The 288,358-nt window shown below is 41.0% G+C and overlaps 3 protein-coding genes, 2 long non-coding RNA genes and 3 pseudogenes across 11 annotated transcripts; 3 read left to right on the top strand and 5 right to left on the bottom strand.

The window, feature by feature from the left end:
* Window positions 1-28,431: 28,431 nt before the first annotated feature.
* Window positions 28,432-50,030, top strand: LOC309668210. Of its 2 annotated transcripts, XR_014268125.1 has the most exons (4): window positions 28,432-30,694; window positions 42,058-42,129; window positions 44,799-44,891; window positions 49,037-50,030. It is a non-coding gene; the product is annotated as an uncharacterized lncRNA (long non-coding RNA). The 2 variants fall into 2 exon arrangements; XR_014268126.1 differs by lacking the exon at window positions 49,037-50,030 and having other exon boundaries at window positions 44,799-47,068.
* Window positions 50,031-53,273: 3,243 nt separating this feature from the next.
* On the bottom strand, window positions 53,274-70,474 carry LOC309636680 (uncharacterized protein). The gene is made up of 4 exons (XM_082410087.1): window positions 68,636-70,474; window positions 57,379-58,077; window positions 54,789-54,925; window positions 53,274-53,662 (listed from the first exon to the last, which is right to left on the bottom strand). The coding sequence occupies exon 1, from the start codon at window positions 70,325-70,327 to the stop codon at window positions 69,983-69,985; it is 345 nt and encodes a 114-aa protein (XP_082266213.1). The 5' UTR covers window positions 70,328-70,474; the 3' UTR covers window positions 53,274-53,662; window positions 54,789-54,925; window positions 57,379-58,077; window positions 68,636-69,982.
* On the top strand, window positions 70,214-144,078 carry SESN3 (sestrin 3). Of its 2 annotated transcripts, XM_082409997.1 has the most exons (11): window positions 70,214-70,547; window positions 91,442-91,528; window positions 117,366-117,431; window positions 120,027-120,224; window positions 121,688-121,870; window positions 123,850-124,086; window positions 124,603-124,777; window positions 130,557-130,675; window positions 131,502-131,692; window positions 133,840-133,984; window positions 136,051-144,078. In XM_082409997.1, the coding sequence occupies exons 1-11, from the start codon at window positions 70,470-70,472 to the stop codon at window positions 136,135-136,137; spliced, it is 1,566 nt and encodes a 521-aa protein (XP_082266123.1). In that variant the 5' UTR covers window positions 70,214-70,469; the 3' UTR covers window positions 136,138-144,078. The 2 variants fall into 2 exon arrangements, with proteins under 2 accessions (XP_082266123.1, XP_082266122.1); XM_082409996.1 differs by lacking the exon at window positions 91,442-91,528 and having other exon boundaries at window positions 70,216-70,547.
* A 43,946-nt stretch (window positions 144,079-188,024) lies between these two features.
* ENDOD1 (endonuclease domain containing 1) lies at window positions 188,025-218,510 on the bottom strand. The gene is made up of 2 exons (XM_082409939.1): window positions 216,926-218,510; window positions 188,025-192,379 (listed from the first exon to the last, which is right to left on the bottom strand). The coding sequence occupies exons 1-2, from the start codon at window positions 217,634-217,636 to the stop codon at window positions 191,177-191,179; spliced, it is 1,914 nt and encodes a 637-aa protein (XP_082266065.1). The 5' UTR covers window positions 217,637-218,510; the 3' UTR covers window positions 188,025-191,176.
* Window positions 217,388-264,865, top strand: LOC309636703. Of its 2 annotated transcripts, none has more exons than XR_014250151.1 (3): window positions 217,388-217,516; window positions 232,892-233,031; window positions 264,822-264,865. It is a non-coding gene; the product is annotated as an uncharacterized lncRNA (long non-coding RNA). The 2 variants fall into 2 exon arrangements; XR_014250152.1 differs by lacking the exon at window positions 264,822-264,865 and adding an exon at window positions 234,925-235,040.
* Window positions 220,166-222,962, bottom strand: LOC309667928 (lysine-specific demethylase 4D pseudogene; annotated as a pseudogene). The gene has a single exon. The product of its transcript is annotated as a lysine-specific demethylase 4D pseudogene (transcript).
* On the bottom strand, window positions 249,269-250,222 carry LOC309636414 (lysine-specific demethylase 4D pseudogene; annotated as a pseudogene). The gene has a single exon. The product of its transcript is annotated as a lysine-specific demethylase 4D pseudogene (transcript).
* A 344-nt stretch (window positions 264,866-265,209) lies between the features above and the next one.
* LOC309668025 (lysine-specific demethylase 4D pseudogene) lies at window positions 265,210-267,924 on the bottom strand (annotated as a pseudogene). The gene has a single exon. The product of its transcript is annotated as a lysine-specific demethylase 4D pseudogene (transcript).
* Between the last annotated feature and the right edge of the window lie 20,434 nt (window positions 267,925-288,358).

Here is a 288,358-nt window from a genome sequence, read left to right on the forward strand (position 1 = left end):
GCTACCAGAGATCAGTGAATCAATCCTTCCAACTTACAGATGGATAAACAGAGGCTCTAGAGGGAACGTTACTTCCCCAAGTCCACACAGCTGACTACCGTGCTCCCCCTTAGGGAACAAAACAACTTTGTAAGAGACTGGGCATATGACAGAATACCCCAGTGGGAAAAATGCCTAAGAGATGTTTAATTCTCTCCCATCCAACTTCCCCCTTCTGCTACCTATGGAGTAGGGAATGCCCAGAGGTCCTTTTAGCATTTCCCTCCCTTGGGTGGAGGGATGCAGAAAAACATGGAATCTAGTGAAATGTCCAATTATATATTGTAGATAATTACTACTGTTGATATTTATTGAGCATTTACTAGGCTCAGGTACTGCTCATCGGTATCAACTTATTGAATTCTCACAACCCCTCTAAGAGGTAGGTACCTTTATCATCTCCATTTGACATAAAAGGAAATGGAGATTTAGAGTTATCCCAAGGCCACACAGATAATAAATGGCAGAGGCAGGCTATCCCCTCCCCCCAACCCAGGCAGCTGAGTAAGTGTAGAGTACCGGTTCTTTAACCGTTAGCAGCAGATTTCAAACCTTGGTGCATTTTCGCACCACCTGGAGTGCTTGTGGGCAAGGAAACAGCTGGGCCTCACCCCCTGATTCCTTGCAGACCTTCTTGGTCCAATCCCCCCACCTCCCAGTTTTCTACCATCTTCTCTCACCCTGAAAGCATTTCCTTGCCTTTCGTGCAGCTTATCTCACAGCTGATCAAGTTCCTCCCCACAAACCACTCCCTCTTGACTCTCCATTTCTCTTGTGACCTCCCTTTCAAGGCTGCTCTAGAGCTTTCATCACCGTCTCCTCCTCCTTCCCCTGAATTCCCACACCTGGGCCTCCCAGGCTCCGCATCCCTCTCTCCCATCCCTTCCCTCCACCACCCCCAACAAATCTCACCTTGATCTTAGACCTGATGTGCGTTGCCTGCCCTCCCCATGGTTTTGCTAAGATACGCAGTGTTATTTTGTAAACACCAGTGGACACTGACACTTGTCCTAGCAGTACACTTACTCGGTTTATTTCTCTGGGGGTGGAGATTTGGGATGAGGGGAATTTGTGCCGAAGTCTATCGCCTTTCGATTGCCTCCTATATGCTTAGCAAATATTCATGGAGCAATTTCTCTCTGCTGAGCACCATGCTGGGTGCTGCCAACAGGAAGCTGAACAAGGCAGAGCCCCTGAGCTGACCATCTAGCTCTGAAAAATAGGGATAATATCACCTCCCCTTCTATGCAGGGCTATCTATCCTTCAGTCATTTACTCACTTACTCAACAGAGGGGTGTTAAGCACCTTCCATTCTGCTGGGCAATTTTTTAGGAGCTGAGAACAGGGGCTCTGCTATTCAGGACCTTACAGGGGACACACTCAGCAGAGAACTATATTACCCCATAATGTAACTGTGAGAGCCAGAGGAAGACTTACCACTGCCTAAATGAGTCAGGAAAAGTCTCCATGGAGCTCCTTGGAGCTAGATCTTGAAGGACTAAAAATGGCTAGGTGAAGAACGGAGAAGGGTGCTTACTTCGGCAGCACATATATAAAGTTGGAACGATACAGAGATTAGCATCGCCCCTGTGCAAGGATGACATGCAAATTCATGAAGCGTTCCATATTTTTTCAATAAAAATTAAAAAAAAAAAAAGAATGGAGAAGGGAAGGGTATGCTGACAGCAACATGGGCAAAGGTAGAGAGATGTGAAAAGGAGACTGTTCAAAGAAGTCGTATTGATGTCTGTGGCTCTACATGGGCATGTGAAGGGTGGGCATGCGAAGGGTGGGCATGTGAAGGGGAGGGTTGGCTGGAGCCAACAATGGGAAGGCCCTCCCTTTCTTCTGGGCCTGACAGCACTGCTGCTTGACCTTCATTCACTAATCTAGGATGCTACCGCCGCTTCTCACATGCTCCAGGGGGTCTGGGGCTTTTCCCTCCTCACCTGTTACCCTGCAAATCACTTGTCCATTCCTTTGACCACATCCAAGGCTGTCCCTCAAGGATTCTTCTGTTTAGACCGTGACCTTGACATCACTTTGCCCCAGGACCTCCGTATGAGTCATCAGCCCACCACACGGCCTGCTAACCATGGTGGCAGAAAGAAATCTCAGGGCCCAAATGTTATACAAGTATTTAATTATGGGCCCACAGTTTAATTACTTAGTCTGGCTTTATATGACATAATTTATAAATATAATTTACAGTTCCCTTGTTTCTTTCTCCAGCCATTTAGCTCATTAATAGTGCTGACGGTAAGAGCTCTTTTGTCTTTTCTTGCCGGGCTCCGAGCCAGTGGTGAAACGAGATAAGGCGGAGAGGGCAGGGGTGGTGGGAGAAGTCCATCCCAGCAAGAAGCATTTTATCACCGGCACCGTTAAGAATTTCCAGCGTGTGATGACAATAAAAAGAAGATAGACTTGTAGTTGGTTTTATTATTGTTTTTAAATCTTGTAAAGCCAACACCCACCCACCTCCACTTCTCCCCCATTGCCTGCACCCAGGACAGACCACATCCCCATGCTTCTGCTCGAGGCACAACCTTTAGTTTACATTAAAGCCAGCTGTCTGCAACAACCTGCTGGGGGTTTCCCTGAAGCTTTCCCAAGGAGCATTTGTTTATTCAACCAGCATTTATTCCATACCTACTATGTGCAAGACCCTGTCGGCAAAGAAGTGAAAAGCTGGGGTAAAATACAATACAGTAATTAATAGTTACTGCACAATCAGTATGCACCAGGCACTGTGCCAAGCTTTCGCAAACATGGCATTTAGTTTTCAGAACGACCCTAGAAACAAGGCTCAGGTTGTTCAGAACAGCAGCTCTGGACCCTGGTTGCATGTTGGAGTCAGCTGGGGAGCTCTGATGCTGGAAACCACCCTTTAGACTTTCTGGTTTCATTGATTTGAGGTATGGCTTGGGCATCGAAATATTAAACAAAACAAAACAAAACCTCCTCAGGCAATTATAATGTGCAGCCACATTTAAGAACCACTGATTTAAGTAATTTTCCTAAGATTCTACAAATAAAGCAGGGAAGGCAGGCAGGCTGGTCAGCTGGCCACCTGAGCCCTACTATGTGCCAGACACAGCACTAGGGCCTTTCACTACTAAGAATGTAACAGATGGCAAGTGCCGTAAAAACGATAAAACACTATTGCAGGTCAAAGGACAATGAATGCAGGGAATCCTTCATGAAAGAGGTCACTTATAGGTTATTCTTTTCAAGAATTTGCAGACTACACAGAAGTGGTAGAAAAGGTTGGGTGGGACTTCCAGGCAGAAAGAACCATGTGAGCAGAGGTGTGTAGGTTGGGAAACATGGCGAATGGACAAGGAACAGGGAACAGACCCTGTGTGTGTTGGGACAGTTGAGGGAAATTTGGCAGGAAAGGAGAATCAGGGACAGGTTATGAAGGACAAGGCTTCCCAAAATATTTCAGGTTGAGGCACATGTGGAATAAGGATCATATTTCTAGTATACACCAGAGTAGATGGGCAAGGTTGTCACCATCTGTCTCAGTCTGTTCAGGCTGCAATAGCAAAATACCACAGACTGGTGGCTAAAAAACAACAGAAATTTATTCCTCCCAGTTCTGGAGTCTGGGAAGTCCGAGAACATGGCTCTGGTAGATTCGGTGTCTGGTGAGGGCCCACTTCCTCATAAACAGACATCTTCTCACCATAACCTCACATGGCCCAAGAAACCAGGGATGTCTCCAGTGGCTCTTTTATAAAGCCACTAATCCCACTCATGAGGGCTCCACCCTGATGAGCTAATCACTTCTTAAAGACCCAACTTCCAAGCACCATCACATTGGGAATTGGGTTTCAACAATTCAGTCTATAGCATCATCTCAGCAGATCTGACACACCCACTGGGAAGCTTTGGCATAAGGCCTTGAATATGGTCCAAGAAGTCTGAACATCATTCTATGGGTAATGGGAAGCCAATGAAGATATCATATTGAAATGGGGAGATTGTGATAGAACGGAAGTTATGTGTTTTTAATACAAATCCAGGCATTGTCACAATGACTTCCTAAAGACAAAACCTGAATGGAATTTTCCACCAAGCACTACTAATAGAATACTTTCATAATATATCATGATTAGCTACCTGGATGATGTCTTTCCTGCTAGACTTTGTTCTTCAACAAAAGGGATCGTGCCATACTCTTCTTTTTTTTTCATTTTGTAATTCCAGCATCCAGCACAGGGCTTGGCACATAGAAGGTGTACACTTAGAAACAGCCTTTGAACCACTCATTAAATTCCATTCAGAAGGCAGCCACCTATTCCAGGGTCAAGAGGCAAAAAGTTGATGTAAATGCATGTATATTAGAAAGAGAATGGGCACAAGAGTCAGAGGACCATGAGAACAGCCATCAAGTCTGCATAAACTGTCTGTTAAAATATTTGCCTTACATATTGAGGTGCTCCTATGTTGGGTGCATATATATTTACAATTGTTATATCTTCTTCTTGGATTGATCCCTTGATCATTACGTAGTGTCCTTCTTTGTCTCGTGTAACAGTCTTTATTTTAAAGTTTATTTTGTCTGATATAAGTATTGCTACTCCAGCTTTCTTTTGATTTCCATTTGCATGGAATAGCTTTTTTTCCATCCCCTCACTTTCATTCAGTACGTGTCTCTAGATCTGAAAAAGAATATATATATCTGAATCACTGTGCTGTACACTGTGCTAATACAACATTGTCAATCAACTATACTTCAAATAAATAAATAAATAATAATAATTGGGAAAAAAAAATGTCTGCACAACATGGAGGTCCTGGGCAGACACACTTGGTTTCCAGGGATATTCCCTTCCCTACTCTCTGCTTCTCTTCTTGTAACAGGAACAATAAAACCCACCTAGCAGCACTGTTGTGAAATAACACATGGCAAAGTTCTGGCACACAGCTGGCCTTCAGAAATGTCCGTTGGTCCCAATACCCTTGACCGTATTTAATTTTCAAATGTTTCAAATCAAATAATGAATATCACATTAATGGTTTTAATTTGTCTCCATTCTATTGTCTTTGTAAATATTTGCTCTACTGGATGTGTGTGTGGCAGGGGAGCCAGAATAGCTAAGTCTGAAAGTTCTGCTATTGCTTTCGGTTAGCCTTCTACACAATCACCAGGTAAGAATCATCATACCTATCGTTCATTGAGAATCTGCTAGGTTTTAGGTCCAATGCAAAACATTTCATATATGCTATCTGATTTCACCCTCACAATAAGCCTAAATAGAGGTCACCAAATCTGGTCCTGGTCTGTTTTTGTATAGCCCTTAATCTACGAACAGTTCAGACATTTTTAAAGGTTTGGAAAAAACAAACAAAAAACAGGTATGCCACAAAGACTATATGTGCTGCAAAACCTGAGATATTTACTAACTCATCCTTTACAGAAAAAGCTTGCCAATTCCTGGCCTATAAGATAGGGACCGTCACTGTGGCCACTTCACAGATGAGAAAACTGAGTTTTAGAAAGCTGAAGTAATTGCCCAAGGCAGAGAGTATCAGATGACAAGTTGTGGTTCCAGGACTAATTTTAGAGCCGTGGTCTTAAAACCAGTTTTATTGCTTTAAATTATATTTAAAAGGTCCTTTCCCTTTGACTTAAACATAAACTCGACCCATCCATAGCTTGTTCTAAAGGGTTTGTGACACGCCTTCTCTGTTGCCTACAACCCTGTACGTGCTCCATCTCGCCTCCCGTGATGCTTATAAAAAGGTGAGGGTTGGGGGAGGGCGCAGACTCATATCAGGTTCCTCGCCCACTCCCCACAGAGTTTTCAAAGCAGCAGAGGGTCAAGGGCAGTGAGGAGAGTGACAATCCACAGGAGAGCCTGCTGAGAAGGAAACACAGTGCTTTGTCTTCGGGGAGTCTGGATTCCAGCTGTGGGGGAAGGGAGAGAACTCGTGTTTTCCTTCCAAAGGAAAACATGGCCGGAGGTTTCCACGTAAGCACATATCTGAGCTGGCTTGTTGTCACTCTGTCTGGGCTTTGAGGCGGAAGACACCTAAACGCCACACTGCTTCAGCCCCAGCACCTCACCAGCTGAGAAGAGCAGCTGCTGCCATTTCATCTGTTTCATATTCAGCAGGAGGATTAGTTTAAGGTTCTGACCCCCGGGAGAATGATGCCTACAGTAAGCGCTCTGTTATCCTGTCCAGCTGGGAGTGAGGTGCCCTGCTTGGTCAAAGACGCTGGTTCCTGGAGAGCTAGTTGCCACATATACCATCAGCGGGCGATCGGTATTCAAAGACGCAGAATGCAAAAAATATGCTTTGTACTAAAACTATCCAGAACGTAATTCCATCCTTCTTAGATATTTCAGCAGGCATGGTGCCTCGGGGACATTGTCAGAGAAGGAAGAAGATGCAGGAAATGAAAATCACGTTTATTGAGTTCTATGCTGCTAGCAAGCACTGAGCTGGAAGCCTTAAATCAATACACCATTTAATACTGACAATCGTCCGGTGTGAGGTATCTCCACTCTACAAAAGAAAAAACTGAGGCTCGAGATGGGTTCGTTCGTTCATTCATATGGTATTTACTGAGCACATTCTCTTGACCTCAGCACTGGGAATACCTATCCCTGCCCTCGTAGAGCTTCTGTTCTTGGAGGGGAGCATCGGTTAAACAACTACAAGTAATTGAATAATTATGGTAAGGATGAGAGCTACCAAGGGCAAGTGAGGCTGCTATGAGAACATCTGACAGAGGGAGCTGAGCATCCAAGAAGACTTCCCTAAGGAAGCAAAATTGAAGTTGAGACCTGCGGTGTTCCTTAGGAGAGGGGCAAGCCAACGTTCCCAGCATTTGGAGACCCCATGGTGGAAAGAAGCATAGCCTTCCAAAAAAGTGACAACGCGCCAGGCAGCTGGGGCAGGGAGTGAGGGGTAGGGACTGACACGAGGTGAAGCTGGTGAGGTTAGTACAGCCTAGACCACCAGGGCCAGCTTTGCAGTCCAAGCAAGGATGTCAGACTTTATTCCAGGAAGTCGCAGAGGGACACAAGCCAAGCAGACGTGGCAGTCCTGCAGAAGGACAAACTCTTAGAAGTAAGTAGCAAGCCAGAGTTCAAGTGCAGGTTCAACTCTAAGGTCCATGCTTTTTCCACTGTCACCAACACATCGTTAAAAATCTTTTCTAAAGCGTGCAGGTTTGATCAAGTGATAGGATCTTCCAGCTGACAGAAAGGGCATCCAGTGTAGAAAGCAAGCCCTGGATTAGGAGTCGGAAGTCTTGGGTTCTAGTTCTGTCTCTGATCATGCTTGGTCATGCGGGACCAGGCTAACATCACAGGCCTCAGTTTCCTCTAAGAGGGAGAGTGTTTAGACTAGGTGCTCAATGAGTTATTATGTGGAAAACACTTAAAACCATGCAGAATCCATAGTAAATGCTCAGTAAATCTTAGCTGTTGGTTTTATCAGCCTCTTTGAACTCTATTATTTTCTGACTCTTAGTATAAATTTTGTGACTATGAATGCAGTTTCTCAGAACACTCCCTGCCCCAGCACAATCATCAATCTTAGTTATTTCTGGATTAAGGTAGTAAAATTGTTCTTTTGACATAATCCTAGAATTCTCCAATAACACTTTAGGACCTCTTGTCTTCCTGAGTTTTATAGCACACTTAAATGTGCCCATAATTGATTCGCCCCTCTTACAGGATTTACCCACATAACCCACAGGCAGAAATTTAATTACGGATCTGAAGGGACTTACTGTTATAATACTGGCAGAGCTTTCCTAGGTTAAGTGATAATTAAGGTTTAAATTCCACTGGGATCAAGCAACTTTTAAACGGGTCTTCTCCCTCTCCCAGCCCATATTACAACAAAAATGCAGGACAATACTAAACAGGAAATTATTTTGTGCACCATATGCAGAGTTGGACCTGCTTTTCTTTGGTTCCTTGATTTAGTGATAATACATTTTCACATGTATGTTGTGTCCCTACAGCCCATTTCTGGAAATTGGAAGGAGCCAGGAGGGCTATTCTTGATTATTATAGCAAATATTCAGTCCTAGGCCACTTCCCTTAAGACCACCCCTATTCCATCACTCAGCAAGTTCTTGGGTCCTTGCCTTTCTTTGCCCAGCTGGTGTGTGCTTTCTCTGGGAATGCAAACTCACTTTAATATTAGCTTAAGCGAGCCATAATTAGGAACGCAAATCTGCTGCAAGAAAACAATACAATTCTTTCAAAAGCCAAGATTTGATGACTTTTGGATTATCTGTTGTTGGGCTTTTTTTTTTTTATAACATCGTCATTGCTCTCCATTCTAGTAATTGAAAGCTGTCTGTATATTTAAGTATGCAGCTGTAATTGGCCTGCATACTTAAAAAATAACCACCCATCCCTGCATTGTCAACTTTTTGTCATTGGAAGACTTCATCATCTACATGAAAGTTATCATGTCAAGTGCTCTTTTATATAACCATGTGTGTACTTGTGGGTGTGTGTGTGTAAATGTGTATGCTAGCAAAACCTAAAATCTAAAATGAGTTTATAACGTATCACAGTCAGAGAGTCACAACATAACTGGGTATTCTTTCGGGCAGAGGACCTTTGGCTCACTCCTTATTATATAACACCCTCATGGTAGTAAGGTGATGGAAATCCTGCAGGATTTAGCTCCTAATGATCTTTCCAGCCTCAACTCTCACCACTCCCTCACTGTGTTCTCTATGCTCCAGCCATGCTAGTGGAATCTGTGCCTTGAAATTCATGCCCCTTGCCTAATCCAGACTTTCACACATGTTTTCACTCTACCTGGAATCTTCCTCTCCCCCATCACTGAACTATTTAGTCCTTAGCCTTCACATCTCAGGTTAATTGACACTTCCTGTGAAACTTGGCTGTGGACCTGGATCCACATACAGTTGCATAGATTTTCAACTACAGTGAACATTTTTTTTAACTCTTTCTTCAGGCAAATCTGTATACCAGACACCTGGGGATAGAGGGAAAAGAGGAAGAGTGCTTCAGCAAATTATCCGGAGCCTTCTGACATCCCCATCTATAGCCCTTCAAAACAAGCTGATCCCTAAGACGCTGAACTGCTAATATCCTTATATTATAAACCATATCATTTGCTGGCTCTCTATGCCATTTTATATAGGACTCTAATAATTTTTAATTCTAAATTCCTTATGGACAAGATCTATCCTACTTTTAAACGACCTACAAAGCCTAGCACCAGGGTGAATATATAAGAAATACCAACAAATACCATTGATTAACTGCCTGTTGACCTGCCCTTGGAGTGTCTTCCACAAGAGTCATTTAGCAGCATGGTGAAATGCCCAGGGCATTGTTTGTTTACCATGTTCAGCATTTTCCCAAGTCCTAACACAATGCCTGATACACCACAGGCACTCAGTAAATATTTATGGAGTAAGTGGATGAATGAATGATGATACAAAGGCAGTAGTGAACAGAAGCCCGGCCCTAAGGGAACCTCTAGACAATGAAAGAGACTTATATTCTTCTCTCTCCTCCCCAACTTTTCATTGAAAATTAAGTACATTGTCTCCCTCACTTCTTCTTAGAGATCTCTTGAGATGGAGTCTTTGCTTTTTTCTTAGGTAGCCTTTGAAAGGAAAAAGAATAATTTTAGCAGAAACACATAAACAGGAATCTTCTAAACAGCTTTGGAAAACACCAAGAATGATGATTGTGATAACTGGTCTACTCTGGAAGGCTTCACATTGCTAAGATCAATAACAATCCTTTCCATTTATGGCCTTCTTTTCACCACACACAGTCAATGACAATCATTACAAAGTATAAAAGCAAAGTCTGCAATTCAATATAAGCCAACAAGTCTTCATTCTGTGTTGGGTATTTGAGATAAAACATTAAAAGATGATTAAGACTGGAGTGAAGTGAGAGAGAATGTAAACAACTATCATACAACATGGTAATTGCTATGCTGGAGGGATGGACAGAGTGTTCAGGGAATAATGAAGATGGAGCAGTTAATTCTGTCTCAGAGCATAGAGGAAAACCTCACAGAGAAATTGATCATTGAACTAGTCCTTCATGATGGCAGAATCTTGCAGGTAGAAGTGAGATGAGCAGTCCAAGTATAAAGAACAGCATGAAAGCATTTAAGGCAGCTCAGATAGGTTCTCAACAGTTTTAACACCAAAGAGTTTCATTCATCCCTAATGAGAAAATATTTGTAGCTTTAGCATCCATTGATTGAGAAAGCACATCACAGCAAAATCTACTATGTGTTTAGTAGAGCTCTTGAACAAATGTGTATTTTATCAATCACTATAGCAGCTATGTAGTCAAAAAATAGTAGCACATTGCCAAGGTATGAAAGCAACCTAAGTGTCCATCAACAGATGAATGGATAAAAAAGATGTGGTATATATATATATATGACTACTATTCAATCATAGAAGAGAATGAAATTTTGCCACCTGCAGCAACATGGATGGACTTGGAGGGTACTTTGCTAAATGAAATAAGTCAGACAGAGAAAGACAAATACTGTATGATATCACTTATATGCGGAATCTAAAAAATACAACAAACCAGTGAATGAAACAACAAAAGAAGCAGACTCACAGATTCAGGGAACCAACTAGTGGTTACCAGTGGGGAGAGGGAAGGAGGGAGGGACACTATAGGAGCAGGGGATTTAAAACAGGGATTATTATGGGATTACATGAAATGTGTGTGAAACTTTTAAAAACTGTGAAGCACTACAGAATTTAAAGAATCTTTCGTTCAATTAAAAAAAAAGTTTAAAAAAGATAATCCCCATCTATAAATTTTGATGCAGTAATCCTAAATAAAATGTTTGAGAATAGATTAAAAAATAAAAGTAGCAAATGATGTCAGACTTAAAGCTCACATCTACCTTCCCTTCCTCTAAAAGTGCCATTGAAACTAACATGGAGGGCTTCCCTCGTGGCGCAGTGGTTAAGAACCCACCTGCCAATGCAGGGAACACGGGTTTGAACCCTGGACCAGGAAGATCCCACATGCCGCGGAGCAACTAAGCCTGTGCACCACAACTACTGAGGCTGCACTCTAGAGTCCGCAAGCCACAACAACTACTGAGCCTGCACCACAACTACTGAGCCTGCACTCTAGAGTCCGCGAGCCACAACTACTGAGCCCGCATGCCACAACTACTGAAGCCCGTGCACCTAGAGCCCATGCTCCACAAGAGAAGCCACCACAATGAGAAGCCCGCGCACCGCAACAAAGAGTAGCCCCCGCTCGCTGCAACTAAAGAAAGCCCGCGCACAGCAACAAAGAACCAATGCAGCCAAAAATAAATAATAAATTAATTAGTTAATTTTAAAAAAAAAGAAAGAAACTAACATGGAGGATTGTTATCTAAGAAAAATACGTGATCTTCCTACAAAATCTTCCCGGTGATGGAATCAGAGCTTGAGAGAGAAGAAGACTAGGGCTTTAGATAGCTCCCTCTCCCCACACAGAGGGGGATGAGTGGGAGGAGGAGAGGGGCAAGCAGAGGAGGAATGGCAACTCTGCCCCGGAGGGACATACTGTCTTCCCAAGTTCCCCATCACCAAAGTGAGGCCATCCTCCTTTGCAAAGGTAGGGGTCTCCCAGCTGCCTTCTGGTGGAAATCCTATTTACAAAGTGCCACAGGCAGCCCTTTAATCCAGTCATCTCTACAGCTACAGGAAACACATATCCAACAGCCTAACTCTCACTCAGAGATAACCTGGGAATTATCAACAGACATAGGAAGAAAATCCACTGACCCCAGGGAAAACAGAAAATCCAGGGAACAGAAAAGAGATTTTTAACAACAACAACAACAACAACAAAATCCATTAGAATCCTCAGAGTCAAGATTTTGCAACAGTTGAACAAGAACAGGGTGCTATATAAAAGGGAATGATCAGCCAAAAACAAAATAGCTCTTAGAAATTAAAAATGACAAGAAATTCAATAAGTGGGCCTAATCATACACTAAATACAGCAGATAATCAAATTGGCTACTCAGAAAATAAATAAGGAAAGTTCCCAAGATTTATATCAATAACATAAGAAAATATGCATACTATGAGAGAAGAGATAGGAGACAAGGGGAAGAGAGAGTATGAGTAGGCAGTGATGCAGTGTTCTTGACCTTTCCTAGCAAAGAGTCAATAATTATCTTCAGCTGATAGTAACAAGAAATAGAGGCTTGAGTATATTATTTAAGGTCATATGGTTACCAGTAGAACTAAAAGCACAGCCTGTTAGCAGTGATTGCCTCTAGGACATGAAACTGAGCTGAGGAAGCTGCCTCTGGGATAAAAGAGTTTCTTTTGTGGACTCCTGTTTTCTCTGAAAAAAAAAAATTAGTACATAGATACGCAGTTATTCTAATATTATTTTTTATAAAATTATCCTGAAAAATTATAACCTATTGGCAGAATTGAGATACCATTCCCATCTCTGCCAAATCTATTCTCTGTCAATGTGGAGGCCCGTTGTTATGTAACAAAAAGAAACCCCAGAAGGAAGAGCATATTCTATTTATTTATTCCTTCAATCATGCAACAAACTTGAATTGAATGTCTGCTGTATGTCGGGGGCTGTTCCAGTAAAAATAAAGCAGTTCAGATAAAGCAGTTAATAAACAGCAAATATTCTTGCCCTCACAGAGCTTGAGTTCTTCCCTTAGCACAATAATGCCAGGGTTATTACTTTGCAATGAATAGGCTCAATGTTAACTGGTCAATTCCATTTATACAAAGTTTTAAAATAGGTAAAACTCATTTATGATGAAAAACATCAGAAAAACGGTTGCCTCTTGTGGGGAATTATCTGGAAACTAAGGCATAAGGGAACTTCCTGGTATGATGGTAATGCTGTATATATTGACAGGATTGCAGGCTACACAGATGTAGGAATTTTCCAAAACTCATGTATTGTACATTTCAGGTTTGTGCATTTCACCTTATGTGAATTTAACCAAAAAAAAAAAAAAAAAAATTAAAAACAGAATTTGAACTAAAAAAAAAATAGGCTCAATGTTACTTTAACAGAGGAATGTGTTTCTCAGGTGAAAATAGATCACATTATCTTCAGAAAAAAAAAAATTAAATATTTCACAATGATGAGGTATGTTTACTCTTAGATAAATTCAGGTAGAAACTTCTGTCCCCCCAACTCCACCCCAAGAAGAGATCTTCCCAAGGATGGGTGGGGTGGACCAACAGATGTGAAGAATTTGAAGAGGGGAGCTTCTGGAAAAAGGACAAGATAAGGAGATCAAGTCAGGGAATGAGGCAGCTACCATGAGGGACTAGAAAGTGAGGCCCCTTCGTATGGTGCCTCGGAACAAGTTAGCCAGAAAAGCCCCAACTCCCAGCAATCAGGCTCTGTGCTATTTGGGGATGCTTCATTGAATCCTTGAGTAAAAGAAATGCTTGCCCCTCCCTCAGAGTTTGCTGAGGCTTGGTTCTGGGGAGGATTGACCTGGGGTACTCAAGTCCAGGCATGCTCCCTGACCAGAGGGCACTTTGTAGGTTCACAGAAAGAAAGACCAAGACCCCAAACTTGAGAGCATAGCAGTGGCAGGAAATTCTCTGCTCTTTCCCTCAGCGGGTCTCCTGGGAACGACCCCCTCCCCCGACCCCCTCAAACATGACCACAAAAGAAGGGTACCTCCTACATGAGCTAATATTTATGCCTGTTACCAGCGAGGGTGAAGGGAGTAGAGGGAGTGATCATGAAAGAAACTAGATTAGATCTAGACAAAGTAAGAAATTTCCATTTTCTCTGCAAATCCAGGGAGAAGCGTGAGTTAAGTTTTGTGAACCTACAGCATATGTTTCAGTCACATTACTTATTCAGGCTACAGATTTCTTGATGTACATATGGTTCTTCTGATCTTTTGAAATAATTTCATAGGACCCCGGAGAGCACAAGTTGGAAACATCAGGGCTAGCATGAAGGGTGTTTGTTGGGAGGAAGTGAGAAATGAAGCCAAGGAGGCAGATTTTGAAAACTACCTCTTGTGCCATACCAAAAATTCAGAGGCGAGCCAAGAAATGTATAAAGGTATAAAATGTCCAAAGAAGAAAGGAGTGAAGGAAGAGAAGGTTTTTAAGCAAGGGAGTGATAGAATCAGATCTGGGTTTTGGAAAGATGATGCTGGCAGTATCTGAACAGTGAATTTAAAGAGAAAGAGATTCGCAGACACGGAGCAGAGTTAGGAGGCTACAGTCATTATTCAGGCGAGAGATGCCCTAAACGAACGCGGTGACAGTGGGAAAAAGTTAAATCTTATGCATTACTTTTATTTCCCCTATCCTACCCTTTACTTTGACCACCTCTGTGGTCACCATTTCTGCACAAACTTCAGCTAGCTCTGGGCAGGTGCAAACGGAGGGTGCATTCCCCCCAGCCACAGGCTATGTCTGCCACGCTTCTCAACCAGAGTCTCCTCTGATGTTGCTGCATGGAATGCCCCAAGAACCCACTCTGCAGCCTTTCACAAACAATCCAGAAATACGAAGGTATTAACGCTCAGGGGGACCTGCTTAAATGATGCTGCATGGGCGTCTCCCGTGTGGACTGTTCTGAGATGCATCTCATAAGGCTCCACAAAACATCCTGCAGGATCAAGACCCCGTGGCAGTGACCAGCTCAGGACCACAACCTTGACTGTCCTCCTGTTCCTTCCAGACGCCCTCCCCTCTTCCTCTCGTGGCTCGCTGGGTCCACCCTCAAACACACTGCCATACACAGGTCTTACATTAAGTCTTGTTCTTGGTGGAACCCAGGCTATGGCAGGTAGTCACAGAACCTGATGACTCACACCATGGTGGGTTCCAGGAAAGGAAAAGATTCTACAATGGCTGAGGTTTCCACTGTGGATGAAGGAATTGGCATGTGTTGGGGCTACTTGATGTGACTGTGTCCATCCCTGACACACACACACTCACACAGACAATTGCCTTTGCACTTTATGTGGCTAGAATCCGGCTCCTGGTGTGTGAGTAGCTGGCTCCCTGTAGCTCTGACTACCTTAGGACTGTTTGCTTTCTTCTTTCACGTATATGTTGTTTCATTTCTATGTTGTCTTCTCTCCTCCCCTCCCTCCTCCCTCTGTTCCCTTTTTCCCCTCATGTCTTTCTTTTTCACTCACATCACACAGTCCCTTTTCATGTTCTGAGGTAAAATTCTTTTCTAAAAGTTTTTATTGAAAGAGAGTCGATTCACAATGTTGTGATAGTTTCAGATGTACAGCAAAGTGATTCAGTTATACATATATATAAATATATACATTCTTTTTTAAATAAATTTTTTATAATTCTCTTCCATTATAGGTTATTACAAGATATTGAGTATAGCTCCCTGTGCTATACAGTAGGTCCTTATTGATTATCTGTTTTATATAGTAGTAGTGTGTATATTTTAATCTTGAACTAACTGAGCCAAATTTACATAGAGAGAGAACCAATAAGTAAATTTGTATTCAAGATAGGAAGGCAAGAATAAAGTTAACCCATCACTTCGCAGGGTGATTTGCTAGCAGGGTGGTCTGGTGATTTGGGGTCTCCTGGGCACCCTACCTGGGTTCTTGTGAAAGGCAACCATGACCGGGTTTGTTCCTCTACCCACTGGGTGTGAAGGATGCGTCTCTGTACAGGTGGGGCAAGGAGGCAGATTCTTCCCTCAGAGGCCCAGTGCAGGGTTGTACCAGGGTTGGGGGCAGGGCTGCCTCAGCGGTTGAGTTTCTCTGTTACTGAGCCGTGTTGCAATGAGACTCTCTTTCACATTATAAAGTCACAGCGACAAAAATGTGAGTGTGGAAACACGACCATTCAACAACTCTTTACTGAGCAATACTTCCTTGCTCTGCCTAATTAGACTCATTGGAGTAAAATCCCAGACATTTTTCGTGATGCAGAGAACCTGTTTTGTTTTTTACAACCCATACCCCAGAACCTGGAGTAAGACAAATGAAAGTGAAGCCCTGTCCTCTACGTATAAGTCTCCAGACGCTTACAAGTGACAATAAAACGTCACCATCATCACCAGCCCTGCAGCCGTACACCTACCCCTTACTCCTTCTGACCCAGGTTACAGAAATCCAGTTCCTTTCTTATAATCTACAGAATGCATACCAAAAGAGGTTGCTATGTTAAGACCCAGACTTGAAAAAAATTTTTCCTGTCTTTGTAGCAAGATATCATTTTTCATTTCCTTCTAAGTCAGACACCACCTCTGAGATTTGCCTCTTTTCACTGATGTCAGCAGGAACTGACCTCTTGTCAAGCTGTCCTGAATCCCTACCTTCAGTTCGCCTTTGACCAGAAATATCTATATAAGCAGAGAGAGAAGGAGAGCATTTGTCTCTTTAAAAAATTCCATGTTCTGTGTTTAAGGTCAGTTTCCCAAAGATTCACTTGCGGAACAGGGGTGGAGGTGTTGGGACAACTTGCCAAAGGACCTGGGTCAAAAGCAGCCAGATGAGATGCCATTTTTTTTCACATGCAAACAGTGACAAAGAGATTTGTTTATGCCTTGTCATGACTGGACAGCCCAAATACCATCAAGCCTGCATCAGCAGTTGGGTCTGGGTTTTGTCATTGTCAGTCCCTGTGGTATTCAGAAGAGATGCTGGCTCAGGAGGGCCAGCAGAGTTTAATTTCCAAATGCATCTGAAATCCTTTAAGCCTTTTGTTGGAGCCATTGCAAAATCATAGTGGCAATAAGCCTTTTTTTTTTTTTTTTCCCTTCAGTGGTTGCATCACAGTCACCAAGACAAGCACAACTGACTCTTTCTCCAGAGAGACGTTGGCATCTGTGGTCCAAAGGTTAAGTATGCTGGGGCCTGGCTGGGTGAATTGCCTTTCATTTGAGACTCCAAGTGAGTGCAGGCTGAGCTCAGTGGCCCACTGGGGAGTGAGAAGCAATTGCTGGCTCTTCTTTCTCCAGGGAAGGAGAGCAGCATATGGTGTTCTGTGTGTGACACAAACGGTTAATTTCCACAGCTTTTCTGTAGTTTCAGCAACTCTGGGATTAGAAGGGACAGGTTCTTTACAATTCCCTCCAATTTCTCTCAGTTACTTTCCAAGTCTCTGCTTTTGTCCTGCTGATTCTCTTTCAGCGGCTTTGTTTTGCTGGGAGGTAAACACTTGGCTTGGGATTGAGGGGGATTTAGCTGCTTTGATTTTTTTTTGCTGCTTATACCCGAGTCGCTGGAACAGTTATTTCAAATCTTGAGATAGTCTTAAATGTTTCTATCCTACAGGTGTACGCAAACATCACACACACACACACACACACACACTCACCCCCTTCCATATAATGTTTATTAATGATTGTGAAACTATATTGGTCCATATGGACTAAGGATCAGCTGGAACAAAGACAAAATATTTGACAGATTTGGAGGTTGCGGGAAGGAAGAGGGAGGGAGAAAGGGATGGAGGGAAAGAAGGAGAAAGAGAGAAACTAATAATAATAGCTGCCATTTATTGGGAACTTTCTATGCACTGGGCACACTGCTAAGTATTTTACATGCATTTGTTCATTGATTGTCTCCAAACATTTCAGACACAGGGGTTATTACTATCCCCATTTTACAGATGAGAACATTGAGGCCTAAATTACTCAAGACGTGATCCCAGATCCAAGCCAGATTTTTCTGACAAAAAAGCTATTCCTAAACATGATGTCATAATGCCTATCAATAGCACACGACTGCCTCATTTTCTCAGAATTCTGTTTTAAAGAAGATAATTGTATCATTGCTTTTTCATGGTAACAACTCCTGAGGGTTACAATGATAATGATAATAACTATAATTTTTGGTACTTTTAGGTATCAGACCCAACCATTGAAACTTACATATAGTATCTCACTTAATGCTCACACAAACTTACATGTATGTAAATAATAATATATATTATTCCCACTTGACCAATGAGAGAAGGAAAGGTAAGACTTTTTAAGTACGCATCTTGTCTCAGGTCACACAACAAGCAAATGGCAAACAGGAATTCCAACCTAAATCATCTGATTCCGAAGTCCTAAAACGTCTCAGAGTCTGTTCCATTTTTTTCTTGCTGTTTTCTTAGGAAAAGAGCCCCAGAAGAGCACAGTTGTTTAACAATTTTCTAGTTTATCCGTGAGTGCCAGCAATCTCATTTCTAATGCATATAGAGATTCATGTATTGAACATACCGTATAAGTAAATTTGGAGAGATAAATGCTTCATAAAATGAGAAACAAGCATTTATTGAACTTCTAGTATATGTCAGGCACAATGCTGGGCTCTAGGAATACTAACATTCAAAGGAACCCTCAGTACACAGATAGATAAGGAGGCTCTTAGATAAACACTCTCAGTAAAATGTAGTAAGAACTGTGAGGGGCTATAGAGTGCATGCCCAGATGAGGGGCATTTAGTGCAGTGGAGGCTCTGGGAGACTCTGGTGCCACACACTCATTGTTTGCAGATGCCCAAGTCTGCAAGGCTAACACAATTTTAGAGGGTAACTGTGTTCTTAGCAGTTCATGAAACTGATAAACAAAGTGAAAGGTTCGCCATCGCCTCCTGAAAAATGGAACGACTCAGCCAGACCGTCTCACCGCGTCCCCCCTATTCCAACCTCCCCCCGGCCCCCCAGCCCTGCCCACCCACCCCATCAGGACTCTCTTCCAAGGATGCTGAGTAGCCAGCAACCCTGTGACACCTCCCTTCTAGCCTTAGGTGACTTGACTAGGTGGACACCCTGACTAAAGATGGCCAGTAAGAGTCTCTCCCTCAAAACCTTGTACCACAATCAAATGCACCACTAGTAGTTCATTTCTGAATGTGTTTTCTGCTTTCTGCTCTTTAGATAGTTCCTTATTCTCTGTGCCCTGCTCTCAAAAAGACCTTAATTTTTCTTTTTGAAATGACTGATAATAATATAAAGTCATAGTACCTCTAGGTTTGTATTAAAAACAAACAAACAAAAAACAAACTTTCCTGAAAAAAAAACCCCAAAAACCGTGTACCACGAGACCTGGAAATGATTGTCTTTGCTCATCGCCAAATTTGAAAGATGAGTGGCTATATTTGGCTGGGCCATGAGAAAAACAAGTAAAATAGAGAAAATCAGTAAGGGAAAGAGAAGAGCGAAGCAGACAAGTAATGAGAAGTAGAGACGAGACTTCACAGCCCCTGGGAGATGGAAAGAGAGCCGTTGAAATTTCCTAATTTCCTACAAGTTTCAGTGGAGCTCACTTGTACTTCCCTTGAATGCTGGCAATGTCTCTGTTTTATTTTAATAAATCCTTTTATGTGTTTTAGCTGGAGTGAGTTTCTGTTTCTTCCTACCAAAAGATCCTTGACAAGAATACCTTCAAATCCTTCTCTGAGTCATAAACTTATCATTTTAATCCACCATTTCGCCTCAGCAATCAGACCCAGCCAGAGCTACTTACTATCCATCAAATGCATTTAGCCTTTTGCTGCCTCCGTATGTTGCTTGATAGGTTCTCTCTGCTTGGAATGCCCATCACCTACAAGTTTAAGTGTCCACATCCCAGCCAGCCTTTGAACCCCAGCTGGAAACTTCCTCCATATGGCTTCTTGGAACCTTTCTGGTAACAAGTAATTTCTCACTCCTCCATGGAGCCTTTTATGTAGGTTTCCTGGCTCTGACGCTTTCTTACTTACAATAGAGCTGTCAGTACACCCAGCTTATTTTTCCTAGTAGAGTGTAAGCTCCTGGGGGCAGAGATTTTGTCTTGTTCTTTCCAAATGTCATCAGTGTTTATTTAGCACACAGTAGACATTCAAATGCTATTTATAGAATTAGCGAATAAATGAATGATTTCAATTACCAGAAAGCATAATTAACTGAAAAATGTCAATACTCAAATTTTAGAGGGAAAAAAAAAGACAAGTAGAGAACTTAGATTGTATCAACTATATAGTCGAAATATAAATTACAATACTTCAGAGATTATTACAAATTCAATCAGGTCTTGAACTTAATCTCTAAGGTTTATTCCACTACCAAAAAATATCCATGCCTATGTGATTCCGTACTTCATCCATCTACAATACTCCACAAGGAGACCTGAGGTTAGTACCTGAGCCTTCAGATGCTGTATATTTTTGGTGACTAAAAGACAATCCTGTTAAAAAAACATTGGAACTAAACAAAGAGTTAAATTTTACTTGACTAAAAAAAAGAAAAAAAAAAGGACAATCCTGTTATCCATTCACTATATAACAGTGTATATAATTATTTCTTATAACTATTTGCTTATTATCTCACTTCCACTGGAATATGAGCTGCATGAGGGAATGATTTTTATTTCACTCACCAATGTATCCCATATGCCTATAAGAGTGCTTGGCAAAGAGGTGGCACACAATTAATAATTGTTGAATGGAGACTTCCCTGGCAGTCCAGTGGTTAAGACTCTGTGCTTTCACTGCAGGGGGCGTGGATTCGATCCCTGGTCAGGGAGCTAAGATCCTGCATGCAGCGCAGTGTGGCCAATAATAATAATAATCTCAAAAAATTAAAAAAAAATAATTGCTGAATGGATGATTGAATGATGAATGAATAGGACATATAAAAGCAGGTAAGATGTAGCCTCTGCCCTCAATCACCATCCAGTTATCTTTAGTGTAGAAGACATTTTGGGTACCTTGCCCAGATCCCCCTTACCAACCAGTGACCCCATCCCCCAGATGTTGTGTCTGCAAACAGCTGGCAGCTGCCCCCTTCCCCTGAGAACTGCACTTAGTATATGGGAACATCTCTCCCAGAAAGACCTGGGAGGCTGCACACTAACTCCAGAAGTAGCCTGTAGCCAATGGCTGACTGATAAACGGATCTAAAAATTATCCTCCCTTGCTTTAGTGTGGGAAAGTTCTGTGGTGTTTTCACCATCTAGAGTTCCCCATGAGATCAAGCTAAAGCTAGCCTTCAGCTAAATATACATCTTTATCTGGCTCTTCCTCATCCTGCTTTTCTCACTTCCTCCCTTACAGGCTCACTGGAGAGCACTCCCTCAATAAATTGTTGCCATAAAAATCCTTGTCTCAGGCTCTGCGTAAATTCTTGGGGATTATTTATTATCTATTATGTGCCAGGCACTATTTTTAAAATAATATATCTATTTTGAAATCTAATTTAACTTAATCTTACCTTCACAACCAATTTTCAAGACAGTTATCATCTCTAAATTACTGATATAAGCTAAACATTTGCTTAATATATTCTATGTGGTCCAAGTGGAATTTGAACCCTGATCTACCGAACTCCAGAATCTCTGTGCCTCATATTATACAACATAAGTGCAGGAAGTTATTCATATGTTTTGGGAACATTTTTTTTTGGGGGGGGGGAACATTTTTAATGACAAAAAGAGAACTACATGAGATTTTTGTGGCTGATCCCCAGTTAACCAGAATATGCAATTAATCACAACTTCCTGATCCTTAAAATTCAAAGTAATCAAATAGTCTCTCCTTTCCCAGACTGGCTATCCCTTCACATTCTGATGAGAGTCTGACTTAGGAGTTGATATGGTATGGAGTCTTTCAGTACTTTTCACTGCATCAGATCTTTAAGTAAATTCTTGGCCCCATGGGAAAGTAGATATCTGTTGACCTATTCTGTTGATTGATGGAGACTTTCAGACATTGAGTGATGTCCACCAAGTCCTCATAACACATCTTCAGCAGAACCAAGCATTTCAAATTCCTTACCCATGCCTCAGATTTTCAGATTGTTATCTTGCAAAAATCCACAGCTTTCACCATTACTGAGAGAGAAGAGTCCCTGATAAAAACCTGTTTTCACTCTAGTCTGATTCTACTGGTCAAGAATGGGGTAAAAATATGTATATGTGAATAATAATCATCTTTCCAGGGCAGAGTTTACAGCCTCATAGACCAGATTAAATGGAATTGGGGAAAGATAATATGTAGAATTAAATTCTTCAAAGTATTTAAAATTAAGAGAAATAGATAATTCGAACATTTCTTTTCTACTGGAGATACTTGGACTGCTTTGCTTCCAGAGCCCATCTCTTGCAGAGGCGTATTATATTTTTATAAAGGAGATTTTGAACTTCTAAACACTTAAAAATTTTTTTTTGCTGGTTTGAGAAAGAAGGGATAAATAATAGGTAGAAGTATTACAAGCCAAATGTGGGCTAGAATGATAAAACACATACATAATACCCATAGAATGGGAAATTATATTGACACTGTGGCTCATGGATGTTTCTGATGCTTTCAGTGGAACTATTAAAAAGGGATATAAGTTAGACTATGGAGTTCTGTATTCTTCTATCATGGGTATTTTTTGTTTCTATGAAAGCAGTGCTCTAGATCTTCAGACCCTATCTAGATTTGATTTGCACTTGGCAACAAAAGACTTTGTATCAAAGAAGAAAATCCAAAAAAGCGATTTCATATAGGTCTTCTAGTATAAAAAAAGGAGAACTGCAATGTAATCCCCAGTATAAAAAAAAAGAAATTTGTAACTTCATTCTACTAATGAGTATGCATTTTTACGTGTTTTTGAACATCTCCTGTCTCTAAAGCTGAATCTCCCCAAACAAAGATTGGCAAACATACATTTTCATTGTAATAATGAACACTTGGCTATCAACATCTCAAGTAATGATTATAACGTGAAACACAAAAATAGTGTCATCAAGTGGAGAGACCAGTGCCCTGGGCCTGGGAACCTGGATTCCAGCCCTATACAAACTAACTTTGTGATACTGGGCATTTACTCATTCTTTCTTGGTTTCGTTTTCCTCAGTTGCATATTGAGAAGATTGAACTAGACAGTCCCTAGGGTTTCTTCCAGCTCTATCTTTATGTGAATTCGCATTTATGAAATTAGTTTAAGTCCTTTGGAGAAAGATCTCAAAACCTCTATAATCATTTTCCCAAATTAAGTGAATTATATTTCTCAGAGCATTTCTTTCTAGGTTATGGTAAAATGATGAAACATAGCTCTCTCCCCGGAAACATATGTCATGTTGAGACTGGCTCCTTTGAAATATATTGGTATTATGACTGAAAGCATGTTGAGGTCAGATACATGAACAAGGAAAATGTGATGGACATAGGTGAAAGGAAATTATACAAGAGCAAAGATCTGGGTAGTGACTCCAGACTAGAAAGTTTGCACAGACAACATAAATCTAGATAAGTCAGAAGTCAAGTCCAAACAAATCAGCCAGTGCAACAAGAGTAGAGCAAATATGGTAGGTCAGAGCAGACAGAGTTCAGAGTCTGGGATCAGAGAATGGATAGTAATAGCACTGAAGAAGAGAAAACATCAAGGAGAGATCAGGTTTTAAGGTATAGCTTATTCCCCCTCTATGCTATTTATATTTATAAGTAGCTGTGTCTATGGGTGCTCACTGTAGTCAGAATAATGTGAAAAGTAATACTGATAAAGTAAGAGAGTGGTTCAAGTAGGATATTGACAAAGATTTGGGACGATTGCTTTCCATCAGAAAGCATCAGAAGATTCAGACGATTTAAGGATACTAGAGAGGAGATGAGATAAGAAAGGAGAAAGCAATATGTCTTTCTTAGACACTTGTTTTGTCCTGGCTCTGTATGGAAGGAAAACAAGCTACTCCCTACTTCCCTTTTGCTCTCATACCAAGATGAACCAGTAGAGCTAGTACCAGGGAACATGATCTGGGTAATGAAGGCAGGGCCATAATCCCCACCCTCACAGAGGACTCCTCACAATAACTGGCATAACCTTCACCTCTTTCAGAGCAACCCCTTGGGTTATACACAAGAGAACAATGTAGAAGGCCACTCGGTATAAGGACTCTCTCTCTTATCCATCTCTATCTGGCTGTGTGTGAAAATGCTCTGACCCATTCTTCATTCAAATAGAAAAATTTAAGAGAGCAGTTGTTATAGAGATACATGGCACCATAGAAGGTTCTGTAGACACAATAAAAGTTCCTTTCCCAAGAGAGAAATCTTCTTCTGTACCAACTGACTAGTTGGAGAGGGATATTCTGATTTATATTTTCAATAAATCTTCTAGCAGCTCTATGGAGAGTATACTTTCAGGGCCATAAGAATGGAAGCAGAAAAACCAGTTAGGAGGCTTTTTAGGAATCCAAGTGAGAGATGGTAGTGACTTAGAATTCCAGCATTCACCTGTATCTGTTTTCCTCACCTTCCATGCACGTGGAAGAATTATACTTCCTTTCCCCCTTGCAGTTGGGTGGTGCTCCATGACTAGTTCTGGCCAACGGATTGGTGTAGAAATGGTACGTATTGTTTCCAGACTGGAGCATTTGATTTCTGGGTGAGACCTTCTTGTGTTCTTTTATCCCCTCAAACTGTGGCTAGTAAACTTCCAGATTGTGCAGACACTTCAATGAGGGGCCTGGAGTGAGGAAGAAGTGGAGCAGATCTCCCCGCTGATGTGCAGTGGACATGTAACTGAGTGAGAAGTAGATATTTGTTGTTTAAACCACAGAGGTTTGGGGATTATTTGCTACCACAGCATAACTTAGCATATCCTAAACAATATTGATACTAACGGTAGAAATGGTGAAAATTAAGTAGATTTGGGATGCAGTTCAGAGGTTTGATTGACAGGACTTTCTGACAGATTAGAGATAAATGGAAAAAGGAAGAAAAACCAAGGATGACCACAACAATACAATAAGCCCATAGCTGGCGTTGCTAATCAGTTATAGCTCTTGTTCATACTGAGCTCAATTCAGTTTCACAAGCCTTATTAACACAAGCTCTAGAAATGTACTAGAGTAAGAAGGAGAGATGAATGATATGACTGGCCTTACCTGGGAGAGTATGGTCTCTTGCATCTTCTACTTCTTATAGTCTTTGACTCTATTAGGGGATTAGAGTCAGATGGTTAGAATTTTTTATCATTGGGTTGGGATGAAGTGAACACAACCAAAATCATTTCAATCTCCCCCAACAATAAAACTGAGGACATTTCTATACCATTACTAACTTCAGAGAAAGTCAGGAAATAACTGAAGCATTAGAAGACATCTACCTCAATAAATATTTTATGAAAACCAAAAATCAGAAAAAAAAAGAACTGACTTCTTGAGTAATAACTATTGGTAGATTTAGATGTTCAAAAAACTTACCCTAAAATACTTCACCCTAAAGCTATATTTGATTGAACTAGATTTAAAAGGGAATTGACACAACAAACTGGTGAATATAACGTAAAAGAAGCAGACTCACAGATATAGAAAACAAACTAGTGGTTACCAGTGCAGGGGGGAGACAATATAGGGGTGAGGGAGTGGGAGGTACAAACTATTGGGTGGAAGATAGGCTCAAGGATGTATTGTACAATGTGGGGAATATAGCTAATTTTTTGTAATAACTGTAAGTGGAAAGTAACCTTGTCAAGTTGTATAAAAGTTTTAAATTAAAACTAAAACATAAAAGGGAATTTCAAAAGTCCTTTATTGAAAAACCTTGCCTTCATACAGGACTGTGGCTCTGACACTGATTGTGTGACTCTAGACAAGTCAGTCTAACCTCTCTGAGGTTTAACTTAGTCATTTATAAATCAGGAGTAATCATGAAGGTTGTTTTGAGAATTAAATTAAGTAATGTGTATAAAACTCATTGTCAGCTACACAGTAGTAGTCTAATAGGTGGAATTATTATTATTTTTAAAGAATGAACTACAGGGGTTCTCTTTCCCTTATTTTTGAGCCCACATATAACCTGATGAAGCTACGAAGGAGACATGAGAAGTTTAAATCACTATAAATTCTAATCATGACACTGTGGCATTTTCAATATATCACTGCCCTCTGATCCTGCATATCAACTCATGCGGAAGAAATTAAATCACTATTCACTGTTAGTTATTAGAACTAATGAAATCAGTAGAGCATGCTCTCACTAATTTAAGCATTTGTTAAGCAGTTTCTTTCTTTCTCTTTTTTTAATTTATTTTTTTATTTGGCTGCGTTGGGTCTTCGCTGTTGCACGCGGGCTTTCTCTAGTTGCGGTGAGCGGGGGCTACTCTTCCTTGCGGTGCGTGGGCTTCTCATTGCGGTGGCTTCTCTTGTTGTGGAGCACAGGCTCTAGGCTCACGGGCTTCAGTAGTTGTGGCACACGGGCTTCGGTAGTTGTGGCTCACGGGCTCTAGAGCTCAGACTCAGTAGTTGAGGCACACAGGCTTAGCTGCTCCGTGGCATGTGGGGTCTTCCCGGCCCAGGGCTCGAACCCGTGTCCCCTGCATTAGCAGGCAGATTCTTAACCACTGCACCACCAGGGAAACCCTGTTAAGCAGTTTCTGGTAATAATCACATAGACTAATTTTAGCTTCATTCTCCCCACCCCCAACAAACCCTACTTCTAAGAGGCTGATAGAAGGAACATATCTGAACCTAGCTCCCAAATCACTCCAACACCAATTTCTCAATTCCCTAGATTTTAACAATGGAATTAAAGCATGACAGCTGAACACCAAAGATACCAGGGTATTGATAAAAGAAAGGGAGCCCACCAAAAAGAATCTTTGAGTGACCTTTAAGTTTAATGCATGCACATAACAATAGCAATTTGGTCATAAGGTTTGAAGACACCCTGTATCTCTATTACGGGGCTGCCATGAAAAATAAAACAAACTAGTCTTGGCAACAATTTAGAAATGTGATTAAATCCAGTCATGACTAGGTACAATTTTAAAGAGCTTCTCTAATTAGATTCTGAACAAATTCAACCACATCTTGACTTTTTTCCCTTTGGGATATCCAATAACTTAGATAAGACGTGTAATGTCTATTCCCTAAGTCATTAGTTTTAGTTAACAGCTAATTGAGTCCTAGTTTTTGATATCAAATTTCCTCTTTGCATCTATCTCCAGGTCTACACAGCACAAGGCAATTAAAAACTGGAACAATTATACAGTAAATCTAGGGAAGTTGTTAACTAATAAGATACATCAAACTCTGGGTCTGTCTAGAGTGTTTCATTCAAAATTACCTGAAGGCCTGTTTGTAGTATGAATCCACATGATAGTTTCTGATTCTCCACTATGACAATAGTTTTAAGAAATATTTATTGAACACTTATAATGGGCCAGATACTTGTGTTAGGCACTAGGAGTGCAAAAATGATTTAAGCTTTCCTGCCCTCAAGGTGCTTAGAGTCTAATAAGAAAGACACACAAACCACACTGACACAATGTGAATGCTTAGGGAGATACACAGGTGATGCTGAACTTTCAGCACACCTTGGCTTCCTCAAAGAGATGATACCGGAGCTGAATTTTAAAGATACACAGGAGTTATTCACACAGATGCATTAAAGCAGGCACCTCAGACACAGGAAACAGCCTGATCAAAAGAAATGTAGGAGAAAACAACTATACCCCAATTAAACTAAAAAATAGTAGGAGCCACAGATTTGGAGACAATGATTTGCAGTTCAGCTTGGGATGTGTTGTAGGAGAATGAAGTAAACCTAGCAGGCATCTTGATAGAAAAGGAACAAAGCTGAGAGGAGAGTTAGGGCTGGGAATGGAGATTTGGAAGTCATCAAATGGAGCAGGAGAGGAAGACAGGGAAACACACTAAGGAAAAAGATCGTAAGGTGAGCTTGGGATCTTGAGGAGCACCCAGGCTTAAGGGGTGGAAAAAGAGGAAGAATTCATGAAGGGAAAGCAGAGAAATGATCAGAATGGTAGAAGAACCAGGAAAGAAACCCAGAACGTTGAAAGTTTCAAGGAGATGGCCAACAATGACAAATAAACACAAAAATGCAACTAATACCAGCCTAAAGCAATATGCATTCCATTTAGCCATAGGAAGAACATTTACAATCTCTTAAGAAGCCAGTGGTGTTCGAGGAGTAGGAAGGGGAGCAGGAGTTTAGATTGTGCTTCTTGACTAAGAAGAGGAGTGAGCGGAAGGAAAGTTAAAGAAATAAGAGGGCATTCTAAACTAAAGGGAAAGAAGTACTAGAAAGTAAGAGATTGACTATGTGGAGAAGATAGAAGATAGTGGAAGGGGTGAGCATGCTGTGGAAATGTGAAGGAGTGGGGAGAACGGCTTTGGATAGGCTGATGTTCTTAATATTTTTTACTGTGGCCCACTATAAGAAATACATCTCACACAGTACACCCTCAAAGATATACACACAATCATAGATGTAAAGCAAAGTTTATGAGACAATATTTACCCTTACTACATATTATGTACCCTGAAATTTTCTTTTCATTCTACTTTATTCCATTAAAAAGTGCTAGTCCTACCCTGATAGTTGATTTCATGCCCTCCCGACACATCAGGGCCCACAGTTTTAAAGAACATTGGAATGAAAGACTCTTCAATCTCAAACTTCAATCTCTAAATCTCTAAACCTTCCAAAGTTAGAAAAAAAATAAAGTAGGATAGAGATGAGGATTAATATATAGTTATACAGAGTAAGTTGAGGTATTTCAGTCCTCACGGCCTCACTTTTCTTTCCTTTTTTTTAGTTGAAGTATAGTTGATTTACAATGTTGTGTTAGGTTCAGGTGTACAGCAAAGTGATTCAGTTATACATACATATATATCTTTTTTTTTTTCAGATTCTTTTCCCTTATAGGTTATTACAAAATATTGAGTATAGTTCCCTGTGCTATACAGTAGGTCCTTGATGTTTATCTATTTTATATATAGCAGTCCATATCTGTTAATCCCAAATTCCAAATTTATCCCTCCCCCCTTTCCCCTTAGGTAACCATAAGTTTGTTTTCTGTGTCTATAGGTCTATTTCTATTTTGTATATAAGTTCATTTGTACTGTTTTTTTAGATTCCACATATAAGTGATATCATATGGTATTTGTCTTTCTCTGTCTGGCTTACTTCACTTAGTATGATCATCTCTAGGTCCATCCATGTTGCTGCAAATGGCTTATTTCATTCTTTTTCATGGCTGAGTAATATTCCATTGTGTATATATACCACATCTTCTTTATCCTTTGGTCTGTGGATGGACACTTAGGTAGCTTCCATGTCTTGGCTATTGTAAACAGTGTTGCAATGAACACTGGGGTGCATGTATCTTTTCGAGTTACGGATTTCTCCAGATATATGCCCAGGAGTGGGATTGCAGGATCATATGGTAGCTCTATTTTTAGTTTTTTAGGGAACCTCCATACCGTTCTCCATAGTGGCTGTACCAGTTTACATTCTTACCAACAGTGTAGGAGGGTTCCTCATTGTAGTTTTGATTTGCATTTCTTTAATAATTAGTGATGTTGAGCATCTTTTCCTGTGTCTTTTGGCCATCTATATGTCTTTTTTGGAGAAATGTCTGTTTAGATCTTCTGCCCATTTTTTGACTTTTTTTTTTTTTTTAATATATATTGAGTTGTATGAGCTGTTTGTATATTTTGGAAATTAATCCCTTGTTGGTCACATCATTTGCAAATATTTTCTCCCATCCTGTAGGTTGTCTTTTCATTTTGTTTATGGTTTCCTTTGCTGTGCAAAAGCTTTTAAGTTTAATTAGGTCTCATTTGTTCATTTATGTTTTTATTTCCATTACTCAAAAAGGTATTGCTACAGTTTATGTCAAAGAGATGGCCTCACTTTTCTTAAAGTAAAAGTTGAGGTCATCAGTTGAGTCCAGGAAGAATGGAGCAGGGTGGAGGGCATAATGAGAATGATGAAGGTATAGAAAAGTCACTGAGGAAAATGAAACAGGATGCTGAAGAGAGAGAAGGAAAAGGCTGCTCAGTGGTGCTGAGGACCCATTTAAGCCAGAAAGCAAGCATTTGTTGTAGCCCCAGCCTTGATGGTTCTACTGATCAAGTTCTCAGTTCCATCAGGTTTGTCAGTTGTATTTGTTACTCTTTCACCAGAGAATCTGGTAAATTCTCAACAAATGGTTACTGAGTGAATGTTACTCTACCTAGGTGAGCTAGTTCACTACCTGAGTTGAAAATGTCACACTGGTCGTTTCAATTCCTGTCTCTTGTGCAGAAAAGATACAAGGCACCCTCCTTAGATCCTCCTCCTTCCCACCACACCCACTAAGGCTTCCCTTGGGAGCTTCTGCCCTCAGAGAAGTGTTGAACTGTCCAGTTGACAGCACTGAGCATGGCACTTGGCACCCTGTAGGTGCAAGTTGTTTATTGATTGGCATCTAGCTTGTGATACGCTGTGGGAGTGTGCTGTATAACCAGCTTTGTGTTTATGCTGTTTGTCCAACAGGACAATTCTATGCAATGAAACTGTGAAACAGTTCTATGTGTTTGAAGCAATCTAGCTCCATTCATTCATTCAACAAATATTTATTGAACCCCGACTACATGCCAAGCACTAGGGCAAGCACAGGCATTGAGTGTGAACAAGAATGACAGGGTCCCTGTGCTTAAGGAGATAATATCCTCTCTGGGGGAGAAAGAGAGATGATTTTGTTTTATTTGGTTTGGTTTTTGAGTGATGGGGTGGGGGTGGGGGTGGACCATACACATGCAGGAAGAGAGAACAGCATGTGCAAGCTTAAGGCTGTGATGACGTGGCACATGGTGCTGGTATGTTCCAGGAACTGAGATGAAGCCAATATGACCACAGCCCAGTGATGGAGAGGACAGGCCCAGACTGGGGGTCTTGCAGGTATGTAAAAAATATCCATCTATCTCCTAAGAACAAAGGAAAGTCATTTTGGATAGGGGAGTGATGAACAGATTGCCATTCCTGGATGTACCTAGGCGTCTGAATACTTATCCAATTGTTTATCCTAGTGAGGCATCTCTCAGCAGGCAGATTAGTCGCAGATCTGGTTTCTGTTTTGCTTTGTTTTGCTCTTGTAAGTATTGCTGAGCAGGGTCTGCATTTTGAGCCACTTCCCTTCCACCCTCACAATTCATTTTAATTGTCTAGGAGAATCTTCTGCTTCTCCCCCTTCCAATTTTCAGGCCAAATAGTGACAGGAGTCTTTGGAAGAAATTTACATTATTAAGAGCCTGGGGTTTGTAGAGCAGATAGGACTGAGCACTCAGGAAGTTTTAGAGGCAAGCTTAAATTTCAGTATCACAACGGAAGGCAGTACGGAAATTTCTCTTTGTCAGAGTGGAGGAGTTTGCCTCTACTCCAGTCCACAATGTTGACTTCATTCCAAAGGGGGAATCTGGGAACTGCTAACTCCATTTTGCCGTCTCAGTTTTCTTCTGGATTGCCTGTTGCCCTGGGAGCTTCGGAATTCACAGGAACAACTCCCTTCCCTTCCCTCAACTCCAGTGGTGACTGCGGTTCTAGGCTGGGGTGCAGAGCTGACTCGGGGAAGTAAACCAGGCTGGGTGTGGCAAGGGAAACTAAGCTCCCAGGTCATGCACAAGGTTTATGTCTGGTGTCTGCAAATCCCCAGGCAGAGTAATTCATTCAAATGACAGCAGAGTCCTGCTCAAGGTGGGTGCCCAAGATTCAAGCACAGCTGTACCTCAGGGAGGCCTGGCAGTCTTGCCCCTGCAGGCACGGACATGGGGCTGATGCACTGTGTGTATTTTATTCAAAACACCTGCTCCTTGACAAGGAGCCCATGACTCCAGTCTAAAGCAACCACCTTCGTTAACTGTGAAGGATGGAAGCTATTGTCGCCTTACGAGAAAAAGCAGGAGCTGTTAGTTTTGTAATTATCTCCACTCCATTTGCTGACCTTTGACTTCTGCCTCTTATGCATTCTGAAACTCACCCTCCCACCCTGCTAAATCAACCCCAATTCTGGGAAGTTTTGCATTTTCCCCTCAGCTCTTTGGACCCATCAAAGAAAATTTTCTTTAATTTAAAAAAATGTTCTGTGATTGCAATGAAATGCAATTAACTCAACAAACAGACCTGGCTTTGAGGCCGAGCTCTGTGTTTTACTATTTCAGCAATCTAACCCCATAGAACCTTAGTTTCTCAGCTATACAATAGTGGAGATAATAAAAGTCATGTCGATGGGTTGTTGGGGAGATTAAATTCAACGAGATGATGCAGCGATTGGCACATAGCACATGCTCAATAAAGCATACACTATGTCCTCCACTAATCCAGGCAGGAGTGGATCATCTGGGGATTGATCTTATAGAGAAATCTTGGACACGAAGAAAATCTGAAGTTTGTCCACTGCATCTCAGTTCTGTGTCTTCTTTGGTGGTGCAGAATTTAGACAGGATTTCTAGCAGCTCTAACTGCCTAGGTGAGGCGGTGTGGGTGGGGATGAACCACCTGCTAGACACAGCTCTGCGTTATACAGATGTGCTTCAGGACTGTGTGTGCCCTTCCAAACAAATGGATTCATGTAATGGAAGTACCAGTATTCTTTATGTGGAGTCCAAATGCAGAGACAGGTTAGCTCCAAGCCAATAAACTCAGGGTTCCAAAGTCTTAATTCCTAGAATTTGGTGAAATCCTCCCATAAACTGCTGGTGGGTGAGTTTGGAAACAACAGGCTAATCAATCCCATGCTTCATCCCTTTCTGTAGCTAATTCCACAGCATGGAACCTTCTCACTGGGCCTTGGGGATGTTCTCTTTCACAGCCCTCCATTGAGGTGACTCATAGCTTGTTTACTGAACCTAGGATGGGTTTCTGGGCTCTGTGCAAAGTGTTCCGGAAACAGCCCCTGTCCTTAAGTTCCCTTCCAGTCTTCTGTTTGTGAGTAAAATTGTACTTCTCCTTGTCCCCAAACATACCTGGTTCTTTGCTACCTCCAGACCTTGGCTTGTGCTGTTTCACTTCTGGAATACCATCTCTATTCCCTCCTCTCCTCCCTAACCCTGTTATCTCTGCTTGTCAATTTTCTTCTTATTTGATTTAAGCTCTGTTCAAATACTACTCCCCCTTCCTTCTCTGAATTCTCAGCTTAAAGTCCTCATCTTCTTCAAAGAATTACTTGGAGTATCATTTCTCCATGTATACATTTCTCTCCCCTAATTCAGTGTAATACGCTAGGGAGAGAAATCATCATTACTAGTCTTGGTGTCTCCCATGACATATATAGAACTTAACAGTAGACATTAAAGGTTGAGTGAATGATTGAGTGAATTCATTCATTCCACAAATATTTACTGACTGCCCACTATGGACCAGGCACTGTTCTAGATGTAGAGGGTACAGAGGTAATTAGATAGGCAAAGTCCCTGTTCTTGGGAGTTCACATTTTGTATGAATAAATTCCAGAATTGTTTAAAAAGTAAAGGCAAGAGATGTTAAAAAAGAACAACAACAAACAAGAACAACCAAAAAACCTTGATGTTATCACAAGACAAGAAACTATTGCAAATATCTACTCTCTTTGTTATTCCCATCCTGATTTTCCCATCGACTAATATTTGATTTAAATTACTACCTTCTATTGTTTAGTATTTGCTGGGAACTCTGCTAAGTGCTTCACAGAAAATATTTCATTTTATCATCACAACAATGCTAAGAAACAAGAACTAGTAATCCATTTGAGGAAACCATAGCCCCTGAAGGTTAAATAGCCTACCCAAGCACAAGAGCGTAAGGGAATGAAAACGCTGAGATTAGAACCCCACTCTACCTGACTCCACACAGACTATCTCTCAAGCACTGTGTTGTATCAACCTTCAACCTTAGCAACAAGAGTCTCAATGCCATAAACTACATGACCTACAGTTTGCATTTGTTGGTCTTCTACTAGGCAAAGTTTCCCTGAAACCAGCCTTCGTTGCCAAAACTTTGCATGCCCTTTCTGATATACATTATCAACTGGAAACATTTTCTCCATAAATTTCAACAAGTTCAATTGCTACATTTAGAAAAACATGAGTCCAGTGGTTCCTTTCTCCAAAGATCATGTGTTGGGACAGCAGCCATTGTTAACCTGGGGTTCACCGTGTCACAGGCAGCAACAGCTTAACCCCTTGGCAGGATTGCCACCCCCATCCACCTAACAAACATGGCAAACTACTCACAACGTGTCCATTCTCCACACATTGTCAATGATTAATTTATAAATCAACTTCTAAAGCTCTCATGATTTCAACATAAGATGCCCCTATTGGGATTTGATACGATTCTATCCAATACCATCCCTGTGGGAAGCAGATCCAAACAGAATCAGTTGACCTTACAGGCAGATTCACGTAGTCCTTAAAATAAGGTGTTGCGGAGCCAGCCCCCGGTGGAGAACAACGGTCTTTCAAATTTATTATCTCCACTGACTATGTCTGGAACACACCCCTCATTCGATAAATGTTTGTTGAATAAATGAATGAGTAAATGATTTTTTGAATCACTCTGAAAATAATTTAAGGTAAGATGTATTGTGTGGCCAAAAGAACACTGAGCTTGCCGGTTTAAAAAAACTAAAAAAGAGAGTTTAATTCCTGGCTCTGCTACTTAAGACCTGTGCTGTGTGTGGCATCATGCAAGTAAATGAACTGCTTTACGGTTGCTATAAAGTGAGGATAATATTATTTGGTCCCACTGTTGAGAAGAAAAAATGGAATAACATGACAGAGTACCCAACAGAGTCTTGGTACACGGTAGGTCCTCACTGTTGTTCCTCTTCTTCCAAAAAGAAAATCCACTTGGCTGGGTTGCACTTTTCTGTAAAACATAAATGGAAAGAGTTAGATTAGATCTGGGGTGCACTCTTCTATTGAAACTCCTTGTTATTTGGAGAAGGGGGTACTGGGTAGGTGTTCTATAATTTTAAAAAGTCATTGACGGGCCAGAGGCAAGTGCTGAGTTACTCTACTTGCTGGGAACTTGGCAGTGGCACATTATCTCACAATGGCCAGGTTGTTGTGCTGCTTGAAATAGCTGCAGGATTCACAGGAAGACTGTAAGTTAGTTGAACTTCATAATGGAGGGAGTTTCAAGTAACCAGAAGTTCCAATTATCCCACATCAGTGAATGTTACTCTCATCTTCCAGAGGTTTTCCGTCCAGTGATCTGATCTGTCTCCAGATATCGCAGAGTCCAAATAAGGGAGAATGAAGTGAGCAAGATCTCAAGAAAACACTCAAGAGTGCTTGAAACACGATAATGTAATGTCAGCTCATTTGACTTTTTCACCCATTTCCACAGGCTTTGCCATCAGGTAGCTTCAAGAACTGTAGGTAAAGCTCAGGGCGCAGGTCCCGGGTACAGAGCAGACTCTCACGAAATGTTACTGCCTCTCCTCACTCTTCTCCTATAAGGGATCCTCATATCACAGCCACGGTATTTGGGCAAAAGCCAAAAGTTGATCAGAGAAAGAGGAATAAGAGAGTGCAGGGCAGTGGCTTTAGCAGCTACCAAGCTAGTGGCTTTGAGCATGTTTTTCGCCTGTGTAACTGAGTGACAACCACTTGCAAGTTAATTGTCTCTTTCTACCCTCTTATTGGTTCTTTGAGATAGATATTGCTATCCTCCTGGTGACAGATAAGGACAACGGCTATTAGAAAGGTTAGAAAGTTCCCCAAGATCACACAGCTTGTGAGTATTAAAGCCTGATTAGAACCCGAGGTCCCTTTGACTGCAGATTTTGGCTCTTATCTCCATACCTCCAGATCTTCAGCTCTAAAATGGCATCTTAATCTTTTCCCAGCTCTAAATATCTAGCAATTTATTATTTAATTCATTCAAAAAAATTTGAGGTTCTACTATGCTAGGTAGAGTTGGGTGATATTGGGAAGAGTAAAACATGAAATTTAAGATCTATGTGGACACACATAATAACACAAGACAGAAGTAGAGACAGTCCCCAAGGGGTTCTAGAAAAAGGGCCCAGGGACTTTAGAAGAGAAAGGAATTTGTCTTGCTGAGCAGGCCAAATGAGACTTCCTGGTGGAGAAAGAACCTGCTCTAGACCTCAAATGTCTACTCAGTGTCCAGAGCAAGAGACTCTTCTACTTCCCAGGGAGTGAAACTCCTGAGCTTTTTCTGCTTCTCCATTAAAGTTGAGAGAACCCCTCTGTGAACTGAGAGCTTGATGGTATTTTGGACAATTTAAAACCAAGAGAACTCCGAGTGCCCATAATAAAGTACACTTCAAAATGCTTGCTTTAAAAGGCCATGACATTTAAGGTTCAGTTCACCTAAATTCTTCAATTCATCATCTTTGTCATTTATTCCATAAATCATGGACACATGGACATCCAAATAATACAGAAACCTTACCATCAAGTTTCTCCTCTTGGTTTGGGAAGGTACAGTGTTTGGATTTCAAACCCTTGACACTAAACAGAGCTCTGCTTGGGTAGAAGTCATGCTATGGCAACAGCAAACACAAGGACACTCAGTATTTGCCAGATGTGGTTCTAAGTGCTTTACATATATTATTCTCATTTAATATACACAGTTACCCTATGAGGCAGATACTATTAATATTCCCATTTCGCAGATGAAACTCCAAGAGGTTAATTAATTTGCCAAAGGTCATCCAGCTAGTAAGTGTCAGAGCCCAGGAATAAACTGAAAAAGCCCAGTTCTGGAAAATATGCTCATCACCACTATTCCACATGGCTTCCTTCTATGCTTACCCAGATTGATTTACATGGTTTAAAAGTAATAAAGGAAGAAAAACTAGCACTAATATCTAATATCTGGGGAAAGCCAAAAGTGTTTTGTTGTTTGTTCATCTTTTTGTTTTACTGTCAACTTTTGGTTCAATGCATAGTCATAGTTTAGTGGTCTCAATTTTGTAGGCTTAGATTTGAAAACTTATTGTTAAAATGTTTGTATTGCTATTTTCCTAACTATAAATGTAAATCAAGGTCATTGTAGAAAAATGTTTAAATACAGAAGAGACAAAAAAGAAAACAAGTCACTTATGAAGTAACCCCTGTTTACACTTTGGAGTATTTTGTGGTCAATTATTTTTTCCTATGTAGAGCTTTAGCTTTGCCTTCTAGATATGCCTATTGAGGATCATGGTATACCCAGTTTAGTTTCTTGATCTTTGTCCATTTTGTACCTTGTTACTAAAAATTCTTCTGAAGCCTCATTTTGAGGGCAGAAAAATATTCCACCAATTGGATATTCTATGGCTTATTTAATCAAAACTATTTTAAGCTTCAGACTGTTTCCATTTTCCTAATTAAATAAATGCTTCAATAAGCATCTTTGTACATTTTTATAACTGATATTGCTTTCTTAGGCTTTGTTAAGATTATATCAGATTTGCTTAACTAATTAATTCCACAAATACTAAATATCTACAATGTGCCAGCTGCAGGGCCTGAGGATACTATGGTGTTACTGGGTCAAAGGGGAGGAATATGGTTAAGAATCTTGACATGTGGCTCAGTGCTTCATTTGAAAGGTTGTTCTAGTTATTTATGCTATGTGAGCTGTTTAAGAGTTTGCATTTCACTGAATCCTATATGGATTAAGAAACATATTTTCCAGTTTGAAAGATGACAATTATGTTTCATTGTTGTATTTGTATCTCTTTGATTTTGAGTGAGGTTATACTTTTTGGTATATTTATTATTCATAAATGTTTGATTTTTAAATTATTGTTCAGGCCTAGTCTAATTGAAGAAATTTCTCATTTCATATTTCTTTATAGCTTGAGAAAATGCAAAAATACTGCCTGAAAGCCTTAATGTTGCCTTTTAGTACCCATAAAAGTCAAGGTCAGACTTTTGATGCATCCAGCTCTCAGAAATCTGGGTTACTGGAGAATATCAAAAATGGGCCTACTGTATGAACTGAGGGCTTAGAATTACCTGGGCAGGGATAGTAAACAAATTTGGGCAGAGGTATAAAATCTGTTGGTCTCCTGGCTGAAGGAAGTTAACTGTATTAATAGTTGGAGTTCTTCTTTCTACAAAATAGTTTTTAAATCCTAGTTTTGTCTCTAAGGTTAATTGTTACTTAATATAATAGCATAAATTAGCATAGTCACGTCACTTAATGGAACATGTGCATTTCACTGAATCTTAGATGCATAAAGTATTTCAAAGTACTTTAAAAAGATTTTCACAATCTATTGTCAGAAATGATGTCCATTTACCTTTGCCATATTCCATCAGTTAGAAGTAATTAGGTCTAGCTCACACTCAAGTGGTCACACAAGGGCATGAAAATCAGAAGGTGGAGATTGTTGAGGACTGTCTCCGAGGCTGCCACTCACACTCTCTATGCTTTACAGTTTTATTTTCTTCATAGCACTTATCATTAGCTAAAATTATTTGCTTATGTTTTTACTGTGTATCTCCCTTCTCTAAACCGTAAGCTCCAGAAGGGCAGGGGTTTTGCCTTGTTTGCCACATTACTCCCAGCACCTCAACTGTAACTGACACATAGTAGGTTTTAAATAAACATTGTTTAGTTACTTAATTTATTTATTTATTAATCTGATAGACTACAATGGACTGGGAAAGCAGTATTCTAGTGGTCAAGGGCAAAGTCTGTTAAGTCAAACAGACCTGACTTAAATTCCTGTCTTTGCCACTCACTAGCTGTGTAACCTTGGGCACATTGCCTCAATGTCCACATCTGGAAAATGGGGATAACAATATGTACCTTGCAGAGTTATTGGAATTCACTTTAATCACATATAGAGATATGCAATATCATATATATTCACTTTATATCATATTGTATATATGTATTGTATTGTATTTATTTTATTTTGTATATATACACATATATATTTTAATACTATATATATTTTATACTATATACAGTATATATTTTATATAGTATATATATTTTATATTTTTATATTTATTTTATATGTAGTATGTATGTGTGTATATATATATATATAAAGACTGAGAGAGAGAGAGAGAGAACTTGGTACACAGTAAGTGTCCAGTACATGGTCATTATCACTACAATTATTACAATTCAAAAGATGATTCTCCTGACCTGTGGGTAAACTCAGCCCAGCAACTGATGCTTTGCACTGGGCTCCTCTGCTGTGAACAGCTGCCTGAAGAGGAGGGTGTGTGTCACTTCCTCACACCCACCCAGGGTCTTGTTTGGCCAAACTTAGCCATAGAGAAGGAGAAGTTGAGGGCGGGCATCCCAAAGGAGAGATCCACATTGTGTGGAGCTCGTTTCTAGTTACTCCCCAGCTCCTGGCCACCGCCCTCAGGTCGAGCTGCTGACCCTCACTGTGAGCTTGTGCCAACCCCTCCACACTTTCACCCTGGGACCCTAGTAATGGAGGGGGAGTCCCTGCTCTGCAGCTTCCCAGTGCCACCTGGGGTTTGGGAGCTAGCTGCGCCTGACCCCAAAGGAGGGCAGGGCTCTATAGGAAACCAACCCTTGGCACATGTGTAGACCATCTGAACTAAAGCGCCAGGGCCACGATCTGATGAAACAAGAGAAGTCAATCAAATTGGGGTTAAAATTTTCCACTTACAGCAAATGGTTCAGAGTTTCACGCTAAACAACAACAATACCTACACACATTTATAGTAATAATGTGTCCATTAGGTCTTTGTCCACCTACTTCACAAACATTCATTTAGTACCATGTACCAAGTGGATTCACAGATGGGAGAAAGGATATTATAAAATCATGACAGAGTGCCCCAGGAGCTTGGAGGGAACACCTAATTCAGATAGTTATAAGGGAAAAAAACCATTGAAATGGGTTTGGAGGAATAAGAGATTCCTTCCTTCAACTCATACTTATCAAGCTCTTACTGTATGCTCTATGCTCAGGGAAGTGCAAGGTAATGGAGAAAAACAGTGAATAAGATATAGTTCCTGCCTTCAAATTGCTCATGGTGCTGTGGGGAATCAATCGGTAGGTGGGAAGTCTCCTGGGAGTAGATGGGTGCAAGACTTTAGGAAAGGGAAGTCCATGGCTTGTTTGGGAGACAGTATGGTAGGTTGGCTAGAATATATGAAACACGGTGAGGGGAACTTGGCGGGAGTTGGTGAGAGGCAGTCTGAAGGGAGAGGTTTGGTCTCGATGTGAAGAGCCTCATGCCAAGCTAAGGAGTTTCCACAGTATACTGTAGGCAACGTCAGGCTGTAGAAGGTGTGTGCAGAGGAATGATGTTACTGGATCCGTGTCTACAAACACCCCTCAGGCACTTGTGTTATGTATAGGTTGGGGAGAACCGTTTTCCAATTTTCCAAGCAAGAAATGACTGGGCCCTGACCTAAGACATGGGCAAGTGCAGAGAGAGAGAGATGGGGAGGGATTCAAGAACTAGATCAGAGGAAGAAAAACTATCACATATTGGGAAATAACTGCCTATTCTCAAAGGATGTTAGAGTCCTTTTGAATCACCTACTCCATCTCTGTTTCACGGATCAGAAAACATTCTTCCAGGAAGGTCAATAATTTGCCCAAGCATACAGCTGCCAGCTTTATCCAGTCTGAAGTGACATCAGTAATTTCGGTTAATACCGTATGTATTCGTCCCTTAGGACTGCTGTACCTCAAACCAGGTGCCTTAAAACAACAAATTTATCACCTCGCTTTTCTGGAGGCTAAAGTCTGACTGAAATCAAGGTGTCAGCAGGGCTGGCCGTGCTTCCTCTGAAACCTGTAGGAGAATGTGGTTTCCTGGCAATCTTTAGTGTTTCTTGGCTTGTGGATGAAGCACTCCAATCCTCTGTCTTCGAACTGCATTCTCCCTGTACATGTCTATCTTCACACCATCATTATCTTGGAAGGACACCAGTTATATTTGATAAGGGACAAGCTCTACTCCAGTATGACTTCACTTAATTTAACTAATTACATCTGTAATGAACCTATGCCCAAATAAGTTTGCATTCTGAGGTACTGGGGGTTAGGACTTCAACATATTTTGGAAGGGGGACACAATTCAACCTATAACACCATATCAAGTTGTCCTGACACAAAATGGCACTCTCTTGGAATAAATTGGCTTCACCTTGCCTAAATACAGGAAAGGATCTGCTAGGGCCTGTATACAGAGGTCCAATCAATCAAAAACAGGCAGGTCTGGGCTCTTGGTTAAAGTGCAGTTGCAATTTTACCCATTTCTAACTTCTCTGCTTGGATTTGAAATGATTGTAATAACGGAGGCAGGTCAGGAGATCTCAGATTTCTGTTTCATTGTATCCCTACTCAGTATCTCCATTCTGCTGTCCTAATATGGGCTGATCTTTCACAAATCCTTGAGCTTTGCTCACAAGCTATCAGTTTATCTCTCTGTAAAGTGGGAAGAAGGTATTTTCTCAATACCTTCTGCAATAAGCCTTGAGTGAACAGAGAATCTAAGACATTATATCTTAGACAGCAAATGCATATTTCAAGAGAAAGGCCCTGTTGAAATAATAGAACGTTACCATTTCTGTAATCTTCTTGACTGCTGACTAAAGAGGAACCAAGGAGTCTAAAATAGCTAATTCGGTCTCGCCCAGGAAGTACACCCCCCCCCCACCCCGACTTCCTCCTGTCTTCTCCTCCGGGCACCACAGCTGCTCTGACCTCTAATCTGCCCTGGGGCTTTCACATCCCCTCAGACTCCCAGTCTGTCCCAGTCGCAGAACGCTTTTCTAAATTCTGGGCACAAGAAGCATGTCCTCTTCAGGGATGTTTTGATGAAGAAGGGGATGAACAGGATGGGTTCAGATACTTGACAGTTCCATCTTTCTTGTCAAGAGTGCCAGGGCTTTAGAGAAGTATTAGAAAGCCCACCGCATTCATCTCAAGGCTTCCAGAAAAGTGAAACTTAGATCACAATAAAGCCACCTTCATTTGGAGTTTGGGGTCATTCAAACAGAGCCTGAGCTGAAATTTAATTTCGTCCTAGCAGTAAGGATTTGCTGAGCAAATTAATGCTAGAGTGTAAACAAGGCTTCCCAAGTACGCCTAAGAGCCTGTAAAGGACGACCCGCTTTCAAGGCTTGGAAGCAATCCTTTTTCATGCTAATTACAAACCCTTCGGTATTTGTGAAAGCGGGTCCCTCTGGGATTTCTATTTGCCAACAAGTTGTTTATTTCCAGTGTAAAGGGGGCGGTGGGTCTATGAATTATTGAGTAGCTACAACGCGCCTGCCTGTGCTCAGTGAGAGATTGTTCCTCTGTATCTTCACAGCCATCCTTGAAGCTAAGCATTGCCCCAGTCTGCACCTGTGGAATGGAGATTTGACCTCAAGGGGCAGAGCTAGTAAGTAGTGGAACCGGGATTCAAACTTGCGTGAATCTGATCTCCAGAACCCGTATGCTTTCCTCCAGCAGAACCACCCTTTGAACATGTTAGGTCTGCTTTTCTCTAAAATAAATTCCCAAAGTCAGTCTTCTCAATATTTCAAAATGGCTTGGCCCTAATTAGCCCTAATCAGCTAGCTTTTCTCAACTCTGTCTTCATTTCAGTAATGAGGAAAAAAAGAGGCATTCGTCCAAGAACCAAGCTGTCGAAGGAGAGAGAGGTTACGGCAGGTCTGGGCATATAAAATCCTAGTCCGCGGTGCTTCCTGAGACCTATGACACTGAAGGAGACCAGGTGGAAAAGCACTCCCTCTTTGTTACATATGTTTTGCTTTTGGAAAGATGTTTCCACCACTCGCAGGAGAGATGCCTCTGGCCTTATTGCCCATTGTCCTCCCGCAATGCAGGCTGGGTAGGTGAGGAGCCCGCCTGGGAAGGGTAAGAAAGAGATGGGATGCTGCGTGAGTAGGTTTAACCTTTTGCGCCCTTTTCCGCGTCTGCTGTCACTGTATACTAAGGTCAGAAAAACTAACAAAATGCCAGAAGATAACTGCATGTTCTCAGCAGTACCACAAAGCTCTACCCTCACCAGCGTGAGCCGACTTCTGCAAGTCACCTCATAACCTTCCCTCTTATTTTTAAAGCATACACAAAACACATTTTAGTGCAATTAGAGAACTGGAGCTTTTGACCCAGAAATGAAACAGCTGTTGAATTCCAGTCTGCCCGTCATTAGAGAGGAGACTTGAAAAATCAGAAGCAAGTTCAAACTCTATAAGGTACAGTATTGAACTTCATATGTAGCTCATGGGCCCAGAGCTGCCCAGCAGCACATAATGCATGAAACGAAACAGGTTTCAAACAGTTATAAGCCACGACATATAAATCAAGCCTTTAAAATATTTATTAATGCTGCATTTTTAATTGCCAAAAAGTATTCGCCGGAGAGCATAGCTATGACTCTTATTACCCATGGGACTGGCTGTTTGAACGCGAATAATCTTAACTGCTTGCACGCCCATTGGTACCCTTTCAGCTGAGGAGCCATTGAGTCTCAGCTTCAAGTGCAGAGGAAGTGCAAAGAGCCTCTGCACTTCAGAGCTGAGCTTGCTTTGCTAGGAGACCGTTGAGCAGAATCCCAGCGCGCTCTGATTCATTCTGCCTGCTGATTGGCTGTTCTCCTGGCCGCTGACGTCATCCTGTTGCTGGGTGGAAAACTTCTGCCGCACCGTCCTCGACACTGACTTCATTCAGATTGTCCTGAAGGGGACGGTGTACCCAGCAGTGAAATCAGATTACAGCTCAAATGGAATTAGAAGGTCTTCTTTTTGTGTGATCGTTTCAGTTACCTTACGCCTCTTAAATGATAGTGTGCTTCCCCCTCCCCCATAATCTAGCAACCCGTTTTGTGTGGCAGTGTCTCCTCCAGGCCACCCAACCCCCAGCACGCTCTAGAGCACCATTTTCCTTTGAGTGTAGATGGAAGGTGTTTTAAATATCTCCCAGTTGAGGCTGGCTTTCTGACTAGTTTACGTTTCCCTTTATCAACAGATTTGAAGTATGTCCTTACTTGCCATAATGATTGTTAAGTAGTGCTTTGGACTTTCTATAATAAACCCTTTCTAGCTTTCATTTATTCTCCCAGTATTCTGTGAGGCACAGAAAACCAGGAGAAGTGAGGGCTCACTTGTCTATTGCCTTTTACAGATTGCAAAGCCCTTTTTATGTGCATCATCTATTTGTCCCTCACAGCAATCCCATGAGTGAGGTACTATTACCTCCCCGATTTTGTAGATAAGGAAACAAGCCTCCAAATATTAAATTCTTTACCAGCTACATAGCTCATAAATGACAAGGTGGGGGACTCAAACTCAGGCTTTCTGACCTTAATTTCTGAGTCCTTCCCACTCGGACATAGCATCTTCTGGTCCTGGGAAATTAAGTGGTTTGCAAGAGCCAGTGCAGAGTAAGGAGCTAAACCAGTGCCAGCACCCACCAATCCCCCCTCTCCCTACAGAGCCTTTGCTTCTAAACCTCTTGCTAGATCTCAAGAGGTTTTCTTTAGAGGTGTTCTTAGATACACATTTATTTTAGAAATTTCTAGGCTTTCACAAGCTTTTTACTTATTAAGTGCAGCTTTGAGGGGGAAAAAAATAGAAGCCTAATAATTTAGATGCACATTTGCATACGTTACATAATGCTTCTATAAGGGGTAAGAGTCTCTAGTTGCAGGCTTATTTTAACTTTTAATAGAATGACTTTGACAGAGCAGAAATAGCAGGCTTAGTACCCAGCTCAGGTGCTTAGATGTCAGAGACATTTTTGCCCTGGCAAGTGGGGCTCCTCCTCATCTCTGAGGAGACACTAGATTTCTCTTGTCGATCTCCAGCTGGGATGATTAACTGCTCTTTGCTTGGCTTTCATCTTGCCTGGCACAGATTTCTCTTTCATCACATTCATTGCTCCAAAGCCTTTCTCTCTTGAACTTTTCATACCCATTTGAAATAGTTCAGCTTCCCTAAGTTCCTTTTACATAAGCAGAGCAAAAAAAAAACATGGAGCCCCTCCATGGAACCCCTGGTTTGCTCAGGTGAAAACAATTCTCCCTCCCCCATCCTTATTTTTCAGTGAGACAGAATCCTTCAACAAAGGCTGAAGAGACAAAAATGTTGGAGGAGGGAACGTGGGAGTGAGGGGCACAGATGACTCAGACACCAAAGTGTAAGTTTTTATTTTCTCTCTCAATCTTTGTGGCTGCAGCCCCCAAACACATAGCACTAGGACTTATGTTTCACAACTGACATAGCTGATTTCATGGACTTTACATGCTTCTATCATTTTCCCAAGAGTTGCCTTTTTCCCTCTGGGGACATTGTGGGACCATGTGTCCCCCTCCATCCTCCTGTCTCTCGCTTGCTGTGTGTGAATGATGCACACACGTCACTCTCGATTTCAGCAAAATGCTCTCTCTGAAACTGGCTTCGTTTCACACTGCTCAGATGTTCATGTTTTCACTGCCTGTGAAAGTACAAACTTATTGATTTTTATCTTTCTGGGTTATTTTAAGGTAACAAATAATTTTTCATATTGAAAAATAGAATCGGTCTCATGGACACTCCAGAGTGAACCTAGACAGTTCTGACATCCAGATGTCCCCTCTCTGTTCTGTGAACACAGCACACCTTCGCTCCTGCTATCCTTTTGCCTGAAATGTATGTCTTTAAAAATGCACAGTTAAGACAGTAAATGTTTGGGAAAAAAATCCTTGGCCACATAGCTAGTTGATGGCAGTCAAAGCTAAAATGAGATTCCAACCTCACTTAATTATTCAACAAGTTTTTTCTTGCTGAAGTAATACATTAATGTAGGCTTAGAATTTTGTATGATATCCATCCAATTCCAGAGCTTTGGACATGAAAGTCCTCTCCTGGCATCCCAGGAGCTAGAGTCACCCTCCTTCTCCCATTCCACCCATACCCCTGCTCAGCCTGTCACTCTCCATTGGGAGGGTCATTTTGTCTAGAAAGTGATAGAGAGAATCAGGTGCCTAAGTGTACATCATGTTCTAAGCTAGACAGTCTCAAAGGGCACTTCTAGCACAGCATTCTAAGTCTCTGGGCCCTTTGCAGAATTGTGTGTGCTGGCTTAAGAGTCTGGGTGCTGGAATCAGGCCTCGTTCAAACCTCAGGTCTGCAACACACCAGGAGCCTGGGAGGAAGGACAGAAAGCAATATAAATGTGTAGGCAATTTAATCTCCCCCATTTATGTCATTTTTTTAATAAGTCAAGAATATTCATATACATACCTCTTATAAATGAGGATTAAATAAGATAATGCCTGTGAAATCCATATTACAGAACTGGGATGTGGGGGTGTAGAAAAGTCCCAATAAATGTTACCAAGTATTTTTTTAAATTTCTTATACCATTTTTAAAGGTTACACTCCATTTACAGTTATTACAAAATATTGGCTATATTCCCCTGTTGTACACTACATCCTTGTAGCCTATCTTACACCCAGTAGTTTGTATTCAATACCTCCCTCTCCCGACCGCTAACCACTGGTTTCTTCTCTGTATCTGTGAGTCTGCTTCTTTTTTGTTATATTCACTAGTTTGTTGTATTTTTTAGATTCCATGTATAAGTGATATCATACAGTATTTGTCTTTCTCTGATTTATTTCACTTAGCATTATGCCCTCTAAGTCTATCCATGTTGCTGCAAATGGCAAAATTTCATTCTTTTTCATGGCTGAGTAATATTCGCGCGTGTGTGTGTGTGTGTGTGTGTGTGTGTGTGTGTGTGTGTATACCACATCTTCTTTATCCATTCATCTGTTGATAGACCCTAGGTTGCTTTCATATCTTGGCAATTGTAAATACTGCTGCTAGGAACATTGGGGTGCATGTAACATTTCCAATTAGTGTTTTCGTTTTTTGTAGGGGATATATACCCAGGAGATGAAATGCTAGGTCATATGGTAGTTCTATTTGTAGTTTTTTGAGAAACCTCCATACTGTTACCCACAGTGGCTTTACCAATTTACGTTCCCACCAACAGGTTACCAAGTACTTTTGCCAAACTGACAGAATTTCAGGTACAATTAGAAAAAATCAAGGTAGCAAGGTATTAATGAAAGCAAATTTCAAAAATGAGTTATCTGTAGTATCCCATGGTTAAAAAACACAAGTGCGGGAATTCGCTGGTGGTCCAGTGGTTAGGACTTGGCACTCTCATTGCCAGGCCCTGGGTTCGATCCCTGGTTGGGGAACTAAGATCCCACAAGCCGTGCAATGAGGCCAAAAAATAAATAAAAGAAAATATGAAACATGCAGGGATAATATGAAAAACTATAAGTTTGTCTAGATGATTAACATCAAAAAGAAGGATTTTTTAATTTTTTTGGCCTCACAGCATGTGGGATCCTAGTTCCCCAACCAGGGATCGAACCCGTGCCCCCTGCCTTGGAAACGCAGAGTCTTATCCACTGGACCGCCAGGGAAGTCCCTGATTGTTGTTATTAATGACCTTTGCCAAATTAAACCATGGCTGTCATTATATTTGGTATACCTGTTAACCAAAGTTCTGTTGGCAAAATCCAGCCGATATGTTGGGCACCATACAGTATTTTTTTCCTAGAGTCTTCCTATCTTGTAGCTAGAGATAAGTGTACTCTTTATAAGAATCCATAGCACTTGTGAATACCCACATCACAGTATGTGTGACATCGCATTTTAATTTTGTTACCTATCTGACTCTCAGTATGGGGCTGACATACCCTGCCCATGAAATTGGGGGATTAGTTACGTGCAGAAGGGATTACACATCTCTTTTCTCCAGATTTCACTGCATCACTTGCAGAATCTCTAGGATAAACTGAAGACACTAAAAACTTTTATGAAATATCAGGAAATGTTCCAGAAAGCAAAGGGTATGATACTGTGGCGCCGACTCTGGGGAATGAATGTGAGGCCTTGTTACTGACCCGTGTAGAGCTAAACTGGCCACAGACCTGGGAAAGGTCTGGAGGGCTAAACTCTATATTTCAATCCTTGAAATGTATCAAATAGCCTGGCTGTTTCTGAAAATTCATAAAAAATTATGCAGGCTAAGTCACTGAATAAAGTGTGTATTGAGTGCCCACCATATGCAATACACTGTGCTCGCTGTTGGGAATATGGTGATGCGTAAAACAGCAGCCCCGTAATGATGGTCAGAGAGGTAACAAAATTAAAATGCAATGTTACAAATACTGTGACACAGGTATTCACAGGTGCTGTGGGTTCCCATAAATAGTGCACTTTAGCTACAAGATAGGGAGATTCTTCCCAGGAAAAAATACTATAAGGTGCCCAAGATGTATTGATTAATCAGTCAATAATCACCCAGAAGGGAAACTCTGTTACTACCGTGCTAAGAGGCTTAAGGTCCCTCTGACACCTGTCACCAATTTTTAATGTAGGGTCTTAAGTTTCCTTAAAAAGAGGACGTATTCATCAGATTGGCATGTGGCATAAAGTTGGGAGAGAGAGTTAGAAAATTGATGACCAAAGCAAGATTCAAAAAGATATCGCAGGTTGGGAGGATGGCCTGAAACCAAGAAAAAATGTGAAATTTTGTATAAAAATATACATAAGAACAGAAAGAGGGAAAACTGGCTCAGAAGCAGCCTATATGGGAAGACTTAGGGAATGATTAACTGGAAGTTCTTCTTGGTCTGACTGCAAGCTTCTTTAACAAAGCAAAACGTCATTACTAAACTATGGTATCCTTGAGGGCAGGAATCACATCTTAAATATTAAATACCCCTCCCTTGCCTTGCATAGGACCTAATACAGAGTGTGAGCTCTGTAAAACTTTCTTAAATGGAGTCAGAACTAAAGATCCCAAAGTAGTAGTCTCCACGAACGAATGGGCTTTGGTCAGAACCATCAGGGAAGACTATCAGCTCTCCTCCTATGTACCACCTTCCTGATACTGCTCTGGGCTTTCTCCTCCTAGTTTCTTCTTGCAATAAAATCAGAACCCTCTGCATGATTGACAAGTTGACCCCATCTCCCACCTGACCTCCAGCCCCACCTCACAGGACCTTCCTCACGCACTGCTCCAGCGCTTTTCATTCCTCCAAGGCCCCAGTGTCCCTTCCAGCCTGGTCTCTGATGGGAGACTCCACCCCACCCCCTCATACATATACACATGTGTTCCACTTGCTTCTCCTGGTTCACCCTGGCTTTTCACTGTAACCTATGCAGGGAAACCTCCCCTGAACCCCCCAGCCCTGGGCATGTCCAAGTTCCTGATATGTCCCCTTTCTAGCACTTATCACCATCATCCTCCAATGTTGACCATGGAATTCTTGTTTCAGATCTGCCTCCCATGCAAAAGTGTGAACTCTATGAAGGTGCAGCTGTCTTGTGTCTTCACCACTGAATCTCAGGTACCCAGACCAGTATTTCTCAAGCTTTAATGTGCCTATGAATGAACGAATGACCTGGGGGATCTTGTTAAGCTGCGGATTCTGATCCAGTAGGCCTGGGGTGGGGCCCAAGAACCTGCTTTTCTTCCAAATGATGCTAATGCTACGGGTCTTCTGAATCACTTTGAGTAGCCAAGTCTTACAGCACAGTTTGTCCCTGTGTCCCCACTGCCTTTAATCCATCCCCTTCTTTCCATCCTTACAGCTATTGTCTTAATGGAATCCTTTTGCATCTCTTATCCAGATGATCTGATCTCCCAACTGTTCTTCCTGCCTCAGTTTCCTAGAGGTCCAGCCCCTGGGTCTGACACCTTCAAAATGTCTTTCTAATATGTAAACCCGTCATGTTGTCCCTCTTCTTTAAAAACTTTAGAGATTCCCTGTCACCTTGTAGGAAAAAAGTCTAAGCTCCTCAGTATGTCATTCAAGGCTCTACCCTGCCTACTTTTCTGATCCTACCTCTTTTGTACCCCAATCTCATACCCCACACGCCTGACCTATCAAAGCCTTTGCAGTTCCACGGACTCACTAGGCTGTTTCATTCCTCCCTACCTTTGCTCAGGCTGCTGACTCTCCCAGAAATACCCTCCCCCTCCCCCAGCTCCATCTGCCTGTCAGAAGTCCACACTCATACTCTGAATTACCTCCCCTTGGTGGGAAGCATTTCCAAGGATCCCCCTCTCCAAGGAGAACTGGCAGCTCCCTCATTTTCTTGCCAAGTCCAAGCTCGTACTGCTCCCCACATGACAGGTCAATAAATTGAGAGACAGTTTGCTGGGGCAAGGAGTAGGGACTTTATCTGAAAAGCCAGCAGGCCGAGAAGATGGTGGACTAGTGTCCCAAAGAACCATCTTCCCTGAGTTAAATTCAGGCTTCCTTAATACTAAAATGTTGACCAAAGCGCGTCTGGAGCCTGTGCTGCGCAGCAAGAGAGGCCACGATAGTGAGAGGCCCGCGCACAGCGAGAGGGGGTAAAGTCCTGGTTCCAGGATGTGTTAACTTCTTTTTTCCTGTAGCCATTTACAGGTGGGCCTGGTCAGGAGGTTTCCTGTGGGCTAAACAAGGGTATTTTAGCTTAACGCTCATCATATGGGAGGCAGGGTTCTCAGAGATGAGCCATTATGTATACCTGAAGCTCTAGGCAACATCCCTTTAGTGATTAACTTGTAGCAAAAGCAATAGAATACGAAGGTTAAAGTAATTTGTTCTTCCCTATGACAATTTGGGTTTCACTGTAGCTGTCTATGCTGGACTGTCTTATTTACAGGGCAGCCTCTTCCTTCTGGGCAGTGAGTCCTCTGAGCACAAAACTTTCTCACCCATCCGTGTTACCCTTACACCTGGCACATGGGACACTTAAGGCATGTTTAACACATATGAATGGATGTTATCATGCTTTGCTCCAGATGCCATATTTTAAAGGTGATGCTTTGACACAGTGGGGTCCTTCTAAGGAAGGCACACCAGTACTGGTCCAGAATCCCCGTGACATGAGAAACAGTTCAAAGAACAGTCTAAACATAAATCCTGAAGAAAAGATGTGCCTGCACATTGTAGGTGCTCAATATTTATTGAATGAATGAACAAACGAGTCATAATAGCTCTCTTCATACGGAGCTGTCAGGTAGAAGAGAGCACACACGCATCCGGAGTTACCTGTAGCTCCCGAAGCTCCAACATTACATCTAAGGCAGAGATTTCGGTCCATTAAAATAATGAATTTCCTAACAAGACCAAGATGTACCAAACCGCACTTCCTCTAGGAGCCATCTAAATGATTTCTTTCTTTTACCAAGATAAAAACAAAGTAACACAACACATCCTCTGGACCAGTTAGAGTTATTTTTGTGGCAAATGACAGAAAAAAGTTAAGTTGTGGGTGATTTATTGCCTCTAATGATGTATGTCATCAGGACCCTCTCTCTCCCACCCTCTTTCCCTTTATCTCCCCACTCCCCACTTTCTCCTCTGTTGGCTTCAGTGTAGAGACTCCACACACAGCTCCAGCTCACTTCTCCCCAAAGCAAAGAAAGGACACGGTCCTCTGACAGGACCAGCTGGAACTGTAGCTGAACAAAGCCCAGTGGCCCCGGGAAGACGGTTCTCTGGTACACAGAGGATCACCTACCAGTGTAGGACCAAGTATACCTGTGGGAGGAGAATAAGATGGGACTGAGGGTGAAGGAGGGGGCAATTTCCTAGACTAACACTGGCTAAGAGTTACCCGAAGGAAAAATAAGAGCTGGAGGACAAAAACAGCACTTAGCCACCGCGGCCTGTACACTTGTCCCTATTCCAGAACTTATAACTGCATTCAGTATTACATTTGCCCATAATATAAATTCAGCTGACAACCACTGGTTATTAAAAATTCCTGAGCAATTCAACCCACATTTTACTAACCTAAAAAGATTTCACTATTCCTATAACATAGACTAGAAGACTTTTTCTGCGTTGACTTTCTTTGTTCACTTCTTCAAAAAAAATGTTGTTACTGTATTGAGGATACAATGAGGAGGAAAACTGTCCTCATGAAGCCTATAATCTCACAGAGAAGGCAGCCAAGTAAAATGACAATCACAAAGCAGGTGACAAGTACTTTAAGAAAATAACTCGTCTCCATATTGTTGTATTGAGATAGAAAAAGATAAAGCGAAAGTTTCATCACACTCCTTTATGACCAAACATCGTTTTCTTTGTTAACACGACTAGCTGCCTCTCTGAGTTAGGATGTCAACTGGCTGAAATGTTATTTTGGCCAAAGTAATCTCAATGTTTCCCTGGCATAGCAGCAGAAGAAAAGGGATCCTCTTGCTTGGAGCGCTCAGTTTCAAAGCTGGAAGAACTCATGGATGTAACATTGCAGACAGTGGAAATCAGCACCTTCAGAGCACAGAAAGCAGCAGATCACTTCACGTGAAATCAGCAGCTCCTATCAGTGGCTGGGTCTATAAAGAATAAAAAAAAGGAGGAAGTGAGGAGATTAGCAATGTCTTGATTCCCACACCATTTAATCCCTTGTGCCACCCATACTTCCCACTTGGTCATCAGTTTCACTTATTTTTCTCAGGTTGATGTTTTGAACTTCTATCATGATCCCACAAAGTATATGACCTCTCAGATGTCACCTTGGCTGTGGACATCCTTTTCTCTGTCCATAGTGACATGGCATACTACTCATCTTTCAGAATCTGCAGTAGGTGAAAAGGTTTGGGTGATACTCTTTTCTCAGGCAGAGAATAACAACACTTTCTTTTACTTGCCGCTCCAGCCTTGATCATATGTTTCAGGTTATTTAGGTTTTGAGTGATGGCAGTGGTTGCTGAATTACAAAGTTCATCAGAATTCTGAGCTCTGCTTCTCACCTTGTTTTTAAAAATGTTTCTGTGACTCTCCAGGAGGAAAGTAGAACAGTCATAGAACATTCATTGATTCTCAAACATTTTTTAATACTGTAACCACACTTTGCATAACTCATGAGTCTCACAGTATGTATTAGAAATATGTACCTCTGACATTCTCTGAAGGAAGTGGTGCTAAAGACGAGGAAGAATTATTTCTTTTCTGTTATCAAAGACTATTTATACCAATGGGATCAAGGATGATGAGTGCAGAAGTTTGAATGATGGAAAGTCTGCTCTTTATTTTATCACGTTTCTTCTCAGCTTTGATCCACTTATTTGTCCTTAGCTTATTGAATCCCTCTAGATTTATCCTATGTTACACATGCTGTTTTACTCTCTAAACCCAATTAAAATGTTTCTGCCTTATATCACAATTTTGAACAGAACTCTAATAGAGGAACTTCAAACAGGGTGGTAATAGTGGACTTTTTTCCACTGGAACTGCTGAATCAAAAACTACTAACCCAGATAAAAAAATATATATATTTAATTTTTAGTCTTACACCAACACTTGCTTACATTTAGGCTTATGATGATGATTAAATGAGATGACATATAATATATGAGTGAGGTTAGCAGAGTTCCTGGGGTTCAGTGGTTATTTATCAAACCTTATTCTATTTCTCCCCAATTTTGTTTGTATTCTAAGGAGTATCCATTATTCTCCTTCAATAATTTTAACTTACAAAAATTGGTTAAATAAATGCAACCAGGTTAAAAAAAAAAAATTTCCTGTCGCTTATTAAAATCTTAGTTGCTGTTGTTAAGTAGCAACTGTATTAACACTGAGTTAAAGAGACATCTAAAATAACTGCTCTGGATTATTTTGCTATCCCTTATGCAGGAGGCACAGATGTGCTACACTCAGGTGATCGAAGAGGCAATGGGTTCCATCGTAATTGCTGTGGGCCCAGCTGGGCTGACATTTTAATTTCTGTCTCTTTTGTGGCTTCCATTATCCTGGGGGCCAAGGTAAGAACGTGTCTGGAATCACAATTTGTGGAAGGTGAGTGAAATTCTGGAACAGGGCCAGGACCATTCAGTGCTTGGGATGGATTTCTTGGAGTCTCTCCAAATGTATGGTTTGTCCATTAGTGCCACGTGGCCAGACCTGAGTTTAGAATAGAGAGTTAAGACAAAATTATGCTTACTGCAGCCTGGTTGTACAACGGAAAAAAACAGAACAGAGGTGAGTGGTCTGGAGAGGGTTGCTTCAGTGCTTTAGAAAGCTAGTTCCACAGAGGAATGCTCCCTGGGTGTATAAAGGGTTTAGGGTGCTTAGAAAGCAGTTCTTAAATAAATATAAAAGATGAATTACAGGGAAAATAATGGCTAAGACTGAAAAGGCTCTGGTTTGGGGAAAATGTTCTGTCTCCCAAAAAGAAGGTAGTTCTATGTAATGAATAAAAGCATGGCATTCTGGTTCAGCCTGGGTGGGTGTCCCAGCTTCACCAGTTATCAGCTGTAAGACTTTGAGAAAGTTAACTTCTCAGAAAAGCAGCAGTCTTGTGAAGTTACGGTTAAATGAGGTAATACATATAAAGTGTTTAGCATAATGCCTGACACATAGAAAGTGTTATTTCAAGCCTTATGAGGAGACAACCTAAAATGTTATAATCCAGTGGCTTATAAGGTTTTGGGGTCTCAAACTACCTTGGGAATTTGATGAAAACTATGGATCCTTGTTCCTCAGGGGAAAAAAATGCACATATATAAAATTTTTATGCACGGTTTTAGGGAATTCAAATATACAAGGAAGTACAACCATACACTTCAGGTTAAGATTTTTTGTTCTAGGGCTACACTCATTCCCAAAAGAGAGAATAAAGACATCAGTTTTATTTATTTTTTTATATTTTTTGATGATTTATAATTATAGTCTCAACTTTTTAGAATTGGAGGGAATTTTATCTAGTCTAAACCCCCCTCGACCCCCGCTTTTTAGGAATAATAATATTAAGGTCCTAGGAAAACTTGGTGTTTCAGATAAACAGGGAACTCTTTATCAATTTCACATTTCTATAATTAAAAAGCTTAATTTTCTCTTTATCAGCTACCCTTCATGTTCCAGATGCTCCTTAAAATTTAGTACATTTCTACTCCATTTTTAGCCCTGTTCTCTGAAATACATTTACAGCCCTCAGAAGCTCACGTTCATTCAAAGCCCATGATATTTACAACGATCTTTTTTTCCCTTGTGTATATGAATTAGCATATTAAAATCGACTCTGCCATACCTGTTTGATATTGTGCTATTTGATCGAGAAGAGCCTTGCTGAAATGTGGTACTAGAGTAACAATTCCATCGGGCGGGAATTCAAATTAACAAAGACTTCTCGGGCACCTACAATGGGACAGGCTCCATTCTGTGCACCTGGGAAACATGAATGAAAAGAACTCAGACAGAGATATGTGCCCTCAGGGAGCTTACAGTCTACGACGAAAATGATCTTTGCTTTTGGAAGGATTTGGCTGGGGTTGAGATTCTGTTCATGGGCAGGACCAGAGCTAACCTGAAAGGTTATTATCTACATGAATGTCACCCACGCCTCCATCACTGTTCCTCAGGGATACTTGCCTTCATTTGTTTCAACAATAGCTGACTCAGCATGGGCAGCACAAAACACAGAATGGCCAAAGTGTGCCTGGGCAAAATCCCACCATACCTTCCCCCTGGCCAGAGCATGAACTACATCAAGCAGCAAATAGGCCATGCTTAGGTAAGTCATCTCTAGGCTTTCCACTGCAAAAAATAGTTTAAGCTCTTCTCCTTTGCTTCCAGGATACTTTGGGTGACTTTTGAGGAGAATGTGAACAAGAGAGCAAAGGTACTGGGGTTGGCAGTTTGCTCTAGTGAGAAGGGAGCAGAAAGTAGGGCTGATGATATGGGAAAGAGTCAGATGAAATAAAAGGGATGGGAGATTGGAACATGAAAAATTGGAAGTAGGTCAGATAAGTGACACGCCAAAGGCAAGAGACATTAAAAGGCTCTGAAAAATCATGTGATCTTGTTGAATCTGCTTCTGGAGAAGCAGAGGTGATACAAAGTTGGTGTAGCTAACATGTCACCGGGATCCATGGGCTCTGAGGCATTCACCTAATCTCACTCTGAAATAGGGTAGAATGATGTCAATGAAGCCCTGAAGATAAAGAGCAAATAGAACAAAGCTGAGGGGGCACGGAGCTGGCTCAGGAGCTGGCAGGTGGAGCTAGAGCCGCTCTTCACCCCCAGGTCGTTGTCCTGTCTCGGGGCTCAGATGGCTGGTCTTCACTCTGAAGATACTTTGGGCAGCTCCAGGGCTACAGAAATTAGGCCACCAACACACCCAAGCATCTGCCTTCCCTTTGCTTTTTCCACCTAGAAAAATCTTACCACTCCTTGTTACCCTCCACATCTAGAACCTTATCCTTGTCTGGCTAAATCTACTCCTTAGTTCTTTGAAAAAGGGGAGAAAATCTTCTTGATGTTCTCAGGAGGATCCAACTCAGACTTCGCTTCAGGCCCTTTTTACCTGAGATGTCACTGCACAAGCAACTAAGAACTATAGTGACAAAGCAAAAATTATGTTCATGACATCTGAGGAAGGCGAAATCAACCTAAATGAGTTACATCATTTGTTCAGGAGAACAAAATCATTGTCTTATGACGTGGTAATGCGGTGACTTCTTTCTCGTGCACTCAGAATCTGCAAGCCGCAATACTTTTGTCAGATGAATCGCTTATCTCTTCTCCCAGTGAATGCTATGATAGACAACAGTATAAATATCCTGTAGATTGGGCCCTTGGTTTTGTAAACAACCATGAAATAAATAAGGCATTTTGCCTGATGACCAAGGCAGACTCATAAATAGGTTTCTATAAACGGAGGGTAATTGTAAAAGGCAAAGAGGAAAGAATCCATGGCTTGGTCCATGCTTTATATATCCTGCCCATTACACCTCCCAGAAGACCCTCTCAGCCCAGACCTATATTAAAAAAAAACTGGACCTATTTATAGTATGGTTAGGTTCTTCTAGAGTCATACAGAATACATGAGGTATATTATCTTTTGTGATTTTGTCCATCTCCCTAAAGGTAGTTACCTCCTGTAGAGTAAAACTGAGAATCATCAGCTATTGGCTAGTAGGCAAAGCTCTTGATGGCAAGAGCGAAGGCACTCTATCTTAGAACTCCAGCTCTTAAATGGGGATGATACGTCCCGTTCATTAACTGGCAAACTGCAGTTCTTCAGTTAAAAGCTTAAGGAATGGGACTTCCCTGGTGGTGCAGTGGTTAAGAATCCGCCTGCCAGTGCAGGGGACACAGGTTCGATCCCTGGTCTGGGAAGATCCCACATGCCATGGAGCAACTAAGCCCGTGTGCCACAACTACTGAGCCCACGCACTGCAACTACTGAAGCCTGCGCACCTAGAGCCCGTGCTCCACAAGAGAAGCCACTGCAATGAGGAAGAAGCCCACACACCGGAATGAAGAATAGCCCCTGCTCAACACAACTGGAGAAAGCCCGTGTGCAGCAATGAAGACCCAACACAGCCAAAAATAAATAAATAATTAATTAATGAATTAAAAAAAAAACTTAAGGAATGATTATGACTCACTATCTCTAGCTTAGCAAAAAAGAATTTGTTGGGAATTCCCTGGCAGTCCAGTGGTTAGGACTCCACCGTGCTTCCAAAAGCAGGGGGCTCCAGTTCAATCCCTGGTCAAGGAACTATGAGGAACTAAGATCCTGCAAGCTGTGAGGCACAGCCAAAAAAAAAAAAAGAATTTGTTGAGAGCAGGACACATAAAGGCATATATCCATGTGTGTGGACGCATACACTCACCTAATATGCGTGAGAGCCCAAGTCCCAGAGATGATGGTCTTTCTTCATCTTCATCTAGAGAGAGGTTAGAATGGGGGTTACATTGTGGTCATTTAATTTCTCCAGACACTTAGGTTCTTCATTTTCCCACAGGCTCTCTGACACAGAATTTTCTGTCTTGTAATGTGATTGAACAGACTAACTAAAAGAAGACCAAAATGTACTTTGCGAACACAAGTGCAATAAAGATGTTTGATGATCAACCTTGCACGTTATCAAGTACTTGAGGCCCTTTTAAATCAAAACAAACAGTGGTAAATGGCATCAGGGAACCCAAAACATTAAAATTCAAGTAAATTTCAATTGTTATTGAACAAATATATTATTGTTGTATGAAAAATTTTAAAAATAATAATAGCTAACATTTATTGAGTGCTCATAATAGGAGGGACACTGTTCTATGCACTTTACATAAATTTTTTCATTTAATCCTCAAAAAACCCTACAAAGTAAGTACTAAAAAATGAAATTTGAGGAGTTTTTGAACAGTGACTTGATTATACAATACCGAGATAGAAAAATTTCACCCGTACAGAGTTCTTAGGTAATACATTTCAGGTCACAGCTGAAGTTCCACTTGTGTAATATATTTCCATTTGTTTCCATTCCTCAGCATTCCAACTCCCCATAGACATGTGACTCTCTAGATGTTCATGTCTTCTTGAAGAAACAGAAAATGCAAAGTGACAGGCCTTGAGTATACAGAAATAACTGTAGAGTTACTGCATCAACAGCAAGTCCAACACGACCACAACCCTTCTAGTATGGCCCAGGGAGAAGCACCACTTCCTTTAATTTCCCATCCACAAAGTTTCCAAAGGTGTGGCAAAAACAATCCTCACTGGTCAGGTGAAGTACCTCCTTTATTTTCCAAGGTCTTAGCAAATCCTAAGAACTATTTTACCTACAAGATAGAGAATGGGTTCAAGGGTGGCTGAGCTCAGAATAAGCCCAATATAAATGAGAGAGAGAGAGAGAAGGAGAAGGGGAAAGGGAAGAAGAAGAAGAAGAAGAAGAAGAAGAAGAAGAAGAAGAAGAAGAAGAAGAAGAAGAAGAAGAGGGAGGAGGAGGAAGAGGAGGAGGGGGGGGAGGGGGGAGGAGGGGGAGGGGAGGAGGGGGAGGGGAGGAGGGGGAGGGGAGGGGGAGGGGAGGGGGAGGGGAGGGGGAGGGGAGAGAGAGAAAGAGAGAGACTTAGAAAGGGAAGAAAAAGCAGCGGCTCCTGCAGAGACAAGGCATGTGAGGCACAGGAATGGAAACCAAGAATATTCCAGATCTATTCTGGTTAGCTGAGTTGAGCTCCTCCAAGGCTAGTGATTGGCCCTATGGAAACAGATCACTTGTTGAGGCACATTCCTTACCTGGCAAGTTGAGTCAAATTAAAGCATTTATACCTTTTCATATATATATGCCTGGTCCCCTTTGTATTTCATAAAGACCACCACAGTGATCTTTAACCTGCAAACTGATACAAAGCTGCCCTCATTCACTTTATCTTTTTCTTGACTAACTACTTAGTTCTTGGAAACATTCAAGGACATTTAACTTTGATTTCTGTTTTTACTTTTAAAAAAAATCTTTTTGGTTCAAAAACTCTAGAAAATCATTAAACTGGGCCAGCAGGCATGAGGTCTGAATGAAGGATAAAGAGTGGAAAGGGAGAAAGCCTTTTGTCTCTCAAAGTTTTCTTCACAGGCAGTTGCTCACGTAGACACATTAGAATCACTTTGACATTAAACTTGGAGAGAAGCAGTTCGGCTAATAGATTACTGATCTCCATTCTCCAACTGGGAACACAAAACGTTCTAAAAAGTTTGAGAGCAGACTTTCTTAATGAAACATATGCTTAATGAAACGTAAAAATTTTCTATGTGCAAAAATCAAAATGCGGTTTTCTGGCTCAGCGCATTCCAGTTCTTTCTTTTGAATGTCTGACTTTTCACATCCATTTACTAATGAGAACTAAGAGTAATACTTCCTATTTGTAAGTGCTTGACATGTAAGGGAAGGAAGATGGTTTTAGTCTCTTTTGATTGAAAGAAACAGGCGCACTCAAGTTACTTCACAAAATTAGTGGTGGAAGGAGATTCAGATAGGGGTAGGGGCGGTTACAGGGATACATAGCAGGGACCAGAACTGGAAACACCCAGGATCGAAGGCACCTCTAAATACCAGTGTCTTAGTGTCTTCGCTTTCTTTCTGTGCATTGTCTCTATGATTCTTTTCCAACCAGCTTCCTCAACCTTTACTCTCTATCTGTTCTGCCCCTTCATAGTTTTAGCGTCCATATGGTTCATGACATCCTCTCACAATCTGACTTTGCTGCCAACTGGCCTGGTGCCTTACTTTCCAATTGCTGAATTTCCCAGAAAGGCAACTGATCGGCCCAGATCATCATTTTAAGCTAGTCCATCCAGATGGCTGGCCAGGTCACAGAATGTCTGTCTTCCAGCAAGCATCTACCCCTTGGTCCACTCATCTGAGACAAGGGGCAAACACACGGTATAGAGCACCATTGTGTAGAATGAGGCCACAAGCAGAAAGATTTCCTTAGAGGAGAATCTGGATGGGACAGGTTGAGATAAAGATCTCTAGTTCGCTGGCAGATTATGTGAAAACCAGTTCATTCATCTTCTTTCTTAGAGGAGCTAATCTCAACCAATCACAATGGACCCGGACCATCCTTGATACAGCATGTAAGAGGAGCAATGGCAACTTACATCTTTCCTCTCCCCTCTCCCTCAACTTTATCTCCATTACATCCATCACTTTACCTTTATGACTAACCAAGTGCCTAGGAATCATCAGACTTATATATCAAAACATTTGGCACTTCAACTTAGAGTGTCAACAAAAGTATTTTTCACATCCCAGGATCATTTAGTTTTATTTTAGAGTAACATGCCAGTGGGCAATAAAATATTAGAATAGGGAATAATGCGTATTTCTTTTCCTACTCCCATAGCATTGATCTCAGTAGGAATCCAACTACTGGAGGTGCTCACACTGTATTTGGTGGATGTTGGGAGATCTAAGTCAGTGGACCTCACAGTTTGGTAACCTATCACGGAGAATTAGTTCAAAGAATATCTACATTATTCTGAATGTACAATGCCAAGGCAGGATTGAATAATACTATAAACACTGGCATCAAGCAAATCTGGGTTCAAATCTCAAATGTCTTGTAATAACTGTGACTTTGACCAAACTTTTAATCCCTATAAATCATTTGAAAAATGGAGATAATAATAATCATTTCATAGGCATTTTATAAATATTAGGTAAGATAATGTATATAAGATATTGCAAAATGACTGGTACATAGTAAGCATTCAGTAAGTGGTAGTGGTTGCTTCTATCACTATATCTATTATGATTATAGTATCATTACCATGGATGTTGTGGGGATTAGAGAAAATAGGTTAGAGATATGAGGATTACCTTCAAATATTTTAGAGTCTTAAGAGAGATAAAATAGATGTACCTCTTAGAAATGGTGCCTACATTTAACTTGCACATGCACGGATGGAACCATCATGGTGGTGGCCTGAGTGAGAAATGTCAAGTGTGAAATAATGATGTTAAATGATATTCTTTAATCTGGAAAAAGAAGTTAAATAGGGATAGTGCTTCTTAGAAAAAGAAAGGAGGATTGCTCCCAGCATAAAAGTTTGTCTACTGTACTGTAAAAAGTCAGGATTCATAGGAGTTTTATAACTGGAACAGGAACTATATGAAAAGGAGAATTGAAACAACAAGATGAGAGTTGCAGGTGGAAAAGACCTACTGGCTGGAATATGGGGGAGTCACTGTCAGAAACAGTGGACACCCCGCCACTTGGGTTTCCATTTTACTTCCTCAGGGAGGCCTGGACCAGGTTAGATTCCCCTGCTCTATGTTCCCTTCCTGTGTTTTCCCTACTGTAATACTCATTACATATTGGCATTACTTGTTTGAAGTCCGTCTTCTCTGCTAGATTATCTGTTCTGTAAGACCCTGACTCTCATGTTTATCAATTTATCTCCATGGCTAGCCAAGAGCCTGGCACATGGTAAGTACTCCACAGACATATGTTGAGGAAATTAATGTGTGACTGCGGGAATGAATTGAGTAATGAACATGGAATTAAAAGGTGATTTCATTATATACCCTTCTATATTGTTCTCTAGTATTTATAAGGGTTAATCCTATCCTCCTGTTGACATTGTAAATTGCATGGAGACACAGCAAGAATTCTGCATCATGTGTCTCCATCACTACCACTAAGGCATCCAGTTACAGGCATAAATGCTCAAAGGAGTTTTCTGAGTTCTTTGCTCATAATTCTTTTACCCTCTCTTCTCCATTTTCTATTTATCTTCTACACCAATGCAGAGATTATACCCCAGTCTCACTATTAGATTATAAAATTATATTTTGTTAGTTTTTTGTCGCCAGGACTTACTACTTGTTGAGGGTCCAATAAATAAATGAGCAAATAAAAGACTATCTGTACAGCATGTATTTCAAAGCATACTCTTGCAAAGTTGCAGCCTTCCAGAATCTTACAAGATGCTATTGTGATTCCAAGCTTGCAGCTCATGTGGGAATGCCAACATTTTATCTTTGAAATTGCTGTGTTTGTTACATTTATATAATTGTTGAAAGCTGCTTCTTGCTAACAAGGCAAATTTTACCTTTGCATGAAAATCATTTTACAGTTTTAAGACAACTTGGGAATTTTATTTGGTAAAAATATGTGTACTCGCTTTCCAGTTAACAAACTCTAATACATCCAACCATTTCATCCAACAAGCACTTTCAAGCACCTCCTCTTAGGTTCCAAGTTCTTGAAATACTCAGATGAATAAGACTCATCCCTGAAGATGCTCCAAGTCTGTATGTAATTGTCACTTTCAGAAGGCCTGAAAGTTGAAGTATAGACTGTTTCCTTCTAAGGGTCCCTTCAATCCCACCTCAGTTCTACATGTTGATTTACTGCAAATCCTTCACAATAGAATACTATGTCATCTAAGATATCCGAGTCTAAAAATTATAACTCTTCTGTGCTCTTATTGATTGGATCCTACTCCCAAACTCCTTCACTCTCATGTGGATTTTTGTTTTATTCACCCACTTTCCTTTCTAACACCCAGACAGCCAGCATATTTCACAATGATCTTTCCTTAAAATATATAAAATTATTTCTCTATCTCAGTTTCCTTACAACTGAAAGAAGGATATTGAGAATTGGGGAGAGTGAATTTAGATTATCAAGGAGACGAACAGACTCACAGAAGAAATAAGGGAACAAAGGAAAACCAAGGCAACTCTGGGGATTTTTGAGACTAGAGCTGCTTTTACTTTCTCCCTGCTTACTTGCAGAAATTCTCCTACTTCTCCTATCCTACTAATCCTGCTTGCACTAGATTCTCATGGAAATCCTAAGACAAAACAAATTCACAGAATTTTAGAGCTTGGAAAGGTCTTTGCAATTCTCAGACACGGATTAACCACAAATTTATTAAAATTTAAACTTTAGTGTCCATCACTAGCACTGGCCCCTTCCAAGGCCCTTGGAGAGGCCAGAGCAATGTGTTCACGTGGTCATATTCTTAATTAAATTTCAAAAGCAAGCTATTTTAACCATTATTGGTAAAGACCATAGTCTCTTTTCACTTAAGTTACCTCTTTCAAACTCTCCTTCATGCTGGAAGAATTGGGAAGCCATGTGTATTTTTGTTATTCTGGCTAAGGGAACGTTAAGATGCAGACACCTTTAGCTTGGGTTTGGTGGGTTATATAGAGAGAGCAAGATCACAGTCATTTCAGTGTGTGGTTGTTGTTTTGAGTTGTCCCAACGTAAGAATGGGTTCTAGGAATATTTCTATCGCCCACCAGGCCAATTTACATGCATCAGATCACAAAGATGTAGGTTGGAGGACATTTCATGATGCATAAGTATCCTAGGGCACTAGACTAGAGAAAAATATTGAATTACCTTTCTATTTTCTCCATCGAAGATAACATTTCAAAAATCATTGTCATATGAAGAGGAAATCAAAATATACAGCCCAAAATATGTAGGGAAAAAAGTAATACAGGGTTGTGTCAGGTAGTTAATTAATAGAGATCTGTTATTTATTTGGATTTTGTGATGTTTATAGTATTTTCAACTTTTTAAAGTTTATTGATCCTATTGCTGATTTTAAATAAGTATTTGGTTTCATAAATAATTTTGCATCCATAGTTTTATATTCTTTTATTAAGGCAGGTCCCCACATTATATAAGCTTCAATTTTCTTACAATCTGGATTTGGCCCTGACCCTACTTAATCACCCTTCCACATTTAATAGATAAGAAAACTGAGACCCAAAATCGCATCGTTTACAGCACTACTGAACTAAACCCTGGGTCCTCTGACTTCCTGTCCATTGCTATTTTTACTACCCTACATTCCCTTCTGAGAAGTACCTTGAAAATCAAAGATCTTCACAGAAAAAAAAAGAAACAAATAAAAAAGATCTCCTGACCACAGTATATAATAATAGTAAATATTTATATAGCATTTCTTATATGCTAGGTATTGTTTTACAGTGCTTTACATATAGCTTATTTAATCCTCAAAACAACTCTATGACTAAGCTAATATTAATATCCTCTTTTCAGATGGCAAAAATCGAGACATAGAAAAGTTAAGTAATTAGACCAAGGTCACACAGTACGTAGAGAACATAACATCCTTTGTATTGTGGCAGCTAGCAGCAAACATTTTCTGAGGGCTTGCAACGTTCTAGTCACTTTGCTGAACACTACAGTGCGTTAATCTCATTCAATCTTCACAATCACTCTTTGAGGAGGTAGCATTATTACTCAGTCTTACAGATGAGGAAACTGAAACCTAAAGACAGAAAGTAACTTGCCCAAGGTCATATATCTAGTAAGGGGCAAAGTCAGTGCTCAAATCCATATCTGACTCCACAGCCCAGGCTCTTAGTCTCCATGTGATAATGCCCATCAAAGAAAACACTCTCGGGCTTCCCTCGTGGCGCAGTGGTTGGGAGTCTGCCTGCCAATGCAGGGGACGCGGGTTCGGGCCCTGGTCTGGGAGGATCCCGCATGCTGCGGGGCGGCTGGGCCCATGAGCCACGATTGCTGGACCTGTGCGTCTGGAGCCTGTGCTCCACAGCGGGAGAGGCCGCGATGGTGGGGGGCCCGCGTGCCGCGGTGGAGGGTGGCCCCCACTTGCCGCAGCTGGAGAAAGCCCTCACACAGAAACGGGGACCCAACACAGCCATAAATAAAAATAAATAAATAAATAAGTAAAATTAAAAAAAAAAAAGAAAACACTCTCATGGTCCTTCTACTACTGCCACATTCCCCTTGGTCCCTTTCTCCTAAAGCTACAATTAGAATGGGGATGCGGGCAGATTTAGAATAAGGAGTGGGGTGAAGAGTGTAAAGGACATAATAGTCCCTTCTTAGACAACTATCCTTCCCATTGTGTACACACACACACACACACACACACACACGTCAGGGTACCTAGCTATCCATCATGATATTCCTTTTTTAAATATATATTTTTTATGGAAGTATAGTTGATTTACATATCATGATAATCTTTACATCTGACCCCTTTCCTCAACTTTTGCTATAGCCAAGAGATGACAAGCTTCTTTTCAATTCATATTCTATGATAAAGTTAAGAGGGACAGTCAGCAGATCAGTAATTTAGGTATTTAGGTGCTGGAGACAGTTTATAGAGGTGGCGAATCCTTACAAAGATCAAGAAGATAATGTAAATAAAGTGGCAAAATAGAACCCAAAAAAGTGACAGAGATGTTGGTAAACTAGAAAGTGCATGTCCAAACCCAAATAGCAGGTACTGGGTTCCAGCAGACGCTTGCCATGTGGCAGTATGGGTCCAGTGTGATCAGATCTGACAAATTTTCAAGAGACGCCAGAAATCTAGATTTGGGGGCGGGAGGCGCAAAATCTCCTAAATTATAAATATTTAAAGTAATTCAATGTTTAAAAAGCACTGTGCTGGCTAACATCTTGCAGGCCAAACAAACAACAACAAACCCACATCTGAGGGTCTCGCTCGCCTTTGCAGTCTGCTTTACATGGGGTTAAATGCAGGAAACTCTGAAATAGGAAGTTAGAAGAGAAAGCCGACAGAAATTTGGATGTTGGTGGAATATTTGTTCTTTGAAAAATGAGCTTTGGTAAGAATAATTTTCTCGGTGGAGGTGGGTGATGGAGGGGGTGGGATGGGAATGGGCACTCAAGCAGTGGTCTTTTTGGATCAGATCTTCTTAATTTCTCCTTTGGAGTAGTATTGGTCTTGGGCCGCAGGAATCTAATGAACAGCTCAAAGGGAGCAATCAATTTATAATTGTGTGAAGTACAAATTCCTTTGTGCACAAAACAAATTACAGTATTTGCAAATTTGTAAATAATGCAGGACTTTCCCTGAAATCCAAAGGCTTTGGGTGCCCCCAGGGGAAAGAAAAAGAAGTCTGAGGAAGCAAAAGGTTAGAAAATGACCTATTGTCTCAAGAAATGGAATTTAAAAAATATCTTTAGTAATTGATTTTTTTCAATCGAATCCTTATTTAGGAACTATAAAGGGGCCCATTCTTAGGTCAGTAGAATGAGAATATCTAGAGAAGTAAACAGTTTTAAGTCCAAAAGTCACAGCACGTTACTAACAGGGTATCTTCTTTCAAAAGCGCCGAGCATAAAAATGTGCCTCAACCCTCCCTCCCTACACCCTTGGTTTGTGGTAGGAAGTTTCATTTTATAAAAGAGATAGCAAGTCCCAGTTATGATCATTATGCACAATGTCAGAGAAGGAATTGGTGACAGATAAGGACACGAATCCAATCTCTCTGCTTTGCAACAATAGTTGATTTGTACCATTCAATTCACAAATATGTATTGGGATCCTTTTATAAGTTCCTGTAGCTGTTATTAGAGATTCAAAAGAGATGTTCTAGCAGAACTTATGGTGTACTGAGGAAAGTCAGAGTGAAAACTCCTTATTTTCTCCAAGATTTTTTAAGCACTTCTCTTAAAGTTGGTTGAGCTAGGAGTTGGGAGTGAATAAGTGAATGTAGTCCATCCCTGCCCTTAAGGGGTTCACCAGTCTAATGAGAACATAGAATTTGAACCAATCATTTCAGTATTGAGCTTGATGCTAAGGAAGAGGTATAGGAAAGCACTTTGGATGCTTCGGCAAGTGCTTATTTCTACCAGTAGATCTTTCAAAGAGAAAGAGATGGAGGGCATTCGAAGTAGAGGTAAGCGGACTATTGACTGGCCTTCTGTAGGAGGACGACAGATCAGATTTGTGCTTTCAAATGATTCTCTCCCCTGTGCTCTTATTCACTGTGAGTTGGTTGCAAATTGGTTAAACCTTTCCACAAAATCTTTTAGCAAATTGCATCAAAAGCCTTAAAACATATTCATATCCTTTAGGTTAGAAATTCCATATCTAGGAATAAAAGATGCTGCCAGAAACTTACATATGAGGAAGCTTATCAGAGCATTATTTATAATCATGAGAAACTGGAAACAACCTACATGTTCCATAGTGGAGTAATGGTTAAATAATTTACGGTACATCCAAGCCATGTGATTTTATGCACAACTAGGAAAAAAAAGTCACATTAAAAAAAAAATAGTTCAAAACAAGCAAAAACTATTTTTAAATGATGTAAAATGTTTAATGAAGTGTCATTCTCATTTTGTAATTAAAAAATTAAAAAGTAGTGCTCCACATTGGTTGTTAATTTTCACCCAGATCCTACTTTCCTAAAGTTCTTTCTTGTTTTAGATCAACCAGACAACAAAAGGGGCGGAGTTTTTCCTTGCTCTGTACAAAGTTCAAAGAATGGGCTTTTGTTTCCTTCCCTCTTAACTAACAATGTGATCCAGGATTTGCAAGTCACTTATTCTCTAAGTTACAGTCTCCTTCTGGTATCCAGGCTAGCTGGGAAAGAAAGGGAGGTCAGGTGAGGAATGGAAGAGAAAGGAAGGGTCCAGAAGTTGAACATTACCGTGAGAGCGTAGAAGAAGGATGATGGGACTGAGGGTGTGAGAACCAGAAGAAAGGGTGGTCATTGTGTATTGAGAATGAGTTACTGGATTGGAGATTTCAGGGGTGGGACACAGACACATATATCGTGGTTCAATAGAAGAAATGTTACAGTGCAGTACATGGTTGACTGACAAATAAATGACAGTATAGACAATGTTATAACAGTTTGGAGGATTTGGTGGAGAGGGCCATCACTTGGTCACATACATGTATATGACCATGGATCAATGAAGAGATTCCTCTAAAACCTCCTTTTAGCAATCTTTGTTAGAGGGTATAATTGTATAGGGTTGGCCTCTCTTGGCCTCCCTCTTGAGAGATTTAGTTATGGAAGAACTTAAAGGACTTCACTGTGAAAGAATTTTAGCTATTAAACAGAAGGAAAGGATATAAAAAGTATATGATAGAAAATAATTTGAAGTTAAAATACTGTTTGAGAAAACTCAGTCTCTGCACAAAAATTCACTTCATCCTTCAATTTCTCCTTTCCTTTAAAATGTACTCACATAAAATCTGCTTTACAAGCCAGGAATATAACTCAAGATATTTACCACTAAATGGGGACACATATGTGTTTCAGTTCTTAGGACAACTGAGACTTCCTTTCTCCCTGGATTTCTTGGATCTCTGCGTTGAAGTGTACGTAGTAATTTCTCCCTTTGCTGAATCTTCTTGCTTTTACAGTTTCTTCTAACTGCATGTTATACACCTTCCCCACGCCATTGCTATTCTAGGCTCTATAAATCTGCACAGCACCAAGAGAACTTTAGCTATCACTAGTTAAATGGATCAACACATTTACCCAACCACATAACTTAGACCCTTTGGGGGTTTTCCAGTCTATTTTAATCTATTTAAACCTGACACTGGCAGATTTCCATTTCCTTTGTTCCTTGTGTAGACTTGGTTTATGCCTGTTGGTCTCTAAAAGGGACAGAGAGGAGGCAGCTGTCGAAAAATGAGGAGATTGGCAGTTTTAACCACACAATTTGGTCTAATAGCTTTGATATGCTAAACTTGCTAGCTCCTCCAAGTGTACCTTTCTGATTTTGCATCACAACACTACACTGAATCCCTAAGGAAACCAGGGTAGTTTTTTAAAAAGAAAGGGAAGAAAAGAAAGAAATGCAAACCAGTGAAACCGTTCTTTTAAACCATCTCCACAGATTCATTCTGCCAACTGCAGGCCTTCACAAATCCTCGTACACCAGAGACCTGTAAAAAAGGAGAAGCAGAGAATACCGATCGTGTTCTCAACAGCGAAAACAGGTGATGTCATAACGCACAGTCCTATGTGGTCCCGGCCAAGGCCGGGTGGGGAGCTGGGGCGCCAGTGCGCACGGAGCTCCGCGCCAGTGGGCAGAGCAAGTTATCTCCGGGGTCCGGAGGACACCGGTGAGGACCGGGCACCAATCAGGTTCTCGCTCGGAGCCTGCCTTTGTTCTCACTGGGGAGCAGGTTTCGGGGCGTCTCGCGTCGGGAACCAGCATTCGACTAGCATGCGCGCTGCTAGCTCCTCGGGAGACCTGGCTCCCCCACTCGCCTGTCCCCCACACCCTGCCAGCCTGAGCTTTCCCCAATTACATCTGCGTTCTCTCCCCAGAGCGTGAACGCCAAAATCCTAAATCCATTTTTAGCTTCGGAAGAGGCAGGTCCAGCCCAACAGTTTTAAATGGCAATTTGTTCTCTGAACCTTCGCTCCCAGGCAGAGCTCCATGCTCTGCGTTTATCTAACCAGCTGCCTCAGAAGGACTTTTGGGTGGAAGACAACCCTGTCTCTTTGGCCTTTTCGTGCTGGACAAATAAAGGAATTTTCGTTGCTGAGAGACTGCGAGAAGGGGCTTTAGATGGAGGAGGAAACCGCTCACCTACAGGTTTTGGGTCTTTTCTTCCCTCTAACTCGATTAATGGTACAAATATACTTCAACATCTATCCCCTACCCGCTGCCGAAGCCTCAGGTAACTGGTCTTTTGCAAAACAGGGCTCACGATAAATGATGCATAAAGTTCTTTGAGATCCTTGGATGCAAAGTGCTACGTGATTGCAGTCTTCTTTATAGCTAAGCTAAGATTTTGGTTAAGAGAAAGCCTAACCACTGCCCTGACGGTAAGAACGTTTTAGCTCCCCCCAACCCCCACCCTTTCTCAAGAAATCAGGAAATATTAAGCTCAGTCTTAGACCCACTAGCGAGCTCTAGCTCCCAGTTATTTATCTCATTCCCTCACCATTTCTGCAGAGACCTAGAGCAGGGGCTGTGCCTTGTCTTAGGGGAGGGGCTGGGCTTCACGGGGGTTATTTGCATATGACACACCCTCTTCCTCCTATTGGTGGAGCAGCACACTGTATTCCCTCCCACCCCACTACCTAACTAACCCGCCATCTCCCTTCAGTTCGGAGCCTCGGAGACAAACTTAACTTGCCCAGAGATTCAAGGCGTCTTCGGCCTCTCTGATTGGCCGGTGCAGCTCCCAGCCGGGCTCTAGTTGCTCATTGGCTGTGGGTTAGCGCCCGGGGGGCGTGGCCGGAGCGGTCCGATTGGCGGGAGGGGGCGGTGCCCGAGCGTGGAGGTGGTGAAGGTGGTGGGGAGGCGGGGGCGGGGCCGCACTGAGGCGCTGCGGCGGCGGCGGCGGAGGCGGCGGCGGCGGCAGCGGTGGCGGCTGCTCGTCCTAGCCTGGCGGGGGCGGGGGTCTGGAGGATGGGGGCGGGTGGAACAACGGGCCGGTGAGGAGCAGCCGCCACCGTCTCCGCCGTCGCTTCGGCAGCCGCCGCGGTGGTCGCTTCGGGCAGCCGCTCGCTCTCGGGGCGTCGCCTCCCATCCCGACATCCCGCCCGGAGGACGCTGAGGCTGAAGCGCGGCCGGCGGCTGGGGGACGGTCCGGCCCCTCAGCTGCGCGGGCGGCCGCAGTGACAGCCCGGCCCCAGCCCGCCGCCCGCCCTCGCCCTCGCCCTCGGTGCCCGCAGCCACGATGAACCGGGGCAGCAGCAGCCCGTCGGCCGCCGCCAACTACCTGCTCTGTACCAACTGCCGGAAAGTACTGCGGAAGGTACGGGCTCGGCCTGGGGTCCGGCCCGAAAAGGGCGCTTCCTGCCGGCCGCGGCTCGGGCTGCTCGGCCCCGGGGCGCACTCTTGGAGCAAGGCTCAAAGGGATCCCAGGGCACCTTCCCTACGCCGAGACCCAAAAAGGGGGCATGGGTTGAGAGTGGAGGGTTTAGCCTACTGCTGCTTTTGATCTCTGCCGGGACAGACGCTAGTCCCCAGGGGTTGCGGATTTGGGGGCGCGGGGGGTGCCTGTGGTCTGTTCCTCCGTTTACCTCCCTACCTTGCCACCTCCGGCCTGCTCCCAGGGCGGAGGGAGGGACGGACCTGTTCGATCCTCCTCCCAGTGCTCTTGATGGAGGTCGGTGTGAAATCAGAACTGCTTGGTCTGGTCCAGAGGAACCTGGCTCCCTCTTTGCTGTGCCTAACTCTTGCGGGTGTTGTTTTTGTTTATTCGGTTGCTTCTGCCTTCCTTGCACGCTTTCCCCGAACACTCCCTTTTTACATTCTTTGGATGGTCGTCTTGTGGCTACAGTTCGATCCTGAAAGGAACTGGTAAAGCAGCTTGAACTTTATGCCCATGGGAAATGCTATTCGACGTTACAGTTTCTCAAGCTGGGGTTGGGGGAGGTGGAGACTGAGGTGGACGTGAGTTATCCCTTTTTAGCACTTACTCATCCCCAGCACCCCGGTGTTGCTCCAAAAAAATCAGACGCACAATCAGTTTATTGCTTCCCAGAGTGACTGATAGAAAGTTTACTCCAGTATTGTTTAGTTTACTTGGCTTATTCGCTCCGTTAAGGCGGGTGGGGTGAGGGGGCTGTGAAAAGATGTCGTTTTAGACTGAGAAAAGCTTTTAATCAGACTTTAACAGCCGCCACTGGGTAATATTATAATCAGTTTATTCTTCTCGAGACTCTATTTTTACATTTCATTAAGTAGAAACAGTAGTTGAGGTGCTTCTGTTTGTCCAGTACAAATGAATTAAAATTGCTGAGCTGTGCAAATGCGTCGGGACTGAAAGACTAAGATGAATACGGCACCGTTTTTAGTCAATTTCTCTAAATACAGTTCAATTAGGATTGTTCTTTATATATTAAAAAAAAAAAAAGAAAGAAAGCATGTAAGTAAGCAAGCTCAAATATTTGCGCTCTTTGTCCAAAAACTGTTTTTCTTCCTCTGTGGGTCAGGCCAAGTGCCAATCAAAGTTGTTTTTCAAGCCTCTTTTCCCTGCAGTAGGGCTGCTGCTTCCCCCCCCCCCCCATTTTATTTGAGAGCACGAAGAAAGCAAAAGGATTGCATATTTGAAGTTAATCAAACAGTGAAATATGCCTTAAATTGTGTTTATCGGATATGTTTTTCTTGAAACAGATTTTTATTAAATGTGCATGTTGAGTATGTGCAGTTATTTTTTTCCATAAACTCTGGGATCAAATTACAGTTGATACTTGCTCAGCTCATTGTAGGGCAGCTCGTGAGAAATGTAATGGATCAGAAGCGCAGAGCAGCTTAGTTGAATGTTAACTCTTTCACTTCTGGGCCAGATGGCATCTGAACTTAGCTTTTTAAAAAATGATGATGATGATTTTCCAACTTTAAAAGTGATGTTATGTCTTTAACATGAAAAAAAAAAGTGTTGTTGAGACATGTTTGATTAAACTAAAGCCTGGTTTAAAAAAAAACAGCTAATTTTTTTTTAACTGAATAAGGGAAAAAAGAGCTGTATTGACTTGGATTTTTTTTAATGGCTCTGGCAATTTGGTGGACTAATTAAATTTTTGGAGGTAGTATTAAGTTTCAAAATCTATTTTTCTTTTGAGAGAACCATGGCTGTGGATCCATGACCCTTTGCTAGCTTTAAAGACATCTTTATATCTTTCTCTTAGCTTTTAAGAAACTATTTCTATTTACCTAGAAAGAACATCCTCATTTCTAGCTATTATTAAAAGACAGAGGTTGTATATGGAAAATGGATATTCACCATTTTCAGATCTTACAATTGCTATGCACACCTCTGCTAATTCCCAGTTTTTAGTAACTCCAAGGTATTTAATATTGATTCATGCAGTAGCATGAAATAACTTTAGATGGAAATGGGATTGTTTGAGCCAGTTATGGCATGACTTGGCAAACATTTGTAGCTTTTTAAGAGTGCCTTAAGTGCTCTTAAAAGATATCAAGTGTTTAGCATTTTAAGTTCTTCATCATTCTAAAAACAGCATGTAAGAGTTTTCTAATAAAGAAATGGTTTTCTTTTTGATAGAAAGTATATAACTCTAAGCAAAATTCATCTATAACGCTCAAAATGGGATTCTCTGGATTTATCTTGTGTTTTCCACTTAAAGTGTTCAGTAATAACCATGTGAGTCACAGCATTTTGAATTTTAGTTCAGTGTAGTTCATGATGGAAGAATGAAAACCATGCACATCCAGTGTGAATTACTCTTGGCTGTTATAATCCTCATTAGTGATGGGGGAAGAGTCACCTTTATTTATGTGGCATGACACCTTTTTCTCTAAGTGGCTTAATTTGTTGCAATGTATTGAATTTGGAGGGAACTTCAAAAAGAACTGGATTCACCTTCAAAGAAAGTAATTTGGTTCAACCCAACATCTGAAAATTTAATTGTATATTGTATGAGAATTACATTTATTCTTAGAAGTACCTTTATGATTTTGATTCAGCATCTTCCAAAAAAAAGAGACTTCTTCACGTATTAAATATACCTAATTTGGTAACCTTAGGTCAGTAAAAAGAATGGAGAGGTAAACCACATAGGGAAAGAAATGAACAAACAAAACTCTCCTCAAATCTATAACTCCTACTTATTCTAACTTGCTCTGTTATCAGAAATAATTCAATAAAGGTTTTAATAAAAGAGGAAATGCTTCTGTTTACTTTGGAAAAGTTAATGAGTTGTGAAGTGTAATACATTTTACTTGAAGAAATTCCACTGACAACTAGATAAATTTCAAAGTGGAGTGCCAAACTGCATTAAGAAAGGTAGGTAACTCTCAGTCCACTCGTCTTCCAATAAATAAAAGGGTGCATATTACAATGTATTTTGAGTATTGAGCAGTTAGTGCAACTGAAGTGAATAAAACTCTGCACTTTAAGTTAGAGGATTTACCATTTTATAATTCTTAATATGTTTAGGTAGTTCCAGTGATTTATCTTTGTTGGATATTGCACTTTTTCCCCTCTGCTTATACGATCGCTTCTTTTGACAGCTTTTTGGTGAGTGAAGAGACTGGGAAAATAAAATGGGAAACATTAGTTTAAGCCATATGAACCTCATTTTTATAGTCAAAATTGTCAGTTAATAGCAGTTTTATATGGTTCAACCAAAAGAATGGTATTGCTTTGTGGATGAGTAGCTGTATTTTCTTTGGTTAATCAGGTTTCTTATGTACATATTTTTGATTGTCAAAAGTAGATTTTTATTTAGTTTTATCTGAAAATGAACTAGACAGAGACCAAGCAGTGAATTTATGACAGCAAGCCATTATGCAGTGGTTTTCAAACTGCTTTTTATGGAGCCCTAAGATGCTTCAGTGTTCAAAAATACTTGAGTTGGATTAAATTTTAAGTACTTTTTAAAATTATAATTTAAAAATACAACCACCCAAAAATCTTTTGTTACAAGACTATTCTTGTGCAGGCCTTGAATTAAAATTTGTTCTGCTCCCTTTGTACATATATTTGAACTTTTTTGTTAATAAGACATTGATCAGAAAGATTGTCATTGATTATGAAGGCACTGGCCTTTAAAAAAACTTCCTTCCTGTGCATATCTACTCATGTTTAATTTTCACTTGTGAGAAAAACTTATCAGTAATTGTTCATTTATAACTAAAACACTTATAAAAACGCTTTTGTGTATTTATGTGTTTCATAGCTCAGATTCAATGTAAGGTTTCATTTGTAAAGGGATTCTACTGCTTCTATAACCTCCCCACCACCAAATAAATAAACTGCTAAAATATAACTGCAAATGTAGTGATACTGGGAGTCACAAGATATGCTCATCATTAGGTCTTTGATAGGTCTTTGAATTTTGGGCAAGTTAGTTAACTTCTTGAAGCCTAGTTTTCTCTGTAAAGTGTACATCATTTCTACTTGCCTTGCAGGTTGCTGCATAGCTGGAGAGAGGTAATATGTGTTAAAGTACTTTGTAAACCATAAAGTACAACTACAAATGTAAGAAAGACAAGTCTATGTATTTTCCCTATTCCTAGAATAGGTCCTTTGTGTGTTGTGGCAATATATTTCAATACATACGGAGTGATTTGGTTAGTCTTCACTTTTCTGTCTTGTCTAATTATTGCCTGTAAGTGAGAGGTAAAGATATTATGCTTTTAATTAGAGTGATCAACATACTGATTTATTTGCATATTCTACCCCTCCCCCTCCTTAAATAGTAATCCAATGCATTGCTTTTTTTTTCTTTCTTTTTTTTTTTTAAATTTTATTTATTTATTTATTTATTTATTATTTATGGCTGTGTTGGGTCTTCGTTTCTGTGCGAGGGCTTTCTCTAGTTGCGGCAAGTGGGGGCCACTCTTCATCGCAGTGCGCGGGCCTCTCACTGTCGTGGCCTCTCTTATCGCGGAGCACAGGCTCCAGACGCTCAGTCTCCAGACGCGCAGGCTCAGCAATTGTGGGTCACGGGCCTAGTCGCTCCGCGGCATGTGGGATCTTCCCAGACCAGGGCTCGAACCCGTGTCCCCTGCATTGGCAGGCAGATTCTCAACCACTGCGCCACCAGGGAAACCCTCAATGCATTGCTTTTGACGTTTCAAATAATTAAGTAAAATAAAATTGCCTTTTGGACACCTCAGCAGATGAGGGATATTGGTATTAAGTTTGAAAAGACTAAGAGTTAAAGATGATTGTGCTTAATAGAAGTTGGGGCAAATCTAGGGTAAAGCAAAGAATGTTTAATTATTTTAATTTAGGAGAAGAGCTATGGAAGTAAAAAAATGTCTTAATCTTTTTCTCCCGATCTCTTCATCCTCTTTTTCCCCTTTGAAGGGACTGGGTTATAACTTATGTTTGGGTAGACCTTCACAATTTTTACAGTGCTTTCACATTATCAGTTGATTCTCATAAACTGAGAAAATTTAAAAGGCATGGACGCTGTCATACAACTCGTATGAAGTCCATTCAATTCTTAATACCGCCTCTGTAATAAGCTAAAAACTACATTCGAATTGTCCCCTGTAGTATTGAGGCCATCAGGGAATAGCCATCCCCCCCACCCCCCAGCTTCAGCATCTGTGGAATGCCTATAGGTACCTAAAACTCTCCAGGTAATATTAGTTGGAAATGTGACTTTTAGCCACTCTTTGACACGTTATTCCAGATCAACTGGAGGGGAAGGAGAAGAGTTAGCTGGCTATTTTTATTATCTCTTTAACAGTAGTTTGGTTAATTCTTTAATGAGGTAAAGCACAGTTCTCAAATATGATCTTCAGACCCTGGGAGTATCCAAGACCATTTCAGCGGGCCTGGGACGTCAAAACTGTTTTCATGATCATACAAGACTTTATTTCTGTTTTCACTGTGCAAAAGCAGTGGAGGTAAAACTGTGCTGGCCCCTTAGTGTAACTCAAGGTAGTGGCACGAAACAATAATCACTGTTAAATTTTGTTAAATCCTGACCCTTGAGTGATGAGAAGTATACTATGTGCTTCTACTGCACAGCAATCTGGTTGTCTCTAGGGAAAGAATCTGTGCAGTTGTTTTAGTTGCAGGCTAAACTAGCCACTTTTAAAATGAACCCCATTTTTACTTAAAAGAACACCTGTCAGGCAAACTTTGGTTTGGCAAACTTGAGTATTTGATAAAAATTTTCTTAAGATTGAGTAATGTGACCCTGAAGATTTAAGGAAAAACACTGACAATATTTATTGCCAGTGATAAAATTCAAGCTTTCAAGGAATAATTCGAATTTTGGAAAATGTATATCTGTCACCATTAGCCTGAAAGCTTCCCAGTTCTTAAAGGTTCTCCTTTTGAGAGCAAGGGTGATTAATGGGTGTGATTTTTTTTTTTATAGTATATTATATTACAAAATGTGTCAACGTTTGGAAGATCTGCATGACTCAGTGAGCCAGGATCTTTTAAATGACCAGTGCATGAAGACATTGCTACTCAGGTCCTTTCTTGCCTTTTCAGCTCAGAACCAACCAATTAGAGCACAACGGACATAATCTTTGCCATCTTGACCATTATTTTTACCACTGCCAATGAATATTGTCAGTTGTTTTCCTTGGATTTTCAGGATCACTTGACTCATTTTTGAGAAACTGTTTATCAAAATCATGCATGAGTAAAAAATCCATTCAAAATACAACATAGACAAATGAATTTTAATATAATATAGAAAGTTAAGTTTACTGATTGGGCTTCAGATTCCACATTGTGACTCACCTTTCGGAAGCTCTACTTGTCAAGTTTTGGTGTAGTATCAAAGCAGAATATTCACAATTATCTCTTGCATTGTCCAACTACATATCTGTGTGAGGCCAGATTTTCCTTCCATACCTTCAATCAAAACCTATCACAACAGATTGAATACAGAAGCAGATATGAAATCCATCTGTCTTACATTAAAAAGACATTGAAGAGATTTGCAGAAATGTAAATCTCTTCTATTTCTTTTTTTCTGAAAAATAAAATTATTTTAATAAAAAACATGTGCCATGATAACATGTAGTGGATTTGTTATTATTTTAAATGAATTAATAGACATTCGAAATTTTCTGTTTTAACTTCTACACTAAACCCAACAGTAAATATTGACAGTTATAACGCACACATAAACAGAAGCTCTTTGGGGACCTCAAGAGGAGGTCCTCTTTGGAGTTCCAAGACCAAAACATTTGAGAACTGCTGAGCCAGAGATCCTGACAGCAGTGTATGTTGCATATACATGTAATTCTCTAGGGTGTCTATGGGGGAAATAAAAGGCTAATATCACTGGCAGAAAATGTAGATAAACCCAACCCAGTCATCTTTGTTCTATGTGGGGATCACTTGCAGACGCTGCCTAGCACCTTTCAGTGACATCTTAGAGGCTTCTCTAGTACCACAGGTACAGATGGTCCTTGATTGAGGAAGGTTCGACTTACAATTTTTTGACTTTACGGTGGTGCAAAGGTGATAGGCTTTCAGTAGAAACTGTATCTTTGAATTTTGATCTTTTCCTGGGCCGGTGATATGCTTTATGATGCTCTCTTGTGATGCTGGACAGCAGTAGCAAGTGGAGCTCCCGGTCTGCCATGTGATCATGAAGGTAAACAGCCAATTCACTTATAGCCATTCCAGACACATACAACCATTCTGTTTTTCACCTTCAGTACAGTATACAATAAGTTCCATGAGGTATTCAACACTTTATTATAAAATAGGCTTTGTGTTAGCTGATTTTGCCCAACTGTAGGCTAATGTAATTGTTCTGAGCACATTTAAGGTAGGCTAGGTGTATTAAATGCATTTTTGACCTAGGATATTTTTGACTTATGATGGATTTATTGGGATGTAACACAATAAGTGGAGTAAGAGCTGTAGTAAGACTTAGACTAGCTAGAGATATCTTTCTGTAAGTTTTGTGAGCATCCCTTTATCTGGTAGAAACTGGGGATGGACAAAAACAAAGCTCTTTGGCTCTAAAGGAATGCTCTCCTTAGTACTTACTATACAACAGCTGAAGAATAGTCAGATCCAAAGATTATGTCCATTGTGCTCTAATTGGTTGGTTCTTGGTTGAAAAGGAAAGAAAGGCCCTGAGTAGCAAGGTTAGCCTTTTTTTCTTGAAAGCTGAGAAGTGTGGGAGAAGCAACAGAAGAAGAGACAAGAATCAGAAGAAAGAGGAGTATCAATGTAGACTACTGATAACTAGATTGTTTCAATAAAGAACAAGAAAACCACTACTGTAGACAGGAGATAGGACAGCTCTGAATGTGGAAGTCCCTAAATATTGCAGCCCTCTAAGGTATAGGGCATTTTCCACTTTGTGTGTGTGTGTGTGTGTGTGTGTGTGGTTGGGAGAGGGGGGGTTACCCTGTACACAAAGCTATGCCAGCCAACAACTACCTGTAATTCAGTGTGGTGTTGAAGGCATGGGCATAAGGATCTATCTGATTACATCTGGTGAGACCTACGAAGGACTACCAGTAGCTGACCTGTCCATTAGACATCACTGTGGTAGGAGTGGGGATAGAGGGAGGAGGTGGAATTCACAATACACAGTACATATGTTGCCAAGCCAAAACATTTAGTCATGTATTGTGTTAACAGTTACCTTAAATGTATAAGTAGATGTATAAACTATTTGAAAATATCTATCCTATAGCATCTAAACCTACAGTTAACATGTAGAATTTCTATTGTTCAAAATTTTTCTTAACACCTATGACATCTCTAAAAAAGTCTTTCCTAATCTTCAAACGTTTTTTTCTTCTGTCTTCTGGACTGCCATGCTACTCAAGTATACTGCATTTATTGCACTTTGCATGTTGAATTATAATTAAAATTTATATATATCTTTCCCCTACTAGGTTGCCTCTTATTTGGGATCAAGTTAATGGAAAGTTTATTTTTAGCAAATATTGGCAGTACATTTATATTGAATACAGTATAATCTAGCTAAGAAAATGACAACTCTTTTCTCACTTTCCAAGATTTGTCTGTTCTTTATAGCCATATTTTGTCCTCTTTATTGATAAGATTTATCTGAACACTTTGAGAAGTTTAATAACAAAAATTATTTTTTCATCTCTGTGACCATGAGAATGTTTCGATTAAATCTCATACCACTTTTTGGAGGGAGTTCTGATAGGCAGCAAGAATGTTAGTTCACTAAGAGGATCAGGACACTGGCCTTAGCAGTTGGTCTCTCTCAGAAATGTAAAATGGCCATTGCTTGGATAGGGACACATGCTTCATCTCCTGGAATCTGCTAGAGTTCTCTAAGGGAAGGCTACTTTAAAGGAGTAACATTTAAACCTCAATTTCTCTGCAGGTCTCCTCCTGAGGTTTGTTTCACCAGAGAATTCTGGCTAAGCCTTTCCCTCTTCTACCTCCCCCAAGTCTTTTACTTTGGAATATTCCCAAGCCAGCTATGATCTCCTTGGCCACCAAGGAGATCACCCTTGGTAACTGTTAACCAGAGAATTCTTCATAGGCCTGGACTACCTCTTAGCTAGACTTTACTTTTTAGATCCTCCCAGAAGTTATTTATTGGTCTATGGGCCAGAATACTGACTGCCCCCCTAAGGGACACATGAATATTATGGGTTATTCAGTGGTGGGTTGCATTTTGCTGCTCAAAGCTAATAAGGAATGACAGCCATTTTACCTATGTTTCACAAAGAATGTATTGAACATAGCATATGCATAAGTATGACCAAATGTAAAACTGGCTGACTAGGGCCATGTTATTTCTTGCACCAGAGATTTTTTAAGGTATAGATTTGAGTAAGACTTACTTTCTCTACTAATTAATAGCTACTTGTACTGCAGGTATATGTTCTCATTTCTAGATATATATTTTATTTTTACATCTTCCTATATTGCAAAGATGGAACTAGGCAGTTGAAGAAATGAAATCTCTCTTTCTTTTTTTTAGATATATGCAGAATTAGAAAGGTCAAATTTACCTCACAGGTAACGAAAACTGGATTTTGTGGAAGATTATGGTAATTATCTGAGACTGTAGCTCTTAGTTTTGAAATGCATTTTATAATGTCAATAACAATAGTAGCTTCTATTGAATACCACCTATGTGCCATGGACTGTGCTAAGTATTCAGGCCCTACATGTGTATTATTATATCTAATCATCACAACAAACCTATAAAGAATTATTATTCACACTTTATGGATGAAGAAACTAGAGCTGAGAGAGCCTTAGTTACTTGCTTAAAATCATAGTACCAATAAGTGGCAGATTCAGGATTTAAAACCAGTCTAACTCCAAAGCCTGGCTCTTTATACAGCTATAAACACTGCATTCCCTTGTACTCCACATGTTTTCTTTATGTACAAGATTCAGAAAACGTAAAATTAATGAAACTTAACAGGACCTGATTACTTGAGATTAATAGAAGTGATTTCAAGTTCAGATATTTTCTACTACTTTAATTTTACATGAAAAATGTAATTTTTTCTCTTTATAAGATTAAATCAATGAGAATCAAATTGAAGTTCTCATTGAACAGTTTTGACCTATCTATTTCATTGTTTTATCTATGTAAATCTATTGTTAATTTTGTGACCATTCTTATCCCAGGATATATTTTTCCTAATTTCCCAGCAAACTTTGACCGACTCCTTTTGCCAACCAGCCATACATTAGTTCAATAACATTGATTCATTCAATACTGCTATAATGTCTGTGACCAACGACACTGTCTAGAAACATTTTACATATTGTGTCTCATAAAGAGGACCTCTAGGAAACATTCTCACTTTTTGGTAAATTTTTTTTTGCAGTAACAAAGAGTTAATTTAAGAAGATAAGAAGTAGCATGAATGATTATTTCCACTATTCATTTTATTAAATTAATTAATTAATTAATTTTTATTTTTGGCTGCGTTGGGTCTTCGTCACTGTGTGCGGGCATTCTCTAGTTGCGGTGAGTGGGGGCTACTCTTCGTTGAGGTGTGCGGCTTCTCAGCGGCAGCTTCTCCTGTTGCAGAGCACGAGCTCTAGGCATGTGGGCTTCAGTAGTTGCGGCACGCGGGCTCAGTAGTTGTGGTTCGCAGGCTCTAGAGCGCAGGCTCAGTAGTTGTGGCGCACGGGCTTAATTGCTCCGCGGCATGTGGGATCTTCCTGGACCACGGATTGAACCCGTGTACCCTGCATTGGCAGGCAGATTCTTAACCACTGTGCCACCAGGGAAGTCCCTCCACTATTCATTTTGGCTTCCTATGTTAAGGCAACAATGATGATGAAAGAAAACAAAGAAACCCTCGGACTTCATCCTTCCATTGGCCTTCCCCTACCAACACCCCTACAATACTGTGTCTACAGAAGAGTTTTTTGTCTTACAAAGGGAGAGAGATTTGTGGGATGATGTGGTTTTGCTATTTGTTAATTGGAACTCTTGAGAGTTTTCTATAGAAACACAGTTAAGATATCTAGTTAGGTTCTGCAGTACTATTAATGTAACTAGTATTTTCAATAGCCATTTACTGATTAGGCTGGAAACCTAACTACTAGATATAACATTGTTTCCAGGGGAGGATACATTGTGAAATCGTAAGTAACTGCTTCACTGGAGCTATCTTTCCTAACTTGTATGCTTAACACTAAGAAGGGTAATGATATTGACAAAAAATACTTTTTAATGTGTTCACTCTGAGGATATGTTTGGTTATTGGTTGTTGTGTCTAATAGGAAGACTGCAGTCTCATCCAATATTCAAGTAGGAGTTGATGGAAGGGATAAAAATTGGATGATAATCAGGGTGTTGAGATAACCAAGGGCCAGTATCAAGCTGGCCTATCTCTTCACTTTGTACTCAGTTAAGACTCTAGTCCAGAATGGTGCGTTTTAGGCTGTTTCTACTACCCATTGTTGTCTTTAAGGTAATATAAATGAAAAAAATAATCAATTTTAACTCCCCAGCAAGTTTCCTTTTTATTTGAAATTGGGAATTTAACATGTGTATCTTAATTCTTTTGGTATAAATTAATAAAGAAAACAAATTAGCCCAGCAAATTTACTCCACTCAAAAAGAATTAAAACAAAACAAAGATCACCTAAGCTAAAGGTACCTTAGCCCTAAACCCCAAGTGATGCTCAAATTCTTTTATCAAAGCTTTTTTGTATAATATATTACTTGAAGTTAATGAATTCTCGGATGGAGTGTGGAATCCTATTTGTGTTATAGTTTTATTTTTTTTTAAGTATGACATATAGTTAATAATCTTGTGAGATATCAATTGTTTTATATTGTACAGCTATTAAAATGACTACAAGGTCTAGGTTCTAATATTCTTTACGCAAAGTACATTGATTATTGAGCACCCAAGATTAACATGAACTTATAAGTATTCTTTTGACTATGCAAGAGACCTATTTAATATTTAGTGCCCTTAAAAATGAGGGGAAATATATATTTTGGTAAATAGGATTGTAGAAACAATTTTCCTTTTTTGGTAAAAATATATGGATTACCATTTTACACTCATTCTGTGTCTCAATGCTATCACCCGTTAATGGCTTTCATATTCTTAAGCAGGCAAGAAATGTAAAGGCTGTAAACATTTATAAACCACTCACATACTTTGTGAATATCTTTCATTCATTTATTCATTCAACAGACATGAAGTGCCCCTGCCTGTTAGATGCAGAAAGAACACCAAGTGAGGACATCAGGGTTCTTGCCTAAGCAATGTGATGAGTTGCAACACACACCTGGATCTCACAAAGAGATCTTCAAGATTATGCCCCTCCCTTGGCAGATAGTATAGATCATGTTTGGCACCTGTTTCTATAAAGGGGTAGACAGTAGGTATTTTAGGCTTGCTGGCCCAAAGTAAGGGCTGGGTAGCTGTCTCTGTGACAACTACTCACTTCTGCCTCTGTGTTGTGAAACCAGCCATAGACAATTCATTAAAGAATGGATTCAGCTTTATTCCAATACAACTTTATTTAGGGGTCCTGAAATTGTAATTTTGTATAATTTTCACATGTCATGACCATTCTTTTGATTTTTTTTTCAGTCATTTAAAAATATAAAACCCATTCGTAGCTCCCAAGCAGCAGAAAAAGAGGTGGCAGGCCATATTTAGCCAGCAGTCAGAAGTTTGCTGACCTCTTGGTATAGAAGCAGTGCAAGGCATTTTGCATCAGTGGCCTCGGTTAGGTGACCTTTCTGATAGACCTATTAAAAAGTTTTTTCTATGTAATTCTATCTACTTTCATTGGTGTACAAAATTAATCAAAAGCCAACTATGTAATAAACATTACCATTTGTAAAAACATCTAACTGGAATGACCTGCCTATTTAGTACCTGGATAGATAGCATGTAATTTGGATGGATCCAAAGTAAAACTTTAAAAATCTGTAGATACTGAATATACTTGAAAGCACGTTTGTCAGGTCATTTAGCACCTATAAACAGAGTGTTTTTTACCTCTTTTGAAACTGTCACACCTTGTTTCAGTTCCATGGAAGTGCCATTAGTATCACAGAGGCTAACATTTTAATTAAAGTTACATTTTGAGAGTTTTCCAAAATCTAATATGAGTTGTTTGGATTGATATGTCACAGTGCACAACTAATCACTTAAGAATCTGTTTTTGTGCTGGCCAGAGTCCCCGTGTTAGTATCACAGAGCTCTGTTACTCATATTATCTTTGAGGTCTCACATGAAGAGAATATACAGTAGTTCCATAGACATTCCTTATGACTACAGATTGGCAGTGCAACAAGCATTGTAGTTTTTATAGTAAATAATTTTAAAGTGTTGAACTCTGTCTTATTCCATTAAAGTCCTAATTCCTTATCTACCTTCCTCAACCAACATTCACATAGCGGCACTCAAGAATATGTAAGTGAAATGAACATATGCTCCAGAGCTGACAAGAGTAGTACCTGAATGCAGAGATACGTGAATGTTGGTGTTGGAGGGTGTGTTTGAGGGGAGGATAATTCCATGGAAACAAACCCCTTTCTGGTGAGTAGAAGTGATGGCTATCAATAATTTAAACCTGGAAAACCATTAGCTATTCAAAATACTTTTTATGGAAATGAGCTTTAAAAATTTCACACTGAGCATTTAATCAGTGAATATAATATGGCACCATTTATCCAGGTCCCACATTTATAAAAGCATCAGTATATGATATTTTCCATGCTTGAGATCTAATGATACCCAGAGCAATGACACAGGTAGTGCAATGTGCAAGATTCAAACCTAGTCAGTCACTCAGAATTTTCATTGAAATGAAGATCGGTAACTATGCATTTTAATAATATGTCCTCCAAACTAGATCTGGTAGGGAGTTCTACTGACTAACTCTTGTTATGATTGCATATGGTTATGATTATATATGGGAGAATTAAAGGTACATAACCCATGTATTGATACGGATGATCATTCTTGTTCTTCTGTCTTATTAAGTAACCACAAGTCTGATGCACTTGGTTTAAAAAAACCAATTTCCATAATGTCTAAGCAGCAAATATTAATGGAACACATTTTACTTTTAATTGATGTTAAACTTCTCAAGGTAAGTACATGACATCTATGTGTTTTTCTATTGCTTCCTTTACTAATGATCTGGGTCAAAGCTATTGCAGAGAACATATTTGTCACAGTGGCAAATGGAAAGATTTGATAATCAATGATTACCTGGATGATAAGTTCATTTAACTTCAGATATTTTTAAGAAACAATTTCTTACTGAGTAAGAAACTAACTCAGGTTCCTGCCATCAATGTGCTACAGGGTGTTGCATCTTTTAGAGTGCCAGTAAAATTTGAACCTGTGTGGCAGTGTGCATTTAGTAATTTTAGCATTTAACAAACCACTGTGTTACCTTTCATGAAAGGTACTCTGATGTCATGAAAATGAAGTAATTTGTCCTCTAGAACTCCTAACTTGTCCATCACTTTTTTTAGTGACAGGTATGCATTTCATGACCATAAAAAAGGAGAGGAGTGCACTGTTACTATAAAAGGCCATTTCCTTTTATTCTATCTTTATAGTTATTTTAATGCATTTTAGTGTTTATGGGTAATTAACTATCTGACAGAGCTGTAGAGCACTTGAAAACTAAAACATAATGTGCTGTCAGTTTTGGATCAATCAATCCAAGATCAAGGATTTCTAAAAATGAAGATGTAAGTCAGTGGAAAAGCTAGATGGGACTCATAGAAACTCGATACATATACATTTTCTGGAGCATATGTTAATTGTCATAATTGATTTACAGTTATTTCTAAGAAAAATTTACATTCAAGTACTAAGTTCCTCTGCACAATTTAATAGTAGACACTTGTTTTTCAAGGATTCACAGGGGATACAAGCCATTTATTGCTGGTCAGGGATTTATCTTCCTGACTGTCATTGTAACCTCACAGCAGTTATCCAACCACTAGATAGCAATTTTTTAGGAATTAACATAGTCTTGATTGAATTAATAGCCTTTCCAAATTGCTATGATTTACTGTTTTCCCCGAGGGACTGAAGCTATGGTTTTCTTTAAAATGGTTCATTTGGGGAAAGATTGGAGTAATTTATTAACAAGGAATAACAGTTCTCTAATCTAAGGAGTTTGTTTGAGGTCTAGGACAATGGTTCTTGAAGTGTGGTCCTGGAGCAAGCAGCATCAGCATCACCTGCGACTTCGTTAGAAGTGCAAATTCCTGGACCCCATCCCAGACCCGCTGAATCGGAAATTCTGGAGGTGGGACCCATCAATCTGTATTTGAATAAGCCCCCCAGGTGGTACAGATGCACTCTACGGATTGAAAATTACTAGTCTAGGATTCTTAGCTAAATACTTCTACAAATCAAAATTTATACATCCATTTTATGTTCAGTATGCGTTATCAATTATTTGAGAAATATGGTAAAGGAGGAAATTGTTTCCAATTAAACTGATTCTAAAGCTCTACTCTTTAGAGATAATAATGGCAAGTACCAGCTCTAGAATCAGGAAGATTTCTTTTGCCTGTTTTAAAAATACAGATTTGAGACTTTCAGGTACAATTTGCTCTTACGTTGAGAAAAATATGTCATTATGTTGTTGCTAGCTTCTGAACTTCAGCTTAAGGAAAAAAAGAGATGGGTTTTGGAAACTTGTTTATGACTGAAATCAAGTGAAAATATCTCCTGGAATTGCTTGTCTACATAAAAATAGGTGTTTTAGCACTAACACTGGTAGACTCTGATGGGTTTTATCATCTTAGGTGACTTTTATTGCAAGGAAGATTGATGTTTTAAGTTTTCATGGAAAATAAATTATCTTAGACATTTTTTTCTTAAATAGAAGGAGAAATGAATATATGTGTCTTAAAGACAGATTTAAAATTGCCACATTGTCTTTTTAAAATTATTTTGAGTCTCATAGATAAGATTTAATATGTATATAAATTATGAGTATTCTTTTTTACCTGTAAACTGGTAGCTTACTCTTCAGTTACAAATGGGATGTCAGAAAGCCTGAAAATTAAAACAAACTTAAGGAATGTATATTACACATGGGCCCTAGATAAAAGGATAAAAGATTGCTCTTTGAAAAGGAAAGATAGTTCCAGTTAGTTGCGGTTCATCTAGGATAGTGAATATAAGTACTTTTATTTTGTTGCATCTAATTTTGAGGTAATGGGAGTTTTCTTCATATTGTCTCTACCTTAGTACTAAAATTTAACCTGTGTTGCTCTTACTCAGGAAAAATAATGGACTGTATTAAATTGCCCCCACCTACCCCACTCCCAAATTTCCCTTATGTGTTGGCTGCCCAAGAAGAGTTTTTAGTGACTTAATTCTAAACCATGGAGATCGATGCTTTTCTATTGACCACTTTTTTATCCTCCTTCTGTGAGGAAAGGACTAATGTAGTACCTTAAATAGAACTGTCTCCATGGCAATGGGCAGTCAGCTTTTGACTTTGAGACTTATAAAAAAGGAAATTTTAAAAGGCATTTTCATGGTCTAAAATAGCAGTACAGCAAAACTAAGGTATGAGACTATTTCCTGTCAGTTATTGCATGACTGATTAAGCTAGCATAACATATCTTTTTTTTACGTAGCACTTTTTGTCTGAGTATTTCAAAATGCTATACAACAATTCCTTCCCTTAATTAATGAGTGATAATTGTTACCTTCAGATTAATAGAAAATTTGAGGAGCTCAGATATAAGATTAGAATTGGGTCCCTGAGAAAAAAGGGTTGCCTAGGTCTGGCTGTAATTTTATTCTCATAAGGAATAAAAATACTGATTAAATTATGGGCCATTCTTGATTATATTTAAACAGAATTATCTCTGAAACACTGGAAACAATGACAAGATTAAAAATAAAAGCTTAGCAATTTCTGCCATCTTTTTCTAACTGGTTCCTACAGTTGGGGATCTGTGCATTACTTCTCCTGTTAAAAGACTTCCCTGGTAACCACCTCCCTTGTTGCCTCTTGCATCCACACCCACTTAAGAGGCAAAGCCCTGTAGTTCTCACTGTTGGGCCACCTAGCCTTCCCTAAATGTCAGGAGTGTGCTGTATAGTAGAGGGTAAAGAATAAGACCACATTATCCTTTGTAATCTTCTTTTGTCCTTTTCTTTTCTGTATTCATTTCCTCCTTGACTAAGCCTTATCTTAGTATGGGGTTAATTTCCAGCTGAATCATCTCTCAACTTAAAAGTATCATCAGTAAATACTTAATACTCTGATGTTACCGTTAACAAGGGAATTGATTAAACAAATTATGTGACATAAATACAGTGGAGCACTAGACAACTCTCAGGATGTAGATCTATGTGTTGATGTGAACTGATGTCCATAATAGGTTATTGGCTGGAAAAAAAACCTTTTTTAAGGATACTAGGTTTTTCCTTTTTTAAAAAAAAATAAAAAGATAATACAGAAGGAGAGACCAAAATAAATAGTATTTGTTTCTGGGTGGTGAGGTTACTGGAAATTATTTTTACCATCTGTTTCTCTTCATTGCCTTTTGTTTGTTTTAACAATAAATATGTCTTTTATAAAAATGTTAAGAGCTCTTAACATTTTGAAATAACAGAGTAGAACAAATTAAGTGAAGGATAGTGCTGAGAGCAAATCCAAGTGAGATGGTAAATTGAAGATGCCTTGAGATGAAAACAAAAGTTCATGCATTTAATAGATATCCATCGAAGCTACAGATAAACTGCTGAGGGAATAGTAATGTGTGTGTAGGTGGCTAATGAGAACTCAGATATGTAGACACAGATGTATACAATCTGAAAATGAATGAAGGTATCATAGCTGTTTCTATACCATATTCCTTTATGTTATCATAGCAATCATTCCAGGATTTCCCTTTAGGAACCTTATGTACTTACTAATATTTAATCAGAAAACTAGTTTTTTCTCTTTAATTTAGAATTCAAAAGATAGCTGCAATTGTATTCTTTTGTAAGAATGTATGGTAGATGAGACATTGTATTTTCAGAAGTGTATCAAATCTGTAATTTGAACATTATATATTAATCTAGAGGTGTTTTCAATGAAGACCTGAAGATAGGAAAATATGCTTAATTTGTGAAATAATTTAATTTACAGTTACTTAATTGGTATTTATGTTCTAGGGTTTTTGAAGAATACAGAGGTATACAGAATATGACCTAGATTTTAGAGAGCTTACTGTGTGGTTGCAAAGGAAGATCTTTTCTAAATTATTATGAAGGGAGGTAAAAATGGAAAACATATACGCTTTTGGCTTTTTACAGATAATCATAGATTATTATTTATCTTTAACAATTATGAAGGCATGAATAAAACTTCAGTCACCCAAATATGCTAGTGTATCGACAAAAAGGTTAATCAAGTATTAAATATCAAATACTTGTTCTTATTTTTAAGGCAGAGTGATGTGATCTTGATGACTTTCTGCATTTTTAAATCTAAATTTTAATTCTTGAAAATGATCATCACATTATAGAGTATCTATAACCAATTATTTTGTAAATGAGTGTTTCTCACTTAAGTAACTTTATTTTCTAATTTTGTTTTCCATTTTTAATTGTCTGGGTCATTTATTGAGCAAAATATTGAATTAAGGGACTACTGTGAGTCAATTAATAGTTTTCTAAATCCAGTCTACTCTATAAATCTTTTCTTTGACTTGTTAGATAATGTTTAAACACTTTGACTAGTTACACTGAACTTTATGAACTTGGTGTTGCATAATTCTAATAATAGCAAACACATGTAGTAGATAATATGGCACTGTTTTAAGAGCTTGACAGGTATTAGCTCATATAATGTTTTTACTATCTGTTTCAATAGCCTTTTATTCACCCCATTAGTGAGGAAGGGATTCCTAGCTTTGGGTCATGGGGATCACCAAAGAAACAACACTCAACACTGGACAGGTGAAATCAACAGTTTATTAGTTATATATACCACAGCCCAGGGAAAGAAAACACCGCATGCCACGCAGGCCATAGGGAGGTTGCACTCAGGAGTGAGAAATCAGGGGCCGTGGGAGGGAGGTTTTGTAGTATCAAGAAAGTGAGGTACCTCCTGGTTCCTGTGGGAATCTGTTATTGTCTTGCTTGAGTAATTCCATGGCTGGTGGGGAACTGAAACCTGCCACTCAGAGATCAGCAGGAATTGCACCTGGTCCATTTGATAAGAAGGGTTATTTCGCCAAGGGACCTTATCTGCATGAGCAGAGTGGGGAGAGGAACTTGCGTTTGAGCCATTTGAGGTCTTCCTGATTTCATCAGATGTCTAGGCAGCACGTAATATTGAGCCTTAATTTTAGGCTTTACACTATACGACCCTATGAGGTAGGTACAATTATTAACCCCATTTCGTAGATGAGGAGATCAGGTACACAAGCTAACTTGCTTGAAACTATGATGACCACACCTCCAACTGTTGTCTTGTATGTTTACTTTCCCTCAACCTAGATAGAAATTCTCAATATCCAGAAATAAAAGGAAGGCATATAGAAATTCAATGTTTTACGCCCATTTCTATCTCGTAAATAGAAGTGAACTGCTTTTGTGTTTGTTTGTTTACTAGTTGTCAGGAGTTTTCATGCATGTGCCCTGATGATTTTATTTCATTTCCCTTTATAAATCTATAAACTCTGATATAAGTGAATACGTTTGCATTTCTTGATTGAGAGTTATTGGATATAGTCATTATCAAGAGAGGTAATAGATTTGGTTTTTGTCTTCTAAGAGCCTTTAAAAGCAGAAGAAATATTAAGATAATTTGGATTTTATTCTGTCTAGCATGGGAGGGAATGGTCTACTGATCTAGTGTTTCTATGAGTAACTTAGCTATATTTCTTATAAATATAAAAAAAAACTTTTGGGTGATAGAAATTTTGCTGGTTTACTTGATTCCAACTTTGGAATTTGCAAATGTGATTTGTCATATTTTTAAAAACATTCTTTAACTATACAACAGAAAGTAATTGATGGTTATCTGCGATATATATCCTGTTTTATCACTCTAATGATATCAGAACATCTCATTTTTCTTGATAAAATTGGGTATCTTTTTCTGTGGATTTGGTCTTCAAATAATGCAAATCAAATTATAAAGTGCCTGAATTAACCCTGGTTTTGTTTTTACTTTTCTTTTTTATTATGGCTAAATCTTTGATATAAGGAAGATAAGTATTTATTTATAGACTATTACTTATCATGAACTATATGACAATTAAAAGCAGAATTTCCACACTTGAGTTTTTCTCATTGCCTTCACCTTGCCTGTGAACTTTGTCAAATTAACTTTTCCTTTTTTTAAATAAAAACAATTTCACATCTATTTATTAAATAGTCTTGAGTCATCTGGTCCATAGGGATAATAAACTTTTTTAGTATTCCTTTCTGTCTTAATGAGAGCTGTGCTTCACTGATGTAGTGTCACAATGCAACATGCTGTTAATTCTGCTGTAACACTTATGCAGATTTGTTCCAATTGATGTATTAGGGAATCATTTGAGCATGATGGTGAATATTGCATTTGCTTATGGGCAATTTCATCCAAGAGAAATACTAGGTGAATTCAGAAAACCACACCCAGTTGACCTGAACTGCCTAGGAATACCCTAAACACACATGTTGCTCAAACATTCACCCTCCACCTCAGTTCACCAGTGTGTTTTGAGCTCTGTCCATCCACATCTGGTGTCACAACTTTCCATCCAATTTCAGATCATCTTCCTTCCACTGCTTCATAACTCACAAGCTGTAGGCCCTCCAGCACGCACTTCCATAAACAATCTTCAGATCTTTTTCAAGGTAATGTGCCATATTTACTGTAATGCTTATATATTTTTTAGCAATTTGATGTGTGTGAAACTTTGATACTATTTTTTATTAGGTTCCTTTTTTAAAGGGTAAAACTGATGCATTTTTTTTTAGTATTGTGCCCTTAACTTCACTTTCCCCATAAGCCTGTGGTTTTATTGCATGATTTTGCACAGTGCAGTGAATTTTTAGGGGCACATATATTGTGTTATAGCAGAATGACTGTAATTGAAAAGGTTATCCTCTTTTTTTTTTTTTCCCAAATTACCCTTGGCTTTTAGTTAATTCATTGTAATAGTGTGATTAGCTTAGTAAATTTACTAATTATAAATGTGATAAATCAGGCATAGAAACTCAGTAGATTTTTAAAAATAATTAGATCATTAGCGATCACAGATATCTTTAAAATATGTCACCTGTGAGGGCCCCAGAGGGAACTGTCATGTACTCATCACCTAAATTCATGGTTAAAAGCATAATTTATTATTGTAACATTATTAAAATTTATGTTTGGGGAAATTATGGGGAAAAGGAAATTACAAAGTTGTAAAAAATCATGATCTCTAGTAAATTTATATTTATGCATCTACATATGTATAATTAGAAAAACATTGGAAGGATAGAAATCACCATGTTAACAGTGGTAGTTTTTGTATGAAGAAATTATGAAGAATTTTTGTTTGTTCTCTGTGTTTTTCTTTATTTTCCATCATGAATAAAAGTTAAGCTTTATAATGAGAAAAAAAGAAAAACTACAGAGGGGGGAAGAGCACACAAGTTGTGGGGTGCAGTATAGTACTAACAATAATGTAATTTATTTCTTAATGAAGATCTTAGGAAAACATAATCCAGAATGGAGGGAAATTAGTAAATCTTGCCAGAAATTCTGTCTAAAATTTGAATATAGGGCTACTTTTCACTTTGTGCCCACTATATTCTTGACACAGTACTAGATTTTTTTTCTTCATACCTTATCTCATTTAATCCTTATAACATATCTTATGAAGTTGAGATACCATCGCCACTTGATGAAAGAATAAATTGAGGCTTGAAGAGATTAAATATTTACCTGCTGCCTTGGATGCTGCACTATTATCAATATAATGCATTACTTTTTCTCTGAGGAAATGTGTATTTTTGAAACACTTTTGTTTATTTTTTATTTGTAATAAGAAAAACACTATCATATTGTTCTGTAAATTAGAAAAAAGCACTTTTTTGGGGGAAAATGTTGTTAACTTTTGTAGAGAAGGACCCCATTGACTTGAAACCTTGTAGAACATTGCCACTCAAGGCTTATGAATCTGTATTTCATGTTTTGCTGCTAAAGGAATAAATGTTACTTCAAGGCTTATCCGTGAAATTAAACTGGGCCCTCTGTTCCATATAGCATTCTTATTCGATATTTTCATGTTTTTCTCTGAGAAATCAAATAATAACATTAACAAAATACCAAAGAAATCATTGGCTATGGGAAATGCAGATGTCCCTTGGTACCTTGCAATTATTTAAAAAGTATTTGCCAACTAAATTCTGATGATTCAGTAATCACACATCTATTCAAACTGTTATTTAAAATAATTGTATTCACATGGGTAAGAGTGTTGATTTCGTTAAGTTCACTTCTGCTCTTGAGTATAACATAAAATCACCATTTGATTCGTCTCTAAATCCTCTAAAAACTATCATTGGACTAGTTTTATTGATTTGGAAATGTACTTTGTCATGTGAACTTAATCCTTGGGTCTTATAACCACTTATATAATTGTGCTGAGAAAACTCAAGAGTTGTTCCCACTGTAATACACTCCTCTTAGAGAAAAGATAGTTTGGAGCACAACTAGGGGAAAAAATTCTTTGCTTTATAAAGTAAAATTAAGCTTTGAAGGGCAAACAATAAAAACTCATGGGGAAGATCTGCAGCTTCAGCTTTTCCATTTGCATGCTTCTTTTTGGACCCACTGCCATACTTGGAGGAAGCAAAAGCATCCCCTTCTCCATGTGGAGAAGCAGCAAGACACCCATTAGACAGCCAGCACCAGCTGCCAGCGTTTGAGTGAGGCATCTTGACCTATCAGGCAATCTGTACGTGCTGATAATTATATACATGTTTGGCACAGCAATGATCATGTGGCTCTTCTTATAGAGGAGAAAAATCTTATATCTTTTGGAGACTGCATTCTAGGGAAGAAACAGCTGTATCTGAAGACCTCTAAGATTATGTAAACTCCCTAAAAATATGTTAGGGAAAATTAGAACTCACAAATATAGACAGGCCTAGTGATCCTTAATGCTGAAGCTAAAAATCTGTAATACATTTTAAAATAGAAATATCTGAGAACAACAAGTCCGTACATCATTTTGTGATGACTTTGAAAAATCATTTATGATATTTATAAAAGATTATAAAGATTATTAATCTTATAAAGATTACTTACAACGCTTTCATCATTCACATAAAACAGCGTATCATAATCCCTTGATTTATTTGGGAGGAAAAAGGAACGAGAGAAGAAAACCTTTAAGCAACATGGATCCTGACAAGGAATGGACTTTTTTATTTATTTTATTTTATTTTTTTAATATATTTATTTATTTTTGGCTGTGTTGGGTCTTCGTTTCTGTGCGAGGGCTTTCTCCAGTTGGGGCGAGCGGGGGCCACTCTTCATCGCGCTGCGCGGGCCTCTCACTCTCGCGGCCCCTCTTGTGGCGGAGCACAGGCTCCAGACGCGCAGGCTCAGCAGTTGTGGCTCACGGGCCTAGTCACTCCGCGGCACGCGGGATCTTCCCAGACCGGGGCACAAACCCGTGTCCCCTGCATTGGCAGGCGGATTCCCAACCACTGCGCCATCAGGGAAGCCCGGATTTTTTTATTTTTAACTTTTTTGGAGTATGGTATGTTTTCTTAACTGGATTATTGAAAAGAATCTTAGATATACTTAAAGTCATTCTGTTTTAAATATGTATACATTATATAATATATATTTATAATATAGGTTATCTTCTAATCTTGGCTTTATAACATTTTACCAAAAACTCTTTTTTAGTTTATTAATAGACTATAAGTAAACTGGTTATTTTTAAAATAACATTTATTTTAAACTAGTTAAAACAATGAGAAAGTAATTCTAAAACAAATTGGTTATTTTGCTTCTGAAAACTTTCTACCAGCACTTAGAGCGTCTCACAACATTGTGTATTACCAGAGAGTGTTAATGCCAAAAGGCCCTTAGAGATCATCTTTCTCATTTTTTATTTTTCAAATGAGAAAAGTGATGCCCCAGAAACTGATCAAAGTCTCTCAGTGCTTGAGAAGGGAAAAGAACTCAGATTTTTCGTACCCTTTTCATTATATTACCTTGCCTATACCATTCAGTTACATATCATTCTGTTTATTATTGTTTGAGGTATATATGTCTAATTTCACCAGCTAGGTTGTAAGCTCCTTTTAGGTAGCTTTTATATTGATACTTTGTATATTCTTAAGAGAGCTATTACATAAGCTGTTTAACAATGAAAAATTCAGTGCATAACTGAATGGTTATGGATGGTTGTTTGATTTGAGTATGTGTTTTTAACTTAGAATGCTTAGTGCAGTGTTCTGGTTCCCATTAGATGTCCTTTTAATGCTTAAAAATTAGTAATGCTTAAATCACATGAATGATCGTTATTTATTTTGAGTTAACCAGAAGACAATTCAGTATGCTAACACTGAAGCCTTAAGTACAGGCCATCCTTAGTTAAAATAAGTTGTCAGTTAAAATAGAATAAGAAAGAACAGAACATTGCCTGGATAACATCTGTATGTAAGCTAACCCGGAGAGTGGGAGGAACTATCAAGAGAATGACAAATTAAAGAAAGTCTTCTTGATTATTAGAAAATAATTATTTTCACAGATCTCGACTGTAACATAATTGCAGCATGTTCCTTCAATCAAAAACTACACTATGAGAATTTTGTTGCCAAAACAAATTCAAAAGCTTTGGATGTTGTGAAACAGCGGTCCCCAACCTTTTTGGCACCAGGGACAGATTTCATGGAAGACAGTTTTTCCGCGGGGGAGGGGGGATGGTTCAGGCAGTAATGTGAGCGATGGGGAACGGCAGATGAAGCTTCGCCTGCTCTATGGCCACTCACCTCCTGCTGTGCAGCTGGTGGTGGGGGACGCCTGTTGTAAAATAATTCTATTCATTTATAATAGGTGTGTGTGTGTGTGTGTGTGTGTGTGTGTGTGTGGTGTGTTTTTTAGGACTACCATGAGTCCAGGATGCCAAGAAACGATTTTTAAAGTGGTGGTTGTCCAAAAATTGTTACTTAGTATCATTAAATGTGTAATAGGCTCAGTAATACATAGGAAAATTGTGATCAGTCAACATTTATTGAGCACCTGATTTGAATTAATTATTCAAGTTAAGATGGAACACTTCTTTTATAATCAAATTGGTGATAGAGAAGATAAAGACATGTGTAAAGGTATGACCCAGAAAGGAGACAGTTCACTGGATTTGAATGATTCAATATAGTGTATGTAGGAACTCAGTTGGGCCTTATGAGATGAGTGAGCAACTTTGTAATAAATATGAAGAGGGGATATGGCATTCCACATGGAGGTTCAGGGATGAAGGAACAGAAATATGCAAAGGAGTATTTGGGAGTCAGCAAATCAGTGTAGCCGAAGTGAAGTGTTCATGTCGGGAACACTTGGAAAACAAACACTGGAAAGCTAGGTAAGGGCCAGAATGTCGAAAACCTTACCTTCTTTGTTTCTACTGTTCTTCCCCCAATCCCCACCCCCTACTGGGGATAAAGTAATAGCCTAAAACCAGTAGTGGTGATGGAAGCGGAAAGCATAATAGAGTCACTGAAAGAAAGTTTGTGAGCAGGCGGTATGAGAACCTGGTATGAAGTTATTAAATGTTATGGTGTTATGCATGATAGGAAGTTTGGGTCTTTAAGTGCAGATTAAAATGATAAAGCACTTGACTCTTGCCAGCAATTTCATCTCCCTGAACCCCATATCCTTCCATATACCTGCCTTATAAACGTATATCTCTGGATTATTAGTATCAACCTCAATCCAAGCTGCCTCGTTCTCCTGATTTCTTTTATACCAGTTGGTGTCACCATTATTCATCCATCCATTCATCCAATTCCGAATTCTGCGAGGCGTCCTAGACGTCTCTCACTATCCTCATAGCCAATCAGTCACTCAATTCCGTTTATTCTACCTCCTAAAAAGCTCTCAACATAATTCCTTTTCTTAATCCATACTGCTTAGTTAGGCCAAGTCATCTCTTTCCTAGAACTTATAGTAGCCTTATAATGGGCTTTATTTCCTCCAACTTCCCCACGCCAGTCCATTTTCCAACTGATGTCAGAAATGCTTTCTCAAAAGACAATATCCTTTTAATATTGTCTGTCATTTATATGAAGTCAAAACTCTTGGCATTCATGATATGGCTCTTGCTTATGTCTCAAGTCTTATTCCCTGAGAAATATTCAGGGATCATATAGAAACAGCATATAGTTCCCCAAATGTGTCACGTCTTTGTATTTTCTTTTCTTTTTTTTTTAACATCTTTATTGGAGTATAATTGTCTTTGTATTTTCTATTCCTTTTCCCTGGGATGTTGTACCCTCATGGACCTAGCCATACTTTTCTAGGTAGTCTAACAAATCTTTATTTCTTCGTAAAGAATTATCCCATCTGGAGGGCAATTTTGATCCATCCTCTTGCAGAATTAGGCTTTCCTATCTTGGTCATCTCCATTGAAGCTCCTAACAGGTATTGTAACTGTGCATCCAAATTTATTCACCTCATGTTTCCTTGAGGTCAGCACCTATGCTTTATTTATCTTTATACTTCCAGTTCTTAGCCCAAGACCTTCCAGATAACAATCTTTAAAAAATAAAAGAAAAATGTTGAATGAATTAATAGTTCTTCTTTATAAAAGTTACAATGCTTAATCTTAGTAAGGTTTAAATATACATAACACATTTTTTCCTCTTTAACTTGTAAAGTACCAAAACTTTATTGTAATAATTGTCATTTATTAAATGCCTGTTTCATGTCAGGGACTTTGCTAGGCACCTTTAAAAAATTATCGTGAAAAATGTCACTCTGCACAAAAGCAGAAAGAACAGTGTAATGAGCCTCCAAAACCTATCACCAAGTTCAATATGGGCAAGATTTTGCTACTCTTACTTTATCAATCCTGCGTTGTTGTTATTGTTGCTGAAGTAATTTAAATTAAATCTCAAAACTCATTTCCTTTTACCCCTACATATGTTAGTATGCATTTCTAAAATATACAGACACATTCTTGTATAGCTACAATGCCAGTATCACACTTAACAAAATTAACAGTAATTGCTTGATGTCATTTAATACCTCATCTTATTCAAGTTCCTGCCAATTGTTTAATGTCTTTTTCGAGGTAACTCTTTCTGAATTAGGTCCACCATTACATTTGGTTGTTAGGTCTTTAAGTCTCTCTTAGGAGTAGTTCCTCCTTTTATTTTTGTTTTTGTTTTTCATGGCTTTAACTTGTTGTTTTCAGCTGTCCTCTAGAATATTTTGTAACCTGGATAGTTTTCTATGCTTCCTCATCTTGTCATTTCACTTGCTCCTCTAACCTTCTGTTTCCTATGAATTTGAAGTTGGGGCTGAAGGCTTGATTAAATTCAGGTTCAAATTATTTTTGTATATAGACATTTTCCTCATCCTATTTTATGGCTGTATTGATAGGTTAGATTCCTGCAAGTGGGATTGCTGGGTCAAAGGGTAGATGAATATGTAATTTTTCTAGACATTGTCAAATTCCTATGGGGGGGGAGGTTTGTTTGATTTTGCATTCCCACAGTTTTTGGGAATGCCTGTTCCCCTATAGTCTTGTCAATAAATATGTTGCCTAACTTGGATTTTTGTCAATCTGGTGTGTGAAATATAATATTTGCTTTTCTTTTTATGAGTTATTTCTTCTGTTAATTGCCCATTCTTTGTTCACTTTTTGATCTGGTTGTTGGTTTTTCCCTCATGATTTTCAGGAGCTCCTTATATAATTGATATATTAGCCATTGTCTGTGTTAAATTGCAAATATTTGTCTTCTGATTTTGTTTATTGTGTTTTTGTACCATACAAAAGGTTTTTTTTTTTCTTTTCAGTGTGTGTGTGTGTAGTTGAATTATCAATTTTTTATTGTTTCTGGATTTTGAGTCATAATTAGGGAAGTTCCATTGTTTTTTCTATTTATGTGCTAACACAACTCCTCTAATTATAAAAGTACTATGTTTTACTATATGGTAGAGCTTGCACCCCTTCTACATTGCTCTTCTGTTATAGGGTTTTCTTGATCGTTCATGCTTAATTGTTTTACAATTAAGTTTATTTTACAAATAAGGAAATGAACACTTCCACAGAAGTTCTATGACCACGTAGTAATGAGAAAAGTAAAAAATAATAATTGTTCTTAATGGTTTCTTAACACTTTGTCTTCATGTAAAGGTTACTTTTAGCAATCCTTTTGCAACTGAAACCGTTTATGAGGATACATAATTAAAAGGAGGAGAGACGAGAGTGTATTGGAAACGTTTATTTCAATCAGTGGTTCCCAAAGTGTGGCTGTGGACCTCTGGCTTTTAGCACAAATCAAAGCAGTGACGTTACACTGAAATAATAATCATTATTTAACTCACCACCCTGTATTCACACACACACAAAAAGTCAGGTTCACTGAAGAGTATCCTTGATGAAACAGTAAAAATTATGCATTTTATTAAATCCTGACCATTGAATACTTATCATTTTAATAGTCTCTGTCTCAAAATGGAGAATATAAACAAAGCTCTTCTCCATGCCAAAGTACGGTGGCTGTCTTGAGGAAAAGCAGCTGTGTGACTGAGTTGTGAGCCAAACGAGTCATTTTTTTTGAATACCATTTTTATATGAAAAAATGACCGACTCATAGCTATGGTTATTCAGACTTGGGTATTTAGTAGACATTTTTATAAAAATGAACAAAGCGAATCCATCAATCCCAGGAAAACAACTGATACGGTTTACTGCCAATGATAAAATTTGAACTTTGAGGAGAAAAGAATTTTGGAAAACAGGTATCTTGACCATGAGCTTGATCACTTCTCAAAACTTAAAGATGTTTCTGATATGAACAGTGCTGACATTAACACATTTTATTTTAAATAATATATTCAATGTGTCAACTTTGGAAAACCTGTCAAATGCAGTGATCCACTATTTTCTAAATGACCAATGGTTAATAATACAAAATCATGCATGGGTAAACAATCCCTTCAAAGTGTAAGATAAAAAAATGGATTTTTTTTTTAATTTTTGAATTTTATTTTATTTATTTTTTATACAGCACGTTCTTATTAGTTACCTGTTTTATACATATTAGTGTATACATGTGAATCCCAATCTCCTAATTCATCCCACCACCACCCCCACCCCACTGCCACTTTCCCCCCTTGGTGTCCATACGTTTGTTCTATACATCTGTGTCTCTATTTCTGCCCTGCACACCGGTTCATCTGTACCATTTTTCTAGGTTCCACATATATGTGTTAATATACGATATTTGTTTTTCTCTTTCTGACGTACTTCACTCCTTATGACAGTCTCTAGATCCATCCATGTCTCTGCAAATGACCCAACTGTGTTCCTTTTTATGGCTGAGTAATATTCCATTGTATATATGTACATATGTACATCTTCTTTATCCATTCACCTGTTGTTGGGCATTTAGGTTGCTTCCATGACCTGGCTATTGTAAATAGTGCTGCAATGAACATTGGGGTGCATGTGTCTTTTTGAATTATGGTTTTCTCTGGATATATGCCCAGTAATGGGATTGCTGGGTCATATAGTAATTCTATTTTTGGTTTTTTAAGGAACCTCCATACTGTTCTCTTCTCCATAGTGGCTGTATCCATTTACATTCCCACCAACAGTGCAAGAGGGTTCCCTTTTCTCCACACCCTCTCCAGCATTTGTTGTTTGTAGATTTTCTGATGATGCCCATTCTAACTGGTGTGAGGTGATACCTCTTGGTAGTTTTGATTTGCATTTCTCTAATAAGTAGTGATGTTGAGCAGCTTTTCATGTGCTTCTTGGCCATCTGTATGTCTTCTTTGGAGAAATGTCTATTTAGGTCTTCTGCCCATTTTTGGATTGGGTTGTTTGTTTCTTTAATATTGAGCTGCATGAGCTATTTATATATTTTGGAGATTAATCCTTTGTCAGTTGATTCGTTTGCAAATATTTTCTCCCATTCTGAGGGTTGTCTTTTCATCTTGTTTATGGTTTCCTTTGCTGTGCAAAAGCTTTGAAGTTTCATTAGGTCCCATTTGTTTATCTTTGTTTTTATTTCCATTACTCTAGGAGGTGGATCAAAAAAGATCTTGCTGTGATTTACCCAAAGAGAGTTCTGCCTATGTTTTCCTCTAAGAGTTTTATAGCGTCCAGTATTACACTAAGGTCTCTAATCCATTTTGAGTTTATTTTTGTGTATGGTATTAGGGAGTATTCTAATTTCATTCGTTTACATTTAGCTGTCCAGTTTTCCCAGCACCACATATTGAAAAGACTGTCTTTTCTCCGTTGTATATCCTTGCCTCCTTTGTCATAGATTAGTTGACCGTAGGTGTGTGGGTTTATCTCTGGTCTTTCTATCTTGTTCCATTGATCTATGTTTCTGTTTTTGTGCCAGTACCATATTGCCTTGATTACTGTAGCTTTGTAGTGTAGTCTGAAGTCCGCGAGTCTGATTCCTCCAGCTCTCTTTTCTTCCCTCAAGGCTTTGGCTATTCAGGGTCTTTTGTGTCTCCATACAAATTTTAATATTTTTGTTCTAGTTCTGCAAAAAATGCCACTGGTAATTTGATAGGGATTGCATTGAATCTGTAGATTGCTTTGGGTAGTATAGTCATTTTCACAATATTGATTCTTCCAATCCAAGAACATGGTATATCTCTCCAGCTGTTTGTGTCATCTTTGATTTCTTTCATCAGTGTCATATAGTTTTCTGAGTACAGGTCTTTTACCTCCTTAGGTAGGTTTATTCCTAGGTATTTTATTCTTTTTGTTGCAATGGTGAATGGGATTGTTTCCTTAATTTCTCTTTCTGATCTTTTGTTGTTGGTGTATAGGAATGCAAGAGATTTCTGTGCATTAATTTTGTATCCTGAAAGTTACCAAATTTATTGATTAGCTCTAGTAGTTTACTGGTGGCATCTTTAGGATTCTCTATGTATAGTATATCATCTGTAAACAGTGACAGTTTTACTTCTTCTTTTCCGATTTGGATTCCTTTTATTTCTTTTTCTTCTCTGATTGCCGTGGCTAAGACTTCCAAAACTATGTTGAATAATAGTGGCGAGAGTGGATATCCTTGCCTTGTTCCTGATCTTAGAGGAAATGCTTTCAGTTTTTCACCATTGAGAATGATGTTGGCTGTGGGTTTGTCATATATGGCCTGTATTATGTTGAGGTAGGTTCCCTCTATGCCCACTTTCTGGAGAATTTTTATCATAAATGGGTGTTGAGTTTTGTCAAAAACTTTTTCTGCATCTATTAAGGTGATCATATGGTTTTTATTCTTTAGTTTGTTAATATGGTGTATCACATTGATTGATTTGCATATATTGAAGAATCCTTGCATCCCTGTGATAAATCCCACTTGATCATGGTGTATGATCCTTTTAATGTGTTGTTAGATCATATTTGCTAGTATTTTGCTGAGGATTTTTGCATTTATATTCATCAGTGATAATGATCTGTAATTTTCTTTTTTTGTAGTATCTTTATCTGGTTTTGGTATCAGGGTGATGGTGGCCTCATAGAATGAGTTTGGGAGTGTTCCTTCCTGTTCAATTTTTTGGAAGAGTTTGAGAAGGATCGGTGCTAGCTCTTCTCTAAATGTTTGATAGAATTCACCTGTGAAGCCATCTGGTCCTGGACTTTTGTTTGTTGGAAGATTTTTAATCACAGTTTCAATTTCATTACTTGTGATTGGTCTGTTCCTATTTTCTATTTCTTCCTGGTTCAGTCTTGGAAGGTTATACCTTTCTAAAAATCTGTCCATTTCTTCCAGGTTGTCCATTTTATTGGCATAGAGTTGCTTGTAGTAGTCTCCTATGATGCTTTGTGTTTCTGTGGTGTCCATGGTAACTTCTCCTTTTTCATTTTGAATTTTATTGATTTGAATCGTCTCCCTCTTTTTCTTGATGTGTCTAGGTAAAGGTTTATCAATTTTGTTTATCTTCTCAAAGAAGCAGCTTTTAGTTTTATTGATCTTTGCGATTGTTTTCTTTGTTTCTATATCATTTATTTCTGCTCTGATCTCTATGATTTGTTTCCTTCTGCTAACTCTGGGTTTTGTTTGTTCTTCTTTCTCTAGTTCCTTTAGGTGTAAGATTAGATTGTTTACTTGAGATTTTTCTTGTTTCTTGAGCTAGGCTTGTATTGCTATAAATTTCCCTCTTAGAACTGCTTTTGCTGCATCCATAGGTTTTGGATCATCATGTTTTCGTTGTAAGTTGTCTCTAGGTATTTTTTCATTTCCTCTTTGATTTCTTCAGTGATCTCTTAGTTATTTAGTAACGTATTGTTTAGCCTCCATGTGTTTGTGTTTTTTATGTTTTTTCCCCTGTAATTTATTTCTAATCTCATAGTGTTGTGGTTGGAAAAGATGCTTGATATGATTTCAGTTTTCTTAAATTTACCTAGGCTTGATTTGTGACCCAAGATGTGATCTATCCTGGAGAATGTTCCGTGTGCATTTGAGAAGAAAGTGTAATCTGCTGTTTTTGGATGGAATGTCCTATAAATATCAATTAAATCTATCTGGTCTATTGTGTCATTTAAAGCTTGTGTTTCCATATTAATTTTCTGTCTGGATGATCTGTCCATTGGTGTAAGTGAGGTGTTAAAATCCCCCACTATTATTGTGTTACTGTCGATTTTCCCTTTTATAGCTGTTAGCAATTGCCTTATGTATTGAGGTACTCCTATGTTGGGTGCATATATATTTATAATTGTTATATCTTCTTCTTGGATTCATCCCTTGATCATTATGTAGTGTCCTTCCTTGTCTCTTGTAACATTCTGTATTTTAAAGTCTATTTTATCAAATATGACTGTTGCTACTCCAGCTTTCTTTTGATTTCCATTTTCATGGACTATCTTTTTCCATCCCCTCCCTTTCAGTCTGTATGTGTCCCTATGTGTGAAGTGGGTCTCTTGTAGACAGCATATATATCGGTCTTGTTTTTGTATCCATTCAGTGAGCCTGTGGCTTTTGGTTGGAACATTTAATCCATTCACGTTTAAGGTAATTATCGATATGTATGTTCCTATTACCATTTTCTTAATTGTTATGGGTTTGTTTTTGTAGGTCCTTTTCTTCTCTTGTGTTTCCCACTTAGAGAAGTTCCTTTAGCATTTGTTGTAGAGCTGGTTTGGTGATGCTGAATTCTTTTAGCTTTTGCTTGTCTGTAAAGCTTTTGATTTCTCCGTTGAATCTGAATGAGATCCTTGCCAGGTAGAGTAATCTTGGTTGTAGGTTCTTCCCTTTCATCACTTTAAATATATAGTGCCACTCCCTTTTTGCTTGTAGAGTTTCTGCTGAGAAATCAGCTGTTAACCTTATGGGAGTTCCCTTGTATGTTATTTTTCATTTTTCCCTTGTTGCTTTCAGTAACTTTTCTTTGTCTTTAATTTTTGTCAATTTGATTTCTATGTGTCTCGGCATGTTTCTTCTTGGGCTTATCCTGCCTGGGACTCTGTGCTTCCTGGACTTGGGTGGCGATTTCCTTTCCCATGTTAGGGAAGTTTTCGACTATAATCTCTTCACATATTTTCTCTGGTCCTTTCTCTCTCTCTTCTCCTTCTGGGACCCCTATAATGCAAATGTTGTTGTGTTTAATGTTGTCCCAGATGTCTCTTAGGCTGTCTTCATTTCTTTTCATCTTTTTTCTTTATTCTGTTCCATGGCAGTGAATTCCACCATTCTGTCTTCCAGGTCACTTATCTGTTCTTCTGCCTCAGTTATTCTGCTATTGATTCCTTCTAGTGTATTTTTCATTTCAGTTATTGTATTGTTCATCTCTGTTTGTTTGTTCTTTAATTCTTCTAAGTGTTTGTTCTTTAATTCATCTAGGTCTTTGTTAAACATTTCTTGCATCTTCTTAATCTTTGCCTCCATTCTTTTTCCGAGGCCCTAGATCATCTTCACTATCATTATTCTGAATTCTTTTCCTGGAAGTTTGCCTATCTCCACTTCTTTTAGTTGTTTTTCTCGAGTTTTATCTTGTTCCTTCATCTGGTACAAAGTCCTCTGCCTTTTCATTTTGTCTGTCTTTCTGTGAATGTGGTTTTCCTTCCACAGGCTGCAGAATTGTGGTTCTTCTTGCTTCTGCTGTCTTCCCTCTGGTGGATGAGGCTAGCTAAGAGGCTTGTGCAGACTTCCTGATGGGAGGGACTGGTGGTAGGTAGAGCTGGGTGTTGCTCTGGTGGGCAGAGCTCAGTAAAACTTTAATCTGCTTGTCTGTTGATGGGTGGGGCTGGGTTCCCTCCCTGTTGGTTGTTTGGCCTGAGGCGACTCAGCACTGGAGCCTACCTGTTTCTTTGGTGGGGCTAATGGTGGACTCTGGGAGGGCTCACCCCAAGGAGCACTTTCCAGAACTTCTGTTGCCAGTGACCTTGTCCCCACAGTGAGCCACAGCCACCCCCCGCCTCCACAGGAGACCCTCCACCACTAGCAGGTAGGTCTGGTTCAGTCTCCTACGGGGTCACTGCTCCTTCCCCCAGGTCCCGATGCGCACACTACTTTGTTTGTGCCGTCCAAGAGTGGAGTCTCTCTGTTTCCCCCAGTCCTGTTGAAGTCCTGCAATCAAATCCCTCTAACCTTCAAAGTCTGATTCTCTAGGAATTCCTCCCTCCATTGCCAGACCCCCAGGTTGGGAAGCCTGATGTGGAGCTCAGAACCTTCACTCCAGTGGGTGGACTTCTGTGCTATAAGTGTTCTCCAGTTTGTGAGTCACCCACCCAGCAGTTATGGGATTTGATTTTATTGTGATTGCATCCCTCCTACCGTCTCATTGCGGCTTCTCCTTTGTTTTTGGATGCGGGGTATCTTTTTTTTGAGTTCCAGTGTCTTCCTGTCGATGATTGTTCAGCAGTTAGTTGTGATTACGGTGCTCTCGCAAGAGGGAGTGAGCACACGTCCTTCTACTCCACCATCTTGAACCAATCTCAAACCAATGGATTTTTATGTAACAGAGTAAGAAGTTTATTGATGTGGTTTCAGATTCTGCATTCCAACAAACTTAAAAGCTACTACTTGTCAAGTCTTAATGTGGTATCTGTGAGGCTGGATTTTCTTCATGTTGTACAGCAAACAGATTGAATACAGAAGTGGATATAAGAATCCAGTTCTCTTTAAGCCAGATATTTGCACAAATGTATAATGATGCTACTCTTCTTAGTAAATTTGTTTTGTTTTGTTTTGGAATCTGTAGTTTCAAAAAAATTCATTTGTGTTAAAATGTAATGGGTTTATTACTTCTATTTTTATTTTTAAATGAATTAATATTTAAATTTTTTCTTTGGTTTAATTTCTAATATAATAATTATTGATAGATATCACTCACATTAACGAAAGCTTTTTGGGGTCAATAATTTTTAACAATATAAAGAGGTTCTGACATCAAAAAGTTTGTGAGCCATCTACTTACATGAGCATAGCAACTGGTTTTAATTCCAATTATAACAGGTTTTAAGTTTACCTGTATACATTAAAGCACAGTTTTGTAGTCCTCTGTTTATAGATTTAGGGATTGACAAAATAGAGATGAAGAGATGAAGTTCATGAGACAAATCCTGTTTTCTATTTTAGGCAAAAATTAAAACACAATTGTTCCTTTCAAACTTCTGTTCTTTTCAATTGTATTGAAACTGAAGTTTAATATAATTCGATGTGAAACTGAACATACTTTAATTTGCTCAGTTGTGTTCCTGGCAGGCTGTGTGAAAGGTACTTTCTCAATTTAAATGAGAGCCTGAGTTCTTGTTATTTTTGACAACTCAGTGTATAAAGAAGTACTGGTTTTTCAAATGGCTAAATGCTTGTTTTGAAAATCTCTAGAAATCAATTGTATTTAATGTTTTTTTCCCTGATTACTCTAAGCTGAGCAAGTGACCTGTATTTTGTTAATCATTGTGTGTTGAAAAACCTGGAAACTGTCCTGTCATTCTGTTTCATTAGAATAACCTAGAGGCCTTTTGATTTTGTTACAACATGGGTGGTAGATACTAAATACAGATGTTTGACTTAAAACTGTACTTTTCCTTCATATACCAGGTAACTACATTTACAGCATATTTTTTGTTTCTCCGAAAGACTAGTAACTCTCAGCCATATACTTAGTAATATTAGAATGTTCTGTAACTGTAATTGTCTCTAATAGGAGTCTAAATTTCAAAAACTCCCAATTTTTATTCTTTTAATCTAATTAGAACATAATTTTAATAGGTAAAGCTTTCTAAAATTAAAAGCAAGTTTTACTATTACACATTAGAGAATATTAAAAATTGTTTGAGGGAATTCCCTGGTGGTGCAGTGGTTAGGACTCTGCGCTTCCACTGCCAGGGGCCTGGGTTCGATCCCTGGTCTTGGTGAACTAAGATCCCACAAGCCTGCAGTGCAGCCAAAAATAAATAAATAAATAAAAATTGTTAGTATGGAAGTAAAGCACTTCTTAATACTTTTGTGGGACCTGGGGAGTGATCTTATAATTAGTGGTAGAAAAGTATATTGTCTGTATGTTAATAAGGAAGCATTGAGTTAGGTAGCTATTATGAAGTTGCATTATCTCAGGTATAAGGCATAGTTCTCTTCTCATTTTCTTGGCCTTAGCCCAAAATTTTACAGCATTTTCAACAAGTATATTTTGTCATTCTGCATCTCTAAAGAAAGTGCTTAACACTTAAGAGCTTTTATGGGACCCTTGGTTGCTCAGGATCAGTGTCACAGCATGCAATATTATTACTGGTTTTTAAGAAAGTAGTACAAATTATAGGAAGTTGCAGGTCCTGCTTGTTTTAACAACATAAAAAGATAAACAAATGGAGAAAAGTGAATATTTGTCACATAGGGAGCCCAGAGGGTACAAGGAAGGTAGTGGATTGATGTCCAGGACTGTGGTTATTAGTTTAATTTATTGGTATTTCTCAATAAGAGTCCAGAGAACTGCCTCGAGTCCACAGGATGCTCTTCCCTGCTGAAGGAAGAGAAAAGGGATGGAAGAGCCTGTACCAGACTCCTGTCTCCTCAGTTCAATTCAACAAATGTATGAGCGTTTACTATTTTCATGTTGCTGTACTGTAATGCTATAGATACCATGTTAGAAATTGATCCTGCTCTTTTAGGAGCTTACTTATGGTCTGAAGGGAGTGATAAGATAATGATATATGTTAATAGCTACAAGAGAGAAACAAAATATAATTGTGAATCTTAAGAAGAATAGATTTAAATTACTAGAAGAGCTTGAGAGTTGGTGGGAGTGGAAGAAGACCAAAAGAGTTGGTATTTGAGCTGGGTCTTAGAGGAAGAATGGGTAGAATTTCAATAGAGATAAAAAAGGAGGGCAGAGCCTCAGGAAATGCTGGTTCAAATCTATCTAAATTCCACAGGACACAGAGAAGATCTGCCATGTTAGAAATACCAATTTTTAATTTACAAGTAAACCTAACTTAATTGATTTACGCTACTCTGTGGTATTACATGGAAAGTGGAAAACGAGGTGTATTCTTTGCTACTTGCCTCTGGATGGCACTGGACTTGAGCATGATTTTAAATTTACTTTCAGTTTAAAGGATTAGCTAACGGTGTAGTTTAAAGGCTATCCTAGGCCCATATTTGTTCTTCTTTGTAGGTTTGTGTCATTCTGTGGTTGTAGAGGGTACTTGTGGTCCTTTGTTTTTAGAAGTTTGCCATTTCATAGACAGGGTGTAAATATGAAAACTTACCTGCACTTTGAACAGGGTCACCCATGTGTTCTAATGAGTAAAATTTAAGGGATTTTGTTACTAGCCAAGGGGAAGCTCATTTAGAAACTCAAAGTTTAGAAACTTTGCTCTATGGATATTAATTTTTAATTCTTTTAGTGCTAGGATGAGGTCCATTCATCTTTGTGTACTTAATTGCATCTACTACAACAGCTACTGCTGATTTCTACTAGTAATAGTAGTACTCATGGCTACTGTTTCCAGAATACTCAGTAGGTGAGTTTGTTTATCTTTAGGCCCACAAGTTAGTAAAACAAAATTTATCTAACTCTTCCTACCAAATGGCACACCGAGGTTTTTTGTTTTTGTAGTGAGAGTTGCTTAATTCATTTCCTGCAGCTCATTTTTTGAAAAGAGATGCTGTTATTCAAATGGCCATTATGTAAAACTTTCAAAAATGGACCTGAAGTTTACCTGACACCATACACCATACTAAAGTTGAAATACTCCAAGATGAACAAAGTACTGTCCCAACCCACTAGCACCTGACAGCTTAGTAGGGGGATGAGGAGGTAGGGAAATTGATAAATGCAGTACTTTTAGTGGAAATGGTTTGAGAGTTCAAGTTAAAAATCTTACTCAGTATGTGTTGTTGAAGAAGGCTGAAATTCATGTTATTAGTGACAAGATCTTTGCAGTGTTCCTCAAGTGACTATACCCAGTGGTGGAGCTGTTGCAGAAAGGGCTTGGTAGCCTTGGTTTTAATAGCTTGGTTAGAAGGGGAACTGAAATCTCAGGATCTTGGAGACAGGATTCCCCACTTATGAAGGGGAATTTCAAGTGCTCTTAAGAGTGTCTGCAAATTTCTGCCACACCCTACATGTGGGGCTGGGCTCCTAGTGCTCTTGGGGTCCCTATACCACTCTAGCTCCAAGGAATAGAAGAGATGTTGTGTGATTTGCAAGATTCTTGCTCTTGATGCTATTGCTGTTTTCTGCTTACCAATCTTTTCTCACTAAATGACCTTAGATCTCAGTTAGTTATTATAATACATACCTTTATTCTATTGAAGGTCAATACATATTTTAACCTAGAGTAGGAGAAGTCACAATTTTATTAAACAGTCTTAGGCCATTTTGGGATGGTGGGAAGTAATGTATATTCCAGGTAATGACAGACATTTAAATTTGAGTTTACTATAAAATTAAAAATCTATTACAATTAATCTAATTTAAAACCCGTCCTTTTCTCATTTAGGAATGGAGAGTTTTTAGAATATCTCTGTGTTCTTTTCCATTTGCCCTTTCCTTCTGAAATATGTAATATCATCAATTTCTATAAACCCAGTCATTATTCCTGAGATTGTCTGCTAAGGAATAAAAAGATGACATCAGCATTATTTCATAGCATAGAGCCACCTGCCCATCTCTGCCCTTTTTGCAGTGGTTTCTGCCAAAATGGAACATCTAAAAAGAATAGAAGGAGAGTCAACAACTGTAATTTACTGTTTGTATTGATAATTGCAGTTAGCTTTCTTATAGTCACAATTAAAATTTGTATTTGGGACATGTGTTTTATACTTAAGATATTTTGTCATTACAGTATGTTAAAAAAATGTTGAAGCTATTAAATTATCTTCTAAGGATACCTTTAAAAATCTTCAAAAATTGAGGGATTAGTATGTTAAGTGGAGTCAAATTTCTGTTTTGCCAGAATTTTTTATATGTTGAACACATTTTTTTAACCTCTTAGTGTCTGTATGTAAAGTTAATTATACACATTACTCTCAATATTATTGTCTCCCATAGATATAAATTCATAAGCAGTTTTTACATTTTAATGGATAGAATTTGTATGTTTTTTGCTTTTCCATTTTTAATGAAATAAACTAAAGAAGAGAAATATAAAAATTAAATTGAATAATTTATTTTAAAGATATTTAATAGCTTAAAATGCAGCAATTAATTCTCCTTAGCAGTTGGCCTTTTAGGGGCAAGTAATTTGCTGATTACCTCTAAAGTCTCATAATTTTAAGAATTCCTAACATCCACGTAACTTTCTAGTGGGATTAATTTATATAAAGTGATCTAGTAAATTGCCTAGCAGTTAAGTGTCAAAATAAGCAATTTTCTAAATATAATTCATCTTTATCCTTTTAGTGTTTTGTTTTCCAGCACATAATTACTTAATAGGCATAATTTCACCTGATGAATTTCAAGCATAACTTCTTTCAGCTATAATAACACATCTGAAAAAAGAAACTTTCCTTATGTAGCATTCTTGAGATCACAACCCTTGTAAAATAATCTCTTAGGACACATGGAACTGATACATAAAAAGTATCAGTTCTTATTTTATAACTAGTTTTTCTCTTGATTGAAATTGTAGGATTTTATGGAAAAAAATTTAAGCAAATACTATGACTGCTGTCTAAGATATTTGAAGACAAATCACAATTAAATTTACTATTGTTTAAAATTTCTTAAATATTTTATACCCCCTTTTATTTTTAACATGAGTCAACATTTTAGAGAATTTCCTTTCTTCTTTTTAAATTAGTGATTTGAAAGTTGTCGTCAAATTAAGACTCTGAAGAATGGCATCTGCCAACTTTTCTGCCATCGTGGTTAATTCGTTGGTTTTATTGGTTTTCCAGTCTTACTATCCAAATAATTTTTTTATTTCTATGAAGTTACCTTAATACTTGTTTATTCTGCTTATGTTCATTCCTGAATTTTTAACCATTTTGTATCTTTGCATTATCCGAGTAGCTGAAATCAAGACTAATCAATGCTATGGAGCAATGCTGTACCATAGAACTTTTGGCAATGATAGAAAAATCCAGCCTGGTACCCACTAGCTACATGTAGCTATTATACACTTTAAATGTGGCTACTGCAATCAAGACACTTAGTTTTTAACTTCTATTTAATGTTAATCAACTTAAATTTAAAGAGCCACATGTGACTAGTGGATACTGTAATGGACAGTACAGTTTTTAAAAAATCCAGGACTTGTTTTTTGGTTTTATTTTTTCACAGAAATGAAACAAGGTTTATGATTTCAAGGTCATTGTGTAAGACTCACTAGTATATGAGTATATGATCAAAGTCACATATTCCCCAGGATAAGATATTAGCTTTATACTTAAGAGAGGAAAACATGGCAATATTATTCCTCAAAATTAGTGTAACTGTGGGTTATTTTCACTTCTAATATAGAACAACCCTGGAATTCTTCTATTAAGAGTAGCATCTGTTGAGAAAGTATATTACAGCTGTTCCAGTTTGGGGTGTTTTATTATGCTTTAGAGAAAATAGAAGAAAAATTTAAAAATGAGATATTATTTTGTCTTGTACTTCGCGTGTTTTTTTACACTTTTATCTGTTATCTCCTCAAAAGCAAGGGCCTGGAATTGACATGATTCTCAGCTGTGAGGGGAAAATATTTCTCAGCATGAGAGACACTCTTATGGTTGAGATGGAGCTGGGGAAAGGGTAACTGAAAGATTTTGTTGGGAAGAGGGAATTATAGGATTTAGCAGCTGTTTGAATGCAGATTCCTAGGATGAAGAGTCAAAGATAACTCTGTAAATCGGAGCCAGGGTTACTGGTGTTGTGTGGTGATTTGTAACTTATAGAAGAAAGTGAGGAACAACCCGTTTAGGGTAGGAGATTAGTTTAAAACATGTTGAGTTTAAGGTTCCAAAATGCCCCAGCAGTTCGAAATGCCCCAAAGCCAGGCAGAAGGGCAGAGCAGAGCTAGCTCTGAGCTCAATAGCAAAGATACAGCAGTCAGTCGCAGGGCTTGCTTGTTTTTCACATCACATGCCTTTCTCTCTCCTTAATCTGCTCCACCCTCCTCCCTCCAATATAGTGAAGCTCAACAGTTCAGTAGAGTTTTGTTTGTATCAAGAAGATGGAAGCTATGGACGAGAACACTCACTTGAGAGAATGAACGTCAATGAAGGAAATGCAAGGAATGTCTAGGAAGAGTGTAGAAGTGTTCGAAGAAGTCAGCGGATTTGATGGCTCAGTGCTAGGAAAGCTGAGCTAGGGGAGAGTTGCCTAGCAAGAAGCAGATGTGAATTGTCCATGGAGGTGAGAAGGCCGGTGATTGCAGGGGTCGCATCTCAGCTGGGATCTGAAGAGTGTGGGCAGCTGTTGTTCAGTGGGTGTAACGTTTCAGTTATGCCAGATGACAAAGTCCTGGACATCTGTTTTCAGTACTGTACTGTGCACTTTGCTTGTTAGGAGGGTAGAGCTCATGTTATGTGTTTTTCTACCGTAATTTCTTAAAAGGGGAAAAAAGAAAAAAAAAAAGTCCTTGATGTTTTTTGCAGACTGTAATATGTGCAGCCATTGAGACAAAGATTCTCAGAACTGGCTGATTTTGTTTTTTTTCTTTTCCTGAATTGTTTCTGTCTGGATTCACTGTCAATTCTGTTGAGAGGATTTCTGCAATTACATTAAGATGCTTGGTTATGGGATTCAGTAGGTGTGACCGTCAGACCAATAACTCTGCAGAGCAGTCATTTAACATTTCAAAAAGGCATTGAAATGCCTGAAGATGTGATTAAAAGAAAATCAGATGTAGTCTCGAGCAGCATTTCTGCGATGGTGGAACCTTCTGTGATGGAGATGCCTGCACAGGCCTGTACAGTAGGAGCCAGAGCCACATGTGGCTGCTGGGCACTTGAAATGTGACCAGCGTGATTAAGCCACTGGATTTTGAACTTTATTTAATTTTAATTAATTTAAATGTAGTCACATGTGGCTGATGGCTGCCATATAAGGCAACACAGGTCTGGAGACTTCAGAGAAGTGAATCAGGGCATGAATAAAGTAGGAACCCAGTTCTTGGGCATTTTGGATTTGAAATAAAAGCTGAGGAAAGGCATTACAAGGTATTACAGGGGACCAGAACGCCAGCTTATGGTTGTAAAGGGAATCTTTTGGATATGGTGCTATCCTATTTCTTTTGTGTTTTATTTTATCAACTTTAAAAACATACAGAAATAGAAAGTAGGTGGGGAATAAACTTTCAGGAAAATGAGTTTTAAGTAGAATTCACAAGCTGCCTTGATCGTTAAAAAAATTTTTTTTCACCTTCATATAAATATACAAAACAGTCGGGCTTCCCTGGGGGCGCAGTGGTTGAGAATCTGCCTGCCAATGCAGGGGACATGGGTTCAAGCCCTGGTCTGGGAGGATCCCCCATGCCGCGGAGCAACTGGGCCCGTGAGCCACAACTACTGAGCCTGCGCGTCTGGAGCCTGTGCTCCGCAACGAGAGAGGCCGCGATAGTGAGACGTCCGCGCACCGCGATGAAGAGTGGCCCCCACCTCGCCACAACTAGAGAAAGCCCTGGCACAGAAACGAAGACCCAACACAGCCAAAAATAAATAAATAAATAAATTTATTAAAAAAAATATATATATACAAAACAGTCAACCGAGACAATAGTAGAGGCCTCACCAGAAAATATGCTTCTTTTACAGAAGCTGGAAGTCGGCTGATCCTTTCAATAGTGACGCCATTTTAAAAATATAACTGAAGAAGGATACATGCTGGTATAACTTTAAAATGTTAGTTTTCCCTTCTCTTCAGTGTATAAATAGCTCTCTTAGATGAGGCCACATCATCTCTCCCCTGGGCTATTGCACTAGCTTCCCAGCTGGGGTTTTGTTTTGTTTTGTTTTTTGTTTTAGGGTGTTATTTTGTAGTTTTTTTGTTTTTTGTTTGTTTTTGTTTTTTTGTCTCTGGCCCAGGGACCACATCACTCCCAGAACTGTATTATTAAACACACAGATCTGATCACAACTCTGCTTAAGGAATTTTACCTCAAATATGTATACAATTAAAAGTTTCGAACGCATTTTTGAAGGCTGTTTTTCACTTTTGAAGTTAGTGGGTTAAGAACATTTTCTCAGCTGATGAAAATAGAATTGGTAAAACATTTCCGTTAGCATGTTGGTAGTATGCAACAAGAACTTTATAAAGATTTATAACCTAAACCCTAGTGAATCCACATCTGGGAATCTTCCTAAAGAAACCATCTTAAATACCACAAAATGTGCCCCCAAGTCTCTTTATACAAAGCTATTCATCATAGCATTATTTATAATAGTGAAAACTGTACATAAGTTTAATGGAAAATGACTAAGTAAATGATAATTAATAAAATGATGTCTTCCCATATCACTTTGTATATGCATCTGCTATGGGCTATATCATATGATATAGTTAATGCATTTTTGCCAGTCTACTCCTTTTTTGTGTCCCCACTGTGCCTAGCACATTGTGAATGCTCAGTGAATATTTGCTGAATAAATGAACAAATGAATGTTGACACAAATGAAATCGTGTCAGTTGCTTCTTACCAACTGGTTAAAATTAATAGATGTTATATTCTTTTAAGTGCAGTAGTGTGCAGTTCCATTTGTGATGAAACTGTATTTCAGATTTAATTCTCTGCTATTCCAGAAAATATTTTTGTAGACAAAATAACTATTTCAGACATTTAAAGGTAAATTCAGTTGATAAATATATCAAGTAATGATTTTTATAAATAAATCATAATAGTAATAAATCATTCTTTCTCCAAAGTCCCTTTGTACACTTTTAGTTTATTTTTCTCTCCCTATATTTTCTCTGAATTTTATGTATTTTTTTATGCACCTAATAAAAGCTTCCACTTATCTCCCTATTGGTATTTTTCCTCTCAAACCTGTGATTTGTCCTCACAATCAGTTCCTCTGACTGCTTTGTTTATTTGAAATGATCAACTGTCAAGGAAATTGCTTTTCACATACTAGCGCATTAGGCTATACTATATAGAGAGTATTCGAAATATTATTTTCTATAATTTACTAAGGCTAGCAAAGGGAAGAAATCTGTTATTTTCTTTTAAATTATTTTTCCAGGTAAATCTAGATAATAGTTGATGCAGACAAGAAATACCAATATTAGAAATTATAAATTATTCCTTTTTACATGGAATCCTCTCATGTACTTCACCAGTAGATAGAGGTCTATTTGTCATCGCTTCACAAATATAACCTAGATGCCTACTTCTTTCTGAAACATTAGCAGTTTGAGATGATCATTATTTACTATACTTATTTCAGTAGAACCCTGAAATTGTTGAAGACTGTGTGCCAAGCTCCCGAGGGCAGGGACCATATCTGTTTTGCTCGACCTATGTCTTCAGTCTACCACAGTATCTGATTAGGTTCTCAAAGAATTGTTGAATGTCTGACTGCTTCCTAATGAAGTAAGGGATTTAAATAACTGTTTTGTGTTTGGTAGGCTCTTGGATTGTAAGGAACAAAAAAAATTCAGGTTACCTTGTGGAGAAAAAAGAGGGAGGGGTAAGGGAGAGAAAGAAGAGATGATTAGGCTTTATTTTCTCTTGTGAATCTGTAGAAACTCTAGTGGTTTTCCCATAGAGGCTGGTATCTGTTGATGCCACTCTGCTGCTGCTTCATTGTTTTCTCTTTGCCTCTGCCTCTGAGAGCTATTTTGTGTCTCTTCTCTGTCAGATTACATTACTTTCCTATAACTCTAGTACTCTAGAATCTTACTGGTCCAGCCAATTACCCTCAACTCTGTCTGGGTAGAACTTTTTTCATCAAGGCACTCGTGGGCTGCAGATCAGCTTCTGTGTTGATTGGTCTAGTTGGCTGTGGCCAGGACACAGGTCATGTGAAATAGTTATTGCCATCCTCAGATAGGAACCACCTAGAGCTGCTTCCTCATTTTAGCAGTTTCCTGAGGAGGGCTTGGTGGCAAGCTTAATATTAACACTCCTTTCCAGCAGACATCTGTGCCCATGTTCTTCAGTTTCCCAGTCTTTATAATATTTATAAACCATGGCATAGTCCCTATTTTTATGTAATGACTTTGGAGGGCTTCTATTTCAGAACCTTAGGCTGTCACTTTTATTATAGAAAATTAAGTGGCCATTCCTCCTGTCTCTTCTCTTGGTTAAAAAGGATTTCAAAGCCTGAGAGTTCTTCATCATGCCTACGGAGAAGGAAGTTAGTCCCTGATTGGATTTTCCTGACTTAGAGATAATTGTACTTGAATGGGGACACCAAAACAATTTAACAAAAAAATTAAAAACTTAAAAAAATAAACACTCAGACCTACCTCTGGCAATCTAGCAGTTGTTAGTACTAAATAGAATAGCAGTGGAACAATAAGCATTGCTATAGTCTCCATTTCTTAGATTAAATTAACCTCTGCTTCTCCAAGGTTTACCATTTTCCTACTTAAAGCTTCAAAACTTTATATTAAATATGCTTATTCCTATTTTATTCAGAAAGAAGACCACAAGTCAGATCATTGCTTTGGGTAGTTGTATGTAATCCTCTTAAAATTTAACCTTTCCTTTAGCTTTCAAATTGAGGTCTAACAGTGTACTAGTGTACTATTAGATATGATTTTATTATGGAGGTTGATGGTTTCAGTCACGTCAAATATGGGCTAAAAAAATCTATGGTGCTGTAGAGTGTGACTGAGGGAAATGACATTTGGGGAGCCTACTGGGTACCCAGCACTGTGGTAAGAGCTTGTCTGTCCCATTATCTTGTTCATACAATGGCCATATGGGGTTTTTGTTGTTGTTGTTTGTGTTTTGCAATGGGGGGGGGGAACCAAGACCTAACACTTACTCTGATTTTACATAATTCTATTTATTTATTCCATTTATTTTAGTACCTTAGCAGTCAATTTGCACCAATTTAACTTTTCATAGAAAGTCATCATTAATACGTAAAACTTTTCTTTTAAAAACAGGATAAAAGAATCAGAGTATCTCAACCCTTGACAAGAGGACCAAGTGCCTTTATTCCAGAGAAGGAAGTAAGTTGATCTGTCTTAATATACATAAAGTGTGATTTTTAAAAAAATCTTAATTATGTCAAAGAATATCTCCATTTTTTTAATATGGAAGTAAACATGTGTTTTGCTCTTATTTCTTATTTATATGTCAGAAAAACACAGAGGTATTTTCTTTTCAACTTCACTTAAAAGACTGTGTGTGTAATAATCTGCCTTCTTATTTTGGAGTTAGGTAGTACTGCAAGGTTAGAATAATATAAATTTTACCATATTTGATTTCAAATATAACTTTTCTGAACAAAGCTGCTAACAATAACAAAACAATATTATTTTGAAGGTTTAAGGTTTTAAAATGGCTAGTGTTTCATGGTGATTGTAGGTTACATAAATGTTAAGAAAAGACATTTTGAAATGAAAAAGTGCGTTTCCCAACTAAACCTGTTGAAGAAAACATGATATTATATCACTAGCAGTCAATCTTTTCATTTGGTTCTAAGTCTCTGGTGGGACAGAATGTCACAGAATCTCCACTCCAAGCTGCACTTTTGATGAGGGTGGGAAGTTAAGATGGTAAATGTTGAAAGAAAGGATGTAAAATGACACAAAGGAGATTATAATCAATACAAGATTTGTGTACCTATTTAATGGGTATATATCTCTATGAAAGATCACAGCAATGTTTAGGACCTGTAGATTCCTAGATGCCGCTAAGTTATACTTGGGCTAAGAAAAGTTTAAGGACCACTAAATGAGTTTTTCTCTGCTTCAAGGAGTTATTAATTCATATTAACTATGGTTATATATACTGATTTACTATTGGCTGCAAAGATATCATTTATCTTAAAGCACCAGCATTATTCCTTTATTGTTCAGAAATTAGTCAACACCTATTTATAGAGTACCTATTATGTTTCAGGCAACACTTAAAAGAAGGGATGAGTAGAATTTGAATAATAATACATGCCAGGCCATTGCCAGAGTCAGCAATTCCATCATGTTCATTTGCCTTTTTAGTGACCTTACCATTTACATGAAACTCCAAAGTTAACAGTAATGTTTCAGGAGCTCAGTGACTGTGGCTGATCTAGGTGGTGACCATGCATTAGAGAAACTGCTGTGCTTGTCCTATTTCCCTCATAGAACACAGGGCTGCTCTTAGCGGAGTGATTGCCTCATATATATATAAAGACTTCCTGAAACACAGCCATTTACACAGTATGTATTTGAAGACAATCTGGTTTGCAGAAGCAGCTGCTGTTTTCAGGCTCTGTTGCATCATGTGAATCTATTAATGTATTTTAGGCATCAGTTAAACAGAAGAATCTGCTGCTGGAAAACAAAACAAAAACAACAAATATTCTGTCCCTAATTATATGTAGTTTATCTTGATCCTATCATATTTTTATCATCTTGGTTCCCTGTAGTTGACAAAATGGGAGGAAATGGGCAAATGGAAATATATTTGGTTTTATAATGATCCAAAGTGGAATTGCCTCTTTTTTACACCATTGTAATTAACATTTCCTCACAACTTACACTTTTTAAACATTACATTTCCTTTGGGATTAAATTTTCCTCAGTCAGTAGTGTCTTTGTATAATTTGTACTTATTTTCAGAAGAGACTGTGAAGCCAGCCCTGAAAAGTAAACAGAATTTCTTAAGAGCAGTGTGGATCTTTGGAAAGACCATGAGTCTGGACTTTAGATTAGATTTTAGACCAGTCTCTGCTATTAAATAGCTGTATGAGTTGAATTTAATCTTGAGTCTGTTTCCTTATCTAAAATAAGGGACACATTCTTCTTAGGTCTAGAACTCTAATTCTAAAATACCAATAAATAATGAACCAATCTGAGAAATACACATCTGATGTCCATTAATTCCCACAGAGCAGGGTCCTTCTAAGAGGTGCTAATACGCTCTTAACACCTTCGTAGCCAATTCTTGGTATCACGCCCGAGCTGTCACTGTTTATAAAGCTATATGTAAATAATCTATTTTTGAGAAAGCTCTTTTGATTCTCTCCAATGCAGCATGTTCATTGTAGTAATTTACCTTGTTTTTAGTAATTAATATGATAGGCTCAAAATAGGAATTCTAGTATCCTTATTAATTTTTCAATTAACACTTTCCTACAAATTATCATATTTTTCTTTGTCCCTAAAAAGACTGCAGAAAGCTTTTTTTATGTTGAATAATGAAAACAAGCAAAGGATCAGTCTGAAAATACTTGTCTTCAGATATAGTGATTAATGATTAAGTATCTCCATAAGCTATTGAGATAAAATTGTAAATATATGTAATCAGATGCCAGTGCTTTTGCCTCCCCAATTTTGCCTTATGTGCCTGGCAAAGCAGATGGGAGCTTCTTTTCTCCAATTTCATAGCTGTGTGTATAATGTTTGATAATTTGACATTTGTTGTTTAATAAATTGTGGTCCCAGAGCCAAAAATGCATGGGCTTTCTTTTTCATTTCTGTTTCTAATATGAGCAACTACCTAATTTCAGTGTCTGTTCATATAAAAAGAGCATTCATTGCTCCAGTCGTGGCATAATGTATGTAAGCCAAGGGTGTGTTTACAAAAATCATGATATTGTTTTGTTTCTTGATTGGAAGGTTGCCCAAGCCAACACAGTGGATGAACGTACTAACTTTCTTGTGGAAGAATACTCTACATCCGGTCGCCTGGACAACATCACCCAGGTCATGAGTCTGCACACGCAGTACCTGGAGTCCTTCCTGAGGAGCCAGTTCTACATGCTGCGCATGGACGGCCCCCTTCCTCTACCGCACCGGCACTACATCGCCATCATGGTGCGCTGTGTTCACGTGACATCATCCTCACTTGGTCCCTCTCCCTCCTAGTATTATATGTGTGTGCACAGCTAAGTATAATTAGGTAGAAATAAGAACAGAAAAGGCCTGTGGACTTTTGGATCCCAAGTCCATTGGATACATTTTGAATGCTTTAAGCCACTTAATGTACTGAATGTTTCTCATTTAATTATTAGTAAAGTCATTTTCCATGTTTAATCTCTTATGATTAAAGATGCTTGTAGGGTCCAAAGTAATATCTCTAGTAGCCCACAAGTTTTGTTTTTGCTCCTGATAGCTTCCTTTTATTATTAATATAAAACAGGTTGTTTGTGCCATTTTAGTCATTCTTTACAAGATGAACATCACTAATTTGGCCAAATAAGAGGAAAGTATCAGCCAGCACCAAAGGAGGCTCTGGATAAGAGAAGAATTCTTAAGTGAACTCTAATACTTCTAAGTTTAGTACTTGGTACAAACTAGTTAGCTAGTTAATGTTTGGGGGGGTGGGAGAATTATAAATTGGGATGATAGGTAGCAGGAGTAAGAAGGGTAGAAGCAGTGCTACAGTTGGACTGTTGCTGGAGAAAAGAAGAAGAAGACAAGATGCAAGTGCTATATATTTGGAGAGGTTAGTGGAACTGCTGAGCTGGCAGAGTGAGCAGAGCCAGCCAAGAGTTCGTTTTTATCCAGTTTAATTTGTTTATGCTCTCACTGAAGTCTTAAACAACAAAAAAGGGCTGCATCCTGTGTTTTGTTAAATGATGAACTTGACAAAGATTACTCAGCTTAAGGTTTTGATGACAGTGAGGCCGAAAGCCAACTTAGAATGGTCACCAATGAAGAGAGAAATAAGATGTAGAAAATAGAATAAAACAGTACTGTTTAATTGAGAAGCAGCCCTGAGGAAATGAGAGGTGAAAAGTCTGTTTTGCATGGATTTACCAACTTATCAAGGCTGATTCTGGCTTGCAAATGAAACAAAGTTTCAGTGAGCTTCAGTTTCATCTCGATAGGAGGATGGGCACAGATAAGGCTGATTCACAGTTACCTCAAAGGGAGTACGAGAAATACTCAAATTAGCATACATTCTGAATTGGTACAGTACAAGTTAATGAGATTTTGTTGCGTTTTAAGTAGAATACAGTTGATATCATTTACCATAATGAAATGAACATGTATTTCCTTAACATAAATAGAAAATGGGTTCTAGGTTGACCCGTACCACTTCTGGATGGGAAGTAATTGGCTTCTTGTGACATTTGCTTATATAAAGTATCAGCTTTATATATTGATTCAAGAATCTATGACAGCATTGTGATGAAAGTTTTAGGAAGAGGATTCTGTAAGAAAAGAATTATTAGCTATAAAAATTAACTCTATCTCAGTGATTGGCTTAGTAATAGTAGAATAAGACCATACCATGACTATTTTATCCACTAACTTTTTTCTTTGTGTTTTAGGCTGCAGCTAGACATCAGTGTTCTTACTTAATAAACATGCATGTGGATGAATTTCTAAAGACAGGAGGTATTGCTGAGTGGTTGAATGGTTTGGAATATGTACCACAAAGACTGAAAAATCTTAATGAAATAAACAAGCTGTTAGCACACCGACCCTGGCTGATCACAAAAGAGCACATTCAGGTACCGAGTGTTTCTTTCAGGGAAAAAAAAATAGTTTACTAACGATTCTCACTAAGAGTTAATTTTTTAGTTAAGTATTTTACTTAAGACCTAATTTTGAATACTTGCATATTAGGAACTTGAAAAATAAAAAAAATAGTGTATTAATATGTGTAGGAAAGATAAATTTAGAAAGTCAGTGGGTTTAATTTAAATGTAAATGAATATTTCTCTTCAAGTAATCAGTAATTAGCTTGTACTAGTGCTTTAGCGAGTAGCTATAAGCAAAGTTGATTCCTGTTTTCAAGCAGTAGGTAGAACAAAGAAAATGCACTAGCAGGATAAGATACCTGGGTTCTAGTCTTTTAACTCTGTTACCCACAAGTTTGTGACCTTTAGTAAGTTAACTTCTGTGGGCCTGGGTAGTTCACCCTTCTATAAAATGAGGGGCCTAGATTAAATGAGTTCTAAACTCTTTTCTAGTTCTAACATTTCATAATTTTAAGATTTTGAAAAAATGGATTTGCAAATAAAAATGATTTGCCAACTGGTGTGTGTATGCTTACATGCCTCTAGAAACTAGAACTTAGATAAAAAAAGAGAACTGTGATTGACTGGAGCATTTGCCCTTCAAAAGGAGTGTCTGTGAAAGGCCTCCAGGATGAGGTTGTTGTATAATATGCTTAGCACTGTCCTTGGCACTTGGTCACTATTCAATAAGTAGGAGTCATCATCTAAATCATTATCAGTAGAAGCCTTAGGTATTTAAAATCCCTGCTTCTAATGCATAGAAATGTCCTTGGTTTGGTATTGTTTTTTCCTCGTTTTGTTAGTTGTTTGCCCAGTTAAACCAAACTTAGCTTTTGTCAATATGCATACCCTCAGACTTTTATTATCTATTAGGGATTGTTTACAAAAATATGAACAAAGTTATAGCAATTTGAACATGTAAGGGAATGGAGATGTAGTTCTGGGCTACAATATAGCCCATGCTTCATGAACATCGCACTTTTCAAAAAGTTTGAAAAGCAGAGAAAAATGTAGGTATACTCGGATTATATACTACTACTTATGAAAATAAAAGAAGATATGTAAAAGTTACATTAGAGTGGTAGAATATGATTGATTTTCCCTTTTTTTCCCCTGATCTTTTGGTAATATATTAAATTTGTATATAGTTAAATAATGGAGAGTAAGGCAAAAGCAGTTTTTTGGTTTTGGGTTTTAGCTGTGAAGTGAAACAAATGAAAGTTTTACATTTGTGGTGGGGTGGGGGGGTGAAGGCACAGCAGGACATATCCCCACACACCCACACGCACTGAGAAAGAGACAGACAGACAGATAGACAGAGACGGATGGGAGAGGATCCCTGACGGATTAACAGCTGGAATTGGTATTGGAGGGATTACTGCTTTTAATGGCTTCACTTATGATTCCATCATTCATCTGGAGGAGCCAGTAAAATAGCATATAAAAAAGTGCTTTGATATTCTTTATGTCCTTTCAAATGTGAGCTAGTATTCTACAGTTTCTCTCATCTGCTATAGGTTCTTCCTCCGTCAGAGAAGATTTAAGTTAACTTACTGGATAAATTTTTATGTGATTTTTAAGGTAGAGTCTCTACCTCAAAACCTTAAAATGAATGATTTTGCTAGAGAATCTTTAAAGTCCCTTCCCTACTTAAAGTAGCTTCAGTGTTCTTGGATTCTCTAAAATACCTTATTGAAATAGCATAATATGTAAAAGTGCTTTGGAAGCAGAAGTTGCATTGTATATATAAGGAATTTCAGAGAAGCCACGATGTACTTCTGCTGTTAAGTTTGATAGGTTTAATGTAACATTGAGCAAAGCTGTATCTTTAATATATGAAACATTTTTAAAGGGAATTTTAAGTATTATAAATGGACATATGAAATTTTATAGATTTTCCATACTTTCTAAAATTGCTTTGTAGCATTCTATGATTTTCACTTTTACTCTGATTTGCTTTCTCATTTCAGAAACTTGTCAAAACTGGAGAAAATAATTGGTCTCTGCCCGAACTGGTACATGCTGTGGTCCTACTGGCACATTATCATGCTTTGGCAAGCTTTGTTTTTGGTAGTGGCATCAATCCAGAAAGAGATCCAGAAATCTCCAATGGATTCAGGCTAATATCAGTCAACAATTTCTGTGTGTGTGATCTCGCTAATGACAACAACATAGAGAATGCATCTCTAACAGGCAGCAACTTTGGGGTTAGTTTTCTTAACTGTTTTCTTTACTACTTTGCCTTTTGACTTGCTACGTTAAAAATATCTAGAGAATTTATCTGATTAAACAGGATATTATGTACTTGAAATATTTCATATAATTTTTATTACTGTAAAAATTTAACCTGTACCTGAAGTTCTGAATTGTCTTCAGGAAGCTTTTAAAGCAAATAGATTACAAATCATATTACAAATCATAAGGCTGCCTCAATTTTCAAAATAAGTGATAATGTAATTTAACATATACCAAATTCTAGAATTCTAGATTAAATAAATCCATTCATATAACCTTTCTGTATTTATAGCTGAAGCAAAAACACTACACTTCTGAAAATGTTTGATTTTGTCATATGATTTTCTTTGGAGTTACTGGAAAACCCACTTAGGAACTTAATAACTCTGCTAGTGCCACTATGCATAAGGTGACATTGGGAGATGGAGACATTGACTGGAACAACTTTTAATATTAATAACACCCAATATTATCTTCTCTGGCTCCAGATCGTCGATTCTCTAAGTGAGCTAGAGGCCTTAATGGAAAGAATGAAAAGGCTTCAAGAAGAAAGGGAAGATGAAGAGGCATCTCAGGAAGAAATGACCACTCGCTTTGAGAAGGAGAAGAAAGAAAGTCTTTTTGTGGTCTCTGGAGATACTTTTCATTCATTTCCTCATTCAGGTGCTTTTTTATTTCACTGTCTTTGCCTTTTAGTTGTTCTTAGAACCCTGACAGACCACCTTCAGTATTTTCCATATGGATATGTCGAAACGATTTTACTACCACGTTCCTTTCATTTAGTTCTCCTCTACCTGACCCTGATGCCATTGCTTCCCCTCTTATGTTGGTGTATCTTTGAATATATTTCAGATTCAGTTGAGAGGTACTTCAGTTTTGTAGTTCCTATTCTATCCTGGATAAAATGTTTTTCAGAGCAGACCAGTTGCTTATAAGGTTAGATAGGAATATTTAATCCATCCTACTTTTGTAATTTTTTTTAATGATAAGTAAAATTCTGTTTCGACAGATGTCATTTGTAAGAAATATCTCTGCCTTTTTTGTGGGTGGGGAGTTATGTGGGAGGATTGTTCTCACACTGCCACTTTTTTCCAGATTAGTTCTAAAATTACACTGCACTTGCATTTGCATTTCTTTGGAGAAACCTTTGGAATTTTATAAGAATATATTATTTAGGTCATTTTCTTAGATTGAATTTGGAGGAATTCATTCTGTATTAAAAGCTAGGCTTCTTTGCTCTAGTCTTAAAAACACATTTTTTTCCTAATACTCTGAGAGACTTTGAAATAGGAGGGAAACTTTCCAATTATGACTAAAAAAGATATTGAACACCACATAGTAAATGTTATTAAAATAGCATAGACTCAATAGACTTTGAAAGCTTAAACCCTTCAAAGTCATCAATCTACATAACATTTATTTTTAGAGTTCCCTTGGTTTAAAAGAGGGCTTCAACAGCCGCATAGCACAGGGAGATCAGCTCGGTGCTTTGTGACCACCTAGAGGGATGGGATGGGGAGGGTGGGAGGGAGGGAGATGCAAGAGGGAAGAGAAATGGGAACATATTGTATAAGTATAACTGATTCACTTTGTTATAAAGCAGAAGCTAACACACCATTGTAAGGCGATTATACTTCAATAAAGATGTTAAAAAAAAAGAGGGCTTCAAAATGACTAGTCATAAAGCTAGTCAGTCTCATAAATCCTGAAGGTAATTGATTTGGCCATGACTTGTTTGTTAAATATGGCGTTGACCAATAGCTCTCAGAAGTTTTACCAGGAAGAACAAGAACCCCTTTTATCATTTCCCCGATGATTTTTTTTAATGAAAGATTTTATCTACCAAATTGAGTATATTTAGTAATAATTTCTCAGAGCTTCTAACCAGCAGGAAATGCCAAATATAAAGAAGCTTATTGTTTTGGTTATTGATTTACTATTCATACTACAAACATTTATTGTACCCTATGTAATCTCAGCAGGGTGGTAGGTACTAAGGTTTCCAGGCTAAATAAGGCATGATTCCTGCCCTCTGGGGGGCTCTCCTTGCTAGTGGGAGAGAAAGAAATAATTACAATACATGGCAGAATGTGAAGGGTATAGGGACCCAGTCGTGGTGGGGGAGGAGTGTGGACAGAAGGGGTCCTAGAGGAGGACTTCCTCCAGCTGCTTGGCTCGAAGCTAAATCTTAGAGACTGGAGTGCAAGGGAGTCTGATGGTGGCTGGGGCATGGGGAGTTGGTGGTGAACAGCATACCTGCCTGAGCCACGGCACGGTGGTAAGGAAACAGGATGGTAGGTGCAGAAGCAAGTGGTTCTGCATTAGGATGTAACTCACGAGGTAGGTAATGTGAGGAGGAAGCTGATTAGGTAGGCAGAAGCCTTATCATGATGACCTTTCTAACCTTACAGAGCACGTAACCTGCCCTATTTTGGACATGTTGAGTTGCAATGTCTCTAAAGCTTCCAGTCTGCATACATCTAGTACAGTGCTTCTCAAACTTTAATGTGCACTTGAGTCACTGAGGAATCTTGTTGAAATGCAGATGTGTATTTGGTCCATCTGGGCCAGGACTTGAGAAGCCTCATTTCTATCACGTCTCTAAGTGATGCCCGTGCTGCTGGTCAGCAAACCGCACTTGGAGCAGCAAGCGTTGAGCAGGAGAGGGTTTTAAGCTCAAGATAAAGTTTTGGAAGTTATCAGCATATATTTGGGAGTTAAAATCAAAAGGTTATTTATAAAAATCATCCAGGGAAAACAAATGGGACAAAGGAAAGTAATGAGCCTTCTAGGTAAACCAATATTTTAAAATGTAATTGTATTAAGGTTAGTAATATCTATTCGCTTTTAGACATTAATTTTTGTGTGTATGTATGAAAAATTTTAATATACATCTCTTTATAACTTAAAGAGTAAGTAGACAAAAATCCAGAGAGTATTTAACTTATTTAGCACACTTTAGCTAATTGACATGTATAAAACACTATATCCCAAACTGCAACATATACCATTTTTTCAAGTGCACATAGAAAATTTCCCAATGTCAACCATATACGGTTAATAAAACAAATATCAACAAATTTTGAGATTAAAATTTCATGGATCATAACTTTTGACTATAATGGAAGTAAGCTAGAAATCAGTAACAAAAATAACTGGAAACTTCTCAAGTGTTTAGAAATTAAGCAGTATACTTCTAAATAGCACAGAGTGAAAGAAAAAGTTACAATGGTTAGAAAATACTTGGAGCTGAATAGCGGTGAAACATGTCATAGACATTAATTTTTTAAAACTTCTCTAAGACCATTAGAGCTTAAAGGACATATAAATTTTTTTATTTCTTTTAGGTTTTTTTTTTTAGTATTGAAAATATATTTTAGAATCCCAGTCTTTACTTTCTTGGACCCTTGAGCAAGGACTTCTAGCTTCTATAGTGAATTTTGACCAGCAAGTCTTAGACCCTAGCCAAAACTTATGTTCTGATTTTAACAGAAAAGGCTGCATCATTTATAACTTATTCAAGGACATAAATTGTTTCATTATTAACTCTTCACCATTCCCAGTACTAAATTTGCTGGTCACACAAAGATAACAGAAAAATGACTCAGTATGTGGCTAATTGAGTTATTTTTATAGACTTACTATGTTTTAAAATGGAAATAGAAATTAATTTTTCCCTATAACAAGTTTCTTGGTTTGATCAGTGTGATAAAAGCATTTCAGATTCCATGCAGAGATTCTAAGAATAGTTTTTCAAACCTCTTGGAGAAAATAAATGTTTAAAGTGTTCTACAAGGGGAGAATTCTGTAGCTTGATAACAGAGTTAACTAGCTTTTATTGTTATTTGTTTTTTTCCAAGTTAGAATGGTGTTCCATTACTGTAACATAGTATTTTCTGTAGTATATTAGTAGCCACATCTTAGGAGCAGAAGAATGCAGATAATATGTAAAATAATATTTTGAGTCCAGAGTTTGAAATATTTCTTTAGATAGAATTAAGATTAGAGTTTTAGATTTGTCGATCAGACACATTTTTTTTTTTTAATTTAAGTTCTTAAGGTAAATTTAGGAAAAAAATATTTGTAGTTTGAGAGAACTTTGTACATTTCCTTCTATGGACAAAATTGTCTAGAAAACAGATCTTGACTGACTCCTAATTTGAAAATGAATAGATGGATATTATTTGTAGGATAAATTCTATCATATTTGGTTTTACTCTTTATTGTTTATTTTAAAATGTTTAAAGTTCCTATGACAACTTAGAAATATATATGAGCAAAACAAAAGCTAAGAGCAAAGTCAAAGGAGCCAGCTGTGTAATAGTCAACTCCAGGATCGATGTCTGCCAAATGAGACCACCTGGTTGTACAGTGTGGGGGGGGAAGATCACTTCAAGAGAGGAACTATTTTATAGAACTTATTTATCACTCACTGGTCTTGGTTGAACCCATAAGACTCCTAGTTTTCATAGCAGCTTCAGTGATTGCTACTACATTTTACATTTTTGGCTTCATTTATATTTATTATGTGATGGACTGAATTAAGGAAAGCATAAAACCTTGTCCATACATGTTAAGAGATAATGCATTGAAAACACCATTTTTTAAGTGTTTCTATTTATCTGAACAGAGGCTGGAGCACAAGGAGACAGGGCAGTGGTTGTGGGGTTGGGTGGGAAGAAGCCTGAGCTTTCTCTTCGGAGAACTGCAAGTCACCTAAAAGCTTCAGATCAGTTTAAGTAGTTTAATGTTTACAAGTTTCCCACATCATCTTAAACTAACCCACACTGTATTCGTTTCTGACACTCAGTACTGATAATGGTATTAGTAACTTACAGTTAGTTTTATTTCTTAAGTATATATTTCTTAAGTATATATTTATTTCTTAAGTATATATTTCTTTTCATATTAATGAAACAATGAAAAAATAGATATTAAGTACATAGCATAGTATCTGGTATATTGTAAGTACTCAACAAATGCTAGTTTCTTCTCTTTATGTGTAATAAGTTACATAAGATTTTAATAAGCTGTTTCCTAGGTTGGGTAGCCTGGGCACTTGAGCTTTCCTGCCTATATTAAGCACCCTAATTAGTCCATGCTAAGGGAACTAAGGAAGGGTCAAAACTCATGAGAAAAGAATAATTGCTAGGATTTTCATGAATAGCAAAGATTAAAGATAATTCAGGTACTACTAGTCTATTAGGTCTTTCAGATGAATTACTGTAATTGCACTTGTATTTTAAGCTTCTCAAGACTGTCCACTTGAGGATTATAACTTTTTATTATGCCACAAAATTGTTTCATTACTATTATTTAATATTTATTTATTTATTAAATGTTAAATTTATTTAATATTAATTAAAACACTTATTAGGAAAATACTGTTCTTTATGTGGAAGAAACTAGTGTTTTATTTTGAAAAATATGTGTTCATTTTCTAGAGTAGAAGGTAGTAAATAAAGGTTGTTCATTCCCTTTTAGTGGTTGAAATCAGAAAAAGAGTAATTATAAAGACAGACTAATTAGGGGAAAAAAAAGTAAGTTAAAAAAGAATTATCTTTAAACCAAATTAACACGCATTGGACATTTACAATTTTTCAGTGGTAAATTTTTAATATTATCAAGTATACAGAAGTCAGCTGTCTTAAAATATTATTATAGTCTTCTGTCTTTCTGAATGCCATTTTGATAATATTCTAATCACAGTCTCAGAAGCACATTGTTTACTTCATATGTTGTATACCTTGTTGTTTTCATGTACACAGAAAAGCGCATGTATCTTAGGTGTAAAACATAATGAACTTTACACACAAACTGATCCTTCCTGTTTAACTAGCACCCAGATCAACTAAGGGAATAATAGTGGTACCCAAAAGTCTACTTTCCTCCCTGTTGTGAGCCCTTACCAGTTCTCCCTGGATGCCTCTTTGTAAGCTAAAAATGAACTCTATTGAACTAATTTTCACTGTGAATACATCCAGATGAAACACCATCTAATTTTAATAAAATTCATCTTAACATTAAACTCAGTTTTAAGTGGTCTTTCACCTTCATCCCTTCTCTTTCCCCACATCCTACTTCATCCCCTGGAGAGATCAAAAAATTTTTTAAGCTTTATATTCAAAGGCCTGTGCTATCTTCCTTTTCTAAATAAGTAAAACACTTGTATTGATCCTTGACTACTACTATTTAGATATTTAGTCAATTTTTTGCCTGGGTAACTACAGCTGAATGTTACGATTGCCAATATTTGGTAATGAAATTGTATTCAAAACTTCAGCTAAAGATATTTTATGTGAATTTAAGCCATGTAGTCAATATTGTCACTTTGGAAAGCCATGGAAAAGCTAAGCGAAAAAGTGGAGGAAAATGAAGCTGATTCATTTGTTCTAACTCCGTATGGTTTCCTTAACACTAGATTGTTCATTCTTGTCCTTAGATTTTGAGGATGACATGATTATAACATCTGATGTCTCCCGATATATCGAAGACCCTGGTTTTGGGTATGAAGACTTTGCCAGACGAGGAGAGGAGCATTTGCCAACATTCCGAGCTCAGGTATGAGATGCCTTTAATTCAGAGAAACTGGAGAAGAGATACTGTCATTTTAATTGTGAAATGTTGAAATGTAAATAATTGACTTCTAAATAAATTAATAGAGCATTTCGATAGAATCTGTAAATATCTTTATTTAACCTAGTTTTCGGCCTTGTCTAATTTGATGTCCCAGTTGATGGATTATTATTTCAACATTAACCCCCTTAGAAGGCAAAAGAAAACTGCTTTATTCAGTTACTTGCATTATTACATGATAGTTGTATAATGTCCTTTTTTGGAGAGGGTAGGGAGGAAATCGAGTGATATGTTCACATTATAATAAAAAGGCATTTTGTAATAAGATCATATACATCAGTAGTTACGGGCTTAAGGGCCACCCCCTCCCCAGCCCTAGAAAAGAGCCATAGTAGTGATGTGGTTCATAAAAAGAGTATGAGTGTGAATAAAGACAGACTCCTCCGTGCTTGCTTCATATGATCTGCTAACCATCCGTGTCACTGAGTAGGTTTAGTCACATAGGAATATTCCAAGGTCTTGTGGGGTCCTTCCAAATGAGGGCATAGTTTGCATAGTACTTGACCACAGGAGGTAACCAGAGTTCATCACCAGTGTGCCAAACCCTGGACCCACCGAGGAAACAGCACCGCACTCCCATCTACAAACTGATGTGAAGCGTTCTTGGTAAAGCTACAAACTTGGAATTAGTGAAAGAATTACGGACTTTGAAATATCTCCACTTAACTTGCTTCAGTAGTTATACTTAAAAACATAGACTTTAAATGGAGAGTGACCGTTTTGTAATTGGAGATACATTTTATTTTTTTAGGACTATACCTGGGAAAATCATGGGTTCTCCCTGGTGAACAGACTTTATTCTGACATTGGACATCTTCTTGATGAGAAGTTCCGCATGGTCTACAATCTCACCTATAACACTATGGCCACCCATGAGGATGTTGACACAACCATGCTGCGCAGAGCTTTATTTAACTACGTTCACTGTATGTTCGGAATCAGGTATGGTCATCATGGAGACAGTTTTATATGTTTTTAAGTGAAAATTCTGGCATGCGTCTTACTTCTATCCCATTGAGGAGTATATGCTTCTGGGGAGAAAATATTACATGTGGACTTCTGATTTTTAAAAATTAATTCTGTCTTATAGAAAAGCATTTATTTTTTGTTTAACTGTTACGAATCTTAACATGCATATATAACTATAGTAGTTAGAATCTACTAAGGAAGGAAAAGAATATCAGTAATCACTGGGGATAGGAGAGAATCACTCAATTTGAGAATCCTTACTGGATGAACTGGACATTTAAAAATGTATATATTATGTCCCTTTAGATAGCAATAAGAAGTGCTGGTTGGTTAGTTTTTGGAGGAATGGTAATTAAGGTATAAATAAAACTAGGGTAGAGTCCTCCCTCATAAAGCTCACATAAGCTCACATAAGAACACTGAAACGAAACTGTAAGTCAATATAAATTAGTGGTCTCTAAATTTAGAAAATTAGAATTGAGAGGACAGGGAGTCAATGAGTGAATGAGACTGAATGGTCTAATCAGGAAAGCTCTTTTGGAGAACATCCTTTTTGAGCTGGGTTTTGAAGACTTTTATGGAGAGGGATTTGCAGAAAGAGAAAATCCCCTTCAGTCAACTGAATGAATACATTCAGTTGACTGAAGAAAATCCTCATTCAGTCAACTGAATGAATACATTCAGTTGACTCTATACTATATCCTTTCTGATACAGTATCAGAAAGCCTTTATGGAATGGAATTAAAATTCAATTTGTTAAGCAACGTGGTTTCTATAACTTTTTAAAAAATCCCAAATTTCCTGAAAAATCAACTAATAATGAAATAGTCCACCTAAAGGACACTATTACAATGGTAAATAATAAATCTTCTATTTGCCCATTTACCATTCTAGAAAGAATCATCACACTTTAAAATAGATATTGTACCAACCTAATTAAGAAAAATAAACACTGATAGATTTTAATTCAGTTGCAATAAATACTTATTATATCCAAGACTATAGATAACAAATATTATGGTGATTATATTTCTCTGTTGGATGCTACTAAATAAAGTTTATATAAAATCCTGGAGGCTTTTTTTTTTTAAACTAAGTGTTATGTTTGGGTTAGAAAGTAACAGAAACTATAGAAGAGAAATCCCACAAGCTCCCACTCCTACATTTACCCTTGTATCTGCCTCTGTGCCTGTTTGCTCTTTCTTCTCTCATATTATGGATGAACTGTCTACACTCCTATGCTCTTGGGCATAGAATCCCATCTCCTCTCAGCTTCAAAAGATCCCTGTTCTAGCAATTCTCCCTTCTCCCTCCTGCATAATCAACTTTACTCTCTTAATCAGATCTTTCCCATCAGTATATAAACATGCTATTATTTCTCTCATCATCTCAAAAAAAAAAAAAAATCCTTTCTTCATCCTTCTTTTCCCTCTGGCTGTTGCCTCATGTTTCTGCTCCCATGCACAGCAAATCTTCTTTGAAAAAGCTTTGTATGTCTACTGTCACCATTTTCTCATCTCCCATTCTCTTGTGAACCGACTGCAGTATCAGGCTTTTACTCCTGTTACGTCAACAAAGCTGCTCTTACTGAGGTTGTCCATGACCTCTCCATAGCTCCTTGCCGTGGTCAGTTCTCAGTAGCATCTTCTTTGACTAGTCAGTAGCATTGGACGCAACTGATTATCCTCTCTTCCTTGAAATGGGAAGCCCTAGACTCCTGCGTTAGGGCTCAAATGTCAGCATCTCAGAGAAGCCTTCCTGCCCACTCTATCTAAAATCACAGTTCCCCTCCCAGCCTCCAGTTGCATTTTATCGCCATAGCAGTTATCACTATCTGATACATTGTATGGTTTTCTTTTTCATTTCTTTCTTTTTTCTCCAGTAGAATTTAAATTCCACGGGTCCAGTGATTTTTGTCTATTTTGTTCATTTGTGTATCACCAGTACCTAGGGGAGTAACATGGTGGCACATAATAGACACTCAGTAACTATTTGTTAGGTGAATTAACGAATGAGCTTTTGGTATTTAATTACTAGATAATTATTGTGTCTTGGTATAATTTTAGAAATCAGAAATTTTGATTCTGTCGTTCTAAATCTTGTTGTCATATTGCTTATAGGTATGATGACTATGATTATGGAGAAGTTAATCAATTACTTGAACGAAGCCTGAAGGTTTACATTAAGACAGTGACCTGCTATCCTGAGAGGACTACCAAGCGCATGTATGATAGTTACTGGCGTCAGTTCAAACACTCAGAAAAGGTGTGTTTCGTGACTAAACCTTTTACCGTAGACCAATATTCAATATAAGAAGTAATGATTATGAAAAAATTATACATGAAAATATTAACAAATTAGCTCCATCAAAGAAATGGAAGTGGCATCATCTGGCCATCTGTTTTTCTTTCAGTGATTTTAAATTAGGTTTTATTGAGTATTAACTAAATTTTGGTTATGTATTTTGTCCAGTGTGCTGTATAAAGTAAAAGTTTAGCATTGACCTTTGAAAGATTGGATCTGAATATTGATATTTTAAAAGTATATTTGGGAAACTGTCCACCATCCTACTAGTAAAAATCAAACCTTCAGAGATGTTGTGTGAGCTATAATTATATATTATTGTATGCCCAGAAGGCATATCCATTTAGAGATTCTTTCACTCTAGCCATTACAGTTAACCTCTTAGAACAAGGGTTTCTCATTCCAATTTGGTAATTTGGTATTTTGACAATATAATGGATTTGGATCTTTTGAGCCAAATATGTTATTATATGAGGATATTTCTTTGGATTGAAATATATAGGAATCCTTATTTAAGACCTAATAAATGTTAAGGATCTTTACCAATATACTAGTACAGTATAAGTATGGCTATAAATCCTAGGTCTTTGACCTTAAAGTCCATGAATCTTCCATTTATATCACAGTTTCTGAGCTTGAGAAGAAAACCTTTTAGGGTCCTAATATTCACTCAATAACCATATGACTTTGATAAAGAACGTTATGACCTCAATCCCTAGCAGACTTTCTTGAAGTCTTAGAGCCGATCACACATCAGATAAATAAATACCTATTTGCCTCCAGCATCTCTCCGAGATGGATCGCTATGTTCTGCTTATATGTTTGCATTAGATTTTCTCCCTTTACTAGGTGGTATCTAGAAATTCTCCTTACTCATCAAGAGAATAGATCCAACAATACATCTAACCTATAGAAAGATATCAAAATAATCTAAATATGTCACAACATATTTCTTTGTAAAATTTTGAAAATATGTGGGTATATAATTTAACCTATCGGATGAGCTGTATCCCCCCCAAAAAAGTTAGGTGCTTGTTCACAGCTGTATCTGAAAGACTCTAGGCAAGCTATGCATATCTGAGTACCAGACACTAATTCCAAACTGCTTTAAGCGTCACATTTTCACTTTAATATCTCCCAAGTACAGGCATACCTCAAAGATATTATGGGTTTGGTTTCAGACCACTGCACTAAAGTGAATATCACAATAAAGGGAGTCACATGAATTTTTGATTTCCCAGTGCATATAAGAGTTATGTTTACACTATATTGTAGTCTATTAAGTGTATAATAGCATTATGTCTTAAAAAACAGTATACCTACCTTAATTTAAAAAAATGCTTTATCACTAAAAAGTGCTAACCATCATTTGAACCTTCAGTGAGTCATAATCTTTTTGCTGGTGGAGGGTTTGAAATGTTGTGAGGATTCCCAAATATGACACAGAGACACAAAGCGAGTAAACACTGTTGGAAAAATGACGCCCATAGACTTGCTTGACGCAGCGTTGCCACAAACCTTCAGTTTGTAAAAAACACAGTATCTGTAAAGTGCCATAAAGCAAAGCATGATAAAACGAGGTATGCCTGTAAATAGTAAGAAATGTTTTTAAAAGCTCTCCAAGGAATAAGCATAGGCTATAAGAAACATGGGGCTGAGTTTTAGCCATATAAAATTTTACAACTGGAAGAAAGTATAATTTGTAGGAAAATTGTGATTTGTAAAAATTAGTTTTATTTTATAACCCAGAAGATTGACTGGCTTTACATAACATCTATCCTAACAAAATTATTGGACGTTTTTAAGACTTTAGGGGTCATTTTTACTGCTCACCTTTTTTTATAAATGCAGTTTTCTTATGAGTATTACATCATGTACATGCATAAATATGCCCAGGCATGTGTGTTTGTATATGTGTCTGTAATACCCATGAAAAACATTTGTGAATGTCTGATATATGAAAAAAAAATTAAAGTTTTTTCAGTTGTTTATAATGGTCACTAAACTGGTAACACTTTCGTTTCTAGGTTCACGTAAATTTACTTCTAATGGAAGCACGGATGCAAGCTGAGCTTCTCTATGCTCTTCGTGCCATAACTCGGCATTTGACCTGAAACATCATCCAGGGAAAATGTCATATATGTGTAAAGACCTTTTCACATAGGATATACATCAGAAGCTGTTTGTGATGTAGCATCAAACATTATTCAATTCTCTAGTGTCAAAGTTTTAGCCGTTTTTTTGGGGGCGGCTGTAATGTGCAATGATGTATTTTCTTTTTCTTGATGCTTAACATGACTAACAATTGCAAAAATAATACTGAGGAGCACTACTTGGCATTGTTTATAGTTGGGTTTTTGGATACTGATCATAAATCATGAACCTGGTTTGTTAATGCTTAACTTCAGTGCTTTGGGGTTTGTGTGTATGTGTATTTTTGTTCTTTCCTTTTTTTTTTTTTTTATAATATGGAAAAGCGCTTACAATCTGCTCGAGCAATTGTTTTTCAGATATTGGAATTCAGCAATGAATGACCTCCTCTGGCCATTCTAGAATTTTAATGTTGTGTCCTAAATCTGGTGGAGGAGAAGCATGCGCTGTTGAACTAAGCTGCTCACAGGACACTCATCTGTGTCCCCAGGAGATTATTTGTCAGGCACTGTTTATTTTTTTTGTTTGTTTATTTGTTTGTTTTTTTTACTGCTATTGGCGATAACATGAAATGTGATACAGCCATTGTCCATAATTTAATGTGAAATTGATCATGATGAATTCTATAGCATGCTACTGAAATGCCAAATTCAGCTAGTTTCTTTCTCTTCTGAAACAGAAGTTTCCGTTTTCCATATCAGATGTATATATTAAAAGTGGAATTATGCACAATCCTTTCTATCACTGACAGTAATCCTCAGTCATCAGAAATAATCAGTGCTTGCAGGGCTACTTGCAGTTCATTTAGTTGGCACATATAAACATGTACCCACATAAGACTGACCAAAAATTTTCTTTGCACATTTTTCTTTTCTCATAGTGTTTTCTATATTGCAGTAAGCGGAGGAAGGTTAATATACCTATATTTTTTCCTGCTAGGCTTTTAGAACTTATTTTCCATGGTTTTTCTTATGATAGGTTAAACAGTTTATTATTCAAAGGTAAAAATTGTGTTTCTATGCATTAATGTGATTGAACGACAACAACAAAAGAGTGCAATATGTTAAAAAAAATACTCAACAGACTTTCCCCCTATTATGTCACTGCAGAAGTGTCCTTTTAACAGAGAGCCATAAAGAAATTTGGTTCAGATTTCTTTATCGCCCAAGGCTTTTGCCTTCCTGGGGTTGAACAATGTTCCTTTCATAATGCCAAAGCATCCCCTTCCCCAGAAAAATCTCTTTGGACAACTGGTTAAAAAAAGATCTCAAGTCTTAAGGGAAGAAAAAGCATCCCAAAAGTCACATTTTTGCATTGGTTTATGTTACTTGATTAGATTATCTTCACAGAGCACAACGTTATGTGTTTATAGCTTTAATTTATATTATGTTAATGAACCAGTGAAGTGCCTAAAGAGATGCTTACAGCTATCCAGTAGGACACGACTGCACTGCTTAAACACTTTTTGGTTAACTAAGGGTGACTTGAATTTTACACAAACATGCTAATTGTTTTAAAACAGATCCATTTTTTCATAGTGAATAAGATAGTTAAAATTTTCCGTTAGAGTTCCCACAAAGATTTCATTTTAGACTTACTTGTTATCTAGGATTTACTTTTTTTCTCTCATGAAAGAATTGTGGACTAGTGTTCTGTTCAATCATTTTCCCCTTCCATTTATCATCCTTTTCTGGTACAATCCATTAGGTTGCTTTCTTTTAGGCTTTGTTCTAGATAAGAAAATAGAAAGATGACTGTAAACCTATGAATATGAGATAGTTCTGCATTTTTAGATTCCAGGATTTTGTTTGAAATCTTCCACTTGAGGAAAAAAATTGCTAATTTTTTTTGACAGGGTGGTTTATTTAAAGAGATTATTCAAAGAACTCGTTTCAGATCTAGTCTGTTTTGTTTATTGCGTATACAATATGTTGATTTTATGCCATATCACATTATATAGATATGTGTTAACCACGAAGAAAGTCTTTAGGGGAATGGCAAAATACAAATGACAACATGCATGTCCATTTGACTTCCCTAATTTTAGAACTTTCAAGTTGAGGATATCCTTTACTCTTGACTTTTTTTTTCTTTTTTTTTTTTTTACTAGCATTCTTTCAGTTAATATCCCTATGTTTTTGTGCAGGTGACCTGTATTACAGGATAAAAAATGATTTTTATATATTGAAAAGGAGGAGAAATTCTCACAGAACACCATATGAGCTTTAGACCAAAAGGGGAAACAAGGTTTAAGTAACTAAAAAGGCCACTTAATTTTTGTTTTTTGTGTTCCCCCCAACCCCCCGGAAATGTAGGTAGTTGGAGTTGGGTTATGGAAATATTAGTGCCTTTACTAGATCTCTTTCCTAGCAAGGTTTCTTACTAGCTCAGCATCGATCTGTCTCATCACTAATCAGGAAAATCAGTTGACTTGGAACTAGAAACAAAAACAAAACAATATATTTATGAACCTCACTGAATCAGCCTAGAAAAGTTGACTTTGAAGGTGCCAAAGCACCTTCCAAGATGCAGCATGCACAGCCTTCCAGGTTGTGAAATCCATTGTACAGCGAGTTTGCTGTGAACTTCAGCTAATGCAAACTTGAAATTCTGATGCGGTTTTCCAGGGTGGTATTTTTTCAGAGTATTGAATTTACTATGTAGTAATTTATAGTATAGCTTTTTATATTAAAATGTGATATTTTTAAAAGAGATATCTGGTTCAATTGGTGTATTGATGTGACTATACGATCTGCTAACCCACCCCTTGGGCTCTCATTGTGCCAAACTGAGATGTGCAGGTGTGTGTGAGAAAAGCACACGTGAATGGGAAGTCTCTAACTCCGTTGCTTATTATTTTCAAAATAGTCTAATAATCCACTCATGTATATGCTTGGTGGATAGCCGTTTACTTTTGAATTTCAAGTTTTCCCACTTCCAGTTATAACTCTCAATTTCTCAGATCACCTTAGGAAAATCCAACTACTCTCCTCTCTGAAAGTAAATCTTGAACCCAATCCCTTGACTGCGGGAGTGGCCAGGCAGGTGCCTCCTTGGAGCCTTCTGATGAGGCTTCCTCAGATGGACTTGTGATAATTAGAGGAAAACAGGCTTTTGAGACGGGACAACTTATTATTTCTTCACCTTTTTGAGCTAAGGATACTATCTCAGTCTCAGGAAGAATCTTTGTCCCATTTGGGGACTTTTTAAAATAAAGAATGGCTAGTGTGGAATCTGGGTCATGGCCTTGGCCTGTAATTATGACTTTAAACCCAAATAATAGTGACAGAGCAACACAGGACTGTCTTAGAACAGAAAACTCGATGTCAGCTTTATGTCAAAATCGTATTTGAACCAGAGCCCCTATTTAAATTGTATTATAAAGTCCCTTAAATTGGGATTGACCTATATACACTAACTAATATGTGTAAAATAGATAACTAATGAGAACCTGCTGTATAGCACAGGGAACTCTACTTCATTTCGCTGTACAGTAGAAACTAACACAACATTGTAAAACAAATATACCCCAATACAAAATTAATTAATTAAGTCCCTTAAAATTTTTAAATGCTTCTAACAACTAGTTAACATTATTCCTGAGCAACTTTTTTTCCCACCTCATAGAGTTTTTAAATCCAAAATCTTAGATCTTTATACCACAGCAAAATGAAATTATCAACGAACAATTAAAGAGCTGTACTTAAAAATAGTTCACCACTTTCATGCAGAGCGCATGCATATATGATGGTAAGATTCTTTTAAATTCTAAGAACAATTCGTCAGGGAAAAAAAGAATTTCAGTGCATATTATAAAAATGATTTGCACTGTGCTAGTAAAATGAGGTTTTTGTTTTGTTTTATGTTGTGTTTTAAAGACAATTCTAAATCATTCCTCTGGAAAGCAAGACCTTAAACTCTTCTCTTTATCTAAGGGGACTTTTTCTTCTTTTATGCAAATAGACGGTCTTGCATGAAGTGAAAATTATGCAACAATAATGTTATATAAATAGTACAGGAAATTTGCTAACAGTATAATTCAACAGCAAACTGAAAGGTATATGGCTCCTCTATTCAGATCGAGTTTTAAGTTACCTAATTTCATAGTCAGAAACTATTCTAGGTGGCCATAGTCATAAACTATATTTCCCGATTATATCCCTCTGGAGACTGAGAATCAAATAATCTTTCCTTAAAACAGTACTGTAACATGAATGTATTCATCTCAGTCAACAGAACTTCAGTGCCCCCTGTATGTGTAGATTACTTCCATGCTAATTTGGCTTCGTTAGTAGTATCCACTCAGGTGAGACCTAGAACAAAAATATCTGGGGTGAAATGGATCATAGAGGTAGAGGTACCTGTCAAGGCAGAACCCTGTGAGGAAGGGTCTTTCAAAGAACACATGGACCATAATTCTAAGAGCGTGACTGCCCTCAGCATCACACACCTAATCTAAAGGAGCACTTCCTATTGTGGGAGCTTCTGCCTACATTCAGCCCATCCTTTTCCGCCTGCTTTCTCTTTCTCCAAGTGCCTCGACCTCTACCACGCTCGCTCTCTTCCCCTCCCCTCAGCCCGTCTTGGTCTGAGCGCCTTTTCACAATCCAAATGAAACACCACCAGCCACCTGCTGATCGTCACCAGCATTTACTTTCCCCAGTTACTTTTTCTCCATCCATGAGGAATACGACTTGTCCCAACTCCCTCGAAATCCCTCTACCATCTAGCTATATCTTGGCTAACCTTTGCCCTAGACACCCTACCAGATCTAATGCAGCACCACGTGTAATCTCGTCCATCCCATACTGTTCTACCCTTTCCCAGCTGCCAAAATATCTTGCTCTCCTCTACCTCATCCCCAAAGAGCCTATAAACTCAGAGTATCCAACCTTTTCATGGATTCACTCTCCGTTGTTCAGTAATACTACTTCCATATTTTAAATAAATCATAGAAGATTTTTGCCTTCTATCAAAGTAGGAATCTTTATATTTATACATGATACAGAAATTGAACTATTTCTACCATGCAGAATTTAGCATTTAGCAGGATTTTAAAGTGATTGAATTGCCATCTTAACCTGGATCTATATTTGGTTAGTGCAAGTTATTTGAATGTAAAGTGAAAATTCTCCAGCAATCCAGATTGATCTGTAACCTATCAATGGAACAGGAAGTTTCTGGCATACGAATGGGTGGTGTTTCAGACATTTGTTTTATTGGTGTCATTTGGGCCTTGAAACACATTTCCAATAGAAGGACATATGATAAAGGATGTTTAGGTGGTCCCATTGGATCACAGAAGACCATTTGATTTATAATATAGATAAAATGCCATAAAATTGGCTACATAATGGTTTGATCAAGCTTCCCTAGGTTAGACTAAGCTTCTAACCCCTATTCCTACCCTATTCTCATGGGGGAAAATGAGCTACGGGATGAAAAGGGAATGCACTGCCTTCGTAGTCCGTATAACCATGGTTGCACTTCCGGTATATCCAGACAGTATCATTGAGGAACAGGAAACGCACAGAAGAGGAAGAAGCAGCAGTTCTTCCTCTATAGCCAGTGCCTGCTCAGTGTGGTCCATAGATGAACACTGTCAGGCTTCTAACGTGGGGCGTGTTTATCTACAGACGCTTGTCTGACCTGAAGACAAACCCCCCTTGTTTGAAAGTACAGATTATTATGATCTACAGTGGTATTTGGATGGCCTTCCACACCCGTTCATGAACAACCCAACCTGATAACAGAGTCTAGTCAATTCCTTTAAGGGCCCAGAAATGAATAGATGCCCAGTTAAGAAATGAGACTTGAATGATGGAGACTGAAAGGATGGTTTTTATTAAATCATATGTCATGAAGTGTTCATTCTAGCTTTAAATTAATTATGACTGCACCACCATGAAGTCCAGAGTTGAAAACAGAAGGAATTTGGGGGCGGTGGGTGGGGGGATGCATATCTGATTCTTTTCAATGCTTGTGGAAATCTTTGAAATAATAAAATGCATACTATAAAATAGCCATTAGAACAAACACCCCATTTTACAGCTCATAGGACAGCATCAAATGTTAGTAAGTCTAAATATGATAAATGTAATTTTTGGTATGTAAATTTGCTAAAACAGTCTATTTTCTTGCACCCCTGAGTTTAACCTCTTAAAAATGAATGTATAATTTTAACAGAAAGAATATCAAAAGGAGAGACACTCTCTAGTCTTCTTTAATGTTAAAATATTGTTTATGAATGCTGATTAGCTTAAGTATATGCATTATGTCACTTACTGAATGAAACTGATTATACGTCTCTTTCTCGAGTTAGTCATTACAAATTGTCAACTGACTCCCAAATCTGATAAGGAAGGATCAAAAGGTAGGATAAAAGAAATGTATTAGTTGGGTAGCCAAGAAATTTCCTTCATAATGTTGAGACTGTCCTCTCCTTTCTGAATTTCACTGGTTCGCTAAAATAAAGGGTAAACGTTAAATGGTACCCTTGTTCATCAAGGAAAGAAAGTCATCCCAACTCTATATCTACTGCAGATAATTTCTTTTACATCCATATATCTTCCCTGGAAAGAAAATGCAATTTTTCCCTTCCTCTTTCTCCTCACATTTACTCTTTTCAATCTGATAAGATAGACACAGAAAGCAAACCACAAGCCAGTTTGGCATCTTCTCCATGCTAATAGAATACTCACAGCCACATGCACAGTTGGAGCAAGGTTACAAAGAACCCTGTCAGGTCAACTTGGAACATGGCCTTGCTACTTGGATTAGCTCCTTCAAACCTGAAAATAACTTTCCTGGTCATGGAAGAACTGGATGTATCCTTTAGCTTATGAAATAGGATTTGAACTTGAAATCTCTTTTTTTTTTTAACCTGATTTTGCAGAGCAGCTACATCATGAATGTATATATTAAGACTCTGTAGCTGAATTGCACATGAAATCAGATTGCCAACTTCTTATCTTTCAATTTTAGACATCATTTTATCCTTAAGTTGTGAGTGATATATGTAGCATGCTGTGAAACGTCTGTTATAGTTCTTTAATTCATCAGTATTAATACAGAGTTATCTTTTGCGTTCCTTGGTACTTTTTATTCCATGTAATCAGAAGCTGTGATGTTTTGCCTTTGTAGTCCTGTGCTTTGTTACTGTAATTTTTTTTTTACGAAGCACGTGACTTTGGACTAACGTGAGGCGGATGACGTGATCTTTAAGACTGCTATATATCTATCAGTCTCTTACTATATAAGGTTTTCAATTAGAATAAGCTTTTATCAAATAGATCATTGATGCAATTTAGGATTCACACAATTTTCAGTGTCAAATGGCGGTCTTACATTTATAGTTTCAATTCTGAAAATAGCAAACTTGCTAAACAGCCACTTTAAACTTGTTCTGGCAAATCAGACCCTGCTGTAGATATAGTCTAAGTTAGTTAACCATATAAGCCTTTTCAACTATTATGCCCTCCACATAAGTCAGCAGTTAAGAAGATTATAGAACCCATGAAAGCTTTTTGTATGTATAACTAGGTTTTATTTTTCTTATGTTGCTGATTCTACAGTTCTGACTAAAGCTGACCTGAATGGATCAGTTTTTGTGTAATATTCTAGTGCTTTAATGCCTCTTTTTTTTTTTTGGAGGGATGGGTAATATTATTTGAACAGATGCAGAAGGAACTGTTGGTGAGTCAAGGCAAACACATTTGAAATAAAGGAACTGTGTATTAACATGTTAACAATTCATAACTGCACTTTTTATGACATTTTGAAAATCTATTTATAGGTACAGAACAATGGGTTTTGTTAAACTGTATCACATTTATACTTGCAGAAATTTATTTCATTGTTATTAGTAGGAATTTTATTGGTTCAATAAAATTGGCAAAACTGAACACTGTTTGCTTTTATGTACATATATTTAAATTAATATTAGAGTAGCATTCTTTCCTAGGTTTGTTTCTGCTTAAATTATTGGACATGCATTCTGAAAGACACCAGCATTGTAAGAGTCATTGTTTTCCTCTTATTTCTTCCTGACCCACAGTTTTCTTGGGATATTTCTTACAATCACTTGATACTGCATTAATGGAATACTGCAATAGTGTAAGTTGTGCAAAACGTACAGTTATTGTTACCTTTGAAAATGTCCATTGTGATCTCAGCAAAAGGCAAATTAGTTTCACTATTATCTCTTACTAACCAAAAATAGTAAGGTAGAATGAGGAAAGGGGCATTGAACCTGGGGTCAGAGCTTGAATTCAAAGCTCGTTTTTCACATTCTACTAGCTTTGTGACCTTAAGTAATTTGATCTCTAGGAACCTCGATTTCTGTACCACCATCTGAGGGGCATAATGCCTTCTTGAGATGGTTGTTTGAGATTAGGTGAAGTGTAATAATGTATTTGAAATATGCAGTACAGTGATGACTCCGAGCGAATAAATGAGAAAGCCCAGAGAATACTCTTGTTGCTAATTGAAATAAAGAGTTAGGAAGGAGAATTTGGGGGGAGGGAGGTTTATACATGTGTAATGTGAGGTGATAGTAAGACTCCCAAGTAGAAATGTAAAATAGTCTTTGGGAAAGTTATACAGGATGTACAAAGCCTTTTGTGCAAGGTATTCCAAGGAGAGCCCTTTTTATTTCTCTTAGCTCGCTGATTACATAAAAATTCATAGCAAAGGCAAGAACTCTCCCTTTGTGCCATGTGTCCAGCTGTACTGGCAGATCAGCAAAAACCAGCTTCTTGCTGATTAGAGTCTGTCTTTTTCAATAATATGCAACCTCTGGGGGAGATAAAGGACGGGACACATCAGACCAAACTCAGCCAACAGCTAAGTTTGCACTTCTCCCCCAGTTCAAAATCCAGCTTTTTGACACTAGTTCCCTAGGAATTGATTAATAACTTTGAGCGATTTTTAAAAGTAAAATGAAACTCCTTGTTTATGTGTGTATTTGATCTTTTCACATATATGATCTCATTTAATCCTCATAATAACTTTGTAAAGAAATGATAACATTTTACAGAAGAGGAAACTAAGTCTTGAGAGCTTTGCCCAAGAGTTGGCACCTAGAATCAGCACAGTGGGAATCTGAACTCTGTCTTTCTGATGCCACTTGTATACTAAACTTCACTACCTTAATTCAGCCTAAGCTTCTTAAGTTAATGATATAAATGACTATGCTCTCAACATGACATTTTAACTGAAAAATAAAAGGATAGTCCATGCTCCAAACAAGAGGTTAGATAACTTACCTCTCTGGCTAACTGGCAACTTTTTTTTAATTTTAAAAAATAGATTTTTTTCCTCCAGTCCTGAATGGGCCTTTCGATTTAAAAGATGGTCCCCGAGGGACAGGTTCACAGACCAATATATAAAAACAGGTCTTGTCAATTTAAAGGCCAAAAGTTTCTCCAAAGAGAACAATAAGCCTGATGCTAAAGAAGACTCAGGAAAGCTTACAACCGTGTTACTTTTTTATTTTTAGGACCATTCTGTATGGTGGAAGTTACCAATGCAAAGTCATAGTTTCTAATGTATGTAATTTTCTTCTCCCATAACCTCACGTACTTGACATGTTTCAAAACACAGGTGGGCCCACATCTTTCCATAGAACTCTTTTTTATATATATAAATTTATTTAATTTATTTATTTATTTATTTCGGCTGTGCTGGGTCTTCGTTGCTGTATGCAGGCTTTCTCTAGCTGCAGCGAGCAGGGGCTACTCTTTGTTGCGGAGCACGGGCTCTGGGCACGCGGGCTTCAGTAGTTGTGGCACACGGGCTCAGTAGTAGTGGCTCGCGGGCTCTAGAGCACAGGCTCAGTAGTTGTGGCGCACGGGCTTCGTTGCTCCGTGGCATGTGGGATCTTCCCGGACCAGGGATCGAACCCTTGTCCCCTGCATTGGCAGGCGGATTCTTAACCACTGCGCCACCAGGGAAGTCCTTTTTTTTTTTTTTTTAATTCATCCATAAAACTCTTTAAAAGGAATTTGAGACAAGAATTCTTAATACTCCCTCTTACACTGGCCTGCATCTAAAATAAACATTAACGAACCCTTCATCTTCACATCAAGAGGAAACTCAGGAAGACTCTCCTGGTTACAGTACTTTCACCGCCCACTGACTGTCTCCTTTATTTGCTGAGGCAGCAGTGCCAACCACTCCACACACACCAGCTGCTTCGCACACCAACCACTTGACCGTGGCCCATCGCTAACTCCCTCCTGCCCTGTGCTGTGGCCACCAGCTCCGCGCAGGCTGGGGCCAGGTTTTCCCAGAGACAGTGGGAAAGCACCTCTTAGGTCTGGCTTCCTGCCCCGGGGCTGCTCTGAGTGCCTGTGGCAGGGTGCCAGGTGGACCTGCCTCGACACTGATCATGCACAACCGCAAGTGCAGGGAGTTAACAGTTAACCCCTGAGCAGTGACTCACTGGAGACAAGGGATGAGTGTTTCCTTCTTTCCATCTCCCAGGTTGCAGTTCGGAGACTCAGAGGGCCTGGTGGAATCGAATACCAGTCTACTCTTTCCTCCTTTTCCTATTTCACTCCCCCGGTTCCTCCACTCCGGCCACTTGATCTCAAATAAACTTTGGTCTCGGGCCTTGCTTCCTGGAAGTCCACGCCAAGATAAGGCAGTGCAGTGCTGTGCAGGGGTTTATCGAGCAGGTCCTAGAATAAATTCAAACCTCAACTCCACCATTGTGAACTATCTGGACTTGAACAAACTACCTGCTCTTGTGGTTCCTCCGTTTCCTCATCTGTAAATACAGATAACAGTAACAACAAAGAAGACATAGTCCTTGTCGTTAAGAAGGGGGAAGTGTGGGTAAGAAGAGGGTAAAATAGACAACATCAGACAACATAGGAAAGAAGATAATAGCTTGTAATGTGGGGTCATAAAAATAGCCATCGTTTAGCAAGTTATCATGTGTCCTATCTAAATGTTAGGAACTTTAAATACATTATTTTATTATAACCCCCCTGCAAGTAGGTATTATCCCCATTTTAGAGAGTTAAAAAGAACCTTCCTTCCGAGGTAATGAGCATTCAGCTAAACTACCTTTGTTTAGCTCACAGGAAACATCCTGACCAGGTTCACCCGTGAATGACTGCAGGGAGGAAGAAATTAACACATCTCCTCCGGAGGCTGATGGGAGCCAGGACGTGTTTGACTTTCCTCCCTCCCCTTTTAGTATAAAAGGAGTCTGAATTCTAACTCAGGCAAGATGGTTCTTTGGGCCACGAGTCCACCGTCTTCTCGGTCTGCTGGCTTTCCAAATAAAGTCGTTATTCCTTGCCTCAGCAACTCGTCTCTCGATTATTGATTGGCCTGTCATGCGGCGAGCAGTACGAGCTTAGACTCAGTAACCAGATGCCAAATAAAGAGGAGGGTCGTGCATTTTTGTCTGCTGTTAACAGTGATGGTTTTTAAAACAGTGAATATTGAAACAGGCACTTCTAGAATTGCTACGATCTGGATTTGCAGAGATTGAGGAACTACATGTTTAGGCAAGGAGGTCGGAGGGAGCAAAAGCCTGCTGCAACATGCAGTGCACGTGCGCGGGACCTACATTAAAAGATGAATTTGGAAATTGTAATTTGGTCAGATGTGCAGGGTCTGAAAGGTCAGGCTAAAGGACTTGTATTCATTCATTTGGAAAAGGAGACGAAAGCCATTTTCAATGGGTCTTTAGCACAGGGATGGATGTGTCCCACTTTAAAACAATAGCATCTCCTTGGCAACCAGAGCCCAACTAGAATTTCAGGGCAGCATGGAAACAGGATCTGCAAGGTCACTGTGATGCCTTCTTTGGGACGTTTTCTGAATATCTTGAATAATTTCCTGAATACTTTTGCACATCCCCCTGGATGATGTATTCCAGGCCATGACTGGTTAAAGCCTAACATACTCAAAGCAGACAGTTGCCATACAAGGCCTTACCTTCCCACCTATGTGCGCAGAGACTTTTTCGATGCCCAGAACCAATGTGAGACCCTTCAGAACTTGGTGCCTTCTAGCCATGCAATACCTAAACAGATAAAGATTAAGTGATGGATGTGGTAGATTGTTTGTATAAATGGCACCAATTGATGTCCTCCCTGGACCCACACGCTTTGGAATGTGACTTTACAGCTTATCTTATTAAGAGGTAGGGTCTGTTTCTCCACCTCCTTGAATGTGGGCTCTTCCTGTGACCAAGTTGGCCAACAGCATGGCAGAAGTGGCATTGTACAAGTCGCAGAGCTAGGCTCTAAAAGAGGCCTTGCGCGCTTCCACACTCTCTCAGAATTTGGCCACGCCTGGGCTAGCCTGCTGGAGGACGAGCACCTTGGAGCAAGCTGAATTGCCCCAGGGCTTCTGGCCAAGATGTGGGAAAGCCCAAGCAAGATCAGTTAAGTCATTTAGCCTGACTGCTAGCCTGACAACTGACTGCTGACTCGGGGGAGGGGGGGCGCCTCACCCAACCCAGTTCAGATCAGCAGAATCACCCCGCCAACCCACAGACTCATGAACAGCATTGTATTGTGCACCACTGAGGTTTTATGGTTGTATGTTACACAGCATGGCTGTGGCAGTAAATAACTGATATAACATCAGTGCTGGAGGTGGTTAGCACTTCATCCACAGAGAAACTGGATTGGAAAAATTATTCTTATATCACAGTCTATGAAGGATAGCCTTGAGAATAGTTGTAGGGATTTTCATTTATAATCTCTAAGCTAGAGTCAATGTCGTTGGTAACAACAATCAATCAGCCCTTTACGCATCCCTGTCCTCAGAATGTCCATCTTCATGGGGTGAAATGTATCACATTCCTGTTAAGCTTGTTCTTAGGTCTTCATCCTCAATATTTTGGATCCAAAGTGTGACTGTACTCATAACGGGGCTGGTGAGGTTAGGGCCAAAATACCCAAACTTTATAAGAATCACTGAGGAACTTGTTAAAAATCCAGGTTCATGGAACCATCCCCATTAATTCTGATTTAATGAATATGGGCAGAGACCAGGAATCTCCATTTTTTTTTTAATTTAATTTTATTTATTTTTTTATACAGCAGGTTCTTATTAGTTTTCTATTTTATACATATGAATCTCCATTTTTAAAAAGTGTCCCTGGTAACTGGGGGCGGCATGGTCAAACTTTGAGGGGAAAATGGTTCAGGTTACAAGACGAGCTTTCCAGTTCTGAATGTAATAAAACTATAATATGGGGTCATGCAACCGGGTAATAATTGAAGTCTGTGAGAAGAAAAAAAGCAAACCAATCCACAGGAAGACAAGTGGACACAGAAAGTAATCATGAATCAGGTGCAAGGAAAAGAAATATTTTTCTCCTGGCCTTTCACTACAGTTTCCTGCGCTACTTCTATTTCTACCTCAAGTGAAGTTTAGGCTAGATTAATAGTTCTCAACCATGTTGCACCTAGAATCACATGAGGGCTTTAAAAATACTGATATCTGAGAACCCCACACCCACCCCAAGATTCTGGTGGAATTAGTCTGAGGTGCAAGCAAGACATTTGGTTTTGAAAAGCTCTCCTGGTGATTCCAACGTCCAGCACATTTTGAGAACCAGTGGACAAAATTAATAACACCTCCCACCAAGTAGATCTCTTCCTAACAGTGGAAAGAATCACAGCCCAATTTATGACCTCCAGGCAGAATGGAGAGAAGACAGCTGGATTAGGCAGAGAAGAAAAGGAATTCTCATCTGCTTCTAAAATCATACTTTATGGCAGAGTCTTAGAAGTGCTTGGAAACATACACCCAGTTCACATGGCCCCAGGAAAAGAAGTCAAGTGCCCACGCTTGCTTGTGGGCAGAACAAGTTTTGCATACTGAAGTCATTCTAGATGTCTCTGTCTCTATATGCAGTGTGTACACTTAAAAGTGTGGTATACAGGTTACATCGTGTCTTTTTGATAATTAACTCTCTCCCTCTAAATTTGTGGTAAAAATGCTTGTCTGGTATTTCAGACATTTCTTGAATGCACAGATCCTGTGTGACATACGATAGTCCCATGAAAATAAGACTTAGGGGAATTCTTTAAAAACTAAATGGACTCTGGAAGATTACAAGTCTAAGCAATGGTTCTCAGACCTTCTCCCTGTGCATCGAAATCTACAGGGAAGCTTCTTAAAAACAGAGATTCCTGGAAACCACCTGAACTTACTGAATCAGAATGGGAGGTCAGGGGCCAATACAATTTCCCTTTTTACAAGCTCCCCAGACAAATTTTTATGCACTCAGCACCACAAGAGTCTCCTTTTGAGAACCATGTATCTTTGGGGACAGGCCCCCTTAGGGGGTTTTTACACAGAGTTACACAGCCTTAAATCCACTTTGACTGTCTCCACCCTCTCTCCATGTTCAGTATATGACTGGGAAACCAAAGAAGGTTGCCATGTTATCAAAGCAGCAAATCAAAAGGCATCCAGAAGAAGCTGCATCAAAGATGGGCTCCCCACGGTGGAAATGAGCTCCCCATTATAAACTTCGGTTACAAATATCTACTGAAATGGAACTTCTCAGTCAAAAGGCAAAAACACTCTTAATACTCTTGAAATGCACACATTTCTGAATTGCTTCCCAGAAAGGCTGTGCCAGTTTACACCTTGCCAATGTGCATGAGATGCCCGTCCCTATGGTCACAAGCACTTCCGACGAACTGTATCTCCTACATGAGTTTGCCCAGCGCTGGCCTTGATGGGATAAGATAGAAATACACTGTGCCTGGACCAAGGAGTCAGTGAGGGGCAAGGCTCAGACAGCCATGGGACTTCTGAGCCAGAAAGGACTCTGACCCCCTGATTGATTGTCTGTGCTTTTCAAGAGAAGTGTGGCTCTCAGCCCGGAGGGGCTGTGGCGGCCCCAGCTGCTTGGCAGAAGGTTGGGGGGTGCTGCCTATGGAAGCAGCTCCTCTGGGCTGAGGCCGGGGCTGACTCCATGGAGAGGGCCCCCAGGTGGGGTAAGGGAGTGACTGAGAGGGTGGGAGGTCGACAGAGGCGGCGAGGTTGAAGGCTTCAGAAGACCCTGCCCTCTAACTTCAGGTGACACAGCCAAGTTACCCCCATGCCCTCTCTCTCAGCTTCCTGGTGCTGCTATGGGACTCCCGGTGGCTTGGGGCTATGCCTACCCGACTTCTCCTAAAGCAACATGCCCATGTCTCTGAGGGGTAGATTCTAGCCAACTCCTTCCATGGAGCACTTTCTATGTAAAACAGTATTCTATACCTAGAACTCTTTTTACTCAGTTCTGCTGGGCCTCAAAGGATTTAGAAGTTGGCGAGGTGCTCCCATATTCCAAAGTGAAATAATGGCGCATGAACTCAGGAGTAGCAAGAGAGGTCATCCCACACCTGTCTGTGATCCTTAACCTCAACCCCGCTCCTGGCTATGAAAGAGCTGAGGTTGAAAAGGCAGGAGGAGATTTCTTTACAAAGAACTATGTTTGAGCTCCTCACAGAGACCTTTCTGAGGCATTTACACATGTCTGGTGGGGCTTAAAGAACCCCACGGACAGTGCTCGCCTCCAATCTAGAAGAAAGCACACACAGGCTAGATTACGACTCAAGTTGCCCAGGTTGGCATTTGGCAGGGGACGGTGCGTGAGCTCTCTTACACCAGAGAAGACCTTGGAAGATAAGCTGGCTGGAGCCATCCTGAAGGGACACTGTCTAAGAGGGGGCCTGCCAGAGGAAGGTGGGATCACAAGAGGTCACCCAGAGAGTGCATGTCCTGAGTCAGTCCCCGTGTGGTCAAGGCTGTTTCAAATTGTGTGTGTGGAGGAGGGAGGGATGACGTGATCAGATCTGCATTTCAAGAACATTCTGGCTGGAGCATGGAGAATGAAGGGGACCAGAGGAGCAGTAAGAAGGTGTGTTAATAAACCAGTCAGGTGAAAGGAGCAGGTAGCATGGACCAGGACGGGGACTGCAGAGGTGGTGAGAAGTAGATGGATCTAGGAGATGCGAAAGAGGTCAAAGTGATTGAATTGGGGGGAGGGTAAACAAGGACGAGGCATCCAAGACTCCTTGTTTCCTGGTTTGCCCATGTGGCTGCCTGATGGAGCCATGGACTCAGAGACCCCTGGAAAAGGGCCACGTTCCAGGGAAGAGACCATGTGTTTTGCCTCGGTCATGGGAATTCAGGGTGACTTGAAGACACACAGACAAAAATGTCAAGTAAGCAAATGGAAGCTTTGGACATGGGTGAGATGTCTTAGGAAAAAGAGTGAGACATGAAGGCAGCCTAAGAGCCCACCTTGAGAAACTCAACAGTCAAGGCCAGGATGAGGAGAAGAAACCAGTGCCGGGAAAAGAGGAAGAGAAGGAGCTGCCAGAGACCTGACCAAAACGCCATGGGCTGCACCTGTTCTCGGCACTGGCTGCACAACAGGGAATAAAATAGATGAGTTCCCTGCCCGCACGGAGTTTACAGTCAGGGGCAGGGGGCAGGGAACAGTAAGCAAGAAAATCTTAACATTTTAGAACTAGAAATTGGAATAAATGTTGTAAGGGGAAAGACAGGGAACAAGAGTGAATTGTGGGGCAGGGAAGGGTTCTCGGAGAAGGTGACATTTATGCAGATTAGCTCACCTGCACAGGATGCTAATTTGGGGCAGCTGTCCTGGGGCAAATGTCACCGGGATCCCTGGCGATTTCTTAAACCCTTGGCATTGGAGGCGCCAGTGCACAATGAAGAGGGAAGTGTTTGGAGAAGGGGAACTCCCTCGTGCCTGTTATCTGCTTTCCCACTGGAGAATGTTCTTCCCTCCCCAGCTCCTTCCCTGCAGCTGCCAGGGCCCCAGTGACTAAGTGTCTTCAACTAGTGAGTGTCTCCCCAAAGAACGGGAGAGGACCTGCAGAACTGACCCAGGACACAAACGCCCGCTGGCCATGAATGGGTGGGGGAGAAGCTGTTACAAGCCCTGGTCCAGTCGGAAGGTGTTTGGGCTCTTGTTCAAGGCCTGAGACCTGAAGACCCGGCTGGCACTGGCCCCTAAGGGAGCCAAGTCCTTGTTCAAAGCCTAGTGCCCCAGAGGGTGTCAGGTACCACTCAGCCCTGCCAATTAGTCTGCAAAGAAATGCTAACTGGGGTTGCCATGGTGATTTCTGTGCTACAGGCACGCGGGTGGGGTTGGGGTGTGGGTGTCACCTGGCGGTACCTCTGGGGCCTGAGCCTTGGGAATACAGCCCAAGAGCTCCTCACCCGCCCAGGCTGCCTGAAAGACACCCTGGCCAAAGGGTGCATTTATACACTCAAAGCCCCTGTCAGACTGCTCTATTGGATTTCTATAATTGATTTTTTTCAAAGTAAACAGTATAGTATTACTTATATACAATCCCATTAACTAAGCAAATGGGAAGCCTTGTTTTAAGGCAGCCTCCTTAAGCACTGTGAGAAAGCGCGAAGCCACAGTGAAGAGATTAGGCTCTGGGGTCAGACAGACGCAGGTTCAAAAATCCAGCTCCACCACCTGCCGGCTCTGCCCCCTACCGGTTCAGTGACAGGCAAATTCCGAAACTTCCTTCCGCCTTCCTTTAGTTTTATAGGATGAGGATGACAGAATCTTCTTTGCAGGGATGTTGTGAGAATTCAACGAGATGACGTCTGTAAGGGACTTGATAATAATAGCAATGATAACGATGCTAACATTTATCGAACACTTCAGGTACATCGAACGTGGTCAAAGTGACTTACCCGAATGAATTAATGACCTATGGAACTTGAGATTCTTAAGTTGAGATCCTGAAGATCCTTTGCCAATCTTAGCCTGACCGCACCTTTCTGGACTCGTTTTGTGATTTTACTCCCTCCCCAAGCCAGATACAAGTCCTTGGCTACAGCTGCACCGGCCTCTCTGCTCCTCCTTCAAGCCGCTGCCTTCTCTCATGCCTCTGACCACGCTCCCCGCTCCCTGGGTTCACTCGGCGCCACCTTGGTCTACCAAACTCCTACTCATCTTTCAGGGTGCAATGCAAATGTCACCGGCTCTTTGAAGCCTCCCCTGCCGCATCTAGGCAGTCAGCTGCACCCTCCTCCGTGCTCCCACGCACTTCCTGCACACCTTCTGAATGATAATAATAAACACAAGTGCCAAGCACCGTGCTGAAGTCCTTTATTTTAGCTCATTCAATCCTCACAGGCACCCTATAACATAGGTTTGGTAATGAACCCCGTTTTAGGATGCAAAACTTAAGGCCCAGAGAAGCTAAGTAACTTGCCCAGTGCCACGTAGCCCATAAGCAGCAGAGCCAGGGCACAGGCCTTCTGACTCCAGAGCTGGTGCTGGTAACCACTGCACCAGACTGCTTCTCCCTGCCGCTGGGGGCCCAAGCCCACCTCCTCCAGCAGGTGGGGAGAGCCAGAGATTACGCTGTATTCATTTCAGCAACCCTGCCATCCAGCATAGCAGCTGGCGCCCAGGCACATGCAAACTCCCCCTCCACGCAACCCCACACACACTAAACTAGACTATTTAAGGAAAAACCACTAATCCAGTAAACTCACCCATGTGTCCTGGTCTCTTTTTCTTTCTGCCCTTGATTAGGAAACTCAGCTCTGAGTCCTGTCCAAGGGGCCCAGTAGAATCTCTTTGAAGTTGATGAATAATAAAGAGCTTCTTCAAGTTTATTGAATTAAAGACAAACAAACAAACAAACAGAAAACAGCTATTTTTTTTCCCCCAGGGAGAAGTCTGGAGCCTAATGATAAAATAGAGACATATTATTTGTCATGACACCTTTTCCCATTGAAAGGAAGGGAATCCATTTCTAAAGAAAAGAGTAATAACAGAATTCATTAAGCGGGCTTCCAGAAAGGTCCCTCTCTGTCCGGGCAGCTCGCAGAGGCAGCTGTGAGGCCAGAGGAAGTCTTAAACAGAGAGCTTGAGAGGGCACTGCTGGCCACAAAGTCATAGCAGCAGCCCAGGGCCCCCAGCCCACAGCTCAGCACCTCTCAGCCAGTGCTAGCTGGTGAGGCCAGGAATCGCAATAAGGGGAGAATATTTGAAAAATCTCTGGAGTTAGAGAGACTGAAAGGTTGCCCAGCCGGTGCTTGTCCCTTTGTTTGTTTATTTGTTTGTTTCCCAAGTCTAGTGTCTAATTTGGGTGTTTCCAGGATTCTTGCCGTTTCCTCGTTGGAAGCAGGTCATGTCTGGGGCCAACCGGTCCTTTGCTCCAAGTCACCCGTGTTCCTCGGGACTTTTTTCCACTTAGAAACAAAAGGTGGGGCTTTGTCAAGATTCAGTGGCATTCCTCTCAAAGCCCCAAGACTGCCTCAGTTCAGCATGCACAAGAGGAGGTCTTTGAAGGTGCTATGGCTAATTTCCTAATAAAGCAGGCCAAACAAGAACCAACATCTTTCAAATTCAGGTCCTAATCAGCTCTGTAAAAAATGGATTTTTTTTTAAAAGGAATTCCTTTATTTTTAATATTTATTTATTTATTTATTTATAGCTGTGTTGGGTCTTCGTTTCTGTGCAAGGGCTTTCTCTAGTTGCGGCAAGCGGGGGCCACTCTTCATGGCGGTGCGCGGGCCTCTCACTATCACGACCTCTCTTGTTGCAGAGCACAGGCTCCAGACGCGCAGGCTCAGTAGTCGTGGCTCACGGACCTAGTAGCTCCGCGGCATGTGGGATCCTCCCAGACCAGGGCTCGAACTCGCGTCCCCTGCATTGGCAGGCAGACTCTCAACCACTGCGCCACCAGGGAAGCCCAAAAATGGATTTTTAAGCCAAGGCTTAAATTTGGACAAAAACCTCAGATTTGAAAAATGCTTGTAACTAGAATCGGGAGGGGACGGGGGTGTGGTAAGGAAACATGGCAGTGGGGAAGCACTGGTACAGGGTTTTGCCTTCAGTCTGCAGTTTCTGAGTTCAGGAATTTGCACCTTCCTGGTCCCATTGCTAAGTATACCCTGAGCACATATTTGTACCAAAACTCAACACGGAAATCAGAGTTATATGTCACAGGGTTGCTGTCCTTGTGTGATTCACCATCCCACCAAGGACAGGAGACCAAAAATAAGCAAAGATCTGCATATAAAGGTCTTGGCTCATGGTAAGGGTCTCTCAAAGTCACTTCCTGGCCTCCCTTTGGGCTGCTGGAGAGGAGAATAATGTGACCACTGGTGGCGTCCCTGGGTGGAGAGGAGCATTCTGACCTCGGAAAGAGAAAGATCACTGTGGATCTGAGTGGCGAGCAGGACTGGTGAGGTGGAAGATGGCCAGGGGGTCCATGATGAGTGAGAATTGGCTGGTGGGGGGCAGGGGTGGGTGGGCAGGAGGAGGGTGGGAGTGGAGGGCAGAGCTCTCGATCAGGGGCCGCCGATGCCAGGCGCAGTGGTTGGGCCTCGCCCGAGTCTCACATAGGAGCCAGACTCTGACAGTCATGTACGTGTTATGTGTGTACGTGCGTATGTCTGTTTGCTTGCTTGCTTTTTGCTTTAATATTTTATTTAAAATCCTTAATAATATTACAGTATTCTGAATTTGAATGTCTAGAGTGGGGGAATATGTGCTCTTCGATTTTCAATTTAGTTCCAGGCCCGGTTCCTATTACTCATCACTCAATTCATACATTTATGTCCTCTGCCCACACCCCACAGAAGCTTATGGCCTCAGCCCTATAGCTAACAGGGAAATTGGACATCTTCAGAATGACATAAATGGTGTTCAGAACTGTCACTTGCATGTAGAGTTGCCAGATAAAATACAGGTGCTCAGTTAAATCCGAGTTTTAGATAAACAGAAACCTTTTTTGGGGGGGGCATGCCACGTGGCATGTGGGATCTTAGTTCCCCAACCAGGGATTGAACCTGCACCCCCTGCATTGGAAGCACAGGGCCTTAGCCACTGGACCACCAGGGAAGTCCCCTAGATACACAGAAACATTTTAATATGTCCATACAATAAAAATTATTCAGTTTTTCTAAATTTCCAATATAACTGAACATCTCGTTTTTGGTTTTTGCTATATCTGGCGACCTTACTCCTATAGCATATGTCAAATTAATGGGAAGAAAGAGAGGATAAGAACAAATGCAGAAGTTGTACAGCCCCAGAAAGAGACAGATAACAGCTCCTATAATAGGGCAGATGGCTGGATTGGAGATGAACGATGTTCTGAAAAAGGAAGGAGCAGAACATGCAGCCTGGTTAGAGACATGGGGCCAAAGCAGAGAAAAACCCAAGAGTCACAGAAATGCAATTCACGCTATAGTTCCACCATAAGTGGGTAATTAGACGAGATGCTCCCAGCCTCGGTTTCCCCATTACCACCTCCTAGCCTGTGGAGAGGAGTAAAAAGATCATGGAAGTGCCTTACAAGTGCTGCACAAACAGGAGTCGTTATCACAAAGGCCCCAGCCTTGTTCTTCCCCACATACACCACTGCTCCAGCCAGACCTCTTCCATGCTGTCCCTGCCCAATTATTTTGAGCACAGGGTAAATGTCCCCTTGTTCCATCTCCCCGCTGCCCACTCTTCCACGTGGGCACTTGTAAGACTCAGGAGTTTCCTGTCCTTGGCAAACTGGATGACCTTTCCTCTGCTTTTTAATGAGCCGTTGGTAAATGTTTAATAGGGCAGAGATGGGGACACAGTCCCACAAGCCAGAAGCTCTGATGATCCAGGTCGCCATCAGCCCACGACCAAACAGCCTCTGGGTCGCAGCGAATGTACTTGAACCTACACCTTGTTCCTCTACCAGGCAGAAACCTGCTTTGCAGATGACGCAGGGCAGTGGCCCTGAAACTGACCCTCCCCTCCCCACATTCTGTGACTTGGGACAGACCATGTGGCTTTTCCATCCAAATGTAAGGTTTCACTTTGTCACTGGATGTCCTTTTATTTTCGTTGTTTTTTTCCTTTCTTCATATCCATGTTATAACTAGTGCTAACACTGCAAGTGTCTAAACAATTTCTTTCTGAGTTACACTTGATGGAGACATAAGACCGCTCTCTCTTGCTCGGATTCCTTCAAGTCACTTGCCCCACCCTCAGAAAGCTTTGCCTTCCTTACGTAAACGCCCAGACACGGGCTCAGGACGGGAGCTGCACTTTTCCTTGGCCTCTGTTGCCACCTGCAGGATCATTTGGGGGAGAGTTCAAGGACCCTGGATGGCGGCGCAAAGAGAAGGCAAAGGCAGCATGGAGTCTTTGGGCTTCACCGGTTGTCAAGAGATTTCATAAGGCACGACCTCATCGCCTCTCTGGCGCTCCAGATCCAATATTTAATTAGCTGGATGGCTTTGCGCAGTCACTTCTGTGAGTCTATTTCCTCGTCTCTGAAACAGTATTTGATATCCATAAAATCGCTTTGATAGTGATTATTGAGGGGTCACTCATTCATTTATGTGTTTATGAAGCAAACACCACATCGGATACAAAGACATGAAAAAAAAATAAGATTTCCTAGAGGAAATCACAGTCTTACAGTGGCATCAGTCAAACACATAGGAAACTGTCCGTTGTTGTGAGAGAGGTATGACCGAAGTGTCGTGGGAACTAAGTAGTGACTAACTCTGTCTGGTGCAAGCAGGGAAGGTTTCACAGTGGAAGTGAAATACAAGCTGGATTTGGAAAAACAAACTGGAGTTGACCAGAATTCGGAAGAACACACAGGAGTCATCCACCATATAAAGAAGAGGGGAAAGGACATTCCAGAGAGAGGGAGCAATGAACCAAAATGCTTTGACCCAGCTTGCTCTAGAAAGTTCCCAAGGAGTGAATGAACTTTCACATCCTGCAGCAGCCTTGGTAGGAGAGAAGTGTGAGGAGAGAGAATTTTTCCAACTTCAAAGCCAGGAGGCAGCCGCTCACGCTGCCTATGGCAAGGCCCAGTCCTGGCAGGAATCTAGGATGCAAATGAGGAAGAGGAGCTACCGGATGGGAAAAGATCATTCAAGGCAGGATTGGGAGGTTTGCTCATGACCCGGGCCTCACCACGTGGCCTTGGCTAAGTGAGCCATCCTCTCCATGCTTCAGTTTCCTTATTTGCAAATGGAAATAATAATACCCACCTCAAGAGTGTCCTTGCAAGATGCAAGCAAAATCATTAACCCAGTGCCTGACACAGACATACGCAGATACATTAGCCAGTGGAATTACTATCAGAGGTGAGCCTTCAGGAAGTTATTTTACCTCCCCAAGCCCATGTTCCTCATCCATAAAATGAGAATAACAATGTTTGCCCTGCATGCATCAGGAATTTATTGTGACGATACCATCAAGAAATATAAGCTGTAAGGTTCATATAAACCTGAGTTACAAACAAGAGAGAAGAGGATGAGATCATCGAACCTACATTTTTAAGATACACCGAGCGGGGCTTCCCTGGTGGCGCAGTGGTTGAGAATCTGCCTGATAATGCAGGGGACACGGGTTCGAGCCCTGGTCTGGGAAGATCCCACATGCTGTGGAGCAACTAGGCCCGTGAGCCGCAATTGCTCGCAATTGCTGAGCCTGCGCGTCTGGAGCCTGTGCTCCGCAACAAGAGAGGCCGTGATAGTGAGAGGCCCGCGCACCGCGATGAAGAGTGGCCCCCGCTCTCCGCAACTAGAGAAAGCCCTCGCACAGAAACGGGGATCCAACACAGCCATAAAAAAATAAATAAATAAATAAAATTTTAAAAAGATACACTGAGCGCCTGCTACTTGTAAGGCATTTTCACTTTCATGACCTCATTTAACTTTTCCTGAAGACAACCTTCTGAGGTGAGTACCACGTTTATTTTCATTTTACGTGTGATGCAAGTAAGAGTCAGAGAGGTTGGTCTCTGTCCATTTACCAGATGCTCTTTGAGCAGGCCCTGTGCCTGAGCCATGACCCAGAGAGGATCATGGGAGCTGGAGCCGAGCAGGCTCCCTTGTGATGCGCACGATGGCGCCTCGGCCTCAGGGCTTGGGCTCCTGTGTCCCACTCGTCCTCTCGCTGATCTCTGCAGCCTTAGGGTTTTCAGCACCGCCTATATGTATCCCGACAACCCTCCCTTTCCATCTCCAGCCCAGCCCTCCCGAGACATGAGTGTCCGCCTAGCCAACCTCTCCACTGACTTTTCCAATAGATACCTCACCCTGAATATGTCCAAAATTCAGCTCTACTCCACCTTTTCTCCACAGTCTTCCAGTCTCAGTCAGCAGCAGCTCTATCCTTCCAACTGCTTGGAGTCATCTTCGATTTCCTTCACACCCCACAGGAGGGCAGGAATCTTTTTTCTCCTACTTTGAAAACTACATCCAGAATCTGAGCACCTCTTTCCACCCCTGCCCCGAGGGAACCTCCCAGATCATCACCATGGCCCTCATTTTGTTGTTACCTCCTATTCGCAGCCAAGTGTGATCCTTGTGAAGAATAAGTATCCACCTGTTGGGCAAAACCCACGAATGGCTCCCCGTATCATTCACGTTAGAGCCCATAAAATGTCTGCAAAGCCCTATACAATCGGCCCCCTTCCAACAGACATGCTCTAGTTATTATATTTATTGCTTATTGTCTGACTACAAGCTCGGCCAGGGATCCTATACTGGCACATAGAAATACGTCTTGAATGGATAAAACGACTGTACAAGTGTTTGATTACATATAGCAAGTGCTATGAACAAGATGTGCTTCTCTAAAAGGAGATTCACAGGGAGAGAGCCAGAATCCGGCTGGATCTTACAGCTCCAAGCCCAGAGCTCGTCCCCTAAGGAAGACAGTGTGCAACCCTGTGCCTGGCACAGAGCAGGGGCTCCCACAAGCTAGCTGAACTGGAAACTGAAGGGATTTCGGAAAGCAGGGAAAGCCTTCCCTCACCCTCTTTCAGAGGCTGCCCAGCCGTCCTGCTCTCTCTTTCTCTGTCTCCCTGCATGCGCCCATGCACACGCCCCAACGCCCTGCCTCCCTGGGCCTGCTTTCCTTCAGGTGGGCGCCTTGTGGCTCCTTAAAATGTAAACAGCTCTCAGGAGGGGGAATAAAAGGACAGTCACCCGGACAGAGCTCACACTGGCTGTGCTAGAGAGCAGATGCGCGGGGAGCCTCTCCGCTAAGCCTTACTGCAAGTGAGGGGGAGGCCAGCACTGCTGGATCTTCTGGAGGACCCCAATGAGGAAAGGGAACATCACGGGAAGGAATGGCTGTAAACACGGAAGACCTAAGTCCCACCTCAGCGGCTGGGCGGAGAGAGGAGACGTGCCTAGGAGCCCTCGAGAACTTGGAATAAGGTTGCCCTCTGCCGGTGAACCTGTGAAATCAGCCCACAGAGGAAGAGTGCAGAGATAAATGTGCAAAAAACAGCCCGACTAAACCGTAACCTGAGTGCGTGTATTAACACACCTCAGATGGGGCTCATCACAAAAGAGAGGAGGAAGGGGACACGGATCTAGGCATGGGCGAGCCTTACGGGGCTCACGGAAGTATCTGGTCACGTTGAGATGGGTTAACAGACTGTCCGAGCCTAATGTCCCCGTACCTTTGATTCATCTAACTCTCCAGCTCTGAGTTCACCGTTTTCCAGCAACTTCGCCGGCTCCGGCCTCCCACTGGGCTTGCCAGCAGCGAGGAGACGCACCCGCAGGCGAACTCACAGGTGTGGACCCCAGCCTCCCTTTCTTGTTGTACGTGAATAAATGACGCTCCGCATGGTCAGCACCGCCCAGCCCTTCCCGGGCGGGTCACCAGGGATGTGAGGGCGCCGCGCACAGGTAGGACCCAGAGGGGGCGAGCGGGACTCGGATCCCGGAGCCGAGGGCTGGCCAGCCGCCTTCCCGAGCTGGGATCGGGCCCCACCCGGGTCTTCAGCGGGTCCAAGGGAGGCCCAGAGGGTAACGCAGAATTGGGTAGATGAGAGCGCAACTTTCTGGGAAGAGTCTAAGGCTTCCTTCCCTCTGACGCTCAAAGGCTACCAGCCCTGGGAAGGGGAGGAAGGACACGATCCGGCCAGCGGGAAGGAGCCTGGCTCTCCCATCTGGACTCGGCCTACTTCTTTGGGCTCATCCTCTCCCCAGTGCCGAGTGTCACCAGAGATGCAGGGAGCGGGTGGGTGTCGGGAGCGGCGGGGGCAGGACCCCAGACCCGCAGGCGGGCACGGCCGACAGCGATCACAGCGAAGAAAAATTCTCTCAAATCCCCGTGCCCTCCTCTTTCGAGCCTGAGCCTTGGGAGGGGAGCTCCGGAGGCAGTGGACAACCCCCCAGAGAACTGGGTGGCGACCCAGCCGCCCTCCTCCAAGCGGAGACGCCCTCCCCACCATCGCCGTCGTGGGACTAGGGGGTTGTCAAAGGAGGCGCCGGGTTTCCTTGTAGAAGGGAACGATGTGTGTGCGTGTGTGTGTGTGTATTTTCCATCTCCCGGTACTACAGTGGGGTGAGGGTGGGTTAAGTTTATCCCGCTTTCGGGCCTGTGACCGTAGTATCTTTTTCAGGCGCCGAAGAAAACAGGCTGAGTGGGGCTGGGAAAGGCGCGCAGTTGCCGAGAGGAAGGGGCCTGGAGGTCACCTGGCCGCCTCCCCGGGGACCTCGGAGCTTGGTGCGGCCACACCGCCGGCGGGACAAGACTCGATCCCGCCCAGGAAAGGGAGCGGCTTTCTCTCCGGCCCACCCCAAGGGAAAATAAACGGTCTCTGGCACTTTCCTGCATTCCTGATTTTTAACAAAACCATTGTTGGAGGTTGGCCCCTCTGCTCGCTCCTCGGCGGGAGCAAACCTGCCTACTCCCGGGCCCGCGGCGGAGCCAGCGCCGCCCAGCCGGCAGGCCGGAAACAATGCCTCTTTGTAGCGGGCCCTCGAGGCAGCTGCGGCCCGCCACGCCCAGGGCCCTCCCCTTAGAGAATTCCGAAAACAGTCCCAAGCCCTGCTCTTCCTCGAGGTCTCGACCTGGGAAGAAAGTAAAGCATCCTTCCTAATCCTTCCGAGGGGGTGAGAGAGAAGGGAACTAGCTTTTCTTGCGCTCCGTGTGTGCCAGCCCTTGAATCCTCCCTGGCAGCCTTGTCCAGAGGAATTACTATCCGCCTTTAGTTTATGTGCCTTGTGCCAGGTCCCACAATGGTAAATGGCAGAGGGGATCTCAAACTCAGCGCTGTTTAAGAGAAATTATATATACATATTTTTTTTCTTTTCACCACCCAGGGTTGAGGATGAAAGCCATTTTGACATTGTCCCTGGCATTTGCTTGACTCCAGTTCTTCCATATGCCCCAGGAAATAACATCTTCCCACCCCCTCTTTCACCCACCTCCTTGGTTGCCTGATAGCAGTGGTCACAGTGTGACTGTTTTGGGGGTTTCCTGCCTCCTCGTTCGGTTCTGAGAGAACAGTGCCTTCTGCTGGGTGGGCTTCCAGAATGGTCCTCTTCTCTCCGGCTCTGGCTTGTCAGCCCTCACTCAACGCTCGCACCCATCTCTCAGTGCCCTGCCAGGACCTGGGAGCATCGACTCCCTCCCATCCACCTTGCAGAAGGGCAGAGCCTCAGAGCTCCCATCCTTTGAGGGACTATTGGAGCATCCACAGGCATCCACACAGGATAGAGCCAGTCCCAGGCCAAGGGTGATTGCCAAAGGCACGGGGCAGTGGGTGCTGGCTGTGTGGTCGCTAAGGGACTACAGACCCAAAGTAGAGACTGAATGGCTTCTTGGGTGAATACTGACATGGGGGTGCTGGTTATTTGCAGGGAGGCAAAGATGCGGTGCTTGCACTCACAGCTCCATACATTACAAACGTCTTCCCCAACCCCACCCCACCCCTTTTCCTGCATTCTTCCTCTATTTGCACTGGCTGTGAACCACTTCTTGCCAAATGACTCAGTACAGATGGGAAGTTTAATTTATTTGAGGGAGGCCTGTATGCTATCTGGATACCAACAGTCACCAAAAAAAAAAAAAAGAAAAGAAAAATTTTGAACTACCTAAATAAAGATAAAATGCCCAGTACTGGTAACTGATCCATGCAAAATTTGCAGCCCGTGATGGACCCTGAATGCTTGGATCAATCAAAAGCAAGACCAGGGCAATATATGTGGGGTTCATGGACCTCAGTAATTTTGAGGCAAGACGGTCAAGTGAAAAGTGTGTAGGCTCCAACCTGGTTTAGAATACCAGTTCTGACACAAGCTGTGTGATCTTGGACCAGTTACTCAAGCTCTCAGAGCTTCAGATTCATCTTCTACAAAAATAGAAATAATAATTCTTTATTTTGGCGTGGTTATTGTGAAGAGTAAAGGAAATAACATATTTGAAAGTTCCTGTAGTACAGAGAGTGTTCATTTTATTGTTGAAAATTCTATTAGTAGGGGCCTCCCTGGTGGCGCAGTGGTTAAGAATCTGCATGCCAATGCAGGGGACACAGGTTCGAGCCCTGTTTCGGAAAGATCCCACATGCTGTGGAGCAACTAAGCCTGTGCACCACCACTAATGATCCTGTGCTCTAGAGCCCGCGAGCCACAACTACTGAGCCCGTGTGTCATAACTACCAAAGCCCACGCGCCTAGAGCCTGTGCTCCACAACAAGAGAAGCCACCACAATGAGAAGCCCGCGCACCGCAACGAAGAGTAGCCCCTGCTCGCCGCAACTAGAGAAAGCCCGCGCGTAGCAACAAAGGCCCAACACAGTCAAAAATAAATAAATAAAAATAAAATTTAAAAAATAAATTTAAAAAGAAAGCTCTATTAGAATTGAAGCCAAAAATGATCTCTGTGATCACATGTTTAAAACCTCTGGAAAGACAAGCCATCAGAGGTCTTTGGGTGCCTCAAGCAGGATCTGCAGGTATGAGAAGGGAGAAAGAGAAGGTAGAATGAGGTCTGGGGGTTCAGGGACTTATTTCCCTCTTAGTTTCCCAGTTTGGGTACAGAGGGAGGAAGCATGGTGTTGTGGCAGCATGAGTATGTTTTGGCAACATTTCAAAAATTGTCCCCCTTTTCTGATCAACCTGCCCAACTCCAGTGTCTTCCCTTCTCTCCTCCCTTCACTCCTTTCTCCCTCTCCCCCTGTTTCTTCCCACACCCATGAGATCGCAATTAGTCCTTTTGAATCTCAATTTCCTCCTCTGAAAAGCTTGTAATAAGAGTAGTTCAAAGACCTAAATGTAAGGCCAGACACTATAAAACTCTTAGAAGAAAACATAGGTAGAACACTCTGACGTAAATCGCAACAATATCTTTTTTGATCCACCGCCTAGAGTAATGAAAATAAAAACAAAAATAAACAAATGGGACCTAATTAAATTTAAAACCTTCTGCACAGCAAAAGAAACCATAAATAAAATGAAAAGGCAAACCAGAGAATGGGAGAAAATATTTGCAAACAAAGCAACTGACAAGGGATTAATCTCCAAAATATAATAAGTTCATGCAGCTCTATGTCAAAAAAAAAAAAAAATGAACAACCCAATCAAAAAATGGGCAGAAGATCTAAGTAGACATTTCTCCAAAGAAGACATACAGGGAATTCCCTGGTGGTCCAGTGGTTAGGACTTGGAGCTTTCACTGCCAAGTCCTGGGTTCGATCCCTGGTTGGGGAACTAAGATTCCACAGCCAAACAGCATGGCCAAAATAAAAAGAAAGAAAGAAGAAGAAGACATACAGATGGCCAAAAAGTACATGAAAAGATGCTAAACATCACGAATTATCAGAGAAATGCAAATCAAAACTACAATGAGGTATCACCTCACACCAGTCAGAATGGCCATCATCACAAAATCTACAAACAATAATTTCTGGAGAGTGTGTGGAGAAAAGGGAACCCTCCTACACTGTTGGTGGGAATGTAAGTTGGTACAACCACTATGGAGAACAGTATGGAGGTTCCTTAAAAAACTAAAAATAGAACTACCATATGATCCAACAATCCCACTCCTGGGCTTATATCCAGAGAAAACCATGATCCGAAAGAATACATGCACCCCCAATGTTCATTGCAGCACTGTTTACAATAGACAAGACATGGAAGCAACCTAAATATCCATCAACAGAGGAATGCATAAAGAAGATGTGGAACATATACACAATGGAATATTACTCAGCCATAAAAAAGAATGAAATAATGCCATTTGCAGCAACATGGATGGACCTAGAGATTATCATACTAAGTCAGACAAGAGAAAGACAAGTATCTTATGATATCACTTATATGTGGAATCTAAAAAAATGGTACAAATGAACTTATTTACAAAACAGAAATAGAGTCACAGATGTAGAAAACAAACTTATGGTTACCAGGGGGGAAATGGGGAGAGGGATGAATTGGGAGATTGGGATTGACATATACACACTACTATACATGAAATAGATAACTAGGGACTTACCTGGCGGTCCAGTGGTTGGGACTTCACCTTCCAATGCAGGGGGTGCAGGTTCGATCCCTGGTCGGGGAGCTAAGATCCCACATGCCTCGCGGCCAAAAAACCAAAACATAAAACAGAAGCAATATTGTACAAATTCAGTAAAGACTTAAAAAAAATTAGATAACTAATAAGGATCTACTGTACAGCACAGGGAACTCTGCTCAGTACTCTGTAATGACCTATATGGGAAAATAATATTAAAAAGAGTGGTTATATGTATATGTATAACTGATTCACTTTGCTGTACAGAAGAAACTAACACAACATTGTAAATCAACTATACTCCAATAAAAATTTTTTTAAAAAAAGAGTAGTTCATAGGGTTGTAATAAGGATTATGTGAGATAACATATATTCGATAAATCAGTCCTATTTCCCTTAAGTTGTCTCATCTTTTCCTCTTCCCTCTTGACTTCTAATTCTCCCTGCTCTCCTTCTTCCCGTTTCCCACAGAGACTGAACGTTGAGGATTGGGAAACATGCGGTTCCTTTATTCCATCCCACCCTCTTGGGCAGCTGCCCTTTGAAGATGACTGTCTTTATGATTAGCAATCTCCCACCACTGGCCTCTATGAGCGAACAGCTCCTGAATTATTTACTTTTAGGAACTCTTCATTGGGTGTGTGTCACAACTTGGAATCCTAGAGTAAATAAATTCAATACTGTAAGTTGATTCAATGTGGGGTCATGCCTAAACTCAACAACATTAAAAATGTACCAGGTTGCCCTGAGGGCTCCTAGGACAGGTTACATACAGGAAATTGGAGTGTTCATTTTAGCACTTTGTTTGGGCTTAGAGATCTGGCTTCTCCTTTTGAGGAGGGCCCTGAATATTCTAGAGCCCTGCAGGAAAGACTCTCCTGGCCCAGAGCTAGGGCTGGCTGCCCTTACCCATCACGGTCCCTCCCCTCTGTGATGCTGCCTCCCTTTTACAGTTCCATCTGGATTGACCGCTAATGCATTTGTTTATTCTGCAACCATCTACTGTGATGCCTGCTATGGTGGATAGGTGGTAGTAAAGGTCCAGACCCCTTGCCCCTAATCGGGACAACTCTGAAGGGCTAGCCCAGCTTCAGAGGGCTTCATGGGCCTGCTGAGTTCTTTGTTCTGACTGCATCACAGCCCACCTTCTCTTTTGCCTTGTCCTGTGTCTTTGCCTTCCCTCACAAGTGTGGTCCCTGAGCACTCCTCAGTTAACTTCCTTCACGCTAATCTCATCTCAGAGTCTGATCCCTGGGAGCCCAACCTGCACCATGGAGCTGCATGGAAAGCACACAGAAAGTGGGCTGGGACACACCTGTGTTTAAATCCTGCCTCTGTCACTTAGTGACTGTGTGACTTTAGACAAGTTATTTAACCTCTCAAAATTTCATTTTTCATCTGAAGGAAAAAGATTCTTGTGAGGATTAAATGAGTTTAGTGTGTAAGAACGTGGACCACTGCAGTAACTCAACGAATGTTAGTCCTTCCTTAAATAGTATTTCTCAAACATGACATCCCAGATCCCACTAGAACTATATTTCTAGTTTATAAATTATTATTATATTTCTAGTTTATAAATTTTATTAGAATTTCTGTTTTTATATTCTTGAAATTAATCCTGTATCTTTGAAAGGGGTGACTCTTTCATTATTAAAGTTCTAGAACACTGTCTTAGGTCAAGCATAATGGTGAAGAAATCAGAAGGACTGTGGATTTGGTGATCCTAAATAAGCAAGCTAACCATATCACCTAGCTAATCGTTGCAAAAGTTCCTCACCTGTAGAACGGATTATTAATAGTACATACTTAGGGCAGATGGTATCTTTCTGAAATGCCTACAGCAGTGTTTCCCATCCCCACTGCTCTTCTGAAATGATCTTGCCCTCAAAAGATGGAGTCTAGCTCTCATCCTCTTGCATCTGGGCTGGCCTCAGTGACTTGCTTGAATATTAGAATGTCGCAGAAGCAATTTCTGGGATTTCCAAGGCTAGATCATATTAGGCTAAGTCATTTTGTCGGGGTCTCTTATAATGTGCCCTGTTGGAACCCAGCCACCATACTGTGAGAAGCCCAAGCCCTGGGAGAGGTCGTGGTGTAGGCGTCTGCCAACAGCCAGCATCACTGCCAGCCAAGTGAAGGAGCCACCTTTGATGTCCAGCACCACTGGGCCTTCAAATGCATGTGGTCGGGCTTCCCTGGTTGCGCAGTGGTTAAGAATCTGCCTGCCAATGCAGGGAACACAGGTTCAGGCCCTGGCCCGGGAAGATCCCACATGCCACGGACCAACTGAGCCCATGCGCCACAACTGCTGAGCCTGGGCTCTAGAGCCCGTGAGCCACAACTGCTGAGCCTGCGTGCCACAACTGCTGAGGCCTGCGTGCCTAGAGCCCGTGTTCCGCAACAAGAGAGGCCACGACAGTGAGAAGCCCACACACCGCAGCGAAGAGTAGCCCCCGCTCGCCACAGCTAGAGAAAGCCCACCCACGCACAGCAACAAAGACCCAACACAGCCATAAATAAATAAATTAAATAATTAAAAAAAAAATGCATGTGGTCCCAGTCAACATCTGACTGCAGCCCCATGAGACCCCAAAAAGTATGGCCCCACTTAGCCCAGCCAACCCACAAACCATGACGGATAATAATAAATTGTTGTTTTAAGCCATTAAATTACGGGGCGGTTTGTCATGCAGCAACAGGAACCAAAATAGTACCTCCTAGGTTTGTTGTGAGAAGTAAATGAGGTAATGCGTGCAAATTGATTAGCAAAGTGCTTGGTGAAGCATTACTACACTTATAGAAAAAGGCAAGCTGATTTGTATGGGAGCTAAAACATGGGTACAAATAAACTCAATCCTAAGCAGGCATCATCTGATTCAATATTTAGTGAGCACCTGTCACATGGCGGGCTCTCTCTATAATCAGAGAACCTCAGAGTAGAAAGGAATCTTCTAGTTCAACCTCCCACAGAGTGAGGACATTCCTTCTTGAATGTTTGCTTAACCCAACAATTATTTATTAACCCCTGGTCTGTGCCGGGAAGGGTGGTAGATGGTAATGCCAGGAAATCAGACACAAAGATGCCTAAGACTCAGTCCAGGGCCAGAGGCGAACACGTGGACAGTTTCTGCACAGCGTACCATCTGCGGAGAAGAGGGACATGTTCTCCCGCATTGAATGGGGTGAATCATTTCATTGTCGGCCGGCTCTGGTGATTTCACCTCCCTGTGCACTGGCTCCTGCTGCTGTGTTTTCTGTGTATCAGCCTGTAGTTTGAATGGCAGTTCTCAGGCTTTTTGCCTTCTTGCTCCATATCCTGAAATTGACTATTTACACATCCACTTACCCACCTCTGCTCATGCTGACTCTCATCAAGGGCACTTGAACACCAGCATGGGCTCTTTGAGGGCAGTACCTGGGTCTTGTTCATTGTTGGGGCCCCAGCTCCTAGAGCAACCACGAAGAAAGGAGGCAGAGAAAGGGCAGGAGGAGGAGGAGGAGGAGGACGAGGGGGAGGAGAAGGGGGAAGAGAAGGAGGGGAGGAGGAGGGGAGAAAACAAAAGACAACAAAAACAAACAAAATTGCATCCTGTTATGTGTGGGTTCAGAAAAATGCCAAAAATTCCTTTAATTCATGTTGATTTCAAACAAGGACAGCAGGGAAAATTACCAGCATAAGCTGCATTCTCAAGCTTCGAGTGAGTCTAAGTTTTTAATGGGCTGGGGTTTTAATAGGCAGGTGAAACCAGTTTCTGAAAACCCTGAAAAAGTTCACTTTGAGTTCATTCCAGCCAGGTAGTTAATAGCTGCTACAGTTTGTGAGCTGTCACTGTTTCCCACACAGAGCCCTGTTTTATGGCTTCTTAAAATTACGTTTAGGGCTTCCCTGGTGGTGCAGTGGTTGGGAGTCTGCTTGCCAATGCAGGGAACACGGGTTCGAGCCCTGGTCTGGGAGGATCGCACATGCCACGGAGCAACTAAGCCCGTGAGCCACAACTGCTGAGCCTGCGCGTCTGGAGCCTGTGCTCCGCAACGGGAGAGGCCACGACAGTGAGAGGCCTGCGCACCGCGATAAACAGTGGCCCCCGCTCGCCGCAACTGGAGAAAGCCCTCGCACAGAAACGAAGACCCAACACAGCCAAAATTAAATATTAATTAATTAATTAATTTAAAAAAATTACCTTTAAAAAATGTTTCACAAACTATGAGCTTTATACAAACACACGGGTTAGAAATTTTATTTTAAATGGTAAATATAAGTTCTGTGGCACATCTGAGAACGCTATTGTTTTCTCTTGAGAAACAGGAAAAGAGCATTGTATAACCCACCAGGGCAGAGCACACAGCCACCTGAGCTGGGCCTTTTCTTCCCAGCCTAACTCACCTGCTGAGAGCCCCGCCCACACCTCACAGGTATGGGGCGCAGGAGCCCTGGGCATGAATAGACCAACATTTGCTTCATTTCTTTATAGTTTCCCTTTCATGTAAGTCAGACCCCTTCTCCTGCTCATTCTCTTCCTCCTTATTTGAAAATGTTATCACTTGTTTGTATTAGTGTTTCTCTGCATGGCTGTAATTATAGTTTACATGAAACATAGCACAGGGCTCTTTTATTTAGCAATTTGTTTATTTTTTGTTGTTGCTACAGTGTATTCATATCATGGAGGGGAGGGGTAGAATCTGTATCATCAGCTCTGGAGATAATGCAGTGTCCTCCACAAAATGACCAAAACTTTCCTATGGAGGAAAATACAGGAAATCAGAACAGAATGAAAACTTGGTGGGGAAAAGGCAGAGCTTTTCATTAGGAAGAGGGGGAGGAACGTTTCCTTCTTCAGAGATGAGTGGGGACCTCCTCGTTGGAGAGTTGGGAATCACTGTGTAGTCTGGGGTCAGTGGGATGCACTTGAAGATGCTGGGGTGACCCCCAGAAGCAGTGGAATAAACCCCAGAAGCTGGTGGACCTCTGGGGCCTGGGAGTGAACTGCAGTGTTTGGCAGATGGATTTCTGGGCCTAGGTGTGGACCCCAGCAGGTGAAGGATGTACCCAGGAGCTGGGAATAGACCTAGAAGTTGGTGGTGGATTCCTGGTGCCAGGATTAGATCCAGGGAGCTGCAGAGGTAACAGAGTAGCCAGGGAGTACAAGGTTGGGGGCAAAAATTCAGAGCAGTGATGGCCAAGGGGAAAAACTATCTATCAGTAGAAGCAGGGCCCCTTCATACCAGGAGGGCCAGTGGTGGCTTCTCCCTCTTAAAGTGGAAGTGAAGGGAAAATAGTTCCAGTGTGTCCAAAACTTGCCTGGACAGCCTCTCTGCTCAACACCTCGAAGGTGATTGTCTTGTGAGACCTTATCAGTGGGTACTTTCAGTGCCCATCTGGGGGTTCAATCCTCTGTTCCTTAGCAAAGTGAAGCAATGGCAGGGCATGGTGCCCTTGGCAAGCTCTAAATAGTCAATCTGGAAGAGAAGGAGGCTCTGCAATCCACCGTTAAACTTCTCCGTGTGGTTATTTTATAGCCCAAAGGGCTGATTTTCATTAACTTCTTCATCACCTCGACCTTGTCCAGCACTGGCTGAGCTGCAGACCCCTTGGCTGATCTCTGTACCAATTTGGTTTGCTTTTTCCCTTATGTATTAGGTAACTCACCTCCTTGTTATAAAGGGTCAAATAGACTTGCATTCGTATGAGCCCAAGTTATTGTTCCTAAAATGTGGAATCTTGTTTAATGTCACTGATCTTTACAGCCAACTTCCAGACATGATCTCTGTGCTGTTGCTTGTTCTCAGAGCAGGAGGACACCCTCAAACTCTGGTCTTGACTCTACCCCTCATTGATGCCAGAAGTTCAAGCTGAGGGCCTTTGTGATTTTTTTTTTCCTCTAATAAATGTGCATTTGTTTAATTAAGAAAGGTAAAAGAGAGAAAAACCCTAACCATAACAAACTCTCGATGTCCTAAGAGTATTGAAAAATCAGTGTTTCCTCTATATTGAAATATCTGAGAAGCTGAGGGTGCCCTTAGTTAGAACTCCAGTTCCAAGTTCTTCTAGGATCAGAGTTGGTGCCCAATTAATTGCTGCTGGTCTGGGGGAGCCCCGATTGTTAGCTGAGGTAGATGCAGCAGCAGGGTCTCTACACCCCTATGACCATACCCTCAGTCACAAGAGTTACATATCCTCAACACTCCTCTTACCGGCAAGTTCTTCCACTACCTTCTTGCTTACAAACCTGCAAAATGCTTTAGTTCAAAAATACTGGATCTGTCTACTCCATCCTGTGATATCCAGGCCGGATTTCAAATCTGTTGGGAGGAGGTGCCAGGCCACTGCCACAAGGCTTCCCTTTCTTTTTCATGTTCTCCTTGGGCTTATTATTCTCAATGAATTTGGCCATAGATCCGCCTGTTTTTCCCTGAGCATTCAATCCAATTAACATTCCAGTGGCATCTGCATCTCCATCTTTGTTTCCTCTACATTCTGTTGTTCTAGCTCCTTACCCCCCTTGGCAGACTCCCAATCTTCTCTGCTTTTCTCCTTTGCTCCAAACAATCCAGTTTCAAGTTCCTCATCTGATTGGGTTTATCTTAAAATATGGCTTTGGCATTTTAGAATTCATCTTCAAATTCCATGATTCCTTCATTTCACTTCCTAAGGTTCTATGATTCTCACTGTGTGTCAGTTAATACCAAGTCTGTTTGAGCCCCAGAAAGCCTGTACTCAGCCTTATTTCCAGGAGGTTGACCCATCCAGAATGAGTGAGGTCAGATTTGAATCAGAAAAGCTGGTCTCCTGTTTCCTTTGGAGTCAGAATCAAAGCTCCATGGTCAAGGTCTATCCTACAACGAAGATAGGTCTGGGTCAGAGGCCACCCTGCTTTCATTCCAGTGGGAAGTAGATCCCAAGCCATAACTTACAGATAAAGTTTATCTGAAATTCCCTATGGCTGGGAAAAGAGCCTTTGAAGTCATGAAGCTTCTTACTTCCAGAATAGGATTTTGCTTGCTTTTTTTTTTCATGGAGAAGAGAGTCTAAATTATATTTATATTTACTGTCCTTTGAAAATGACTGATGAGAGAGTCCTCAGCTCGTCCAAAGTGGAAAAGACTTGCTGGAGACTCTTTCTAGTATCTCACTACTTCTTTTGGTTTGGGGCAGGAAGTAATGGACATGAAAAGCCAAGACTGGGGAATCATGACAGGTCCTTCTGGGTTGCAAAGAAGTGTCTGAGGAGTCAAAAGCCCTCCTGGATTGAGAAGTGTCTGGTCAGTATGGAGAGAGATCGATCTGGGAAGTCATGATGAGCTCTCCTAGGAAGAGCTGCATCTGGGGAATGTTGATATGTTCTCCTAGTTTGCATTGTTCCTGAGGAGTCAAGAGCCCTCTTAGACTGCGATGTGTCTGGAGGGTCATGATGGACCCCCCTTGAGTGAGATGGGTCTGAGATATTTTGCTGAGCCCTTCTAGAATGAGAAGGATCTGGGAAATCATTGCATCCCTGCTAGAGAGAGATGGATCCACGGGGTCCGGACAAGAAAGCCTATGAAAAGTCAGACCTTCATTCTTGCTTCCATTTGGCATTGGTCCAAAAGGCCTCCATCTGTTTTCCCATCTGTCTCATACCCCTCAAGCGAGTCTCCATCATCTTCCTCCTTCTCCTTTCCCAGTTTAGTGGTAACGATAGCTCACATCATGATCAACTCACATCATGGTGCACAACCTTCATCTTCCTCCCACTGGCCCTGCCAGGCTTCAGCTGCTTTTTGCAACACTTGCAACTGAAAGATTGCAAAGATCTCTTAGGTAAAAGTGACACTTCAAATGCATGACTGCTGAGAGTGGTAGAGCCCTGCCCAGGGTGGTAGCATGTCGGGCTCCTGAGCTTTAACGGGCAAGGAGGAGAAACCACACCGGAGGGTGTTAAGTCCCAGAGCAAGATGATCTTCTAGAGAGCCCTGAGGGAAATGCAGCAGGGTGGGGCTCCACTCGGAGCCTCAGGGCTTCAGGAAACACTTCACATAGTCCCTAAGAGGATCACCTCTATTTTGTCAAGCAATGCATATAATGGGGTCAAGTTTAGCCGTGATCCAAACAACCTATCTACAAAACAGAAACAGACTCAGGGATATAGAGAAGAGACTTGTGGTTGCCAAGGGGGAGGGTATTGGGGGAGGGATGGAGTGGCAGTTTGGGATTAGCAGATGTAAGCTATTATATATAGAATGGATAAACAACAAGGTCCGACTGTATAGCACAGGGAACTTTATTCAATATCCTACGATAAACCAGAATGGAAAAGAATATTTTTAAAAAGAATGCATATATATGTATAACTGAATCACTTTGCTGTACAGCAGAAATTAACACAACATTGTACATCAACTCTACTCCAATTAAAATAAAAAAATGTTTAGCCATGATCACAGTGTTTACCTACATCCAGCTAAGCCTGACTAGATATTAGGTCATTGTCCAATTGATTGACTGGGATACTCATTCAAGAGAAAGAATATTTGTGTGATGAGGGTTAGGAATAAAATCATTTTCAGGGATAAGATCTGTTTACATTTTTCAGTAATTAAATCTAAAGAGGTCCTAGAGTTTCTTCACCGTTCAGTGTGTTTTCATTAAAACACTACCTCCCTCAGTAGGAGTGGATAGGAGTGGACATAGTTGCTCATTATTGAAAGTTGATTTCTTCTTTACTCTTTTCACTGACTCAGTCTAAGCCAACCCCTTAAAGTTGTTTTTACTTTGCCTTACAAAGAAAGCAATAGTGTGCCCTTACATAATGTTAGCGTTTGGAGAAGTGCCTACAGAATATCTAGTTTCTCTAAGTGAGTGATTCTGCGGTTCAGTCTTAATGTAAGTGTCCTGGTGAGAGAGGTGTGTTGATGGTCAGATCGCCTTCCTTATCTTCTTTGTTCACCCCAGCAGCTTGGAAGTTGGAGCCCTGCACGGAGCAGCATAAAACACCTCTCCCAAGAAGAACATGGTTCTGGGGCTTTGGCATGCGAGCACTTGCAGCAGTATCAGAAATCCGAAGCTGGACTTCACTTCTGGCCTCCACGGCCTGCCGGGGAGTTAGGAAGGAAGACACGATTGCTCACAACACTGCTGGTGTAACAGAGGCTGTTTTGGAAGCACCTTCTATGGGCCCATCAGTGGGCCAAACGCTTTTCATCTATTTTCTCACTCACAACACAATACTAGCTGGTAATAAATGAATAATTCTCCAGGGTCACATTGTTCTGGGAACACGTAAGTAAACAAGCTGGGAGGCAAGGGCACTTGATGAACTGACGGATCAGAGGGTCAACCTGACTGTTTTTTAAGGATGGATTCCTCATGTGACTCAATTTTATTCCTGCAGACCAAGGCCCTGGAAGACTCAGAGGACAGTTTCTGGGCAAGTTAAACAGGCTGAAGGGAGCAAGAGGGGCTTAGGAGGCAGCATGGGCTAGCAGTAGAGCCAAAATCCTTCATCCTTCTCAAAGGAAGATTGGATTTTCTCCGAGATTTCTCTGAATTTTCCATCTGGACCATTTTGCTGCAAACTGGCAAGGCTATGAGATTCCCCAAGACTACCTGGGCACATCCTCTCTTTGATGGAACACAGCCATAATATTTTCAGGGTCCCCACAGTTCTTATGATCAGCACTACTCAATCTTGGTTTGCCTGCAGATGACTCTTCACAGTCTTTTGAAATCAAAGAACTCAAATGTAGGGGCTGGAATTGCTCAGGGAAGGCCAGAGTTAAGCACCTGTTCACATGCGGGATGAAATGGGCAGACCCCCTGTTCTACAACCTCACCTCTAGTCAGAGTGGCTGAAGGCATTTGTGAATCTGCGTCCCCTCTTAAAGATAAGTTTTTTGGTAATAATTTTGCATTACAAAATCATTTCCCTTCTCAAAATGGGAACTTACGTTATTTTGAAATCCTTTACCCATTTAAAAAAATGTTGACAGTAAAAATACATATCAGTAAAAAATGTCATTTGGGAAAGATTGCATTCCTAATTTGCCTTTCTATAAACTCATTCCTTACAAAAAGATAAACTGTGACTTTATTTTTTTTTATTTATTTTATTTATTTATTTTTGGCTGTGTTGGGTCTTCGTTGCTGCACGTGGGCTTTCTCTAGTTGCGGCGAGCGGGGGCTACTCTTCCTTGCGGTGCGTGGGCTTCTCATTGCGGTGGCTTCTCTTGTTCAGGAGCACGGGCTCTAGGTGCGCGGGCTTCAGTACTTGTGGCACGCAGGCTTAGTAGTTGTGGCTCGCGGGCTCTAGAGCGCAGGCTCGGTACTTGTGGTGTACGGGCTAAGTTGCTTCGCGGCATGTAGGATCTTCCTAGACCAGGGCTCGAACCCGTGTCCCCTGCATTGACAGGCAGATTCTTAACCACTGCACCACTGGGGAAGCCCAAACTGTGACTTTATATAACAATGAAACTTTGGCAACAATGTTCTTCTTAGGCATTTTTGTAATATGTACATATTAAGGATGCTTGCTGTTTGCCATGTTACATTTATCAGTCTTCTCCCCCTCTCCCCGACCAACTTGTACTGTAAGGCGTACAAATACACAACTGTATTTTTGGTCTACCCTCCATGCCAAACAAACAGCCTAGAGGACGTGAAGTGTTCAACAGATGAATATTAACCAGAAACTCTAAAGGCAGATCACCCTACGTTTTGCAACCTATCTGAAAACCCTAATCTTATTTCATTAGGCTTATTTTCAGATGCTGAGGGAAAATATCTGTTTTGACAACCCTGTCACAAACATCCAGTCTCATCTCCAGATAGCACAGAAAATTCTAGAACAAAGACCCATTGTCTCCTGATTCCTGGCAGAGCCCTGCCTGATTTGGGATTGAAAGAGAATGTCTGCAGAGGGCACCTGACATTTACTAAAATATTGAGCAGAGAGACATCCCCTTGGAGGAGAAAGCTTAGCTGGTTCTAACTATGGGCTCTGAAGCTGGACTGTGGCATGTCAAGACCCAAGTTCACTCCTGGCTGTGTGACCTTGGACAAGGTGTTAACCTCCCTAATCCTCAGTGCCTTCCTTTGTAAAATTCCTTTGTAAAAAATAGATGTGCACTTCAGCAGAATGTCTAGAGTGTAAGTGTTCAATGAATTTTAGCTATTATTATGTTATGTTATGTTATGTTATGTTATGATTTCAGTACCGGCATGTCATGTACACAGCAAATTGTTATGTTATGATTTCAGTACCGGCATGTCATGTACACAGCAAATCTAGTTTCTGGAAACTGTGCAGTGATGTCATTCCTCAGGTTTATCCAGTTTCCTACCAATTGAGTCTATGCCTTTGCTTCTCCGTTCTATAAAACAATGAGATAAGCATGTAAATAATCATCCCTTTGTGCTTATAAGGCATGATCACGTCCATGTTCTTATTTGGTCCCCACAATATCTCTGTGGAAGTAAATGAGAAAGACCTTGTTATCTCCATTTTACAAGTGAGGCAAAAAGAGGTTAAATGACTTTCCCAAACTAATACTAATTATAGAATAGAATGGGACTTAAAGCAATATCTTTCTCACTGTGTCTCTGGGCTGAGTAGAAAGAGCCTTGGCAAAACATCACCTCCTTAGTTCGAGTTCCTGACTGCCATGTTCACTGGTCTATGCCACTGGCCAAGTTTCGCTGCCATCACTGGGAGCATAGGGCTGGGAGGGGGGTGGGATTTCTCCTCCGCTTCCTGGGATTCTGGATCCACACTTTGCTGCCTTAGCTTTGAAGCCTAAGCATCTGGTATCAGCCTCTCATCCTGCCCAAGGTTGTACCGACAAGTGTTACTAGAAGGCAGCTTGCTGGGGCAAATCACACCGTTCCTACACATACAAGCCCTCCCAACTGACATCTTTATCTACGTTAAATACCATCAACATTCTCACCCAAGGCAGCTTTGAAAGGAAAGGAAGTCACAAGAAGGCATCAGGCTGCCTGGAGGAGATGGATAAACATTGGGGGTGAAGGGATGTTTCTATTCTGTGAAAGTCCAAGGTAGCTCCAGCTTCCAAGCAGCCAGACCTGACCCCTGGGCACTGAGGCAATGGATTTGAGCACTTTGCATCCTTTTGGATGAGAATCAGCTCTGGTGGCACCCTTCCTTTGTCTCTAGTCCACAAAGTAGGGAAGGACTCTCTCATAGTACCTGGCACAGGACAACTGTAATGACCTAAAATCATAAAACCAACCCTGGCTGTACAACAGAATTGTATATGAAGTTTTTAATAAATACCTATGCCTAGACCAATTCAATCAGAATCTTGCACCTGAGATCCAGGTATCAGTATTTTTGTAGTTGTATTGATATACATTGTATTGTATACGATATCTTATTGGTATATAATAAACAATTTGTCAGCATAAGTATACATCACCGCAATCAAGATAATGAATATAGACATCACCACCACCTAAAGTTTCCTCATGCCCTGTGTAATCCTCTCCCATCCCACCACCAGGCAGACATTGATCTGCTTTCTGTTGCTATAGATTAGTTTCCATTTTCAAGAATTTTATGCAAATGTAATCATATGGTATTTTCTTTTTCTTCGGTCTGGCTTCATTAACTCAGAATTATTTTGAGATCTACCCATGTGGTTGTGTGTCAATCCTCTTTCACTGCTGAGTAGTATTCCATTCCTTTGTGTGGATATATCTCAATTTCTTTATCTATTCACCTGTCACTGAACATTTGAGTTGTTTCCAGTTTGGGACTATTATAAACAAAGCTGCTCTGAACACCCATGTACAAGTCTTCGTATGGATGTATGTTTTCTTTTCTCTTGGGTAAATATTTAGGAGTGGAGTGACTGAATCATAGAGTGGGTATATGTTTAACATCTTAAGATGTTGCCAAACAGTTTTGCAAGTGCTTGTACCAGTTTACGTTTCCATCAACAGTTAATGAGAGTTCCAGTTGCCCTACATCCTCACCATTCTTGTGGGTGTGGGTGTATAATACATTTCATTGTGATTTTAATTTGAATTTCTATAATGACTAATGATGTTGAGAGCATATTTCATGTGCTTTTTTCCTTTTTTGACATACGTAGAACTTTTTTTTAAATATATTTATTTATTTATTTATTTTTGGCTGCATTGGGTCTTTGTTGCTGCACGCGGGCTTTCTCTAGTTGCAGCGAGCGGGGGCTACTCTTTGTTGTGGTGCACGGGTTTCTCATTGTGGTGGCTTCTCTTGTTGCAGAGCACGGGCTCTAGGATTGCGGGCTCAGTAGTTGTGGCTCACAGGCTTAGCTGCTCCGTGGCATGTGGGATCTTCCTGGACCAGGGCTCGAACCCGTGTCCCCTGCGTTGGCAGGTGGATTCTTAACCACTGCACCACCAGGGAAATCCCAACATATGTATATCTTTTTTGGTCAAGTTTCTGTTCAAATCTTTAGGGATGGGACCTAAGCATCTGTTAAAAGTAAATAAAAGATCCATGGTGATTCTAATGTTCAGTCGGGATTAAGCACTACTGTCTTTCTGAAAAATTGAGTACAAATCTCTCATTTTAATTATGTGGAAACTGAAATCTGGGGAGAGATTGGATTACTTGTAAAGTAAGGGAAATTGCAAGACAGAGAAATCACCCTTAACACAATTATGGCCATTAGGGAGCAAGTTCTTCATTGCAGACTTAACTGCATCATTTCCATAAGTTGGATGAAGTATCTATCCATGTCAAGACTTGCTGGTCTTTGTTCCAAGCTGATCATTCGTCATTTCTCTTAGTCATCTGAGTATTTGTTCTATAATACACATTTGAAGTAATTGACAATTGACTTCTTTTAACCAAATATTTGACAGTATTATAACTGTGGTGAAATGAAAGGGAAAATAGTCTTAGGGCTTCCACAGATAGTGTTAACTACACAACTCTAGAGGACTCCATTCACATAGACACAATGTGCAGTGCACAACCTGTACAACCTTATATGGTAATCCTGAACAACCTTAAATCTAAGATCTAGGTTCTGAATCTCACCTTCTAACTGTGTTATCCTAGGAAAGTCAGTTGAATCTCTGACTCTTGGTTTAAAATCTATACAATTTGGATAATTAGCGCTCACAGGATAAATATAAATGAAATGAGATGACGTTAGGGATTAGCAAACCCAGGTGGCTATAGGAGCTAAAGCAAGTAACTTAAATGAGCAAAGTGGTTCAGAGAGGTGATCAAGAAAAAATGGGGTTCATGACAAACTGTCTAATCAGCTCTAGATGATTATGGCCTTAGAAAAATGCTGGCCCAGAGTTACCAGATCTTCTATTTTTTTAAGAGAAGTCAGAAATCGAAATAGGTGTGGTTCAGATGTCCACTGATAAATGTGAAAGGACCTTATAAATCACAGCACACCTTATATATTGAAAGGGCATCACTCTGTCTTAAATCAAGCTGTGAGTCAGTCCGTGTGGGTCTATTGTAGGTGTCTGTCCTACACCCCCTCCTTCATCTTTCTTATGACAAGTACCACCAACATCACACGGTTCATGACCCAGACTGGGTCAATCATCTTATCATGTCTTCCTGGCCACAGTGATTGGCCCAAGAAAGAATGTACCCAACTGGGCAAAAAAAATAAAAAGAAAAAAATAACTCCCTGGGGATTTTCCTAGCCAGAGCTAACAGAGAAGCTTCCTTCCCTCTCTAGATATGCGGCCATAAGGATAAATATCCAGAGCTGTCTGTGACCGTGCTCCATGCTGTACGAAGAAAGACCATCTACTCTAGGGGAGAATAAGGACAACATAGTGTGATAGAATTCTGTCATCATGTGAGTCCCTGATATCAAAAGACCCTCTCCAAGCTTCTGTTACATGATCCAGTAAATCTGGGACTGGGCTAGTTTCAAAGAGATTTCTGTTGCATGCAACAAAAGGATCCTGACAAATGCATTTTGCTATCTTGAAGTACAATGGCAGCAAATGAGTTTTCACTGATTTTCAATACATCCTCAGGATATCTGATTCATGGAGAGAGGATACAGTGCTAAGAAGTGAGTCTTGAGGAAGGAGATGGAAAGGTGGCCATGGCGTTTCAGGGGAAGCTAACCAGGGCTGTGTAGAATTCTCTGTGTTGGTTTGGACACCGCACCCTGAGGTATTTTCTCATATTTGAAAGCTCAGATGTGGGCTCTAATGAGCTTCCAGAAGTGATGGGCTTTTAGAAAGGGATTTGCACTAGGACACATGAGAGATTGAGTGGGACACCACTATGATATTTTATTAATTTACACTGAAAAATAGAACTGATTTGTAGACTGGAACACTTCCATCAGCATCTTAATACATTATGTTCTTAAGCTACACAGGAAATCGAAACATAATTCAAAGCCACTTTGTAAAAACTTTGCTGAAATAAAGCATTGTCGAGGGGGTTGAAGTCAATGTGTTCGGTGTACACTCGCCTTGGAGGCAAAGCATCATCCGAAGCCAGGTCACAATCAAAAGTTTCTTTGGTGGGAATGGGATAGAAAAAGAGGTGTTAGGTAGGTCGAAGTTTAATGGCATTGAGCCAAAAATAATGATGCATTCATTTTGCAGGGCAGGTTATGTAGTCTTTGGATTTGGAAATATCCAAAGCTCAAATTGCCAAGCCTTGTTCTCTCCTGGAGAGTACTCATCTGGGCAGAGTCGGTGTCTGTCTCGGCAAATTTTCTTTCCCTGCCATACGATGACTGAGCACCTCCTTTTGTGCTGGCAAAGCTTTTTCTATACATGTCGTAATGCCCTCAGTTGGATTCTGGAGTTGTGGTGTGTGTGGCCAGCTCCGGAGAGCAGACTGTGTTCTTCCCCACTCTGCTTTCAGTGATGTTACATTGGCAGCTGGAAATCAGGCATGGTGAGGGTGTTTATACCAGAGAAATTGGCAAACATTACAAATCAGGGTCTTTTTTCCCCCTCAGCAAGCTGGTTGTTCACCATTAACTAGCACACTACAGGTGATGAGCCTTCTTTCAGGTGTATATTTCTACTTTGATCTATTATGGGCTGATCTTCTATTTGACAAGTAGAGAGCAATTTGTTGGCATTATTTCTAAGATCTTAGAGGACACCTCACTTTGTCCCTAGCCCTCACAATACAGGGCTCGCCTAGGCCAGGCTCCAGCCCCGTGGGAAGCTGGTCTAAGGCACTTCCTGACCCTCTCAGCACAGTGCTTCCCACCACGCCTCTCACCTGGCAAAACAATTACTGCCTGTGGGAGTTGATCCAGCTAGTGGGAAGGATTTCATAGGATCATTTATTCTAAGTTGCTAGTATTAACACAATGGGCTGCTCTTTGTATTTTCATAGGAAAGAGACAGCCTGAGGGAAGGGAGCCAAGGGGGGAGATTTCTGGCAATACTGCAGGCTGCTGGGGGAGGGAGGAGGATGGTTATTTGGGAGCATGAGTGTTAAGACATTTCTTCAATGCTCTCAGGTTGGCTGCCACCTAAGGGTAACCCCGCTCATCAATTTTGCAAGTCGGAGAAGAACTGATGACAATCATAATAATGATGACGGTGATAATGATGACGATGTTGATGATATTCTGCTGTCATCCCAATAATGTCCCAGGACATTTCTCCGACTTTTGGGGAACCCTCAAATCGGAGAGAGAAATTGCTAAAACTTAATCTCTGTGACTCATTGACGTGAAAGTACTTGTTGAAAAGCAAAGATTTATTACTTGCAATTTGGCAAGATCCTAAAGACGGTCCTGTGATGGCATCCAGAAAAGGCGCCGTGACTCACAGGAAGTAAACTCAGCTCTCCTGGGTCCCAGGACCACCCTCCCCTTTGACCAGCCTGCTGATTCCTCACTCCTGGAACTTTCACTTCCCTGGAAGTTTCTTCCTAAATGCCATGAACAGGATACACCTGGATATGCCTCATTAACAAATAGCTTGGGGAATCAGAGACTTGAGACAACCTCCAGAATCATAATCCCAGGAGCTGCTGTCTGGTGTCTTGGGGACAGTGAGAGTGGCAGGCCCGGGCTGGCCTCCCGTTGGCAGGCTGCCAGGGGAGGTCTGGGTGTTTCCGCCGGTTCTCAGAGACTCCCTTGGCACCCATTTCTTGTTCAGCGCTTATTATATATTACTTATTATTTATTAGTTATTACTCATATGGTGTCTTCTTTTTAATGCCTAATATGTGAGGGACTCGGCTGATTCATACGGAAGGAAAGCAAACAGGCATGAGGTGAGTGCAGCGCAGTCTACTGAAGACGGATTTCACTGACTTTAAGAACATGGGACTTGGGCTTCCCTGGTGGCGCAGTGGTTAAGAATCCGCCTGCCAATGCAGGGGACACGGGTTCAAGCCCTGGTCCAGGAAGATCCCACATGCCGCGGAGCAACTAAGCCCCTGTGCCACAGCTACTTAGCCTGTGCTCTAGAGCCTGAGAGCCACAACTACTGAGCCACATGCCACAACTACTGAAGCTTGCGCATGCTCTGCCACAAGAGAAGCCACCGCACTGAGAAGCCCGCGCACCGCAATGAAGAGTAGCCCCCGCTCACGGCAACTAGAGAAAGCCCGTGCGCAGCAACGAAGACCCAATGCAGCCAAAAATAAATAAATAACATAAGTAAATTAAAAAAAAAGAAGAACATAGGACTTAAGGATAGACAAGAGGCAGAATTCTGAGGACCTGAAGTTCAGAGCCTTTTCAGGGCATAGTGTACAATGCTTACCGTCAAACCCAATTTTTGGCTAAGCCATGTACACTTTCTGGATAACTGCTTTAATTTTCATTTGTGTCTACTCACCTTTTTTAAAAAAGAACTATGCACTGATTTTTCAGAAAAAAGAACCAAACCTGGAGCCTTCTATAATAATAAATCTTTATATTTCTGTGATACTTTATAGTTTACAAAGCATATTATCCCATTTGATTCTTTTGATTTTTTTTTTTTTTTTTTTTGGCCTCGCCTCGCAGCATGCAAGGATCTTAGTTCCCGGACCAGGGCTTAAATCCCGGCCCTCGGCAGTGAAAGCGCCGAGTCCTAACCCCTGGACCACAAGGGAATTCCCCTCATTTGGTTCTTACATAAACCTTTTGAGGTTGATATTTTTATTATCCACATTTTACAGATAAACAATTAAATTTCACAGAGGTTTGGAGACTTTCCCAAAAGTGTCGTAGGAGAACTAAAAGTTGAACCCAGGTCTACAGAATCCAGAGTGCAGGCTTACAAACAAACAACAAACAAAACCAACCCCAAGCCCTATACCGTAACTCTTTGTAGAAGCACTGAAGTGCAGAATTCAGGGCAAATTTGATCTTGAACTCCTTTTTTTTGTTCCAAAGATGCCTGAAATCCTGGAAGTTCTTGTTAGGACATGGCCTCTCCTATAACACGGAGTCTTCGGGATGGTTCTAGATAGTGACGTTCCAAATCAGAGTAGCACTGATACACACAGTACTGGATGGAACTTCTCTCTGCACCCATAAACTAAAAAGTAAATAAATAAATAAACCTAAAAAACTTTTTTTTTTAACTGAATATTGTTCCATCTTAGCAAGTGTGCCCTTTCCTATCCAAAAGAGGAAGAAATACTCCCTAAGGAACTCTAGACTCCTGCTGTCAAAGTCTAGATGACTGTGGGTACACCTGTCAGTACTCTAGTGTATGCAATGTTTGGGAAGATCAGACGAATCCCTGCAGATGAAAGTACTTCTGCAAACTCTAGGGTTCTATGTAGGTGAGTCTGCCACCTTCAGATGAAAAGAAAACCAATAAACTTGTTTAGATGGGCAAGGAGTGGCCAAACTTATACTTGTATTTAGGAAGGACTTATAGACATATATGAGAATCTTAATGAGAGCTGGTTTGAAACATCTCTAGGTATCACCTTATCCCAACTGCCAACAAATTATTTTACTCTCAAAGCCCTTTTCATTAAGCATGAATTACATTTTTCTATACTTTTTCTTATTTCTCAAAGCTATTATTTATTCTGTACAAGGTTCCACTATACATCACACATTCTTCTCCTCTTGCTTACAGAGTAAACAAGTGTACACCAGCCCTCTGGCTCAGGTTCACAGGTCTTCCCTGGAGAAGGGTGTCAGGCCAGGTAGACTCATATAAGTTTAGCTCTGGGTTGTTGCATGAGCCAAAGTCCTTTTGTTACCCTCATGAACCTCTCCCACTGCCCAGGAGCCTTCAGGTTGTGTAAGTGCCCATGAGGCAGGACCCCTCCTGGATAGGGCTGCCCGAGGAACTGTCCATCGGAAGGCGCTCTGGTTGGAAAAGTGATCTCTCTGGGGATGTAACTAGATCAAGATAAAATGAAGCAAGACTGGTCCTGAAGGGTCAAATCTTAGAAACTCGCAAGGTACCTAATACGTGCATCAGTTACAGCAGGAGGCAGAGGGATGAAAAGATACCTGGCAAAGTGGTCAAGAAGAGGGGTGGAACTTGCCAATGAAAAGGGTGGTTCAGGAGCTAAGTCCACAAGCTCTGGGCATCTGCCAACATGACCCTTCTAATTTTAATGTTTGAACCAGAGTGATCCATTAAGTGGGCCAAGTTAGGACACAGAGAATAAGTAGACCTCTTATAATTTCTTAATTATTTACCAAAATTATCTTTTGGTTCATTTGATTAGTATGGATTCTTCTTTGTAAAAATAATCTCATTTTTGAAAGGTATGCCATCTTCAGAGAGAGCATGCAGTTTTATATCCTACTCGAGCCTCCAAAGTACAAATGTGTTGTCAGCATCTGCTTTGGATGGGATGAAATCACCCAAGGATGGCACTGAGGTTGTCGGGCAGGGCCTCTTGGAGGCTGTACCTGGTGAGAGCGAGTTGGTGGAGGAAGGAGGGTGGTCATTCTAGTGCAAGGTCTAAGGATTAACTATGAGGGCCCAGAAATTCTATCTAATCAATACTGAGGATCAGTTAGTCTTCGGGCACTAATTCATAATGTCTCAACTCATAAGAGGCTGAAGAATAAATAGTATTGACTATTTATAGGGAGGGTCATCATCCTTTTCAGCCACTAATGTGTACATGCTCTCTGTCTAGTTAACTCTCTTCCAAGTAATAGGGTTCTTGGGAAGCTGAGTCTGTTATAAAACTATGGACTTAGCAAGGAAGGGTCTGGAGGGGAAATGCTTCTCTACTCCAGAGACAGACCAGAAACGCTCATGCCTCCCTTCCTGAATAGGTGCTAAAAAACATGCAGAGTTCCTGCTCTCAGAATCTCCTTTCTCTAGACCCTAGGTCCAGCCGTCGCCTGTCTCTTCAGGTATATTGACACCACTGATGAGGCTCTGGATTCCTTCATTTTCATTCATAACCTCAACTCCCAGACTGTACTTTAACCCTTCCAGCTCTGATCTAGAAACATTCTGAGGTCTAAGGCAACTTCATCATTTCATCCAAGATGTATGGATATTATGACCAATAGCTATATCGACAATAATTAACATTTACTGGGCACTCACTATGTGACAGGCATGGGGATAAATGTTTTATCTTCATTAACTCATTGAATTTTCATAACAACTCTCTGAGGTAGGTACTAATAATTAGCCCCACTGCATAGACGAGGAAGCTAAAGCTTTGGGTGGTAACTTGCCCAATATCACATGGTTGTTAAGCAGTGAAGCCAGGATTCAAGCCTAAGTCATTTGGACTCCAGAGCCTGTGCTCTTAACCATTAGGCAACACGGCCTCCAGGAGTGACCTTGATCCCCTCCTGAGAGCATCTCTCTGTGAACTCCTACTCACTGCACACAATCAATGAGGACAAGTGGTCATGAGTGCTTTCTTTGTTGAAATTTAAGCTTAAAAGCAATAGGTTTGGAGTGTAATTATTAGAAATCAAGCCATAATCTGGGAGTAAATAACAACAGAAAGAGACAATGAGAATTCTGTCTGAGAACCCATTTATAAAGGTCAAGGAGTCCACACTATATGGCTCATAGTGTAACATTGTGAAAAGCTTGTACTGTGTGATGAGTTTAGGAGAAATGCTTAACAAGACACAGAATCACACATAAGACCCTGCCCACACTGGGAAGGCAGCCAAGAATTCCTGCCACCTCCACCCCAGGGTTGGGTGCCCTAATAAAGGCCACAGAGAGGACCACCTCCCTCCAGAGACTGCTTGTCATTTCTCACACTGTGGGGGTGGGGGGTTCCTAATGAATAAACAAATCAGAGTGTTTCTATAACTTGCTATGTGATTCAGAGTCAGTGAAGCAATAAGCCCCGGGTGCTTCAAATATTTCATGTCCCAAATAGCTTTTCAGAGAAACAACATGGAAAAGAAGTTCCAGGGCCTGTTTCACTGATCTAACCTTCTCTGTTTTCTCACATGTGATTCAAAATTAAAAAAAAAAAAAAAAAAAAATCCAGATGGGCGTGGAAACAGCTTGAGTTAATGTCGATCAAGAAAAAAATGGGAAAAAAATTAAAATCACAGATAACCCCCCAAACCTCATTACAACCATCAGGATTCTCCCCCTTTAGATATTTTCCAGAATGGTTGATGCATTGTCAACAATTACTTTATTGAGCATTGCAAGGTGCACAGCATTGTACATAGCTTTAAAATGTCAAGTTGACTTTTGTCACACCCTCTGTAAAGGATTCCCCAATGTCCATGGTTTCGTGGTTTTTCCTGCTGTGCTCCAGGGCTCATGCTGCTAGTACCATTGCAGGCTTACCACGATGTGGTACATGGACCAACTAACTGCACCATGTCCTCACCACTAGATGTTGGAACTCCTCAAACATGGGGTCCATGTATCGTCGACCTCTGCAACTCTGCTGTTCAAATACACGTTTGATGGATGACTGACTGAATGAATGACCAGTGTTTCGCTCTAGTTCCTTCTCCTGACACCGTCGTCTGCATTTAGGGGCAAGTGCTGACGCTGAGAAGCAAACACTCAAAAGGCACAATGGAAAAGAAAAGTGTCCAAAGACATGTCTGATCCAGACTAGAAAATCAGCTCCATAGTGATAAAGAGTTGGCTGATGTCCCCAGAGGCCTGAGACTATAATGGAGCCACAGAAAAATCTTCAAGCCAGAGATGGGGCTCATCAACCCAAATTCCCACCCAAAAGCCCAAAGTAGATCATCGGGAACAGGCCAGCAGTCCAGCCACCTGCTGGAGCCAGTGAACCAGAGGCACAGCCAATACCAGTGGTCCAGAGCAAAGGGTCTCAGCCACCTAAACTTAGGGATATTTTTTCCTTTCCAGATTTCAAAAAAGGCCACACCATAATAAATAAATAAGACGCTAAACAACTGAAACTGAAAAGGAAGACATTTTCAAATGGTTCTCAAGCAGCAGTTCAAATACCTTGCTCCTTCCATGGTGCCAAGGGACTCAAGCTACCATGGATGCCCCCTTTGGGTCTTTCAGTATGCAAGTAAGTACTCTGAGGGGATATTGAGTCCATGGGAGGCAGTAAGCATGATCTTATGCACGGATGGCTAGCTGTTTCATCATATAGGCCAAACCCATCTGATTCTTCAGAGCCTAGTCTGTTTGATGGATGAGGGAGAAAACTCTGCCTTGGTACAGGGAGGCAGCTGGACCACAGATCTGACATCCCAGGTGTGACGGGACATATGCAGAAGACCTTGGCTCCTGATATGCCATCAGCTAGCATCAGGCCTCAGCTTCCTCATCAAATGAGGCTTTGGTCAGACCATCTCGCTGGTCCCTTCTGAAATTCCCTTTCTTTCATCCAGCAGGATTCTTGACCCATCAGTACCAAGGCAAACCCTTGCTCCTCCATGTACTTTCATGCTGCTAAAACGAAGGAAAGCCCGACTACAGATTTTTATGCTTACTAACAGAAGTGTTGGTAAAATACTGCTTAAGAGTCTTAGGTAATCTGGTGCATAGCTCCCTATGACACGTTCGCGGTCTGGTGTCATACTACCCTACCTTGCATCACAAATTGATCAGGATGGCAGCTTGCTGGCTGCTCTTCCACTCTGGGTCCAATTCAATTATTTCTCTACAAAATGTAACTCTCATTACACTCACATTTCTTGTCCACCAACTTGATGCAAATGGTTGACCCACCCGTCTCTCTTTGTTGCCTTTCTGGACCCCAAGTTTCTGCATCAAACTTTCAGATGCATGGTGGCCTGCAATCCCCAAATCAGTAGTTTACCCTTGGTCCTTTTCTATTATACCCCACAACAATTCTTTAGAAAACTCAGAAAAATCCAGGTGATTCCATCTCAGCTGTGGAAGGCAGAGCAAAGTCTGGGACCTTCAGCTTCCTCCTGTTAATCATTTTCAGTGCAAGATTTAAAATGACAAGTGCTTCAGATGTATACATATGTCAAAACTATACACTTAAATATATGTACTTTATTGTATGCCAATTATACCTTGATAAAGTTGTTTTAAAATAAAAAGAGAAAAAGAAAAAAAAATGACAAGTGCTTGATCAAAAAATTGGGGATTAGCTCTCACATAGAACTTGAATTAATGGGAGAGTTATGTTTTCTAGCCTCAGACACACTAAAAAATAATTTCCTGAGATAATGATTCTGAATCAAGGTTATCCATATGTAAACTTATATATATGTATATGGATTTTTTTTTTCCGAGATGGCCAGAAGAGTTTTTATTTGGGGGCTCTTTTTTATGCCTTTATACCAAAGCAATCATTTAAGGACAGAGTCAGAGTGTTTTAGTAGTTTCTACTTTTGGTATTGGGTACTTGTTTGAAGTGTAAGAAAGAATGATCTAGTATGTTGCAGAATATGAATTTTCATATTAGCTTAACATGTAGGTCTTTGAGCTCTGTCTTCTCAGCCAGAGATTTAATATATGTCAAGTTAATCCAAGCTTGGCTAAGGATATCCTCGGACCTACAGCACCTACTCAGAGCAGGGGTCTGACCTGTGCACTCCCTTTTTTTTTTACCTGGGAGGACTGTACTATAGCATTCAAGGGGCAAACAATCTTAGTCCTTGCATTCAGAATTTGTTATGCCACGTTTGCCATAAAATGCTTATCATTACCTAAAAGAAAAAAATGCAGCAAAATTCAACTTTGAAGAAAAAAAACAAAACAACCTTACACGTCCTTGGGAGCCATGGAAAGCTAAGGGATATAGCAGATTCTATGTCCTAAGAAAGTTATTTCAACAGGGAAGCATGTCTTTACCTCACCAAGTCAGCTGAGTTGGGGAGAAAAAGAAGCAAAATGATAACAAATGGGCCAGGAGTATTTATATCAGTTTTGCCTTAAGTCTCAGAGAGTAATAGGAGGAACAAGACTCCTTTCTACTTTTCTTGGGAAGCCTTTGGTTTAAAGTTGTCCTCCTTTCCTGTAATTTTTAATTATCACAAATGAACACCTGAGTCTCTCCCATGGTCACCTGTATCAGAGTGAATAACTGAAGGTGATGGCTTGGAAGTTCACCCACATCACAGCAGGTGACCTACACATAATCTCACCTTGAACACTTCCTCTTGGGTGAAGTCAAAATTGTATCATCTTCCTTTGCAAAAACAGGCAGACACCCCCCCACCAAAGGCCAAAATATTACGATAACTGACAGTGAACAGAAACCCATTATATAGGCAAAATATTCCAGCTTTCTCTATTTAAAAAAAAAGAAAAGAAAAAAATCAAATTCATTGTGACTGGGCACTCAGTTTTTTTTCTATAACTCCCCAGGATTGTCGAAAGTAATCTTGTAGCCAATCTGCTTGCCGACATTAAAAATGACCTTAAATAGGCCACCCATGGTGCCAAAAGCAGTGTCAAAGAACAGAGAGATGATGCCACCAAGGCCCGTTGCAATGTCCCTGCACACAATTGGAACTGCGCCTATGGTGTACACAGGAAAAGTGGCCACATCCACAAGGACTCGGACAGGGATGCCCACGATACGGCAAACAACCTTCAGCAGGCAACAAAGGATCCGGAGAATGGCCCTGGTGATCCTGACCGTGACTTTGAGTACCTTCCAGGGAATGCTGGCCAACTCCTCCCCGATGGCCAAGAAGTAGGAGATGGTGGTTGACCCCAGGCGGTAAAGACAACTTTCTAGACCATGAGTCACCTGTTTGGTGACATACCACAGGAAATACACAAGGTACTTCAGGATTCTGACTGCCAGGAAATAAATTAATTGGCAAAGCTTGATGAATGGGGTAGCAGTGAAGCCCAAGAGTTTTCCCAAAAGGCTACTCTTTTCCTCAGATGCCTCTGGAGGCAGCAGAGTGGACCTGGTACTCCTTGTGCTGGAGAGGGTCCCAGAGTCCCCTTCAGAGTCTACCCTCCGCTCCTCATCCTGGACTTGGTTGACCATTTCCAGGATTTTTTTCATCTTCTCTGTGTCTTGTTCACTTTCCCCACAGTTGCTCTGGAACAGCTGAGGCTTGAATGGAAGCAGTTTCTCAAGTTCTTTCACCATCACATCTTCTATGACCTCCCGGTCCCGGGTGTGCTTGACAAAGCCCATGGCCCAGCCTCCTCCAGGGACAGCACAACAGGCTGCCAGCCAAACAAACTCCGGGATGGTCACTTTGTCTTTGACCTTGAGGTCTGAGGGCACAGCACCTGTGATGATGTAGAGCTCTTCCCCATCGCCACACTGTGGGGTCAGGGCCCGGTCCATTAGGCTGTTGAGATTCACGTACCACCGTTTCAGGAAGGATGGGGTCATTGGAGCTGCATTTGTGAGAGTGAACGTGGCTGTGTCGGGGTCACTGCTGAGGGAGAACGGGTACAGCTGTCCTGTCTGGTAATCAGAACCCAGGTAATCTGCATGCAAGGCTTGCTTGCTTCCCAGATTGTTCACAGAGCTGATGGCATCAGCCTCATCCATCACCTCCTCAAGGCTGCTGTTGGGGTCATCAATCTGAAAGAAGAAAGCAAGGTTGAGATGCGTCCCCGTTCACAGCAGACAGGGTGTCCTTGGATCATTCTGCCAAGACTCGAGCAAAGTCCTTATTACACCAACACTTCCAAGGCTTAGGTTTGGAAGTGTACACACACTTCATTCTAATCCCACAATCCTGGTGTCTGAAAGCATCTTTCAAATAGGTTGTTTCCTATTTCACTCTCTGTGTACACTCCACTCCTGCCCTGCAGTAATACCCTATCACACACTCACAAATATACCATCAGGACATTGGTTTTCAGTCCGCTGTGGTTTTATAAATTTCATAGCCCTTTTTGGGAATATTTTTCCATGAGATTCAAATCGATTTTAAAAATGAAAACAAGGGGAAAAGTAAATCTCAGCAGGCTCATAAAAATCATAACTAATTCAGATAATCAGCCACCAATGTTAGCTGCGATTTAAAGAACATATTCCTAAATGAAATTTACATACTTTGGGATATACGAAAAACATTCAACTCTAATCAGAGCATTTAAATCAAATGCAGGGGGGCGTGGGCTTCCCTGGTGGCGCAGTCGTTAAGAATCCGCCTGCCAATGCAGGGCACACGGGTTCGAGCCTTGGTCCGGGAACATCCCACATGCCACGGAGCAACTAAGCTCGTGCGCCACAACTACTGAGCCTGCGCTCTAGAGCCCGCGAGCCACAGCTACTGAGCCTGCACACCTAGAGCCTGTGCTCCGCAACAAGAGAAGCCACTGCAATGAGAAGCCCACGCACCGCAATGAAGAGTAGCCCCCGCACCACAATGAAGAGTAGCCCCCGCTCGCCGCAACTAGAGGAAGCCCGTGCACAGCAACGAAGACCCAAAGCAGTCAAAAATAAATAAATTAAAAAATTAATAAATTTTAAAAATAAATAAATAAACCAAACAGGGGAAAATGTATAGATTATTGTCAGTTATTAGATACTTCCCAGGCCAAGCTAAAATTTGACCAACTTCTCTTCGAATTTCATCTCCTCATAATATTTGCTATCATTAACAACGCATTTTCTGTCCAGGCCAATCTAGCTATGTGTTATATATCAATAATGATCAATATATACATCCCTCTTGGTTCTGGTTTTTTTCTTTTCTTTTTAAATTCAGCAGTATGATACATACTTTCACTTTGCCAATCTGAAAAGATGAAAGGAAGGAGCTCAGGATTAACCCAGAACTCTATTTTTTGCTCCCAAACTAGACTGTAAATTCCTTGACACCAGGGACCCTGTATATAGGACCCAGTCAAGGACTGACACATACTAGAATCTCAAGGCACTCTTGTTAATCTGAGATGGTCATCACTGCAGTATTTATAATAGCAGGAAGTTGAATCAACCTACATTTTCAAAAACTGGGAACAGTTAAATAAATGGTGTTATATCCATTAAAGAAATATCTCAAAGCCATTAAAAAGCACTTGTAATAATGGGGAAATATGTGTTATAACGTTGAAAGGAAAAGGCAGATTATAAAATTAAATGATAACGATTTTTTAAATTCTAAAAATAGGCATGAAAAAACTTTGAAAGGAAACACATGAAAATGTCCACAATGGTTGTTTGACTCCCAAGGGTGCAAGTGATACTTTTTTTTTCCTCTATTTTCTTGTTTCTCTCCCTGTACCTCTCCTACCCACATCAACCCACAAATTATTTATATGTTATTTTCAAAAGGAAAAAACAAAAAAGAAACCAACTAAAATAAGTAAATTCTTACTAATTGATTCCCTAGGTTTAGACTCGCTAAACCTGTCTATAAACCCAAGGGAGTCAAGGTCATGTGATTGTTGCACCTCCTGTCAAGAGGGCAACCAACTCTGCATTTCTCCAGCTCTGCAATGGCAAATGTAGACATGCTCATGCATGTATGTGTAGGGTTAGCAGGGCAACAGATGAGCAAGTTCGTATAAAAGCAGGAATATTCACTGAAGTCTAATGATGAAGTAAGCCATAGCCTCACCCTTCAAGGTTGTTCTGTCCCTTTCCCCAGTCTTAGAATTAGAAATGCTCCTGGATGTTCTCCACTCCTACCACATCCTCACAGGACAGAAATAAGAAGCACATTCATTTTGTAGAGCTGCTGCCGCTGCTCTTCTATAGCTGAAAGATACATCCCATGGAAATATCAACTTCATTCCTGAATCATGAGATAAGATATGGCAGAGCCAAGATTGTGGAGTCTTGGGTGGAAGGTCAGGAATTTTAGGATGCATGTTTCTCCATGGTTACCAGGGAACTGTGTCTGCATTTAGCCTGGTGTAGCTGCTTTATCCCATCCAGCGGAAGTCTGGAGCTGGTTTTTTAATTGGTAGCTGTGTGACAGAGCACAGGTCAACACAGTGGTTCGTCTTCTGCCTGAGAGCCACCCAGGGATTAAATAATGCCTGCAAGGACAGAAGGCAGGCTGGAACACGAGGAAAGAGATTCTTGGATGAGCAAGGGGAAGGAACAAAAGAGAGCCAGGCAGGAAGAGAAAAGGGGAGGGAAAAAAGACAGGGGGAAGACAAAAAGAAAGAAAGAGAGACTTGTGTGTGTGTGTGTATGTGTGTGTGTGTGTGTGTGTGTGTAAGAGACAACACAATATCCTGCTCTTAGGCAGAAACCAGGACTGTGGGTTGATTTACTCCCAAACTTCAGAGCATGGTCTCCCAGCTGCCAAGGTCAGAGGAGACTGAGCTGGTTGCTTCTGCATCTTCTCATGCCACTTGAGTTAAAGGGGCTGCCGTGTTTAAGCCTTTTCTGCCCACAGTTCACAGGTACATGGGAAATGGGCCAGTATGAACTGAAGGGGTTGGAAGGCCAGGGCCCAATTCCACAATGGGCCCTGTGTACCTCCCTGCCCTGGGCCTCCCTAGGCAAAGCAGAAACTAAACAATATGCTCTGGATGTGCAGGCAGAAGAGAGCACATCTTCCCTCCCCTTCCCCTTGCTTTCTTCAGAACCCCATATCCATGGTCACTGTATTCTTATGAACCCCAAATTTGGCCCTATGGTTTGATGATAAGGTAGACTGTAGTGTTTGAAATCAAGACAGAATGCCTTAATTCTGTACCTACATAGTGATATAACAGGAGGTCAAGAACTAATTTTTTTTTAACTGCCAAGTAAATGCTTTCAATATAACATCCTACAGAAGGTATTTTTTATCTGATTTTACAAACGGGGAAACTAAAACACGGAAAGATGAAGTAACTTTGCCAAAGATATCCAATAATAAGCAGGACAGGAACTGAACTGAGGTCAGTCTTTTTATTCTTAAGGCACATGTTCTTTATTACTAAACCATATTTTCCCCCATCTTAAAGGACACTGCTGTACCAGTTTTCTCCACCAGAGAGTAAAAAAAAACACTGAAGTCTCCTTTCCTCTCTGTGTCACAGAATAAATGAAGTTCCTTAAGCTTGCAGGGAGAGAAGCTGATGTCTGAGCCCCTGGGGTTGCAGTCCCCAGAATGGAAAGAGAGTGGAAAGGAGAAGGTAAAATGGTACATGTACAGGCTGGCCCTCATGCTTCCTTTCTGCCTTTGCCCAGAGCACATGGAGGCTGAGCCTCTAGCTTCACAGTCTCAGAAATGTGGCAGCACAGGCAGCAGGCAACTGGCCAGAGTAGTTTCCAGAGTACTACTACCCTTAGAAACTGGTCAGCTGGCTGGTTCCCCCAGAAGCACTGTTCCTATTAGCACCTCACTTGGCTACTCGCTTTTTTTTCTCTACATCAGCAGCTGTAACAGAGAACAGTAAACACAGCAAAACTTCATGGAGGAAGACTGTGTCAGGCATTCTAGGCTTGTCTTGTCTGGCCACAGTTCAATACACTAATGTATATAATGTATAAAATTAGTATGGATGCTACCAGTCAAAATTAAAACATAAAATAAATAATAGAGAAATTTCCCAAGGCTTATCTAATACAGTCTTAAATCTCTGACAAAGATACCAAAGAATGTTTTATGAGACCACATACTGATCTTCAATGAACCCTCTATTCTCTCCTTTGAGGATTCAATTACATCAAAGCCTCTCCTTCTATCCTTTTTGTGACTTATGTTCTTTTTCATACTTTATACCTTATTAACTTTCTATATTGCATTCCAGGTGAGTCCCTAGATCTATCTTCCAATTCACTAAATCTCTCTTTAGCCATGTTTAGTTTACTGCCTACTTTGTTGAGATGTTTTTCTTTTTTCTCTTTGTTTTCCATTTCAATGAATCTTTTTTTCTTTTCTAGCATTTCTATTTGGTTCTATTTCATAGTCTCCTTTTTAATTTTTTTTCCTCTCTTGAGGAATTCTTTTTTATCTTTCAATAGTTTAGACATTCTTAAAGTCCCTTTAAGATCTGTCTATTTTATTTGGTTTTTCAGTTTATTTTGTTGCTCCTATTGGTTGACTTCAAGGTGGTGTGTATACGTAAGTGCTTTGCAGTGTTTGCTCATAAGCTTGTCTTCATAAGAGGTCCATGATGTTTTGTTGAAAAAAAAAAAAAGGCAAAAATGAAAACAAAAACAAATCTAATAGGATTGCTTTCACAGTTGCCTCTGCCAGACCCCTAAAGAGTTCAATGATTCTGGACTAGTTTCTGAGTTATTTTCTCAGTCCAGGGTTTCCACATGGAGAAAGCAGTGCACATTTGGACCCATACAAAAGAAAGATGATGGCTTTAAGCTTATTTCTGGAGGGTGACTATTTCCACTAATGACATGATGTGGGCAACTACTTCCTATAACAACTTGCAGGTAGTTTTCCTGCCTGGTTCACCAGTGCTGCAACAGTTTGCCAGCCCCCAGCTTAACCTGGCGAGCCTAGCTCCAGACCCATGTCATGATTTGGTTATGTAATCTTGATTCCTGTCCCCAAGCAGGTTAGAGCCCTAGCCCCTACCATCCCTGTGGCTTCCCACACACAGATTTGGCTATTGATTTCTTATATATTTCTGGCACCTGAAAATTCTTCTTACTTTTTTGCTGAAATATGAATTTAATTTAAATACATATATATAATATTTTTTAATACAACATTTCTATGTGTTTGTAGTGGAAGGAGAGGCATTCCACATCTGCCCAGAAACTTTGTTTTTCCCCGTCTAAGGTTTATAAAGTTTCTCCTAAAGTATGCCTTGTTTCCGTTTATAACTTATTATGGATTTATCATCCCCAAATTTACTTACTTTGCTTAATTCTCCTTTTTTCTATTTAGACCACCTACCGGATACCTGTTTGGTGTAAGTAGAACAGTATCTTCCAACACCTTTACTGATGTGTCAAGAACTTTACAGGCTGAAATCTCTCACTAAGAATAGGATATAGGGACTCCCAGATCTTTGCCAAATCACATCAGCCAGCTTACAAACAATCTGATTCTGTCTGGTTTTTGTTTGTTTATTTTTACCAATTCCTTTGCATTATCTATCACCTATAATTCTCTTGTCTGTTCATGTAGGCATTTCTGTCTTACTGAAATTTATGTCCATTGATTTTTGTATTTGCAACTTAGAGTCATTAAAAAAATGGATATTCCATTATGAAATCACTTTACCATATAATTTATAAAACATATTAAATCCCAGGCCCTTATAATAGTCTGCTAACTAATCTCCACTGAGAGAAATGCCCATGATGATTTCTACTTCCTGTCTTAAAACCAGTTTTTTAACTTATGACAAAACTTTCTTTTGATCTCAAGATGACAAATGTTCTAATGTCATTTGTTAAAGAGTCATCTGAAAATCTAAATAAAATTGGTATAACAGCTCCCCCTCATCATCATGCTTCCTAACTCTACAAAACAACCATTATGTCTTGGTAGGCTCTCACTTTCTGAAGGAATGGCGAAGTGTGTCTGTAACTAAAATACCTGATTCGTGTATGGAACACTGTACTAAAAATAATAAGAATATTTGATTTAAAAGTCTAATATATTCTTTGAGACACTGTCACACAAAGGGCAGGTGTTTTTTTCCATGCTCTCTGTAGACATAGTTTAATGATCTGGTTATAGTAATTACAGTAAATTACCGACAACACTGCTCCCTAAAGACAAAAATACAACTATGATGTAAGATGTAATTTCAGATTACAATTTCTGGGTTGCACTTGCCCTTTTGCAAGCACCACTAATCTTTCTCTTTGGTTTCCCAGCGGAATCGCTGGATGAAGGGACAGGCACAAAGCTCTCTGTGTAATCCACCTCCCTGTTGACCTAGTCCTCCTGGGCTGCTGATATAATTTGATACAGTTCCTGGGTTTAATGGAAAATTTTTTTTCCTAATCACAACATGCTAGGTAGGTTTTAGAAGAATGAGTGCTCCCCAACCACCAGCATCCTGCCCCATAAATAATCTTATAAAAAAATTCCTCTTCAAATTTAGTACCAAAAAAAAAAAAAAAAAAAACTGTTTCTCTCTCTCAACGAGTTGGTCTGTTTCCTTCAACCAGACAGCCAAAGCTATTTAAACCCATGGGATTTCTTTTTTTGCTTTGGAATTAAATGAAAGGAGACTTTCAATTTTCCTGCTAATATGCATGTAAGAAAAGTAGACCAATAGAAAATTGAGGAGAGCTGGAGGGAAAATAGGCACCCATTCAACAATATGTATTAAGCATATTTATGTGTGATCACTACTGTAGGAGAAAGCAGTAGGACTGGTAATAATAACACCACCAACACTTATCAAGTACTACATGCCAGGCCCTATTCTAAGAATTTCACTTGTACTAAATCAGTAAGTGGCTGCACTAAGTATTCACTCATCTAAACTCAAGAAAACTAGGTACTTTTATTATCACATTTTGACAGGTAGAGAAACTGAGGCACGTGAAGATTAAGTAGCTTACTCAAGGTCACACAGTTAGTGAGTGGTGATGTCACGGCATGAACTCAGGAAGTCCATCCCCACAGCTGCAGCTCTTAATCACTGTTTCATATGCCTCAAAATAGGCCTCTACATCAAGAAACTCAGGAGCAACTTAGGGAAACAAGATACCGATACATACAAAGTTAAATAGGAAACCAAGAAAAAACAACAGTGCAATGCAGATAAAGTTAAGTGCCAAATAAATGTGATGAAGAAAAAGAGCAATCGGATCCAGAGGAAGGAAGGGCACAATAAATGAGGTCAGAGAAGATATCTTACTTTTTGGAGAAAACAAAAGCTGAGGCAGGGTTAGAAGGATGTGCAAGATTTTGATAAACTTAGAAAAATAGAAAGGTCAGTAAGGCTTAACGAGATGTCTACACAAAGGCTTGAGGGCAGAGACAAGCAGTCTGTGAAAATGTGACTCTGAGTAAGGAAAAGTGAAAGGTTTAATTGGAAGGGATAGCAGGGGGCCAGACTATAAATGATCTGACATACAGATAACTGATCATAGAATAATTATAACTGCGACTCATCGAGCGCTCTCTATGTAGCAGGCACCATGGTAAGTGTTTTACAGAACGTATCTTTTTAAATCCTAACAGGATCCCTATTACCTCCTTTGTAGAAGATGTAACTGAGGCTCAGTCGTTGAGTAGCGTGCGGATGTCACACTGTCGGTGAGGGAGGGTGAGGTCACGAACCCACGTGGTGTGACTTCAGGGACCTTAACGCACTACTGCTCCATTCTGCTTTCTGGGTGTTTTCAATGCTATGCTTCCAAGTCTAATCTTGACCTGTACACAGGGTACATTCCCTGATGGCTTCTGAGGCTGGAGCATCATTAGGGATGTGTAATTCCAGGGAGATATACACCTGCCGGCACTGGCCAGGAAAGCCTGGACCACAAGGCAGATGAGGGAATGGATAGGGAAGGACATGTGCGAGATTCTGGAAGGAAGGAGCGTCGGGATGTGAAGGCTGATGCAGGAGGGTCCCTGGAAGGTAAAAGATGATGTCCAAGGCTGGAGCCGAGGTCACCCGGAAATAAGGGGCAGTGGAGGGAAACTGGACAGGCTGATCTTTACAGGAGACTACATTGACAGGCAGAAATATTTGATAGCAGCTAGAGATACAGAACTGGAGCTTGGGCACAAAGGCGAGGTTGGCCACAGAGGAGTAACAAAGGCTCAACCTGGTGCACACACTTTCTGGGGTCCGGGCCCTGTGGTGTGACTCACATAAGATTTGCACTGCAGGGGACTTCCCTGGTGGTCCAGTGGGTAAGACTCCACGCTCCCAATGCAAGGGGCCTGGGTTCGATCCCTAGTCGGGGAACTAGATCCCGCATGACACAACTAAGAGTCCACATGCCACAACTAAGAAATCTGCATGCCGCAACTAAAAGATCCCATGTGGGACTTCCCTGGTGGCACAGTGGTTAAGAATCCACCTGCCCATGCAGGGGACACGGGTTTGAACCCTGGTCCGGGAAGATCCCACATGCCGCGGAGCAACCAAGCCCAAGAGCCACAGCTACTGAGCCAGCGTGCCACAACTACTGAAGCCCGCACACCTAGAGCCCGAGCACCACAACGAAGAGTAGCCCCCGCTCACTGCAACTACAGAAAGCCCACACATAGCAACGAAGACCCAATGCGGCCAAAAAAAAAATCCCGTGTGCCTCAACAAAGATTGCACGTGCCACAACTAAGACCTGACACAGCCAAAATAAATAAGTAGATAAAAATAAATAAATCTTAAAAAAAAAAAAAAGACTTGCACTGCAGTGCATGTAACCCCGTGGTGCCTTGTGGACAATGAGAAGTGAACCACTGGATGCTTCTATTGCTATTTTAATAGTTATGCATTTATGTTTAACATGTTCTGGGAAGATATAACCAGCATTTCCTACACATGATTTCATGGATATGATTATTTAGGATAAGACTAAATTTATTTTCCAATAAGTTGATTTAAAGTCAATGCAAAGACCAAATTTCAAGTCAATAGTAGTATAGGTGGACTCTTGTGAAGCAGGTCTGCAAATGACTATCATTTAGAAAATACTGCACTGCTGCATCCCATTGGCTCTTCATACAACCCTACCGGGTAAGTATTATCATCATCTCCATTTTACACACGGGAAAATTAAAACTCAGGTAAGTGACAGCTACAAGCTCACCCAATTCATAAGTGGCACAGCCAAGCCTACGCCCAGCATTACAGAATCAAAAGCTCCTAGCCCTGCCCATGCCTCTAGGTGAGGAAGGGAGGCCAAAAGCCACAGGGAAGCCACGCTAGAGGATGGGGGAGAGGGGAGGGAGGGGATGAAGGGGCAACTGGGCAACTGATGGAGCCTAGGAGAATCAATCTTCTAGTGTCACATCAAAGTCAAGGGAGGACAAAGCTTCTCCTAGAGGAGGATCACAGTGTGTGGCACCTGCTCGGAGAGGAAAGGGAAGGATGGAGACAAACCCTGAGGGCTTTGATGATTAAAGAGTCCTTAGTGAGGCTTCAAAGGGCGATTTCCACAGGGGGCTCAGGAAGGAAGACAGGTGGTGGAAGTGAGTGGATATGGGCAAGAGGAGGCTGCAGACAGACCTCCGTTTGAGTTTTTACATAAAGGCAGGAGAAGAACACAGCCTTAGCTGGAGAAGCAGGGCTTACAGGTTTAAGCAAAGATTGTCCTGCAGCCCCCCACCTGCATCCAAGGAAGAGGGGGCATTGGGAGGGTGGGGCTACCTAGGTCTCCATACAAGGGAGCACCTTGGGGCTTGAGAGCATCTCACAGGGACGATGACAAGGTGACGGGCTGGAGGGGCGGGGGGGGGGGGCAGTGAACAGAAGCCCCTGTCCCTGAGGGTTCCTGGGCTGTGAAATCCATGCACACCTCAGGGACCAATGTCACCTGGTACAGATTTGCCATGGGGGAATTGGTCACTGGTTGGGGCGCGGGGGGGGGGGGTGGTAAGGAGGAGATGCTGGGGACAGGGGCAGTGGTCTGCAGAACACAAACACGAAGCTTCAGCACTTGTTAGTGTCCGGATGGGACGGGGCCAAGGCTTGCAGGTGACAGCTAATGGCCCTGCTGATGTGAGGGGACTAAGCAAGTGCAGTGAGGAGCAAGGTTGGCTCGGGGCACGTGGGGACGGGGAGAGGACTGGGTGCGTTGTGCCAGCAGCTGGCAGGTGGAGGGGTCAGGGGTGGCCCTGCTGCTGCTGAGCTGCTGCCAGGAGTGTGGACAGTGCTGAGGATTGTGGAACGTGAGGGAACCATCCCGCTGGGCAGGCTGATCTCCAAAGACAAGGTGGGGAAGGGTCTGCCCTTTACACCAGTGAGCTAATTTCGACATATTGAAAGAATGATCTCCCTTGAGCTCCACAATAACCTACACGTGCACATAGGATGTCCTCCAATTTGCAGACGAGAAAAGAGGGGCTCCAGAGAAAACGGACTGTCCTCTAGTTCTGCTCCAGGCTTTCCCCCTGGGGAAGTTGGTCCTTGAGAAGGATGATCAAAATGGTGGTGAAACTTTGCACTGATTCGCCCTGGGAAGGGTGGAGTTTCCTTCCTCAGCAGAAGCTTAGGCTGAAGCTAGATAAGCACATGCTGGGAATGATTCAGACAAGATCCTGTGATGGGGGAGACCTAGTGAGCTCCTATCTAACTCTGTGGGGACAGAGAGGCTATTTCCTTTGGGGTTTGTTTTATTTTTCAACAAGAGTTAAATCATCAGACAAGTTGAACAGTGGGTGTTCCAATTTTGTTTCTGCTGTGTGAACTATGATACACACACACACACACACACACACAGACATTAAAGAGTTGCTGTCACCCTGTTGCCCATCACCAGGTGGGTCAGAGGGCCCCCCCTTACAAGGAACTAAAACTGCAGCTGAAATCGGAACATCAGATAATCTTATCAGAGCTGGAGCTGGTCGCTGCAGACAGGCCCTCTGCACACTCCCACAAGTCAGAATGAACTAGATCTGAGGACCCACCAGGAAAAATACCCAGCTTGGGAAAGAGCTGCCTTTCAGAAAAGAAGCAGGAGGCCAGAGGGGCCACAAGAGCCACGGAAGGACGTCTGGGGAGGAATAAACCACCAGGCCTTTCAGCTCTCAGAAAGGCATAAACAGAGTTCTGACCCACCCATTTAAGAAAAAAAAAAAAAAATCCTCCCTGCTTGGCATCTATAATATTCTTTATCCTCTTGGGAACAGAAACAGCTTTAGAAGAATTAGAAGGATGCTTTTTCCTTTTTTTTTTTTTTTTTTTTTTTTTTTAAGGAATGAGAAATGCAGGGCTTTCCATTTCCTGAACAGCCTTCCTCCCCCTGAATCACCCTTCCTCTGGGCTCCCCACGCTGCCCACACACCTCCCTGCCTTTGGGGAGGAGTAAGCATCTCCAGCTGTCCTTGTGCCCTGCACATCGTAGGCGCGCGGCACAGACAGCGTGGGGTGAACCGTGCAGAAGGGAGACAAAGGGCCTAAGAGTTCTCTCCTCCTAAGTCGGAAGGTGGTGGAACAGAGGAGGGAATGAAACGATGTTCCACTTCCATTTCAGACCTTCCTTTGTCTTCAGAATTTGAAAAAATAAAAATGAAAGGGGGCACGTTCAAAAAAAAAAAATGCCCCAATCCTAAACTGGCACTGGGTACGGGCAAGGGAGGCCTGAGAAGAGGCCAGGGGGTGGCCTGGAGAGCAAATTCCCGTGGAACTCCTCCGGTTGCTCCTCCCTCCCGGGAGCCTGAGAAAGTGCGCCGGCGCCTTTAAGACCTCTCCAGACCTCCGGTACCTTCTCAAGTTACAACACCCCTGGTCATCTTCCTCTTTACTCACTGAAGCCAGTTTTCCATTCTGTGCTCTTGTTTTCTTTTCCAGAGCAATTATTCTTAGCATTTGACAATGTGTTACAGAATTCAAACAAGTCAGTTAAATTGAGACATCTCCATTTCTAATTTTTTCCACCTTGTGTGTTCAGAGATCAGAGGTTCTTAGAATCACCTGAAAGCTTTAAAAAGCTTGAGTGGGGGGGGTTAGTGCTTGGAGATCAGCACGGGATGTTTTTTTTTAAAGTTTTCCAGGTAATTCTAAATGGAAAACCCCTGGGCTGGGTCCCTATCACATTCTCCTTTGTCTCTGGTGGAATTAAGCCCCTGCCTGGACAGCTATTACAAGAAATTAGTGATATTTCCTTAAATCTAGAGTTCTCCAAATTCAGTCTCTATTAGAAGCAACTTGGTCCCTGGTCGGAGAACTAAGATCCCTCATGCTGCGCAGCGCGGCCAAAAAATAAAAAAATAAATCATTTAAAAACGTAGATTTGTGTGCTTCACACCAGAGGTGTATTCTGTAGGCCTGGGGTGGGGCTCAAAAGTGCTTTTTTTAAAAAAATTTTTTATTTATTTTATTTTTGGCTGTGTTGGGTCTTCGTTGGTGCGCACGGGCTTTTCTCTGGTTGCGGCAAGCGGGGGCTACTCTTCGTTGCGGTGCACGGGCTTCTCACTGCGGTGGCTTCTCTTGTTGCGGAGCACGGGCTCTAGGCACGCAGGCTTCAGTACTTGTGGCACACAGGCTCAGTAGTTGTGGCTCGCGGGCTTAGTTGCTCCGTGGCATGTGGGATCTTCCCGGACCAGGGCTCGAACCCGTGTCCCCTGCATTGGCACGTGGATTCTTAACCACTGCGCCACCAGGGAAGGGAAGCCCCCAAAGTGCATTTTTAACCACCACCCCAAGTGACGCTGATGCAGGGGGTCCACGGACAGCAGTGAAACACAATCGCTTACTGCATCATTTCTGGTAGCGGCCCAGCTGGGCTTAATTTATTCACACGCTATTAATACTTTCCAAGAGATATTATCCACAAACCACAAGAGCTGACATGATAACGCCAAGAAAGAGAATAAAGTACTATAGGGCCATTCGGATCCTCCACCCATCAGAGCAGCTAATATTCTGATCCCCAAAATGGATAAACATGAATTTCCTGCCTTATTCATATGTGAACTGAGAAGTCTCTTTTTGCTTATTTATACTTTTGGGGTCATATCTCACTACTCTTTCTAATATCTTCAGTAGCATCCTATACTTCCGGGTTAAATGCCAAACTAGCACAGTCATGACTCCCCCCACCCCCAATTTCTCCAACCTCCTCTCTCAAGTCTTCCCTTACCTTCAACCAGAAAAGGACAATCCCTGTCCCCCAACCGAGTCAGTTACATGGTTGTGATGTAAATGCTGCCCTGCTTCCCTCTGTACTGCCGCCCATGTCAACACTGGTGGAGGGGGGCCTTCACCATTCCCCTCCGCTACTTATATCCTAGCTGGGTGCCCGGGCCCAGCTCCAACCTCACCGCTCCTGTGTTGGGTGGTCTCCTTTGGCCCCCCAGATCCACTCTCCACTCTCTCCTGTGCTCTGCTCTGTGTCCCAGGAGGCTGATTTCTAGGGACCACATCATCTGAGCTCTCTTGCCCTCTGGCTTCTGACTGGGGCAGCCAGTGGGAGGCGGGGAAGAGAGAGGATGTATTCCCTTGCTCCCTCCCCACCTGGTTGCTGTGGTCCTGGCTCTGGCTGAGTTCCTCTGCAGTCACAGCTCTCCCAGGCTCCCTGCTGACCCCACAGGCCTGGGATGGTGACAGCTTCCTGCGATGGCTAGGCCCTGGGTAATTTACCATATCTTGTTGACTCCCTTAATTCTCTGCAAATAGTTTCTTCATCCAGTTCTGTCAGTTAAACTACTCTGAGAGTTCCACCTGTTTCCTTCCCAGACCCTGGCTGATACAGCCTCAGTAAGATCCTTCCCAACACCCCAGCTCGCACAGTCCTAGGAGATCACACCCACCTCGGGGCATTTTGTAGCATGAATTACACACATGGTTGGTACGCAGAATGGGTTCTGTTGAGTAGTGAGGGTCCCTTGAGTAGTCTAATCTGGCTGCCCACTCTGGGCTCTCCCAGCCAACCACCAGGTATGCCAACCCTGTCAGCCAATGCACCACATTCAACCCCTACTTCTGAATTAACCAAGTACTTCTGACACTATCTCTAAAAGAGTGGTATTTCTTAGCACATGACCCTCTCCTACCCGCCTCCTTGCCAGGCATAACCAAGGGACAGCCAGCCTGGTAGGGACAGCAGCCTACCAGATGGCTTTCTTGGGATCTCGATCCAAGAAGCTCAAAGCCTGACAACAGTCAGGGTGTGAAGGTTGCTAGATGGGCGTTAGGACTGGCAGCCAGCCTGACCCACGGGAAAGCAGAAGAACTCGTTAAGAGAGAAAGGACAGAGGAGGGTGGGAGAAAGATCCTGAAGACTCTGTGGGACTGCTGGATTTCTAGAAGCTTCCCTGTTCTGGATCCTTTGAGGCCTGTTCCTGTGCCTGTGAATTTACCAGTGATCTCGTACAACGGTCCTGCCCTTCACCCGAATAAGCCTGGGTAAGCTTATGATTCATGTATCAAAAAGCCTGAAACCTCAGGAGTCTTACTCTTATGAGAACCCAAATGAATCGGGGCAGGGACTTTGCAGGCCAGGAACCGAACCGTCTAGACACCTGGATTAAATCTCGGGCACAAAGGAAGAGACACGTGTGCCTTGGTTGCAGAAGATCTGGAACAGATCAGAGGGGCACCCCGGGAACTGAGAGAAGGCGCTTCTACTAAATTCTTCAACAGAGGAGAGGATCAGTGGGCAAAGGAACACAGAGGATGGTGCGGGAGCAGCTGAACTCAGAGAAAGTGGAGACCCGTCACAGGCAAGGCGGCAATGAAGCAGGAGTACGGGGGAAGTAAGGGCATTTCAGCAATAACACTGGGTCAGACCTAAGGGCACGGTAACCCTCATCCTGGTTGTCTCCAAGGCAGACACGGGCTGGGAAGCAAAGGTTACTTATTCATTCCACATGCTTAACATACACGTATTGAGAGTGTAGACACAACGCAGGCATACTGAGCCTCCCTAACTCGTCCATAGGGTAGGGATGATTTATGAGCTCCGGGCCACAGATGAGGACTGGGGCTCCATGAGATTCAGTAACATTTCCAAGGTCAACCAGCTGGTAACTGACAGAGCTGGCACTCAGCCCAGTTTTGTCTCACTACAAAACCAATCTTAACAGCTCCGTATGCCCAATCCTTGCCCCTTCAGGCCTAAGAGTCTGGTAGGGAGTTAAGAGAGTTAAGTAAACCACTTCTTATGCCTGATCTGCCTTCCCGACTAAGTTAACAAGACACCTGAGGGCAGGGCACATATTTCTGGGCTCCTATGTCTGGGCTTAGACCCAAGAACTCAATAAATGGTTGTGATGCTGACGACAATAAAAACACTGATAAAAGGATCAACCAGCAGCCGAGGTCTGGGGACTCAGCCTTTGCAACGCTAACATTCTCCCCCTGCTGCCCAGGAATGAATAAAGGGATGAACAGATAATAAACAGGGTGAGCTTGTTTCTGCCACTGAAGATACCTCTAATTACATGCCTACCTCTTTTTTTTTTTTTTAATTTTTTATTTATTATTTATTTATTATGTTTATGTTTGGCTGTGTTGGGTCCTCGTTTCTGTGCGAGGGCTTTCTCCAGTTGCGGCGAGTGGGGGCCACTCCTCATCGCGGTGCGCGGGCCTCTCACTATCGCGGCCTCTCTTGTTGCGGAGCACAGGCTCCAGACGCGCAGGCTCAGTAGTTGTGGCTCACGGGCCTAGTTGCTCCGCGGCATGTGGGATCTTCCCAGATCAGGGCTCGAACCCGTGTCCCCTGCATTGGCAGGCAGATTCTCAACCACTGCGCCACCAGGGAGGCCCCATGCCTACCTCTTAAACCCCAATTCACTGACAGAGAAGAGAACAAATTGATGATAAACTCTTGTTGCTGATTGGCTGTGACCACATGTATTACGTAAATGAGTGAGAGGAAACTCCTAGGCTCTGACTGGCCTGGAACAGGAGGCCCCAGGAGCAGAAGGGCATCCAATATGGAAGCAGAAAAGCAAGAGCAGTGACAAGCCTGGTCAAAGAGCTCCCTGGGTGCAGAACGGCGGCCTATGAGGTACCACTATCAACTCAACTATGCATCACCCTCATCTGAAAACTGGGGAAGGCGCATAGCCGATCTCCACACAAGATTGTAACTAACTATAAGAGATGGCCCTTCTCCAAAGCCAACAGGCAAAATGTACCCTTCATCTTAAAGATCATTAGAGAAGGGGACTTGATAGCCCTTGGACCCATTTCCACAGCATCATAGCTCTCATGTCAGGAAATGATTTATTTGCATCCAACCTCAACCCTCCTCAAGCTGTTGAAGCTTAAGACCTCTTGTCTTTAGCACAAAAGAGACATCATCTGCTTCTCAATGTTGTGTCACATATATCCTCTGAGGCTAGTAAATCTGCCCCCAGGCAAAATCATTTCCATTTCTTTGACCTCTTCTCTTGGGTTTTGTGAGCTTTTCAAGTTCCTCTAAAAGTGAGACTACTTGGCAGCAGGGTTTAGTGACCGAACAGAACACCAGATTGGAAATGAGGAGATCTGTCAGCTCTGTCACTTACTGGCCTTGTGACTTCGGGCAGACCAGTGACTCCCCGGGCCCCTGTCTCTTCTATAAGAGGAGAAGGATAACACGTCCTGTGCTCAGGAATGAGGGGAGGGGGAAGAAAGCAGGATTATTTCAGGCCATCAGTCAGTTATACATGATACAGACTTGAAAGAAAAAGGTGATGAAATAGACTTTGCATTTCAAGTCTCCAGGCCTTCTATTTCTAGCAAAAATGCTTAATGAGACAAATTGTTTATGTTTCCGTGCAGATTTGCTCATCGAAAAGTGTGCTGACTGTTTGAGAGGCTTGTTAGATGTGCCTTCACAGAGTCCAAAAGGGTGCTAAGCCTTGACTAGAATAAAGGATGTGAGAGTACACATGTCTCTCTATATGTAATGGAAATTTCTGGAATGTTACGCACACACATACACCCATACACACAAACTGTGAAGACTGGCTATCTGTGAAAAGTGGATCTTTTTCTTTATATACTTCCAAAACGCTCAGAAGAATCTTTTTACCATAAGCACATATTACTTTTATAATCCTAAAAAAACCCTAAATATGATAAAGAACTGCCACCAGCACCCCATTAAAAAGGTTCATGGAAATTGTCCGTAGGTCTAGATCTAAGGCTGCCATGCCATAACAGGAATAAGACTGCACAGCTTTCAAATTTCACTGCTGGTGTTCAACCCGTATCTGCTGGATGCTCACAATTCAACAACATTTATTAAGCACTTACTCAGTGCTGGCATCATGCTAGACCAGGAGTTGGCAAACTACAGCCTGTGCACCAAATCCGACCCACCACCTGTTTCATAAATAAAGTTTTCTTGGAACATAGCCACACCTACCCATTTATGCATTGTCTGTGGCTGCTTTTGTGCTAGAACAGCTGAGTTGAATAGTTGCAAAAGAGACCATATGGCCCAAAAGTCTAAACTATTTACTATTTGGCCCTTTACAGAAAAGGTTGCTGGCCAGTGTGTTAAGCAATGAGGATTCGATGGTGAGTATGATAGGCCTGAGCCCTGCCCTCATGGAACTTACAGTCTAATTGGGGGCACTCAATTAGTCACACAAACAAATGTATAATTGTACCACACTAGCAAAGAAAGGTGTGTTTGGTGCCACTAGAGAGTATTATGGGCAGCTGACCTAAGTGGGAATATCACGGAAGACAAAAAAGCCCAGTGGGTACAAAGGTCTTATGATGGGCGAGAACATAGAAATAAAAAACAACAAAAACAAAAACAAAATAGAAAGAAGCCAAAGTGGCCGGAGGTTAAGGCCTGGCAATGTGTGACGCCAGATAAGGCCGGGAGGGGACCGGGAGACCAACCAGGCAGGACTCTGGAGACCCTGATAAGGACTTGTCTTTATCTGAAGAGAAATGGGGAGCCCTGAAGGGTTTCCAGTGAGGCCACTGGAGATACAATGAGATGAATGTTTTGAATTTCTCTGGCTTCCAGGTGGAGAAAGGCTAAAGGAGACCCAGGTGGGATGGGTTCGCCAGTCAGGAAGCTGTTTTGCAGAGGCCTGGATGAAGATGGTCGCAGCTTGGACCTCAGGGTGCAGATGGTAGGGATTAGAGGGGTGAAGTCTGTCAACTGAGGTGCAGAAGCAAGACCATGAACCATCCCAAACGGTCCACTTGGCTGTGAAGGAGGTGTCCAATGTTATCATGGGTTCCACGGTTCCAGATACAATAGAAATATCCAAGAATGACAAAAGACCTTTTTATGGTTCATAAACCCAGCTTTCCTTTCCCTGTGCTTCCGTGTCCTGAGGCTATGATGGATGCCCAGTCTTTCAGACACATAAACCGTGGCCTTTTCCTTACATGGTCCCTGTTCAATCATGCATCCCGGGCAATTCAACCACCCCTAAAATGAAGGTGCAAGTCAACTGGAACATGTAATCTAATTTATGTTTTCAAATCCTACTTCATCCAACTATTTACTCTGCAAAAGGAGAATTACTCATATTTTCAGTTTTGATTAAAAATATTAAATGCCCGGGGCTTCCCTGGTGGCGCAGTGGTTGAGAATCTGCCTGCCAATGCAGGGGACACGAGTTCGAGCCCTGGTCCGGGAAGATCCCACATGCCGCGGAACAACTAGGCCCGTGAGCCACACCTACTGAGCCTGCGCTCCGCAACAAGAGAGGCCACGATAGTGATAGGCCCGCGCACCACGATGAAGAGTGGCTCCCACTTGCCGCAGCTAGAGAAAGCCCTCGCACAGAAACGAAGACCCAACACAGCCAAAACTAAATAAATAAATAAATAAATAAATTTTTTAAAAAACTGCAAATGAGTTTAAAAAATAAATAAATAAATATTAAATGCCCTCATTTGACCTCCTTTGAATGAGCCACACGTCTGTCAGGCACTGGGTAAATAAAAGCATGACTGGAATACTAAATGGTGCTTCTATTTTGGGTTCACCCTACGAGCTGGTTTCTTTTTTATTTCTCCTTCCTTTCAGTGGCCAAATAGATATGTCAGCAGGCAACGAATTATTGCTGCCATAGTTGTCAAGTTCTACTAACCAAAAGGATACGTGACCACTCAGGAGACAAGATACACAACAGGAAGGAAAATCATTTTTGAACTAACAGGAATTCTAGGAGCAAGATCAGATCACTGGCAGTGAAAGCTACTGGCAAACGGGAGGACTTATTTTCTCATATTTCCACTTGTAGAGCTGACAGTTTAGAAGGAAGAGGAATTAAAACCCAATGAATAAAATCTTTATTCCTCAAGCAAAGCTCCATTCAATCACATGAGCTATAACTGAGATTTCCAGAATGGTGTGTTAGAAGCCAAGCCAGACATCATCCAAAGAACTGGATTAGTTCAGTAAAATAAAAATAAGATAACAAATCAGTCAATTTGGAATCCGGAGAGAAAATACTGACATTGTCAGTGGAAAGCAGCATGGTAGAGCAGAAAGAGAGCTAAGAGCTCTGGAGTGGGAGAACCATAAGCTCCGATCCAGACTTTGCCATGTAGCAGCTGTGTGACCTTGGATAAGTTATTTAACGACGTTGAACCTCAGTTTCCTAAACTATAAACCATGGGTCATAGGACCTAGAGCTGTTCTGTGAATGAGTTAATTTGTGAAGATCCTTGCACATAGTAAGGGATCAGTAAATGACAGTTCCTTTCCTAGATTGTCCAAATTTAAGTCTGGACTGAAAGAATGGTGCACAGCTCCATCATCACTAGACTGTTCCAGGACAAAACATCACTAAAATGTTCTGCCGATACAGGGCAAGTACCCTAACTTGCTCCTGAGAAAAATATGTGCTCTGACTTGTCCTACGACTGTTGGGAAAGAGAAATGGAGTAGAAATTAAGATTTCCATATAAAAGATGAGAATTGAAGTCCTATGACCATTAATGCAGTGGATCCATGGGAAGTCAAAGATCTCCATGGTTCATCAAAATTGCTCCGGACTAGGAGCAACTAGTCATGAGTTCAAATCCAAGCTGTGTGGCCTTGGGCATAACAATTAACCTCTCTGAGCCAGTTTCCTCATTTCTACAATGAAGAGAATAAGATCTACCTCACAGTATTTTTGTAAGATTAAAGAAGTATAAGCAGAATATAAAACCAGTTCCTTCCAATATTCACGTTTACAAAATGACAGGGTCTTGAGGACTTCTCTGGTGGTCCAGTGGTTAAGACTCTGCACTCCCACTGCAGGGGGCACGGGTTTGATCCCTGGTCGGGATACTAAGATCCCACATGCCGCGTGGCATGGCCAAAAAAAAAAATTTTTTTTTTTTAAATGACAGGGTCTTATATGTTGGCTTCTAGCGTGAATAGACAACATCCTTTGCAAAGGCATCACTAGTACCTTATCTAAAAATTCTTCCATTAAACAGAAATGAGCTGAGCAACTAAAAGGTTTGAGGCTCCCTGTACTAAACCAGAACCCAGTTCACAATTTTGACTGCAAACCCTCCGGACCATCTCTGTCCTGCTAATAGGGACACACTGTCTCATCTCTTTCTTGCCTTCTCCCCATTCTCAATTTAAAGGTGACCACATTCCACATAAAACCCACAACATCCCCTCTGATTTCTCTGTTTCCTTTTTTTTTTAATTTTTTTTGATGTGGACCATTTTTAAACTCTTGATTGAATTTGTTACAATATTGCTTCTGTTTTATGTTTTGGTTTTTTGGTCAGGAGGCATGTGGGATCTTAGCTCCCCGACCAGGGATCGAACCTGCACCCCCCACACTGGAAGGCAAAGTCTTAACCACTGGACCTCCAGGGAAGTCCCTCTGCTTCCTTTTAAAGTTCTCATTATGTCCTTCAGAAGGCCCCTCAGATGAGGGATCCTGTCATCTGATGCTAAAGAGATCGAAATCGTCTGGGGTAGTTCCAAAGGCCGGAGCTAGAACAGGTGGGGTGGATTTAGAGGAAGGTTCCAGCTCTGCATATGGAATACGTTTGGAACAGTGACTGCTGGCTAGCTGAGAAGCAAGCTTCTAAAGCAGGCAGCTCTCCACCAAGAAAGCTCAAGCAGAATATCTCACCCACTGCTGCCTGATTGAACCTCCGAACATCAAATGATTTTATTCAACACTTACTGAGTGCTTTCTATGTCCTAGGCACTAGAAATGCAAGCCCTCAGTCTCTCCACTGGAGAGACGGACCCACAATCAGGTAGTTATAAAACAATGTGGTAAGTACAAAAATAGAGAAATTACAGGGAGCCTTGTGGGGTGGACCTAACTCAGGAAGTGGACCTCACTCAGGTGGGCTGTTCTTTCTGGAGGAGGTGACACCTCGGCAGTCTTAAAGGATGGAGTAGGGAGGCAGTGAGAGGCAAGAGGGGGGCAGTGTAGAAAGGGCATTTGGGGCAAAAGGAATCAGCATGAGCAAAGGGACAAATGTGACCAACAGAATGGTTTATAAGAGGCACTCCAGGCAGCTAGATAATGCTAGAACAGTACATGAGGGTGGAGAGGGGTAGGAGACAGGCCGGAGCTACAGACAGGAGCCAGGGCACGGGGCCCTTGTAAACTGCATTCTGTAGGGTGGAATTCTGGGTTCCTGTGTTTTTAAGCACAAGAGTGCTTAAAACACCCTAAAGCTTTTAAGCACGAGTGACTAAGTTTCTATCATCTTCGATTTAGGAGGTTTTCGGTTGTTTTTATTTTTTCCCAAAGGCAAACTGCAGGACAGCCTTGCGAGCTGCTGAACTGAGCTTCAGGAGCCTCAGGGTCAGAACAGCCCTACCTGATTAACTACCGAAGGCAAGCACCCAGCTCCTTTGGTCCCCTGCCTCTTCCTCCTCTATCTGCTGGGGCTCTTGGTAACACTAACCTCCTAAAGAGGTGATGTGGGCACAAGGTGACTCAGCACTACAGAGTGCTTGGAAGCAGCCAGAAGTCCACGCTGAGCCCTGAGCATCTTTCTGCAGTGGGCACACTGGCTGGGAGGCAGGCCTCAGGGGGGCAGGTTTGCTGCAGTGTGCTCCAGAGCCTGCCAGCATGGCAATCGGGCGGCTTCTCCCCCCTCTCTCCTTCCTTGCCTCCTTCCTAATAGCCCCTGGCTCCTGGCTGACTTGACTGGACGCTGGGGTGCAGAGGGACGGGCAGCACAAGGCTGTCTTGCGGAGAAAAGCATCCTTCCAGCTGTGCTCAGCCACTGGACCCTTCCCACCGCCCCCAGTCGGGAACTCGGGCCCCCTGTGCTTTCCTGAACCACTGCACCTCTCACCTCTCAAGCTGCCATTTGGAATTATTCCCTCCCACCCCACCAGCTCCTTCCTCCTTCCCCATCCTATTTTACCTCTCCAGTCCTATCCCTCATTACCAGGGCCCACGGTCTCCACTGCTTACGTGAAGGTTCTGTCCATTTCCTCTCTGCTGAATGAGTCACGCTCTTTTGGGCTCCTTCAATAACCGCATAAATGGCTCTGCTCCACACCCCTGCCCCAAACCTTCCTTGATCACTCCTCCGTACCCGACCCCTCCCTTCCATCACTCCTCTTTATTTTGAGCACTTGAGTCATCTACTCACTGAGTCATCTACTCACTTGTACTGGTTTAGCTGCTCCAACCACGCCCCACACACTAATCCCTGACTCGGCCATGCGTTTCTCACGCAGCATGTCCCCTCTGCTGGGAATGTCTTCGTCCTTGTCTCCCTTCTGAACTCCGCCTCATCCTTCCAGGGAAAGCACAAATGTCACCCTGACCCAAAGGCTTACCCCGTCACCTCCAAGACGGATTAAATCTAATAAGACTTCTTCTACCTTTTTAAACTGAGGATGTTTTGCTTATGTCATAATAACAGCTAGGACCGATATGCCAGGCACGAGAACCTTATATGGAGTAATTCATTCAATCCTCAAAATCACCCTGTTATTACCTCTAAGTCAACCAGCCCAAGGTTACAGCAAGTCAGTGGAAGAACTGAGGCTTAAACCCACGCAGCGTGGCTCTAATCAGAGGTGTTGCCACCTCTTCACCCAGCAGACCAGGAAGCCTTTGAGTCCCAGAGCTACACCCTGTTCCCCTGGCACCCCAAGTGCCTGGCACACAGTGGGTGACTACTAAATGTGGTAGTTCTGGATTTAACTGAAATTTGTTCAGCATGCATCCCACGTCTTCCTCACATGTATGTTCTGTCTCCCCAAGCCATCCATGAGATCCTCGGTGAGAAAGGACCAGGTCATCTATTTTCCTCACAGGTCTGCAATCACATGCATACTGGGGAACTGGGGGAAACGCAGAGAGCTCTAGGGGTGCAGATGGGGGCAAACTAACTTTAGGTTAATATATGCCTTAAGTGTGTATACTTTACAAAGGCTTTTTCACATGCCTGATCTCATAGGTCCTGACATCAACAGGCTGTGGGGAAGGTAAAGAGACAGAGGTGCAGATGGCCTGAGATCTGGTCAAGGTCTTAGAGCCAGAAATAACTGAATGATATTATAGAAATTACAACCCAGGGCTCTGAATAAAACAGCTGAAAGCCAGTCCCCTGCTCACAATGCCTAGGCAGCTGTGGCCATCAAGAATGGGCAGGCTGATGTAAGTCAACTATACTTCAATTAAAAAAAGTAAAACAAAAAAGAGATCAAGGTCAACCAGTTCTAAAAAAAAAAAAAAAAGAATGGGTGGGCTGAGTGTTCAGCTCCTCCCCCAGATCGGGTGTCCTTGGTCGCTGGGAAAGGGGAGCCTGGCACGGTGTTCTCCACGGGAGGCTGGCTGAGCAGACCTAGGGCAGGGTGTGTGAAGGCAGGTTCAGCAGGACCTCTGGGAGCCTCTTGGAGTGTTTGGTCACTCTCACCAGACAGAACAGAAAACCCTGAGAGATGACACGATTTCCAAGTGGTCTAATAATGTAGATATGAAGAGCCAGGAGAAACAGGTTTGTTCTTCCCATTAGTAGGAGGTAGTCAATGTCCCTACTATTTGTAACTATCCCATCGCATTTCTAAAAATCCATACCTTTATTTCATTGTCCTAACCCAACATTAACTTCAGATCGAATTTACTCAATGTCCTGTGCAGAAGGGAAGGCTTTTCAGGCTCAGGTGGCCTCTGCAGAAGAAAAGCTTTTCCCTAGTAGGAAGGGCAGTGAACTTCTAGCCAAAAGACTGCCCCATCTTTATGCCAGTCTCATCGCCCCGCTGAGCCTTGATCTCCTCTTCTGTAAAATGGGCATGAAAATGCCCACTCACCCACCCATCCCACAGAATTGTGGCAACGACCTGTGAGCTCCCAGCCTAGGCGTCCCGAAGATCTGAGTGGTCTCTTGGGTCTCCGTCTCACAGTCCTCATTATTCAGGAAGTGAATGAGACACTGCAGATGTCTACTCTTAAGTGCAGAGAGAACCACCTCCCACTGTGGGCCTCGGAGCCCTGAGGCTTACGCGAAGGGTCGCAAATCTCCCAGCTCTGGCCGTGGCTTTGACAGGGGACGAGGCGGTCTGTAACTCCGGGGGCGCGGTGGGGCGGGTGGAAACCCGGGTTTCCCGACCCTGGCACCGAAGGCTGGGGCTGCCCTTCCCCGCCCTACCGCTCACGGTGGCTGCAAAGCGCCCTGGGAGGCCAGCCCAAAGGCCGGGCTTGGGAAGCGCCTCGCTTACCTGCGGCTCCACCAGCCAGCGCTGCTCGGCGGCGCCCAGGGGCGCGGGGCGCGCGGCGCGGAACGCCGAGTACACGGGGATACGGTCCCGGGTGCTGTACAGGGTGGCGAAGCGCTCGGCGCCCTCGGAGCGCTGACAGATCTTCACGTGGGCAGCGGCCGCCAGCCCCGCGGGCGGGGTCCCAGCGTAGAAGAATCGGTCGCATTCGCCGAAGCCGGCTTCCTGCTCGCGCACGAGTCGGCCCTCCAACAGCCCGGTCAGAGCGAGGAGGCCGCCCAGCGCCAAGCAGCGCGCGGGGCCCATGGCGCGTCTGCGGGCCGGGCCGGGAGAGCGCGAGGCCGCCGAGCGGGGCCGCGGCGGAGTCGGAAGCCGGGGGCGGCGCGGCTGAGCTAGCGCTCTGCGGGCCGGGCTGGGCGGCCCCGGCGACGGGGGCGGGTCCGCGTCCCGAGGCCGCGCCTCCCTCGCACCCTCCTCCCTGAAGATGGCTGCGCAGGCCCGGGGCCGGGCGCGGGGATGCGCCCGAACTTGCACCGCCTGGTTTCTGCAGTCTGCGGTCGGAGGCTCGGGGACGCGCGCTCCCAAGACTAAAAGGTATGAACCGGGTCGGCTTAATCGGAGGAAACGGGAAAGAACCGTCCCCGGGGCTGGGAGCCTAGAAGCCTCCTGCGCCAGCGCGCCCCAGGGATCCTCAAGGATGCAAAGAGGCGGCATGAGATGCCCTCAGAACTGTGGCTCTTTGGGTCTGATGGGCAGGGAGACCCAGTGACATCCAACGGAAATCAGTCTTCCCCTTCCCAACGAAATGCTCATCCGCCAATACATGGACACAACTTTGATGAAGTTTCAGCAGATCAGAAGCCAGGAGACCCAAGTTAAAAATCCTCTTCTAGGAAATTCCTAACCTAGGGAAATAGGACAGCTCTTGTGGTTTACTTGGTACTGCGAGGCTTAGAATCAAAACCAAAACCAAGAAAGAAACGAGACCGGCCAACATCACTGGTTGGTAGGTTGGTTGATTCATTATTTCTTTCTTGAGTGCCTATGGGCCAACATGGGTTCGGCGACTGGGTACAGTGGTAAACAAGAATAGGGTCCCTGCGGTCCTGCAGATGAAACCTAGTGGGAAAGCTTGTCGTTAATCAAAGAAGCAAGCTATTAAAGGAATAATGACACACACTGAACGTGGAGCTGTGAGAACCTGCCCTTCCGGGGATTCAGAGTTGTTTGCCTGAAGAGTGTTGTCTGGACTGAGACCAAGAGGTTGACATGAACTAGGCAAAGAGGAAAGCAGCATGTGCTAAGGGGTCTCCCTGCAGAAGGGAACGTGATATGTTGGGGGAATTTAAGGAAGGTGGGTGTGGGTAGAGAACAGAGACCTGGGAGAAGATTATGAGAAATAGGGCTGAAGGAGGCGGGAGACACAGAATTCCAGGGATCATAGGCTACAGGCCATCAAACATTTTTCAGCAGGACCCGGACCCTATTGAGAAAACAAGCTTCATGTAATAATCCTTATGCTTAAAATTGACATTGCAATCTAGTATTTCTGTTGTGTTCTATTTTGTTCCCCTTTAAAAAATATGCTGCTGGTAACCCACAAAGTTGTTTCTATGACCCACTAATGGCTCATGTCCTACAGTTTGGAAAGATATATTATATAAATCATGATGAGGATTTTGATCTTTCAATGGCCGAGACACAATCACATTTGATTTCTGGGCAGAAATGGGCAGATTGGAGTGGCCCAGAATGAATGAAGAAAAACATTTATAAAGATCCAGATGAGAGATGGTAGCTTGGACTGGGGTGGTGGTAGAGACAGAAGCAGAGTGCCTACTAAGGTGCCTTCACTCACATCTTATTATTTAATCTTATTTCCTCAGTGTGCCATGTGGGGAACTGCACCAGAGCATTCAGATGCTTGTCCAAGATGGCATATCCTGAGCCAGATTTGAGCTAGGCCCGTCTGCCTCCTAAGCCTGGCCTTTCCTCTAAGTCACAGCAAATCCATGAGGTGAGCCTATAAAATAGGAGAGAAATTGTCAGAAGAGCACATTCTGGAGATTAAGAACCAGTTCCTTGGAGGCTTCAATACCTGAAAAGGTTGACTATGTTTGGCCCCTGAAAAGAAACCTAAATATATTTCTTAATTAAAAAAAAAAAAAAAAGACACATACAGTGTGATGTCACAGTAACAACTAGACTTGGAGTCACATGTTCCTTCTGCATCCAAACTATCATTTTCAATTTCCAAACTTTATTCTCAGTTTAGCCATTTCTGTGCATCTTCAACACTGTGGCCTAAATTAGTAACCATCAATTCTCACCTGTATTACTTAGATGTTCTAACTACTTCTCCTGCCCCCAAGGGGTTCACAGAACAATTAAGGTGATTAGTTAAATATGCAGATTATATCATGTCAAGTGCTGTTTTAAACTTCCAATGCCTTCTCATTTCAAGTTGAAAAAAATTCAAATATTTAACATGAGCTACAAGGTACTACATACCCTGGACCCTGCCTCCCCCTTCTCTATGCCCCAGACACAAATGAGCTTCCTCTCTATCCACACAAAAACACCAAGCTCTATGTTAGGGCTGTTACACTTGTTGTTTCATCCAAGTGGAAATCAGCTCTGGACATTCCTTCTTGTCATCTGAGACTCAGAAAGGTCTCCTGCTCTATGAAGTATTCTCTGACCACCGGAACCACACTGCCCATTCTGCACTAGCATTCCATCCCCTTTAATCTCTTCACAGAACATATGCCCACTTGAAATTGTCTTGTTCCTTTATTTGTGGATTGGTTTATTGGGATGTGTCAATGACTTAACCTTGTGAAATATACATACACCATTGAGAGGGCAGTGGAGACTTGGAGAGAAGATTTTCACAGGCTGTCACATTTTGTCCTCTGTTTGCTCATCTCTCCTAGCAACTTGGATCAGCGAAGTGCCAGGTGATTTCCACCAAGTCATCCTTCAGATAGGGCTGCAAATCAAACCCCCCAACCCAGCCAGCCAGCTGAAACCCAACATCAACCCCAAACTCACTCACCAACAACACACAAGGGAACAAGCTCATAAAAATAAGTTTTGCTTGAAAAGTTTTGATATAATTATTAAGAAAAGTGCAGAAAAAGCGACCACCTCTCAGTTGACTGAGTGAACAACACAAAAAATAAAGTCAGATTTTAACATACTGGTTACCTTTAATATATTTAATAAACTCAAATCTTAACATTCTAGTTACCATACTGGCAGAGTACACGTTATCAGTACATCAAAGACTCAGAAACTTTATCAGTTATTATCTGAGTTTCTACTGACCTAATTAGTCAAAAGGGCCTAGTTTGGCAAGAAAAGCGGGAAGGGAAGGGGGAAGAGGAAAAGGAGAGAGACTGGAGAGTAATCAAAGCCCAGGATTCTTTAGAAGTTCAGCAGCATCCAGAGCTGGCCCACAGGATGGGAGTGTGAGGTAGATTGGGCTCTGGCGACCTCAGCAGGACCTAGTTCCCAGAGATACTAGAGTGTCCAGTGCATGAAACCTCAGTTTGTGACACAGGAGTTAGCAGTGTCCAACGATTCCAGGATCTGGAAGGAAGAACAAACTTTGGAGAATTTGGTAAACACCACGGACCCAGCACGTCCAGCGGCAGCACAGGAGGCACTCTCACGCAAGGCTAGTGACCTGCAAATACCCAAAGCTCTGAAATGGAAATATGACCAGTCTCAAAGGATCCCCACGCAAGAGCAGTGGGGTAGAAAGGCATCCCCTGGGCTTAGGGGACAGGGCCACAACCACAGCCAGAAGCCGTGGCGGGATGCTGGAGCCCAGGGCTGAGCGGGGCGGCGCTGTCCGGCGAGGGTGCATCCACAGGCAGGGGCTGAGCCTCTGGGTCCTGAGCTGTGTCTACCGAAAGCCTCCTCTTAGCCCTGGGGGGAGCAGCTGGCTCCTGAGTGCCCTGTTCCCAAGGACGACGACGAGGGCCACATCTTCCAGCTGGGTGGCGATCCGGGGCGGATGGACCTGGGGTCGGCGGCTGGGTCGGGCCGGGCTCCGCGGCGGTGCTGGTGGCCGCGTCCCTGAACTGGGCGGCAGAGCAAGAACCCCGGGCCGGCGAGGGGCGCCGGCACACAGCACGCACAGGGACTCGGTGGCGGGTCCCACCGCCCGCGGCTACAGCCCTACGGGGGCGCAGAGCGCGGCGGGGCATGTGGTGCCTCGTGGCGAGAGCGGCTCCCAGGGACGCGCGGACCTCCCTCCAGGCGTTCAGGACCTGGCTGTCCGGCGCCGTGGGCTGCGTGTGGTCCACCACGATCCGGTCCTGCCCGCCTTTCCACAGCTCGTAGCGCTCCGGTTGCAGGATGCGCACGAAGGCGTCCATGGAGAAGGCGACCCGGGCCTCCCCGCAGCTGCACTGCGAGGCCACTTTGCCATAATCGATCCAGCGCGGGCAGGCGAAATTGATGGCTTCCGCGCAGTTGAAGCCATGGTTGAAGCCAGAGTGGTAGCCATAGGGAAAGGTCACGATGAACTCTCCAGCCTCCTGAGTGATCCGATCGAAGGGGATGCCGTTGTCCTTGAGGACCGTGGGCGAGATGAGAGCCACCTTGTGCCGCAGGAAGGCCTCACAGCCCCGCGCGCTGCCCGGGAAAAGCTGCCTGGCCAGGCGTTCCAGGCGCCGGCCGTGCTCCGGGGGCACCGCGTACCACGTCTTGGGCTCCCCGAAGTGCAGGTAGTTGATGCTGTAAAGGTCCATGTCCTCCGTGTGCCAGGCGAAGGCGGTCTTCCACATGCCGAAGTACAGGTAGGGGGTGTTGACGCCTTCGATGACCACTCCGCACTCCTGCTCCAGCAGGTCCTGAAGGGTTCCCAGGTGTCCAAGGTTCCACTGCTCCGTGTTTTGATCGAATAAGGAGCCACTGACGTCCGCACCATATACTGGTGAATCGTAGAGGCGTGTTTTCCAATATTTTCGCTCCAGCTCCTTAAAATCAAAGTGTGCTGGAGTCCGGTATTTTTCACTATTTGCTAAGTGGTGGTACTCACCCACGGTCATGGCTTTCTTCTTTTTGTGGTATTGAGTAAACACACCTGCCTGCCCAGAAGTCACCTGCTGGAGGGGAGCGGCTATTAAGATGTCATTGATATCATCATAGGTCTGTCTGGCTTTCCAGTCCTTGGGTGGAATGATCTTCGCCACGCCTGCTCGGTGTGCACCTTGGGATTCCATATAAGCAATGTATTTATCGAAATCATTAAACTCTTCTTTGGTTGGATGAAATACCATTATTCTACAACTTGGGTTCTGGGCCCAGTTGGACTTAGACGTCATAGCTTTCATTAATAAGCAGGAAACTCCCAAGTTTTGATTTATGTTCTGGATAGGTGAAGATGCTGGGAAACAGTACTTTTTCAAAAATGGGTTGGAGTATATCAGCAGGAACCCCCAGTAGACTTTAATGCAATGAGTTGATAATATTTCTTAGGCTTGCTGATTCTCCAGGGGACTCCACGCTGGGCAGAAGCCTTGCTCAGGACTGGTGCTGGCTGAGCCTGCAAGTCTGTGATGTCCTTGGTTGACACTTGGCTCTGTCCTCTTGAGATCTAGTGAATCACCCAGCCCTGGCTGGGTATCCCAAATGTAGTGTCTTCAGGGCAGTATTGAACAAAAAACCTAAAAAAAAAAAGAATAGAGACAGGTTGAAAACTAATGTTTGGAAATATTTACTCGGGAACTACAAAGAAAACACCACCATGGACTATAATTGCATATTCAAATAAAGGCTAAAATTTCATAAGATTGACAATACAAGAAATGGTGTTGTTGTGAACAATGGAAATTCTTGTACTCTAGTAAGGAGAATGGAAATCGTTCCATTCACTTTGAAAAACTATTTGGACAGTATCCACTAAAATTGAACTTACCCATGTGCTATGATTCATGCCTAGGATATGTGTATGTCTGTGCAATGAAAGTCAAGTCCAAGAGTGTTCAGAACAACATGATTTCAGAAGCCAAACACTGGAAACAACTCAAATGCCAGTCAACATTAGAATGGATAAGTACACTGTAGTATATTCATACAATGGAATATAATACAGAAATGAAGATAAACAAGAACTACATGAAAATATAAGAATAATTCTATAAACATAATACTGAGCAAAATTATCTGGACTCAAAAGAACACCTATTCTATGCTTCCATTTATATAAAGATAAAAAGGTACCTATAAGATGATGATATTTTTTGGTACCAATGTAATCTATGTTAGAAGTCAGAGTAGTGGCTACCTTTGTGAAAGAGAGAGGTTGTGAGTGGGGGTGTGAGGAAGTGTCTAGATTAATGTGAATATTCTATTCTGAACCCAGGTGCTGGTTACACACCCATCAAAATGGCTCATTGACATAATTCATCACGTTATGATGATTTTCACAAATTTCTGTGAAATAAATTTGTTTTAATGTATTTAAATTATTTAGATAAATTTAAAATTATAGTTTAGGGTGAAAAGCATTAAAACAGAATGATATCTTTCATTGTACCAAAAGGAAAAAGAAGGGTGATTGAAAATATATGAACTAAACATTCAATTGAAGAAGCTATAAAATAGAAGAAGAGAAAGAAGGGGTAGGAGTAAAAAAATAACAAAGAATAAAGACAAAATTAACGAAAGAAAACACATACGAGACAGAGCACTGATGACCAAAAATATTCTTGGAAGAAATTAATGATAGCAATACACCATGGGCATAACCGAGCATAAGAAAGAAGGGGAAAATAAACCACTAGGAATGAAATAGTGCACAAAAGAATTTTTAAAATCTCGAAAGAGAATCTTAGGAGAAACTTGACAGCAACATTTTCAAAAGATAAGAGAAAAGAATAAATGTCTGGAGAGGAAACATATCCAAAATGGATGCAAGAAGCACCAGAAAGCTTGAATAACACCCCAGTATAAGAACCTGGTTCAAAGTATGACCCCTGAAAGTCCAGGAGACACATCATTTTGCATGTGAATCTAGAAAACTTTCAAGAAACAGTTAACTCTTATTGTGCAAATTGCTTCAGAGTATAGAAAAAGTTGGAAAGCTACTCAGATGAGGCTATTCTGCTCTCTGATAGCCAAACGAAAAAAGGACAATAAAAAATAAAGCTACAGGCCATTTTTGTTTATAAGCATAGAGGAAAGCATAAAATGGAATGTTATCCAATGAAATGCAGCAAGATAGTAAAAGAATAATACATCATGACCAAATAGAATGCAAGGATGATTGAACATTGGAAAATTTAATGATAAAATTCAGAATATTAACAAAGTAAATGAAAAATATCATCATCTTATAGGTACCAAAAAAGCATTTGATGAAATGGAAAATCCATTCATGATTTTAAAATTCTTACTTGCAAAGCATCAAGAGAAGCTTTTTTTTGTAAGATAAAGAATTTCAAGGTAAAAAATAGCAATGATCATTCTTAACAGTGAAACAAAAGTAACATTCTCATTCAAGTTAGGAAAAAGAGATGCATCAGCATGAAAAGCTGCTCAATATCACTAATTATTAGAGAAATGCAAATCAAAACTACAATGAGGTATCACCTCACACCAGTTAGAATAGGCATCATTAGAAAATCTACAAAGAACAAATGCTGGAGAGGGTGTGGAGAAAAGGGAACCCTCTTGCACTGTTGGTGGGAATGTAAATAGATAGAGCCACTATGGAGAAGAGTATAGAGGTTCCTTAAGAAGCTAAAAATAGAATTACCATATGCTCCAGCAATCCCACTACTGGGCATATACACAGAGAAAACCATAATTGAAAAAATACATGCACCCCAATGTTCATTGCAGCACTATTTACAATAGCCAGGTCACGGAAGCAACCTCAATGCCCATCGACAGACAAATGGATAAAGAAGTGGTGGTACGTATATACAATAGAATATTACTCAGCCATAAAAAGGAACGAAATTGAGTCATTTGTCGAGACGTGGATGGATCTAGAGACTGTCATACAGAGTGAAGTAAGTCAGAAAGAGAAAAACAAATATCGTATATTAACGCATGTATGTGGAATCTAGAGAAATGGTACCGATGAACCGGTCTGCAGGGCAGAAGTTGAGACAGAGATGTAGAGAACAAACGTATGGACACCAAGGGGGGAAAACCGCGCCGGGGTGTGGGTGGTGGTGTGCTGAATTGGGCGATTGGGATTGACATGTATGCACTGATGTGTATAAAATTGATGACTAATAAGAACCTGCAGTATAAAAAAACAAACAAACAAACAAAAAACAACTAATACTAAACTTTTTTTGGGTTATTTGTATGGAAATATGTTAATATAAAGGTTTCAGACATTACATGAAATTTCCAGAAATCTTATATCTTCTGGTCTAATGTTCTAAGTCATAATTCTAGTTATTACTTTAAAATGTGTATCTCAGAAATAACAAAATTTCCTTGTCAATTGCATTATTATGAACTTTCATCCAATCTTTAACCGTGGTCATTTTCAAGTCTTTTGTCATTTACAGACAGTTCTGGGTGTACTCTGATGCTTTTGCAAAAATGTTCCTATAAAAGGGTTTCATCTTCAAGAAATTCATGGAAAAGACTCTGACAAGTACAGGTTTCTGGTAACTGACTATACTGCTGAACTGAATGAATAAGCATGTTCAGAACACTAATGGAAAACTGATGAATTCATAAAAGTGCTAACAAAAGATCAAGATGAAAAAACAATTAATTAGGTGGGACTGAGTCAACTTATGAGGATGATTTAATTTTTGTGACTTTCTGTTGGAATTAAAAAAACAAGAAATCCCACAAGGGCTCAGAGGCAAAAAATATACAAATCAATTTCCACTGCCAAGTAAAGGAGTTGTTACAGTGGAGGATTACTGGACTGAATGTCAATATTATGACATAGTATGAGTGAGTTTCGTGTTGGGTAATTGCAATCGTTGCTTTTGTTGTGGTCATCCATTTACAATGCTTGGTGGCAGTTTATTGATCCCTTATAAAAATAAAATACAGTGTGTGTGTGTGAAAAGAAAAAAAACATATTGAAAACAATGTGAAAAAAAATCTCACCATGTACACTCCACTTTCAACTTGAACTGTGTAGAGCAAATGTAATAGTTATGATTTAGGACAGAAAATATATGTGTACAAATAAGAAAACAAAAAAATAACCAAAGCAAACTATCTCATTAACCCAATTTCAAGTGCTCCCTTATTACTGTTTCCTAATCCTCTTAAGCGCCCCTAATTTCCACCATTCAAATATTCTCTCTCACTTTCCCCTGTCCTCAAACTTCAGGCGCACCTATTCCACCCCACTTAGAATCCTCCGAATGTCCGAAAAGTCCCTAAGTGATCTGGCCCACCATCACCTCTGGACCTCACCCCTTTCTACCCTGCTCCTTGCGCTCTCATTCCAAACACATTCCTGCCTGTGTCTCAAAAAAGGCCGGTATACTCTTGTCTGATGGTCTTTGCACCCAGGCAACTCTCAAGCCTCAGCCCAAACATCACCTTTTCAGGGAACTCTCCTCTGATTGTCTTGCTTTGGATAAAAGTAGAGACGATTTTCCTTCCAGGAAAACAGGTACTGTCTCAACAAAACATTTCCAAATGAAACTTGAACTGTTGGTCAGTACCCATGTATCTCTTCCAGATATACTCACATCAGCGCCATGGTAACTCCAACATTCCTGATTGCATCACAGTGGAATCCAACTGGCTCTTCCAACTGTCTACTAAAAGGCCTCCTTTTTAAAGTTATCAGCCCACAAAACACAGGTATTTTGCCTGAAATTTTTCCTTTAAGATTTCTTACAAGAAAATATATGGGATCTAACGGTTATACAAATTTCAGGGTCCTTTTAGTTACAGAGGGATTTCCCTGGGAAAACTGCCAGAATGGGAGGAGCTAGCACAGTTGTCAGGGCATTAAACACCACTAGTATTGGGTCAGCACAAGAACCAGGGAGAGGAGAAGAAAACCATGCTAAAGAAATCGGTGAGGAAGAGCTCAAATGCCTTTAGAGAACAAAGGCATTTCATCTTCCTCACCCTGTAGTCTCCCCAATAAGACTTTGAAAGATCAGCTTGCCTGCCATTGTTCCAAGTGATAGAAACTCCCCACATCTCCTATGGTCTGCAAGAGGTGCCCGAGGTCCCTATATCTTATCTGGGGTCCATTCAAGACAAGAGGAAGCTGGGACTGGGGCCCAATCCTCTACCAGCCCTCTCCCCAAAGAGGTCAGCACAATTTGGCTTCAACATAAAACATTTCTCCTTTGGATCTGGGATCAGGGACAAAAAAATAGCCAAGGAAGGGCTTGCTCTCTGTGACCCCTGCTGGTAGCTTTTGTAAGAGTGCATCAAAGGAATGTTTGCTGCAGACCCGAATACTGGTGGCAGGGGCCCTTTGAGTGAGCGGTAGTAGCTCTCTGTACCTCTGCCCTGGAGCCTCATGCACCATGGAACATGCAGAAGGTAGGTAATGGAGGATTAAAACACTCTTCTCTTTTTCCAACTTTAATGTCAAAGGGTAAAAGAAACAATCTCGAGGTCTCTATAGAGTTTGTTGGTAATAAATGGTGGGGAGGGGAAGTGGTTGACAAGCTAGCTCATCCTTGAGGGAGTGTGACAAATGCAGTTAACTCAGCCTCTAAAGTTTGGGTGGAAGTCAAATAATCTCTCTCTTCCTATTCCAGAGACACCTGATGAGCACTCAAGGGTCTTGGGGATAGATTGTTATGAAGGAGAAGCATTGTTCAAACATGACCCTAGATGTTCATCCTAAGATGCCTGAACAATAGGCTAGCCTAGACTCCTTCCATGACTGGAGGGCTATAGCATCCAAAAGGGCCCAAGGTCCCCAGGCGCCTCCTAACGTACAGGGCTACTGGCTTTCCCGGAGAGCTCCTGTAAACGGCTGGCATGATATCTAGGCCGCTTAATTCCCCAAGCAGTCCGAAGCTCCCTTTCCTAATAAGGTTGCTGACTTCAAAGGCCTATATGAAGGAAGAGCACTGGGGAAGGGGCCTCCACTAGAACAAAACCCTCCTCAACATGGGATGCGTCTCCATGTAGACGCTGAGGAAATGCAGAGCCGATGTGTGCCTTGGTCTTGATGTGTTTCCTGAACTCATATTGTATGACTCTGTGGAATTTGCCTCCATCGACAAGGGGACCCAAAAGATGGGAAGAAAGCAAATAGTAAGGTTTCATCAGGGTTAGGGTTTTCCAGCCATGTGTATCTCAAGGAGAGAGGAACAAGTGTCTTGATGGATTGGATGGAGGGATAAGAGAGTGATTAAAATGATGGACCAGTAAATTTATCCTGGGTAAAAAAGGAAATGAGAACATGATGGCAATGATGGAGAATGAAACAGTGCTTGATTCATGGGCTGAAAGTCTCCATTAGGTGAAATACTTGTATTAGAACCCTAGGAAATGTAAGCTAGCAAGAGAATGGGATGCTTGAAACATAGCTGGTACTCTCAGTATTCCCATTTTATGGAGGAAGAAACTGAGGTGTAGAAAAATTTATATTTAACTTCATAGCTTGTGTTCTCAAACTCTAGAGTTATTTTTGGGCTTGTCTTATCTTCCATATAAAACTGCTTTGAGAGCATTGTCTAGGTCTTGTTCATCATCAAATTTTCCAAGGGATCTTGGTACTCTATATGGTGCACACTCCAAACATTTTTATTAAAAAAGAAGTAACTAAAATCATTTGGCGCACACTGCAGTCTCTCTCCTCTTGGTTACACCCCATCTTTCTCCCTACTCTCCTATCTCAGGGGAAGAGAAGGTACTCCCCCTCTCCAGACCTAATCTTGCCATTTAAACTCCTTAAATTGACACCTCCCATGCATTCCAAAACTACGGTGAATTAAATGATCACTATCACCTCTGTAAAGACTTAAATCATCAGTCATCAGTCTGTTTCCTGATTTAAGCTACACCCTTTCTCTTACCTTCCTTTCAATACCGAACATGTCAAAACATAAGCAAAAATAATCTACCTTTACAAAAACATTTCCTCATCTCTCTCGTCTTCTGATTCTGACCCCACTTCTCCACTGAAATTGATCTCTGTCAATCATCACATTGTCTCCCAAGTGCGCCTCCATGGGTTACACTTTATCTCTCTACATCATTGATTGATGGAACACCTCCTTCCTCCTAAAATGTCTCTGACCTCTAGGGTACTGACAGTCTTCTCCGGTTCTTTTCTTTCTCCTTGGTTCCACTTCTTTTTCCACTATACAGATGCAGTCTTATTTCAAAGCTCAATTCTCATCTCTCTTTTAACTCTTTTTATTTCTCCCTTTCAATTTCCTTTTTCTGTTCATGGATTTCTTTAGTATCACACTCTGTCTCTTTAAAGATATTATTTATTGCCATAGCTTTCTCTAATAACACTGACTTTCTCCTGCATTTCTGATTTGCTTTTCCTTCTTGACTGGCCACTGAGCCCCTGAAAATCAACTTGTTTAGTACAAATTGATCATCTTGCTCCTGAAATTAACTTCATCCTTTAGAAATCTTTTTTTCTAAGAATGGGAATACAGTATCCTAGTTACCGTTGGCTATTACATCTCCCTCTCCCTAGACATATAGTCGGTGATGTCAGGGGATCCCACGACAGTCTACTGTGAGGCCCCAGGGACACCTGTATACCCCAGGGAGGCTTCCTGTGCTCTCCTTCCTTCTATAAGGACCCAAGGATCCAGCCTGCCTACCTCTCCTCCTTATAGCTGTCACCACTCAAGCTAGACCCTGAGGATCTACAAGTACCCGTCACCTGTATCATGTGCTAATCTCCCCATCTCACTGTAATTTTTAATCTTAAAAATTCTTCTATAATGATTTTATTTAAAACTATATAAATATATAATCAAATTTTTCATTCTATATGAAAACTTCCTCTAGAGAAATGAAAAGAGAAGGATGAAACAATTTACAAGGAAAATTAATGTCAAAAATTTAAATACCATGCTAAGGGTCTTTCCCCTAATAAACCCTAAAATGCTGATTATGAATATCACAGAGGCCCTCATTTTTTATTGAATTCTTAATAGACAAGTAAAACAAGCCTTGAGTTGAGTATTTGCTTTTGTTTTTGTTTTTGTTGGCTTTGCCACGTGGCATGTGGGATCTTCGTTCCCTGACCAGGGATCAAACCCGTCCCCCTGCAGTGGAAGCCCAGGGTCCCAACCACTGGACTGCCAGGGAAGCCCCTGTATTTGTTTTATAAACTAAATTATTTCCTTTTTACATTTCTAAGAATCCTAGGAGGTATGCGGCCGGGCTACCATCTATATAAAATAAATAATCTAGGTACACATTAACCTTCAGATATTGAGCATCCAAAGGAAACACTCTGATTCTGTAAGTGTAACTCTGTGCTCAAATCAAAACTTCTCAGAATTTGCTGGGTACAATTACGGTGATCCTTCAGTGCTCCAGGCAAATGTCTTCTCTACGGGTCTCAGATGGTTGCTTTTACTGTGAAACCGCCTCCATGTTTCTTTCAATTGGAGCCACAGGTACTAGTTGAGAATAAGTACCCTTACATTTCAGTTACTCTTCCATTTTACCCTTATTCTTGGTATCCCCAGTAACACAGAAATTCTTCCTCTAAGGAAACTTGACAATTCTGACAATTGAAGAAAAGAATTTTTATCAGAATGATTAGACTTGATGGATTTCTGGATATTAGGAGTCTTTCAAAAATAATTCCACTAAGCTTTCCTGGGGTGTGTGTGTGTGTGTGTGTGTGTGTGTGTGTGTGTGTGAGTGTGTTTTAAACTGGGGAAGGTAAGAAGTGAAGTAAGTTTAATAAGTCCTCTCACTGTGGCCATTGTCCCGATTGCTTATTGTACAGATTGCTCAACAATTTCAGGACAGCAGGAAAGCCTTCTTGTATTTCATGTTCCGTGCATATTTCAAAGCTATTCTTTCAAATGAGGATTGTTGACAGAATGCCTCAGACGTTAGCCATTGTTTCCGCTGACAGCCAATATCTAAATGCTGTGTTTAATAAATTTCTTCTCACATTAGAAAGTCTACTTACCGTTTATTGAAAATAATTATAACCATCATATTTGATGGCTGAATAAATTCTATTGGATGGAGATATGTGACTCAACTTTCCCCCTATTATTGGACAGTTATTTTGTTTTTTACTTTTCCACAAGTTTTACTAATCCCTTATAAATATCCTATATTTCAGTACCTGGATCAGTATATTTGGTAAAATATTAGTGAAATATTGAAATTCCTTGGATTAGATAACTAGAAATGGAATTACTGCATTGCAAGAGTTAAACATTTAAAATCCTTAACATGTATTTCCAAAACTTTCCAGAAACATATCACTTTTCATCCTCACCATTAACTTTGCTCTGAAAAAAAATCTTTAATAATTTGGTAAGAAAATTATTGTGAAAAATTTTGGTGAAAAAGTGTAGCTCAAGTTTTAATTTATGCTTCTTAGATTACAACTAAGATTGACTTGTTTTTCTTCAATGAATGCTAGCCATTTGTATTGCTTCATATCCTTTGCCCATGTTTCTCCAATATGGTTCTAGTGTTTTTTCTCATCTACTTACATGAACATTTTATATATTATGTGACTATCTGCATATTTTACACAGTATATGAACATTTTACTTGTCATGTGAATATTTTCCATATTAAACCCTTTGTTTAATCTGTTCATAGATTTTTCCCAGTTTGCCATTTCTTTAATTTATATTTAATTTTAATTTTAAATGGTTTTCACATATATTTCAGTTTAATATATTAAAATGTTGAGTCGGTCTTTTCCTTTGTAATGCCTTTCATGGCCTTTATGTTTAGAAAGTTAGAAAGTTATTTGCCCATCCAGAGACAGATAAATATTCTCTTATGGGGTTTTTCCTTTTTATATGTTAATTGTACTTTTAATTTTGATTTTAATTATACCTTTAATTCTAACTGGGGTTTTGGGTTTGTTTTATTAACTTGTTTTATTGTTTTGTGAGTGTGGTACGAGGAATAAGGGAGATGTAAATATGATTCCTAGGCCTAGTGTGCTGTGTTCCTCTCTATTAGTTTATAGGAGCTTTTCTTTGTCCCAGTGCTCTTAAATGTTTTCCGTCTCAAAATTCTGGTTCTTTAGTTTTATGAAAGCTTTTTAGTTACCTCTTTGACAACTTCCTCTAGTTTCTCCCTCTGTACATTAACTCCTGTATTTGGATATCAGACCTCATGGACCGGACCTCCAATTTTTGTGTCTTTTCTTCTTCCAATTTTCTATCCCTTTATGACTATGCTTTGCCTTCTGAAATTTTTTCTCATCTTTATCTTGTAAACCTACTTCTATTGTCTTTTTCATTTCTCCTATCAAACTTCTAATTTTTAACAGCTCATTTCTGTCCCCTTAGCTTTTTCAAGTGTACATAGCTTCCTTCCCTGTCCCCCACCATTGTCCTCTTTTTGTTTCACAGGTGCACTTATTTCATCTCTCAGAAAATACTAAAACCAGACACATATTGAGAAAGCAAGCTTCACGTAATAATCCTTATGCTTAAAATTGACATTGCAATCTAGTATTTCTGTTGTGTTCTATTTTGTTCCCTTTTAAAAAATATGCTGCTGGTAACCCACAAAGTTGTTTCTATGACCCACTAATGGCTCATGTCCTGCAGTTTGGAAAGAAATATTCTATAAATCATGTTGAGGCTTTTGATCTTTCAATGGCCGAGACACAATCACATTTGCTTTCTGGGCAGAAATGGGCAGACTGGAGTGGCCTAGAATGAATGAAGGAAAACATGTATAAAGATCCAGATGAGAGATGGTAGCTTGGACTGGGGTGGTGGTTGAGACAGAAGCAGAGTGCCTACTAGGGTGCCTTCACTCACATCTTCTTACTTAATCTTATTTCCTCAGTGTGCCACGTGGGGAACTGGACCAGAGCGTTCAGATGCTTGTCCAAGATGGCATAATCAGTGAGTCCTGAGCCAGATTTGAGCCAGGCCCGTCTGCTTCCTAGACCTGGCCTTTCCTCTAAGTCACAGCAAATCCATGAGGTGAGCCTATAAAACAGGAGAGAAATTGTCAGAAGAGCACATTTTGGAGCTTAAGAACCAATTCCTTGGAGGCTTCAATACCTGAAAAGGTTGACTATGTTTGGGCCCTGAAATGAAACCAAATTTATTACTTAATTAAAAAAAAAAACAGGACACATACAGTGTGATGTCACAGTAACAACTAGACTTGGAGTCCCCTTTGATCTGGAGTTGATGACCCTGGTCACGAGGTACTTGTCCCTCCTCCAGGTCATCCTTACCCTTGTACACCTCTGCCATGTCCTCCATGGCAGACTGTGAGGATTACGGTTTTCATGGGCTTTTTTAATATTTATGTTACTATCTAGGATTATACATGTTCCCCAATGTCGATTCATGTTGTCAACTCTAAACACAATTAAACAACTAGAAATCAATCCCTCTGTTTCTCATGTTCTTTATACATGCTCTATTATGCTGCTTGTCATGTAAGGGTATTAATCACTCCTCTGTCTGTCTTCTCTACTAGATCATGTACTTCGTGGGACAGGGGGGTCCCTTCTTAATCTCTGGGTCCAATTGGCCACCACAGAGTCTGGAGTAATAGATGTCAAATTTGATAAATATGTTGTGTTTGAAAAAATTCAGAATATAAAAATAAATTCTCAGATTTTATGACCAAAGCATTTATATGATTTTAATTCACTGTTTTTCAAACTTTCTTATTCCCTGCCTCCCCCTTTGATAAGCATAACTATCTCTGCCACTACTCCCCCACCCCCTTCGGCAAATTCGAGTTTTTCCCCAGACCCTTGTCAGTGACCAACACGCACATAACACAGAACATTTGCACATCACACAGACAGGGCGATTTTGTCTACTTTAGTTCCTTTTAGTTTATAGTACAAACAAGAGAGCTTCTTTTTGTTTGCCTGCTTTCCAAAGAGAAGTTATATGATGATATTGAGTTTACTTTTGCAAATTACAAATGTCCTCACCCCAAGATTCTAGAACACAGTATCTCATGGGAGTACCTTGATCTAATTAAAGTTTTTGCTGACAGCTCATTCTAGGGGAAGCCTGTTTTTCACAGCATCTTTATGAGCGATAATTCACTGTCTGCATTTGATCACCTCTGGTCCCTTTTCTTTGCCACTGATGCTCTTCTCCTGGGGACGAGGTTTCAAACCAGATCCTCTTAGGCCTCTGCACTCACACCCATGCCAATCCAACATCTTTCGGTAGCTGTCAGCAAAGATCTGAAGGGGAAGAATAATGGCTGGTGTGGAATAAAATGACACTCTACTTGGATTTCAGTGGTTTGGTTAATTCTGTTCCAAGCTGTTTGAAGACATGAGTCAAATTTGACTCTTCTCCAGCCCTGCAGTCCTCACCACCTCATCTCTCATACCTAGGTTTTCATCCCTTCATCCCTGCCAATCCATTCTGCAGCTGGAGTGACTTCCTAAAATAAATCTGAGGACTTCATCCTACTCTTACAGCCCGTCAATCGCTCTCCATTTGCCTTAGGATGAAACCCTGCTCCCTACCTGACCCCCAAAACAACTGAGATCTGATCCCTCCCTCTTGGGCCTCACCTCTGGCCTGTGCCACCTGGCCATCTATGCTCTGAGCAGTGCTATTCAACTTCTTGCAGTTTCTACCACAGACAGTGCTCTCTCTTGTCCCTGAGACTTTGCATCAAAATACTTCCCTTGGCCTGGAATTCTCACCTTGTAATCCCATCCCTTCATCTCTTTCATTAAGCTTTTTTGTTTTTAAACACAATAGGGCTACACATTAATTCCTCAGGTATCCATCTTCCTAACAAGCATGTTCTCACTCGCCCCTTGCCCTCCTCCTGCCCTACGTGAGGTTAAGGGCCCTTTCTGATTGTGCCTTTTATTTTTGCAGCTTGTGGGATCTTAGTTCCCTGACCAGGGATCGAACCCAGTCCCCCTACAGTGGAAGCATGGAGTCCTAATCACTGGACCACAAGGGAATTCCCTGATTGTGCCCATTAATCCCAGTGTTTCCCCTGTATCTAATTGCTGCCTTCCCCCTCAGACATAAACACAGTGCCTGCTATACAGTAAGTATTCAATACATTGAGTAAATAAATGAATAAAAGAAAGGGGAAAAAACCCCTCCATGAAATTTCATTTGGAGTCTCATGGCTCTAGTTCATTCATTCATTTTCAAAATGTTTTTAAAATATCTACCATGAGCACTGGCTAGATGCCGAGTGTTCAGGGAGGAACGAGGTTAGACTTGGTCCCTCTTTCATGCCAGCACCTCGCAGGGCTCCATGGCTAACCAGAAAAGAAAGCAGAAGTTAACTCATGCTCTGCCTTAGACAGGGAAGGGCAATGCTGGGGAACGTTCATGCCACGAGTGAGTTCTGTAACGTAGACTTCATGCTGTGTCACCTCTAGCCCAGGGCAAGACAGATACACAACTTTGTACCACAGAACTTGAAGTAGGTAGGGAAGACAGACAGACAGACCAGACAAAGGAGTTCCGATACAGTGTGAGAAGTGCTCCTTAAGTGAGCTATGTGCTATGAGGGCAGAGAAGGGTCGCGGAAGCTAATCTGGGGAGAAGTAGCTCTGGAAAGACAGTAGCAATGGGGTAAAATCATACTTAATGATGAGATATGTTGCAACTGTGGCTTGTAAACTGGAATAATGATTAAATTTCTAGGTCCCTGAAGCTACTTCTTTGTCACTCCTCTCTGTTGATTGTCAAACACTTGTATGAAATTGACAGGTAAGGAGGAAATTAACCCCATTTGGATTATGAGGAGAGGCAAGGAGGCTGAGGAGTAGCTCCTATTTGGGTGAGGATGCCTGATTTATTTTCCTAATCATGACTAAACCTAAGAAAGCATACCAGGCTCAACCCTCAAATGAGAAGCAGAAGGCCTCAGAGTCAAAGTGGTGGTTGACACCCAAGCCAACAGGAGGCTGAATCACGCTCTCCTGAAACTGTGTACAGAACTGTCTTCTTTCTAGCAAAGCTACACCTTGGATGGTGTCTAGAAGTAATGCTAGACAACTGCAGTCCTCATAGAAGGAGCCATGTGTCCACAGAAGCGCTCTCACCCCATGAGCTTGCACTAAAACAGACATATGCTCCATAGAACTCCTGAGCACTTCCGGATTGCTCAGCTTTGGGATATTGGTCCAGATGTTAGGGGACAACTGCAGACAGGAATAACTTTGAGTCTCCTCATGCAGAGAAGTATTTAAAATAACTTTTCTGAAACTTTTTCTTTTCGGCTTTCCTTATCTGCAGGGAGAAGAGTGTAGTGGTTATGAGTTGGGCCCTGGAGTTCGACTGTCTGGGTGCAAATGCAGTGTGATCCTGGGCACATTGTGGAACCTCCCTATGCCTCAGTTTTCTCATCTACAAAATGAGGATAAGGATAGAACCTACCTCCTAGAGTTGTTTTAATTATGACAACGTGCATTAATATACCAGGTTTCATTGATTCTGAGACATGCATTTTTCACATTTTAACATGTCGAAAACTGAGGTGCAATTTACACTCAATAGCATAGCATAGTTTAGTTGCCTCAGTGGGGTGAAAAATAATGGTGTAGCTTACAATCAGTGGCATCTTAGATGTGATGAAATTCAGGATTCAAAGAGCTTAGAAAAATACATAGCACATAAACAGTACTAAATGAATCTTTAATAGATGGTATAGATATAAAATATATATAGCTCTTCTAAGTTTATCAGAGCCAACCTATATAGCTCATTTTTAAACAAATGTCCAAGATAGCAATGGCAAATAATATCATGACTGACCCATTTCCCAGGAAAGAGAGAAGCTGCTCTTCATACTTGGCCTGGAGTTGGTGGAAGCATGTGGTACCCGTCCCTTTATCTTACCCAAGATCTCAGAAAGGTGATAGAACTGAGACCCACTGAGATGTGGATACCTTGGACAGGTAAAAATTTGATGCCTCTTTAGATCAACATTCTTTTCCTAATCATTTATTAGAGCGACTGGTACTCTGAGACCCAGCAGAGAAGTAGGATCTCTGACAGTGAGGCTCAGAAATCCAGTTCTCATCCCAAAGCTGCAAACACCAGGGAACAAATCCAAAGCCCTAAGTTACCCAACTGCTCTTCTTAGGAGGATAGTGATCTTTGGACTACCATTCCCCAACTGACTAATGAGAGTCTTGTTTTCCAATTACAGAACCCGCTATCCCTAAGAGAAGATGCAATAAACACATTTTTAATATACCAGCAAATTTCCAGTGATGCTCTAGTAAACCTTGGAGACTGGTTCTATAAGCAACTCCTAAGCCTCCCCTACCAACTTTAATTCATCTCAACTCTGGACCCCAAAAGGCGTTTATTCAGATGGCAGGCACGCAGACATGAGTGAATGTTATGTATTTAGACAGGGGATCAAAAGGAGCTTCCCTGGCCTTTTGTTTCTTGCTGATTGTGTGTTCCCTTTTAAAATGTATTCGACTGTCAATGGGAGAAAGCAGAATATTCTGTTTTAAACTTCCACATTTTAAATTTTCTTCATTTTGAATAATCTGTGTATCTTTCATCTGTATTATTTATTTAACTAAAACGAACATATATTGCCTTGGTATTATGAAAGTTTTTTTTTACTTTCCAGGAAAAAAGGAAAATGACGTTCTATTAATATGTTTATAATAGAAAGAATAATTAGAAAAGGAAAATAAAAAACTTATGCATGGTATGATCACAGTGTGTGAAGATACGCAAAGGATAATAAAAGACTGAGAAAAGCTCAATAATTGCCTTTGCACGATAGTTAAGTAAAATTACTTTGTTTTATTTTTGTGTATTGAAAATTTTATACAGAAAAACTATCTTACAAGAGAAAAAATGAAATTCTTTTTCAAAGCAAATAGTATTAAATTCAGTTGAAGTTTGGAAACAACTGTAGCTTTTGTAAATATACATATTAAAAAAACTCACAGGAGTATTTCATTTTCACTAGCTGTTCATAGATCACCAAGACACTCAGTCATTTTATAATACAAACAGGAAATGGAGGTTTTGATGAAGCAAGATGACCAAAATCCTCCTTCTCCAGATATGGATAAACTGCTTGGCTTGCCTCTCTTGCCTAACCCCTGTTAATATTATTTAGTATTTTCATGGTCCTCTCAGGATGATATAACAAAATATCATAGTGGCTCAGAAACAAGCATTTATTTCTCACTCTTCTGGAGGCCGGGAAGTCAAAGATGAAGGGGCCGGCAGAGTCAGTTTCTGGTGAGAACTAACTTCCTGGTTCATAGATGGCCGCCTTTTTGCTGTATACCCACATGGCAGAAGGGGCAAGCAAGCTCTCTCTGGTCTCTTTCTAGAGGCACTAATCCCTTTCATCAGGGCTCTATTCTCATGACCTAATCACCTCCCAAAAGCTCTACTTCCAAATACCATCAGTTAAGTTTCAACGCATGAGCTTTGGAGGGAGACAAACATTCAGTCTATGGCAGTAATGTTGAAGACAACAGTCTGTTCAGTGGGTGAAGGAGGACCATTTAAGTTAAGTAGATGGTCTCTTCTTTTCCAAATATTGATGTGGATATAGGAGACACTTACTTATTCATTCAGCAAACACTGAGTGCCTTCCTCCCCACTGTGGGCTAGGCTCAGTGCTAATTGCTGGAGACACAGAGTGTATAAAACATGGTCTCAGCTGTCCTGGAACTCACAATCTCAGCTTTCTACCAGGTCATCTCGATTTTCAACACGGAACTTTAAACATTTATTTCAGAAATCTATTTGCCTAAGTATCTATTCCATTATAACTACTTATGAATTTAAAATAATTGTTTATTTTTATCACTGCAAAATATATTAATGAAAACATTCAGTCCTATCTCTGTCTGTATGTGTCTGTCTTAGTCTGAATATGACAGCATCTGGCAATTGCAAAAGAACTCGAGAAGTGCAGATAAATGGGAAAAGCAGAGGTCTGGGTATCAGGAGACTTTGATTTAAATCTAAGCTCTGCCATTTATCAGCTTTTGGAGCTCTCTGAGCCTCAAAATCCCTAATTTGTAAAATGAGAATAATAAGACCTACCTCACATTTTTGACATGAGAATGAAATGAACTATACAATGTGAAGCACTTAACCTATAGCAAAACTGAACAAACGCTAGTTTGTTTCCTCCATATAGTTTCACTGTAGGTAGGTGGCCAGTCTTTCCTTTAGGGGGAAAAAATGCAAGTACAAAAATCTGGAATGTACAAGACAGGTATTTTTAGGTCTCTGGTTTTCTTTTCAGAAAGATTAAAGTCAGATTATAAACAGGTTAGCTGCAGGATTCACCTTGACAATCCAATTCCAAATTAAGATAGCACAGAAATTTTGCAGCACAACCCTCCAGAGACCAAAAGAACCCTTGATCCACTGGCCTTGACCAAGTCTCAGGTAGCCTTCCGAGGCACTAGCGCTGGGATCACTGTGGGCAGAAAGTGCTCATTTAGACAAAGCCTGCTGTGTGTGGGTCCATGTAGCAGGCGAGACAGTCAGAGGTGATCTCCACCTCGCTGTGCAGCAGGAACTTCACCAAGGATCAGGCAACTAAATAAAAATTTGGAAAACAAAGAAAACACGTTCAGGAGATATGGAAAAACACAACACAGGGTGAGGGAGGGATGGATTGGGAGTTTGGGATTAGCAGATGCTAACTATTACGTATAGAATGGATCAACAACAAGGTCCTACTGTACAGCACAGGGATCTATATTCAATATCCTGGGATAAACCATAATGGAAAAGACTATGAAAAAGAATGTATATATATGTGTGTATATATATATATATATATAAAAATATATATATATATCTGAATCACCTTTCAGTACTGCAGAAATTAACGCAACATTGTATTGATAAATCAACTATACTTCAATAAAATAAATTAAAGATAAAACACAAACACAAATTATCATGCAATAAGAAGAGGAGGGAGGGGCAAAGAAAGTCCCAGTGGTCCATGCTAAGACCCAGGAGGTACATGGTAGGTGACCACCCTCCTCTGATCTGTCTCCAAAGGCTTTATTGAGAAAAATGGAAAGGAGCCAAAAGAACCACGACATTGGCCATGTTCACTGAACCATCTACTGTCTCCCTAGACTTGCTACCTGGCTCCCCTGTCTCCTAATTTTGTCCACCAGCGGTGACTAGATGACCTGTCACTTTAACCACATCACTGTTTGTCTCCACATGAAGATGCCTCTCCTTGATGCTTTGTGCTCCCTGCCCGTTTACCCCAAGAGCTCCGCCTACAATTCCAATGGCACTTAGACTGTGGTCTCAATTCCTGGTCTCTCACAGGCCTGTCCCCTCACCTTGCCCAACACAGTGTAAGGCCCCTGTCCCTTGCAACAAATCCTGCTCTTCAAGTCACTGAGTATTTGAGGCCTTTGTCTTTGCTTTATTAATCTGCTCCACATGGACCCAGGGCCCAACAATGAGGGCATCTGTTACAGATCTAATATTAGCAACAAACACAAGTCACATCATCTTGTATGAAGACGATATTGAGGGAGAAATATTCGGTCACTAGCAGAGACGTGGCAGCATTAAACAAGGGGCTGTGTCAAACGCTGGGGCTGTCTGTCATTCAGAGAGGGCAGAAAAGAGGGGAGGGAGAAGATTGGAGAGTGTAAACTGTCCTTTCTTTCCTTCCGTTCTGCTGTCCTAGGGAAATACGACTGCCCTGCACAAGTCCTACCATATCTGGGCCCAGGTCAGGCAGAGAGGTCCCCTGTCCCCCTAGGAGGACATCCAGAGTTCTTCGATGGTGAGTGTCAGAAACAGCCATGCTTAGGCCTCTGGAAGGTGTGCCTTCAATAGAGGGGCTACCAAACTAACAAGTCACTGGATTAAAAACCCTTGGCCACGTGGCTTAGGGGACGCCGGGTGTCTCCCCTTTTCTAGCAGCTCCAAAGTTCCAGCAAGATCAGTTGGATTAGCCTCCATGGCATGTGGAATCTCTGAAATCCCAATGGGCTGTTTAGAACAGGGGGCAAGTCTGAGCTCTGGAAATGTTTTATTTGGCTACCAGGACTTCGAAGTTTTTTTTTAACTAGCTGTCAACATTTACATTTTTTTTTCATAAAATCCCAAGTTGTTAGCTTCTCTGGAAAATTCAGAAACTGACAACCCCATGACCCTCATTCCCACAAAACAATAGTAGCCTGGCCCCCAGGAGAGTCCTTGGCCTTACGATGGGGCATGAGCCGTCCTCCTCACAGCAACAGTCACTTAGATGATCGGCCTGAGCCGGGTGGGAAAGGGAATTTTCTACCAGGAGTCAAGGGTCTCACAGGAAAGGTGAGCAGGCTCTGGGTGCTGTGAGCAGTGGGCAGGAGTGGATGAAGGAAGGAGATGAACCCCATTTCAAGGATATACAAACTCCCACCGCCCAAAAGCCAAGCCCCAGGTACATGGCAGAGAGACTGCCAGCCAGCCCAGCCAATGGAGCTGCAATTTTGGGGTGGTGAGAATATGGGGGGAGGGTCTAGACATCAGTGTGTTTCAAATGTGTTTCCAGTGGGCTGAGGACCAGCACACTGGAGCGGTGCCTCTCCACCTTGAACATGCCCCTGACTCACCTGGGATCTAGTTTCAAATGCAGATTCTGAGTGGTAGGTCTGCGGCCGAAGTCTGAGCTCCTGAACTTCACCAAAGTCAAAGGCGATGTCCGTGCTGTGGATCTTGTCCACGCGTTGAGTGATAAGAAGCTACAGCCTTTTCCAAGAGGCACAGGAAAAGATATTCAACATCACTAATTATTAGAGAAATGCAAATCAGAACTACAGTGAGATATCACATCAAACCAGTGAGAAAGGCTATCATCAAAATATCTACAATTAGTAAATGCTGGAGAGGGTGTGGAGAAAAGGGAATTCTCCTACACTGTTGGTGGGAAAGTAAATTGGTATAGCCACTGTGGAGAACAGTATGGAGGTACCTTAAAAAACTAAAAAGAGAGCTACCCTATGATCCCACAATCACAGTACTGGGCATATATCCGGAGAAAAACATGGTCTAAAAGGATACAGGCATCCCAATGTTCATTGCAACACTGTTTACAATAGCCAAGACATGGAAGCAACCTAAATGTCCATCGACAGGGGAATGGCTAAAGAAGAAGTGGTACATATATACAATGGAATATTACTTAGCCATTAAAAAGAATGAAATAATGCCATTTGCAGCAACATGGGTGGACCTAGAGATTGTCATACTGAGTGAAGTAAGTCAGACAAAGACAAATATTGTATGATATCGCTTATATGTGGAATTTAAAAAAATGATACATATGAACATATTTACAAAACAGAAATAGACTCACAGACTTAGAGAACAAACTTACGGTTACTAGGGGGAAGGTGGGAAGGGATAGTTGGGGAGTTTGGGATTAACATGTACACACTGCTATATTTAAAATGGATAACCAAGAAGGACCCACTGCAGAGCACAGGGCACTCTGCTCAATATTACCTAACAACCTAAATGGGAAAACAGTTTGAAAAAGAACAGATACATGTATATGTATAACTGAATCACTTTGCTGTGCACCTGAAACTAACACAACATTGTTAATCACTTATACTCCAATATAAAATAAAAAGTTTAAAAAAAAGGAAGAAGAAGCTATAGGCTTTTCCTTTGTCATTCTCCTTTCAAGTACTTTAGCAGGGACAACCCCAAGTCTGTCACCTCTAAGTCTGAAAGTAATAATAGTAATGAATAATATTATTAAAGTAACACAAAATAAGTAATAATAATAACTTCAATAATAGCTAGACTTTGTTGTGTGCTTCTCATCGAACACTGTGCTGAAATCCCACTTTTTAAAAAAAAATCTTCAACTAGATGTGAAATAATAGCTTGTTTTTACCTCAAGCTGGTTACTACTCGTAGTCTCTTACTTATATTAAGTCAGTTGAGCTTCACAACCATCCTATTGTGGTGAGTACTGTTATTATCATGTCCAGAAGCAGCCCGCCGAGGTCACACGGTTTTATGAGCGCAGCCCTGGTGTTTGGACACAGGGTGTGTGCTGGGCCCCGCTGGCTCTCCCAGGAGCAGGGGCCTAGGAGTGCTGCTGAGTCACTTGCCCGTCGCCCTAGCAAAAGGCAGAGCTGGGCTCCCAATCTCCATCTGCTCGACTCTACAGACTGAGCTCTTGGAAAGAAAAGTGAACGATGTATACAAATTGGGAGTCAGGGTTCTTGGCACATTGTAGACACTCATAATATGATAACCACGTTTCCTGTCTCTAGCCTACTTGTTTTTAACCTTTCTCCTAGAGTAGCCAGTGTGAACCGTAGACAAGCAGTTATGGGGGTGTCTTTATCCATTTGGGCTTCTATCACAAGGTACCATAAACTGGGGGGATTGAACAACAGTTTTTTTTCACGGTTCTGGAGGCAGGAAGTCCAAGCCTAGGGTGCCAGCATGGTCAGCTTCTTGGTGAGGCTTCTCTTCCTGCTTTACAGACAGCCACCTTCTTGCTGCATCCTCACATGGTGAAGAGAATAATCATCTCTCTTTTCAGAAGGGCATTAATCTCATTCATGAGGGCTCCACCCTCATGATCTAATGACTTCCCAATGGCCCCACCTGCAAATCCCTAATTGGAGATTAAGGTGTCAACATATGAATTTTAGGAGGACACATTCGGTCCATAGCAAGGGGGCAGATAGTGGGAAAACGGAATGGAACACAGGAAATGGAATTGAAATGCCCCGGCTCCCTAAAGGAGCCAAGGAATGTCAATGTCATGGGAGGAGGAAGGGGGGATTTGACAATAAGCGACACTCACTCCTAGAGTGAAGCAGCCAGTGGGGGCATTCAAAGCCAGTCCCGTCCCCCTGCAGCCCTGGTAAGAAAGGAATGCCTGGAGCAGCCATCATTCTCCCAAAAAGGTGACCTGTGCCCATTTGTCAGGTACGATTGAGAAAAGTGGACAAGAGAGCTGCCATGAGCCCAGAACAGACTGAAACAGCTCTGAGAGCCCCAGGAGGCTTTGGCCCTGAACTTGAGACAGACTGTTCCCGTTAAAAGATACCTTTCTTCAGAGGCTCTAAAAGCAGCAGTTTGGGGGAGAGCCTGGCTATGGTTATGGTAGCTGGGAAGAAGCTGTGGCGTGGTGAAACTGCCTAATTGCCTGTCTGTCTCCAAGCAGGTCATAAACTTCATATTATGTTCCCTTAGCATGCAGTACTAGACTGGCACGGTGATGGGGCTTAACAATATTTGTTGCGTCAATGAATGAAGGTCTCATATTGAAATAAGAGAAACAGAGTTTATTCTCTGGCTCTGTAAGTTATTTCAACCCCCACCTTAAAACTGGATATCTTATTTTAAAAGACATTTAACATGGAAGCAATTATGCTATAATAGGAAATATTTATTTATTTTCGGTGTTTCTTATGATGCTAGCTCTTGTTTCATTTCTATTGGCGGTTTCAAGTCATTCACTTAGTCGACAATTTTCATTGAGTCCTCACTGAACAGAGAAAGCCAAGAAAGATAATTATCAACTGTATTAATCTGGTTCAATCCATGAGCTAAACTATAGGTTAATAAAGTTCTCAGGGTCCTAGACGGTCGTGTGTAAGTACAGTCAAGGTGATATACCACAAGAGAGGTGAGGTTAGGTCACCTGGTTACTAAGGAGTTTCTCAGGAAAAAGAAACTTATGCAATAGACGCTTGACATTCCCAGGGAATGGATCCTGAGCTCTTTCTTTGCAAACTCTTCATCCTAGCTCTTTCCTAAAAATTATCCTTTTCTGGAGCCAGGATTTCCCGTACATAGCCTCAAATTCTAAATCTATAGCCCGTTCAACTCTGACACCTGATCTCTCACCTGGCAGCTGTTTTTCCAGAGAATTTCTCCTGAAGTCTCCTGAGGAGCTTCCTTCACTGCTCTCCACATTATTTGAATATGGGCCTCAGCACAATTCCAAAATATTGACTGCATTGATTTGGAGTTGCTCATAAGTAGCTGGGATGGCTGTTGTCAACTTAGTGAATGCCAGTGATCTGCTGGGTCTGTTAAAGTCCCACCTAATTCAATACGAGTCAGAAACGTGACATGTCAGCTGATACAGCAGGAAACGAGAACCTACAGACCTTCTGCTCTCAGGATTTGCCTCTGGGAGGAAAGATAGAGCCATTTCCAGGGATGGCTGTGAATTATCAGTGCTTTCAAAGACTCTGTGGCCCCCAAATTCCTCCATCCCCAGCTCACCTAAAACACCAATGGCCCCAAGCACTCAGTGGGAGGAGTTTGCATTCACTGAGTTATGACAGATTGTGCCTTCCCCCCCCCGCCTCAGCTCCCGCCGCCTCTCTCCTGCTCTGCAGCCACGTTGCTAATCTGTGAGCACCTTAAGGCTGCCCCCACCGCAGGTATTTGCATGTGTTGTCCCTCTGCCTAGAATGATGCTCTCACTCCCTTGTCCACAGGGCGCACTCGAAGACCACACTCCCAAGAGGCCACCCTCTCTGACATAGCAGTCCTGTCACTCTCTAACCCCTTACTCTGCTTTATTTTTTCTCCTAGCCCTTATGACTGCTTGACTTGTTATGTCTCTCTTTATAATGGGAATATAAGATCCAGGAGAACTGAAACTTTGCCTTTTTCACTGTTGTGCCCCAATTCCACAAACAGTGCCTGGTACATGGTAAGTGCTTAGTAAACATGTGCTGAATAAATGAATGAATGAATAAGTGAGTGAGTGAACGGGCCCTGAAATATATAGGCACCATGTGAATCTTTTGAGAAGAGGCTCTCTGAGAGATGGGACAAAGAAAAGATGCTGTCTGAGGTCTACAGGCCTGGACGTAGCTCTGTGTTAGTTAGAGGGGCCTGAACATTTAGGGCATGAGGATACTGGATGCCAGGATCCTAGAAAAATCCAGAAACCCGGTCACACAAATGTTGCATTTTCATAGAGTGGCACCTCTAACATGTTACCCATGCCCAACAGGGCTCAGTTGTGCCCTTCCTCTGTCCTCCCTGAAATTGCTTATCCCCCTAACACCCACCACTCGCTGAGGAACCGTGAGAAGGGTCTCATTATTACCCTGTAATCACTGCAGGTCAATGACAAGGAGCTTGGGAGGCGTTTCAGTCTGAGAGGCTGGTGAGCAGAGCGGGATGGGCAAGAGCTGCTCCTCACCAGGATCTGTTCAACTCAGATCAGCGTCCAGTCCACTTATCTCGGGAGCCAATTCCTAGCATCTGTTTGTGGTTTCCTATGTAAAGTGATGAAAGGTAACACAAACATTGGGGGAAAAAGCAACTTCAAAACCCATATATGGGGCTTCCCTGGTGGCGCAGTAGTTGAGAGTCTGCCTGCCAATGCTGGGGACACGGGTTCGGGCCCTGGTCCGGGAAGATCCCACTGCCGTGGAGCAACTGAGCCCATGCGCCACGGCTACTGAGCCTGCGATCTAGAGCCCGCGAGCCACAGCTACTGAGCCTGCGTGCTGCAACTACTGAAGCCTGCATGCCTAGAACCCATGCTCTGCAACAAGAGAAGCCACTGCAATGAGAGGCCTGCGCACCACAACGAAGAGTAGCCCCCCGATCGCCACAACTAGAGAAAGCCCACGTGCAGCAACGAAGACCCAATGCAGCCAAAAATAAAATGAAGTAATAAATAAATTTATTTAAAAAAAACAAAACAAAACAAAACCCATATATGGTCACCATCTAACGACATAAATATCATGGTGAAGTTATTTCTAAATATCTGGAAAGGAATCCTTACTCACACGGAAACTGAATTGGTGTAATGGTTAATCTCTATGAATAATTCACTGTGGCCAGGTAGTCAGACAAATCCATAACTGACGCTTTTATAAATCTTAGAGGAGTCCCAAGACCCGAACTCCAACCTCTACAAGTTACGTTTAAATACAGGTTCTAATGTTCATCTTACAACTTTGGTTCCTAAGTAATAGTGATAATAGGTAATATTTAGTTAGCACAAATTATGTTTGCCCGGATCTGAACTTGTTATGTGCAAACTCTCTCAGAGGAGCAATGTGGCTAAGAGCTCATTTTGCCTAAACTGGCAAGTGGAGAGCCATGGAAACCTGATTTGTTGAAAGACTACTAAACAAGTTGGTGTAGGAGTCTGAATAAGGGCTGGGTCCTCTGGCTCTTGACTGATTGTGAAATCTTTACCTTGCCTTTGTAACACTGTAACAAGGAGAAATACCCCAAGGAGTGGAATTTGCAAATGGGTATGTGTGACCTTTTGTGCAAACATGAGGTAGATCAGGAGCAAAAACAAACAAACAAAAAAGATAAGTTTTCTACCGGTAAGAATAATTGGCAGTTTGTTACAAAACTAAATATAGTCTCACCATAAAATCCAGCGATTGCACTCTTTGGTATTTACTCAGATGAGCTGAAAACTTACATCCACACCAAAACCTGCACACAAATGTTTATAGTAGTTTTATTCATAATTGCAGAAAAACTTGGAAGCATCCAAGATGTCCTTCAGCACGTGAGTGGATAAATAAAGGGTGGTACACCATACAATGGAATATTATTCAGCAACAGAAGGAAATGAGCTATAAAACCACTAAAAGTGGAGGGAACTTAAAGGCATATTATTGCGTGAAAGAAATCATTTGGAAAAGACAAAACTATGGAAGCAGTAAAATGATCAGGGGTTGTGGGGGAGGGGGGAGGGGGAGATGAATAGGCAGAGCACAGAGGAATTTTAGGCAATGAAACTATTCTGTATGGTGTTATAAGTGTAGATACACGTCATTATACATTGGTCAAATCCATAGACTGTACAACACCAAGAATGAACCATAAATTAAACTACGGACTCTGGGTGATGATGAGGAGTCAGTGCAGGTTCATCGATTGTAACAAATGTTCCTTTCTGCTGTGGATGATGGTGGAGGAGCCTGGGAAGGAGTATGTGGGAATCCTCTGAATTTTCCACTTAATTTTGTTGTGAACTACTCTGAAAAAATTGTCTATTAAGTAAAATAAAAGTAACGTGTAAGCCTGTGGGGTGGGGTGGTGAGGAAAACAACAGTGGAAGTGAGCATCAGAGAAGGAATATGAGCGGATGTCCTTGGCCTTGGGCGGGCCCAAGAGGACAGCAGAGTGTATGAATGCACATCAAATTAACTAAGCACCTCCTACATGCCTGTCACATTTACATCCCCAGTATCTTCACAAAACTCTCGCACTGTAATTCTGGCTCAGAGAAAATCAATCATTTTTTGGCTGAAGGTCCCACGACTAGAAAGTAGCAAAGCGCAGGTTTGAATGCCATTTCTGCTGACTCGAAGTCCAGTTGTCCCCTCTAAGTAACTGCTGGAAAGGTCAAAGCAGTGACTGCGGAAAAGTTTTGCTTTATGAAAGACATCACCCTTCAGATTCAACTTTGCACCTATGCATACAGAGTGGGTCCATGGATGGACTGAGTTTGTGGATGGAGGGAAAACACAAAACCACAGCAACAGCATCACACTTATTTACTTCACCATTAAAAGAAAAAGAAGAGGCTGCAGGGGAGGCGATAGAGGAGTACTGAATAGAGAATCATTATTACTATCCAGAGTAATAGCCTTTCTGGAATTTCCTATACCAAGGACAAAATTTCATAGTGGACAGAGTCAGGTTCTCCTGGGAGTCACCTTCTCTGCCATGATGAGGAAGAAAAGCTTCTGCAGCCCTGGAGAGGGGCCAGGGAAGGTGGCCTCACAGTCTGGTGACAATGCAGACCTCCCCAAGTCTCCTTTCTTCTCTGCAGTGCATCCCAGAGACACGGCCCATCTTCCTCACCTCTTCATGGCCACACTCATCTTATTCTTCCATGTCCAAGCCTGGCTGGAAAGGAAGATAAAGTCTCCCCACCTCCCTACTTCCTTGCTGCTCCACGAAAACAAAGTCTTCACTCCATATTGCTTCAGGAAAACAGAAGGCAACACACACACACACACACACAGACACACACAGACACACACACACACACACACACACACACAGTTTCAGTACCTTACAAGTCTCTGGTCTTAATGCTACTATTCTAAACACCAACTCCCTTCCCAGCTGGTAATTATAGGTCCCCTTTAGAGCCCCCACCCAGCCACACATTTTAAAATCTCCTCAGGGTGCTTACCTGAAATCTCCCTTATTCTAACCCAGATTTTTCCAAAGGTCATGCAGAGCCCTATTCCCATGCCACTTTGCCATAATCGATCCAGCGCGAGGGGTGGGGGGATCGAAATTGATGGCTTCCACGCAGTTGAAGCCATGGTTGAAGCCAGAGTGGTAGCCATAGGGAAAGGTCACGATGAACTCTCCAGCCTCCTGAGTGACCCGATCGAAGGGGATGCCGTTGTCCTTGAGGACCGTGGGCGAGATGAGAGCCACCTTGTGCCGCAGGAAGGCCTCACAGCCCCGCGCGCTGCCCGGGAAAAGCTCCCTGGCCAGGCGTTCCAGGCGCCGGCCGTGCTCCGGGGGCACCGCGTACCAAGTCTTGGGCTCCCCGAAGTGCAGGTAGTTGATGCTGCAAAGGTCCATGTCCTCCGTGTGCCAGGCGAAGGCGGTCTTCCACATGCCGAAGTACAGGTAGGGGGTGTTGATGCCTTCGATGACCACTCCGCACTCCTGCTCCAGCAGGTCCTGAATGGTTCCCAGGTGTCCAAGGTTCCACTGCTCCGTGTTTTGATCGAATAAAGAGCCACTGACGTCCGCACCATATACTGGTGAATCATAGAGGCGTGTTTTCCAATATTTTCGCTCCAGGTCCTTAAAAATCAAAGTGTGCTGGAGTCCGATATTTTTCACTCTTTGCTAAGTGGTGGTACTCACCCACAGTCATGGCTTTCTTCTTTTTTGTGGTATTGAGTAAACACACCTGCCTGCCCAGAAGTCACCTGTTGGAGGGGAGTGGCTATTAAGATGTCATCGATATCATTGTACGTCTGTCTGCCTTTCCATCCTTTCGGTGGAATTACCTTGGCTAGGCCAGCTCGGTGTGCACCTTGCGACTCCATGTAAACAATATATTTGTTGAAATCTTCAAATTCTTCCATGGTTGGGTGGAAGATCATAATCTTCCAACTTGGGTTCTGGCTACCAAAGTGCTTAGACTGCATGGCGGCAATAGAATAAGCAACGGACTCCCAGCTTCTTCGGTATGCTTTGGATACCTGAGAATGCTGGGGAGTACCTCTTCCCTATACTTCCTTTATTTTTAAAGAAGTTTAGATATATCTGAGAGGCAGGAACTCAGACTTGAACTTTTAAACAAACGAGGTGGTATCTTCTCCAGGCTTGTCAATCCACCAGAAGGACTCCGCTCTTGTCAGCATTTTGGAGCCAAAGAAAATAGACTATTTCCCAGAGGAGAGGGCTCTCTGAGCCAAGTCCTGCCTCAGCCTGCAGCTCTGTGGGTTTCCTCTGTTAGGGATATAAGTGCCTGAGGCCTCTCCAGATTCCCAGGCTTGAGTGCATGGGTGGCTTCTCACCTCACTGTAGCAGAAAGTCTCTCCATGGAAGTTTCCAAGCCAAACCTACAGAAAGTACAAAATATTGAAAATAAGTGGATGACAAAACAAACTGATTTAACATCAAGTTAAAGAAAATTGTATAGCAATCTTAATTTCAAAGTTTGAATTTAAGGGCAAAAAGTACACTCTTTTGGTAGGCATGTAAACTGGTGCAGCTATGGTGCATACTATAGAAAACAGTATGGCAGTTCCTCAAAAATTTTAAATATAAGCAACATATGATGCTGCAGTCTCACTTCTGGGTATATATCCAAAGGAAATAAAAACAGAATATCAAGGAGATATCTGTCCTCCCTCATTCTCTGAGGTATTATTCACAATGGATAATATATGGAAACAACGAACATGTCCAGCGATGGTTGAATGGTTACAGAAGATGTGGTACATATATGCAATGGAATAATACTCAGCCATAAAAAGAATGAAATTTTGCCCTTTGCAACAACATGGATGGTCTTGGAGGGTACTATGCCCAGTGAAATAAGACAGAGAAAGACAAATATGGCATGGCATCACTTATATGTGGAATCTTAAAAAAAAAAAAAAAAGTAAAACTTACAGAACCACAGTAGAAAAGTGGTTGCAGTGGAGGGCAGGGAAGGGAGGGTAAAAGGGTACACAGTGAAGAAAGTCTCAGGAGCTAATGTTAACCATGGTGATTATAGTTGATAACACTGTGATATATAGTTGAAATTTTCTAGAAGGGTAGGATTTAAATGTTCTTACCAAAAAAAGTAAATATATGAAGTAACTGTTTTAATTAACTCCATGGGGGGAATCCTTTCACAATGTATATCAAATCACCACAAAGTTCACTGAATATTTTACAATTTTCTAAGTCAATTATACAGCAATAAAGCTGAAATTTAGAAATAAAAAATTAGGGCAAATCATAAGACAGAAAAAGAGGACTATCTAACTGAAGTGTAAGGACATTAAGCAAGCTAGAAAATAAAGGAGTTAAGCATTCAACTCAAGAAATTGGATGGCTTAACCCAAAAGATAAATTAGGGAAAGGAAAACAATGATATAAGCTGAAACGATTACAAAAGAAAACATAACACCCAATAGAAATGATTACTGAAACCAAAATGCAATTTGTAGACCATTAAAAGTGTAAAAACATAAGCATAAGAGAAAAGAGAGAAAAGGACAAGCAAATCATATTATAATAAAATAAGGGAACACAGATAAAAATCTACCATTATAGAAAGAGTGCCTATGTAAACAAAAGCAGGAAAAAAGTACAGAACACAAATGTACACATCCTTAACAAGCGTTATCCTTAATGTGTAAATACTTGAAACATTCTAATTAAAATCTAATCATTAATTTTCATTGCTAGACAAATTATTAGAAATATAACGTTCACTCAGAATGCGAGAAAATATTTGCAAATGAGGCAACTGACAAAGGATTAATCTCCAAAATTTACAAGCAGCTCATGCAGCTCAACATTAAAAAAACAAACAACCCAATCCAAAAATGGGCAGAAGACCTAAATAGACATTTCTCCAAAGAAGATATACAGATTGCCAACAGACACAGGAAAGAATGCTCAGCATCGTTAATCATTAGAGAAATGCAAATCAAAACTACAATCAGGTATCATCTCACACCGGTCAGAATGGCCATCATCAAAAAATCTACAAGCAATAAATGCTGGAGAGGGTGTGGAGAAAAGGGAACCCTCTTGCACTGTTGGTGAGAATGTAAATTGATACAGCCATTATGGAGTACTGTATGGACATTCCTTAAAAAACTAAAAATAGAACTACCATACGACCCAGCAATCCCACTACTGGGCATATACCCTGAGAAAAGCATAATTCAAAACGAGTCATGTACCAAAATGTTCATTGCAGCTCTATTTACAATAGCCAGGACATGGAAGCAACCAAAGTGTCCGTCAACAGATGAATGGATAAAGAAGATGTGGCACGTATATACAATGGAATATTACTCAGCCATAAAAAGGAATGAAATTGAGTTATTTGTAGTGAGGTGGATGGACCTAGAGACTGTCATACTGAGTGAAGTAAGTCAGAAAGAGAAAAACAACTACGGTATGCTAACACATATATATGGAATCTAAAAAAAAAAAAAAAAGGTCATGAAGAACCTAGGGGCAAGATGGGAATAAAGATGCAGACCTACTAGAGAATGGACTTGAGGATATGGGGAGGGGGAAGGGGGGGCAGGGACAAGGTGAGAGAGTGACATGGACATATATACGTTACCAAATGTAAAATAGATAGCTAGTGGGCAGCAGCCGCATAGCACAGGGAGATCAGCTCCTTGCTTTGTGACCACCTAGAGGGGTGGGATAGGGAGGGTGGGAGGAAGGGAGATGCAAGAGGGAATAGATATGGGGACATATGTATATGTATAACTGATTCACTTTGTTATAAAGCAGAAACTAACACACCATTGTAAAGCAATTATACTCCAATAAAAAAAAAAGGAAATCTGTATCTGTATTCTATAAGGAATTTTAATTTCAATTCTGTCTGCTCTTATAATCTGTGCATTATGAATTATTTTTCTGAATGGATACACATCTGCGTATTTTCTTCCCCATCATGTAAAATGATAAAAATAATTTACATGTGGAAAAATGTAACATGAACTACCAAAGTGACCCAGAAGGCACATATGATAGTGATGAGTAACTATAATAAAGAGAATATATCTTCAAAAAAAAAAAAAAAGAGAAAAAATGTTTTAATTCCTTTAATAACAGAAATACATGGCCCCAATGAAGAAACCTAAAAATGATATGCATTCAATGCTTGTAGTTTAAATGCATAAATAAATGAGAATTTTACCAGGGAAAAAATGTTGCTTTCTGATATAAAATGTCATCCTTTTCACCTTTATGCTTTAAAGGAAAAAAAAAAAAGGCCAAAGCTACAGTAATCATGACAACATGGTACTGGCACAAAAACAGAAACATAGATCAATGGAACAAGATAGAAAGCCCAGAGATAAACCCACGCACCTATGGTCAACTAATCTATGACAAAGGAGGCAAAGATATACAATGGAGAAAAGACAGTCTCTTCAGTAAGTGGTGCTGGGAAAACTGGACGGCTACATGTAAAAGAATGAAATTAGAATACTCCCTAACACCATACACAAAAATAAACTCAAAATGGATTAGAGACCTAACTGTAAGACTGGACACTATAAAACTCTTAGAGGAAAACATAGGAAGAACACTCTTTGACATAAATCACAGCAAGATCTTTTTTGATCCACCTCCTAGAGTAATGGAAATAAAAACAAAAATAAACAAATGGGACCTAATGAAACTTCAAAGCTTTTGCACAGCAAAGGAAACCATAAAGAAGACGAAAAGACAACCCTCAGAATGGGAGAAAATATTTGCAAATGAATCAACGGACAAAGGATTAATCTCCAAAATATATAAACAGCTCATTCAGCTCAATATTAAAGAAACAAACACCCCAATCCAAAAATGGGCAGAAGACCTAAATAGACATTTCTCCAAAGAAGACATACAGACGGCCACGTAGCACATGAAAAGATGCTCAACATCACTAATTATTAGAGAAATGCAAATCAAAACTACAATGAGGTATCACCTCACACCAGTTAGAATGGGCATCATCAGAAAATCTACAAACGACAAATGCTGGAGAGGGTGTGGAGAAAAGGGAACCCTCTTGCACTGTTGGTGGAAATGTAAATTGATACAGCCACTATGGAGAACAATATGGAGGTTCCTTAAAACACTAAAAATAGAATTACCATATGACCCAGCAATCCCACTACTGGGCATATACTCAGAGAAAACCATAATTCAAAAAGACACATGCACCCCAATGTTCATTGCAGCACTATTTACATTAGCCAGGTCATGGAAGCAACCTAAATGCCCATCAACAGACGAATGGATAAAGAAGTAGTGGTACATATATACAATGGAATATTACTCAGCCATAAAAAGGAACGAAATTGAGTCATTTGTTGAGACGTGGATGGATCTAGAGACTGTCATACAGAGTGAAGTAAGTCAGAAAGAGAAAAACAAATATCGTATATTAACGCATGTATGTGGAACCTAGAAAAATGGTACAGATGAGCCGGTTTGCAGGGCAGAAGTTGAGACACAGATGTAGAGAACAGACATATGGACACCAAGGGGGGAAAACTGCGGTGGCGTGGGGATGGTGGTGTGCTGAATTGGGCGATTGGGATTGACATGTATACACTGATGTGTATAAAATTGATGACTAATAAGAACCTGCAGTATAAAAAAACAAACAAACAAAACAACTAATACTAAACTTTTATTGGGTTATTTGTATGGAAATATGTTAACATAAATGTTTCAGACATTACATGAAATTTCTAAAAATCTTATATCTTCTGGTATAATGTTATACGTCATAATCCTAGTTATTACTTTAAAATGTATATCTCAGAAATAACTAATTTTCTTGTCAACTACATTATTATGAACTTTCATCAAATCTTTAACCGTGGTCATTTTTAAGTCTTTTGTCATTTACAGACAGTTCTGGGTGTACTCTGATGCTTTTGCAAATATGTTCCTATAAAAGGGTTTCATCTTCAAGAAATTCATGGAAAAGACTCTGACAAGTACAGGTTTCTGGTAACTGACTGTACTGCTGAACTGAATGAATAAGCATTTTCAGAACTCTAATGAAAAACTGATGAACTCATAAAAGTGCTAACAAAAGATCAAGATGAAAAAAAAATTAATTACATAGGACTGAGTGAACTGATGAGGATGAGTATAATTTTTGTGACTTTCTGTTTGAATTAAAAAAAAAAATCTTACAAGGACTCAGAGGCAAAGAATATACAAATCAATTTTCACTGCAAAGTAAAGGAGCTGCTACAGTGGGGGATTACTGGACTGAATGTCAATATTATGACACAGTATGAGTGTGTTTTGTGTTTGGTAATTGCAGTCATTGTTGCTTTTGTTGTGGTCATCCATGTACAATGCTTGATGTCAGTCTATTTATCTCTTGTAAAAATAAAATACAGTGTGTGTGTGTGTGAAAAAAAAAAAAAAGAAGTGAAATCTGGGAATCTGAGAGCAGCTCATCCAGGACATCTCAGTAAATGCTGAATCCCAAATGCGATGAGTTGGGTGGGGCTGCTTGTGTTCACTGGAACAGCCGATTTAGACTGTAGCAAAGGGCAGGGTGGGTCAGAGAGGAGAGTGGAGGGTTTCTTTTCTGTAACTAGAGGACTCGATGGATCAAAGGATCCCAGGCCATTAAAATCCTACCTTGATGTAGTTTGTTCATTGATCCACAGGCTTATGGAGGATTCCCTCCATGTGGATTTTTGTGGATTTGGGGAGAGATTTCCCCTGCCAAGGCCCACTGGCTACCTTTTCCAGAACTGGTGATCACAATTTGCCCATCTCCCTTGGTAAAGAAGGACCACCTGGGTCTGCTTGTCTAAGCAGGATTGCCCCCCTGCTCCACATACACACACTGCCTCCCCCCTTCCTGCTTCGTATCAGGGCCTGGGCAGACTGGCCCTGAGGAGGGGGAAGAGGGCCCCTCCCGATCTCCCCTCCGCATGTTCCTGGGCCGTGGCTTCCATGTCCCACGTTGTCCCACCCTCCAATCATGTGTACAAGTTGTCATCAAGAGAATAAGTAAAAATGAAAGTATGTAGGCTCATATTTTCGAACTGTCACCTTTGTTCCCTCATGTCCCCCATCTTCTAGTGTCTTCCGTCGTCCCTGGCTCGTCCACCCTCTCATCGTGGCAGCAACCAGACCAGTCTTGTTCTCTGCCTTACGGCTGTATTAGCAGAAAACAGAGACAAAGGAGCAGATTCTGGTGTCTGAGTTGTAAATGGCTAGCCCCTGAGAGGAAACAAAGTAACTCCAGTGGACCCTCTCTGTTTGAGGTGGTGACTGATGAGTCCAAGCCCCCCCAGACCACACAAAGGTCCCCTGGGCTGGGGTGGGTTGGGAGGTGTGGTAGATGCCAGAAGACCTGCTCACAGCCCAACATTCGCAGAGAGCTGCCCTCAGAGGGGCCCACAGATGACAACAAGATGCAGATGTAAAGGTACATGTGCTTCTGTTCACAATCACCAAAATGTGAAAACAGCCCAAGTGCTCATAAACAGCTGAATGGATACACAAAATGCGGACTATCAACACAATGGAATATTATTTGGCCTTAAAGATGAATTAAGTACTAAATACCTGCTACAACATGGATGAACTTTAGAAACATTGTGCTGAGCGAAAGCCAGACACAAAGACCACACATTGTATGATTGCATCTAAGTGAAATGTCCAGAATAGGCAAATTCACAGGAACAGAAAGTAGATTATTGGTTGCCAGGGGCTGGGGGGAATAGGGAGTGACTGCTAATGGGTGTGGGTTTCCTTTTGGGATGATGAAAATGTTCTGGAACTAGAGAATATTGATGGTTGCACAACGCTGTGAACGTATTAAATGCTACAGAATTGTAAAAAAAAAAAAAAAAAACTCAAGGAAAGGATATCCCAAAGTATAGTTCCCTCTCTCTCGCTCTCTCTCTCTCTCTCTATATGGATAAATAGTGTCATTTTTTAAAACTTCTGGTAGGAAAATAACTCTTTTGCTCATAAGCACAAATTACAGAAATAAAGTGACCTACCTTCTACCAACAAAATCCTGATTCCAGTTGGAGATATTCAAGGACCCAGAGAGAGAGACAGTGTTCTCTGGGCAGCTGGCCTCCAAATGCAGACCCATGTCCTGATGGCTCTGGCTTTCTACCTGGGCAAAGGTATAATTTGATCAGCACCAATCATCGGCAATTGCTCTGCTTGGTCAGCCCACTTTGTCTGCGCCCTTTTGATTTTTTAAACCAATCTTACAGCAAGCTAAGAGGTTGAAAATAAAAGGAGTGGGAAAGTCAAACCAAGCAAATATTAAACAAAAGAAACCTGGTCTAGCAGCAATTAATATCGAATGTATTTATAAGGTAAAAGAAGGACAGCTTATAGTTATCAAAAAGAAAAACTCACGGGAAAGATTACAGTGATGCACTTTACGCACCTAAACACACAGCGCTGAGACACAGAACACAAAGACTGAGAATTATAAGGTAAAACTGACATATTTGCAATCATGGTGGGAGGTTTTTTTTTCAAACACCATTCTCCCAGAAACTGATAGACGAGGAGAGAAGAAAATTAATAATGTTATAAAAGTTTAAACAATAAATTTAACAACTTTGATTATATTACCTGCAGCAACCACATAGCAAAATGTTTTTCAACACATATAAAACATTTACAAACATTTACCACTGTAAGACCACATAATAAATCTCAATAAAAATTCCATAGAATCAACATATTGAGTACCATCTTGATCAATCTTTTATTTCAATCATGAAATAAAATTGAAAGTCAATAATCAAAAAACTGAACACAACCATATTTATTTTAAAATGAATACCCACATAACATATACAACAATATCCATATAAGAGCTAAAAATCTATTGATTTTTAGTTGTATGCAAGTAGTTAGTAAGAACTAAACCAAAATACCTCAGAATTTTTTGAAAGAAAAAAAAGATAAAATTGATAGAACAATTCAAAAAACAAAAGAGAAACAACCATATACAAAAATATAAATGATTAATAAAATAGAAGTCTGTTACGTAAAAAATAAAGAACTGGTTAATAAATTATATAGTCCTCCCTGTTACAGGAAGGGAGTGCTCCCTTAGCGTGAGAAGCAGGTGCAGAGTGGCAATCGGGGATGGGAGTCGGGGAGGGGCAGTGATTTTATAGAGGAGGGCCCTGCCAAACACCATTTTAACCAGGTCAACATCAAGAGTCATAAACTGGGAATTCCCCGGCAGTCCAGGGGTTAGGACTCCGCACTTTCACTGCCTAGGGCCCAGGTTCGATCCCTGGCCAGGGAACTAAGAACCCACAAACTGCAAGACGTGGCCAAAAAAAAAAAAAGTCATAAATTACTTTGATAGTATAGGTCCTTGGTATGATGTGATTGAAATGTGATAAAATTCTCCCAGTAATCCTACTCCAAAAAAAATACAGAAACCCAAGATAATCATAAGAAAAGCATCAAATTCCACTAGAGGGGCATCCTACAATATACCTGACCAGTATTCCCCCAAACTGTCAGGTTTCTATACAAACTTTTGGTCAAAAACAAGGAAAGTCTGAGAATCTGTTACAGCCAAGAGAAACCTAAGGAGACATGAAAACTAAATGTAATTTGACATTTTAGATGAGATCTTGGAACAGAAAAAGGACGTTGGGTAAAAGGTAAAGAAATCTGAACCAATGATAGCCTTTAGTAGACAATAACATATTGACATTGGTTCATTAATTGTAATCAATACACCATGGGAAGTAAGATGTTACTAATAGGGGGACATGTGAGTGGGGTCGGGTCAATACTCCCTGATCCACGTGCTCAATGTTTTGTAAGTCTAAAACTGTCCAAAAACTTACGTATTACTAAATATAATATTGTAAATAATAAATAAACAGGAGACGGCATCAATAAATAATATTAGAATGAAAAAAATTAGAAACATAATCTGAGTTTTGGAAACAGTCTACAATACAACACACTATAAACCAAATGATTCTATGAACCACTATGTGACAATTTTTTAGAGCACTTTTAAAAATATTTTAAATTATGAAATATAAAGTGTTCACAGAAATCTGTAAAGCATAAATGTACACTTCAGCAAATAACTATAGAGTGAACAGAAGTGGAGCCACTACCCAGGTCAAAAAATGTAACATTGCCAGGCACCTGGCTGCCTGACTTGTGCTCTTTTTCCCAGATTACAGCCCCTTCTGCCTCCTACACTGACCTTATCCTAACTATTCACGTAGTAATTTTGGTAAACATTATAAAATTAAAACTCTGTCCATTTTTGAAAACTTTATATAACCATGAAGAAACACAAATGTATTTATGTACTTTAGTGTATTTTTGGTGTAATTTTTCATCATTTACGCCGTTGCATGCAGCTGGACTTTTCTGTTTCAGGGCTGTAAAGTATTCAACCATATAAACTTTCTACTGTAGATGGGGCTTTGGGTTGTTTCCACTTTTGGCCTCTTACAAACAGCGTTGCTCTGAAACTTCCCTGACGCCTATACTGGCCATAGAATATGTAAACTGCAAGTTGCCAGATGTTTTCCACACATTTTACCAGTTTACGCACTAGCTGCGTGCAAGGGTGTTCATCGCCCTTCACTTTTGCAAACCTTTGGTGATTTTCTGCCTTTACAGTTTTAGCCGATCAGGTGAGGGAACAGGGGCACCTCATAATGATTTGCATTTACTTGGTTCCTAATAGGAGTGAACCAATTTTCTGATGATTATTGTCTGATTGGAGGTGCCCCTTCAGGAAGTGCCTCATCAAGTATTGTGTCCATTTTTCTGCTGGGTTGTCTGTCTTGGTAGTAGTTATATGTTCTGCTTATTACTTCTTTACTGGGTATGAGTAACGCGATATCTGTTCTCACTCTTTGATTTGTCTTTTCCCTCTCTTTTTCATTGTTTTTGATCCACAGAAGTTTCTCTGTACCTTTAACAGAACAAACATTATTAAAAATAGCTAATATATGGTGACTATCTAATGCCAGACACTGTTCAATGCACTCTGCATAAAATAATTTATTTATGCCTTATCTTCATAATGACCGTATAAGGGAAATCCTAGGAACCCTATTTCTCATATGAGGAAACCGCATCAAGGAGATATTAAGAAACTTGCTCAAGGTGACAGATCTAGTAAGTAGGGAAGTATTCAAATAAGAATCCCAAGATGATTCCTTAAAAGAAGAACAAAGAGGGGTGATTTCTCCTCTACCGAACTGTGGTATTTGAGCTGCAATGGACAAATGTATCTGCATACAGAATAGGGAGGCCAGACACAGACACATGGATATGTGGGAGTCTGCCTACGATGGAGGTAGCGTAGCAAACCAATGGGGAAGGATGGGCTATTCAATATGTGGTAGTGGCATTGGCACTATTTTGGGGGGTGGGTAGGATTGGAGCTTGACCTCATACCACTTACATAAATAAATTTGAGGTGCATTACAGATGGAGACAACACAGAATTTTAAGAGAAAATATTGAAGAAGGTCTGTATGAACTCAGGGTGGAACGATGGCTTAAAGAACCAAAAGCACCATGATGGGAACGTCTGATATATTTAAATGATTCCAAACTAATGACTGTGATGGTTAATTTCACATGTAGACTGGGCTAAGAGATGCCCAGATAGCTGGTAAAGCATCACTTCTGTGTGTTCTGCATGGCTCTTCCGGGAAGAGATTAGCACTTGCATCAGTAGACTGAGTAAAGAGCGCCTTCACCACTGCAGGTTGATCACCCAAACCACTGAGAGCCCAAATTCAACAAAAGGGCAGAGTAGGGGTGAATTTACTCTCTCTGCTTGAGCAGACGCATCCGTCTTCCCTTGCTTTGGGACATCTGACATGGGCACTCCAGGTTCCCAGGCTTTCGAACCCAGACTCAACCATATTCCCCGTTCTCCATCTTGCAGACGGCCTACCTGACAGATCGTGGGATTCCTCAGCCTCCATAACCAAATGAATGAGTTCCTCTACTAAGAGCTATACATATATCTCCTATCGGTTCTATTACTCTGAAGAACCCTGACTAATACTATGACGTAAAAAATTAAAAGAACTTACAGTCTAGGAGAAGTTTGTCATCATACATGAAATAGACAATGAATTAGTATCCTGAATATCACATAACTTCTACATAACAACAAGAAAAAATAGTCAAACCAAAAAAAGTAGGTAGAGCTTTAGAGTAGGTAATTCAGAAAAGAGGAAATCCAAATGGCCAATAAATACAAGAAGATGTGCAGGATTACTAGCAATCAGAGAAGCTGTTCTCTGCCCATTTTGATTAGGTCTGACAATATAAAAAGTGGGTCAAGATATGGAGAAACCAAATCTCTCCCACACTGCCAATAGAGGTGGAAATTGGAGGGCAAGCGGGCTTTTTCTAAAAAGTTAAAAGTGAACATAAATACAACCCAGGAATCCTATATACAAAGCTGCTCTGTAAAGCATAGTTCGAAATAACAAAGATTTGCAAATAACCCTATTGTCCATCAGCAGCAGAACGAATAAAATAAAATAAATTACCCAGATCTAGTGGACTTTGTTGAACTAACTAGGGACTATAGATAGGAAAGTCTTTAGATCTTGTAACTGTAATATTGACTTTTTTAAAAGGTGATGGTGGGGGTATGTTGTTAAAACCACACGACATACTACTTTCGGTTTCGTAGCCTTTTGTCTACAAACTTGATGAATATACACTGGACTTGTGATTGTTATTTCTCAGAAGTGGAGAGAGGCCTAGGAGAGATCGTGGCAGTAAGAACGAAGATGGCTCTATCCTTGCCTTTATTTAATTGTCATTGTCAATGTCCCTTGCTTTTCCAAGATTAAGTATAGCAACAACTTACTGGACATGGAAGAACAGCTGGATCTGGGCATCTTTTCCTGAGAAGAGTGGTCCAGATTGTGAGTATCCAAATTGAGTGTGCCAGTTGACTTGAAATAAAATAGAATTTTCAATACAGTTGCTGGATGAACCCCCTTCATTACCACCCCCAGCTCCTGATCCTTTCAAGAAGCCTAATTTTTTTTTTAATGGAAGTATAGTTGATTTGCAATATTGTGTTAGTCGCAGGTGTACAGAAAAGTGATTGTTATATACATATTTTTTCAGATTATTTTTCATAATAGATTATTACAAGATATCGAATACAGTTCCCTGTGCTATATAGCAAATCCTTGGGTTTTTTTGGTTTTGTTTTTGTTTGTTTTGATTTTTTGTGCAAATCTTTGTTGCTTATCTGTTTTCTGTACAGTCGTGTGTATCTGTTAATCCCATACCCCTAATTTATCCCTCCCCTGCTCCCTTTCCCCTTAGCTAACCACAAGTTTGTTTTCTATGTCTGTGACTCTGTTTCTGTTTTGTATATAGATTCACTTGTATTGTTTTTTAGATAACACATATAAGTGCTCTATTTGTCTTTTTCTGTCTTACTTACTTCACTTAGTATGATATTCTCTATGTCCATCTATGCTGCTGCAAGTGGCAATATTTCATCTTTTTGTGGCAGAGTAATATTCCACGGTATGTATATACCTCTTCTTCTTAAACCAATCATCTGTTGATGGGTACTTGGTGTGTTTCCATGTCTTGGTTATTGTAAATAAGGCTGCTATGAACACTGGGGTGCATGTATCTTTTTGAATTAGACTTTTCGCCTTTTCCGGATATACGCCTAGGAATGGGACTGTTGGATCATATGGTAGCCCTATTTTTAGTGTTTTTAAGCAACCTCCATACAGTTTTCCATAGTGGTGAACCAATTTGCATTCCCACCGAAAGTGTAAGATGGTTCCCTTTCATCCACACTTCTCCAGCATTTATTATTTGTAGACTTTTTGACGATGGCCATTCTGACAGGTGTGAGGTGATACCCCTCTGTGGTTTTGATTTGCATTTCTCTAATAATTAGCGAAGTTGAGCATCTTTTCATGGGCCTGTTGGCCATTTGTATATCTTCTTTTGAGAAATGCCTACTTAGGTCAAGAAGACTAATTTAGGAACCAGTCTACTGGTAAAACTAAACTGTATTTTTAACATTGCTACTCTTTATTGGGCAAAGGAAATTTTGTTTAAATTATAAAACTGGGTGAATACATAAGGAGTATAGTGGAAGAAATATTTTCTGAAGTTTATTTTTGTCTCTTGGCCTTCAAAACCCCCAATTTTGTTATCCTAGGTTATTTGGAGCGTGTATCTGCCGGGAAGAGATTGTGATATCCCTGAAATATGACAAGGAAAATTTCAGTTTCTAAAATTTAAAATAGCAATATGAGCCAGGCTACTGTCTTCATAGAGACTTTTCAGAGTTCCCTTATTTCTCTGCACTGCCATATCCACAACTGACCTAAATGAAAGGACCAAAAGCCCTTAAGTTCTCAGTTACTTATCACATGAAAGTTTACTCCTTGCTCATATGAGATCTACTATGGTCCAGTTGCTCTCCAGGGCTGCTGCCTTCCCAGTAATTCCAGTCTGCTTCCATCATGTGCTTCCACCATCTCAATACAGGGCTTAATCATCTTTCCAGCCAAGCATCTCACTGCCATCCTCCACTGAGGAGCCTGAGTGCAGTCTCTCAGCTTCAGTTTTCCACAGACTCTACTACCACAGTGTTGCCTAGCTGCATGGTGATAGGGATGAGACGTGGGCTTTTGCTACTCCTCAATCAGAACTTCAAAGAAGCCTTACTTTTTCATTAGTCCTGCCTGTAGTCTTACATAGTGCTTCAAATTCCAGATTCTTACTGAAATTCTGTAGGGGAGAGCTGGAGGGAAGAGAGATGTGGTTTGATTCTCTGAAGTGTTTCCTTCTGCATCCAAACTATCATGTTCAATTTCCAAAATTGATTCTGACTTTGGCCACTTCTGTGCATTTTCAACACTATGGCCTAAGTCAGTAACCATCAATTCTCACCTGTATTACTTAGATGTTCTAACTACTTCTCCTGCCCCCAAGGGGTCCACAGAACAATTAAGGTGATTAGTTAACTGTGCAAATTATATCATGTCAAGTGCTGTTTTCAACTTCCAATGCCTTCTCATTTCAAGTTGAAAAAAACTCAAATATTTCACATGAGCTACAAGGTCCTGCATACCCTGGACCCTGCCTCTCCCTTCTCAGTGCCCCAGACACAAATGAGCTTCCTCTCTAGCCACACAAAAACACCAAGGTCTATGTTAGGGCTGTTACACTTGCTGTTTCATCCAAGTGGAAATCAGCTCTGGACCTTCCTTCTTGTCATTTGGGACTCAGAAAGGTCTCCTGCTCTACGAAGTATTCCCTGACCACCGGAACCACACTGCCCATTCTGCACTAGCATCCCATCCCCTTTCATCTCTTCACAGAACCATGCCCACTTGAAATTGTCTTGTTCCTTTATTTGTGGATTGGTTTATTGGGATGTGTCAATGACTTAACCTTGTGAAATATACATACAGCATTGAGAAGGCAGTGGAGACTTGCAGAGAAGATTTTCACATGCTGGCACTTTTTGTCCTCTGTTTGCTCATCTCTCCTAGCAACTTGGATCAGCCAAGTGCCAGGTGATTTCCACCAAGTCATCCTTCAGATAGGGCTGCAAATCAAATCCCCCAACCCAGCCAGCCAGCTGGAACCCAACATCAACCCCAAACTCACTCACCAACATCACTCAAGGGAACAAGCTCATAAAAATAAGTTTTGCTTGAAATGTTTTGATATAATTATTAAGAAAAGTGCAGGAAAAACGACCACCTCTCAGTTGACTGACTAAACAACACAAAAAATAAAGTCAGATTTTAACATTCTGGTTACCTTTAATATATTTAATAAACTCAGATTTTAACATTCTGGTTACCATACTGGCAGAGAACACATTTTAATACATCAAAGACTCGGAGAGATTATCAATTATTATCTTAGTCTCTACTGACCTAATTGGTCAAAAGGGCCTAGTTTGGCAAGAAAAGCGGGAAGGGAAGGGGGAAGAGGAAAAGGAGAGAGACTGGAGAGTAATCAAAGCCCAGGGTTCTTTAGAAGTTCAGCAGCATCCAGAGCTGGCCCACAGGATGGGAGTGTGAGGTAGATTGGGCTCTGGCGACCTCAGCAGGACCTAGTTCCCAGAGATACTAGAGTGTCCAGTGCATGAAACCTCAGTTTGTGACACAGGAGTTAGCAGTGTCCAACGATTCCAGGATCTGGAAGGAAGAACAAACTTTGGAGAATTTGGTAAACACCACGGACCCAGCACGTCCAGCGGCAGCACAGGAGGCACTCTCACGCAAGGCTAGTGACCTGCAAATACCCAAAGCTCTGAAATGGAAATATGACCAGTCTCAAAGGATCCCCACGCAAGAGCAGTGGGGTAGAAAGGCATCCCCTGGGCTTAGGGGACAGGGCCACAACCACAGCCAGAAGCCGTGGCGGGATGCTGGAGCCCAGGGCTGAGCGGGGCGGCGCTGTCCGGCGAGGGTGCATCCACAGGCAGGGGCTGAGCCTCTGGGTCCTGAGCTGTGTCTACCGAAAGCCTCCTCTTAGCCCTGGGGGGAGCAGCTGGCTCCTGAGTGCCCTGTTCCCAAGGACGACGACGAGGGCCACATCTTCCAGCTGGGTGGCGATCCGGGGCGGCTGGACCTTGGGTCGGCGGCTGGGTCAGGCCGGGCTCCGCGGAGGTGCTGGTGGCCGCGTCCCTGAACTGGGCGGCAGAGCAAGAACCCCGGGCCGGCGAGGGGCGCCGGGACACAGCACGCACAGGGACTCGGTGGCGGGTCTCACCGCCCGCGGCTACAGCCCTACGGGGGCGCAGAGCGCGGCGGGGCAGGTGGTGCCTCGTGGCGAGAGCGGCTCCCAGGGACGCGCGGACCTCCCTCCAGGCGTTCAGGACCTGGCTGTCCGGCGCCGTGGGCTGCCTGTGGTCCACCACGATCCGGTCCTGCCCGCGTTTCCACAGCTCGTAGCGCTCCGGTTGCAGGATGCGCACGAAGGCGTCCATGGAGAAGGCGACCCGGGCCTCCCCGCAGCTGCACTGCGAGGCCACTTTGCCATAATCGATCCAGCGCGGGCAGGCGAAATTGATGGCTTCCGCGCAGTTGAAGCCATGGTTGAAGCCAGAGTGGTAGCCATAGGGAAAGGTCACGATGAACTCTCCAGCCTCCTGAGTGATCCGATCGAAGGGGATGCCGTTGTCCTTGAGGACCGTGGGCGAGATGAGAGCCACCTTGTGCCGCAGGAAGGCCTCACAGCCCCGCGCGCTGCCCGGGAACAGCTGCCTGGCCAGGCGTTCCAGGCGCCGGCCGTGCTCCGGGGGCACCGCGTACCAAGTCTTGGGCTCCCCGAAGTGCAGGTAGTTGATGCTGTAAAGGTCCATGTCCTCCGTGTGCCAGGCGAAGGCGGTCTTCCACATGCCGAAGTACAGGTAGGGGGTGTTGACGCCTTCGATGACCACTCCGCACTCCTGCTCCAGCAGGTCCTGAAGGGTTCCCAGGTGTCCAAGGTTCCACTGCTCCGTGTTTTGATCGAATAAGGAGCCACTGACGTCCGCACCATATACTGGTGAATCGTAGAGGCGTGTTTTCCAATATTTTCGCTCCAGCTCCTTAAAATCAAAGTGTGCTGGAGTCCGGTATTTTTCACTATTTGCTAAGTGGTGGTACTCACCCAGGGTCATGGCTTTCTTCTTTTTGTGGTATTGAGTAAACACACCTGCCTGCCCAGAAGTCACCTGCTGGAGGGGAGCGGCTATTAAGATGTCATTGATATCATCATAGGTCTGTCTGGCTTTCCAGTCCTTGGGTGGAATGATCTTCGCCACGCCTGCTCGGTGTGCACCTTGGGATTCCATATAAGCAATGTATTTATCGAAATCATTAAACTCTTCTTTGGTTGGATGAAATACCATTATTCTACAACTTGGGTTCTGGGCCCAGTTGGACTTAGACGTCATAGCTTTCATTAATAAGCAGGAAACTCCCAAGTTTTGATTTATGTTCTGGATAGGTGAAGATGCTGGGAAACAGTACTTTTTCAAAAATGGGTTGGAGTATATCAGCAGGAACCCCCAGTAGACTTTAATGCAATGAGTTGATAATATTTCTTAGGCTTGCTGATTCTCCAGGGGACTCCACGCTGGGCAGAAGCCTTGCTCAGGACTGGTGCTGGCTGAGCCTGCAAGTCTGTGATGTCCTTGGTTGACACTTGGCTCTGTCCTCTTGAGATCTAGTGAATCACCCAGCCCTGGCTGGGTATCCCAAATGTAGTGTCTTCAGGGCAGTATTGAACAAAAAACCTAAAAAAAAAAAGAATAGAGACAGGTTGAAAACTAATGTTTGGAAATATTTACTCGGGAACTACAAAGAAAACACCACCATGGACTATAATTGCATATTCAAATAAAGGCTAAAATTTCATAAGATTGACAATACAAGAAATGGTGTTGTTGTGAACAATGGAAATTCTTGTACTCTAGTAAGGAGAATGGAAATCGTTCCATTCACTTTGAAAAACTATTTGGACAGTATCCACTAAAATTGAACTTACCCATGTGCTATGATTCATGCCTAGGATATGTGTATGTCTGTGCAATGAAAGTCAAGTCCAAGAGTGTTCAGAACAACATGATTTCAGAAGCCAAACACTGGAAACAACTCAAATGCCAGTCAACATTAGAATGGATAAGTACACTGTAGTATATTCATACAATGGAATATAATACAGAAATGAAGATAAACAAGAACTACATGAAAATATAAGAATAATTCTATAAACATAATACTGAGCAAAATTATCTGGACTCAAAAGAATACCTATTCTATGCTTCCATTTATATAAAGATAAAAAGGTACCTATAAGATGATGATATTTTTTGGTACCAATGTAATCTATGTTAGAAGTCAGAGTAGTGGCTACCTTTGTGAAAGAGAGAGGTTGTGAGTGGGGGTGTGAGGAAGTGTCTAGATTAATGTGAATATTCTATTCTGAACCCAGGTGCTGGTTACACACCCATCAGAATGGCTCATTGCTATAATTCATCACGTTATGATGATTTTCACAAATTTCTGTGAAATAAATTTGTTTTAATGTATTTAAATTATTTAGATAAATTTAAAATTATAGTTTAGGGTGAAAAGCATTAAAACAGAATGATATCTTTCATTGTACCAAAAGGAAAAAGAAGGGTGATTGAAAATATATGAACTAAACATTCAATTGAAGAAGCTATAAAATAGAAGAAGAGAAAGAAGGGGTAGGAGTAAAAAAATAACAAAGAATAAAGACAAAATTAATGAAAGAAAACACATACGAGACAGAGCACTGATGACCAAAAATATTCTTGGAAGAAATTAATGATAGCAATACACCATGGGCATAACCGAGCATAAGAAAGAAGGGGAAAATAAACCACTAGGAATGAAATAGTGCACAAAAGAATTTTTAAAATCTCGAAAGAGAATCTTAGGAGAAACTTGACAGCAACATTTTCAAAAGATAAGAGAAAAGAATAAATGTCTGGAGAGGAAACATATCCAAAATGGATGCAAGAAGCACCAGAAAGCTTGAATAACACCCCAGTATAAGAAGCTGGTTCAAAGTATGACCCCTGAAAGTCCAGGAGACACATCATTTTGCATGTGAATCTAGAAAACTTTCAAGAAACAGTTAACTCTTATTGTGCAAATTGCTTCAGAGTATAGAAAAAGTTGGAAAGCTACTCAGATGAGGCTATTCTGCTCTCTGATAGCCAAACGAACAAAGGACAATAAAAAATAAAGCTACAGGCCATTTTTGTTTATAAGCATAGAGGAAAGCATAAAATGGAATGTTATCCAATGAAATGCAGCAAGATAGTAAAAGAATAATACATCATGACCAAATAGAATGCAAGGATGATTGAACATTGGAAAATTTAAAGATAAAATTCAGAATATTAACAAAGTAAATGAAAAATATCATCATCTTATAGGTACCAAAAAAGCATTTGATGAAATGGAAAATCCATTCATGATTTTAAAATTCTTACTTGCAAAGCATCAAGAGAAGCTTTTTTTTGTAAGATAAAGAATTTCAAGGTAAAAAATAGCAAGGATCATTCTTAATAGTGAAACAAAAGTAACATTCTCATTCAAGTTAGGAAAAAGAGATGCATCAGCATGAAAAGCTGCTCAATATCACTAATTATTAGAGAAATGCAAATCAAAACTACAATGAGGTATCACCTCACACCAGTTAGAATAGGCATCATTAGAAAATCTACAAAGAACAAATGCTGGAGAGGGTGTGGAGAAAAGGGAACCCTCTTGCACTGTTGGTGGGAATGTAAATAGATAGAGCCACTATGGAGAAGAGTATAGAGGTTCCTTAAGAAGCTAAAAATAGAATTACCATATGCTCCAGCAATCCCACTACTGGGCATATACACAGAGAAAACCATAATTGAAAAAATACATGCACCCCAATGTTCATTGCAGCACTATTTACAACAGCCAGGTCACGGAAGCAACCTCAATGCCCATCGACAGACAAATGGATAAAGAAGTGGTGGTACGTATATACAATAGAATATTACTCAGCCATAAAAAGGAACGAAATTGAGTCATTTGTTGAGACGTGGATGGATCTAGAGACTGTCATACAGAGTGAAGTAAGTCAGAAAGAGAAAAACAAATATCGTATATTAACGCATGTATGTGGAATCTAGAGAAATGGTACCGATGAACCGGTCTGCAGGGCAGAAGTTGAGACAGAGATGTAGAGAAGAAACGTATGGACACCAAGGGGGGAAAACCGCGGCGGGGTGTGGGTGGTGGTGTGCTGAATTGGGCGATTGGGATTGACATGTATGCACTGATGTGTATAAAATTGATGACTAATAAGAACCTGCAGTATAAAAAAACAAACAAACAAACAAAAAACAACTAATACTAAACTTTTTTTGGGTTATTTGTATGGAAATATGTTAATATAAAGGTTTCAGACATTACATGAAATTTCCAGAAATCTTATATCTTCTGGTCTAATGTTCTAAGTCATAATTCTAGTTATTACTTTAAAATGTATATCTCAGAAATAACAAAATTTCCTTGTCAATTGCATTATTATGAACTTTCATCCAATCTTTAACCGTGGTCATTTTCAAGTCTTTTGTCATTTACAGACAGTTCTGGGTGTACTCTGATGCTTTTGCAAAAATGTTCCTATAAAAGGGTTTCATCTTCAAGAAATTCATGGAAAAGACTCTGACAAGTACAGGTTTCTGGTAACTGACTATACTGCTGAACTGAATGAATAAGCATGTTCAGAACACTAATGGAAAACTGATGAATTCATAAAAGTGCTAACAAAAGATCAAGATGAAAAAACAATTAATTAGGTGGGACTGAGTCAACTTATGAGGATGATTTAATTTTTGTGACTTTCTGTTGGAATTAAAAAAACAAGAAATCCCACAAGGACTCAGAGGCAAAAAATATACAAATCAATTTCCACTGCCAAGTAAAGGAGTTGTTACAGTGGAGGATTACTGGACTGAATGTCAATATTATGACATAGTATGAGTGAGTTTCGTGTTGGGTAATTGCAATCGTTGCTTTTGTTGTGGTCATCCATTTACAATGCTTGGTGGCAGTTTATTGATCCCTTATAAAAATAAAATACAGTGTGTGTGTGTGAAAAGAAAAAAAACATATTGAAAACAATGTGAAAAAAAATCTCACCATGTACACTCCACTTTCAACTTGAACTGTGTAGAGCAAATGTAATAGTTATGATTTAGGACAGAAAATATATGTGTACAAATAAGAAAACAAAAAAATAACCAAAGCAAACTATCTCATTAACCCAATTTCAAGTGCTCCCTTATTACTGTTTCCTAATCCTCTTAAGCGCCCCTAATTTCCACCCTTCAAATATTCTCTCTCACTTTCCCCTGTCCTCAAACTTCAGGCGCACCTATTCCACCCCACTTAGAATCCTCCGAATGTCCGAAAAGTCCCTAAGTGATCTGGCCCACCATCACCTCTGGACCTCACCCCTTTCTACCCTGCTCCTTGCTCTCTCATTCCAAACACATTCCTGCCTGTGTCTCAAAAAATGCCGGTATACTCTTGTCTGATGGTCTTTGCACCCAGGCAACTCTCAAGCCTCAGCCCAAACATCACCTTTTCAGGGAACTCTCCTCTGATTGTCTTGCTTTGGATAAAAGTAGAGACGATTTTCCTTCCAGGAAAACAGGTACTGTCTCAACAAAACATTTCCAAATGAAACTTGAACTGTTGGTCAGTACCCATGTATCTCTTCCAGATATACTCACATCAGCGCCATGGTAACTCCAACATTCCTGATTGCATCACAGTGGAATCCAACTGGCTCTTCCAACTGTCTACTAAAAGGCCTCCTTTTTAAAGTTATCAGCCCACAAAACACAGGTATTTTGCCTGAAATTTTTCCTTTAAGATTTCTTACAAGAAAATATATGGGATCTAACGGTTATACAAATTTCAGGGTCCTTTTAGTTACAGAGGGATTTCCCTGGGAAAACTGCCAGAATGGGAGGAGCTAGCACAGTTGTCAGGGCATTAAACACCACTAGTATTGGGTCAGCACAAGAACCAGGGAGAGGAGAAGAAAACCATGCTGAAGAAATCGGTGAGGAAGAGCTCAAATGCCTTTAGAGAACAAAGGCATTTCATCTTCCTCACCCTGTAGTCTCCCCAATAAGACTTTGAAAGATCAGCTTGCCTGCCATTGTTCCAAGTGATAGAAACTCCCCACATCTCCTGTGGTCTGCAAGAGGTGCCCGAGGTCCCTATATCTTATCTGGGGTCCATTCAAGACAAGAGGAAGCTGGGACTGGGGCCCAATCCTCTACCAGCCCTCTCCCCAAAGAGGTCAGCACAATTTGGCTTCAACATAAAACATTTCTCCTTTGGATCTGGGATCAGGGACAAAAAAATAGCCAAGGAAGGGCTTGCTCTCTGTGACCCCTGCTGGTAGCTTTTGTAAGAGTGCATCAAAGGAATGTTTGCTGCAGACCCGAATACTGGTGGCAGGGGCCCTTTGAGTGAGCGGTAGTAGCTCTCTGTACCTCTGCCCTGGAGCCTCATGCACCATGGAACATGCAGAAGGTAGGTAATGGAGGATTAAAACACTCTTCTCTTTTTCCAACTTTAATGTCAAAGGGTAAAAGAAACAATCTCGAGGTCTCTATAGAATTTGTTGGTAATAAATGGTGGGGAGGGGAAGTGGTTGACAAGCTAGCTCATCCTTGAGGGAGTGTGACAAATGCAGTTAACTCAGCCTCTAAAGTATGGGTGGAAGTCAAATAATCTCTCTCTTCCTATTCCAGAGACACCTGATGAGCACTCAAGGGTCTTGGGGATAGATTGTTATGAAGGAGAAGCATTGTTCAAACATGACCCTAGATGTTCATCCTAAGATGCCTGAACAATAGGCTAGCCTAGACTCCTTCCATGACTGGAGGGCTATAGCATCCAAAAGGGCCCAAGGTCCCCAGGCGCCTCCTAACGTACAGGGCTACTGGCTTTCCCGGAGAGCTCCTGTAAACGGCTGGCATGATATCTAGGCCGCTTAATTCCCCAAGCAGTCCGAAGCTCCCTTTCCTAATAAGGTTGCTGACTTCAAAGGCCTATATGAAGGAAGAGCACTGGGGAAGGGGCCTCCACTAGAACAAAACCCTCCTCAACATGGGATGCGTCTCCATGTAGACGCTGAGGAAATGCAGAGCCGATGTGTGCCTTGGTCTTGATGTGTTTCCTGAACTCATATTGTATGACTCTGTGGAATTTGCCTCCATCGACAAGGGGACCCAAAAGATGGGAAGAAAGCAAATAGTAAGGTTTCATCAGTGTTAGGGTTTTCCAGCCATGTGTATCTCAAGGAGAGAGGAACAAGTGTCTTGATGGATTGGATGGAGGGATAAGAGAGTGATTAAAATGATGGACCAGTAAATTTATCCTGGGTAAAAAAGGAAATGAGAACATGATGGCAATGATGGAGAATGAAACAGTGCTTGATTCATGGGCTGAAAGTCTCCATTAGGTGAAATACTTTTATTAGAACCCTAGGAAATGTGAGCTAGCAAGAGAATGGGATGCTTGAAACATAGCTGGTACTCTCAGTATTCCCATTTTATGGAGGAAGAAACTGAGGTGTAGAAAAATTTATATTTAACTTCATAGCTTGTGTTCTCAAACTCTAGAGTTATTTTTGGGCTTGTCTTATCTTCCATATAAAACTGCTTTGAGAGCATTGTCTAGGTCTTGTTCATCATCAAATTTTCCAAGGGATCTTGGTACTCTATATGGTGCACACTCCAAACATTTTTATTAAAAAAGAAGTAACTAAAATCATTTGGCGCACACTGCAGTCTCTCTCCTCTTGGTTACACCCCATCTTTCTCCCTACTCTCCTATCTCAGGGGAAGAGAAGGTACTCCCCCTCTCCAGACCTAATCTTGCCATTTAAACTCCTTAAATTGACACCTCCCATGCATTCCAAAACTACGGTGAATTAAATGATCACTATCACCTCTGTAAAGACTTAAATCATCAGTCATCAGTCTGTTTCCTGATTTAAGCTACATCCTTTCTCTTACCTTCCTTTCAATACCGAACATGTCAAAACATAAGCAAAAATAATCTACCTTTACAAAAACATTTCCTCATCTCTCTCGTCTTCTGATTCTGACCCCACTTCTCCACTGAAATTGATCTCTGTCAATCATCACATTGTCTCCCAAGTGCGCCTCCATGGGTTACACTTTATCTCTCTACATCATTGATTGATGGAACACCTCCTTCCTCCTAAAATGTCTCTGACCTCTAGGGTACTGACAGTCTTCTCCGGTTCTTTTCTTTCTCCTTGGTTCCACTTCTTTTTCCACTATACAGATGCAGTCTTATTTCAAAGCTCAATTCTCATCTCTCTTTTAACTCTTTTTATTTCTCCCTTTCAATTTCCTTTTTCTGTTCATGGATTTCTTTAGTATCACACTCTGTCTCTTTAAAGATATTATTTATTGCCATAGCTTTCTCTAATAACACTGACTTTCTCCTGCATTTCTGATTTGCTTTTCCTTCTTGACTGGCCACTGAGCCCCTGAAAATCAACTTGTTTAGTACAAATTGATCATCTTGCTCCTGAAATTAACTTCATCCTTTAGAAATCTTTTTTTCTAAGAATGGGAATACAGTATCCTAGTTACCGTTGGCTATTACATCTCCCTCTCCCTAGACATATAGTCGGTGATGTCAGGGGATCCCACGACAGTCTACTGTGAGGCCCCAGGGACACCTGTATACCCCAGGGAGGCTTCCTGTGCTCTCCTTCCTTCTATAAGGACCCAAGGATCCAGCCTGCCTACCTCTCCTCCTTATTGCTGTCACCACTCAAGCTAGACCCTGAGGATCTACAAGTACCCGTCACCTGTATCATGTGATAATCTCCCCATCTCACTGTAATTTTTAATCTTAAAAATTCTTCTATAATGATTTTATTTAAAACTATATAAATATATAATCAAATTTTTCATTCTATATGAAAACTTCCTCTAGAGAAATGAAAAGAGAAGGATGAAACAATTTACAAGGAAAATTAATGTCAAAAATTTAAATACCATGCTAAGGGTCTTTCCCCTAATAAACCCTAAAATGCTGATTATGAATATCACAGAGGCCCTCATTTTTTATTGAATTCTTAATAGACAAGTAAAACAAGCCTTGAGTTGAGTATTTGCTTTTGTTTTTGTTTTTGTTGGCTTTGCCACGTGGCATGTGGGATCTTCGTTCCCTGACCAGGGATCAAACCCGTCCCCCTGCAGTGGAAGCCCAGAGTCCCAACCACTGGACTGCCAGGGAAGCCCCTGTATTTGTTTTATAAACTAAATTATTTCCTTTTTACATTTCTAAGGATCCTAGGAGGTATGCGGCCGGGCTACCATCTATATAAAATAAATAATCTAGGTACACATTAACCTTCAGATATTGAGCATCCAAAGGAAACACTCTGATTCTGTAAGTGTAACTCTGTGCTCAAATCAAAACTTCTCAGAATTTGCTGGGTACAATTACGGTGATCCTTCAGCGCTCCAGGCAAATGTCTTCTCTACGGGTCTCAGATGGTTGCTTTTACTGTGAAACCGCCTCCATGTTTCTTTCAATTGGAGCCACAGGTACTAGTTGAGAATAAGTACCCTTACATTTCAGTTACTCTTCCATTTTACCCTTATTCTTGGTATCCCCAGTAACACAGAAATTCTTCCTCTAAGGAAACTTGACAATTCTGACAATTGAAGGAAAGAATTTTTATCAGAATGATTAGACTTGATGGATTTCTGGATATTAGGAGTCTTTCAAAAATAATTCCACTAAGCTTTCCTGGGGTGTGTGTGTGTGTGTGTGTGTGTGTGTGTGTGTGTGAGTGTGTTTTAAACTGGGGAAGGTAAGAAGTGAAGTAAGTTTAATAAGTCCTCTCACTGTGGCCATTGTCCCGATTGCTTATTGTACAGATTGCTCAACAATTTCAGGACAGCAGGAAAGCCTTCTTGTATTTCATGTTCCGTGCATATTTCAAAGCTATTCTTTCGAATGAGGATTGTTGACAGAATGCCTCAGACGTTAGCCATTGTTTCCGCTGACAGCCAATATCTAAATGCTGTGTTTAATAAATTTCTTCTCACATTAGAAAGTCTACTTACCGTTTATTGAAAATAATTATAACCATCATATTTGATGGCTGAATAAATTCTATTGGATGGAGATATGTGACTCAACTTTCCCCCTATTATTGGACAGTTATTTTGGTTTTTACTTTTCCACAAGTTTTACTAATCCCTTATAAATATCCTATATTTCAGTACCTGGATCAGTATATTTGGTAAAATATTAGTGAAATAATGAAATTCCTTGGATTAGATAACTAGAAATGGAATTACTGCATTGCAAGAGTTAAACATTTAAAATCCTTAACATGTATTTCCAAAACTTTCCAGAAACATATCACTTTTCATCCTCACCATTAACTTTGCTCTGAAAAAAAATCTTTAATAATTTGGTAAGAAAATTATTGTGAAAAATTTTGGTGAAAAAGTGTAGCTCAAGTTTTAATTTATGCTTCTTAGATTACAACTAAGATTGACTTGTTTTTCTTCAATGAATGCTAGCCATTTGTATTGCTTCATATCCTTTGCCCATGTTTCTCCAATATGGTTCTAGTGTTTTTTCTCATCTACTTACATGAACATTTTATATATTATGTGACTATCTGCATATTTTACACAGTATATGAACATTTTACTTGTCATGTGAATATTTTCCATATTAAACCCTTTGTTTAATCTGTTCATAGATTTTTCCCAGTTTGCCATTTCTTTAATTTATATTTAATTTTAATTTTAAATGGTTTTCACATATATTTCAGTTTAATATATTAAAATGTTGAGTCGGTCTTTTCCTTTGTAATGCCTTTCATGGCCTTTATGTTTAGAAAGTTAGAAAGTTATTTGCCCATCCAGAGACAGATAAATATTCTCTTATGGGGTTTTTCCTTTTTATATGTTAATTGTACTTTTAATTTTGATTTTAATTATACCTTTAATTCTAACTGGGGTTTTGGGTTTGTTTTATTAACTTGTTTTATTGTTTTGTGAGTGTGGTACGAGGAATAAGGGAGATGTAAATATGATTCCTAGGCCTAGTGTGCTGTGTTCCTCTCTATTAGTTTATAGGAGCTTTTCTTTGTCCCAGTGCTCTTAAATGTTTTCCGTCTCAAAATTCTGGTTCTTTAGTTTTATGAAAGCTTTTTAGTTACCTCTTTGACAACTTCCTCTAGTTTCTCCCTCTGTACATTAACTCCTGTATTTGGATATCAGACCTCATGGACCGGACCTCCAATTTTTGTGTCTTTTCTTCTTCCAATTTTCTATCCCTTTATGACTATGCTTTACCTTCTGAAATTTTTTCTCATCTTTATCTTGTAAACCTACTTCTATTGTCTTTTTCATTTCTCCTATCAAACTTCTAATTTTTAACAGCTCATTTCTGTCCCCTTAGCTTTTTCAAGTGTACATAGCTTCCTTCCCTGTCCCCCACCATTGTCCTCTTTTTGTTTCACAGGTGCACTTATTTCATCTCTCAGAAAATACTAAAACCAGACACATATTGAGAAAGCAAGCTTCACGTAATAATCCTTATGCTTAAAATTGACATTGCAATCTAGTATTTCTGTTGTGTTCTATTTTGTTCCCTTTTAAAAAATATGCTGCTGGTAACCCACAAAGTTGTTTCTATGACCCACTAATGGCTCATGTCCTGCAGTTTGGAAAGAAATATTCTATAAATCATGTTGAGGCTTTTGATCTTTCAATGGCCGAGACACAATCACATTTGCTTTCTGGGCAGAAATGGGCAGACTGGAGTGGCCTAGAATGAATGAAGGAAAACATTTATAAAGATCCAGATGAGAGATGGTAGCTTGGACTGGGGTGGTGGTTGAGACAGAAGCAGAGTGCCTACTAGGGTGCCTTCACTCACATCTTCTTACTTAATCTTATTTCCTCAGTGTGCCACGTGGGGAACTGGACCAGAGCGTTCAGATGCTTGTCCAAGATGGCATAATCAGTGAGTCCTGAGCCAGATTTGAGCCAGGCCCGTCTGCTTCCTAGACCTGGCCTTTCCTCTAAGTCACAGCAAATCCATGAGGTGAGCCTATAAAACAGGAGAGAAATTGTCAGAAGAGCACATTTTGGAGCTTAAGAACCAATTCCTTGGAGGCTTCAATACCTGAAAAGGTTGACTATGTTTGGGCCCTGAAATGAAACCAAATTTATTACTTAATTAAAAAATAAAACAAGACACATACAGTGTGATGTCACAGTAACAACTAGACTTGGAGTCCCCTTTGATCTGGAGTTGATGACCCTGGTCACGTGGTACTTGTCCCTCCGCCAGGTCCTCCTTACCCTTGTACACCTCTGCCATGTCCTCCATGGCAGACTGTGAGGATTACGGTTTTCATGGGCTTTTTTAATATTTATGTTACTATCTAGGATTATACATGTTCCCCAATGTCGATTCATGTTGTCAACTCTAAACACAATTAAACAACTAGAAATCAATTCCTCTGTTTCTCATGTTCTTTATACATGCTCTATTATGCTGCTTGTCATGTAAGGGTATTAATCACTCCTCTGTCTGTCTTCTCTACTAGATCATGTACTTCGTGGGACAGGGGGGGTCCCTTCTTAATCTCTGGGTCCAATTGGCCACCACAGAGTCTGGAGTAATAGATGTCAAATTTGATATATATGTTGTGTTTGAAAAAATTCAGAATATAAAAATAAATTCTCAGATTTTATGACCAAAGCATTTATATGATTTTAATTCACTGTTTTTCAAACTTTCTTATTCCCTGCCTCCCCCTTTGATAAGCATAACTATCTCTGCCACTACTCCCCCACCCCCTTCGGCAAATTCGAGTTTTTCCCCAGACCCTTGTCAGTGACCAACATGCACATAACACAGAACATTTGCACATCCCACAGCCAGGGCGATTTTGTCTACTTTAGTTCCTTTTAGTTTATAGTACAAACAAGAGAGCTTCTGTTTGTTTGCCTGCTTTCCAAAGAGAAGTTATATGATGATATTGAGTTTACTTTTGCAAATTACAAATGTCCTCACCCCACGATTCTAGAACACAGTATCTCATGGGAGTACCTTGATCTAATTAAAGTTTTTGCTGACAGCTCATTCTAGGGGAAGCCTGTCTTTTACAGCATCTTTATGAGCGATAATTCACTGTCTGCATTTGATCACCTCTGGTCCCTTTTCTTTGCCACTGATGCTCTTCTCCTGGGGACGAGGTTTCAAACCAGATCCTCTTAGGCCTCTGCACTCACACCCATGCCAATCCAACATCTTTCGGTAGCTGTCAGCAAAGATCTGAAGGGGAAGAATACTGGCTGATGTGGAATAAAATGACATTCTACTTGGATTTCAGTGGTTTGGTTAATTCTGTTCCAAGCTGTTTGAAGACATGAGTCAAACTCGACTCTTCTCCAGCCCTGCAGTCCTCACCACCTCATCTCTCATACCTAGGTTTTCATCCCTTCATCCCTGCCAATCCATTCTGCAGCTGGAGTGACTTCCTAAAATAAATCTGAGGACTTCATCCTACTCTTACAGCCCGTCAATCGCTCTCCATTTGCCTTAGGATGAAACCCTGCTCCCTACCTGACCCCCAGAACAACTGAGATCTGATCCCTCCCTCTTGGGCCTCACCTCTGGCCTGTGCCACCTGGCCATCTATGCTCTGAGCAGTGCTATTCAACTTCTTGCAGTTTCTACCACAGACAGTGCTCTCTCTTGTCCCTGAGACTTTGCATCAAAATACTTCCCTTGGCCTGGAATTCTCACCTTGTAATCCCATCCCTTCATCTCTTTCATTAAACTTTTTTGTTTTTAAACACAATAGGGCTACACATTAATTCCTCAGGTATCCATCTTCCTAACAAGCATGTTCTCACTCGCCCCTTGCCCTCCTCCTGCCCTACGTGAGGTTAAGGGCCCTTTCTGATTGTGCCTTTTATTTTTGCAGCTTGTGGGATCTTAGTTCCCTGACCAGGGATCGAACCCAGTCCCCCTACAGTGGAAGCATGGAGTCCTAATCACTGGACCACAAGGGAATTCCCTGATTGTGCCCATTAATCCCAGTGTTTCCCCTGTATCTAATTGCTGCCTTCCCCCTCAGACATAAACACAGTGCCTGCTATACAGTAAGTATTCAATACATTGAGTAAATAAATGAATAAAAGAAAGGGGAAAAAACCCCTCCATGAAATTTCATTTGGAGTCTCATGGCTCTAGTTCATTCATTCATTTTCAAAATGTTTTTAAAACATCTACCATGAGCACTGGCTAGATGCCGAGTGTTCACGGAGGAACGAGGTTAGACTTGGTCCCTCTTTCATGCCAGCACCTCGCAGGGCTCCATGGCTAACCAGAAAAGAAAGCAGAAGTTAACTCATGCTCTGCCTTAGACAGGGAAAGGCAATGCTGGGGAACGTTCATGCCACGAGTGAGTTCTGTAACGTAGACTTCATGCTGTGTCACCTCTAGCCCAGGGCAAGACAGATACACAACTTTGTACCACAGAACTTGAAGTAGGTAGGGAAGACAGACAGACAGACCAGACAAAGGAGTTCCGATACAGTGTGAGAAGTGCTCCTTAAGAGAGCTATGTGCTATGAGGGCAGAGAAGGGTCGCGGAAGCTAATCTGGGGAGAAGTAGCTCTGGAAAGACAGTAGCAATGGGGTAAAATCATACTTAATGATGAGATATGTTGCAACTGTGGCTTGTAAACTGGAATAATGATTAAATTTCTAGGTCCCTGAAGCTACTTCTTTGTCACTCCTCTCTGTTGATTGTCAAACACTTGTATGAAATTGACAGGTAAGGAGGAAATTAACCCCATTTGGATTATGAGGAGAGGCAAGGAGGCTGAGGAGTAGCTCCTATTTGGGTGAGGATGCCTGATTTATTTTCCTAATCATGACTAAACCTAAGAAAGCATACCAGGCTCAACCCTCAAATGAGAAGCAGAAGGCCTCAGAGTCAAAGTGGTGGTTGACACCCAAGCCAACAGGAGGCTGAATCACGCTCTCCTGAAACTGTGGACAGAACTGTCTTCTTTCTAGCAAAGCTACACCTTGGATGGTGTCTAGAAGTAACGCTAGACAACCTCAGTCCTCATAGAAGGAGCCATGTGTCCACAGAAGCGCTCTCACCCCATGAGCTTGCACTAAAACAGACATATGCTCCATAGAACTCCTGAGCACTTCCGGATTGCTCAGCTTTGGGATATTGGTCCAGATGTTAGGGGACAACTGCAGACAGGAATAACTTTGAGTCTCCTCATGCAGAGAAGTATTTAAAATAACTTTTCTGAAACTTTTTCTTTTCGGCTTTCCTTATCTGCAGGGAGAAGAGTGTAGTGGTTATGAGTTGGGCCCTGGAGTTCGACTGTCTGGGTGCAAATGCAGTGTGATCCTGGGCACATTGTGGAACCTCCCTATGCCTCAGTTTTCTCATCTACAAAATGAGGATAAGGATAGAACCTACCTCCTAGAGTTGTTTTAATTATGACAACGTGCATTAATATACCAGGTTTCATTGATTCTGAGACATGCATTTTTCACATTTTAACATGTCGAAAACTGAGGTGCAATTTACACTCAATAGCATAGCATAGTTTAGTTGCCTCAGTGGGGTGAAAAATAATGGTGTAGCTTACAATCAGTGGCATCTTAGATGTGATGAAATTCAGGATTCAAAGAGCTTAGAAAAATACATAGCACATAAACAGTACTAAATGAATCTTTAATAGATGGTATAGATATAAAATATATATAGCTCTTCTAAGTTTATCAGAGCCAACCTATATAGCTCATTTTTAAACAAATGTCCAAGATAGCATTGTCAAATAATATCATGACTGACCCATTTCCCAGGAAAGAGAGAAGCTGCTCTTCATACTTGGCCTGGAGTTGGTGGAAGCATGTGGTACCCATCCCTTTATCTTACCCAAGATCTCAGAAAGGTGATATAACTGAGACCCACTGAGATGTGGATACCTTGGACAGGTAAAAATTTGATGCCTCTTTAGATCAACATTCTTTTCCTAATCATTTATTAGAGCGACTGGTACTCTGAGACCCAGCAGAGAAGTAGGATCTCTGACAGTGAGGCTCAGAAATCCAGTTCTCATCCCAAAGCTGCAAACACCAGGGAACAAATCCAAAGCCCTAAGTTACCCAACTGCTCTTCTTAGGAGGATAGTGATCTTTGGACTACCATTCCCCAACTGACTAATGAGAGTCTTGTTTTCCAATTACAGAACCCGCTATCCCTAAGAGAAGATGCAATAAACACATTTTTAATATACCAGCAAATTTCCAGTGATGCTCTAGTAAACCTTGGAGACTGGTTCTATAAGCAACTCCTAAGCCTCCCCTACCAACTTTAATTCATCTCAACTCTGGACCCCAAAAGGCGTTTATTCAGATGGCAGGCACGCAGACATGAGTGAATGTTATGTATTTAGACAGGGGATCAAAAGGAGCTTCCCTGGCCTTTTGTTTCTTGCTGATTGTGTGTTCCCTTTTAAAATGTATTCGACTGTCAATGGGAGAAAGCAGAATATTCTGTTTTAAACTTCCACATTTTAAATTTTCTTCATTTTGAATAATCTGTGTATCTTTCATCTGTATTATTTATTTAACTAAAACAAACATATATTGCCTTGGTATTATGAAAGTTTTTTTTTACTTTCCAGGAAAAAAGGAAAATGACGTTCTATTAATATGTTTATAATAGAAAGAATAATTAGAAAAGGAAAATAAAAAACTTATGCACGGTATGATCACAGTGTGTGAAGATACGCAAAGGATAATAAAAGACTGAGAAAAGCTCAATAATTGTCTTTGCACGATAGTTAAGTAAAATTACTTTGTTTTATTTTTGTGTATTGAAAATTTTATACAGAAAAACTATCTTACAAGAGAAAAAATGAAATTCTTTTTCAAAGCAAATAGTATTAAATTCAGTTGAAGTTTGGAAACAACTGTAGCTTTTGTAAATATACATATTAAAAAAACTCACAGGAGTATTTCATTTTCACTAGCTGTTCATAGATCACCAAGACACTCAGTCATTTTATAATACAAACAGGAAATGGAGGTTCTGATGAAGCAAGATGACCAAAATCCTCCTTCTCCAGATATGGATAAACTGCTTGGCTTGCCTCTCTTGCCTAACCCCTGTTAATATTATTTAGTATTTTCATGGTCCTCTCAGGATGATATAACAAAATATCATAGTGGCTCAGAAACAAGCATTTATTTCTCACTCTTCTGGAGGCCGGGAAGTCAAAGATGAAGGGGCCGGCAGAGTCAGTTTCTGGTGAGAACTAACTTCCTGGTTCATAGATGGCCGCCTTTTTGCTGTATACCCACATGGCAGAAGGGGCAAGCAAGCTCTCTCTGGTCTCTTTCTAGAGGCACTAATCCCTTTCATCAGGGCTCTACTCTCATGACCTAATCACCTCCCAAAAGCTCTACTTCCAAATACCATCAGTTAAGTTTCAACGCATGAGCTTTGGAGGGAGACAAACATTCAGTCTATGGCAGTAATGTTGAAGACAACAGTCTGTTCAGTGGGTGAAGGAGGACCATTTAAGTTAAGTAGATGGTCTCTTCTTTTCCAAATATTGATGTGGATATAGGAGACACTTACTTATTCATTCAGCAAACACTGAGTGCCTTCCTCCCCACTGTGGGCTAGGCTCAGTGCTAATTGCTGGAGACACAGAGTGTATAAAACATGGTCTCAGCTGTCCTGGAACTCACAATCTCAGCTTTCTACCAGGTCATCTCGATTTTCAACACGGAACTTTAAACATTTATTTCAGAAATCTATTTGCCTAAGTATCTATTCCATTATAACTACTTATGAATTTAAAATAATTGTTTATTTTTATCACTGCAAAATATATTAATGAAAACATTCAGTCCTATCTCTGTCTGTATGTGTCTGTCTTAGTCTGAATATGACAGCATCTGGCAATTGCAAAAGAACTCCAGAAGTGCAGATAAATGGGAAAAGCAGAGGTCTGGGTATCAGGAGACTTTGATTTAAATCTAAGCTCTGCCATTTATCAGCTTTTGGAGCTCTCTGAGCCTCAAAATCCCTAATTTGTAAAATGGGAATAATAAGACCTACCTCACATTTTTGACATGAGAATGAAATGAACTATACAATGTGAAGCACTTAACCTATAGCAAAACTGAACAAACGCTAGTTTGTTTCCTCCATATAGTTTCACTGTAGGTAGGTGGCCAGTCTTTCCTTTAGGGGGAAAAAATGCAAGTACAAAAATCTGGAATGTACAAGACAGGTATTTTTAGGTCTCTGGTTTTCTTTTCAGAAAGATTAAAGTCAGATTATAAACAGGTTAGCTGCAGGATTCACCTTGACAATCCAATTCCAAATTAAGATAGCACAGAAATTTTGCAGCACAACCCTCCAGAGACCAAAAGAACCCTTGATCCACTGGCCTTGACCAAGTCTCAGGTAGCCTTCCGAGGCACTAGCGCTGGGATCACTGTGGGCAGAAAGTGCTCATTTAGACAAAGCCTGCTGTGTGTGGGTCCATGTAGCAGGCGAGACAGTCAGAGGTGATCTCCACCTCGCTGTGCAGCAGGAACTTCACCAAGGATCAGGCAACTAAATAAAAATTTGGAAAAAACAGAAAACACGTTCAGGAGATATGGAAAAACACAACACAGGGTGAGGGAGGGATGGATTGGGAGTTTGGGATTAGCAGATGCTAACTATTACGTATAGAATGGATCAACAACAAGGTCCTACTGTACAGCACAGGGATCTATATTCAATATCCTGGGATAAACCATAATGGAAAAGACTATGAAAAAGAATGTATATATATGTGTGTATATATATATATATATATATATATATATATATATATATATATAAATATATATATATATCTGAATCACCTTTCTGTACTGCAGAAATTAACGCAACATTGTATTGATAAATCAACTATACTTCAATAAAATAAATTAAAGATAAAACACAAACACAAATTATCATGCAATAAGAAGAGGAGGGAGGGGCAAAGAAAGTCCCAGTGGTCCATGCTAAGACCCAGGAGGTACATGGTAGGTGACCACCCTCCTCTGATCTGTCTCCAAAGGCTTTATTGAGAAAAATGGAAAGGAGCCAAAAGAACCACGACATTGGCCATGTTCACTGAACTATCTACTGTCTCCCTAGACTTGCTACCTGGCTCCCCTGTCTCCTAATTTTGTCCACCAGCGGTGACTAGATGACCTGTCACTTTAACCACATCACTGTTTGTCTCCACATGAAGATGCCTCTCCTTGATGCTTTGTGCTCCCTGCCCGTTTACCCCAAGAGCTCCGCCTACAATTCCAATGGCACTTAGACTGTGGTCTCAATTCCTGGTCTCTCACAGGCCTGTCCCCTCACCTTGCCCAACACAGTGTAAGGCCCCTGTCCCTTGCAACAAATTCTGCTCTTCAAGTCACTGAGTATTTGAGGCCTTTGTCTTTGCTTTATTAATCTGCTCCACATGGACCCAGGGCCCAACAATGAGGGCATCTGTTACAGATCTAATATTAGCAACAAACACAAGTCACATCATCTTGTATGAAGACGATATTGAGGGAGAAACATTCGGTCACTAGCAGAGACGTGGCAGCATTAAACAAGGGGCTGTGTCAAACGCTGGGGCTGTCTGTCATTCAGAGAGGGCAGAAAAGAGGGGAGGGAGAAGATTGGAGAGTGTAAACTGTCCTTTCTTTCCTTCCGTTCTGCTGTCCTAGGGAAGTACGACTGCCCTGCACAAGTCCTACCATATCTGGGCCCAGGTCAGGCAGAGAGGTCCCCTGTCCCCCTAGGAGGACATCCAGAGTTCTTCGATGGTGAGTGTCAGAAACAGCCATGCTTAGGCCTCTGGAAGGTGTGCCTTCAATAGAGGGGCTACCAAACTAACAAGTCACTGGATTAAAAACCCTTGGCCACGTGGCTTAGGGGACGCCGGGTGTCTCCCCTTTTCTAGCAGCTCCAAAGTTCCAGCAAGATCAGTTGGATTAGCCTCCATGGCATGTGGAATCTCTGAAATCCCAATGGGCTGTTTAGAACAGGGGGCAAGTCTGAGCTCTGGAAATGTTTTATTTGGCTACCAGGACTTCGACGTTTTTTTTTAACTAGCTGTCAACATTTACATTTTTTTTTTCATAAAATCCCAAGTTGTTAGCTTCTCTGGAAAATTCAGAAACTGACAACCGCATGACCCTCATTCCCACAAAACAATAGTAGACTGGCCCCCAGGAGAGTCCTTGGCCTTACGATGGGGCATGAGCCGTCCTCCTCACAGCAACAGTCACTTAGATGATCGGCCTGAGCCGGGTGGGAAAGGGAATTTTCTACCAGGAGTCAAGGGTCTCACAGGAAAGGTGAGCAGGCTCTGGGTGCTGTGAGCAGTGGGCAGGAGTGGATGAAGGAAGGAGATGAACCCCATTTCAAGGATATACAAACTCCCACCGCCCAAAAGCCAAGCCCCAGGTACATGGCAGAGAGACTGCCAGCAAGCCCAGCCAATGGAGCTGCAATTTTGGGGTGGTGAGAATATGGGGGGAGGGTCTAGACATCAGTGTGTTTCAAATGTGATTCCAGTGGGCTGAGGACCAGCGCACTGGAGCGGTGCCTCTCCACCTTGAACATGCCCCTGACTCACCTGGGATCTAGTTTCAAATGCAGATTCTGAGTGGTAGGTCTGCGGCCGAAGTCTGAGCTCCTGAACTTCACCAAAGTCAAAGGCGATGTCCGTGCTGTGGATCTTGTCCACGCGTTGAGTGATAAGAAGCTACAGCCTTTTCCAAGAGGCACAGGAAAAGATATTCAACATCACTAATTATTAGAGAAATGCAAATCAGAACTACAGTGAGATATCACATCAAACCAGTGAGAAAGGCTATCATCAAAATATCTACAATTAGTAAATGCTGGAGAGGGTGTGGAGAAAAGGGAATTCTCCTACACTGTTGGTGGGAAAGTAAATTGGTATAGCCACTGTGGAGAACAGTATGGAGGTACCTTAAAAAACTAAAAAGAGAGCTACCCTATGATCCCACAATCACAGTACTGGGCATATATCCGGAGAAAAACATGGTCTAAAAGGATACAGGCATCCCAATGTTCATTGCAACACTGTTTACAATAGCCAAGACATGGAAGCAACCTAAATGTCCATCGACAGGGGAATGGCTAAAGAAGAAGTGGTACATATATACAATGGAATATTACTTAGCCATTAAAAAGAATGAAATAATGCCATTTGCAGCAACATGGGTGGACCTAGAGATTGTCATACTGAGTGAAGTAAGTCAGACAAAGACAAATATTGTATGATATCGCTTATATGTGGAATTTAAAAAAATGATACATATGAACATATTTACAAAACAGAAATAGACTCACAGACTTAGAGAACAAACTTACGGTTACTAGGGGGAAGGTGGGAAGGGATAGTTGGGGAGTTTGGGATTAACATGTACACACTGCTATATTTAAAATGGATAACCAAGAAGGACCCACTGCATAGCACAGGGAACTCTGCTCAATATTACCTAACAACCTAAATGGGAAAACAGTTTGAAAAAGAACAGATACATGTATATGTATAACTGAATCACTTTGCTGTGCACCTGAAACTAACACAACATTGTTAATCACTTATACTCCAATATAAAATAAAAAGTTTAAAAAAAAGGAAGAAGAAGCTATAGGCTTTTCCTTTGTCATTCTCCTTTCAAGTACTTTAGCAGGGACAACCCCAAGTCTGTCACCTCTAAGTCTGAAAGTAATAATAGTAATGAATAATATTATTAAAGTAACACAAAATAAGTAATAATAATAACTTCAATAATAGCTAGACTTTGTTGTGTGCTTCTCATCGAACACTGTGCTGAAATCCCACTTTTTAAAAAAAAATCTTCAACTAGATGTGAAATAATAGCTTGTTTTTACCTCAAGCTGGTTACTACTCGTAGTCTCTTACTTATATTAAGTCAGTTGAGCTTCACAACCATCCTATTGTGGTGAGTACTGTTATTATCATGTCCAGAAGCAGCCCGCCGAGGTCACACGGTTTTATGAGCGCAGCCCTGGTGTTTGCACACAGGGTGTGTGCTGGGCCCCGCTGGCTCTCCCAGGAGCAGGGGCCTAGGAGTGCTGCTGAGTCACTTGCCCGTCGCCCTAGCAAAAGGCAGAGCTGGGCTCCCAATCTCCATCTGCTCGACTCTACAGACTGAGCTCTTGGAAAGAAAAGTGAACGATGTATACAAATTGGGAGTCACGGTTCTTGGCACATTGTAGACACTCATAATATGATAACCACGTTTCCTGTCTCTAGCCTACTTGTTTTTAACCTTTCTCCTAGAGTAGCCAGTGTGAACCGTAG

Source organism: Balaenoptera physalus, assembly GCF_965194825.1.
Source record: "Balaenoptera physalus genome assembly, chromosome: 10".
NCBI classification, from domain to species: Eukaryota; Metazoa; Chordata; class Mammalia; order Artiodactyla; family Balaenopteridae; genus Balaenoptera; species Balaenoptera physalus.

Coding starts and splice junctions, on each gene's coding strand:
- LOC309636680 (XM_082410087.1), bottom strand. CDS start 70,327: ATGTCGGGATGGGAGGCGACGCCCCGAGAGCGAGCGGCTGCCCGAAGC.
- SESN3 (XM_082409997.1), top strand. CDS start 70,470: ATGAACCGGGGCAGCAGCAGCCCGTCGGCCGCCGCCAACTACCTGCTC. Junction 91,529..117,365: donor ATCTTCAGATCTTTTTCAAG/GTAATGTGCCAT, acceptor TTTTAAAAACAG/GATAAAAGAATCAGAGTATC. Junction 124,778..130,556: donor TCATTCATTTCCTCATTCAG/GTGCTTTTTTAT, acceptor TCTTGTCCTTAG/ATTTTGAGGATGACATGATT.
- ENDOD1 (XM_082409939.1), bottom strand. CDS start 217,636: ATGCCGCCTCTTTGCATCCTTGAGGATCCCTGGGGCGCGCTGGCGCAG. Junction 192,380..216,925: donor GCTGGCTGGTGGAGCCGCAG/GTAAGCGAGGCG, acceptor TTCTTCTTTCAG/ATTGATGACCCCAACAGCAG.